General features: G+C 40.6%; 2 protein-coding genes and 2 long non-coding RNA genes across 6 annotated transcripts; 1 reads left to right on the plus strand and 3 right to left on the minus strand.

Annotated features, from left to right (window-relative positions):
- Positions 1 to 20428: 20428 nt before the first annotated feature.
- Positions 20429 to 24763, minus strand: LOC144017800 (uncharacterized). Of its 2 annotated transcripts, none has more exons than XR_013283254.1 (8): positions 23991 to 24763; positions 23241 to 23382; positions 23038 to 23115; positions 22894 to 22964; positions 22728 to 22779; positions 22550 to 22612; positions 21912 to 22091; positions 20429 to 20730 (listed from the first exon to the last, which is right to left on the minus strand). It is a non-coding gene; the product is annotated as an uncharacterized LOC144017800 (long non-coding RNA). The 2 variants fall into 2 exon arrangements; XR_013283255.1 differs by having other exon boundaries at positions 23781 to 24763.
- A 45318-nt stretch (positions 24764 to 70081) lies between these two features.
- fto (FTO alpha-ketoglutarate dependent dioxygenase) lies at positions 70082 to 206327 on the plus strand. 2 transcript variants are annotated; one of them, XM_077519721.1, is made up of 10 exons: positions 70083 to 70240; positions 95976 to 96053; positions 96514 to 97510; positions 101014 to 101136; positions 105825 to 105904; positions 106562 to 106705; positions 114660 to 114779; positions 132405 to 132529; positions 203028 to 203168; positions 204553 to 206327. In XM_077519721.1, exons 1-10 carry the CDS (start codon positions 70199 to 70201, stop codon positions 204557 to 204559), a joined length of 1857 nt encoding a protein of 618 aa, XP_077375847.1. In that variant the 5' UTR covers positions 70083 to 70198; the 3' UTR covers positions 204560 to 206327. The 2 variants fall into 2 exon arrangements, with proteins under 2 accessions (XP_077375848.1, XP_077375847.1); XM_077519722.1 differs by lacking the exons at positions 203028 to 203168; positions 204553 to 206327 and adding an exon at positions 133894 to 134222 and having other exon boundaries at positions 70082 to 70240.
- LOC144017802 (uncharacterized) lies at positions 195543 to 202509 on the minus strand. Its single transcript, XR_013283256.1, has 3 exons — positions 202365 to 202509; positions 197927 to 198185; positions 195543 to 197210 (listed from the first exon to the last, which is right to left on the minus strand). It is a non-coding gene; the product is annotated as an uncharacterized LOC144017802 (long non-coding RNA).
- Positions 206328 to 255422: 49095 nt separating the features above from the next.
- On the minus strand, positions 255423 to 258558 carry irx3a (iroquois homeobox 3a). Its single transcript, XM_077519723.1, has 2 exons — positions 258017 to 258558; positions 255423 to 257361 (listed from the first exon to the last, which is right to left on the minus strand). Exons 1-2 carry the CDS (start codon positions 258263 to 258265, stop codon positions 256303 to 256305), a joined length of 1308 nt encoding a protein of 435 aa, XP_077375849.1. The 5' UTR covers positions 258266 to 258558; the 3' UTR covers positions 255423 to 256302.
- Positions 258559 to 272025: the final 13467 nt, after the last annotated feature.

Raw genomic sequence — 272025 nt, forward strand, 5'->3', positions numbered from 1 at the left:
GGCTGATTATTTAAAAGATAATTAAAATTAAGCAGGTTTGTTCACAACACTCTTTTTGTTTTGAGAATTTGCGCTCTTACAACAATAAAATTGTATCAACTCGAGAGAAAAAAAGTCATAGTATTCAGAGAGTATTGTTGCAGAAAAGTGGTTATTGAACAAAGTCTGGAAAACCGAAGTGTTGACCACACCGGTAACGATTTTAAGATTTATCCATCCATCCATCCATCCATCCATCCATCCATCCATCCATCCATCCATCCATCCATCCATCCATTTTCTTGACCGCTTATTCCTCATCAGGGTCGCGGAGGGTGCTGGAGCCTATTTCAGCTGGCTTTGGCCAGTAGGCGGGGTACACCCTGGACTGGTTGCCAGCCAAAAGATTTTAAGATTTAAAGATAAAAATGCTTTACATTTGTTGCCGAACTAATTCTTTTTTTTTTTTTTTTTGTTGACTGAAAGGGCAAAAAAATAAATAAATCAGATTTTGAACCAATCAGTGTGAACAAATTTCTCAACAAGAACTAGTAAGATGTGCCCATTTCATTTCTTTAATTATGTCATGTATATTTATTTCAAAGACATTTAGTTGGCCCTCAAGCTTGACCGTCTTTTTGATCTTTTCTCACAAAGCTTCATTTTCACAGTAGATCGAGGCATCAATAAACCCATAAAACTGACAGCACTCAATGCTGTAACGTTATGTGTTATAACGTCTTGAAAATCATTATCAGCGTCAAACACAAGCACCATTTTAATATAGCTCCTGTAGTATGAACCATATTTAATAGCTTGTTAATTAAATCACTCACGTTGTGAGCAGAAAGGCCTTGGTTGTAAGGAAAAGATTATCAAGCAGCCGCAGCCTCGAGTAAAGACCAATTCCATTTATGCAGAAGAGCGCATTTAATTACACCGGCGTCCCTATTAAATTCAAATGAATGTTTTGATATGGATATTTTTCATTATATAGTCAAATAATCTCAATTCAGCGTAAACTGAGCAAACCACGCTCGTTTTCAATTTTGTGAATCAAAAGTGTTGCTCGCGATCTGCCAGTCAAGTTGCCGCTTTCTTATCGCCAGGCGCTTATTAAAATGAAGTCACGACGCAAACTGGTATTTAAAAAGTTTAAGTGAAACAATTTGCATTGGGAGTGCGTGAAAATGCTAATGCGCCCTCCTTGGCTAAGCCGCCAAATCGCTGTCATCCATTTTGGGCGCTGATTGCTTTCCGCCTGGATGCCTTCATTTCATTATTGCGAAAATTACAAACATAAAGAATATCGCTGTAATATTCCCGCTTTTTGTCAACGCTCAATCAACCGTAATGTCCTAATTTTTTTCCCGCCGCCAAACTCATTTTATATTATCTTGCCGGGTGTCCCAAAGGGGATTTATTTCATTTATCGGGATTATTGAATTAAATTAAACGAGACACACTTAGCACAAGCGGAACAGTGGTACCTTATCCGTGGTGAGAGGCGAGGCCCGGCTCTTTACTGCTATTTAGGCAAACACATTAAGCGGCCATGCCTTTTGTTGCCTAGCCACCGCTACTGAATAATTCATTCATTTGGAAAGCTAACATAAGTCGAAAGATTGACTGCTAGCGACTGGATTCTTTTAATTAAGCAACTTTACAACCACAGTCACATGACGAATGCCATTGTTTTACATCCAGGAGACAATTTAACTTGTTCCATAAATGTTATTTTTGCAGTTAGCCGGAATTTAGTATCTTGAGCGGCCTATATACATACAAAAAAGCAAGCTAAAATTTTTCCCCCACTCCAATTCCAAACAAAGCCACCAAAGGTCCAATTATTGCATGTCTCCAAATTTTCTCCAATTTACTCGGAAAAGAAAATGATGATTTATGATCACAAATCCTTATGTGTGGTCAACATCAAGAACTAAAACAAAGATACTTTTTAAAATGTGCTTTAGATACTCATGAGAGCACTGTTTATTAGATACACACATACAGTACATACATACAATAATCTGATCAAACTAGACATTTTTATCTGAAACTGAAAAATTATCCTGAGCAATTATCCTGTGCTCTGCTCAAGAAAATGGTCAGGGGTCGGGCTGGCGAGTTGCAAGTTGCCACTCACATGTCTTGATACTATGACAGGCATTTGGTTTGGGAGAGAGGACTCACAATTATTTGTCGAGCGGGGGTCTCAAATACGCTGCCAAAGGGCCATTTTCGGCCCAGAGGTGACATTTTGCGGCCCCCAACTTGATATCAAAGTTTAATGTTTGTTCGGCACCACATTTTTTTACGTTGTCGTTGCCCTTTTATGGGTGTGTTTTAAATCGCTTATGGGCTACCATAACTCAGGCTCATGACAGCTTTTGGCAAAACATAATTCTGAAGTGACACCAAGTGGAAGGAGATATATCACCCAGTCTCAGTCATGTCTTTTTCAAAACCTGCCATCAACAGAAAGGTTGGTGACAAGAACAGCCAATTTAAAGGAAAAAAAGGAGAAATTGTTGTTGATGTTGGCACCCCAACATGTCTTGAACATGCTGAAGAGAATGCAAAGTACCAGCGAGATGGAAGAGTACCAGGTCATCAATGTTGTTTACGTTCAGAAGAACCGTTAATATTCTGAATCTGAAACATTATTAATAAAGATTTAGAAGATTGGATTAGTTGTACTTTCATACATGTGATGTGGCCCAGACACATCTCTCTCATTTTGAGTTCAGTGCGCACCTTAAGAGCAGAAAGGACACACCTTCTGATGTTTACCTGTCATGTATGTGGTCTGGTCTGTCTGTGATCTTAAAAATCTGTATGTGTATACCTCACTCAAGACGTGAGCTTCTGTACTCTGGTCCGCTTTGTAAACCAAAAGTCATGCCAATGCAACTCCAACACAGACCAGCAGATGGCAGCCTGTTTCCACTGTTGAAGCTGATGGTGTCCTTCCAGAACTCTCTGTCCTGCCTTTGCAAAGAGTTCCCATTACTATAAAGCCTTTTTCATCTCCCCAATCTTTCCAGGGCCCAACCTCCACACCCCCAAGCAAACGTGGCCACCTCTCCCGCCAGCCACCATGAGTACCACAACCACCACGTGAGGTCTCCAATGTACGGACATGCCCAGTCTTCATCAATGAACTGCAAACAAGACACCTGCGAGTTCAGTTTACTCTTCATCCTTCCCTCACTTTGGCTGGCACAAATTAGCTCACAATCCTGAGTGCGGCGAAAGACGGAAATAACAGGGCGGGCCGACGACCATGCCAATCACACACGTGTCCCAGTTCATTTCATTCTGTGTCAACAAGTTCAGGGCTTTGTTTGGAAACCGCCACACGCTCACAAACATGTTTTATCACCAAAAGAAGAAAATCTAAAAGATGTATTTGGTTGCTAACATGTTTTTATCATCCTTTCTACCGTGACCTAGTATGGAAGGACACAAAGCCATCAGAATAGATTTGCTTCCACTCTTCTGGGAAGACTTTCAACAAGATTTTGGAGGGTGTCACTAATGTTAACTCCGAGAGGCTCGCCACTTCCATTGTGTTTCACCTAAAATTTGACAATTTTGTTTTGTTTTGTTTTTTTTACACCAAACTCATACAGAACAGAAAAGAGCGTGGCCCAATTTGTTCCTATACGATTGGAGTCATGCTAAAATGAAGGACTATGAATGAATAAAAATGAATAAAAATATTAACTCTAATTTTTAGCCTATAATTGATGCCTGGTTTCAATTAATTTGAAACAAAAATGCCGCTCCCCAAATAGCTGCAGCAGACTTTGTTACCAAATAAACAAAATGTTCAATCTGATGTTTTAAATCTTAATTTATTTATTTTAACCCACTTGTACAAGTAGAATTTGTTGTTAATGATATTGTTAAATTATCACAATATTCTGGCTAAATAAAATGACTTTCATACAGTTGTAAAAACGTTTTTAGTTGTTAAAATGCACATTATTATATTTAATATTTTTGGGGTGAAAAGTAAATATAATATTATTGAGAATTATACCTATAAACTTAACATAACAAAATAGATGGCTGACCTCCAATAAATGTCCAGTACTCTCTGCAGTTGTGTTAATAAATTGATTCCTTCCTTTTGATCAATTTGTTCACATTTGTTTTATTCATGCAAATAAATAAATTACAAAACACTACTTTCATAATACACACATTAATATGAAATGTTTGGTAGTCTACAGTTAAGTAAATAAATCCCAATCCACGATGGTGGTCTTACATTTTGATTCATCATTTTGATCCAATTGTATGAATAGAATTCATTCACACTCATTACAGTATTCTTTCTACAGTATGCAAATTTAAATGCCCCTATACTAGTATGAGATCATGCAATTTAAAAATGCAATTTTACAAGTGCATCCCTCGTCCATAAATTATTCGATAATTAATATTTTTTTCTTTCAGAATTAAAATTGGTACAACACATGAAAAATTGTGTAAGTTCAGCTGATACACTTGAGGCCATGCATTAGCAGTATGATCCAAGGTTCCCATGGTGAGTGTGATACCTCAGTCACTGTCGTCATGCTCATGCGTGGCTGCCTGCTAAATAATGTGCGCTCATTTGACGGGGGTCATTGGATAGAGATTCTGACACTTGAATAATTAATAGAGACAATCTAAGGAGCCGGCTTCTGTTTCCCTTTTTTCTGTTTGAGCAAGATTGCCTGGCAGCCAAGCTTTCAACACAGACTTTGCCGTCTAATTCATGCGGCTTGCGACCTTCGTCCCAATAACGCTGTAGGTCGACGGGTGTGATGAGGAGATTGTCCTGAGTGTGACCCACAAGATGGAGGAGGAGAGGGAAGAAAAAAGCCGCGTGTACATGCACACACACACACACATACAACCACAGAATCTATTTCCATTTCGAAAGTAAAAATAAAACAAAAGCCTATTACAGCGGCGGCTTTGTTTAGCTACATAATTGCTTTTCATTATTCAGAGCGCCATTGATACCCGCAGTGTTGCTTGAAAGAGGCCCAGTTGTAGCGTCGAGGCTGGAAATGAGATCTTTTATTGATACTGTCGTGTCTCAGATCTGATTCTTACAAATGCTGAGTGATAAAACTGCAGCCTGATTGTCTGTTTGTCCGCGTGAATACTAATGCCACTCTCCGGGCTGCCGGTCGGGAGACACATGCTAGCCTAGAAATTTTGGAAGGCGGATTCGCTGTTGATGGAATTCCCACTCAGGGTGCAACACTTGCTGCAAAAATCTGGGGCAGACAGAATGCAAATCCAAACTCTCGCTTAGTTGCCACTGAAAGTCCCCAAGGCAAAACTCTTGTAGCGTTTTTAGTTGGATAAACATTCAGTCTATCAGGGGGAAAAAATGGACTCTATTTAAAATCCAGAGAAATCGGGATAATTTAATAGACTGGGATTGGTTTTCCATCCATCCATTTTCTACCAGTTTCCCAGTTGATCGAGAGAGAAAGAAACCCTGAAGTGGTCATCTGTCTCACAGGGCACAGAGTTTAGATCTAAAGTCACTGGTCAGGAATGGAAACAGTTGTGTACGACTGCACTACCATCCATCCCAGCTTCCATTTTTCAACAGCTTATCCTGTTCAGTGTCACGGGAGACACTCAAATCTATCGCAATAAACATTAGACGAAAGATACCGTGGATTGGTTTCCAGTCAATTGCCTTCATGGCTGGACTGGCTGCCGAACATAGCGGGCAGATGAGAGAACAGCCCATTCAGCTATTTTCAAAACAAACCGTAAATTGAAACAATCAACATCATGGGAAGAGGTATACGGTAGTCTGGAATGTCACTTGCCAGGCGGTACAATTGAATCTCAGCTCTAACAGAATGTCGTTTGAAAAAAGATTGATTCTTAAGCCCATATCCCAACTGAGGGGTGAACGTTTGCAAAGCTAGAGAATGTTGATTTCTCACCAGGGTTCTTTCAAGGTCGCAACATTCACTACACGTTCTCTTTCTAAATGTGCACCTAATTTTTGATATTTTTTTCTTGTTGCAAGGAAATTTTCAACATGTTCAATAAAAGCAAATGTTGCGATCTTGAAGGAAAGCTGTTGAACACTGACTAGGAATCAGCATTAACTCTAAAAACAGTTGGGTAAAAAATAACCCAAAATGGCTCATGAATGGACCAAACCAACGTTTTGAGTTGTCTGAAAGTTGTCTGAAATTAATAACCGACAAAACAACCCTAAAATTGATTATTATATTATATGGGTTATTAATTTCATTTAAAAAAAAAGTTGGGTCAAATTAAATTGATAACCCACAAATCAACGCAGTTTATTGGGGTTGCTTTGCGGGTTATTAATTTGACCCAATTTTTTACCTAACCTAATTCCTAATTCAATTGGGTCAAAAATGAGCCGGCCCAACTTTTTGAGTTATTAAATCCAAGAAGCTGGGTCAAATTAAAGTAAGACCCCACAAAGAGACCCGATTTTTATAGTTTGTTTGTGGGTTATTCATTTCACCTAACTTTTGGGGTTAACTGAATAACCCAATTGAAATGCGTCAGAAATGACTTTTTGAGCTGTTTAACCCAAAAGGTTGGGTCAAATTAAATTAATATCCCACAAAGCAACCCATTGTTGGGAGGATGTTTATGGGCTATGTATTTGACCCAACATTTTTGGGAAATTGAATAACCCCAAAAAGTTAGGTTGGTCATTTTTTTATTTTTTTATTTTTCAGAGCTCAATATTATTCATTCATTCAATCATCAATCATCAATATCATCTCTCTCTCTCTCTCTCTCTCTCTCTCTCTCTCTCTCTCTCTCTCTCTCTCTCTCTCTCTCTCTCTCTCTCTCTCTCTCTCTCTCTCTCTCTTTGTGGATCGGTCCCTCAAATCAGTGCATGAGATAGAATCTAAGCAATGGCAACGACAAAGGCATCTAGATCATGCTTGTATTATGAGTACGTTGAGGAAGGTCCTGGATATGTGTGAGTTTTATTTTATGAAACAATGACTATATTTATGAGAAACAATGACTTTTCCAGTTACAGAGATGGTAACAAGCACAAGAATGTGACACTACTGCTTACCCTGTTAAGAATCACAGAGGTGCTGAGATTTATCCAAGCAGACAATGGGTTAAAGACACCCAGGATTGGTCACCAGTCGCATCACATGGGCATTTACACTTAAAATGAAGCAGTAGGAATCAATTCAGCCGAGTGCAGTACTATACTATCGCTGACCTGCTATTGCTACTGTCATCTCGAAATCAGACACCCGTAGCCAGATTCATGTCAACGAGGCTTAGCCATATTATGTTGCCCCCCCGGCACCAAGTGTCCAATCCCCGTGTGGACATTCCTCAAATACTTCACAGCCGAATTCCACTCACGCCCATCATCACTTATTCCCTGCCACATGTGTTTAAATCCTACTGAGTTCTGTCCTCTCCGATTGTTTGGAGTGGTGACGGTTGAACGGCCAGGGCCTCGACATAATACCCCCAGCGTGGTTGTCAAGGCCCGTGTCCCTTCCTCGCAGGCATGTGGCGGATAGGACGATAAGTCGCAAGCTCCGCAGTAAAAAGGACAGTAAGAAATAGAGCTCTTTAAAACAGCCGCCAAGATGGGAAGAATGACACTTAGCCCTTAATCATCTCTCTGTCTGCAGGGATCCCCTGTACTTTTGTGTCTATTGCAGATAATGGCCTTTCCTCACTTGACAGCATGTCTTTGCCGAGCCGGAGCACAGTGCAACCAATGCTTAAGTGTATCAGGGTGACAAAGCGATGCCAGATTCAGTGGTGTCGCAGCCCGTCATGTTGTGACACCGCTGACAGCTCGCGGTGTTAAGGACGGGGGAGGCTGTTGAATGGAGTTAGAATAGATGGTGCAGAAAAGACCCAACTTCCAGAACAACACTTTCCCTACGGATCATGATCTGTAACACCAGCTGGAACCAGTTGGAAGTCAGATGAGAGCACTGAGGTGACTATTGGAAGGGATAGTCACAATGTGTTAGGAAAGAAAAAAAAACACACACACAGGCAAACAGAAAACAAATGACTGTTTTTTTGTTATAGATCTTGCATGCTACTCCCTTCACTGAAGAAAAAAAATGAGGGAAAAGTCCAAACCAGCTGCACTGCTTTACTCCCTCCAAACTATTTTACTTTTTCTTTTTTTTTTTTAAGCCTGCTTTTTGTTTCCTGTTTGTCCAAAACATTCACGACAAAGTGTATAATGGCAAATGGTGGGAGGTTCGTCATCTCTTGACCTTGTACTCAAATAATTATTCATCAAAAGTACAGGAACACGCATAGCTTCAGTTTTCAGGACATCTGAGCCTACTGTAAGTTAAAACTGAGGTCAACGAACTCTGTTAATAAAAGATACAACTAGGGACTAGATTCCATTGAAACTTTTAGGGGACGTAGATGGAGGACCTAAGGAGGCATCATCAAGATGACTGTGGTGATGGAGAATTGAAGATGCGGAACTTGTAGAAGTACTCGAACTTGTAGTTTGGATTTGAAATACAGAACTGTATATGATCTATTGCACCAGTCTTCGAACTTTTTTTGGGTCCAACCTCATATCACCCAAATTCCTTTTCTATCCCTCACAAGGACCAAACCTAACATGACTATTACGTCCTGATCTCTAATGCTACATTTTTACAAAACTACCATACAAACCTTAACCCTAATGCCAGTTTACAAAACATAACATGCAAACTCTAACACTAACTCTAACCCAGCCATGCAAAACCCAACCCAACCACTACTTTACAACACAAACTACAATGCTGATCATCACATTAGCATACAAATGCTAATGCTAACCGCAAATTTACTACCATATATAAAACGTCACTCTGCCGTAAAGACGCCAATGCTAACGGTTTACAATTTATTTTACTTTTGTCATGAAATTGTAAGTTTCAGTGTTTTTACAAATCTACCGCGCACCTGAAATGATCTACAACACTAACTAAGCCCGCCATATAATCAATTGTCCGTTTTCAAAATGCCCCTGTATGTTCCTACTAGACCGCTATAATAATAGTACGGCAATAACAGACCACGATTTTATATCAGGCTGCTCTGTGTTGCTGCTGAACATTAAAGATGATTGTCTGCCTCATCTGCCGGCCATTAGCAGCCTGCGAACACTCATTTTCCAGGTCTGTGATCGCACCTAATTCACTCAATGAAATGGGGCTCATGATTACTCAGGCAAAGATATAATATGTCACAGAAAATTAGGTGCAGTTTTTTTTTTTACAAATTATCAACTGCATATGCTTGTGATGGACAGAGGGAGTTTGTTTGGCTAGTTTTTTGTTGCTTAGGAAATGTTTATGAATTTTTGCTGCTTTCTAAATAATGTAGGGGTCCTTTCGTTCAAGGCATTTCACCTCTACTTTAAATAATCAATAATAATAGATTCTCAAGTCTTCCCCGACCCGTCGCAGTAGCACATAGCAACTTGTCACACAAAGCCAGTGTGAATAAAATATGACTTTGTACATTTTCGCTGGGTTCGCCGGAGTGTATTTTACTTTTACAGCGGCGGATTTTGCTCATGATGGAGGGTGAGTAGCGCGTGGCGTCGAAAGGCCTCCATAAATCATTGCGAGCGCCGTACCTCAAAAATAGCGCTCGCATGATAGATGCAAGTTTACTGGAAGCATTTTAACAGCGAACAATGAATCTGTGCATGTGTGTGTGACAAATCTGGAAGCATTTTCTGGTCAGCCGCAGAGCCCTCAGCGATTGGACAAGCTCCATTCCTGCTCCTAAAAGGCTTTGCACAATGGCAAGGGCGTCCGCAAGTCATCACACAATTTGTGGCGTGAGAAATTTTCACTGTACAGGTTTATCCGCACGGTTAGTTTCTATTCGGTATGATTCATATCAGTTATTTGGTATATTATGGTGCATCGTGGATGACTGCTTGTCTTGTGATCTGGCGTGCATTTTTTTTGACAATACAATTCTCTGTACTGTTAAAACTGTGATACTGTACCACCTATGGAAATGTTCTATAACCCACATCCAATCCACTTTATTTCTATAGCACATTTGATAAACAAGTGTTTCCAAAGTGCAGCACACATCGTACAAAAAACAACAACAAAAAACTGTCAATAATATGATAAAATACAATAAGTAAAATAAAAAATAATAATAAAAAAATACAAATAAAATAAATAAAAAACACGGAAAGACCCCTCCAATGGTGAATAGAACTGTCCTCCAAAAAGTCATACTTGGGCTACAGACCACATCCCACCACCATTAGTTTGTGTTGAAGTAGTCATAAGTCCATTTTGCAATATTCACAAATTCGCCTTAGCACAAATTTTTTTGTTTAGCCTATTTTCTTACATTGGCTGAAAACTCACCTATATTTTGGTTTTGTTGCTGAGGCTAGCAAGTATATCACTTCAGCTCCATCTGATGGCAGCCCGGTGTTGTGTGCTGAGGTTGGATCCCAAAGCGCAGACACAAATACGATTGTAACTATTCACATAGAGAGGCGAGAAACAACGAGAGCTGCACACAGGAACAGAGGTAATAATCCGACAAAGACACACACTTCTCAGAAGGTTTATATAGACAAGGAATCGATCTGATCGGTTGTGGCTAGACATGTGGGTCACAGGACTGACATGGAATTATCTGATTGACTGTTGACCAGGTAAAGGGATTAAAGATTCTTGACATCACATAGCTCTTGACATCACATAACATCACATAGCCTTAAACCAGTCCACTAGATGCTGGTTACATCAGTACAAAACAGACACTTGACCTCACGGTCATGAAACTAACTTGACAGATCACGAACTCAAACTTGACCCTGGCGTGACCCAGACATGACACCCGATGCTGAAGTAAGTTGAGGCATTTCATTTAGAGCACATAAATTAGCCTTTAAGATATAAAGTCCGCTAATTTTAAGGTAAAATATCAATAGAATCCTTTGATAACTTTATGGAATCAATATGCTAATATTGCATTCATTCATTCATTTGGACGTACTTGAAAGTCTGCTTAAACACACACATATACGGTACATTAAATGAATACATACATAATTTTCATCCTAGAAAAACTGAGTCTTCTGCAAAATTATACATGGAACAAATTGTTAAGAAATAAATTAGACGTGAGCAAGTGTTACTGTTTGCTATTTGTTTGTTCCGAGCTCTGTGAAAGGCATGAGGGACTTCCAGAATTCTTCATATTGCCACATTTCTCCTTCTGTATTTCCTAAACCCACTCCAAACAACCCGCACCCCCTCTCACCATTCAAGATAAATATGAAACCAAACGGAGAAATTCACGCTTGAAGCAAAGCGACTAATCTCCCTGCTGCCTGTTTCATTCCTCTGTGTTTAATTGATAGAAATTGCACGCATCAAAGAAAACGCACACTGAGATTTAATGGGCATAAAATGGACATTAGCATTTTAAAGAGGTGGATTAACACATTAATCCGGGCAATTTTCACCCAGCACTTCCAATGAGATCGTCGCAGCGCGAAGGCTCCTAATAGGGCTTAACTGGCTTCCTGCTTTAGTGCTGCTCGCTGGGATAACACCAAACTTTTTTAGTTTTTGGAGAGTGCAGAGACGGGGCGAAACCAAGGGGCTTAATTTGCGTGATGGCTCTTTTCCTTTGCGAGACGTTCGCATGACGTCTTACACAAGTTGCAGCACGTTTTCACAGACTCTGGGGTTTTTAGATGATGAAATTGCTCGTGCCTGAAAAGCCACAATCAAAGGGGCACATTGTTGGAAGAACATCACGGAGTTGACTTTTCACCCACGCTGAACATATGTGGTTTTCCCAAAAAGAGGCTCCTTGGGTTACTGAGCGCGATCCTCATGCATACAGTGGAAGCGCGTACATGATGTTAGTGGGGCCTGCACAATTCCTCGTGATCAAAGCACATACAAGGCGCTGGCCATTTTGCCAGCTGAAACAAATTTGGGATGATTTTTCGAAGGAGCTACAGATGGCCGATGGTTGGAGGCTCCCATGACCGACACCCAAGCGTCGTTGGCGCAGAGTTGGGCGATTATTGCTAGTTGTCATTTGACAGAAATTGAATATATTAGAATATTATTGTCGCTACATTGCAATATGTTGACAGTACGTCTGTGTGATTTTTGAGTTATTGCACTTGCACCAAAAAACTGCAGAAATGACTGTGATGGCTTTTCGCAAGGCAAATTATCTGCATCCATAAAAATATTTTTTATTGAACTTTTGTACTTTTTTATAAAATAAAAAAATTAACAATGTAGTATCTATATTAGACCTGTCCAACAATATTTTTAATCAGATTACCGGCAATCACATTTTGAGATTTTGATTAATCACAATTAATCATTTAATTAAAAATGTTTTTTTTTTAAATCAAAATTTTTGCCCGCCAAATTTAAAGAGCACCTGTTATGTGTTAATTTCTTTTTACATTTAATGTTATGAGGATGATTTATTAGGTTTTAGGTGAATTAATGAGTACAAATTTACACAAATTCACACGCACGCACGCGCACAAACGCGTACATACGCAAAAAAAAAAAAAAGAGAGAGCAATGATGATAAGATGTTGAATCGGTAAGACTGACGAATGAACAATTCTGAGCTCTCTCTTAGAAAAAAATAAATAAATAATAAATAAATAAATAATGTTATGAGAATGTCTTGAAAAATTGTATCCACTGCACACGCTCATCCTCCATTTTGCTAACCAATTAATTGCTTGCCTAATTTAGAATGGCAAAAAAATGACTCCAATAGTTTGACATGAACAAATAATCTGAATGTCATACGCAAATATTTATCAAATGCTTTAATGCGTGTTTATGCTCATGTTTATGGTCATGTTTATTGCTCAAACACGAACCTGTGCTACCTTGAACATAACCATCCGCTGTCAGCTAAATGACCACTGTGGTCACAACTAATAATATAATAGAAGGCGGGACTTAGACACAATTAAGTCCCAGAGAGAGGAATAATGCAGGTCGACTGAGTGAACGGAATTGCGTTTAGAAGGGATTTTTAGGTCGTTAAAAGTGGATGTCACCTCGTGAGGACAAAAAGTGATACAGTAATTATTGTAATTAGGTTACTTTTTGGATAATGCACAACATGCCATGTTCTTGTGTTGTCAAACTTGATGGCTTCCCACAGGAAGTGAAAGCAGGGATGACAAAGCCCCAAACGACAATACCCAGTGTGTATTTATTCACACACGCTTGACACAAACGCTTGTTTAGGCGAAGCGACATCCCTCCAACCACCACCTTACACTTTCATTTTCCCATCCCGGCTCCTCCCTTTTTGTTCACTGCAGTTTATGCACACACACACACGACATGTAAGCCGCTGCTGTAGAGAATGTAATGTAGGTCATCAAACGGATCCGGCTGGGGAAAAGGGCTGCTGTTTTGTGAGCCTCCAGAGTATGCGAATGATGCGAGGGGAGCCAATACGGGAAAACAAGTGATGGAGAAAACAATGGAACAAACAAAAGTACCTTCGACAAACTGTTAAAATGTCGCGTGCGACTGTTTCGGGGTGTTGTCGCCGGCGGATGGCAGCACGGGAAGACAACCGCGTTCCCTCCCTCACTCTTTTCCGACCCCTCTGGTGAATAGTTGATGCCACATACCTGCCTGTACTTCCCTTGCCATTATCACCCAGACACGAGATTGCACTCAAGACAATGTTGGAATTTTTGATAACACGGATTGAGAAAAGTGAAACACTGTTTTGAATTAATAAACAACACGGGCTGGTGCTTTTAGAGTGCAATCCATCCTCTTTCTCTCCCCGCCACTCGGCCTAATATTAGTATTATTACTTTTTCATCCTACCGTTGTTGTCTGGTAGATATCCGAGAAAGCTCTCTCCTCCTTGGTGGGGAATTGGAGACGAGTGTTTCTCGAAACGTGCTCTGGCAGCTTGCTGTGATTTTGAGTCAGCCGGTCGAATCGAGCAACATAAATGACATGCGAAAAGATGAGATGACGATATAGTTGGAAAGCGTGATTTATTTTTCACCCACTTTACCCAACCTCTTAGTCGGCTTTGTTGAAAGCCTCCATGCAAGGGTGTTGTGCTATATGAGGCCGTGTCCGCACTCTGGCTTAAATCTGGAGCATCTTAGATACAAGTTTTTGGCATCCTGTGATGGAAATACAGCGGAACAGCAAGAGTCAAAATTCGGTCAAGTTTTGTCGGGAATAAAAAAAAAAAAGTATTTTAAAAACCTATAGATGCCACAAAATGGCAGCAAAATCATTATTATATTAGTTATTAGCCCTAATATACTGAGTGATACACTAACTAATATACTTAGTGATACAAAAATGCCATGAATCATCACCAGTATTCACATGCACATCTCCACTCATGTCAACTTCAACCTTAGCAAATATCAAAACAATCGCCACAGTACTTTGGATTTTATGGCCATTAAACCTTCTTTTTAGCATAAAGTGCACTCATAAGTTTACATATCCCTATAAATAAACCTCAAGTTTAGCCCTTAATCACAAATGAGTCTCAAAAGGCTTCACACGCCCAAATATCAATGACCTCCCCTGGTCTCTCTTAGCATGGATTTTCATCAACTCCACACTGAAGGCCGAAACTGTGATTCAAACCCAGAACCTCAAAACTGTGAGGCAGTTGTGTTCACAACTCGGTCACCGTGCTCTGTCATCTTAATGTATACGAAAAATATACTTGGGCTAAGTGGATATTGCTTTATCCTTAGCACCGAGTCCTGTCTGTTGTTTGGAATCATAATGAGGGGTTTCCTTTTTTTTTTTCATTTTTAAATCTGAAGCATGTGAACAGGACCGGATTTGATTTGAACCGCCAGCTCTGTTCGATGTGTGTATGTGCGCGTATGGAATAGATCCATCCCTTCCTGATGTGACTCCCAGCAGTCGACAGCCCTGCCAGCCGTTGTCATTTTCTGGCAGGCAGATTACTACTGGGGCTGGCATTTTCCACAGTTGTCAAGGAAGGATTTAATGGCCAATTATCCTCAGATAAATATATTTCTGCTGAGAAGAGGGAGACTTGTGTGGGTGGGGGTGAGGGGTTCGCCGCTTCTAATTGTGGGGAGCACACGCCTCCATAGAGTGGACCACCTCCTGTATCCACACGCTGCCACTTCATCATCACCAAAGATGTCAGCTGGACCATTAAAAAATAATTCTAGGGTAGTGTAAATGTTATGTTACAGCACAAAGTACATGCACTCATTAAACAGGGTGGTGCTATCCTCAAGAGGAGGACATAAAGGTACCAATCATGGCAAAAGTGTGGTGGTGACCAATCAGTATCAAATATGTCCTGTAAATAAAATGAGACATTATTAATTTAAGCAAATCCCGCTCATTGAAGTCTTTAAGCCATTTTAATTTACTTTAATTTTACACTTTTCTAACAATGCTAAAATGGTACCCTGCTTGTACAATTTTTTTTTTTTTTACAAAAAATGTAATTCACTTTACATCACTTCTGTTAGGAAAATAACATTTAAACATGTTGATATACTGAAATTATTATTACTTTAATTTTAATCCCATCAGGAAAATTCAATTTTAATTTTCAATAATATTAATATGACTAAATAATTCATTATAACTGAATAATATATTATTACATAAAATAACATCAATGAACAATAATGAATAATCTGGCTGCTCAGTTACAAATATGTGCTATATAACCAAATATAATAAGGTTTTATTAAATTGATAAATTCCCTCTCAGTCCTCACGCGTCACGTACATTTACTTTATTATAGTGTTATTACACAGTAGTTACTTCATTATTACACATTGCAAAATAAACATTCCCTTGACAGTTAATAAAGGGTTGATGATGATGGGAAGACATTTCTTATCAGTTTTGATTGACACTTCCAGAGAGGTATTCATGGTGACTAGTTGGAATTCATGGTTGTTCTCGAATGTCAAACATGATAGCAGCCCGTCTGATTGGTTGCTTTCAAGCGTTAGTGTGCCACTGTTTCTGTAAGTATTGTTACTCAATCACCGCCAGTGTTTCTCCATGGGTCAACAGCGTGTCACATAAACCAACTAAGCAGCAACAGTGTGTACTCTGATTGCAAGGTGAGGCATTAGCAATATAAAATACAGTACATCCGTGTCAACGTGAATCGCCGCTAACCCGGGCTGAGCGGCCCCTCGTCGACGTCACCTCGGGTTAATGACAGTCACAGTCTCAATCAGCACACTGGTGGGAGAGGATTTAGTGCCTCCCCTTTGGCACCGGGAAATGCTGATAATGATGTTGGGTGGCACGGAGCGTGTCCCACCTGACATCGGCAATGATTTGAAAACTCCTGCAACACGGAGAAAGTTCATACATTCACTCGGCGAGGCATAAGCAGACACACAGTTATTGTGTGCAAATGACTTTCCATAACGTATCAGAATTTCATGAAATAAAGATATTTACAAACCCAATTTCAATCATGTTGGGATATGCACAATGTAAATAAAAACAAAACAATTTCAAAATTCTTTTCAACTTCTATTCAATTTAATACACTACAAAGACATATTTAATGTGCAAACTGATACACTTTTTTTTTTTTTTTTGCAATTATTCCCGCAGTAACACACTCCCACATCATCACAAATGCTGGTATTTGAACATTACACTGATAAATTCACAGATTGTCCTTTTCTCCTTTTGACCGGAGGACCTGATTTCCATAAGTGATTTGAAATGTGGACTCATCAGACCACAACACATTTTTTTTTTTTTTCGACTTGGCATCAGTCCCTCTCAGATGGGTTCGGAACTTCGGACCCAAAGAATCTGGCGTTTACTCAATTCTGCAAGAAGCCGATCATATTGTGCCCTCCTTGGAAGAAGAGATTACCGTTATTAGACATTATTAGCCGTTTTTGAAACCTTAACTTTTTAAAACCCCGATGACCCTTCAAAATGGTAATCCACAACTTACCTACTTAACTACCTATATAAGTAACCAGCCAATCTTCAGAAGAAACCTACTTACAAAACCCACATACTCAACAAACATACTCAAAACAAACAGTCAAAAACAGTGTTGAAGGCTACACGAATAAATATCCAACATAAAGACAAGAGGTGAATGGCAGCATTTAACTACAACAATCTATTAATTTTCTAAATTAATAACCAGGACCCACCAACCCGCTGAAAATCTAATATCCAATAAAATCTCACCAAGAAATATTTATACAATATTTGTTAGTGGTTGTATTATTAATTTAGCTATACTAAATCTATCTTGGTTGAGAGTTCAACATCTGTAAAGAAAGCAAAAAAAAAAAGAAAAAATCCTGATTATCTGACAGGCGACTTGGGTAGTTTCCCATGATCCTTCGGCACGGAAGCAGTTCGAGTTCCAGTTTGACAAAAATATGTCTGTTAGGTGATGTAATTGTTAAATTTCTTCTTCATCCATCCATCCATTTTCTTGACCGCTTATTCCTCACAAAGGTCGCGGGGGGTGCTGGCGCCTATCTCAGCTGGCTCTGGGCAGTAGGCGGGGGACACCCTGGACTGGCTGCCAGCCAATCGCAGGGCACACAGAGACAAACAACCATCCACACTCACACGCACTAAATTTCTTCTTAATTAGTTTAATGTATGGATTGCTATGACAATTGTGTGATATTTATTTATTTATACTGTACTGGTAAAAACTTTTTTTTAAACCTAATAATAATAAAAAAAATAAAATAAAAAAAAAGACACTTATTACTATATATGCAACCAGCAAGTATGCTATTACCATAGCAGTCAGATGATTTGCATACACGCACCATGAGTTGTTATGACATAACACAAGTGTTGTTTGCGCTTTATTGAAAGTGATCTCCACATTGGTCACAATCCCAACTTTGTCCTTTATTTTTTCCCCAACTCTCCGCTCCACTCGTTCTATTAACCTTATCATCAGTGACACCCTAATGATGGGTGTGATTATGCATTCGGACGGGGTCTGTGAGCGGCGGCGTTGACACGGTGTTGACAGGCTGCCGCGTTGGCGTCTCAGGTGGGCCGCCGCGCTGTTTGGCGCTGGCTTCATTTAGATTCGATTACAGTGATGTACGCCTTATGGGTGTCACTTCCCTTCCGCGTCACAATTTAGAGGGGGAGCCCGTGTGCAGTAATTGTGCTACCTGGGCGCCGCAGCCCTGATGGCAAATCAAGCGATGGGGCGTTTGGCGGCACGTCATGGCTGCTCATTTATTTGCCTCCACTTGTCAGTGCAGGAAGAAGAAGAAAAAAAATACTGTAAGAATAAGTTAGCTGAACACTTATTAGACCACCACCCAGTGCAAGGTTGAATGAACAGCACTGCTAACCAAAACATGTTTCTGCAATGGCTATCTATCTATCTATCTATCTATCTATCTATCTATCTATCTATCTATCTATCTATCTATCTATCTATCTATCTATCTATCTATCTATCTATCTATCTAATCATTCCATGTTGGTAGACATAAGAACCACAAAACATTTGTGAAACCGACATCAATATCAATAAAATTCTGTTAAATCAGGCTTGGAAGGGGAATAACTTAATTTTGGCTCGCATACTCTCCGCCTTTTTTTACACAATTCACATATGTTCGGGAAAGAAAACATATCTTTTTTATGTTAGGAGTGTAAGATATAATTAATATTCAGTTTGCAGGAAGTAAAAATAAGTAATAATCAGAAAAATACCTCAAGTAAAGTAGACATTACTTTCCACCACTGTATAAGAGCGGCCCTGCTTTGGATTGTGCAGTTGTACCTCATGTTGTGAGTAGAGTTGCAGATTGTACATCCCATGTAAGCACATGGTCTCCTGTGAGCACACTTCCAAACGACGTTTGTCATGTGACATTCATTCCCGCAGCTAAACAACATCTACGGGGAGAAGCGGGAAGATCACAGCCTCTACTCTCGTCAACACGTCGAACGCTCGTCTTCCGCAGCTGTAAAGCCTACTGGGTATTGCATATTGCAAATAGCCTCAAGCGGTGCACTTATGTGCGGAGGGATGCGTGAAGAAACGTGCTTATTTCTACTTGTGTATGTTTGTGTGCGCGCATGTGTTTGTGCAGTGGTGGTCCACATGTGAGCGCCACATTGCGTCGATGGCGGCCTTGGTGATTTGTGTGCAGGCACGGTGGCCTGATGATGGTAATTTTTCATCACGTCACTCCTACTGACGCCACGGTAGCTTGACAGGGGAGGTCCCGATGAGGTGAGTGACACAGCATCCAAGTGTGTGAGGAAGCTAGTTGCTAGCAAGCTACGCTAACAATGCTAATGACGTCCCAGATAGCAAAATGTGGTTGAATCAACGTTGAAATATAGTTCGGCTTAATTGTTGAATCTACGTTGAGATCTAAAGTTTAAATTATACAGAAAGCGCAAGGTTGATAAAATGTTGAGTCAACGTTTGCTTTCCAACCATATATCACTCAATATCAATGTCGTTTCAACCATAATCTAAATGAGAATCTACATGCATCTTTGGTTGATTTTACATTGAATTCTAACGTTTAAATTAAACAGAAAGCGCAGGGTTGATAAAATGTTGAGTCAACGTTTGCTTTTCAACCATAAATCACACAATATCAATGTCGTTTCAACCATCATCTAAATCAGAATCTACATGTATCTTTGGTTGATTTTACATTGAATTCTAACATTTAAATTATACAGAAAGTGCAAGGTTGATAAAATGTTGAGTCAACGTTTGCTTTGTAACCATATATCACACAATATCAATGTCGTTTCAACCATCATCTAAATCAGAACCTACATGTATCTTTGGTTGATTTTACATTGAATTCTAACATTTAAATTATACAGAAAGTGCAAGGTTGATAAAATGTTGAGTCAACGTTTGCTTTGTAACCATATATCACACAATATCAATGTCGTTTCAACCATCATCTAAATCAGAACCTACATGCATTTTTATAGTGAATTAATGTGAGGAATAAATGTTTTAAGTTAATCATCATTTACATTGGAATTTACATCTAAATGTACATTATTATTATTACTATTATCATGCACATTAATATAGAACTACTTTTTTAAACTAACAAAAAATATTGGGTTAGTCCACTAGAAAAAAAAAAGTTACCGTATGTTTTTCACCTAGTGTTTCTGCAGATGTCTTACAACTTACTTGGATGTATTATTAGCTTGTTGTTTTCCTTAACCATACTTCCCCATATGTATGAAAATCTTAGGACAGAAAATATGTTTAATATTCAAACATTTATTAGAAATCAAAACACAGTACTTTGTAACTGAATTCTGGGGAGAATGGAGGCAAAGAAAATAACACCCGTTTGGTTTCTGCCTCAAATAATGTTTGTTTTTATTGTATTATTCTTTTTCTTGACAAAGGAATGAAATAAACATGAAATGAACTGTAGGAACATCAGTGTATAAAGCGGTAACCATTTCACTTTGACTGTACGTCAGTCCATAAAAAGACACACTAAATTTGACTTGCGTTCGCAGTTGCGTCCAAGGCACTAGCATTGCTTGGGATGCCACCGTTACGCTAATGAGCAAAACGCAGCCAATGCTTGACAGTAACACCAAAGTCCTGCTGAGTCAGTGTACGGTCAAGCTGTCGAGCAGCAACTGAAAGACAAGATTACAAAAGAGAAGAGAGTTAGTATCCAATACAATTTATTGTTTTAGAAAAAAAGCTGTTCTGTTGTTACAGTAACTATCAGTAAGTATTAAGTACCACTTTTTGTTGAATTTGACAATGTTGGTAAATACATGCGATGTCAATATAAAAACCACTGTAGATTTATTTTAGTTAATTAGGACAATTACAGAATGTTGAATGTGCAATGTAACTAGCTACTAGCATGAAAGTGTGTCGTGTATAGTTAGGTACATTGTTTATTTTATTTTCTATTTTTACGACGACTTAAAGAGGGTAATGGTCAGAGGCCATTGTTCAAATTAATAGCACAAAAGGAAAATGAAGTCTGGTTATTTGGAACGTCGTTAACTCGCTGTCTAGCTGGTGAAATTTAGAAGCTTCGGAGCGAGGACAGCATAAAGATGAAAAGGTAAGGGGAGTAGCGGTGAAGAAAAAAAAAAATACTGATTTTTACTGAGCTAAAAAAAATAATGTTGACATAATTTATTAGAAATGATTGACTTGTTTTGATAGCCACTGCTGTTGCAGGCAAACCTTGTGTTCCAATAAAATATTTTGCAAATATATCGAGTTGCGTATGCCTAAGCCAGGTCATGCTGCACCTCCACAAATAATGGTGCGACTAAATCCTGTGCTGTGCGAGCAACCAAAAATGTTACTCGCACCAGTGCTAGTAGTGGAAAAGTTAGTGTAGAGCCCTGGCCTGATGGAGTCCATCTTGACTGCAATATATTAATGAAAAGACAAAGATACATATACTAATTGCTGTTTTTGTGAAGTATCAATGATGGGGTTGTTTTTTTTTCATTGATTTCGGAATTGACCATTCTCTAATTAATAGATAAATAATGTCTATGTGGAGCCGCACTTTTAAAATGTGTCTTTTCTTAGTGTTTTTTTTTAAAAGCTTTTTCTGGGAATTTTCAGTCATTCAAAAATATTTTTGGACAATTCAAAACAATTTTTCAGTTAGACAAAAATGTTTTCGGAGAGTCAAACCCTTATTACGAGGTTTCGGGTATTGGAAGGATTCTGACTCCATACCCCAGGTGGAGTGATTTTACACAACAAAAGAAAGCAGCTCAGAACATTCTGCTCAAAAACAACTCTGTGTTGTAATAAGTAGTTTACATAGGCGATAACTCACCAAACATACAGTCTTGCATCACTGTCTCCTTGAATGCCTTCTTGCCAATGCAACACTTGTCTTGCTTCCCTGCCCAGTTGTATTCATTTAACAGCCCAGGGCATTTGTCATCACAGTTGCCATCATCCGTCTGATTAGGTTGTCCGAATTGGTGCCTTCAACGACAGCCAGGTGATTAATCTATGAGAGACGACATTATTATTATTATTAATTTAATTTTTGCACTCAACTTTTGTTGATAGAATTCTCCCGATGCCTGAAGATTTTACTTTGAAGTAAATTACATAACCTTTACTAAATTTTGCAATATTCATATACATCACCCCCTCTCCACCCCCCAGATGACTAATTAAATAACTAAATGACTAAAACTGAAAATAAAAATAATACATTTGTATTTCATTTTTGAATTGTATATTTTTCATCCGTTTTTACTTTCACTTTTAGTAATTTACTTATTTATTTAGTCATTTATTTATTTAGGCATTTATTTATTTTGAATTTTGGCAGTTTTGGTCCTCCATAATTATGCCTTACAAATTTGAAAAAAAAAAAAAAAAAAAAAAAAAAAAAAAAAAAAAAGTGTGCTAAGATTTATGGTGATTTGGTTCTACAACAGTGACCTTTGAAAAACTTACCAACTACGAATACAGTATTTCCCTTTCTTCCGGTTGGTCCCCAAGCACCGCAAAAAGGGTTGCCTGAAACAAACAGAAGACCCTGTTCAACATTTTTTTTTCACAATGTGATTGTGTTCTTTCATAATCATAGTAGTTATTATTACTCACAAGTTAAATTAACAATGGGTCTAGGTACCTGTTGTAGAGCTGTAATTGTGTTTGTAGTCTTGAAAAAGTGAGTTGTGCACCTAAACAATATCAACAACACAGCATGTAAGTTTCAAACTTACTGTACAAGTCAGCAATGTGTTACCGCAATAATATCATCACAATCATGTAGTACAGTGCGCAGAATCATTTACCTGTCTTGCGCTACTCCTCAGAATGGATTTTGTGGACAGAACATTTTGAAGAAACACTCAGAGCCTGAAACCTGAGCACAACCGATATTCTATTAATTATTATGTTATCTTATATTATGAATTCTGAAAACATACCAACATTACCTTAAAAAAATTTGCACTTTGCCCTCTTCCTCCTTATAGGTAAGACAGACCTCTGCATGTTCTCCTTCCCCATTAAACCTGTGCCAAGTTATATTCTCTGTCACTAATTTCAACATTTGGATGTGGTGAAAGGTAGTTCACCTAAGCTTTCTTCAGATTCTTAGAAATGAATATTTTGAGTGTTTGTTCACTTGTTTACTTACCAAAGAGGTTCACCAAGCTCTGGCCAAGGTACAACATGCCGTCTTAGTTTGAATAAGTAGTAAATTACTAATTAGCCATCTGGTTTCGAAGACGCTGGCACCACCTGTACGCCATGTGACTCGTCAAAACAGCACAAGTTACCTGTACATCAACAGACAACAAATGATATTAAAAGCAACAAAGTACAACATTTACACCTTTGTTTTATTACAGTGTGAAAAAAATGTGTTCATTATAGGCTCAATAATTAGTAATTACTAAAAAATACTTTTACTTCCCTCAACAAATAAATATCCTGAAGCATGATTCGACTAGATTTCGTGATGAATTAAGTTATATACAGAAGTTAAACAAATTACAGATAAACCTTACATTACTATACAAGTGGACTTAATTTACTTTAAAAACTAAACCTAAAAGAAAACGCTATTCAATGTTCTATCTTCAACTGTTAAACCAGCCTGTTAAAAACGACTGAAAAAAAGATACATTCTTCATGTAAACACTCCTGTAGCCTTCAGTGCCGTTCGTTAGCTTACTAGCATATCAGCAACATAGCACACAGATAGGCTTGTAGTAACTCTCATTGTTAAGAGGCCGTCGGAATTAGCAACTTAGCTTCAACGTTTAGGATCATTCGAAACAATTTCTTCACTAAAACCACCTCTAAAGACCAATATGCTTAGCGACCCAACTGACAATGGACATGGTGATACATATTTGTTTTATTTAATGTAACTTTTACCGACCTGAAACACAGAACGTCGACGTTTGGATTCCCGCTCTTAGCACGGCTGTCGGCAATTTGAAATTCTTCTTCTTCTACGCTGTGTATGACTGTGTGTGTCAGTCTGGTTAGTAGCATGTCCCGCCATCTAGTGGCGTACTGTGGAACAGCGATCCAATAACGTTAGAAAGTACAGTAGATATTTAAATCAACTCGATGAAATTAAAATTGTATGAGATATATAATAGATTTTTAAAACATAACCTGGGAAATGTGTGTAACGCATAAGTCATTCCTCTTTTGTATTTTTTTAATATAATATTATGCACACAATGTACATATCACACAGCACTATAAAAAATACATAATTCAAGCTCTGCATATTTTACAATACAAGCTGAATATTATCCCAGAACAATGTAATATTTGGTGCTAGTGATAATTTGGTACCTTTTTATATGATTATACTCGCAGAGTTGCGTCTCAATAAAATAGCTTCATTACAATATTGCCCCCTAAAAGCTTTACCTCTGAATCAGATTTCCACTAAATGTAAATAATTATCTCTTTCATATGAATATTCATAGTTGTTTTTATTTTAGAATTGTTAGACTTAAAGTTTATGCGTTGCAGGTTGAAACAAAACTGGTCAGATAAAATGAGATTTTCTCTGATCAGCCAGTGAGTGCACCTAACTAAATATTATGGCATTGAAACTATTAACGGGAAAATTTAGATAACCACACACGCACGCACGCACACACCAATGTCTGTGAAGTCAATTCAGTAGTTGTGTCAATATGAAGTCATAAAATATCAAATGTAAAACATAGGAAAATTAAATACTTACCCTTGAATCGCTACAAAGAAATGGTGAACGCACGTTCGAAGAACTTCTCTCTGGAAGCTTCATGAAAGTTCGTTCACAGAATTCACACACAAACTTTGATTGTTTGACCAGAAACATATTGAAATGTCTGTGTGATGATGTATTAAAATTCTTCTTAACATCTGTTATGCAAATAAGTATGTGTAAAAAAAATGTGTGTAGAAAAAATAAATAAATCTGAAACTGCATTTAAGAGTGGGACAAGACTGGCTATACATATGTGGCCCAGAGTTGTAAATTGATAGCTGGGCCAGATGCGTCACACAGCAACTGGCCCACATCCTGTTTGCCAGAGTCAAGCCAGTGCCACCTTTGCTGCTCCTGGGCCATGTTCGGCCCACATGCCTTATGCCAGTGTCGACTGAATGCCACCTGTGCCGGACTTATGCCGGATGTGGGCACATATTTTTGATGACTGGGCTGAAATGCACAAACTAGAAACTCTAACGTGTACAGTTTATTTGGTGGAAATGCCAGGTGTTTCGAGTACATTCAAATAATTTACAAGTTTTGCAAATACAGTGTTCCCTCGTTTTCCGCTGGGGTTAGGTACCAAAAAATACCCGCAATAAATGAAATCCGCAAAGTAGTTAGCTTTATGTTTTATATTTATTATAAATGTTTAAAGACTCTAACACCCCCCACCCACCAACCTGTCCCCAAAATACTTCCCCTCCCCCTCTCCTAGTCAATTTCTCAGCTGAAGGGAAAAAAAAACGAGAAGGGCAAACATAGATTCAACGTTAATTAAACATTGACCTTTCAAACGTTTTAATTCAACCAAAATACAACGTTGATTCAATGTTATCTTTTAAACACAAACTTCAATGTTAACATAATGCTGTTGAATCAATGTTGATTGACCAATCAATCTTCAACCGTAACCAAAAATCATCCATTTTAACCCTAATTCAACGTTGAATAAACATCTTTTGCTATCTGGGGTGTTCCAGCTACTGAGCTACTTAAATGAAAACTGAGCTACTAACTGAGCTACTTAAATGAAAATTGTGAGGGTGGAGCTCGTGCTGAGCTAGTGACGTGTAAAACCGAAAAAGGTGGGTTAGTGACGTGTAAAACCGACCTGCTGAAACTGCCCATTTGAGAGTGCTGTTTGAGCTAATTTGATACAAACGCCCATAGGAAAGGGAAACATGGGTCGTTTATCTCTCAGCTTTGGGGACTTAGTCAGGCTATGGTAAGGTATATTTAAAAAAAAATATATTTATATAAAAAAAAAAAGAAAAAAAAGTGAACATATGAGGGGACCTTTAAAGGTTACATTTATTAAGTGTAACATCTGTTTAGAATGGTGAAAACTCTCAAGATAAAGTCAACATCTACTTTGCGAAAATTCATTTACCACAGGAAATTATGGACCATATTATCTGCAAAAAGTCATGGAACACTGTAATGATTCATATTGTGCATTGTCTTTGTTTCCATGCTCCAGTGGAAGAGAATCCCGAACACGTTACATGGCACAAACATAAAATGAATTGGCCAACAAACTGCAATCGAAGATCTCCGCCAAAGTAAAATAATCCTTAAAATGACGGGCTATTACACTTTTGATTCAATCCAGTCCTGAATGTGATGGTGATGAAGCTTATAACCTTTTTATCGGAACTCCATCTACTGGGTCACTGCCGCTCTTGGTCCCAATTCTATTGAACTGTTACCTTCACTGTACTCTGTACCAAGTAAAGGCCTCAAGCTTCGGTCTCAACCACATGCTTCCGCTTAGTCTTTGTCTTTTCTCCTAGTGTGTCTGGATTGCAGCCCAGTTGGCAAAGTGTCGCTTGAACAAAGGCGGAGTTGGCGCACCCAAGTTGACTTTTTAGTTCAGAGCCGCGACGGAAACACGATAAGAGACGTAAAAACTGCTGACACCTCATTCCCGGTTCTGTAGCTGCCTTTTGTCATTTCATGTTTTACCTCTCATCTCTCATCGCCGCATTTTATCTCTTTGTCTGCACCCTAGTGTTTATCCCCAAATCCACTTCCTGCACGGCAACAGCCACTGTTATTCCGACTGGCTGGAGGTGGTGTGATTGCCGCTATCGCTATTCTTTTCTTCCTGAAATGTAAATCTCATGTTTTAAAGATTCCTTTAATGGGAATCAAAGTCTAAATATTTCAATGGCGCTGGTTTATTATTCAGGAGACTCGCAGGCGTTTGCAGACTGTGAGGCAGATCCATGTGGCTGGCGTCTTAGCAGGCGCAGGTACACGGCTTCAGCCGGCAATATTACAAGGATTAGCATGCCGTATGAAATATTTAGTGGATTTCTTCTCCCCTCCCTCTAAAACCCAATAAATCAAATGACTGCCAAATGTCATTACGGTGATGGTCTTTGACTGCTTGGGAGAGAGTGAGAGACCCCTTTTCATATTCAAATTTGGGGTCGGTAAAAAATTAAAGCGCAAGAAAAGGTTCCAGGTTTGATGGCGAGGCGTTATTCGGGGGTCTTCGGCTCGTGCCAAGAGGAAAAGTGTCTGGCCTGTTTATTTTGGACGAGCCCAAGACTCCCCCCCAACTTTTTAGGGTAAGGAAGACCAGCTGTCACTAACTGTCACAGGCATTGTCCTAGCTGAACAGATGACAGATACGGATGACCCCCCCAACCTAAACAAGCCCCTTCCTTGTTTGTGTTTGACTCATTGATATGGAAATACAGAGATAAAACATACACTGCTAATTTGCAACAAATCAACAGTGACCCATGGAGCGGATGTATTTCGCTTGTATTGACCTTGTGTTTAACAAAAAGGTCTCATGAAAGATCTAGTAGAAGCACAAGGTTAAGGGTGTCCATATACATAGATGTTTCCAGCATCCCTTCCTTCCATTCAAAATCAGCTAAGCCTGATTATATAAGCTAACTGTTAGCTTATTTTGTAACTCATATAGTGTTGTGTAACATATTAACAACACAAGAAGTTGCTCTCTACTTGTGTCCAGCAAGTTCACACTGAGCATCAGGTCACTTCCTGATTGGCTTTCGGTCAGTTTGAAGTCACAATTAGGCAGACCATGGCTCAGGCAATCCTCACATAAGATTTGTCAAAGTTACACTAACGAATGTCAGCTTATTGTAATAGATCTGGAAGGCTTTGCACACAGATCTGATCTTCAGTGATAGAAAATACTTTAAATTGGACTGTTTGTTGGTACGTGCGTTACAATGGTCGATAGAGTTATTGGTGAGTGTGTGATGTGCTTTGCCGTTCGGCAAACTCCAAAAAGTCCCGATGCCTAACTCAGCGCCAACTTAAAGGAAATCAGCTGGACGTGTCAAAGATGAATTGCAGCTGTCCTGTCCTGTCGACAAATTAAAACATGTGGATTCAAAGACAAACACAGTTGGGAAAGCTAATATCCATTATACATCAAATTGATCACTTTGAAGAAGTCATAGGTGTGAAATATTCATGCCAAGCTGTCCAAACTTTTTCCTCCTTCCGCTCTCCAACGTTGACTTGACTTTCTTCTCCATTAATTATCATGCCCAGGAGTTTTTTTTTTTTCCCCTTTTGCAGCCATCAGGCTGAATCATCTTGACAAGGCGGCATGGCCCAATTACACCACAGCTCTGCCAGACTTTGATGTGGCGGAAAAGCTGGGAGATAGGGGGCAAATTGCGCCCGCCATATTATGGTAATGATCCGACGGAATCCCGCCGCTAAACTTTGCTTGTCGCTTGTTTAAAGGAGATGCTAGCGCTAATTACAGAGGTGCGCCGAGGTGGGATCAGGGGGAGCGAGGAGGGCGACGCCCGAGGGCCCCGCGTGGCGGCCGACGCCCGCCCGCTAAAAGTGCAGCTCATAAATGTTGTAAATGAAAACGAGACAAAGTGGACTTATTCCCGTTTAATTATACATCCAAGACAGGTGAACAGGTCAGGGGGTCCCGCTGTTAATGAACACATCTGAAGAGCTGGAGCAGGTTGGGAAAGGCGACCGCGGTATCTTATGAAGGCGGCGTTACAAGGACCGCACGATAATATCAGCCTGTAATTAACTTGTCACTTCAATTACAGACCCTCTGATTGGAATTGTCTTGGGTTATGACGCCAACCAACCCCCTCCTTTCCCTCCACCGTCTGTTTTCTTAATTAGTCTGACGAGTAGCCGCCACGCCCGCGGCCACGGAGTTTATTGTTGCGAGTGATTGACTAGCATGAAGCGGCGATGTGATCAAAAAAAAAAAATGAGCGTGACTGATCGACTGTCAGCCGTTGAGGAAAACAACCAAATAGCTACGAGCGAACACGCAAATGGGCTGCTTGTTTTTCTTGTATTTAAATATGAATACACGAGGAAAATGTATTTTGAAAGTTCCTTACAATGTTATTGTGACTAATATTTCTATATTAGACTAGAGTAATAAACATTGGGAATACTGAAGCGCATTCTTTTTTTGACTTTTTTTTTCCCATACATGGAAAAGAAGCGGTTGAATAGCTGAAATGGTTGAAATTAGCCAAGTGACAATATGGTCACTTAAAGGAGACTCATAATCAGGAAGGACGTGTGAGAACGTGACCAGGAAAGTGTTGTGTCATGTGACACATGCTACTTTACCAAGTTAAAGACGAACACACACATTATAACCGGGGTCCTCAATGTAAGACAGAGTTCTGTAGTCTTATCACTAACTTACACTAATGCAGTATTGAAGTCATGATTAAAGTAAATATTTGTTATAAGAAAAAATCTTCTAATCCATTAATATATAACAGTCAAACAAAACAGTGCAGTTGTTTGTGCCTCCGCAAAGAGCTAAATTAGCCCACTGCCCACCGCTCAAAACCTCAAACCAGCAGGACTGTCGTTCACTCCCATGTACCACTTGTTATCAAAGTGAAGGCGAAATGTTATGTTGTTTGTACAGTGGTCTTTTTATAGTTAATTAACAATTATTTAAAACTGTTTTTTTTGTTTTTGTTTTTTTTAATTAAGTGTTGTACCGTATAACAGGCCGAAACATCAAGTTACTATTTGGTAAATTTATTTATTTATTTTCCCAAAAATCTATAGTCTAATGTTAGTCGTTCCACATGTATGGATGCTATTTTTAATTAATTAATCAATCAATCAATTAATTAATTAATTACCAGTCTAGTGTTAAAAATGGCTTGCTCTCTTTGATGGTGCAATGTTAATGGTTGAATAAATGTGCCGTTTTTGGGGTGCCTGAAAAGTGACTTTTTTTTGGAGGGACAATGAAAATCTTGCAATCTAATTTATAAAATATCAACATTGTCAAATCCTTTTTGTCATAAGCGACGGTAATAGTGACCACTTTCATTAATGCTGTGATGAATTTTTAATAGCTTTAAAATACTTTTAAGCTGTGATGAATTTTTAATAGCTTTAAAATACTTTTAAATTCAAACTGAAAGTTTAATCCACTTTCTTTTCTTTTTTTTTATACACTGGGTATGTGGCTAGGACACGAGGCAGTTATACTTCCTGTCCCTTATCTATGACCCTGAGCGTTCTTTACTGAATATGGGAAACAAATGATGATGATGATGATGATGATGGACATGTCTATCAATGAATGATATACAATCTCATCATGGTTGATCATTTAAAAGTTAGACTGTATTGAAACACATTGATGGGTACATGATTCCTCGGCTATTGTATACACGAGTGTTTATCTAAATGTAATCACATTGAAGATAATCCGCATAAATTTTATTGTTTATGCGAGCCAGTACTAACATAAAAGCGAATATAAATATCGCAGAGACAAATTGCAGTCACGGAGATTGCTTGTAAGAACAGGCTTGTCTTTGATAACGCCTCGTCTTTTCATAAGGAAAACTTTGTCTGCATCAATAGGCATAAGAAAGAAAACATAATTATCTGTTTGCATTATGCTCAGAAGCAGATCAAAGATCCTCATCAGGCATCAGATAGCGTTTTAAACTTTTTAAATGCACGCGAAGCTCTATAAATATACATTAAAGGCGAGAGAGAGCGGTTTGTCCTCGGCATTACCTCTCGAGGACATCTCCTGGGAACACTGGGGGCCTCTTTTTGTAAAGCATCGTCGCTTACACAAGCGTCCCGTGTTCTATCACAGCGCTCGCCATACTCTTGTCTTTGAAATGGCAGCTTGCGAAGGACTTCTGAAGGCACGTCGAACATTTTTGACACAGGTAGAATCAACACCGGGCCACAGCGTTTTTTTTTTTTTTTTTTTTTCCCTTGGAGGAAACTTTTAGAAATAATAGAGCGGTTTCATGTGAAAAGCAAAGTGGCGTAATTCAACTCAACACACTGAGCTTCATGTCATGTTGATGGTATTAATTATATCTCGTAAATATCACTTTTTCCCTTGAACCAATGTCATGTTTTCTTCAGCTTGACTATGAATGCAAACAGGGAAACATGATCGCTGCTTTTCCCGTTTGGTTTTGCCTTTTAGTGGTTTACATGCATATGTGTGTATTTATGATGTAGCGTGAGGCACCAACAATGAATTCGTCAACAACCGATGAAGTAAGTCACCCTTTGGCTCACTTTGCACGTCTCTAATTCTTAATGGCGGCATGACAGATGGTTGGTTAATTTTGTTCTGGACGACAAATATGACAACAACTGGAAAATGTTGTGAGGAGGTTCACATTTTGAAAGGAGATGTTGACAGTTGTGATTTAACAGTTTCACAATCTTAGGGTCGTGAACCTGAATGGGTCCCAGGCCAAGGAAAATGTTGTAAGCCATGTAATTGATCATCAAACTGGCGCACAATTTCTTGGCAAATTTATAAATGTACATTTCGGCATCAGCAACATGTAAGATATTTTGTTAAGTTAGGGTCTCAGGGAGGAACCAAATATCAAGTGTAGGTCATGAAACATTTGGAAACCCTTTAACGAGAATAGTTGTCATGGCAACAAAATCCATGCACAATTTTGGCCCTTCAGTAGAGTTGGCTGGGGTAACCAATGGCTTGTTGGTGCGAAACATGTATTCATCCACACAAAATGAAAAAAAAAAAAATTGGCTGTAAAAAATAACATACAAAGTGTGCTATTATTGTTTGATCGTATTTTGATGAAAACGCGTATCATGTCTGTCATGTTATTAAGACACCGACAAATACAGAAGCCAAAAAAGGTTGGAAACCACTGCCTGACATAATCTATGTGAGAAACTATAAAAAAAGTTCCATACTGAAAAATCCAAACATAGTACTTGTATCTGTAGGCTACTTAGCATACATATAAATTGGGTTGCCTGTTTAGTGTAATGTTTGGTATGTTAACCATTAAACATACTTATTTTTGCCCCTTACCGCTATATTTATTGCTGACTAGTTTGACGAGAATAAAAAGAATCGCAAGTCACGTACGCTAATCTGTTCAAGACACAACAAATACTTTGCTAACTGTGGATTGTTATAATTAAACTTAACCATGATGGCCGTGTGCTGAAAGAATCAGCAACACTCCAATGACCATTTAAAGGATCATACTGGTCCATAAATCCCAACGCAAACAGTGGGCATGTGGCTTTGTTTTCCACCGTCAGTCTGAAGGCACTGCGAAGTCTCAACGATTTTAAAAAGGGGAAAAAAGACAGGGCGGTTACACCCTTGTAGAAAAACATAGCGTTTTCTGTGAGCGCCTGCCACGGGACTATGTCATCCACTTGAGGTTATGCTATCCTGGTCACTGAACACGTCTTGGCTACGACGGCCCAGGGGTGGCGGTGGTGGCGGCTGCGGTTGCGCACAGTCGTGATGAGGGTTCCTCGCATGCATGTGTCACTTTGCGGCCCAGGAAGCCTTGTGGGGCCTCGTTGTGCCTGACATTGTCATTACTGGACAACATACAAACGCTGCGGCGTGCAGCACGCAAAACAAACGGAAAAGGTTTGCTTTTTTTTTTCCCCCTTTTACTTTTGGGATGCCAGCGCGAGTGTGCAGATATCTATTTGGAGCAAAGTGACTTGTCAATCAAATCAGGCAGATGGCGGGGAATAAAAAAAAAAAAAAAAGTATGTTATGCCCAAATGTATTAATTATATGGCCAAATTCTGAGCTAAAGTTATTTTGTATTTGTTCAAAGAGTAGCATAGTGTTGTACTGGGGAAATAGCAGAAATGCCCAGATGTTTGGAAATGTTAATTGGCTAAGTCTGTTAAAAAACGGATTTAGTCACTGGCAGTAACTTCAAACTGCTCTAGTAGCCTACTACAGAAAAGAAGGAAGAATTACAATGAAGTAATTTCATTGACCTGTTTATTTCACTTATTATTCATACTGTCTCTGTTCCGTTATTAGTTGCTGTGTGCTGTATTTCAATCCATTGCAACTCTCCCTGGCCTCTTTCGGTTTGTGTATCTGCTCCATCCACAATATCAACCATGACAACAACAGCAAGGAATGCGCACCTCATGAATAAGGTGGCATGCAAAGCCTTTGTTTTTATCGAGAAGCCTCCATTCAAATGAAGTGTGTTACCAAGCTCCGCGGTGGCTTGCCGGCGGCCGGACGAGTGGCTGCCATCCAGCAGCCCTAGCCTTTGATCGTTATTGTAATAAACTGCGCTGAGCATCTCTCGCTGTTCTTTTCCCCTTTCTTTCTGTAACTTGTGTACACACTCCAAACATGCCTCCCCCCGTTTGCCGCTGTCAATCTGGTTAATTTGCACCGACAGCATGCTTTGGCCCAATGAAAGACACAACACAAAGCTTAGGAAAACTCAAGGAGTGTTCAATGGAACAAGGTTAAAAGGCATCGAATCGTGTGTCCTCTCTTCTATTTCGATGCTCGAAATCGTGACGTAATTTCGATCGATTTCGATAAAAAATCGAAATCGTGACACCCTTAATACGTGCACACTCTTTGAAGTGAACAGACTTCAGAGTGTATTTCTGAACGCACCCCTTGCTATCTATCGATGTAGAATTCTCTCTAGCTTTCTCTCAAGTGTTTGTCTATTCATCTGTCCATTCATCAGCTAGCTAGCCAAACTTTGCCTGGCTAGTTAGCTGCCACAAGTCGTTTACTGCTCCTTGTCCTCATCTGGCAACTCCATATTGCTAATATATAATTATTATCCATTTGTCCATCTATCTACCTACCTACCGACCGACCGACTGACCTACCTACCTACCTACTTACCTACCAAAACTGTTTAGATACCTACTAACTGAGAGTATCAGTATAGTGTTGGCCTGGCTACTGACCTACCGGTACCGATATCTTATCGTTTCTACATTATGTAGGTAACTACATACCTAAACATTTTAGTCTAGATATTGATTCTGTATCATTTAATATGTTAGTGTAGGACAATTACGGAGGTACAACGCTTAAAGGCTCCAGTCAGGACACAAACAAGGACCGAATCTGAGTCTTATTGCAAGTGACATTGGCGTTAATGCACTGACACAGCATCTGTGCTCCAGCGAGGCATTAAAATGTGCTGCTAAACAGGCAACATAAACACGCTGATACATTCCATTTATAAGCCATCAGGCCGCAACATTCGCTGACACCCGGAATATTTCCCCGAGATATTGGCTCTCATTACAGAGCTTGTTAATGGCAGCATACACAGACGGTGACCTTTTGTTGAGAACTTTTATCCTGTCCTCCGAGTTGCCGAGGAAGATGGACGAGGTTAGGGAGGTCACCGCGGTTGCAGACTATCTTCCGCCGCCAAGATTTACAGCTGCAGACGGCCGAAAAACCTCAGCCTCGAGTCCTCGCCCGCATGCCTGGAACAACTCCTTCAAGAGCGCTCACAATTCTTTAATTTTGTCTGTTTTAGGATCACGTCTAATGTTTTAATAATCCCACAAGAAATAGCAAATGTATAACTTAAAAAAATAACTTAGCAACATTTCCACAAAGCGTCATCTGTACTGGACTCATTAGGCGGTGGCTAATGACCTTTTTTGCTCCCAGACGAATTTTATTGGGCAAAATAGTGTTCAATTAAAGTAAACATAGGTGTGTCCAGACGCACGATCTTGCGTCGTATCCAGATAGGCAAGCTGCTCGTTTTGTGGTACAAACTTTAAGGACGCAATGAAAAACAATTAGAGGATTTACAGTCAAGTATGAAAGGAAACCGCCCATGAACCTTTTGGGTTCACTTGGCTACTTACATAAATCCTTTCGCCAGGACTGATTTACTTGCCACTTGCTACTTGAACTTGCTGAGAAGGTGATAGTGATGATGATGATGATGTTTGCATCATGTTTGTGCGAGCACAGTCTGTTAGGCTCCTTTGAAGCTTGCCTGCTGAAGGGTCAACGCAATGACAGTTTGTAATCAAGATTGCACTGATATTTAATTGAGAGGTAATCATCCTTTTATTGGGCACTCCTGGAAGAAAGCCATGCACCACTAGAATGGTAAAATGATTAGCTAGATAGATGGATAGATGTATAGACAGATAGATGTGTAGCAAGGTAGGTAGATATTTTTACGGGTATAAATTTGATGGATATATAAAAACGTAACAAAAGAGAAGTGATACTCTATACAAGTAAATTGCGTTAAAAACTAGGTCATTATTCCAACTGTATATTCGATTTAGCTGTACATTGTCCCACTTTCATGGGTATTTGGCGAGTCGTCGTTTTCCTAAATATTGCGTGACCATGAGAGGACTTAAAAGTACAACTGAAAATACTCCTCACTAGACCTAATACCATCAATGGCTAGTACACTTTCATACATCTGGACCTCCCAGCAGATTCAAACAAGTGTATAAATGAGTGTAGCAGCGGCCCATCTACTCAAAAATGATATTTTTTCCCCAGCTCCCATCACCCTAACAGGTGCCCTTTCTCACGCTCTCACTGCAACCACATGGACCTGTCCCGCCTCGCCATCCGTCAACGTCCCGTCACACCTGAGCGGCGGTGGATCAAAGCAGCGCACGCCCCACCGACAACCTCGCAGCTGCCCTCGTGCGGACCCCCAACCACCACCCCTCCCCCGTGACTCCCCCTCACTTCCCTCGCACATGTGCTCCCAAGGCTGACCGCAAATCCTCCATTTACGTGCATTACGGCGTCTGGAGAGCGGAGTGACAGATCTGGAAACTCTCTGCCATGTCCTTGTGTGCTCGGCGGCCGCTTTGTTTGCGTCCTCGTCATCCAAAAGCGTGCAAAAGGCACGTTCACAGACTTACGCAGCGGCTCGGGCCAGGATGTTTTGCAGCGAGGGCTAATTGTCAGTGAGAGCTGCGCTTGTTGAATAATGCCTACAAGGCCTGCAAACAGCTTGAAGAGATGAGTGCCGGGTTGATCTTTCATGCTGGAACTGGTGGGAGGAATTCCAAATGCAGCGATACAAATTTGAAAAGCTAATTTTCATTAATTTCAACAGAGGTAGTGCTGAAGTAAACTATTTCCTTTGTACAAAAACAGATGCTGATGATTAAAGTTTGCAGATTTATTTCAACCCCGTACATGAAAGTGGGTTTGGGCGGATTCTTCCCTCCTTCGGATCAAAATCAGGCTGCAAATGTCTGATTATTGGATGTCTATGAAAGATCCTGAACCATTATCCTGTGCTGTGGGGTTTGATGAGTTATTTTCATGATTATTTTATGTCCAATATCTATTATCTGAAACCTTTACGCGTGTGCTCAACATCCAGTTGAGCTTTGGCACAAGTGCTGTAATTTTGATGTGATGGATCAATATCAATATCGTGTGGAAGCTCTCCCCTGTCATTTTAGAGACTCTGTAAAAGGGATGGCTCATAATTCCAATAGTTCAAATTTGGTAGCAATCCGAGGACAAGTTCCCCTTTGACCGACTTGTGAAAATGCCCAAAATGACACTTCAGACTAAAATGGCAGTATGTGTCTTTCAGACATGGATTCTGGAGACTTTTTCCTGGGGAACCTTATAAGATTCATACGTCCCAAACTTCATGTAGCAAAGGGTTGTATTTTTCAAAATTTTGGTAGCAATCTGACAAATTCTCTAGGACAACTTTGTCTGAAAAGCTCTATATAAATAAAGATGACTTGACTTGACTTGACTTGAAAATGGGCAAACCCATCGTAAATTTAGAATTACAAACCAAACCTATATTGGTCTTTACCGACTATTGACCGATTACGAGGCTGTGCTTTTCTTTCACAATGCAGATGCTTATCAAGAACAGAATTACTTCTTTTATAACCAACACATAAATTGCAATGTTGTGTTTCCTCATGGAACGTGATACCGTCTGACGTACGCTGATGCCCACAGGAGGATGTACCCAGTGATTACCTTGGCATTACAACACTTGCGACAAAATACAGCGAGCCAATAGCTAACTCTATTTGGGTTATTTGGGGGATTTTAATACAGAATTCTCCGCATATGACGTGTAAGAGAGGATCAGGTTATATTTCTTGTCAATGTACAAGTTCCACTTAGTCGGAGAAGTGCTGTGCAGCCATGTTTTTTTTTTGGGCTGAGAAAGCAGCACAGCAAATGTCATAAATGTTGGCAGCGAGCATCCAATAAGGACTCAAACATGAAGGTGTTGGTAGTTTTTTTTTTCCTGCGCAAAACTCTGACATTAAGTCCAAAATGTCTCACATTTATCCAATTGAAGCACATGTAAACCAATGCTTTTATTTGTGCACTTTGGATCCTATAAAAAGGGGCAAAATAATAGGCCAAAATGCATGTTTTTATGGGGCATCATAATATTAAACATATTTAAATATTCTAAACCACGAACAGTTCTCTCCATGGAAAAACTGGAAAGGGTTAAATTTTTTTATGACATTGTTATTCCATGACACCTGGAATAAATAACACTGGGCTGTTGTTTTGTGGAATATGATTGTAATATGTCTGTCAAATAAGGTGTTGGGTTATAGTTGTTCTGTGCAAGGTTGGGAATATACATTATCACAGCTTTTTGCCAACAATAATTGTATAAGAATCACTATGTAAGGGAAACACATATGCATCACTATAGTCAAATGTACCCACATTTATTGTTTATATATTATACAGTATGCATTTTTTAAAGTGCTATTTTTCATTTATGATCTTTTTTTATACATGACAATGGAGTAAAATAAAAAACACATTTTATTTATATTTATTGTCATAATTATTTTAAATTATAAGACTTACTGTTGTCGACGTAATTTGAAAATGTCCCAAAAATATATATATTGTTGATTGGGTGCATTACATATGTATTTTTCATTTATGATCTTTTTTATACATTACACAACTTTTGTTCTACAACATAATAACAAATACAAAATATAGACTATATATAGACATAAATCATTGGATGCATTTAAAATAGAATAATTAGAGTAGAAAAATTTGGAACCCAGATAGTTGTTGACTTCTTCACTCCTTAAATACTTCCATTGCATCTGTCTTCATACATTTTATTTATTTGCATTATACCTGCATATTTTACAAATATATATATATATATATATATATATATATATATATATATATATATATATATATATATATATATGATTATTTGTCATTTAATGTGTTTTGTACATTAGTAAAAAAAAGTAATCATTATGTATTACAGTATTTTCATTATGTATCCATTATTATATTTAGATATCATGTCTTCATTCCATTTTATTTAAATTTTAATTTATACATACAGTATGTATTCATACATTAAGAGAGTTGTAATTATATAGATTTTTTGTTATTTACTGTGTATTACTTATATTTACATATTTTTTTATTTTTTTTAAATGTATATTTCAATACCACTTGTCATTCAGGTCAGGTGTAAGTGGAGCCAATCCCAGCTGACTTGGGGCGAAAGACACCTGGATGGTTGCCAGATAATCACAGGTACCGGTACTTATTATTTCTTCGACAGCATTCAGTTGTTGTTTTTAAAATTGCACGGCGGACCGTCTGCAGCCCGCGAGCCTTTGGGAGCTCTAATGCATTAATGAAGCACTCTCTTCACGCCAACCGCAGTGGATTTAAGGGAGGCTGCGCTACACGGTTGTTCAATCCCTCATATATAACTCAATAAGGATCAGTTTCTCAGCAGAGAGCGTCAAGGCGAAAGGAAGTCTTAAGGGGAACACAATGTCGAAACAAACAACAAAAGCTTTGCATTTTTGCTCATCATGAGCTTTTTGTTAAAAAGTCGAGAGCAGCTTGGTCTGTCGCTTGTTGGCACTCAACCCGGAATGGGTGCCAGATGTCCCGTGACCAGTAAAAAAACAAAAAAACAAAAAACGATCTGAAAGTAGCACCATTTAACGAGTGGCACATTTCAAAGTGAAATTAGGCCCATTTAAACCTGTCTTCTACATCACACTCACAAAAAAAAGAATCTACCTTCAATTTATAGCCCGACATAAACCGCACTAGACAAAAAGTGTGACATCTGCAAGTTGTTAGGGATACAGTCCATTCTCCTGTGATGAGAGCCGTATGTACAAATGTATGTGTGTGCCCGACATATTTGTATGATACCACACTTTGAAATGGAAAAAAAAAATAAAAAATCAAAGGAGCTTTTTTTTGTGAACTTTAAAGCAGTAAGCCTGGGCAGCATAAAAGCTCCATTAAGACATTGCAAGTGATCGCAGGAAGTTGGACGACACGTAGTCCTTTTCCGCTGTGCACCGCCTACTTGCTCTACTCACTAACAATGTGTTTCTAGTATCTACTGTCAAAACCAGCAACTAACGCCGGGGAACTGCAATAAAGCCGAGACATAGAAGAAAAACGAATAATGTGCCGAATGGGCACAATACGTTTGAAAGTTTGTGACGTTTTTGAAGTAAGCTGAATGTGCCGTGTTGCTATAGTGCAGCAATTGTGTGACATTAATGTGATTTTGCCATCCCTAAGTGTGCTATAAACTGCTTAATTAATGATATTCCAGTTGGAGTTTAATGTAAAACTAAACACACAACAACAAAAATTACTATAAATTGTATGTTTAGATACATGTTTTCTTTAAAAACAACAACAACAACAACAACAACAAAAACAAAACATCGCTAATGCTACAACCAATAAAATCCCATTGACATACTAATGGAAAATTAGCATTGACATCTTGGAGTGGTATTCCTTCAAATAACGAATAATCACATACAAACAGTGTTGGAACACATATGCACGGGTAATATAACATGATACTCAAAGGCAGATATTGTTCACAATCTGTGAAAAATCAGTTATATTAATAGAGCTCAAGTGCAACTTTCTTCTTCTACTCTTCTTTTCTTGTGTGTAGTCCAAGCATATACAGCACCACATTGATTCTAGAACGCCAAGGCGCGCACAACAGGAAGAGTCATTTGTCTTTGTTTTTAACTGTTAATCTTTTACTATATTATCATTTTACTTATTGCTAATTTATTTTTATTTTCAACTTCAAGTTATATTTAACATTGACTTTTTCAAGGATTCAAGGAATTTCTATTGTCGTACCAACACACGTACAAAATATGATAACTGAGGTACCAGATAAGCCCAGTAAAGTCCCAATAATTGTGAAAATAAAAAAATATAACAACAAAGCAAGATAAAATAAATATGAATGTGTTATTCATGGTTTAAATGTGTGCAATGATAAAATGCAGCAAATGTGTCTGACTAGTATTTTTTTATTTTTTATTTTTTTTACTACTGCCTTCAACATCTCTGCATCTATTTCTACTAGTACTGCTAGTAAAGTGCTTTATGTAATGCCACTATCCATCCATCCATCCATTTTCTTGACCGCTTATTCCTCACAAGGGTCGCGGGGGCTGCTGGCGCCTATCTCAGCTGGCTCTGGGCAGTAGGCGGGTGACACCCTAGACTGGTTGCCAACCAATCGCAGGGCGTAATGCCACTATTAGTCCTATTTTAAATAAAATGTTCATGACACTCTAACATTTAACCATACATGAGTAGAAATGAACTTACTCCACCAGCGCCCCCCCCACCCCCCTTTTTTTTTTGTCATCATTGGTGGAACACATTACTTTAGTACCAACATGTAATATATATACCCCCAAAAAGTACAGCCCTCCATCTTTACCCGCAATGCTTAGACAGCCTGTCTGCTGCTGCGCGTCACCACTTTGACAGAGGAAGAAGCCTAATAAATGTGCTTGATATGACATCCGGCGCTCATGTCACGCAGAGCTGGGTATGGATGTTGACTTGAGTTCTGGCTCAAATCTGGACTTTAATGCCTTCCATTCCTCCAGCCTGGCTGCTTCGCACTGCAAAAGAAGCAGGAGGAAGTAACACCTGGTTCCCGTAGGTGCCACTTCCATGCTGCTTGATGGAAGTTGAGGTGCACTCACTTATGCAGGTGTACCGAATGTAGCCGGTAACTTTATGATGCATTGTGCGACCCATGCTAGGGCAAGCAAAGTAGAATCAAGTAACTTGTCGCCAGTAAATTGTTTCAGATCTTGGATTGGGTCTCATTAGATTCTTCAGGTATTGCAGTCAATAAGTGTAGAAGAATGAGGTAACTTGTCAGAAATAAATCGTAACAGCTCTTGTGTTGGATCTAATTAGATCTGCGAGCTTGCCTAATGCAGCCAATAAACATATGATGCATTATGCTATCATGCCACAACAAGCAACGTAGAATTAGTTGTCATCAGTAAATCTTTGTGTCTGGAGCATGTGTTTAACACAGCCAAGCTGCAATGAAAAAGTAGTATTTTTACAACACAAGCATGCATGACATGCACGTTGAAATATTTGATGGTGGACCATATCATACACATGCTAGCGCACGCTGGACGTGGCGCATCGACTTCACAGCTCCTCTCCCGCTGAGTTTTAAGTGGAACCACGCCGCCCTGGTTACGGCCCCCCCCGTCCCACACATCTGGAGGGCTTCATCCACCCAGCAACCTCCACCACCCCCCCCCCCCCCAACCCCATCCTCCTACACGGTCCTCATCATCATCACCCACCGTTGTAAATCTCTCCTAACTGTACTGGTAATTACGCCACACATGCTTACGCAACAAAGCGGTAGCCAAGCCCAATGACAAACAGAGCGTTGCTATAAATTAAGACGTTTCTCGCTCTAATTGTGCTCTCATAATGTCTGTCACTAATTGTGCAAAGAAGGAAAGAAATTGCCACAGTGCACTTTTCTTCTGTGGCAAGGTTAGTCACTGGATGAAGCGATGGCTTCAAAGACGGATCGCGCAGTATTGTTATAATTAGCCGAAGCTCCACGCGCGGAAAACCAAAATCAGTCATCAGCCAAGAGGAAAGAATGATCTTAGGCTGAGTGGTGGCGCTGTAAATCCATATCAAGTGTCAAGCACTTGCTCAATTATATTCAATTACAGCGCGCCGCATAAATCCTCCCCGTCACTCCCTTCCGTTACGATGACGTACACGTCGTGACAATTTCCAGTGCTGAGCAAGCCTTTTTTGGCTCGGGCTAACCTCTGACTCTTAATACGTCGCAGCTTGTGACACGTCATGTACCAGGCATGCTTCGGGCCACGCCGCCCAAGCCGGCGCACACGTGTCGCGGGTTACGCTGATTTAAGACAAGGCGGATGCGGCTGGCCCAGCTCGACGTGTTGTTGGCATGTTTGTTTTGACGATCGGCGACGACCCCCATTGGGCTAAACCAAAAAAAAACATCCCTTTCGGGGAGCTATCCACCACAGAATTAGGAGCCACAATGTTCACCGCGTAGAAAAACAACTGAACCAAAAAAAGTGTTTGATGCGTGATGCTAACATGCCAGGGCATGCTAAATCTAGAATTGGCCAACTTGTCACCAGTACAAGTACATTGATGATGTAATGGTGACAAGTTACAAGACTGATCTTATTAGATTGTGTCAATGTGTCCAGTAAGAGTGAGGTGCATTGTGTTATCATGCTAGTAAAGCAAAGTCTAACAGGGTTAGAGTCAACTGCCCATGTCACATGTGCGGCCGACTACATCAGCCGTAAGTTCAAACACACTTTGCGCCCGCTGATCTCATGTACTGACCCAAGTGGGTCGATTTCTGCTTCCGCAATCTCAAGCATCGTGTGTGCCTCGACCGCCTTTGATTTTAAGAATGAGAGGAGCCGCTTCGATTGCCAGGGAGCTGGCTGCATTTCATTTCACAATAGTGTGCACAAAAAGCCTTATTCTAGCTGATTTTGTCAAACAAGATATCAAAACAAAGAAAATTCATCCCCTGTGCACAGTTAGATTTGCACGTGACTTCTGCTGGGCACTAAGACAACCAGAACATCCAACCTGGGAACAGATTTCTACTTACGTACATTATTTCTTATGGGCAGATTTGAGCCTTCTAGGTTCCACTGCAGAGTAAAGAAATCAAAGATAAACAAAATCCATACACGAGCCATGAAAAACCAACAAATTAGTCAGTTTTTCATCCACCCTATTTCTATACTGCATATCCTCCTTTGGGTTGTGGGTGAGATGGAGCCTATCCCAGCTGAATTTGGACGAAGAGGAGACTGGTTGCCAGCAAATCACAGGACAGGACACAAACAGATAACTCACTGACTTTCACATAAATAGGCAATTTAGAGTCTTCAATGGGCCGAAGTGTCCAGAGAAAACCCACACAAGTACGGAAGGACGTGCAAAATCCACACAGATAGGCCAAAGCTTGGATTCAAACCCCCGACCTCACAACTGTGAACCATCTGTGCTCACCACTCTATGTCTGTTTTAATTAGATTGTATTTATTTGTATTTTGCCTTAGCCGCCTGCCTTTTGGCCTTTTTTTTTTCTTACACGGAGGACGCTCGTGGCGTTGAATGTGTATAATCAAATGTCCCGGGCCTCGACTTTAGGAGCCAATTGACAGCCTGACAAGTGTTCCACGGAGCAGCACATCTGTTGAGGGTGTCAATAGATGTCTTTGAAATGTACACTGCAGAAGAAGAAGAAAGGCCTTTGAAGCACTCGCTGAAAAAAAAAAAAAAAAAAAAGACGGACCGGCAGGTTATTGAAAACGACGGTCTGTATGTAAATCCTCGCCACCCGCTTTTCCCCGTGGCTTCCACTCCTCAGCGAGGTATCTCTATACGGAGCCACTTTATTGCAGACAAATCCTCTTTAATGTCCTCGCAACAGCTGGAGCGGAGATAAAGAATGAGGAAGCGGTACGGCGCCAGCTGTTGGAAGTATTAATACAAAAATTAACTACTGTGTGCGCGGGTTAATTGCTTTCTGCTTAATGTGCTTTCAAAAAGCCTTGATTCCTCTTTTCTGTTACACAAACGGCATATCAGGAGGCCTGTGAAATGAAAGATCCCATTTAGTGGGTAGCGCTCCAAAAGCGTTCGCCCCCGCCACCCTCCGTCCTGGTTCTTCTCACGGCTCGGCGGCCATAATGGAGTCATGTGTTGAATCGCCGGAATGGTCGCATTAAACAGCTGCCACCCGGCGGATCGGGGAAGAAGGCTTTTTTTTTTTTAGGCGACACAAGCGGCGTTCATCCGTCAAGAGCTCGTGCAAAACATTTCCGTGAGGCGTATGTATAGCAGGCCGCCAACGCCGTACGCCCACGCCATCGGATGAGTGACGATCACCCGTTGCGAACAAGGCAGCTGCCGTTCAGGGAGCGAACACGTTTTTTTAAAAATTCACTCCGCAAAGCCAGTTGGACTTACGAACCTGAAATTTTGTTTTGAAGAGACCGACAAAAAGTCTGAGGCGAACATTTACATTTTGCTCATTTCCAAGTTCTCACAGATTTTAAGTCAATCAATCAATCGATCGATTGATCGATCAATCAAGCAAACTTTATTTATATAGCACCTTTCATACATTAAAATGCAACTCAAGGTGCTGTTTGGTTCTAAATTCAAATTATACATACTAGATAGATGAACAATGCTGAATTGCGAATCATTTTAGAATTGTCATTCCAAGTTGTACGTCAAGGAAAGGTACAGTCACTATTTGAGTTTGTCAGATAAAAACAAAGATCTTAAGTTTTGTTGCACACTCCATGCCGTCGACAGTGTTATCTAGCTTCAATAACCTTGTATACATTCAAGCTTAGTAACAGCAGGAGGTCCCCAATTGAAATTGTTATATTTATAAACAATGTAAATTATCAATGTTGACTTTTGCCATTACAACTTTAATAGTTAATTATTTCAAATAAAACATAATGCCCATATTAAATATTTATATAAAAAAAAATCATTAATTGAAGATGAAAACTGTCTTTTTTTAATTTACATTAAAAACAATTATATTAAGTCATAAAGGTTATTTATTTTTTATGTTAAGCTGGTCTGTAGTATCTGCTGAATGTAAAGTAACTTGTAATATAATTTGGTTACTTTTGAAATCCACTAATCAGTAGAATCACCCAAAAGTCTCAAATACTGTAACCGCCTGAAAAAGCGTCATCTGTCAGCTGCTGTGCATTTTGCTCAGTCTCATTGCCTGATGTTATAAATTTACATGTGCATATTTTGGGGTTTTTGACATTCTGGTGTGCTGCTCCTGTCCACGTTGCTACAGTGGAACTGAACTAATAAAGCCTTTTGCTGTTCTATTCTAACTTGGAGTCGATCACATGGAAAGAGTTAAGGAAAGAACAGAGTAACAGCTCGTCTCGGACATGCACAGGTCACGTCTCCGCCGCACTTTAATTCCACGTTGTAAAAAAAAAAAAAACATTAATCAGAACCAGATGACGTGGGAGGAATTTTAAGATGATATGCTTTTATAGGATAATTTTAGGGTTATTTACGCAGGACAAGTGCGAAAACACAGAGACTCCGCCGTTGTCCTCTAGGTGGCTTAGTTGCACTGCAATCTAGCGGCGTATCAATGACGCAGGCTCTTCTTAGTTCACGATCGGGCCACATCTTCTACATCCTCCCAGAAAACGAGGCTAGATCAGAGCACTGTTTGACACATGAGAGGTCGGCGAGAGGGCTGCCACTCGTCTCAGCCGGGGCCAAAAAAAGACGAGGCACGGGGGCCAATTTGACTCGCTTTCTGTACGTTTTGTCTCCAAATGTCAGAAAATATCCTACATATGCCGTCAAGGTGTGTCCAGCAGGAGTTTGGACATAGATGAGAGCAAAAAGCAAATTAGGGTTTACATATTCCTGACTTTTCATGTTCTTACATGGCAGTAAAACATTGAATTAGTTTTGTGTTACACTGACCACAGTTTCAAAGTACACCACGTTTTTAAACTAGCAGTGAAACTGATAATACAAATAATATTCCGGCCAGTCTGTCAGTCTCACAAACTGTCTCCAGAAATTGGATTAGAACTTGGACGAATGACGCCAAATGGTGGATTCCGCCCTCCTAGTCTAGCAACTAATGTCATGTAGTACCAAAAGAATGGAGAAGAACTGAGCTTCTTTTTCATAACAAATCTTCTAAATAATCATCAAACGTTTACGCCGTTCATTAGACGGTTAGGCAAAAAACTAAACAAAAAAAATGTCTTACTGGGGCTCCTTCGAATTAATTCCGTAGTTTACCGTACTTTTGTGTGTGTCATGTCCAGCCAATTTTGTATCCATCGTTGGAACTGGAGTTGGAGGAATAATAAAAGAAGAACGGAATGTACACTAGTTAATTCTATTTGACGTGTTTTTTTTAATTTATTTATTTTTATTTTATTTTTATTTTTTTTATAATTGTGAGGATAAAGAGGTATGATGATGCATAGAACCGAGAATATATTGCTGTGCTCTGTCTATCACACAGGACACAAGTTGTATATGGGTCCCTTCCCCTCGCCTACCCTTTGATATTGCATGTGTCGTGAACACGGCGCGTGTATCAGTGGCCCCACCTCAAACTGTCACTAAAGCGCATGTCCTCAGGTGGAAAACGACTAGCGTGTGATAACACGGCTTTGCTCTAAAATACTTTTCTCACAGCGCCATGAATAAGTGAAACGTTGATGAAAAGCGCTTTTTTTTTTGCTTTTAAGATGCATATTAAAACACGTGCAAAGCGTCTTTCTGCAATAAATGATGGAAGAAAAACATTGAACTGTCCTGGCTGTGCAAATAAGTGCGTCTAAATGTGTCCTGATCCATTTCCAGTCAGTATTCTGAACATGAACCTCCAAAACACTCTTGGAATATTCAAAACAATCAGCAGTGGACACTAGTTAGTTGCATTGTATTATATTGTCTTAATACAGACATTCTACTTGGGATTTGTTTTGTGGAGTTTTTATTTTCTAAAGGAAAAAAAAACACGCACACTTAAGTGGGGACATTATTTATTTTTTCAATCAGAGTTTCCTTACACTTTACATTAACATAATTATTAAATATTTGTTCTTTAAAAAGCTGACCGAGTAATCCTCCTCACCAGTAGTTGGCGCTATACTGCGGCAGTTTGACACATCAGCGAATCATCTGTATCAGAAAGAAAGGTACAACTATCTTTCTGTAATGCAAATACTTAGAGATTCCGCAATTTGATGATGTATCCAGTGTGAATATTGAAAAGTATTTGTATCTGCGAAATTGGCCTTGGTATTGTATCGATATCCAAGTCCTCCCTCGTTGGTTTCACTTGAGTTCAATTTGCCTGAATAAACCATGACATGATTGTTTTTATTTCCTGTAATCGTCACCATTGCCGGGAAGACGAAGAAGAATAAAAGACCTTTTTGGCCTTGGTCATTGATACATTTTTCACTCGAGCGCTGAGAGGATTAAATCAATTATGCTGATTCGCTATTTACTGCCCACCACGCCAGCTTGTAATTAGCTTATTGCTTTTGATCTGATGTAATGCAATGAAATGCCTGGAAGCTGTTCTGGGAGCCCCCCCCCCCCCCCTTTGGCGTTGGCGAGAGGGAAGGCATTGTCCGAACTGTTGACTCAGTTGAGCGGTCGCAGACAGAGGTGGCCATTGGCTGGAAAGACCACCCGGTGAAAAGGCCTTTAGATACACGTGTAATTAGAACGCTCAGCACACCTGATACTTGCAGCCAGATCATTGCGGGCGGGGTCGTTTGTGGTAGACATGGCGGCCCACCCACATCAATCACTTACTCTGTTTGGACGAGGAACATAATCGCTTAATTGTTCTGCCTTGCCGATCGTCTGCATCGTAAAGCTAAGCCCAAAAGAACGATGGTGGGCTTCAAAGTACTCCAAATGCACGGGCACCCCCACAAAAATATGCACACTTTTTGACAAGATATAACCTTGAAAACCTTGAATAAAAAGTTGAATTAATTTATTTGCATATTTAATTTTAAAAAAAATCCCCATTGAAATGAACTGAAATGTACGACAGCGTATTAGGGCCACATATAAATATATATTTTTTAGCGGGTGGGGCAATATCCAGAGAAAAAAACTTGCAAATTTACCACTTAAGTGACAAAGAAAAAAAAAAAAAAAAATTCGACTTTATAAAGTGGTAGATTTGCAGGGGGGGGGGGGGGGGGGGGAATCAGAAACTTACGATAAATACATGTAGCGTACTACTCAGATCTTTGTGCCAACACTCTTTGGTCTTAATTGCTTTGGCAGAGATGAACCATATCATGTTAAGCATTTGCACTTTGGAGCGTTGGGTACTGCCACCGATGTCGACGCCTCACTTTGTGAAGGTCCACACCCTGAGGATCAAGCATTTAATTGAATTTGTTAAAATGTATATTTACTTGTACATTTATGTTTCCACAATTATTATTTACACATTCATACATTTTGGTATTTCTTTGTACAAGTAGCTAAGTTTACGTGTCGAATCTGCTGCTCTCCGTCGTTCACTTGCATTTACCTAAAGTATGCTAGCTTCTGATTGGTTAGTGTTAATCAGCTGATTTTGTCGCTCTAGCTGCCGTCTATGACGAGTAAAGTTTAAATTAAGAATAAATTTGTGTCTATCCTGCCTTTTCAGTTTATAAACTATGTCCCATTAACCACCAACGAATCCCCACATTAGACTATAGCAACGCTACGTGTATTTGTAAGTTTCTGAGTTTTTTCTCGCAAATTTTGGCAATTTGCCACTTTATAACGTGGCAAATTTGCTATATTTTTTTCTCAGTAAATCCCACCGTTTCCTCTGAAAAAAAAATAAAAAATGTATGTGGCCCGTCGTAGAAATGCAATCAATCTGTTGTGAATTTTGTCCTTCACCTTCTTGTGAGAGAACAGAAAGTTGTGCAATACGTACTGAAACACTCGGGCTGGGTTCAAAATATCGATATATCGATTTAATATCGATACGCCTTTTCATATCCCAATATCGATACATAAAACCATGTATCAATATATCGCTATACCCCAAAGCCAGATGGGATAGGCTCCAGCACCCTCGCGACCCTTGTGAGGAAAAGCTTTTAAGAAAATGGATGGATGGATGGATGGATGTCACAACAATGTGAATGTTGTGAGTGTCAATTTTTTTTTTCACTTTATTTACACAGCCTGTACTGTGGTTGTAATTGATTTAAATTATTTGTTTTTATAAGGCCATGTTAAACCAAACAGATTATTAGTGTAACTGCAATGGATTCAATTCTTAATGTAAATATTCATATTTTTACTAAAGCATTAAATTAGAGTCAGAAGTTTCTACTATTTGCAGCATTGGTAATTTTGACTGTCTAAAATAGCTACTGCGTGAATTCCTCAACTGAATCGAAAATTGTTGTGAATCGAATCGGGCCCTTGTGAATTGAATCGAATCGATTCTGGAAATCTGAATCGATACCCAGCCCTATGAAACACTGAACATTTTAATGTGCAAAATCCCCAAATTAGTGAGTAGTGTACTGTATTCACGAATACAACGGTGTGTCGCGTCCTTGTGAAAGTGTCGTCAAAACTGTCTTTCACTAACGTGATGATTTTATATTTCCAGTCGCACTAAATTAAAAATGCTCCTTCTTTAAAAGTTAATTGCATGTTTATGATTGTTTAGGGTTATTTTCACCTGGAATAACAACAAACACTACTGTATATAAAGTAATGGGCAGTCAAATAGTGAGTACATTTTTTGGGACACCCTGTTTTTGGCTGTGCTTGAAGGCACGGCACGTGTTGCCTGACAGTTTTAAGGACAGGGAATGCTTTCAAGTGGATTCCGTCAACCTTCTGGCGAACAGACGGACGGGAGCCTGAAACAAGAATGAGTTGGACCCTCCGTCCAATGCGGCAGTTTCAAGTGCTGCCCGTCTTTTCCCTCAAAGGGGGAAGCGGATCCAACATGACTTCCATTCAAGATCCAAACCCCATCAACCCCCACCGTCATCGCCGCCCTTCCTGATGTTATGTCCCAAACGGGTGAATCAGACAGTCCTGTTTATGTAGGAGGTCACCGTGCCACATATGGCCGCCGCATTAGATACACAGCTGTGGCAAGCTAAAAAGGCACTGCGGCCGTCTGTACGCGCAGGAATAAAATAAACGCAAAGGACGTTTGTAGACGAAAAAAATGCGAAGATACCGAGAGGGGGCGGTTGTTTGACTTGGCGCTGAAGCGACGCCCGGGATAAGTGCATGTCACGGGGCGTCTGGCTGGGCAACGAGCCCTGGTAAGCCGTCGGAAACGAGTGGTGAAACGAAACACGTGCAACGACAGCCACAGGCGCTCCACCAAGCCATCCATGTGGTGTTGAGTTCTTCGGAGGGAGGCACAGGCATGGCTACTTAGAAGTGCAGAAAATGTGAAAGCAGTCAACACCAACATACTTGAGGTTCGGCATTGGCAATTTTTTTTTTTCATTTATTTTTTTTTGTAATCATACCTCCATTATTTGCTGAAGTACTCACCAAAGGAATACTGTTATTTATCTTTGATACCATCTCGTGGAACTACATTGTACAGAATTGAGGAGCTTCATTCGAAGTGTATTTCGTTGAATATACTGCTTTTAATTGCAAATATCATGAAGATTACACTTGTGTGTGCAACTGTAGGGGTTTAAAAAAAATCATATTTTTTCTTTCCAAGTGTGGTTAGTTTCACGAATATTATACATCATATAAAGCATCAACATATACATTTCTTCTACAAAACAAAAAAAGGGGTAAAAATGGTAAAATGAAAAATCAATTTTGAAATTAAAAAAAAGTAAATTAATTGAATTATTGAATATTCAGTGTGAACCTATTTAATAATCACACCTTGTTAATTATTTAATGGCATTTTGATTTCATGGAATTTGTCATTGAATTGATAGTTTTACTGATTGATTTAAATGTAGAGATGCAGCAAACAATTATTTTAATCATAGTTAAATTGTCAATTATGGTAATAGATTAATTGGATTTTAAACCTTTTATGAAAAAAAAATAGGACATGATTTTGAAATTGACAGTGCAGACAATACACAAAAACAACTATGACTCAGTTACTGGTTTGTCCCATAACATGTTAGAAAATGATCATTGTTTCCCAAAGTAAAAGCAAATGTTTTATTTTGATTTAACACAATATTAGGGCAATAATAATTATGCCACAAGAAGTCTGCCTAGCAACAAAACTGTGTGATGTGACAGCTACAAACAAACAAACAAAAAAATCCTTCTTTTGGTGGATTAAACCTCTGCAGTCATGCATAATTAAAGACAAAATCATTTACGATTATTCCTATTACTACATATGATAAGTCTCCAATCTTAATCAGTAGGTTCTGCTGTTTTGGTTAGCAACTGTTCAAATGGGCTCAGTCGTTAACTAGTGTTCATTGTGTGTGACAACTGGCGTCTATCAACTAAAACAGTTACTTTCCTGACAGGGAAAGAATATTTTTCTTTTTTTGGCCTTTGTACTAACCTTTACTAAATCTAGTATAATGTCTTATGTTAGTACATTACAGTGTTGACTCTCCATGTCCTTTTTTTCCCCCAAGTTCAACCTGTTGCCAGGGAATCCATGTGGTTATCATATTGAAAGCTATTTCTAATCTTCATAGTATTAAGCTGCATGGAAAAGGGACCACATTTTTATAACACCAATTTTCTTGTATAGGTTCTTAAAACATGTGCAGTGTCACATAACTGTAAGACCCACTTGACTTGTGGCGTCATCATGTAGTGAGTAAGGGAGGTCGGAGGGTCCAACAGCTATCAAGCCAAGTGTTGAGTTCCTGTTTGCAACCACCACTCCATGCTGTAAATCGCGGTTGCTGTACATGGTTCAAAAAACATTTACTTCCCTTCCAATTAGTCATGTTGGCCCGAGAGCTGAAGATGCACTTGTAACGGGGTCACAGGAACCGGAGTTCACGGCCGAAGGGTCTCGTGTCGACGTGGAAAATTTTCGGTTGCCGTTTAATGACAGCTTTTCATCCAGAATTTTTTTTTTTGCGTGATCGTCAGGCGCCGAGAGTCCGTGACAAAGTGTCGCTGTTTGACGATCTTGGCGGGATGCTAGTCCGGTGCGTGACCTCCATTACACTGTGCTGTGTTCTTTCACATAAAAATAAAAATGTGAATTTATCAGCCAGACAGCATGAAACTAAAGGATGTGACACCGCAAAGTGTGAGAAAAAGTTCAATAGGGCAGAAGCGGGGTTCGTGGGTTTATGGCTTTTATTGGTAAAAATCATGTTTTTGGAATTATATTTAACAATGCTTGTGGTGTATTGTAACTTAGAAGTGACAGTCGAGTTTAAAATGGGAAAAAAAATGTCAGAAATGGCAAGAACGAAAGACTGAACAGAAGAAATAAGTGGCATTGAACCAGCCCCCCCAAGGTGATGTTGTTTTGGTTAGCAACATGATACTAATGGGCTAAATTATGAGCTTATAAATTTTAGTGCATCAACAATAACACTAAGCTGAAATAATTGCAGGTGCTTCCATTGTATTTCCTGATGTTTTGTCAAATGTTTTATTTTTATTTTAGAATTTTAATATGTATATGTACATACTCCAAAATCTGGTGGGGTGTTCTTGATTGTGTCCCTTCAATTCTGCCTAGGAACAAAAATGGCCGCACAAAAATGACATTGACTGAGGCAATGTCTATATCTGCCTTTATCTGCTATTTTTATAGTACAGTATTCCCCAAATATTGGTAATATATAGGCTAGTCAAAATTGTAGGTTTTTTTTTCTAACAGTATCAAGTGCAAAACAGTGACTAGGACAGTTTTTCACCAGATAACAAGTAGGATCTCCCCCAAAATTAAGTAATCGATGAATGCCAAACTGCGAAAATGTGCATTGTGGCTGTATAGAACCTATAAAGCGGTGGCTTCCTTTTATTTTCATATAGAAACCAGCTGTAGCATCTTCCACCTTAATGGGCAGTAGTGCCGCTATAGTCTGCTGAGCCATGAAAAACCTCCCTTGTTGTTTTTTCTTGGCCATTGTCGGCTCGTTTGCTGGCAAAGCTTTTGAGGGAGGAGAAGGGTAACCGAAAAAGTTTTGGGGTCGCTCATAAAAACATGTGTAATGAGAAAACATGTGGTGTGTAAGTATTGGAAGTCGTCAAGAGCAGAAAATAATAATTAAAGTGCATGAGGAAAAGGGGGTGGGTGCGGGGGGGTGGGGTTGAGGATAAAAAGCCAAGCTGTCTTTTCGCGGGCTGGGAGACCACTGTCATCATGTCTCAGGAATTAGGCAAACACATGCTGGTCTGCTGCTGTTGAAACCGAGGCGCCTCGCTCCGGCTGCGGTTTTGGGAACATGAAAGGCTCTTGTGGGACGAGCGAGGGAGAACTGGCCCTCGTTCCGGGGCCTTGTTGCCAGGGGAAGCTGGCAGCGCCTTCCCATTGTGGGGACGGGGAAAAGGAATTTGCTTCCATATTTCCAAGGGAGGACCGCAGCTCCAAACAAGAACCGGAGCAACAGGCTGCTGAGCAAACGCTTCTGAATATCGGCCACCAAATACCCCCTCGTTTCTACCTGATCGACCCCCAAAAACACCAGCAGTGACAGTCCACAGCTTAAGTTGGAGCCTCTGTAGTGGCTTAAGGGGTTGGCAGCTCACTCCATTATTTGGTCAACAAAGCTAAATATGATATCTCTATTTTGGAGGATGCACAGAGGTCAAGAACCCCCGCACAAGCTGCAGACTCCTCTGGCCTCGGGCCCCACTGTCCTTTTTCCAGCCACGCACGCACGACCAAACCAGACCTCCAGAGTGCTCCAGACATTCTTGGTGTGTCTTTAGACAGGCAGGGATTAGGTTTGTCATGTCTGTTCGACAGGGCACATGTCATTATGGTTGACTGTTTACAAGCGACTTCTGCCAGGACATGATGGCAAAGCTCACTAGTGACGAAAAACTCAGGGGAAAAAATTGCAAAGGAATAGCAACACTTGTTTCAGAGTTGCAATGAAATGCAAAAGTTTACAATTAAGGGGAAATGGGAAAATTTCTGTTGGTTACACCTACTAAACTTTATTTTATTTTATTTTTTTATAGTGTTTTAATATCCACTCTTTGGGCTAGGCAGGTTTAATGCCAAGTACAAAGCTGCTATTGCCAGTACCAATACAAATATTTTGTATTTTTAGTAAGTAAGGTGGACAGATCATCAAATGATTTTCCTTCGTATGTAATTTATATTTTCTCCTTCCGGGACAAAAATACAAACCAACATTAGTTCCAACACTGATATCAATATTATCAATATCATGACCAATAACACTGGGGAAAACACAATTTTTGTTGAGTTGGGTCTGACGGCTGTTTTTAACTAATTTTTGGGTGTGCAATCCAAAACTGATTTGTTTTTCTTTATCACGTCAATTTTCTTTAGCTAAAGGATCCCTGTTTTAATGTGAATCAAATATGCATATAAATAAAACTAAGATGGAACAATTACAAGCTTTGAAAAAAAAAAAAAATAGAGCATAAAATGAAATTGGATTTACAGCAGTATGGTTGCAAGGTTTATCCCGTTAATTCTTACTATGCTAGTTTTTGTTTGCGGATATGACTCCACAACAGATTGCCACATAGCTATGGATGAGTACAATCATAATCAGCTCTTCTTTCTACAGTCTACAGCTAATCAGTGGAATTTTGCTTATCTGCAGGGTAAGCTGTGGAAAAAGGAAAAAAAAAAAACTTGACATGGTAGAAAAAAATCTGACTCTAGTTTTAATTTGAATCTTTTTTTAAGATCTAACTCAACATATTTGTTTCCCAATTTGTCATTGTAATTACTTTGCAGATTTCCACTAAACATGTTTACAGCCAAATAAAATTAGTTGACCCCCTAACCTACTTCCCAACAGACAAACAACAATAAAAGCAAAAATAGGGACATGTTTTTGCTAAGCACATTACCACTTGTCAACAACAATAACTGTTGTGTAAACTCAGTAAAATAAAACTAATTGACTCAATAGTGTCTACAGTGAAAGTTGTAAAATATGTCCGGAGCACTATTTGGCATGTCCAAAAACAACCAATTGAGAAATACAGTGCTGAGCAAATTTATTAGAACAGCACCAAAATGCTTTCATGTGTCTGAAATACAAACAACACCAAATCATGTTTTTTTTTTTAAATATTCAATTTACATTTTATTTTCCCCAAGAATTACATTCCAAAAAAAGCACTTTATTATGTATTGGGTTGAGATGTAAAAATTAAATTATTTTCCAACAGAAAAATGAGTGACGACAACCTCCTGCTCAAAATGTAAAACCCACACGGATGCTGAATGCTCTCTCTTTGACAGGCGGTCTGATAAATACAGCTAGTCATTATTTGACTCACTACACTGCCCCAGTGTGATTCAGCAATCATCTACTTACTATACTGAAAATAAAAATAAAATAATAAATGATCAAATAACAGCCAACTGACTTACTTACTAATACTGCAAAAGTAAAAACAGACGCATTATCATCATCATGCCCGGCCTGTTGGGGGCAGCATAGACTGCAGGATAAAAAAAATATGACATCCATATTATAAACACATATTCTATATATGCATGTGTACATAGGTGACCATCTCACCCATCCTGGCACCCAACAACAATTGCATCCGGTACATTTGGCCGGCATGTGTGGCGCAGAAGGCAGAGCAGCTCGCTTTGTGTGTGCAATCCTCCAGAGAGAAATGTTTGCTTCTGGTTAAAGGCAGCCATGTCCCACATTTGCATGCACTTAATGACAACGTAGCCGGCCAAACTGTTGTCTTCGTTTGCCGACAGCGTGTCGACTTTCCAGTGTTTTTTTTGTCGTTAACGACAGCGCGCGTGTCACACAGAGGCCCGATGGCCTGTTTTGTTATTCATTAAAGCTGAGTTTACACATATACATGCATTGTCAAGTCCATATCAAGACGTTTAGGAGATAAGACACATGCATGGAAAACCCCTCAAAAATGCACATGCAGGCATTTTAGTGTACCGGATATTATTAACACTTGTATGTGAGAGGAATGTACTGGTAGTCTTAAATGACTTACAACGAACATGTGGCAGATGCAAAAGTCACCAAAAAGTCAAGTAAGCAATGTGATCGCTGCTCTTGACAGTTTTCCATGATAGTCCACTAGAAATAATCCACAGAGTAAAAAACAAAAAGACAACCTCTGTACACTTTGTCGCACACAATTTACCGTATGTCATGATGAAGGTCTCGTGATGCAGGGTCAGATGCACAATGACATTTCCACTCCTTTTTTTTTTTTTTTTATTATTATTTTGGGTGAAACATATACTTTGTTTTTTACTTTAAAAAACCCCCAAAAAACACTTGTTGGCTTTTTTTTGCTTAGGTGATACGCCACCTGGGTGAAAAGGAACGAAGTTGAGGTGCCCAGTAAGGGCTCAGGTAACGTCCATAGCAACTCACCTGTTTTCTGAGTTTGCTCGTGTGATGTTCACAAGTTCATGTTGTCGTCAGTCGACAGCAAGTGGCAGTACAAGGTAAAACCGCCGCCCCTGGAGATGCATAAAACTAGCTGGATTTTTCTTCTTAACTCATATTCCACAAACGCAATGTTAATCAGAATATTGAGTTTAAACTAGTGGTAGCACATACAACATATTACTGAAAAGAACATTTTTGAGTTGACTTCCCTTTTTAACTAATTCACTGCCTATCCAGTTAAAAATGATTTTTGACGTCTATATCCGTCAATGGCACTGAATGAGTTAAAAAAAAGAAGAAAGATCCATCCATCCATTTTCTTAACCGCTTACTCCTCACAAGGGTCGCGGTGCTGGAGCCTATCCCAGCCAGTAGGCGGGGTACACCCTGAACTGGTTGCCAGCCAATCGCAGGGCACACAGAGACGAACAACTCCAACTAGCTGAAGCTGAGCTGGTTGTTACCTGAGCTCTGAGGAACTGTGATGTCATGTCATCTTCAGTCAACAGCATCTGGCAAAATGGCCGCCCCCTAACATGGTTAAAAACGAGTGGATTTTGCTGCTTAACTCATATTCCACAAACGCTGTATTAATCAGAATGCCATGTTTAGACTAGTGGAGGCCCATACAACATAATATTTTAAATATTTTTTTTTTAGGGTTGACTTCCCATTTAGATTTTTTTTTTCAAAATCTGCAACAAAATCTGTTTTTTATTTGGCCCAGCTCACAATAAAGTTACATGCAATTTTCTAAGTGTTTTTCTCCCCCCGGAATCAAAAACAAACAGATGCAAACATAACCTCCTTGGCAGTGAAGCTCTGATGATCACAATTGAGTATCTTCACTGTCACTGCACTACATTTCCACAGTGCAAATTCAGCGAGACACAATAGAGCGAAGGCACGTCTGACGCTCGTTTCCCGAGAGTTTTACTCCTTGGCAGCTGCCGTTTCAGAACTCCTACAAAAAGGTAAAAAAAAAATAAAAAAAAACTGCTAAAATGCTCCATTGAAAGCCCAGAAATGAATCTGTCATGCGTTGATTTTGAAGGTCTTGCACGGGGAGATAGTAGCTGCGCCCGCGTGTGTGTGCGGGGGAGCGTCGATGATTGGCGTTATCAATCACTCCGGTGTGTGCGTGTGATCTGCGACGCTGTGGATGAAGTAACCTGACAAGGTGCCAAGCCTCCATTGATGTGTGTGTGTGTGTGCGCGTCAAACACCCCAGGTGACTCCGTGGTGGCGCTGCGCCGCGTGACATGCGGGAGTGTGTGTCTGCGGGCGCGTGTATTTAATGCCTCTGTTCATGATGAAGCAGCGAATTATGAAGACAGGGTGTGTCATCTCATTCTCTGCCGCTTTCATCACCGCCATGTTGAGAGAAAAGCTCACTGGAGGCCTTCAGCCTCAATTCCAGCCCGGAACGTCGTCGTCGCGCGGAGATCCACCACAATGGCCTACTTTGAGTTCTCCATCAAAACACACGCGCGCGCGCGGCAGTCTTGAAGTACTAATGTGTGCTCATTCGCTGTACAAATCCAATATGATGTACTGCAAATTGAATTATAGCGTTACTGTAATTGTGGTTGGCCAACAAAGATTTGGGGAAAGTTTGAGTCGGGCATGGTAGTGGAACATTAAAATCATGTTCCCTTTTCTTTTTTGAATTAGTCACCTTTCTGTCCCCTGAAGACAAATGCAGGGGACTTTTTTTTTTTTTTTTTTTTTCAAGCTTTGTTGCCTTTACGCCATCAGATTTTTGCTTCTAATCAGCGATAAATGAGTTAAAAAAAAAAAGATAATCAATTAGATCAGAATATATAAGAAAGGGAGACCTGGGCTAGTTGTCTCACAGACATCACAATTTTCTTCTCCACCAGAGGGCGCAACGAAAAAGTGGAATACTAGTTTTCTTCGTATAAATGGTCAGGTGTTGTGTACTGTCTGAGAAGAGAAAAGCACATTGTGAGCTGAGATGAGTGCCTGTTATCTGTTTTACACAACCAAAAGTAATTTTTTTTTTCCACCTTCATATATTTTGAAATAGGAGTCGTACAGCACAGGCGATGTTATCATCAGTCGACAGCAAGTAGAAAAATGACTTTTTAAAGGTATTAATTATACGAAAAATAATGAAGTTATCAAATTCATTCTGGACAAAATATTAACTTTTCACTGCTAAAAATTGTTCAATGAGTCAAGTATCCCTTTAAATATCGTCCAATCCCGATTCAGCTGATTAGATCAGTGGAAGTTAGTCTAGGGATAGCAAATAAATGTTATAGGGTAAGGGTAATAATGTTGCCTTAAAATGAAATAAAATACATTTAAATTAAATAAACTAAAATGTGTTGATTCTGAACAGGATGAGCCATGAAAATGTTTATTTTTTCACGGGAAATAATAGTAAATATGAGGTGGAATGAACGTAAACAACTTATTACCTATTATCTATTAAAAACACCTGAAACATAGTTGCTCATCTTAACTCATTCACTCCCAGCCATTTTCTATGTTCTATTGCTATAAAAACATGGAACCTACCAAAAGAAAAACTTTCATCAGGAAAAAAAAAAAAAACAAAAAAAAACGAGTATGGTATAATTTTTTTTTTTATCTGTTTTTATGTTTTGTAGCAATTAGCATTAGAATTAGCTAAGTTTCATCATTATTCACAAACCTGTTGAAAATACTGGGAAAAAAGAGCTTGTTGCAACATGGACCTGGTTGATCTCTTATACTTTGCTGCCACCTGCTGGTGGTTTTTTTTTTTTTTTTTTTTTGGTAATAACTATCATCGCTTTAAGCGACCACTTCAGGTCAGAAACTGCATCAAAGCCTTCATACAAAGACTCTAGCAAACAAAAACCTAAAAAAACGTATAAATACGTTTTTGGGAGTGAATGAGTTAATAACAGAGCTTATTGAAATGGTGCTGTAAAAGGGGTTACTGATGTTGATGATGCATTTTGCTGCTTTTATGTATTTTGTTTGGGTCCCTAATCCATCCTATAACAAAATAAAACAAAGTGGCTGATGTATTGAATTTCCGTGCTAAAAACGCTACACCGCTTGTCCAACACACACTGCTGGCTTTGTTCTGGCATGTGGCCGTCATACTGTATCTGTGAGCTCAGCCCACCATCCATTACAAGGCAATTACGGCCCTGCCTTTAAAATAATTACACTCGCCGAGCTTTGATTCCACTCTTGGAATAATAAAACACTTCCAACCGCAATCTCGGCGCTATAGCGACAATTAAAGTTAAAAGTTGTTGCACAATAAGAGGCCACATGCTTTGGATTGTGCCCTCCCTTCACACACACACACACAAACCCAGCATGCCATGCGGGTTTATTTATTAGGAATTAAAAAGTCACTTATCTGGTTCAGATGGAGGGCTCCCGGCACACACATACACACACAAACACGCACATCTGCGGACCAGCTGAGTCGGGAGCGGTCGTGCTGTCAGGCATGCATTGCATCGGGATACTTTTTTTTTTTTTTCGTAAAAAAGACAAACAAGCAGCGAGCTCGGGGATGCGGTCCAAAACATTTTGTGTTGAAATGGAGGCATGACTCGGTCTGGTATGCATATGTTTTTAAAAAGTTTTTTTTTTAAATTATTATTAATTTATCATGTCCTCCGCCTTTATTAATCGTCCCTAATCCTTCGCCGTGACATTGTTTGCAAGACGGCTTCAAACAATGGCATCATTACTTGCTTGATTCTTGTGTGGGGTATCGGTAAACCCCCACATCTGAATCGTTCACAAGGAATACATTTACCTACTTCTCTTTTTTTGTTTATAATGTAAAATCTATCCCTAGCTAATTGAACTCCCCCAATATATTAGGGATGTGCATCTCTCCACAAAAGTCGATTCGATCTGTCTCTAGATACATGTGGTATGATGCAATTCAACGATGTAACAATTCGGTTTGATTCTTGTGTTTTGTACAGAGTGATTAATCCAAAAGTCATATACAAACACAGAGAGTGTAGCCTAGTGAGCAACCTCAAGAACTGTTTAGCATGTGGTTAGCTCAGACTTAGTATCTGCTCAACGCTCCTTGTCTTTTCATTTTGTATTTGTGTGTTTGATTATTTGCCATGTTCAATAAATGGCTGAAAAAGCACTGTGGCTCTCCTCTTTTTTTTCTTTTTTTTTCAACATAACTAAAATTTTAGTTGAGTACAAGGTGTATAGTATACCATTATATTCACAGAATCCATCAAATCCATTTTTTTCCCCCCTCAAATCGGCTCACAGTTTGTCGTGCGTCTGTAGCGCAGCCGTCGCACGGTACCCGCAGCACATCGGAACAAATCGAATTCCCAGCAAATGGGAGCAAGGGCCCCATTCGCATCAAAGCGTCCAGTAACCAGAAGCTGCTGCGCGGCTTGCCGGCCAAAGCAAACAGACATGCAAACACATGTGGCGACGCATCGACAGGATTTCCTCCCCTCTTGCTAAATGAAAGAAGCGGGAGGCGAAAGCATGGGTAAAATAGTTTGCCATCTTTAAGCAAGAAAAAAAAAAAAAAAGACCAGAATAAACTCGAAACAAATGGTGTGATTTCATGATTATGTAAAAAAAAAAAAAAAAACACATGATAACAGCACAGTGGCCTATGTCGTTTGTACAATTTGGTCATTTATGACAAAACAGTCGTTAACAGCTCAGCCTTAGTTGTGTGATAAGTTGTGGCTTCTACCATCATGAGTTTCTGGATTTGAATCGCTTGGTCTTGGCTACTTTTGCAAATACTTTGTCTGTTCATCTTTTAACAGGAACTAGAGGTATATGTATATGTTTAGTAAATTTATGTATATATGTTTTGGGTAAATGTGAATATGTTAAGTGCACTTGTGTATATGTGTGTATGTATGTATATATGTGTATATATACTTGGATTGTATATATCATTTATTATTATTATTATTTTTTATTTATTTTTTTAATAATTAGTAAATTAAAATTGTATTAATAATGAAATAAGTTTAAATATATTTAGTAAAAGGGGTAGGACTAGATAAGTTTTTAACTTCTTCCTACTCCCTTTTGAACATGTAAGTTATGATTGATTGAATGATTATTTTATTGGGATTTTCTTCTCTTTTGATTGTTGTTGTTTTCTGTTTTATCTCTGCTGTTCATCTGTTTATATGTTCAAAAAATAATAAAAGGAAAAAGAGGTACATTGACATGAAAGTCAAATTCACCAGATGTACCGTATGCCCAGAATGGACGATGGGGGGTGTTGAACCAACCTGTCAGTCAGTGGGATGCACGTTGATTAGAAGCGAAGTGGGCCCCAGCTAGAACACACACACAAATATTCTGTATATGACAAGTTCATTTATATCTTTCAGCCTGCGTTCAACATACTTGTCACCATCGGCACACTCCCTCATGTCAACTCATTTGCAGAGTGGCTGGATAAATAAACATGTTTCAGCTTCGTTTTTTTTTTTTTTTTTTGCCGTTCCAGAGTAGAGTTTGGATGGATTTTTGGTTGCTCGCCAAAGTCGACTTTGCGTTAACATTCATCAGCATGAGTGTCCCCTGAATGGAATCATGCGAGCGGTCACACGGTTAGGCCTGCGAACACTGAGTCAGCAGGGAAACATGCACATTAAAAAGCAGAAAATCCCCAATAAAAAGCCCTCTAATGTGAAACAGTCCCCCTTCAAAGCAAACCTTCACAAATATTTGCTGAACTTGTACATTTTGCTATTAATGCCGCTTGAGACATTGCTCAGTTTGATCGTTTTGATTTGCAAGCATTGTGTAACTAGGGGAGGACGGGGCGCTAAGCTAACACTTGAAGATAGAATAGGAAGCATGAATGTATAGTACTAATAAACCATGGAGTAATGTCCCCTTTTCTTACGTGTTCATTCCATATTTCCATGTCCTTTCTCTGCCGTGTGCAGCAGTAGAGTCTTTTGCCCAAAATTGTCAAGGAAACTGGTGAGCAGGGTTGAGTGGCATTGTTAAGTCTGCCTAGCAACATGTGACCTCGCAAATGTGGCGTGACTTTCTTGCTTGGTAAAATATTCTTTTAGGAAGTTTTAGCGACATTTTATGTTTCTAACCGTTTTATTATGTTGCTGGTGGAACATAAAATATAATAATAATCTCACACAATCACTATAGTCTATCACCTGTCCCACACTATTGAATACGACTTTAGCCGTGATAGATAGCCTACCTAGCTGGTACAATGCTAGCTATGTTCACTAATGTTTGCCTTTGGTTTGGTTCTAACTACCTTTAGATAACCAAATACTGATGTTCTTTAAAAGTTTGGTGTTATTTGGGAAGAAACACAAAGGGGGGTGGAAGAAGAAGAAAAACGACTTTATGATGCTCATGACTCCAATAACTGGTAAAGTTGGCACTTGTATGTCATGTTCCGATGCCGTTAACCTTAGTTAATGTCAACTTATAAATTTGTTTTGTTTCACAACTAGTGTGTTCACTAGAGCTGGACCTTTTCTGGGTGATTTCTGCAAAATGATTTCCAGCCACGTTTATTTGAAATTCAATTTGAACTTTTCCATTATATTGTAGGCTATCCAGCATACATGTGATTATTCAGAAAAGTGTGAAATGGCTGTCTGAGCCATTCTCAATAACTCTTGATGGTCTTCAAAGCAACTGCACGTGATCCTGTCTGGTTTTATAGCGTTTCCTACCCTGACATTGTGTGTGAGATTTAAACAAGAGGTTCTTTTGTGTGTCAAAAACCTCAAGTTTTTCAAGACGAGTGCTCAAGGATCATGGTATTCAAATCACGGCGAGAGCAAAGCGCTTCCTGATCCCGCCGTCTGGAAGCCATCCCGGGGAAGGAGGTGTACCACATCTTAGAATACGGCCGCACGCTCTTTGTGTTCGCTAACCAAAATGCTCCTTCCTGATCATTTACTGCATCTCCGCCGACATGCATTGAACATTGTATGCACACTCTGAATGCTTTTAAAAGGCCCTTCCGCGCACTTTGAGCCTCGGACGTGCGGTTGTGACGGTTTTAAACAATATTGCAGCTTAGCGCGGGAAGCTTTTCATGGTGGTTTTGAGTCACAGCGTGTTATATAAACTAGACAGCAGGTGCTGCTGAGTTGTGGCACTTTGGAGGCTCGAGAAAAGCAAAGTGACGAGCGAGCTTGTGAGTTAAATGGATTTTAGTTCAGAGACTCCCTGTTAAACCAGATCACTCTTAGGTGGAATACACAAAGGCAAATATAATATAATATAATATAATATAATATAATATAATATAATATAATATAATATAATATAATATAATATAATATAATATAATATAATATAATATAATATAAGCAGATTAGCGTTAGCATTTTGCTTTTTTTTTTTTTTTTTAACTTACTCAATCATACACAGGAGGTTACATGAAGGCAGCCATCTTGGACAATTGATTAAGTACGCCTGGGATTCTCAAAAGGGGGCGGCCATCTTGGTACGCTCTGTCATTCTTCGCTTCGTACTCCATTCCCTCCTTGATTGTTGACACCTTACCCATTGGCCATTACCTCTTTCCTTCAATTATTTCTACATTGTTCAATGGATTCAAACCATTCCAACTTCAATATGTTCAGCTCTTTAATTAATTGCACATTATTCCATGTCATTCAACATCCTTCAACATTCAGTCTCATTCCACAGTTTTTCATTCAGCCTCATAGCCTTCTCACGTAATTTCTCCAGAAATTACATTCTCTAGTTTAGAATGTAGGCTATGTATGTATACAATTTGAAGATAAACATCCATCCATCCATCCATCCATCCATCCATCCATTTTCTTGACCACATATTCCTCACAAGGGTCACGGGGGTGCTGGAGCCTATCTCAGCTGGCTCTGGGCAGTTGGCAGGGTACATCCTGTACTGCTTGCTAGCCAATCGTAGTGAAGATAAAACAACATTCCGGAAATTATTGTATTCGACCATGTGATTCAGAAGTAACAAAAGCACAAAATGACATTTTAAATTAAAATTCATTGTTAACCAATCATTTTTTCCCCCACCTTTGTTTGATCTATTGCATGTAATGTGGGCAGCCTTGGTGGCAATCAAACAGCTACACCTGCAAGAAAACGTCAGCATCTAACTACTTTTTTTGTTATTCATCTCTGTTCCAAGGCCAACTTTTATGAGCTGAAACCAAGAGGCCACCGGGCGTGAGGTGCACAGGTACTGTGTAGCTACAAAGCGACCAAACGTGGGTGTGCTTCAAAGGCACCAGGAAAGATTGTAGAGAAGACAAAAGTATGAGGCATGGGGGGGGGGGGGGGGGGGGGGGACTCTCCTGGATAAGGACGTAATTGTTTAGCAGGGTCCTGCACATTTGCTTGAAAATACAATACAGGTTTTGATATATACTATATGGCTGCCTTTGATGTTAATGGAAACCAGCGGGCAACAATCTGCTTCATGGCTCTGACAAATAACAGTTTCCTTAAGGCGAAGAAAAAGAAGAAACATGGGGAATGTTAGCATGAAAATGTACATACTTGCCCCATATGTTCATTCACTTTGGATCAACGTTAAAATGAGTGGAGTAATGGTGCCATTTGTTAGCATGAATATGCATAAAAATAAACAAAATTAAATTAGAGTTCAGTTTCGTGAATGTGGTGGCAGGTTCGCAAGTACCAAGAAAAACAAATTACATTTCAGTGAAGAACTGTTCTACATGTAAGTGCCTATTGATCTGGTCGTATTGTTTGCAGTCATCCTCTATGAATCAGCATGTACGGTAAAACCACGCTATACGGTGGATAGGGACCAAGTTCTGTCGCAAAATGTGAAAGAAAATGATTATTTGACGCCCCCCTAAGGTTCTTGTCTGGGTCAGTTGACGGGGCATCGGAACGGGAAACCAAAATATTAAAATCAGAATATTAGCTGAGACTAGCCGACCCTAATTACAACACAAGCCTTTTCACTTTTATTTAATAATTCTTTGTTTTTTTACATGTCCTTGTTTTGTACCAAAAAATAAAGTATCGTCCTACGGCACAGTGCACATGCTGCACTCCAACTTCGTTTTTGGCAACATAAAAGAATAAATATTCTAAATTCTGTTTGGTCCAAAAGGAATTTACATAAGTATAAGTGTTTCTAATTTTTTTTTTAAATTGGTCATAATATTTTTAAATGTGTAAACATTTTCTTGTTTTGTACCCCCCCTCCCAAAAAAAGATCATCCTGCTGCTCAGTGCACAAGCTGCACTCCAACTTCAAGTTTTTGCCAACGTAAATAAATGAATAAATGAATGAATGAATGAATGAATGAAGAATGAATGAATAAATAAATGAATAAATAAATAATTTTTGGTCCAATATGAACTCACATAATTTGTTTTTAATTGGTTTTAATAATTTTAAATGCTTAAACATTTTGTTTTGTACCAAAAAAATGAATAATCGATTGAATAATCGTGATTATTAATTTTTCCATAATCGAGCAGCCCGAATCAATAGTCTCTGCAGACCTGATGTCCCCTGGCAGGCTCTTCCATAGTTGAGGACCATAATGGCTGAATGCAGCTTCACCGTGTGTTTCGGTCCTCACCCTAGGAAGAGCTGAAAGGCCGGTGCCAGAGGACCTTAGTGATAAAAGCAGCATTAGGTAAGACTGGTAAGAAGAAATATTTTTGGCAGACGGTCACTAAATCATGCAAGGAATTCTCGTCACAGGTCATCCGGCAATGATGAAATGCACAATAACACAAAACATACATCCCATCGTGAGCGCTAAATGCATTGGCCAGACATTCAAAGACATTTTGTATGCTCGCCACACATGTGAGCGTGATCAGAGCTGACTTTGCCGTACAGTGAACCCCCACAGGTGGAACTGGAGCACAGCTTCATGTGCCGATTCAAACGGACAGGCCTCGTTAAAGGAGGTAATCGGCTCATAAGGACGTCCTAATCGCTCACAGAGCCTCTGATCGGGTAAAACAAAAAAAAAATTGACACCGCCAAATGTCTCCATGGGCCTGTTGATTGACAGCGAGAACATGTGAATGATAGTTTGACATGTGCACTTGAGGGAACATACTTAAGAACGATGCTTTATGGATGGAGCATAGCGGTATGCAGTTAACAGATTTCAGACATGAGAAGAACACAAAGAACATTGCAGTTAAGCTTGCGTGTTTAACCCCGAACAAATTATGACAAAGAGATGAAAATAGCATTTGGGAAATATTATTATTTTTCCCTCATGGCTCAAGAAAAATGACAGCCCACTAGCGTGTACATATGTGCCACTAATGCTCTACCAGATGTTGGTTAGCTTAGCTTAGCCATGCATCATTGAAAGCGCCAGACTTGCCCATGGCTTCATCCAATGAAAAACAAAGTCGTCAATTTCCATTTCCAAAGCTGCTGCTTTATTTTATTTTTTTATGGCATTGTTCCATTTAAATAGAGCAGGGATCAAAAACTCAGATCCTCAAGGGCCACTTCCTGCATGTTTTAGATGTTTCTCTCCTCCAACACACCTGATTCAAATGATCAGCTCCTCTGCAAGCTCTTCAGAAGCCTGATAATGATCCTGATCATTTGACTCAGGTGTGCTGGAGGAGGGGAAACATCCATCCAAAACATGCAGGATAGGGCTCCTCGAGGACCAGGGTAGTGACCCCTTGCAGCAGAGTATGTCCAGCTCATGTGGCACCAAAGGTACAGGCTAAAGTGTGTGTGTGTGTGTATATATATATATATATATATATACACATATATATATATATATATAAATATATATATATATATATATATATATATATACTTCCTGCTAAAATTGCTTGTTAGCTTAGTTTAGCGCAACATGCCTAGGGTTATTTAAATGTATAAGCATGGCTAGCTTTAGTTAATAAAACTATTTTCAACTTTAACATGTATTTATGATACTCATAAGTCACCCAATTAAGTGAAAATGTATCCACCAAATATCCTAACATGCTGATTGATATGTCCCATGCACTGCTAGCTTAATTTAGCTCAACAAGTTTACCCATGTGATTTCCTGATGTGTTGTAATCCACAACACCACACTATATTTTTTTTAAATTATATTGTTAAGTAATATGGGTTTGAAGTGTAGATATTGCTAATATAAATACATCTATAAAAGAAAAATATTTCTATCATATAAAATGCTGACAATCATGGCTGCTAGCCCTACAAGAAAACTACAAGCCTTTAATCTATGTTTTCATTAAGAAAACCTATTAGCGCGTTTCCTCCAAATGTCAAACGGAATCTACACTTTTACAAATGAGGCTAATACATTTTTTAAGCAACCCATCCCAATTATGATCAAAGCAATTCCCTTTGGATGAGGCTCAGAAATAAATCCGTCACTTGGGCCTCGTCTACAAAAATTGAACACTTTATATACTTATACGCAAATAATTTTACATGGCCCACAGTGCATGCAAGACTTTTCAGCCCAAACGGGCCACCAGTGATCCACATAGTTTTTGTACACGAGAAGTACAGATATATGTTTTCAAATTTAAAGGGTAAAATAAATAGCATTGAAAATAAAAACCCAACCGACACCAGGAAAAAAAAAAAATCTATTTAATGGAATCTACTCCCACCACTGAATGGCTTTTTAAAAGAGAAGAGGAAATGTTGGTTAAAAATAGGAATCAAAAGAACCACCACTTGTGTTATATCGGTAAAGGCATGCCAGACAACTTTGAGCGCTTTTTGATCGTTTTACTAGACAGGTGAAAGAACCATGTGGATTGCATCAATGCAGTACCCCCTGCTCGCTTTGGTCAGCTCCATCCATAAAAGAAGAGCGATTACAAAGCGACCTAATGAAGACACTGATCAAAGTACGTTATGGTAATACGTAGCAGGTGGTTCAGACCCCCCTTTCCCGCTCTCATAGATTTCACATGTGCTGCCACAGGAACAATGCACAGGGCACGTTTCAGAGCTATTTAAAACATGTATTTCGTCAGCTGGATGACCCTTCGAAGGGTGCGTTTCAGAGCAGTCATATGCTATATGCCAAAATAGGCCTGATGTGGTGAAAGCAACAGCAACTGGATTGGAGATGCATGCAAAATTTTAAATAAAGTTGGCAGGACTTGTAATTTCATCCAGGATGTAAGGTACATATATTATTGAGATCCAATACTTCTAATTCCAATACTGTCTTTTACAAGGGATTATCAGGACGATGCTGAAAGAAAAGGAAGTAAAACAAAAACAAACAAACTTTGTGGAGCAGTTTTGCTAATCAATGACTTCATTTGAGAAACAACTTCCAAATTAGAGGAGGGCATTATTATTATTATTATTATTATTATTATTATTATTATTTGGCAGTTTGATACCAGAGACCTGATGCAAGGGTTTTATTAAAGTTCAAAACATTTTACAAAATTATGGTAATTTTGATAACATTTGTTGTGCAGACTTCAAAAGCAAAAATTTTAAAAAATAAATAAATGTAAAAACAGACACAATTACTGATAGTATAAATATTTTATTTACATTTTATTTTATGACATCAAAGTTTGAAAACAATGTTGTAACGTTATAAGGAAAAAAAAAATCTGTAAATGAATATCAAAAGAATACAATTTTTTCATAGTTTCAAAGTAATTACAAGAAAAGAATTGTAATGTAACAAGAATAAAAAGGTAATGTCACGGAATATCAATAATAGCGCCACAAGACTAGCATTATGTCATGAGTAAAAATAAAACATCACAATATTACAAGACCCAGTGAAAGATTAACTAAAAGCTGAAATGTTAAGTTATAACTTCCTAACTCAATTGGAATAAAGGTAGATTAAGTCCCGGATTTGAACCGTCAAACTCAGAACTGTAACACAGATGTGCTAACCACTAGGCGAGCATGCTTTGTACTCCATGACCTGCATTTGTAATATAAATGACAATGCAATTATTGATTTAATTTTTAAACTTCTACTTATTACAAATACTACTACTAACACATTTTCAAAATAAACACCCTACTCAGCTTAATACGTAATACATATTTAAGTTTTTTAATATATTTTTCATTATATTTATGAGCTCACTTGAGTTAAATGCAGTGGTTAAATGTCACTATATATTTTTAATTATATTTATTAGATTACTTAAGTTAAATGTCAACTTTGTAGTGACGTATGTCGGCGTTTATTTTATTTGTTGATTTGAACCTGCGCTCTCACCGGTGCAGAGCAACATCTGGAACGTGCCGAAGCTACTTCCGCCTTGAGCGCCAGTGAATTCTGGGACATGAAGTTCTCTGTGATCCGCCCTCGCCTCTCCTTTGGAAAATCCTGCACAAAAAGCCATCGTATCTGGGCAAAACGTTACCAACAGCACACAAACAAAAATAACCAGACTCGAGTCACGCGTGTGGCGTTATAAGAAAATTGAGAATCGACGCAAACGTAAGTCCTGACGCACTACAAGAACCAGCGTAGCCCGCACGCTAAGTCGTGCAGCGTAAACACAACTCCAGGAACATGAAAAGATCGGGTGACAGTGAGGGGGAGAAGAGAAGAAAGGTACTGATAGCGTTTTATCTCCATCACGTCTGGCACATTTCTCACGGCTGCGCGCTCGATGAATGTCTAATGCTCCGAATGTGACGCTACTGGCTGCTTTGTGGAGGCTAGCAAAGCGGTGGGGGCCAGCGCATACCTCACCTTGCCTCTTTGCTTGATTGATTTTTTTTTTAAACTCTACTTTACGACCCCCACACTCCTCACATACAACAACCACCATGAACAGCAAGCACAAAGAGCTGCGTCTAAACGTCTTTTTAGAATAACAAGCTGATAGCTAGCTAACTGGCGCAGGCGTGCAACATCCTTCATCCTCCTCCTTCTCCTGTTCCTCATCCTTCTTTAGTGGGGAAATATGACACCAGCCTCCTTAGGCAGCAGGGGAAAATAGCATTAAAACAGTCCGTAGGGGACACAAATAAGTAAATAACTAGGGAAACTGTTACAATGGCTAAAAGTAAGTCCAAAGACTGAGCAAGGTGATTGGGGGGAAAACAAGCAACAGATTGAGTTTGAATAAAAGGTGTACTTGGCATTGGCCTGGTAGGGGCCTGGGTGAGCAATGGCTTATTTGCATGAGACAGGATTGACCCCTTAACATCTTAATTTAATGCATGGTAAGATTAATATATATATATATATATATATATATATATATATATATATATATATATATATATATATATATATATATATATGTATATATGTATATATATATGTATATATATATATATATATATATATGTATATGTGTGTATGTATGTATATATATATGTATATGTATATATGTATATTTTTTGTTATTATTCCCCATCACACAGTCATCATGGTAGCGAAAGGACCAGTCTACATTGGCCCGCAGTAGAGGGGGACTGGCTGAGCTATGGTTTAGTTGCATGAAACAAGTTTGACTTTTCAATGTTTCAAGGCATAATTTATGGTACTTTTTTTGTTTTGGTTTTTAAACATTCATGATTTATCCACTACCCGATCGTTGTGGTAATGAAAGGTGTACTTGGCATTGGGCCCACAGTAGAGTGGTATGGGGTGAGCAGTGGTTTATTTGTATGAGATGAGACTGATGATAAGATTTGCCATGCAACAAATTGTATAATTTCCCCTACAAGATGTCTGGCTGAGACACAATGGAGAGGGCACAGGAAAGGTGTTTGCACCTTATAGTTTCGTATGTAGTGCTGAAAATACATGTTATGTCATTTGGGCAGCATGGTTGAGATCTTCATCACAGTTTGAGGTTCCTGTTATGAATCTCGGGCATACTTTATTTCCCCTTGTACTTGGGCGAGTTTTCTTTGGTACTTTGGCTTCGTGTTCCTACCACATTCCAAAAACATGCAAGATAGGTTGATTGATGAGCTATATTGTCCACAGGTATAAATGTGAGTGTGACTGACTGTTTCTTTGTTTCTGTTTCCCTGTGATTGTCTGGCGACCAGTCCAGGGTGTAGTACGTACCTTGCCCAAAACCAACATTAGTCGTGATGTGGTGATGTCACAAAATAGATTACAGCCTATAAAACTTTCAAACAGACGAGAAATCTATTTCCTGATTCAAGAGAGAGAGACAGAGCAGCCCACCAGGCGCTGCCACGACATAAAATATCAACATAATAGCACGCATAATGTGTTTTACAACAAAACTAAACAATATTTACAATTAATACCAATGGAAAAAAATAAAAGTGGCTTGCAAATTTTTGCCTGTGTGACTCCCTCCGGTGACCACCCCAAGCCAGCTGTCCCAATGAACAAGCCACCTGATGGTAGCAACTTGGAGTAGCGCGCTTAAAATTTTTACGACAAGCTTCACCATTTCATTCATTGGTACATATGAAATTATGAATATGATTAAATCACAGCTCATGATTAGGCAGTCACAGACTCTGACATTATGTACTACCCCACCAGGCACCGCCTCTTAAAGGATTTTCTCTTAATGCACGTAGTGTTTCTATTTATGTTTGTATTTTTTGTGTGCGTATTTAAATATATTTACATTGTGCACTGCTTAGCACGTGTGGTTTATGGCGTGGGAGGGTTGAAACTGTTAAAAAAAAAACGGTGTTTCTATATCAAGGTTTTTCAACTATTGCGGGATGGGTGTACAACATAAATTCAATTATAAACAGGGGTCTTGTACCTCAAATTCAAAATAACTAATTATTACCATATTTTTCCATCATATTCAAGGAAAAGTCTTTAAAAATAGTGAGCAATCATGTTTTAACCTAATCAAAACAGATGATGTTCAGTTGTGTTGTGGTTACTTATTGTAGAAATCTTTAAAAAGTAGACTTAAGTCAGCGAAAAATCTCCAGAAAAAATCTTTGACTTCCGGCCCCCTGGACCTGAGTTGCTGTATCTACCTTGCTTTGCTCACACATGACCATATGCTTGATGACTGCTGCCCGCATGTGCTGTTGATTCAATGACTAATAGTTGACAGCTTCACTTCTCTTAAGTACCAGCTGTGAGAGTAATTTTTCTTTTCTTTTTTTTGACAGTAATAAATGAATATGGCTGCTATGATAATAACCTTTTAGGACCGGCTGACTCTGGTGTGTGAGCGTGTTTTACTGCACAAGTAACTTTGTGGTTTCACATGATGAGACTTAAAAATAAAGAATGGCCATCAACAGTCTATCTTGTCTCTTATCTCCTGACTAGACTGTTCGTCTTTGCCCACATGTGTTTGGATTGTGAAAACTATGTAGGATGTGCTTCCTCCTGTTGACCAAAAAAAGCCAATGGTGGCCAGATGAGCCATCGGGGTCAGAGCCAGAGCTGATTCCAGCTGGCCCTCAGGCAGACCTTGTGGCTTCGCTTCCTGTCTCTTCTGCTCAAGCGTATTCGCTATCGGTGGTTGTATAACGACACGGGCAGGATGATATTTAATAAGTTGGATATTGTGGTTGTCGTGTGTTTTCTCTCACTGTGATGTGAACTATGTGCGCTACCGTGGCCTCTGTTGTCATTGTGAGTTAGGGAACAAACACATAATCCTAGAAAATCCCACCAGACCAGACATCCTGTCTACATTTTTATCAGCAAGTTTGAAAACGCTTCCAAGTCAAGGCTGCTGTCCATTCAGTATGTAGTTTGACATGTCCAATTTTTGAGACTCGGTTCTTGTGGAGATCCTTCAAAGGGTTATTTCATGGAAAATTGACTTTCATTTCTTGCATAGAAAAAGTTGGGTCTGTGGCGTTCCTGTGCTGATCAAGTTTGAAGTTAAATAAGCACATTTTTAAGCACACTTTTGTCAGCTTCCTATTTTTGGAAATGTCTGTAAGCAATCCATTCTGAATTTGGCTGGATTGTCATGTAAGAGTGGGGTTAATTTACATAATGAATACTGTAATATAAATCACTTTTATATTACCTTGTCATGATAAGTGATGACTTTAGAATAGCCAAGAGACTTTTCCTAGCGTTAGCCTTGGTTAGCATTTTCCCGCTGTGCATGTTTCACAGTTGTCTCAACATCTTTTATTAACGTACATGAGCATCTCAATATATTATGGAAAATAAAGAATAAGCAGTTTGGAAAATGGTTGGATAGATAGATAATTCAAAATGTGAAAATCATAGTTATACTGCACACAGAGTAAAATAGTTCATTTTTGATAATTTACTGTTTACAGTCAGGCAAAGAACATCCCAAATACACCATCTCGAGAAATTAGAATATTACCTCAGAAACAATTATGGTTTTTAACATAGAACTTTGTTAGGAATTCGCAATATGTTGAATACATATATGTGTGTTACTTTTAACTGTTTGAAGTGAACTAAAAGTAACTGAATGAAATCATTGCTTTATGTCGTTTTTTTTTTAATTTTTTTTAATTTTTTTTACACTTGACATTTAATCATGTTCATTGCCACTACTTAATATGCTAGGAAATTGTGCATAAACGGATTTAAAAATTAGCATGCTCATGAAGTTACATTTGATCATGTTTTATCATTATTGTCAACACAGGGATGAAGAAGTTTGACCTCCGTTCCTTAACCCGATGTTCTAATGACATAATGACATATATATATATATATATATATATATATATATATATATATATATATATATATATATATATATATATATATATATATATATATATATATATATATTTTTTTTTTTATATATAGTTTTTTTTTTTTTAAATGCAAGTTGCCATTTGGGCCCTTGATGACAAGCGTAATGTGCGGCGTCCAAACGGGAAGTGTGTGCATGTGTATGCGTGTGTGAGCAGCAGGCTAAGTAATGATCGCACAGGGTCACCAGATGTTCCGAGGTCTGGTCCTCAGCCCGGCTCTCTGCTTAGATCAGCCTCATTGGTTTGCTCGGGTTTGCGGCAGCCTGTTTAGACTTCTTTTTCTTTTTTCACTTCCCGAACGCTCATTAAAATGGTTTGTGCTTCCCTCGGCAGTTCTGTTAAATTAACAACTAGCGAGGTAAAAGCTGATTACGTGGCTGCGCGTCCCGGACACGGTTAATCAATTCTCACCGCACGCAAAACGCTAGCCAGTGAATTAGTGTAAAGCGAACGATTTACGGCGACTAATGCTGACGTCCTGTCATGTCGGACGTGGTGTTTTAGCAAGAGGTGGGGTGGGGGGCGGGGGTGTTTGATTTCGGCGCAATCAGCACTTTTTCTCTCTGGCCGCCATTTTTTCTCCTCCATCTTGCTCACTCTATTAATGAGCCTGTAATGGAGAAATAGTGTGGGATGGTGACATAAAACAGGGTAGCGCATACGCTCCCAACAGCGCTAGATTTACACCCCGGCTTTTTGTGGAATGGCAAAAAGGGGAACACTTCGACATGGGGGGCTTCATCAGACCCCCACCGGTTGAGCTGTGGAAAAGCCAGGCCTCCCGAAAAATACGGCTGTGCCAGATAATGATACCATTACACTAATGTAGCTGGCAAATGAAGGAGAACCTTGATGCCCTACTTTATTACCGGAGGGGGTCGTTTCCTCGCTGCATTCCTAATGGCCCTGAGCACACAGTATTGATCAGGCTATCATGCTGCTAATCCTCCACTGAATTACTTATCGCCGGCAAGGTGTCGATCCGCCACTCTGCCCCGCTCTGGCCTTGCCGCCGGGAGTCCAGCAGGGGACCCACTGGGCCATTTATCCAGTCTTGATTTAGGGCCAAACGGGGATGGTGTCTGGGAGGTCTTTGGCGGGCGGTGGGCCGGCCAGTTCAATTACAACCCCCAAAAAATAAAAAAGAAAGGCAAGCAAATGAAGCTAACAGCTTTCATTTAATTAAGGAGTAGGCAATGATGTGGTTCCTCCCCCTCTTTATGGCCCCGTTGGCTGCCGTGGAGCAGTGGAAGCTGTGAGGTTGGGTGTTGTTCTCGGTAATTGTGCTGTAAATAAGGGCGACGGTGGATGCTTTGCACCGGTTCTTCGGTCAGCGTTGATTACAAAGCGCTTTAGATCTATAACGCTACTTCCTGTGGCTGAAACAGAGGTGTTTCTAGACTTACACTTGTACGGTAAAAAAAAACTAAAAAAAGAAAAGATCAGTGGTGCACACATTTGGTAAGGTTCACCCTGGCATTTTTACAACCAGACCTAAGCCTGTCCAGTAAAAAACATAACTGTACAGTCACTTTTTGATTGGACCACATATGTCTGGTATGGTTTGATGGATTTCCATCCATCCATCCATCCATCCATCCATCCATCCATCCATCCATCCATCCATTTTGTCCGATGATAGTTAAAAAAAAAAATGCCAGTCTGAATTCTAGCCCTTCACTTACAAGCAAATTGAGACACGCCTCTTCAACAAGTCTTGGCATGCATGTTTGTGCACACCAGGGTTAAAATTATAGTGGTTACACTTGACCGAAAGAACCACAATAGCAGAGAAGTAGCAATAGAATTTGTCCATTCAACCATGATTTTTTCTAACATCACTCTCAGGACTGTGCAAAAAAGGCACATGGCATTCTGGAATGTTCATCGTGCAATCATGGAATTGGTTTTAACCGAACCACCCGTTGCCCTGACCAGAATTGTAGTGATCTGGAATCTCACATTGGGTAAATGGCACTCTGGACTGGTCAACAGTGAATGGTAGATTTTGTTTTCATCAAACCTGACAAGTATGAACTCGACCTCGGTCTCAATTAAGTCACTGTCCATTCTGCTCAGGATGGAGGTGATCTGATGTCTATCCCAGCTGATTATCCGTGAAAGGCAGCCACACCTAGGACTGGTCACCAGTCATTCATAGAGTTAATTTTAACCGTACCAAACCTGATAAGTGTGAATGAAAGAAGGAAGATTGTGTTGGATTTATAATGGGAACAAGGCAGTGGATGGTGTAGCCTGAGCCCATCGTCATTACAAATGAAAAAGAGGGTCAGGTCAGAAGCCGAGGTGTATGACCTGTCATATTCTCGGCTCCTTTACAAGGCCCCTGTGTGCATTAGGAACCATGGCATCCTCACATCAGCAGAGGCCTCCACGCACCTTTGGCCTTGGCTAATCAAAGGGTTTACCTTAAGGGGGGCATTTAGCCCCTGTTGGCTCGAGCCATAAAGATGTATTTATATTTTTCCATCTGCAACAACGTGGAGGTATTGATCCAGATATTTAGTCATTTCTTTCAGCGTGAGCCATCAATATTGTGCAAACACCCGTCCACGCGAGGGTTGACCTCAGCCCCCTTCATTCCCTAGCCCCCCAGCCTCTAATTTCTCCCTCACTCCCATTGGAGTTCAATGATATACTATTCTGAAAAGCAAAATCAATGAATGAATATGAAGTTTTGGTGCGTAATATAGTGCAAGCCCGAGCCCTCAGGCCTTTCATTGATCTTTTCAGTGAGCGTTGATTAGTCTGCAGCTCATGTTTTCCTCAATGTGTTTTTACCTTGTCCTGCTCAGTTTGATCCTTCTGCGACAGAGAAGTTAACAGATCGAGTTGATTAGTCAAGCCTGGCGAATTTAATTCCGCGCCGCCACTAAAATCAGGACGACATTTTGTCGTTGGGTGTAAGGTCGTCATATCTTTTGTCGGGTCGTGCTAATCAGTCGTAAGTCAGCTTTTAGAGCGAGCGGTAATGGCGGCGGGGATCATCGTGACATTTAGAGAAACGTGAGACGATTCCCGGGAATAAAAGGAGCCACTAAGTTGGCGTTTATGAGGCATGTGATGAGTCGCCGGCGATGGCTTCCTGTTATCAACTATAAAGGGTCAGGAATAGCTTCTCGTGCTCAACGTGGGAAGTCATGCACGTCTTTGCCTCATTTCCTACCACCTTTTTTTTTCCCTTCTTCTTTTAATGCAGTTTATCCATGTTGGATGCGTGACATTTCAAAGTTTCGTGATGTCTACATTTGGTTTGCATCTGGAGAGATAATAATCAGCTTTTAAAGGCCCATCTGCATTGTCTTGTGAAGACGGTCTGCCACCCTTTCCCATATGTGCTTTTGAGGCTCTGTGATCAAACTCCACTCTTAAATGGAAAATCAGATACCCTGTGCAAGGGTTTTTGTTGTTTGGAGTGGTTTTGCCTTGGTGAGATGTCACAGTAAATCAAAGTAACGTCTGCCAGCAATGATTCTGCATGCCCAGTATGTAATCTTCAGGCAACATTCGATGACATTACATTCACTTGATCAACTCTTGAGTTTAAAAATATCATTTTATTGGGATGGGAGAATTTCTTTGAATATGTTGAACTACAGTTTTCAGTATTATGCACACTATTGTAACCCAGAGGAGTTATCACATAGTGGAGGCCACTGCTGGAACAAAAGCACCATTTTGCCTTGTTTGCTTCAAGACCTTTATCAAAATGAACATCATTTTAAGCAATGAAGTAAAATATGTCATATCCAATACAGTAGTGCTTCTAAATGAATGCACCTTAGATTATGGGTAGATACTCATGGAGAATCCTGGAGCTGGGTTCATAGGTGCCAAACAACGAGATGCTTTTTGCTAAATGTTGATTTCTTTGGGGCAAACTATGTAATTTAAACCTTAAATTGTGAAGATACCGTCACGTGCATTAATTCTTAGTGTACCTTTACCTCCCGGATGGGTTCCTCCCATAGCAGCAGTCAGTCTGATTATCTAAACAGCCCTTGACAGCTTTTGTGTCTGACAGCCCCTGCTGAGCACCTCCTAATGGTGTTGAGACATTAGGCACACATGTCAGAGTGTTGGCAAACAAGGCTGCGACGCGGCTCCGGCAAACCGGCCGACCAGATCAGCCGTCACATTCAATGAGATTACGTCCAACGTGACCCGCCCGCGTCGGGGTTCATCTGTCATGCGCGTGTCCCATCACCACAGAGACACGGAATAATCAGTCCAATCAATAGATGGCGGTGGCTCATTGGGCCGCTGCTGAATAAACATGGGAGTGACCCGCTCACCTCCTACAAAGAGGCAAGAGCCTCCGGGGGGTTCATTAGCTCGCAGAGGCTATGATCCGCCTCAGACGTTACTTTCCATTTCTGTTGGTCTGCCAATCTGATGCCGGAGTTTTGACATACATAATTGTGAGCCATGAGTTTGGACGGATCTTCCAATGCGTCATTGTCCATATTTACCAATGTGTTAGACTAAAGCCCATTCAAAACCACGTGTTAGCAAATAAATCCTCTTACTTTTAAAGTTATTTTCCTTTCTAATGACTCACCTTTCCAATAAAATACACGCTGCTACGGTGATGCCCAACATGTGGTTTTAATGGACCCTGAAACCTTGATTGCCAAACTCTGCAGGAGACCATGTTCACAAGGCTGTGTAAATAGGAACTGTTAATTTGTACATCATAAGTGCTCGTCCATAAACGTGAGTGATGAAAGTGTGTTAAAATACCTGAAGTTAGACTCGTCCCAGACTTAATTCTTGGCATGCTTCTTACTTTAAGGCCAGGTTCAATGGTAGAATTTGCTTTTCAGTGTAATCACATAGTTTGCCAACTGCTGTTTAAAAACTTAAAATCAGGCGAACATTAACCTAGCTACTTTGCTACATTAGCTGTACATATCTTAACATCTTCACTAAGGCTTTGTTTGTAATTTACATTAACAACAGTTAAATTATTAGTTATTATTATTATTATTATTATTATTATTATTATTATCATTGTTATTTTTGTGAAAATGTTACTTAAAATATGCCTCCATGCTGATTCTACAACAGTATTTCCAATCTCAGCAATTGACATTCATTTGTTTAATTACATCCCCAAAGTGGCTTGTGTTCCTTTAAATTTGACCACCCGCCCCCCCTTTCTTTTCAGCATTTGAGTAAAGTCCTTTCCTCCTCCATTCAGGTGGTCTCGTTGCATGTCTCAGTGATTCTTCATCTCGGCTTTCCCACTGTGTGTTTTTCCTCATCAGCCTAAGTTCTCCGTGCATATGCGCAGGGGCCAGTGACAACTTGACTGGCATGCTGTCAAAGAAGTGCTGCCTTTCCAGTGGCGGAGCATCGGATTGGCCCTTTCCTTTGAGCTTGTGTGTGTGTGAGAGAAACGGGGGAGGTGGTGGAGGGGGGTTGTCAGGACTTGACCGGCACGCTTTGCATGTTCTTCTTGAGACAGGTGCTCCTGGGCGAGCACTGGTGCATGACAGTTGCCTTTCATCGCTGTCTTCTCTACACTTAACCCTCTGACCAGCACCCCCCTCCCTTCTTCTTCATCCTCCTCCTCCTCTTTGCCTGACCTCTTTTCATGGCACTTCCCTTGGCCCGTACTGAGTGATGGGCCGCTAAGGTTGGCTGGTGGGCGGACGGGGGCGCTCTGTGTTTGGTTTGGTGCACCCGCCGCGGCGCCAACACTGTCAGCCCGAACCCACATAGACACTAAACACCCACAACTTTTTTTTTTTTTTTTTTTTGCTCAACCGTCCGTAATTCCGTCCACCGGTGCTGTCAAGCACTTGATCAAACGTGCATAAACGATGAGTTACCCTCCCTCTTTCCTCCCCGTCATAATGGAGGCAGATTTTTTTTTCTTCTTTTTGGGCTCTGTTTATTCAGATGAGACTGACTTGAGAGGGGGGCAAGCGGGTCACATCCACTTGCCTGGTTCAAGCGCTCCTGAATTGAGGCTTGTCTCCAGCGGGATGCAGAGAGAAGAGAAACACAAGGCGGGGTGAGGAGCGAGTATGTCAGGCCTATTATGTGTGTCTCTGTGTGGAAGCGTGTGCGCCATGGCAGGGGCTGGGGTTAGGAAGTGTAGGGGTTCACTTATCTACCCCAGTGTCATGCTCCCCTCAGCCCAGTTATGTAGAGGGCATCGTCTGTCATTTGTCGCAGGACTTTTTTAAAGTGGAGTCATTTTAGCACTTGGGTGGCCTCGACTACTGAAACTAGTTGCTTATGTTACATTTTTTTTTGACTTTTTAATTGCTTGTACACACAGTGGTTTGGGTCTCTGGAGTGCCTGCTCACTCATCATTTGTGGAATTATACAACCAAGTATTTTTTTTAAAATAGGCCTGTTTCTGAAAATGTGTCTGTGAACAAGTAGTTCTACACTTCTGCCTGATTGTAGTGTGGCAAATTTACATAGTAACTGGCCAAATGACGGCCAAGCAGTGCAAATCAACACAAATCATTTTGAGTCGGGTGTGTGTCTTGATCTTTGCCGAACTCTGAAAACTGACTTATGGAACCCCTGGGGTTCGATTTAACCCAGGTAAAGAACCACCTTCATAGACAGGTATAATAATTTTTGTCAGTTATTCGTGGTTTTTCAATTTTTAATGGCCTCAACCTCATGAATAGCAGACAATTACTGAGGCATTATATCCCTACATTTTACCATTGCAAACTGTACCATGAGCTGAAATGAACTTAAACACCAGCTAAAAAACAACCAGTTAGTTGGGGGTAACCAACGCATATTTTTAAACAATTTTTGCTACAACAGAGGGAAAGTTTCACAATTCTCGTGTATTTTATCTGACACTAAGTGGGAGCTGCATTCGTCGGCGTTTAATAGTTGTTATACTTGTTGTCGAGAGTGTCAGCAACGGCACGCGCCAGGAGCTTAATCCAACAACAGCGCAGTACCGTTCCCCCTGTTATCTTGGCGACGAGTGGACTGCTTCGTCGCAGTCTTTGTCACGCATAGGGGGGCATTGTCGCATATGAGATGGACTCACGTAAATGCGGTGACAGGCTAGTGTCTCGGCTGAGTGACAGCGCGGCGGGATTGGGCTAATCTGAGCGAATGACTGTCCCCGTAACTGGTGCGGAGTAGTCAGCTTCGGTGGAGTTATCAGTGTTTGTAAGTCCTTCTGCTGCGCCGGGATGACAATAGGGATTAGTGCCAAGGTTCTTTAAACTGTTTTTTTTCTTATTTTATATTTGGGAGGAGGGAAAGCCCCCCCCTCTTCTTATCGTGGTCTCTGCAGGATGCTGCTGCTGCGAGTTTTTCCTTGACTGTCAATTAAAGAGGGGATCATTAACTTCAAGGGTATAAATGTTCTAACACTGGTATTACGTTGGGAAGCTAAGTCGCTGACAGATGTTCCAACTTTAATTCTCCGCTTGTTTTTTTTGTCCTTTAATTAATTTATGTATCGCTTCTCTGGGCTTTTAAATATTCCTCTCCCCCTGCCTGCTCTTTTGTTAGCCTATAATCTTGCTTGCCGCGCTCGTCACAAAGACGATTGGGCCTCGCCTGTGTTTCACATGTGGTTCAATCGGCTAATGTATTCATTAGCTGCAGAAAACCGAAAGGTAAACAGTAGCTGTATGTGTGTGGTACCCTGAAGGGAGGATGGAATGAAAGCGTGTTTGCTTCTTCTGGTTCTCCAACAGGAGGACCAGACTACTTAAGAGTGGCACTTGATGAAAACAAAACAGCTTGTATCTTTGTACAAGGTGTTTTTTGTTGTTTTTTTTTTGTTGTGCTGGAGGTAAACAAAAGAAGTGCACTACTTTTGGGAGTTTGACGCACGAGTGGGATGGCAGTTGCGGGCTGAGATTATTATTATTATTTTTAACTGTGATGCGAAGTGCGTGTGACGGCAAACAGTCGGTAGCGGGCAGCCTCCTCGCCGAAGAAGCAAACAAATGATGCGAGGCTATGGGGAAGCGGAAGAGACCACTAATGGGCAAACTCTTCATCCACCGACGTCACCCTCCCCGTTTCTCCCATGACAGCTCCTTTCCTTTGTTCTCAACCCGCGGCGGCCCACTCTCTGCCGGGGGATCCGTGACAAGTTTTAGCAGGATGATCAAATGCAGCGGTGACACCTGATTAGGCTATAGCTCGTGTTTACAGTCCCCCTCCCCGCTTCTTCCTCGTCCTTATCCCTCCTTCTTAGACAACAAGGGAGACTTCACCTTGACTAATTAAATTTGCACCTGCAATGCCAGCTGTGACAGCCACTGGAGGGCTGCATGTATTTATGTCACTCCATACATTCTTCCATTGACGCTCATAGAGGCTGAGTGTGCACTGGCATGGGTTTCTCCAGTAGTTGTCTTTATTGTGCCTTGTGTTTGCCATAATTTGGGGCCAAAACCTAAAAAAAAAAATAAAAAAAAAATTAAGGGGATGATGGTGGTGTTGAAAATGTGGAGCCACTCCAGGGGGCACTGTTGAGGAGCATTGTGGAAGAAAAATGGCTGAGAATGATATGATGACAATATTTCTTATATGCTTTACCAGATTTTTGTTGCCCACAGCCATTTGTGATAGGCTCGCTAACTCTGCTGCAACCATAATGAGGATAATTAACCCTATTTTGAAAAACTGACTTTGAGGTTTGTAGTGATAGGGTTAGGGTGCAGAATGTTCGTGAATGCATAGACAGTTGATGAGACTAAATATTGGAGACTTTGTGCGTGATCTTCAGGAAGGATTTCCATAAACTGAATGAGGAACATCATCCCAGCTATGAGGTCCTGCTAATCGTTTCTTAAATGAATAGAAACAAAACTCATCTTAACCTGTATCCATGTGACTAAACCATCATGCTCTAATAATTATATTAAAAACGATACAATTAATTGAGTAATTCTCTGTTGAAAAATGCTGTTTATCTATTGACATAAGAGGCAGTTTCTTATGGGAGAGAGAATGTTCTGTCCATTAAATTTTACAATGTAACAAACCAATCATATGATCGGTTTATATGATAAATAAAATACTTTATGGTGACTTTGAGTGCACATTGTTGCGTGTACGCCAATACCCATATATTATTTTGAAATGCCAATATTGGTCCGCTTCATCGGAAGACCAGTATTACACTGTATCGTAGTTTATTAAAGCAATGCAATTTGGGATATGTTATTGCCAAGCAGTCATCTCTTCTTGCTGACAATAACAAATGCGTAATTGAGTTTTATGGCTTGTGATGCCTTTGAACCCCACAGTTAAAACGAATACGTGTCTGCCTCTCGTTGCGTGCCTGCCATTTGATCATTCATTAACATGTGCACAGACTCTGTTTGCTGATACATGATCTAGCGCTTATGTGTGTGCATCTGTCTAAATCCTTGTTGCCAGTGCATAAAGGCTGGCCGCTGAAGTGAGTGGGACATCAGTCACCATGTAGCTGGAGACAGGGCCGGGTAATTTGTGGCTTCTTTCACCCATCTAGCCACACCTCACCCCCTCACCCCACATCTTGCCTCCCCCATCCTCAAATTGACCGGGCCCGACTGCTGGTCATGCTGTATTACATGGGTTAGATGAAGTAATTATTTCTAGGCCACTGACTACAAGCAAGATTAATAGTTTTGGAAACGGCCATAATGGAGGGCTGACCCGTCGTGACATAAGCATTATTTCAAGCTCACCTCCACTCTCATCCTGATCACCTCTGGGCACGACGGAGTGTGATTTATACCTGGACTAATGACCACGGTGGGGGGTCCAGTGGGCCCTACCCCATCCTAGCGGTTTTACAGTCACTCCAAGAGGGCATTGATTTCATGTGTCAGAAACAACATGCCAAGTAATTTTAATATTTTTGTTGATGGAATACAGTCCAGTAACTGGAGCTTCTTTTGATTTGAATGGCTGCAAATGGTATTGTTGTAGAATGGCACACAAAGGGCCACTTTCTCATTGTCCACCAAACTGCAGTCTCCTGACCTGTGTGAAAGGTACCAAAACAGAATGGGGGTGATGAAGTCAATTCACAAATTTGCTAGCTTCAACGTTGAATGAGAAGTGGAATGACATTATAAGAACTGTGTGGGGATTGTGCAATGCCGGGATCAGGTTGTGAAGTTTATAAGGTCGCTCACCCCACCCCACAGCTAATTACTGCCGCTTTGGTTTTCTACATAATTACCCACATCCTCGATTTCCAGTGTCTTTCTGGTCAGAACTCAGTCCTGATGTTTTTAAGCTTTGTTGACCAGACAGAGAAGATCCAAAGTTAACACTAGGTGGCACTTGGACATCATTCTGTCTCATATGACCAACCCATTTTTTCCCCCATCCTTCGCTCCACTCTTTCTCTTAAGTACACCTCACATGTCAGCGTGTTTTATATTTATTGGACGGAGTGCAGTGTCAGTGTGTAATGCATTCACCTCCATTGCCAGCTGTTAAATGCCCCAGAACATGGTCTGGCCAGGCTCCGCCCCGTTAACCCCTCTGATTGGCTGTAATAATTAGCAGAAGTGAACAGTAACTGAGGCGTTCGGCGAGGGATCGCATGAGACTCGTTGATTTCGTACGTGACTGAGAACCCAGCGTGTCCGCAAGTCTGCCGGACCCGAGCGTTAATTTTAGGCTTTAATATTAACTCTCAACTTAAACGCATGCATGCAGCGCGCCACCAGCAATTACATTTTCAAATGGCTGGGTTTGTAAACCTCCAGCGTGTTAATCTGTCACTATTCAAGCTACTGGGAAAGAGTGTAAAGAGGATTAAGCCATTCAATTCCTGGTAGAATATTTCCCTTTGTTCGGAATGAGTGATGGAACAATAAATAAAGAAACATGGTGGCTTTTCGAGCAAGACGAGCGGCCAGCAGTCTGCTCCGACTTCGCCATTCCGCTAATGCCATTATAGAAAACTTATCGTCTTCTGGATTCCAGGAAGACAGGGTTACAGTTGTGTAAACAGTCACAAATGATCCTAGTTAATTCAATATTAATCTTAGCTCACATCATAATGCCAGTCGATCTGGGTCAAACGGATACATGAGATTCAATCAGACCTGTCCTAGATGTTCAGTCTGGCTGTGTTTTGAGGCACATGTTTTTTTTTCTTCCTAGTGGCTTAGGTGATTGTCAGCAGCTGCTTTAACTTGGTAATAATTCTACAATAATAATAATAATAATAAAAAACAGCACGGGGCTCATAGTAATAAATAATTCAGTTTGTCCTAGTTGTCCGCGAGAAACAAGATATCAGCTTGTCACAGTTTGAAAGATAAGCAGATCAAGTATGTTCTTAGGCAAATTACAGGAGACCAGATCCGTCTTTAATATATATTGTATGATCTTCTGATATATTTGCCTCCAAAATGGCTCCTTTATACATTTTGCATAAGGTTAATTCCTAACTTGAAGTCTTAAATTCTTTTGTCAGACAACTCTGAATAAAATTTGGTGTTTAGCATAAGGTTACAATAGAATGCACGCTAATTGTTACAGTTGTCAACCAATCCAGTGCAGTCTTAGCCCTGCATTTACTCTTGACTTCCCACCTCTCTTGGTCGGATTGCACATTATCTTTATCCGAGATGAGGTACTTGACTCCTCAGTGTCACACAGAGATCTAATATGGAGCCAAAAGGACAGAGCGCCTGGAAATCATCGTCATTTGAAGAGGTTGCTTGTCACATGATGGGTTTGATCAGGCAGCGCTGCAGTACACAGAGCCGGGTCTTTGCACTGTCTAACAGTGGTACTGGATTAGAGACACAAGCCACTTCGGCTGTGATCAGTCACTCAGACCCAGAGACACACGGCGGGACTGAAATCCCCCTTGCCTGCTTCATCCGCGTCGTGTTCTGGCTTCCTTGTCAAAACTACTGTATGGAAATAACAACGCAGCTGCTGACAGATGATTGTCGGAGACAGTAAACTGCTGGTCTTTGGTATTATAAGATATCAGTCGTACAGTTACCAAAGCTCGGCTGTCTATACCGACCTTTTCAGATTTTTTTTTTCCAGTTTATTCAATGTAGAATGTTTTGGTACCCTAACAAAAAAAATGTTTTGGAAGTTAGCTAGACTGTAGTTACCAATCAGGCCTGATGAGTGTGAAAACCCTTGCAAGCACAGTACGAATGTAATCTTCACACGTTGAGGCTGAACCCCAAACCTCAGATAACCACTCATTAATTGTGCTCCCCTCCAACTAACCTGGACATTTTTTTTGTGCAAGATCACAAAAACAGCCTCTTGAGCCTCTAATTGCTCCATCTGCTATTATTTTCTCACTGCCCCATTGAGGTGACCAAGCCTAGGCAGTTGAATGGACAGGGAAGGTCAGTTTTAGATCCGGCCTCAGTCCTCTGGCCCTTAGATCTGTCCTTGACACCCCCTGTGGGACATGCTGGAGGGCACCTGTCACCCTCCCTGCAAGGACTACATCTTGCCGCAGCCAATTCATCCCACCCCCGTGGGCTCGGGCTCCATTTTGCACAATCATATTGATTTTTTTTGGGGGGGGAGGCTGGCTGGAGAGGGAGGGAGGAATCAAGTGAGATCTCTAAAGGACTGACTTCTCCTTGACACCCCAAGGCGCGGCAGCCCAGCTAGAACAACTCGGTGGCCCTGGTCCCTCGTCGAAAACAGCTAATCACAATCTTTCAATCAACTCTCCTGTTCTCTATCCCATTCCTCCCTTGATCCCTCTCACTGATCTCCACCTGACATCCACCCCATTTTTGGACCCTGCCTGAATACCAAGGGACTGTGTCTGCATTAGAAACTGCCATTCCACATGGAAAACAGCTGACCTCATGAAAGCATGCTGTAATTCGAAGGTGAAAACTAAAAAGCTTTTACTCCGATCGACATAATCCTAATGGGAACATTATGGCCTGGGTGAAAAGTAACAGTTAGGGCAAAGCGGATAACAGCCGTGGACTTGTTATTAAGGAACTCCTAGAAGCAGCTCTTGTGGTAACAAGGAGTTTGAATCCTGTCGATTTGATTAAATCTCGTTACCTACGATTCACACATTCTTATGTCACAGACAGTTGAGCATTTACCAGGATACGATTTAACACTATTGCTGTCCAATATTTGTTTGCTTTAGAAAAAGAAAATATATTTAAAGTCTGAAGAATTACTAAATGTGTAATGTGATGTTTTTTTTCCAGTATCATTTTCATGCACAGAATATACCATGATATTGTTATTGTTGTCAAAAAGCCAAACAAAATTCCCACCCAACAGTACCATTGATACACCTGTATAAGCTATTGATACTGTTGGTGTACAATTTTTGTTCCACTTTGTTGTAGAATAATAATGTTTTTACTCTTCAATTTCATAGATATATCGTGTATGCCAACGCTACATCTTTATTGTTGACAAGATGAGAATACCATTTTATCACTAACATAGTAACAGAATGTGTGATTGTGTACATAGTAGTAGTACGGTAGTAAAGTGTTGATAATGTCAAATGGATGATTATTCAATTTCGTTGCACCATGTGATCCAATAACAAAGCGATTCTGATTCTGGTTTCTTACAGAACACAGTATATAATAATGTGCAAGAATATTGTTTATTTAAGTTGTGATTTTTTGTCGTGAGCCACTGTGGTTCCCACTCCAAGTGAGTACTGTCTGTCTGTGTCAAGCATCTAGTCATCATGTTTTTGATATCGAGCATGCTCCTTCAATCCAGCCATCCATCCATTTTCTTAACCGCTTACTCCTCACAAGGGTCGCGGGGGTGCTGGAGCCTTTCCCAGCCAGCTTTGGGCAGTAGGCGGGTACATCCTGGACTGGTTGCCAGCCAATTGTAGGCTCCTTCAACCTCCCCAAGAAAAATGAAAAGGTTATGTAAAGGGATACATCGTCTCGTCTCTTAAATCGCCATCCCCTGTCTCCATATCTCCTCTCTGGATTTGACACTAGCTAAAGGTCACATGCAACATATTTCCCCGCTTTGAGGCGTAGATATGTGTGAAATAGATGTTGACATAGTAGACACAGTGAAAAGCGCTTAAATGGACTGTCTGTGCACCAAGTCTTCCCGTGTCTGGCTTTGAGCATTTAAATACGTTTGAATGATCCTGTGCATGGTTGTCAGGTGTGGCGAGTTAAAAAAACAACAACATAATAATAGTAATAATCAGTAACTTTGATTTCGATAATTTCAGTGGTGGACTATGCAAGAGTTTATCATGTATGTCCTTCAGAGCAATTCAGAATCAATTTTTAACTAATGATGACCAAAAAAAATAAAAAAAATATGCATCATATTCACATCAGATGCTCATTACAGTACAAAATAATGTGTGCATACTGCTACAGATGCAATTTGCTAGTTGAACTTGGATTATGCTTACCAACCAATCAGATGATGGTTTAAATTGAAATTTTTGAGTTAGACGTAATCTGAAAAGTTGCTAAATCTAGCAACAAATGTGCTAAATTGGAATCATTTGCGTCGTGGGCTGTGGCAGTCAGCGCTTTACCACTTCTGTTTTTTTTTTTTTTTTGATGGAGAGTGGAGACACATGAGGTCAGATAAACATTATTTGCAGCCATCCTGACAGAAATGGAAGTATCCTGGGCTAAAAAGCAAACACATGGCTAAGGGAGAATGTGAGGATGTTGGATGTTTATGGCACAGTAATGAGTGTTGGCTGTTGCATGGGTGACCTTTTTTCATAGTGAGGTGGGCACTACAACTTACAGCGGTCTTTATGTGTGAGATTCCATGTGCGGGAATCTAATTAATGACCGGCAGTGGTCCTCCCACCCCCCGCTGGTCCGGTAATGTCTGCAGATTGGTGTTATAAACAGGGCGTGAAAGGTCTGCCCAGCATCAGCCTGGAATGACTGGCCGTCTTGTTTGGGGAGATGGATTGAAATGTTCTAATATTAATGATCACATTCCCCCTGCCGACGTGCAGAATGATCAACGTGGCCGCCATCCGGTAACAACAATTAACAGTCAACGTCGGCCTGTCTGCCATTTGTCACCATGAACCTGTGCACCCACTGCTCATAACAGACTTTAAAAATGATTAACCACACTTCTTTCTTGATCTGAGACTTTAAAGTTGAACAATGGTTCTTTAGCACACATCCACTGTCTAGGGGTAGTGTGCTAAAGTGTTCAATCCCCAAACATTCATGTTCTGCATCCATTCATCAAAAATATATTATTTTTAGGGGTGCAACTGATTCAATAAAATCAATAATCAGAGACAGTGTGGAGATAACATGACATTGATCAAAGACCAGAAGAAGAAAGTCATGAATGAACTGCATTAATATACAGCGGAACCTCCAAAAATGGGCCTGGAACCAATGGAGTCCAGATTTCATGGACAAAAAATAGTTTCCAGCCCACTCAATGCACCCCTTTGTATAGTAGTTGTCAAAGGTTGTTATTTCCACAATTGGCTGCTGTTGTTTACTGGCGCTATGGCACAATCAACAGACAGAGTTGTGCCACTTTTGTCGCAGATAGACAGTAGACTGGAGCAGACTCACACATGTGCCTATGTGGCAACTATGTTGTTGAAGTTGGAAGGATCAATGGTCCCAGAAAACGCCATGGAAAGCATGGATATTAGCTTAGCATTGCTGAACAGACTAATATGTGGAAAACAAACAATGCAACACAATTACCAGTAGCATTTAAACAAACGTTTCCGAACTGTACAGATCCAGCCAAAGCAAATATAAATAAATGAATAAATTAAATAAATGGTTAAATAAATAAATAAATAAATAAATAAATAAATAAAACGTTAAGCATTCCATACCATATAAATGTAGTTTCTTATTATTATAGCAAAATGCCGTTAGTGCTTTTGAAGAATAGCAATTAAGTCAGTCCAAACTTTTCCTGCCCTACTTGCTGCAATCCTTGTTTAACCGAAAATGACTTTATTCGATCTTTAAACATTTGAAAAGTTCCACAGTAACATGCAGTATGGTAATCGAACTACCTTACTGAAAGCCAACTACTTCTGAACTACATTAAATGTATGTTGAGTCTTCCAAATAAAGATGACGATGACTCTCAAGCTAACAATCTCTTTGTGTTGAAAAATAAAAAGAACAAAGAAAAATGAGAACAAAGTGTCTGCACACCCTTCAATTTGTATTGATACTCGGCGCAAAGGTTAAAAAGCACTTTCAGAGCGACCTGGTAGCATCCATCAGACCAGCCTCTCGTACTAGCAGTCTCATTCATATTCATAAGTTGTTCCTGGTGTGGGTTATACGGACAGTTAGTTACACATTACAGATGGGGTCAACACCATCGCATTCCAGTGAGTCATTTATCACTTTACCAAGTTACCCATCACACTGAGTGCTAAACTACTTGCCAGGAATTTTATAGTCGAATGCCGCTCGGTTGCAAATAACATTGTTTACAATGATCAGTCTGTGATCTTTAAATTCTTTCAATTTCTACTCCAGAACTACTACTGGTGGTACACTTCTTGCAAGGTCTTTGTACCACTGTGTATGGTCTGCGTGTTTGTTATTTGTGTGACAGCCCCATGTTTATATGTTAAGCAGGTTCTAAAACATCGTAGGTCATGCCCTAGCTTCTAAACAGCAGACTAAATGGACACCTTTCATCACACATTTGCAGCTCTGCAAATGTTTAATCCCCCTCAAAATTCAACGTGCCACATTGTTAGGTATCCATTGCAGCAGTGTGACACCGACTAGGGGCGAGAGACCAAGTAGTGTCACATTTATTTGTAGTTTCAGGGATTATTGTGCTATTTTCAGTCTTTATCACATGGGCACATGTTTTTGTTACTGTTTTCAAAATTACAAGTTCTTGGCAACCGGTCCAGGGTGTCCCCTGCCAACTGCACAGAGCCAGCTGAGATAGGCTCCTGTGACCCTTGTGAGGAATAAGTGGTCAAGAAAATGGATGGATGGATGGTTGATGCACTTATATGTCAAAGATGAACCGTAATCTTTAAAGTTGAACACTGTGTTTTCCTGTAATCCATTGGTTGTCCGATTTGATTGGATTGAGAAAGACAAAAATGTTTCTTGAGTGGTTAGCGTGTTCTCTGGGTACCTATCTATGTCTTCTTCCAACATCCCAAAATCATACATATTCGGTAGATTGGACTCCGACTTTAGAGTTTCAACGGTACCACCAACTTCCAGCTTCCACTTTATTTCACTCCTCCTTGATTTCAGTTCAAATATGGAATCAAAGCTAATCTAGAGACTTTTGTCACACACACAGGAATGTGTGCAGATGGTGACTGACCACTGACCTTCTCTGTTCTCGGAGTTGCTTCACACCGCCTGCCTACATTCTGCGATCCGGTGCCAAATGGACCCCGGAGGAAGCGCCTTTGATGCGAACGGGCAGCCCCTCTGATTCATTCTTCAGTTTTACAGCTCACTTGTCAAAACTGTTGATTCTCCGTCACTTTTGCACAAGATGAGTGCTTTCTAAAATGGGTGCCACACAAGCACCAATGGTGTGCTGTCCAAACATGGAGTTCCTTTACGCAGCTGTCTCTCATATTGCGTCACCTCTTGAGCTTTCTTCTAGATATTTTAATGGTCCACAGTGACATCATCCCTTGGTTTCTGGATTTGTCTTCTGATTTACTGAGAGGTATTTGGACAGCAAGGTGGAGCTGGAGCAGAGCAAGGGGTAGCTACAGCCAAAGACTATAAGTCACAAACCCAACATCATGCTATGATGAAAGGTTTATGCCAGGCAAATACCATTTTTTCCCCAGTTGATATTGACATCCAATAGATCAGGGCCGGCCAAATTCGGTTCTCAAGAACCCCTAGCCAGCCTGTTTTCCATGTTTCTCTCCACTAACACACCTGATTCATGATCAGGATTGTTATCAGGCTTCTGCAAAGCTTGCTGATTAGCTAATCATTAGATTCAGCTGCGCTGAAGGAGGGAGACGTGGAAAACAGGCTGGATAGGGGCTCTCAAGGACCGAACTTGGCTACCCCTGCAATAGATAGTCGCCTCAAAAGAAGTTCTGTAGTTAATGGTTGCTGACCTTACACCTGTGTTGGCCTTCCTCCACAAACTTAAAATAATTTAATTTCGGTTATTCAGGGTGTAAAGTGATGTTGGTGTCAACGTGACTGACTGATGATCTCTTGATGGTCAGGGTGATCTAGTTAGCCTCTGCTGGCCCTTTCCGAAAATATGTCTGAAAGTGAGCTGTTCTGAATTTTTGTTGGCTTGTGAATTGAGGGATTCTTCTTCCATGAATTGACATCTAGGCTGGGCGATGTGTGCACTGCATGTGTGCATGAGTAAGTCAGCCTTCGGTGAGGAAATTTTACCTTCACGAGTGAAAATGTTATCTCTCGGCTGGCCTGGGAATGCCTTGGGATCCCGCTGGAGGAGCTGGTTGAAGTGGCTGGGGAGAGGGAAGTCTGGGCTTCCCTGCTAAAGTTGCTGTCCCCGCAACCCGACCCTGGATAAGCGATGGATGGATGATGGATGAATGGAAGTATGATTAAAAACGTAGTAATGAATGAGAGAGACGGAGCGAGATGACTGTGGCAAGATGGCCGCCCCGTGCGGACGTTCGGTACCATTGGCCAGCAGTGTGGAGGAGGCATCTAGTCTTTGATATCTATGGGTAGGAGGAGCAGTGTGAGCAGTGGCTAATTTGCATGAAACAGGACCACCCCTTCATTGTGTGAAGGCATGAATTAAGATACATTGCTGGCCGATTTCAGCAAGGCTACAAAAAAAAAAAATATATATATATAGTGTTAAATTCTTAATCCTTTGTGATATTCTGATGAAAATGTTTCTTGAATTACAAATCATTTATAATGTCAAATTATGTGATCTCGGGAGCATTTCACTCTTGAGGTTCTACTATACTATAAGTTATTTGGTGGAGTATAAAGAAAACCCATCTCAATAAAGCAAGAGTAATGAACTAGTGTGTCAGTTCTACTTATGAAGTCATCCCCGGGCCTCATTCTAACATGTATCTGCAGTTCATGATGTATTAGTTTGATTAAGGGAAGCCAGATGAGATTGACTTGTCCTCCTGCAGAAAGCACACAACATTCAGTGTGTTCAGCCGTACCCACGACTTAGACTCAAAAGGCTTTTTTATCCTTTAAAGAGGCCAAGCTATCTGGCTATTCTCAGCCGCCAATGCCAAAAACCGGACATTAATCTACCCTGAAAGCTTTGAAGAAAGTGTCCATTTATATGTCACAGATTGGGGGAAATATATTAAATTAATATATAAAGGTACAAAATGCGATATCTCTTATGGGCTAGGATCAAAGCAAACCAATTGAGTCCTATTCTACCTAATATGTTTTTCTGTGATAAACAGTCCGGCTGAAGGGATAATCCCATCAAGCAAGCGAGAGATTAAAACAGGATGGAGAAGGAAAAAAAAAAAACCCCTGATATATCATTCAATGCAGAGACGGTTGGCATGGCTACCGTGAAGCATTATTATTGGATTGGTAATCTCGCTTCTTGGGTCCTTTTTTTTTTTTTTTTTTTTTTTTTTCATCCACAATCAGGTGCTTACACCAAAACGGCGCAGACAGACATGCTGGTACTTTGGTTAAAAAGTCCAGAGTCCATCTCGTGGCAAGTTCTTTCTTTTGCGTGGAATTTGCAAGCAGCTTGATGTATTTGACGCGTACTTGACAGCCGCACTTGTGTGCGATCGGGGTTGAGGCACTGCCTCGTCTGCTAGTCCTGACTGCACGTTACTTCTAAGTCACAGAATGAAAGCACACTTTGGTGCCTCTGTACACATTTCACAGACTGAAGCTATATATGCATACCGTATATGTATGTGTGCACACAAAAGGATACACACGCAACACTGGCTTACCGCCTCACTTTAATACCGTCAGTTTCTGTCACGAGGCAGAATTTGACACAGACGAATGTGTGTCAAGTTGTCAGTTGTCTTCCAGCCGGCCTTTGAACGTACTTCGGCCATGAATAGTGCATGTTGTTTTGTTTTTCAAGAATCAAACTGTCTTCAAGTCTGCTTCATTTTTTTTCTTCCCCCGGCCTGCACACTCATGTGCATCCTTTAAGAAAACTGTCAGCATGCGTTGTGTTGTTCAGCCGTAAAGTAGAAGATTCAGCCCTCAAGGTGAATTCACCAAGCTGTTAAAAATCTCATGCCATGTTTACCGGTTGCTTTTTATTGTGATCCATTTGATTCCTTTAAAGGCAACAACCTCATCTTCACAAATGTTTTAGTGACATTTTACAGTGAAATCTTCAAACATAATCAGGTTGTAATGCTGGTCGGCCTCTGATTTGTTCCCAACCACAGTCTAAAATGTTCCCATCACAGCTTCTTTAGAAGATGTCTGTGACATTATTCCATTAAAAATAATCCAAAGATCAAGAATTATATTAGCGTTTTCCACTGCCGCTAGACTTAGCTTTTGTTGACATATGGGTGCAATGGTTTCAGATTTTGGTGTATGATTATAGTCTCCCCTTTCCCCACGTCCACTGAACCTGGTCCAGGCCCGGCCGTGGGCAGCGCGGGGATGCCCCCTGCTGCTGCCAGCGCAGCCCGGCTGCCTCGGAACCCTACCCACAGCCGTCGGGTACGCAACTCTCCCCAAAGCTGCGCCCTGTGTTGTTAGCGCCCACTAAATGGGCCGTGTGGAAGAACTATGAACTGGCTCATTTTGCGCCTCACGTGAGCGGACATAACCGGCGTTATTGAACGGCTGCGGTTATTTAATCCTGACATTTAAAAACCACGGTTAATCGTAAAACTGGTTAATTGCTACACCCCTATCTTGACGGTGTGGGTCTGTCTCATGCTACTTCTACTGCAGGTTTCTGTATGTAGTCTGGTCGAACTTCTCAGAGTTTTAAGTCGTTCCACTTTGGAGGTTCCGCTGTATTTCACACTTACATGACTACTTGAGGTCTTTGCCAATACTAGGTCAGAGGAAATTTGAAGTATAAATGCCTATGAAAAATATACATGTTGGGTTTTCCTTAAACTATTTCCAAGGCTCGGAGATTGATGCATGGGCCTTTCATGTATGACCCTCAAAAGACGTAAAAAGCCAGATGAGCAGCTGCAGGTCACGAATGATCTTTGAACCGAACTATGAACACATCATGTACAAACTTTGTCTACATATATACATAGATTTTTCATCCCTGTCCTTGTTAGATTTATGGGTAAAGAGCGGAATGTGAACCATTGCAAGATACTTTGATTCCCCGAATAGGTTGGTGTTTTTCTGTGGAAGTTGATTTAAAAAATGTTCTTCGGAGCCCCACTGGCAGCCCTCACTAAATCATAAAAAAATCACGATAAAAATGAATGGTGACTAGTTTGTGTGATACAATGATGGCCATTTGGAAACGTTTTTACATTTAAAAACAGTAATTTAGGAACCAGTGATTCTGTTTTTGCCTGTCTATCTTGATGGGCTCAAAATATAACCCAAACACTAGACTTTTTATATGTTAGAGTACTTCTATGTCGTTACGGAACCTACTTCAATTTTTGTTCTAAATGTATGGCCTTTTTGCTTTACAGAAGAGGAAGTTGCTACAGGAGTTGGGAGACCAAAAGATTCCCTATAGAGGACCTTCTGATCAGGGCTTTCAGCAACTGGTGAGTCAGCAACATTGGTTTTATATGCTTATGATTGCTACGAGGTGTGTCAGAAAACTTTCAAGACTGGATCTAGTCCCAAACTATAAAGTAAGAGTCCCCTTGTGTGCCAGACAACCAATCAGCATTTCTAGAATGAGATCCTGCTGCAGATCCTGCTGCTTCGCTCAGGCTCGTCAAAAATTGTGGCACAACAAAGCACTGGTTAATGATAGACTATCACAAGTTCTGACAAATTTTGGTTGGAGCAGAACTTCTTCATAAACAGAGTACCGTCTGATAGTACACATTTACCATGCTGTTTTATAATATACTCCTGATGTTCTCATACACTTTTTGAGGTAGTTTATTCGTCACAATCGCATTGAGGTAAAAAATGCATTCTTTTCGTGGGCTGATCTATACTTCCTAGTCAGGAACGAGATACTGTAGTTGTGGTACAGCATCTTCTCTTTTTCAGTGGGACTCCAGTTATTCCGGCCTGGTTCTGAGGAGAGCCTGCTCGTTGCCTGCGGAGCTCCACTGCAGAGTTCAGGCCGCACTGCTCACCCTGCGCAAGAAGGGCTGCCTCTTGAGGGATCTGGTCCGAGTCCGGGACCGGGACGTCTTCACATCTGTGTCGCGGGCTCTGCTGGGTGAGCCGGGCCATACGTACCGATACCTGGACACTCGGCTCTTTGCCATCCCCTGGCACAGCGAGGATACTGAGGTTAAAGTTAAAGGGCAAAACTGTTGCGACCCAGGTCTGAGGGCAGCCTGCAAAGCCTTGTGGGAGCTCAACAGCTTCTTCTGCTTGGACGTGTCTCAGCTGAAAGAAGGAGACAGGCTAGCACAATGTGCGAAGGTGGTTCAGGAGATAGAGACCAAGGCAAGCGATGAAGCCGATGTGGAGTCCAAACACAGCGAGGACTCCAGGAACAGTGAAGGAGGGGACTCGGAGTCCAGGCAGAGCGAGGAGGTAGATACAGAGTCCAAGCACAGCGAGGAATGGGACGTGGAGTCCAAACACAGCGATGAAGGCTGTTCGGCATTAAAAAGGGAAGGCGAGTGGGAGACTGCGTCCAAACACAGCAGTGAGGAGGGAGAATCCTCACAGGCCAAAGCGACCGATGAAGGAAAATGTCCCACCTTGGTACTCAAGACCACCGGTGTCTCCCCAACAGGAGGCCGAGGGGAGCTCCACGTGGCTCATCTCAAGCACAGTCTCTCAGATTACCACATTGAAGACAAGGGGGAGCCAGGGAGTTGTCCTGAGCCCAGCCCGCCGCGGGGATTCACCGGATCAGCTAAGTTCAATGTCACCTTACTCAACTACATGGACCCGGCAGCCATGAGCCAGCTCAAAGAGGAGCCCTATTACGGCATGGGGAAAATGGCTGTAGGGTGGCACCATGACGAGAACTTGATCAGTCACTCGCCAGTGGCTGTTTACAGCTACAGCTGCCACGACGACAAAGGTAAGTGTCACTGTGTTCTAATTAGACAGGACACTTTATCTACATCCCATCACACCGGCGATGAGATCCATCACAACAATAACCCGTCAACTTATCTGCGTCGCTTTCAAGTGGATCAAATGCTGCTAACCTTACGTGTTATGGCACCCGGCAGCATCTGTTAGATGCGGGCCTCTGGCGCAGCCACCATCAGATTCATCTGTGTGATAGTGTCAGGGCATTAGCGAATGTCATCAACGGCTCGCTGCTGACAGCCTTATCGTTAGATCACAGACATCGGTATCCAAGTTCAATGGCACAGCCTTAACAAACAGGCCTTATCACACACGCCACATCTCATCTAAATCATTTCCCCGAGAAATGATCAATGCGCAATTATCTGATAGGGAATAATGAACCTTGCTTTGATAAGTGTTTCTCAGCTGTAGTGGATGGATAAAACCACATCTCCTAACCATGGGATGCGCGCTATCTGAGGAGCTGATATTATTTGCTGATTGACTTGAGCGCCTCGACGAGAGAAGTTTGCTTTCTAGAGCACACGCAAAAAAAATTTATGGATGAGCAGGACGGTCATGGTGAATAGTTTGTCTTGTTTCCTGACAAAAACCGTATAGTATAGTGTAACACCTAAAATTATTATGGTAGATTTATACAGTTTTTAAACCCTAGTGCAGCGTAAAAAAATCGGCAGATTGGCATTGAAAAAGACATCATAATACAAAAAAATTGGGTGAAAGAAAATAGTGTTTTTTCAATTTTTGTATTTTATTTTTCAATACAATCTTTTACAATGCCAATTCTTGTTTTCCAATGCCAATACTTGTTTCAATGCCAATGCAGCTTTTTCCACAATGACATTTTTTTTTTCCAATACCAAATCTTATTGTCAGTGTTGTGGCTCCATAACTGTACATATACGTTTGGGGGGAAAAAAAAAAGTGAAAAAAATTGTGCCTTTTTGTGCCACATGATATGATGTATTCATTTGCCGGTGTGTAAACTAATTTATTTCACGACATTCATAACCTGTTAATAAATCACTCTTAACAACACACCACAGGATTATTTGTCAGGATAATCTTCATCAAATATCAGGACTTTGTTGACTTTGGTCGTAATCGGGCTCAAAATCAACCAGATTATCTTTACGCGGTAACTGTGTCACAGTGTATCAGATTTAAGAGAAGAAAACAATAAGTGTTCACATGGGTTACCGACTTAAAAGGATCCAAACCAAGAGTTGTAACGAAATCGGTCTGGTATGGTTTGGTATGGTATGGTAACAATATCAATATTGATAAATCTCCAATACATATTTTGACTGGTCATCCAGCCAGTCTTCAAAAAAAAAAAAAAAAAACCTTGAATGATGTCCCTATAAGAGGTTGTCACAAGACACTTGTACAAGTCTGAAAGGCAAACAAGTGCAATGGCTGAAGATACAGGTGTGTGTGTGTGTGTGTAAGTGAGCAAGTCAAGTCGAACTCCAGTGAATCAGGTGCAACGTCAAACACGGTCTACAGCTGCTTTTCCTTCACTGGGGTGTCATAAGCAGGAACACCTGCTGGAGCGTTCCGCTTCAACCATTTGCCACGGGCCATTTCAATTTAGACCTTCAAAACATGGCGGCCTAACACCTCACCACACTGCAGCTGTGTCGCTTCCAGGCTGCAGACACCAAAGTCTGACCAGAGCTTCATTCCGGCGGTTGACTCCGAGTGTTCCCAGGACCAAGATGAAGAAATTAAACTCTTTTTAAGCATACGGCTTCTCCATGTTCAGACGGCTGGTCGCCTAAGGGAACCAACTGTACTACAGCCGGAGATCCAAAGGAATCTTCTGTGGCAGTGTTTTAACCCACACAGAGGCGGATATTCCACCATTGCCGAGGCCTTAGGGAATTCTGTCATTACCTGCCTCTCAGAGCACAATGGCGGGAAATTAAGTTACTATTTATCCGTGCTGAGCAAAAAGGAAAAGGCAGCTGCGGGGCAAAGAGCCCCGAAAAGACTTTAGTATCGATTTGTGCTGAAGGGTGTCGGCCAGCCAGGTTAAATCTTATTTTCTGAGCATGCCGTCGTAAGAACAGCGAGGAGAGGGTAGAACAGTGCAGGTGCTTACTGTGAACGGAAACAGGAACATCATGGCCTAGCCACCATCCAATAACACTCATTGCACAACATCAAGCTGAGGCTTTTATCCAACAGTGTCCTATTGCACGCCCTAATGATAGCGTAACGATCTTGTGCAGACAGCCAGGATTACCCCACAACACATACTGTCCCGACTTTCTCCAAAGATGTGGATATTGCATTGTGCTAGAATTTCATAGGGATATCAGTTGTATGTTTTTAAGATTGCAGAAGTGGATGCATTTTGGATGGAGCACTTCAAAAGTGTTTGTAGGGTATTTATTTCAAAGTAAACCGATTGAACAGTTGGCTTGTTGGAGAAATACATTAAACCATATGTGTATATAAAAATGTTTCTTATAGCATTATGTCATTGTTCAATAAAAAACATGTATTGGAGGTCCCCAAGATGCAAACACAATTCAGTTCTGAGAGACTGAAGCAAATCTTTTTTGTAAGTCGTTGCATATTCAATTTCAAGTCTACAATATAAATGGCATTTGAGGTCATAAAAAATACTGTAGTGTGGTGCTGACGAAAAGCAAGTGCAGGAGGTGTCACAAAATACTTATAACTTTGTCAAAAATAGGAAGTCCACCATACAAAAACCATCCCTCAACTATTGGTTTCATGGGGAATTTACGTCATCAAGCACCACAGTTGATGTTGAAATTGATGTGCATACTTAAGACAAAGGTAGAAGATGTTGTTGGTGATAGGCAGAGTTGTCATCGGAGAGATCAACAATGTTTTTTTTTTGTTTTTTTTTTTAAGACTTTGGTGGGTTCCTCTCAGAGTGCAAGTTCAGGTGAGGCTGCTGAGGTGGAAGGTATTGTTGGGGAGGCAGGTGCTCACCAAGGCATTGTCAGTCAGCAATTATTTTGTTCGTATCTATGAATGTAAGTCGGATGTTTGTAACTTGCGGACCTCCTATCTTTTTTCCTGTTTTCTCTTATTTTTCGCTCAAAAACAGAAACAAATTTCCAACATATGAATGCTTCTCATTGAGCATTGAATAATATTTGGTCATGAAACTTGTCATATATTTGTTAAATAAATAAATATTTCTTACAACATTTATCACGTCATTTCCATCACCAGAAAACACATTCATCAAATAAAGTGCTTTCACTCAAAATGTATCATTTACAGCTAACAAAAAATTCTTAACAAACGACTTGAATTTGAACCCTGACTTCATTTATTGGTTCTGCCTTTACTTTCCTTCACATTTAGAATGGGTACTGTAACACAATAAAACAGCACGCTGTGTAATTGTGTGTTTATATTTCAAGTTTGGCACTTTTCACTGCCTGAAATGCGAGCGTACTCGTGTGTCGTAATGTCGGACCGTGTTGTGTTTGACAGGCGAGAGCAGTGAGGGCAGCAGTGAGAAGGCGAGCTGGAGGATCGGGCTCAAGGTGGCCTGGGACATCCACACACCTGGCCTGATGCTGCCCCTGCAGTCTGGAGACTGCTATTATATGAGAGGTACTAAATCTCAACAACACACACATGCGCCATGCAGCCACATTGGAAACCTTTTTTTGTTTTGTTTTTCAAGCGTTCACTCCCTAATGACCCATACCTGCAGCCATGACCATGTAATTCACTTGCTTTTTGTTCTATTCTCGCCATTTAAACTTCACTGCTGGTGAAAGTGATCTGATGGGTTGTGAATGTGTGCGGGAGCGACTGCAAACTTAAGTTCCATGAAATTGAGTGCATTAGCAGAGGTTAGGGAAACGCTATTTGCTGAAGCCAGACAGATGGACTGAAAGTTTCAGGGTGTAAATCAAAGTTTAAGGCTCAGGTCATACTGCTGTACTGGGTAGTAAACACATTCACACTGATTATTATGTCGTCAACGATACCAAGACTTTTTCTTTTACTTTTTTATGTTCTCATGAGAATTTTCTGGTTTAAAACAGAACTTTGGCTTTCATTTTAAATGTACTCCCCATGCTTGCATGGTTTTCTCTTGGCATTGCAGCTTTTCCCTTAACAAAAAAATCATTGATCACTCTGAATTGTCCATAGCTGTGATTGATTAGTCACCATTCCAATGTGTACCCTACTACCCACCTATTGTCAAAAGTCACCTGAATGAGGACAAACTGACCGTTGGACACCAAGCAGTGTCGCAGAGCACATATAGATATGCGGCCATTCATATTCACACCTATGGACAAATCTAAAATCCAAATCCATGGAAATCTTTTGTCATTTAGCTTGGGTGGAGGTAGTTACAGTACAAAGTGCAATTTGGCTTCTCACAATAAAATGCATCCATGCATCATCTAATTCATGCAAGAGGACTGTGTTGTGGAATGTGCCATGCTTTTAAGACAAATAAACTTGTCAAAAAGAGGGCTCCCATTCCATCAGGGAAATTAACTCGCAACTATAATTAACAAAATCATAGACAAGATGGTTCATACATGCATACTTGAGCTCCATTGCTAACCAAAATAACGGCACCCACTCATCTCTGTCAGGTAAATTAAGCTAGCTCTGCCTAGATTATCATTTTTATAGTTCTTTAATTTTTTATTTATTTTTATTTTTTTTTAATGTATGGAATTCAGTGCTTAGTAGATGTATTAGATGACTTGTTATTATGAGACCATCTGGCATCATGAAGTGCTTTAAATTTAAACTTGTTGTTACAGATATTAGACATACTGCTGTATTATTACTGAGTGAAAAATGAAATTATGTGTGGAATTACCAGTGGTGTTCATTTAGAACAACACAGGAATAAACATTGGGTGCTAGTCTAATACATTTTAAACTATACTGTAATATACCAGTAATATTCTTGATTATTTTCCCAAGAAAATGAAAAAAAATAAAAATAAATAAATAAAATGAAAATAAAAAATAAAAAGAAAAGCCCTAGCCACTATTTGCATCAATTAGGTAATCAAATTTGGTTGTCTGACAAACAGGCCATTTTCTTTTGACAAGCACGATATCTAATAATTGAATTTATTTTAAATGAATCTGTAACTCCTTGAAGACACCACATTTTCTTCTCCTGAGAGTGCGGCAGCCTGTCCCTCATATTCGTCTTGACAGGGCTTGAAGCCGACCTCCTTTTAGCAGCAATGAGATTTACAATAGAACCGTCAGTTTCAGGCCCGGCCCCGATAATAGAGTGATGGGCCGTTGCGCAGACCGTTCTAATGGGACTCGACTGTCGCGGATCAGTGAGGGATTTATGCTTCGCTCAGTGAGCACGCCCTTGAGAGGCCCCAACTGCTGCGCGCCGATAGTGGCTCGCGCCAGGGGGCCTCGGCCGTCTGTTGCTTTGTCGGCCCACCTGAATTAAGTACTTGGCACGAGTTTCACACGCAAAGGTTCCCGGTGCTTTTTCATTCCTGACAGGACTTTTTCACTTTTCAGTGTAAGAAATATTGTTGGCGTGTATTGTATGTCGCCCTATCAGAAGACCGTGTGCAAAGTAATTTTTTCCTGATGTTAGATTGAAACGGGGTGGGGATGCGAAGAAGTGATTAGCGTGTCTTGCTCGTTGTCGAAAGGTTCAGGGAGGCATTGGCTTTCATTGTATGGATTTTGCATGTCCCCCCCCCCCATGCATGATCTCCCCCAAATTCTAAAAACGTGCATTGCTAGATTCACCTTATGGCCTCATCGGAAATTCAAATCGCCTAATCATTATGCCACCTTTCCTTAACCTTTGTTGCATGGCATCATTGGTGAAGGAGAGATGAAAAGGTTCCTTTTGCACAATTTAAAGGACAGCACTGGTTCAAATGAATTTGACTCAATTTTTCCTAACACAAAGAGACACTAAATTGTCCATAGGTGTGAATAGAGTATAGTAGCAGTTCCTATTCTTTTCTTGGCAAAGGAGACGTCATGAGGTGTCTGTTAGTGTGACTCTGTGAAGAAGTCATCCATAAATCCATCAATTGTTTGATGGTTAGACCATTTCCTTGAAATAAGGTGTGACCAGAACACAGTAAGTATTTATCTTTCTTGTCACGTTTTTGGTGTTATAGTCCACTTATATTGGACCCAGCCAGATTAAGGTGTTTAGGATTTTTTTGGGCCTTGGTGGAGGAGTGCTATTGTAGTTTAGTTTCTGCTGTTAGTTTTTTCTAAAAACAATGATTATATTGTTTGTTTTTGCATTATGATAATAATAGTGGTTAGCACTCAGTCAGGCTTGTGATTTGAATCTCACTTCCAGCCTTCCTGTGTGGAGTTTGCACGTTTTCTCTGTGCTTGACTTACTCCCATATTCATTGAAGGCTCTAAATTGCCCGTAGGTTTGAATGTGATGAATTTAAGCTATACGTTTATGGTTTTGACTGGCGACCACTCGTGAGTGTAACCCGCCTCTTGATCATAGTCTGTGGGATATGCTCCAAATCATTTGCACTATGATGGATGGATGGATGGATGGATGGACGGACGGTCATAAACTGACGGACACCGTGATGCCTAGTTTCCCACACCATTTGTCTACCGGTGGCCCCTTTCGACTGCTAATGTCTGAGCCACTGGAGGCAAATTGAATCACCATCATCTCCACCCAAATGGAATTTGGGCAGTTAAAGAAGGAACAATGCAAGTCTTGACACCGGGCCTGTTCGATAATCAGATTCCCAGCTCCCAATGCACAGAGGAGCGGGGTGCGGGTGCAGACATGAGTTGACCCAATATATTTAAAAGCCTGCTTTCTGGAAAAAGGAGGACAAGTGGCAGCAGGCGCAGGGGTTGAAAGAAAGATAAATACTTATTACAGTTATTGAGTTTGCCTCAACTCCCCTCCTGATGCCGCCAACGCATCCGGCGTGCCAAGAAAAGAGCAGATTGATGGAGATAATTTGTTATTGGATATAAACAGTTTTAAAGACGCCGAGTAATTCCGCCCGGGGACCTAATCCGTCACAATCTCATCAGAGTAGGGGAGGGAAAAAATGGCGGCAAAGTTGTTTTCTTTGTGGCCATCTTTTTCTCGCTTCCTCCATTCCCACCAAACAATAATATCGTCCTCCCAAAGCGCTTGGCTGTTTGACTTTCAAATCGCAGGCATTAGACGGTGTACTCCCCGCTCCAGGCGGGTGTAAATACGCACATGTGCCGCCATCGACAGCCCTGTCGCGGCTAAATTAATTATTGGTCTATGAGGCAAATAACGGCAGCACTGAGGAACATCTATACTCACAAGAAACACATGGCGGGATAGGCGGGAAACAGCAGTAAGGCCTCTCCGTAAAGCTCCTGCGATATTGGACAAATGTTTGTCGGTATGGCGCTGCTGTTTTCGACAGATTGAGCGTGATCTGGTGTTGTTTGCTAATTAAGAGACCGCACTATAGTGCTGCTTGCTCCGTGTGGACCCAACACAGTCTGTCGCACAATACCCAAAGATTTGGGCCACATTGACGTATGTATATTGTACATTCTATGTGCTTTTTGTTTTATTTTGACTTTTGGACCACACTCAAACTGAGTTTTCCACTTTCCAAAGCTATGTATGTAACTATATGCAACATTATCTTTCAACATCAAACCCCAAGTGAGCTCCAGCGATAGTGTTCCAACAGAGCAAAGAGTTTGTTTGTTGTTTGTATGCACTGAGATTGACTGGTGACCACTCCAGGGTCTACTCTGCCCCTCGCCAAAAGTCTACCTGGAAAGAGTCCAGCAACGCTAATGAGGCTAAGCGGTATAGGAAATGGATGGAAATATTGTTTTATCCTCTCTTTGTTTTACTGCTCCATAGGTGTTAAATTAGCCATTGCTGAAAGGTCTATAATTACCGTATGTTAGCATTAAGGTTTATAGTATATGCGTTTGCTGAACAGGTTGTTGTTTAAACGTTTAATACTCTCTTTGTTTATGTGCAAATTTAACATAAATACATGCTTAAAATATATAATAAGTCTGTTTATTCTGTTTGATTTATTATCTCAAACTGTTACCTCAAGAAAACTGAAGTAACATAGATATAAGTGGTGCAAAATGCCACAAGAAACCAAAGAAAAAGCACATGTAGCAGATCCACAGTGTTCCGCTGGACATCTATGCTTGACGTTTTGAACTTTTTTTTTATTTTTATTTTTTAACTGAATTATTTAAAGCCACAGCTTTCCTTGCACTTTTCTTTGGTGTCTTAACATGTTCTTTTATCTGTTTGCCAGATAACCTGAACAGCACCCACCAGCACTGCATCCTCGCCGGAGACGCCGCTCGCTTCAGTTCCACCCACAGAGTAGCTGAGGTGAGATTAAACCCCATAAACCTATTTGGACAAACAATGGGCTTTAGCTACCATGATGACGGCTGGCATAGTTACTTAGGGCGTTGCGACTGTGTGAGTAGCTACTTGTTCTCAAACAACCCAGGCTCACGAGGCAAAAGCGATTTTTTTCATTTTTGCAGTCAGCACTTCTTCACCAAACCACATAATTCGGATGTTGCTAGCTAACGCTAATTTCTTCTCACACTGCAGCTCCGCTTACCTTTTAGCTTTGATGTTATTGTGCTTCACGGTAGTTGGGCAGCTAGAAATTGCAGATCTTCAACCATTGTAGTAACCAAATTGTGAGTGTTTTAAGGCTGGTATATTGTTAATTAGTGCCACTGTTAAATCACAATAGGGCATTTTTAGATACAAGAAGATAACAAAAAATGTATGTGTGTTTACGCTTCATGTTTGACTTCAAGACTCTACTATTTATATAGACACAATTTTAAAAAGTACATTTTCCATAATACTGTATTTCCCCTTTAGTGACTTTAATTTTTCAATTGTACAACCTTGTCAACAGTGCATTTTATAAACTTGAAGTGCTACCCAGGTTCATCATCTAGTATGTGCATCACACTGTTTGTTACTTTTGCCCGCCCAAACCCCCACCTCCAACCCCCTCATCAGTGTTCCACTGGGACTCTGACCTACATCCAGTCACGCTGCCAGGAGGCCCTGTCCAACCTGCACACGGACCCAGAGACCGGCTCCCACAGCCTGAAGACCCTGAGGCCGGCCACCATGCAACACTGCGAGGAGATCCACAACGAGGTGCGTGCGTTTTGTAGTGAACCCCGCATCACTTCGCAGAGTGGAAGGAATGTCGTATTTTTATATGATTGAAAAGCTGCCAATGTCACCGGTGTCGCATTGTTTTACCACATGGAATCAAAGGAGGCTGTTTAGTCCAGGGGAAATAAGGCTCTGTTTTTTTTTTTCCAAAGTCCAAATGAAAACAGAACACTTCAAAGTTGTCAAAATTAATAGCAAACATAAAATACATCTGTTTTACTCATAAAAACAGATTGGAAACTAACTCAGTAAAGCTGTCTGAGTGACGTATGTTGTTTGTTTGCACATAATTTTGAGTGTGTTAGTGTGTGTGTAGGGGGTGGGGTTTTTACAGTACCGAAAAATACAACTTACGCCCTGAACTGATTAGCAACAGGACATTTACTTTAGTTGCGGTTGATTGATTTACTGTGCACTGAATGCATAAAAAGTTGGGGACATCACTTGCAAATAAACACTTACTGATGTATTTATTCTTTATATATATATATATATATATATATATATATATATATATATATATATATATATACACATATATATATATATATATATATATATATATATATATATATATATATATATATATATATATATATATATATATATATATATACATATATATGGGTACAGTAACAGTACAGTAAGCAATGCAATACACCATTTCTAACTACAATGATCACATTAATTGTTTGAAATGTCTACGTTGTGCACATATGTTGGGTTTTTACCTCGTGGATTATTTCACGTCATTCTGTGTCATTGATTGTTTAAAAGTGGCTTTAAGAGGATTTGCATTAATTGACTTACACATCTCGATTTTGCCTGTGTGTGATTAAGTCAACTCCGACGCTGTGCTGGAGCAAGAATGTGATTTTCGACTTGTGGTTTACTTTGAGTCTTGCAAACGTTAACTGACCTGTACTTTTGCAATAGACACTCCAACGTGGCATCAAAAGAAGTGCTTAGCATAAACATGCATTTGATCCTGGTTTAACATGCCCTCACTTCCTTGTCCATTGTGGGACTGTGCCCGGAGGCCCTGCGCTAGTATGTTAAAGCTGCCGAAAAAGAACGATCTTGCTCTCCTCCCTCCACTTAGCTGCTTGTTTCCACTCTGCCTCAAAAGTCCAGGTTGTTCTCATTTGCACCAGCCTGTGATGGATTGTACGGCAACAGCCTCCCCATATGTTATCTAAAGATGGAGTCTTACCCCGGTGCTTCTCACTAACCCTTTTTCACTCCCAACAATGAACGACTCCAGCTCAGGGTGTTGCGGGGTCAACAGAGACTCCCTTGCACTAGCTCGCCGCAGGCGAATAGTTAATATTGCACTTCACCTCTTCGCCCTCCCCCCCACACGCCCGGCCTCCCCAGGCCTGCACATCCTGGCCAACGCTAGCATCCCGGGAACCATACGGGACGGCATGACGGATGAGTCTGACGTAAGGTTGTTTAAAGGTTGCAGACAATATTAATTATTCAGTGCAGCCAAATAATAGGGCTGCATTTTTTTTTCTGTACGCTAGCTGAGTTAGCAACATCTGCTAGCTTGCCAAGATTCGCAAAAACCTGCTCCCGCCAGGAGTACAACTTTGTAATAACTAAAATCTAACCAAGGTTAAATATCTCAAGTCAAGATATTTTTTTTTTTGTACCAGGCTTTTTTTCTCCCCCTTAAAAATGTTAATAAGGTATCATAACTTATTTAATTGTATTGCTGGTTCTGTCTAAATTTAACTTAAAAAAAAAAAAAAAAAGATTTTATTGATGTATGTAGTGCGCCAATTTTAAGACATCAGTGGCAGTTTTTGAGGCTACCTCTGTGTACTTGTTTAAAGAATTGTTGCCATGTCGAATTTTCCAGTTCTATTGGCTGTTATTTTCCTAAATTAAGTAAAATATTCCCATTTTCAATAGTTTTGATGGCAGAATTACTCGGAAACAAACTGCTATTTTTAAAAGAGCAGTTGCATGTTAATGTATGTGTTGAGGTGATGGTGGGTGGGTGTTTGAGGGAGCTGGCTGGGGCCCCCTCTTGGCATTTGCAATGATCGATGTGGCCATTTGTTTGAAGTTGCCCACGAGAGCAGAACACCCACTTAAATGATGTATTGTTAGCAGTGTTATTTATGACGGTGGTCCACGTTTGGCGTGCGGCAGGCTGCATATTGCGCAGGTTGTGTTTGACATGGACGACCGCAGTGTGAACAAGCCTGAGACGTGCAGGCATCCTGACCTGAGCACCGCCCTGTGGGCCCTTTTAACAAAGGAAAGCGCTAACGGCAAAGCTAGCACCTGCTAACGAGGCGGTGGGAGTACATGGTGAGGTAAACTAGTGGCCAATGGGGGATAGGAATTATACATATTATAAAGCATTGCCAAAAATGCTTTTTTAAAATTTGAGAACTTTTATTTTAAAATTTCTTTATTTATCCATGTACGTAAATTGAGAACAGATTTGTATTTTTTATTTATTTATTTATTTATTTTAACCCTTGGACTTTTGAATGTTAATGTATGTACTTACTGTAACTGAGCTGGATATATTTTATTTCTGTCAAGTTCTACAATGGCGGAGTTTTACTGTATAATATGCGTTAAAATGGCATATTTTAGTAGTGCAATATCGGAACAGTACACTTTGCTAGAGACTGGCTACAACTGCCATGCCATTGTTGTTTTACTGTAGTTGTGACGTAAACTTGCACAACATGCCTTTATATTTACAGCATTGACAATGACAGTTTATCTTAAAAAATAAAACAACAACAGCAACAACAAAAACTTTTCATATCTTTATCACACCTCTCGCCCAAAGTCAGCTGGGATAAGCTCCAACTGTGACCCTAATTAGCACAAGGGTGATAGAAAATGCATGGGTGTTTTCAGGCCACAAACAAAACAAGTGGTCATAAACACACAGTGAGTTCCTCCACATATTGAGTCGGTTCACAAGCATATTACGTTCCCCTTCATCCCCTTCATTAGCGTGGATTTTAAACATAGAAGGGCCAAAACATACCTTGTAAAAATGAAACTGCACTAAAAGCTAGCCACCAGAGGGTGCTAGAACTGCACAAATGGAAATCAACCTGACTTTTAATAGATGTGCTGCTTTTAATATTGTGACATGACGATATTGCGGCAGTTCGCAATATTACAATATTGCCGTTATCGTTACATCCCTATTAAGAACTAATATAAAGAGCCCCTTGTAGTCACTTTTTGATTGTTCTTCACTGAACTTGAAGGCGTGGTCCAAACTAGCATCACCACACGTCCGCCGTATGCATGTTTTACCTTTGAAATGCTAATCCCAGACACAAATGCCTTGTCCCATTTAAAGCTACTGTGGCACCTCCCAGGTGGGTGTGTGACAGAACACCCTCAGGGACCCCCCTCGCTAATGATGTTGGTAAATATTGAAAGTGTGTGTAGGGGGGCACGACAAGCTTCTTCCCCCAACACACATGTTCATGGGGGAAGTGCGCACGTGACCTTCCAAGGTCTCTTTGCTCGGCTTTGAAACGCCTCACCTGAGGGGCATATGACATCTTGTTGTAATCTCTTAAAGTGTGTCTCCTACTGTGTATGTGTGTCTCCTGTGCCAGAAGTCGTCAATTTGACACAGTTATTGTTATTTAATTCATGTGTTCATCCTTTGTTTGCTGTAATGCACAAACAAAGGCAAACCAATCGTGTCATAATACTGGCATATTTTGAGGCTATTGCAGGGACCAAAATGTAAACATAAAAGGATCTGATGATTTTGTGCGTGATAAATTTAAATTGTCAGTCTTTAGCTCTAGATTGTAAATGTAAGCCTTTAATATGTAACATACTGTACATTTGACGTTCATCTCTTATAAAAAATATAGATCTATTTTTTTCCATCTTAATAAACGTAAACATCTCTGGATTTTAATTTGAGGTAAGGAAGTTAAAGGAACGCTTTTGGAAATTGTGACAGCGTGGGTATGCCATAATTTTTATTAAGACGTTTGACAACTAAGGTGGAGCTAATGGGGTACAAAATTGACCCACCATAAAGACAGCAGCATGGATTGTCTTTTCATTCATGGAGGCAGCACTTCAACCCAAATGTCATCCATTAGAGAGAGTCAGAGATATCACTCTAAAATCCATTATTTTTTTAGAATTAAATCACTGGGCCTGAGATTGGACAAGTTGTGGTACTTAGCATAGATAGATATGCTGTTTAAGTGCCAGGCTACACATGAGCATGAGGTTGTGACGCGTGTGTGTGGCTTTTTTTTTTCTCTACCTGATCTGTGAGGTCATTCTGGGGGAAAGTAAACACAAGTTGGCAAAATCAGATCGATTCAACTCTCATCAGCTCCCACCTCAGGCTCCTCCGTCCCTCTGGAAATTGATCGGGTTCACTAAGGGAATACCATAAAGAAAAAAAAAATGTGCCTCATTAAATGGAAGGAAAAAAAACAACAAAGGAGAGCTTTTGTCTTTTTTTTTTTTGGCCACAGTGGGCAGCCAGGTGGCATAACGTGTGACTAATGTATAACTAGTGTGTCCATCACCTACGGAGATGACAGCAACCGCCTCGGGGGAGCCACTAGAGGAAAAACCAACCGCAACAACTCTTTCTTTTGCACCCGTCCACCCTGGTAGCGCTCAGCTGGACGCTGCAGTCCAAAATGCCACAAAGTCCACTGCGGCTCAAAGCGGTTTGTTTTCTCCTAGCGGAAGGACAGGCAGACAATCAGAAGACAGAAAAGGGAGGAAAGGATGTCCGATATTGGGCCTCGACGGCTTTGTTGTTTGTTTGAGACGCGGTGATCGAAGGGGAGTGGATACGGGGGAGCATAAAGGATGACATTTCTTTGAAGGCTGGCTTGTATGGAGACACTGAGAGGCTTCGGAGTGGTGCCGACACGGCCCGGTCCTTGCATGTCATCCCTGCTGGGATCAGAGCGATGATTCTGTGTTCTGCCTCTACACTAGATAATACATCACATAGTACAGAAAAAAAAAAGAACACTGGAACCTGTGGAATCTTTAAAATCGAGCTTACGATTTTTACAAATTTAAAAACTATTTTTTATAAAGGAAAGCAAATAAATGCCATAGCCATCTTAAATATTTATTAATTTTCCAGGCAGTGTCTTCAGTAATATTTTGACATTCTGCACCGGCATACAAGTAAAAATAAGTTGACCTATATAAGTGAGAACCAAGTAAAATATTAAGTCTTCATATTACCTCATCTTAATGCAGATAAGCATTTGTCGTGTTTTTTGGTCATATATATATATTTTTTTTTTTATCATAATGCTCATAACTCAAAACACTTGTATCTTATATTATACTTCCCCATTGAAATCAATTGAAATACCATGAATCCGTTGAAGCCCCACAAAACATACCAACAAAAATTTAACAGGTTTTAACTACTGTCTATGGCGTTTCCCATTATGTGTTAGCATTAAGCTAGTGGACTTTAAGGCAAAGTTATGTGGTTTTAAATACACTAATTCTCTGTTTTTGTTTAGTTTGATAGTCAACCTAAAAATTGTCAATAACATGTTGGGAAACTTTTTTTCTTTTTCTTTCTTTCTTTTTTTTTTTTTTTAAATGGTTTGCCTATGGTGTTTTCCTATTGTGTGTTAATATTAAGCTAGTGGACCTTCATAAGTGTATTTTATGTTTGAACTTCAACTGGATATGGCAATAAACAGCCTGAAGAAAGCACTCGTCCTCTAAATGAAGAATTGTTCACTATTTGCAAAACGGTTGCCTGTACGCAGCACACAATTTAGCCCTTGTACAATAACTCATAATTCTCATTCTCTCATTATTGTTTCTGTGTTAGTGTAGTGTCGTCCCAACATTCCTTATACACATGACATGAATTGTGTGAATGCATCTGCACTGGTTAACAAAAATGTCAAGAAAATGTAATTTTCACAAACAATAAATAAAAATATGCCATTTCTGTTTTTTTTCTTCCTACATACACCTAATCTGCTGAAGCCATGTCGCTACTCTTTGCGAAGTGGTGTTAAACATAGTCTGTTGTACATGTGGGCAAAAGCTCCTTTAAAAGACTGTAAACAAAGTAGTTCTCACAAAGGGAACAATGGCGCCCGGATCCCATTTGAAATGTGTGCAACTCCGCTTTTTGTTGTACACTTGTCAAAATGAAGTGCTGCTTGCTTTTGTTTAGGCTGCCGATGATGCTTTGTAGGACGTTTTGGGGGAAGACGGCGTCATCTTCGCGTTGGCGGCAATTTGTGTGTGCGTGTGTGTGTGTGTGTGTTGGGGGGGGGATGCCCGTTGACATCTGCGCTTACGCCCGCAACTTTTTAGGCAGGGTTGCAAACAAAGGGCACAAGCAGCATCGACGCAAAGAACAAACACACGAAAACCTGCACACAGTTCGAAACACCTGGCTATATGCTGCGTCCTTGCGAGGATTAAATCAGCACTTCAAAAGAGCGGGACCCAAAAAAAAAGAAAACATTCCCAGTGGAGGGGACGGGAGCGCATCGGTAGGCGAGACTGTCATCTGCAAATGAGGCGGAAGGAGAAGCGGTTGGGTAGGATAGTGGGCGGAGCTTTCAGGTGTTCTAGTGGGTGAGACTTTGAGAACTGTGTTGTGTTCAGCCTGTTAAATCACTCTGTATTCTGAACAGTTAGACAACAAATGGGAAAAAAAAATCCCACTTTAGTTAGGGCATAACTTTTGTTAAGATTTCTATTTTCCTTTTACTTGGTGGGCATGTTAATAAGCTGAAAACGTGATACTGTAGTTAATTATTGTCACAATATTAATTACACATTTAAAAATAAATGTTAGGTTTTCACAAGAAACTTTAACAATTTTACACGTTTCATATTTACTTTACTTGACATTATGCTTAGACCACTATTTTAATTATTTTTACAAAATTATTTTCTTGTTTAAACTTAAAAAAAAAAGTTTCCACAATTTCAAGCGAAAGGTTTAAAAAAATGTGTGGACTATTTTACATTTTACTTGACTATGGTCAATTATGGTGGACATTTTATTTATTTTTTAAATAATACAGTAATGTCGGTAGTTACTAGATAGAGACTGAGCATCACCGTACTAAATAAATAAATAAATAAATAAGTGATTGCAAAATGTGACAGTTCAAGTGACACTGAAATATTGCAGTATAAAAACAAACTTTTTTTTTTTGTTGTTGTTTTTTTTTTTTATATAAGTAAAAAAAAAAAAATATCTACACTTTTAGAGCAGTTGTGACAAATCCTGTTACATTCCGAGCCTCCTTTTGAATAGCAAGTAAAAAAAAAAAAAAAAAAAAATGTTTCCATTGTTTTTGCACTGACATAAGTTAATGTCTAATATCTTGCTGTATTTCGACATCTCTTCTCATAATGGGATGTCATTTTTTTCAGTTTTTCCAGAAAAGACGAAAAACCAAACCGAATATGGATTATTTTCATTTCAGGGGTAGAAGTGTTTAACTAAAGATGTAGCCGATTTTAGCAGATGTTGAAGGAAAAAAAGAAGAAGTTATTTTTTGTCAAAATATGACGTTTTGACATTATTTAAAGAGGCTGACACTTCCTAATTCATGTGTCCCACATGAAACAATAATGGTTCACTTTAAAGAATGTTGGAACATGAAATCCTGTACTATATTATTTCACACAAAAGCATTTCTGTTGACTTCGGTAATTTACTGTCACAAAGTAAATCATGTGAGAGAACAGAAGAGGGTGGCATAGTGGGCTTGCCCTTAAATTGCCATGATGGGATTAAAGTGTCATGATTTAATGGTTCATGGTTACACAAGGGACTAATTGTGTTAAATAACAGAAAACAAAAAAGGGCGCTCATTACTTATATACGCCATCAAGTCCATAAAGCATTGTTTGTGTGTGTGTTTTGGCTTGCGTGCAGGTGGAGTTTGAGTGGCTGCGACAGTACTGGTTTCAAGGCCAGCGATACACACGCTTCTGCAGCTGGTGGAGCAAACCCATGGAGGAACTGGAGAAGGACTGGAAGCTTATGGAAACCATGGTGAGCCTTTGATATAGTGTTTGCCAACAAAACATACACAGTACTTACACAGTTTAATGAGATCATTCATAAGCGCTATATCAAACAACAGAAAGTTAATAATGTACTTAAGTGAGGGATGACCTATTTTGGAATGTGGCAGAAGAGTTTTAAAGCACAGCATGCTTCAAACTGCAAATATAAAACAATGAGATGTCATTGAGAAAAAAAAAAAAAGCCTATTGTTCACAATTTCCGTATGATTTTGAAACGATTGGTTCTGGGACGAAGAAATTATAAAACAGTAATGAACTGCACAAACATTTGACATGCAACTGTCAACACAAGTGTACAAATAAGTCTAAAATAACAATTAATAGTAAAATGGAAAAACAAACATTGTACCTCAAGTGTCAATGCAGTTAATTAGATTACAGTTAAGAGTTACACCAAATTGTATATTTTTTTTATTGTGCCACAAAGTCTAAAAATAATTTAACGGCTGCTATAACCATTTAGAAAATTTTGGCGATTTGAACTACATGGTGATTTTAGAGATAAGCGTTTTCTGAAAATGTTAATTTAGAGTCTGGAATTTGATTTTTTTACAAATCTGAATTTTATACAGTTCTGAGTTTAAACATTCTGTACAAGTCCAGGTTTTGTATATATTAAAATGTTTGAAATTATGAATTGTACAGAATTTGGAAATTCAAAATTATACGACTTCGGGCATTTCACTTGACAGATTCAACTAAATCATCAACATTGTCAAATATACAATATGCATCTTAAAATGTTAAACGTTATTTATAAAAAAAAAAAAAAAAGAAGTTTTCTTGACGTTGCTCAAAAACAGGCAAAAACTTTCCAAAACTTCTAATGTTTGAATATTGTAGATAAGTCACTTTTTAAAATATTAAAATATAAAAGTTTTGTGTCATTTTTTTTTTTTAAGCATTTTCCCCCCTAAAGCTGAGAAATTTGGAATGCTACAGTTTTTTGTTTTTGTTTTTTTAAATATGAATTTTATACAATTGTAAAATTTAGGAGCTTATAAAATGCAAGAAAAGTTTGGAAATTTGAAAGTCACAATTGCAGGATGTCGATTCTCATCTCCCGAAAATTTATCATTGAATTTGGGATATTCAGATTTGTATGAAATTTACACCGTACACTTCAGCCTACTTCTCCATTACTAAAAAGATGGCAAACCAAAATACAGAAAAGAAAAAAAAAATAGTAAACATCCACATATTAAAAAATTTAAAAATACATAAATACAAAAGAAAAATAAAATTGAAGAAAAAATGCAATAGGATAAAGCAGTATACGTCTCAACTACTACTCAAAAAGTCCGCTGTGCCAAACGCTGATTATTTTTAAAACGTAAGGCATCATTAACATAAAAATCTCCAGCATAAGACATCAAACACCTGATCCAACGTACAGTAGATACCCGTCTGCTTGTGATGCAAACACAAATATCAACACAAATGACGCGGCGCCCAATAAATGCCCATCGTCCAGGGAGCGGGAAGAGATGTGTGCGTTTGTGCGTGTTTATTGTGACATGACGGACGGGCGCCTTCTTTAAAGACGTGTCATTTGTTTAATCGCAGCCTCGCAGACACTTTTATTGCGGAGGGACGCGGCTATTAGTCAGACACCACTGTAAAGGAATCACTTTGTAATGTCACACTCATAATTAAGTCTCCGGCATCTCGCTGTACACATGTGCCACACACATTTACACACGACGGCGCATAGAACACATCACTGTACTTGGTCTCAAAAGTGTTTGTGTGTGTTTTTAACCGGCTTGATGCTCAAAGCAGCAGGGGGCACTCTTGTATCATTGAAGCGTCTTCCCTCTTCCAACACTGCTTTCTCTCTCTCTCTTTCTGCCTATGTTTCCTTGAGTCCCTCGCCCACCGCCAGTGACTGGAGGAGCTCTCAGTCTGTGTCAGTGTGCAGAGCTGAGCAGTAATCACATCTAATGCTCAGGCGGGGATAAAGACTGAGAGCACCTCCACTCTCTCACTCTCTCTTTCCAGAGCTCTCTCGCCCTCTCACTGTCCAAGCACTGTCTGGCTGTGAGTGGGTGGGTGAGTTTTTTTTTTTTTTTTTCTTTTTCTTTTTTTTGGGGGGCAGGAGCTAAACTCATCTGGAGCGCTGCCTCTGGGGGCCCGAAGATGAAGTGAGTGATTTGGAGGCACATTTAGAGAAGGGCATCAAGTGAAATGTGAGGTCTCTCTCTCTTGCGCTCTCTCTCCACATGTTGTAGTGTCACCCGGCTCCTTTCCTAATGTTGTGGAGCAGCCAAATAAGCCATAGCCTGGGTGAATATGTGTTTACATTTGGAATTCTTCCATATGATCGAAAGACCGCGGTACAGGAAATTGGAATAAGTACGTTTATTATTCAAAGAAACTTAAAAACAACATGAAAAAAAATCATATAACATCTCGTTCAATTTTTAATAAAACTTAGAATAGAATACTATTATAATTAGAAATATGACTAAGAAATACATACAAGGGTGTGTGTCCATATTTAAATATCTTTCTTGTACGAGTACATTGATGCAATAATTTAAAAATACTAAAAACAAAAAACAAAAACAAAATTAAAATAATATAAATTAAATCAAATAAAGTATCACAAGTAAAATAAAAAAAGAATACAAATTGTTTATATTTGTAAACATTAATATCGCTTGAAATAATGCTACCACAAGGAGGCATATGAAATTTATGCACTAGTTTAAGATCCTTTTAAAAAATAATTAAAATTAAACATGATAAAATATCATACATTGAGGATAATACATTTAGTATATTTACAAACATTAATATCACTATACTGTACATAAGAAATCACCACATTTAAGATCAGCTATTAAAACTACTTTAAAAACTAATAGCACAAATATGTGTTTATCAACATTAATACAACTTGATACAAAAACAATCCAAATAAGCTTGCACAGTTTGTGCACTACAATTACTAAAAGTTCAGTTTAAAAACGACTACTAATAAAAATGAAAACAAATACAAATAATAGGGAAAAATAACAAAAGTTATCAATGTTTGTAAACATAAGTAACAAGTACTGTGGAGCATGTGTGTTTTGTCTACATTTGAATATATAGCAAATATATAATGATGCATTAAATATAATCTACACATTTTTCCTATAATAAACTAGAAATGGAGATGTATTCCTCATTGTATTGATAGATATAAATACAATAAATAAAGCAGTTTTCATATACATACTGCTGGTTTGTTTATTTGTTTTACGTCTCCGCCTATTTTGTCCATTCATGGAGCCGATGCAAAAATAATATTACATTTGCCCAGCGCGCAAACGTAATAATTCAGGCATCGTGATGAAAGACAACATTTATTGGTCTGGCAAGCAATATTTACATCCTCGTGCAACGACCTCGTCCATACGCTGATGAAAAGCACTTCATGCATGTGACTTATAGATTTTCCTCCTTTTGGGGAGTGTGTGAGTAAGGGGGGTGGCTGTGGTGAGATCACAACACATTTCTCTTGCGTTATTTAAATCAAGATCACCCCCCTCTTTCATCCCCCTCAGCATTACACACACACACATGCACATTCTTTTATTACATTTATTTGGAAGGCACCACTTGGCTATAAAGCTGCTGAAATGACCTACACTCCATATGGTTTCTTATAAATAAGACATTTTCTGAACAATAACGGTGAGGCAAACCTTTCAGTGTTAGTCCTCCGATGGGCATACGAGTTATAAAAACATGCGTTGATCAAAGTAATGTTTATCACAATGTTATATTAGGAGTATTTGGTTGTTGAATAGTTCCCCTGGGATGTGATACGTTGGAGGACGCTGTGTCAAATGCTCTGGCGGGGCCGAAGGCCGTAAACGGCCGACAGTCTAGAGGTTCCAAGCACCGTCATAAAACACCAGAAAACATATTTTCACATCTTTTTGTCATATTTAGCACACTGGGGTGCGTTTTGTATAGCCGCGGTGGTGCGCTCGCGCCCAACCTGGCCGCGTTTATGGAAAGTACCTCTCCCTGAGGCGGCTTCCAATTTCTTGTCTTGAAAATGCTCCTTCCTTCTGTTTGAATGACATTCTTAGAAAACAAAAAACAAACTAAAAATAGATGCAGGCAAAAGGGAAGTCAAAATAAGGAATGCGGACCTCTTCCGGCCCACCGAGCAGTTTCATTATTGATTCAAGATTATATCATACCGCGACCATTGTGAGGAACAAGCGGTTAAGAAATTGTATGAATAGATGGATGGATTATATCATACATTATAAGATTTCAAAAACTAATTTGTGTTATAAATTATTAAGTGTTATTAAATATTTTTTTAACTGTGCCATCCAAACCCAGTCTAAATAAAAATTGGCATCCAAGAAGTAAGTTGAAATGCTACATCCCACCTGTTTTCTGGTCAAGTGACGTTTGTGAGTCGTGATTGGTTGTTACTTGAGCCCTCAGCCGCTGATGTCATTTTCAGTCCACAACAAGTGGCAAAATGGCCGCCTCATGAGATGGATAAAAACAAGTGTATTTTGCTGCTTAATTCATATCTCACAAACACAATATTAGGTTGCCGTGTTTACATTAATGGTGCCACATAAAATGAGATTTTTTTATTTATTTGATTTCTCCTTTAATTCGTTTTTATTTTACAGCTTTTTCCTCACGAATTCCCTAACTCACCTGTTTGTGGTTATTCTGCCCTTTGTAGAACATCTTAAGTTCATTTTGTCACCAAAACTAGTCTCTCAATAGGAATTGGTGTCAAAGAAGTAAGTTGAAGTGCTTACGTTTAGACTTAGAGATGAACCTTGATTGTTGGGGAGAAGAGTCGTTCACTCCGTGTATATGAGCATTTATGGTCCATGTTTTGAAAATCAAATTGTAAGCCATTCATTTGTTTGGGTTAACATTGGGATCATAGTTTATGGTATATTCAAGCTATGTAGGGAATTATGAGCAATTTTAGGACAAGGGCGTCAATGACCCATGTTGTTCACTATAATAGGGGGTTATTGCTGTAAAAATGTTAATCATTAATTATCAAACAAAACTATGTTTTATATCCATTGCACAGAGATTTTGTCATGTTTACCTCCACTACGACTGACCTGCCTCATCTGTCTATTTTTAAACTCAAATGTAGCCCTTGAGAATAAACATGGGCTAGTGCATGTGTTAAAGTTGGTGTGTGCGTGGCGTGCGTGTCTGTTTGAGTGTTCTGGATGTAAAAAGTTTTTTTTTTTTCCATTTTTCTTTTAATCGAAAAGGTTCTCCACTCCCCTGTGATTGGCGTTGACCTGTCTTACTGGTTCCCTCAGGAGTGTGCTATCATGGCCGTCACACAATAGTGACATTTCCCTTTAACTAGCAACAATGACTCACAATGCACAATAGGCAGAGAAAGACGTTTGACTTGATGCAGAGTATTTAAAAAAACTGGCGTGCTGTTTTTTCAGCACCCCTATCCTCCTCTCTGTTTTTTCCTTCCTGTTCTGTGTGTATGTGCACGCCATTGATGCTAATGTATACACTCGGTGTGACTTTAATTGATTTAGCAGTTCTCGCTCTGCACACTACAGCTTTTTTTCCCCCCCCTAATTTGTCACTTTCCCCGACTTCAGTGGCGGCTCGTCTTGACTTCAAAAAGGCGGAGCCGGCTGCGGTGGCGAAATCTTCCGCTCTCCCTTCTCGTTCTCTTCGCCTTGACAGCAGCCTTGTTAGAGCAAAGTCTTTTTATATCAAGGAAAAATTAATAGACTTTCATAATGATAAACGGGTTCCACTCTAGCCAGAGTACGTTTGTATACATCAAGATGTAACAAACAGGCAATGGTATCGGGGGGCCATGTCGTATTCTTCTCGGCTCACCCAGCCTGTCACTCCCCGTTTTTCCATATGATTAATGACACCTATAAGTTCATTTTTTCTCTATCTTATTATCATTTTGTGTCTGGATGTAAAGGAAGCTTTTCCACAAGGTCTACAATTGACAGACGATCCCGAATCACAGGGTTATTTAGTTTCTTCAGTAGAGGTCAAAACACCTCAAAAGTCATCAGATTTTGCCTTTTTTTTTTTTTTGCACTTTTTTTGCACGACTAATATTGAAATTGTATTGACTTACAGATTTAATTAGTTCGGTGACCAACCTTGCACAGGGAGTCTCGAGTTACGTGGTACACGATCTACATTCGTTTCGACTTGACACGCCCATGCCTCGTCCGTAGCACCTTCTTTTTCGTTAATTCTAACTAATCACACCATTTTAAAGTTGTGTTGTTGTTACCTCCAGCAACATCCATCGAACAGGTTGGCTCGCCTTCAGGCATATCACATTTCCGTATTTAAATTTCCGTTACCTCTGCTTTGCCCTCCGTCAGAGCAATGAATGTCTGTGCGTTTGGTTTGCGCCAATTATATATATATATATATATATATATATATATATATATATATATATATATATATATATATATATATATATATATATATATATATATATATATTTTTTTTTTTTGAATTGTTATACAAAGTATTCTGATGTAAATATCGATTTTAACTGTAAAATCAGACTTAAGTTGAAATTTGGGTTACATCGCCAGTGTAGGAACGAAACTTGTCCGTAAGTCGAGGACTCCCTGTATATTAAATCAAAATTCCCCATTGAAATGATGAATAGAAATGCCATTAATGTGTTCCAGCACCCAAATCCATATCAGTTGTTTTTGTCACCTATTTCTAGGAAAAATCACAGTTTTGTATAAAACATAATAAATCATAATAAAGAATGTAACTAAATAAACTGCTTTTATAAAGTGTAATAATACTGTATGTGTGCCTTTTAAAGGGTGTGACCTAGTGAGGTTTTCTCTTGAGCCGCACATTTCGTAACCCAAAAACCTTGTAAGTTGGGGCACTTGTAAGTTCAGGTGCCGCTATCATACTAATGGAACTACCATGTATGGTTCATACTCCGTTAGGTTTCATTGGGTGAATAGTAATATATTCGTAATTTAAACAACTTGGAAGTCAATTGTCGTCGTCCACTGTATTAACTTCATTGTGTTAGCGAGGCTGTAGAGAAACAGTAAATGTGTGTTGTGGAGAACCAGAGGAGGTGGAGTTGGCTGGAGGCGGGGGCGTCAATGTAAATGTTATTGCACTGAGCTCATTTGATCAAAGTCCGGGAAAAGGTTAAGCGAATCCAATCTGGTTTTTGTACGGCAGAGTGGAGACACAAGCCCCAGGACGGAGAATGGATTATCATATTGGCGCTGCTCAAGTAGTGCCGGGGGGAGGGAGAGGGCAGGAACGGGCAGGAGGGGGCACTCGGACGGACAGTTTACCCCTGCCCGTAATGCGTTTAGACAGCAATTGGCCTTAATAACCTTTATTGACTCCAGCGGGTCAGTGCCAAGAATCTAATTATCAAAGTGTATCAATTTCATTGGAGTTTGGAGTTTGCCGGGCTCCAAATAATTATTTTAAGGTCGAGCTGGGGGCAATTAATCCCCTCTCCCATTTATTTGATGGCTTTGTAAAACATTATAAATGTTAAGCTCTCTGTTGTGCGGCCCAACATAAATAATTTCATCAGGCAATCATTGTTTTTCTGTTATTGGAGAGCTCGGGGAAAAAGGCATATTTTCGAAAACGTTGCATATGTTTTTAAAATCATAATTTTTAGGGAGACCACAAAAAACTAAATGTTTGTTCAATTATTAACATTGCACCATCAAAGATGGCAAGCTATTTTTGACACTTTAGATTGGGTCAAAAAAATCTAAAATTAACACCCACATGTGGACTGACCAATAGTATAAATGTGAAGAAAAATATTAGTCGGTATGTTCCTTTGATGGCAGTTGTGGGTTACTGTTTTTGCAATTTTTAGATAATATATAAATCTTTTTTTAATGACGGTATTTGTGTCACCAGTTAGATTGTGTTTAGATCCATTCATTCACGAATAAAGGTTAGTTGCATGTGTTTATGGCTCATTATGACACCACTATCTGTTTATTTTAGCATTTTATGGTTGTTTACCAGCTTACAGGTTTTATTGTATTCTTGTGAAAAAAAATTACATTCAACCTTGTTGTATATGTAATACATTTGTTGTTTATTTCTATAGTCTTGCAATCAATAATTGTGCAACCTTGTTTACCCACAGCCTTCCTGCATTGCCCCATTCAGACATCAAGAAATTACCCCAAGATTATTGTTATTATTCATTTAAATAGGAAAATATGCGGGCAGTGACGCATGTTACAGCAGCCGTTTGTGAATGCGAATGAAAAACAGCCCGAGAAGGGGAGAAAAGTGTCGCGTCGTGAAGGTATTTGCCATTCCCTTTGAAGTTCCCATTCAACAGGGTAAGCTGAATTTTCAGCAGTTGCCTGATAGTGTTCTGCGTAAACGCTTAAACCCCTTTGGAGAATTTTCATGGGCAGATATGGCGGTGGTGGCTCCCAGGGAGCGTCTGTGTTACCTGGAAAAAATGAGGCTCGGTAGCTTTGTACCTTGGATGTGTGCGCTTGTTTTGAATGGCACATGTCACAATGCTGTTTGTCTGATGTACAATCACAGCGAGCTCAAGTTTAACCCTGCCTCTATGTGACATAATGTCACATGCTATATACAGTACAGTACATTGAGATTAATGCTATGGAAATCCCCAACACATTAATAATGCTGTGGGAATAAAACGTGGGTAGTTTTGAAATCAGCAGGATACCGTCATGTATTTGCAGTCAGTATATATTCCGCACAGTGGTGGAGTTGTTAATTAACACGTGAGCAAAGCTGCTCGGAGGGTCGGGGTTCTGATCTCCATTCCAGCCTACGTGCGTGCATGTTCTTTCTGTGTTTCTGTGATTTCTATGCACACTCTGGCTTCCTCCCGTATTCCAAAAAAAAAAAGAACAAACAAACATATGTTAGATTAATTGAAAATGTCACTCCTTGAGGATGTATGGTAGATAATTTTTCTGGGTTGAGAAATCAAAGGCTATAAGAATTAAAATTCACTTTTTGGTTACAGTCCACTTGCATTGTGGTCACATCAGATAAATGTAGTCAGAACTGTTCAGTTTTGACATAGAGTACTATTTTAGGTAGTTTTTGCACATATTTCTGGGAAAAAAAGATTGGTTAGATTCAGAATTTGTTATTTGTAGTTTTTTTTTTATTTTTATTATTATTATTTTTTATTTATTTTATTTTTTTTACAATTTTGTAGTGTAGTATGGTGCCCAAATGGTGAGCATGTCATCCTCACAGTGAGTTTAGGCATCCAAATCTTGGCTTCGGGCTTTATGTGTGGAGTTTACATTTTGTCCCGTACTTGAGTTTTTATTTATTTATTTATTTTTTATGTGAAAGTGAGCTTGAATGGTTGCTTATCTACTGTCTTAACTGGCGACCATTCCAGGGTGCATCCAAATTTCACCCAAATTCAGGTGAGAAAGAGATACACTCTAGCTCGAACATTTGCGATGCTAGCAAATTTCATGTCAGTGTTCGTTCCAGTTCGCAATTGTTTGTCTAGAGTTTTAATGGTCTTTCTTGTTGCAAAAATGTTCAAAATGTTCTTGCAACAAGTCCGTTAAAGACACTAGGCAAACATTTATAAACATTGAACAAACCCTGATGAGCCCTGACAGGAGCACACATTCACTACCTTCACCAGTGCTCGCAAATGTTCACCCCTCAGTGGGATATGGGCTTAAATAAAGACTGTTTTGTCCTTAAAGTGAAGCTGCATAGCACTTCCCACGATTGTTTTGCAGCTGTGGAGGACTGTTTTTGGAATTTGGAGAACATTTGAGCGACATCATCAAGTTTGTGTCAGTGCTGTGGGCTCTGGATTGTGTTATTGTATGGAAACAACAAGGCTGTTCTACATCACTGTCATTCAGCAAAAGAAAATTAGCTCATTTGAAAAGAAATATGATTAAGAAGAAAAGCACATTTGTGTCTTTGTACCTGTGTCTGTCTGATTGAATGTGGAGGACAGCTTATCCCCGCCGCGAGTGGGTGGTGGATGTTTATTGACAGAGGTTTGGATCATTTATTTTGTTTGTCTGTGTGAGTGTGTGTTTTCTTTTTTCTTTTTTTTTTTTAACTGTATCTACAGGCTTTAAAAAGCGGCTTGTCACGTCTTCTTAGAAAACAAATGAGCACTTTACAGAGCCTGATCTGCCTTATCCGCTTAGCAGCTCGCTCAATCCCCACATTTATTTATTTGCTTACTTATTTACTGACTTATTCATTTGCTTACCTCTGTATGGATTTGATTTGATTTGCTTGCCCACCACCCGTTCATCCATCGTCCTACCCACAGCCACCCTCTCCTTTTCCTTATCCTTGGCCCTGATCAGCAAGATAAACCTTCAAGAGGAGGAGAGATAACATCCATTAAAGTGGTAAAGAGGAATTATGGGGCAGAGCAGATTAATCACCGCTTCACTTTAATCTTATTCGACGGCATTGGCTGGAGGGGACCTGCTTATTCCTCCTGTGCCGTACCGACACGTGGGAAAAGGAGGGTTTGTGTTTAAAAAGTACTTCAGTGGCTGAGAAAAGTTTGACAGTGACAGACAGCTAGCCAAATCAAATCATAGCCAAAAATGAGACGCTGTTTTGTCAAATAGTGGTAGGGGTTGTTTATTTACTCATCCGTTAGAATTTGGTCATCTTAGGTCTCAGATGCTGGTTAGTAGTCCTTCAAAGTGTGAAAGACCTCAAAAACATGGTAATAAAAATCACCAAGGAATGTCTTAAGAACAAAACAATGGACAGTTTTAAAGAGCTCTGATATAAACCTGGTTCAACAGGAGCTGAAATAAACAGCCTGGAGAAGATACCTTGCCAAAATTCCTGTCAACAGGTGTACAAGAGTCATTGAGAGTTACAAAAATTTCTTGATTGCAGCGATTTCTTCAGAAGTTGATGCAACAAACTATTAAGGGTACCATCATTTAAATGTGCGTATTTCATATAGTTAGTTTTGTAAAACAACAAAAGGATGTTGTAGAGTGTGCTGTTATATATAATTCTTAAACAGCCTTTAAACTTTCAGCTGAGTTGGGTTGATAGTTCAATATACAGTAGCTTTGTCATGATTAGGATGCCCTAGAAAAAAAACCAGAACAACCACATGACTAAACGTAACAGACAATGGCACACACCACAAAGGACCTCTTGACACATAATTGGATTATGGAGTCATACACTCCATAAAATGTCCTCCGCTTTAATCTGGCAAAAGGGGTTAGTGACACTGGCAGTTTTTACATCAAATGCTGTATGTTCAACATACTGTATACAGTGTATGATCCTAAAATAACTCCTGGAATACTCGAGTTGATACAATCTGATTCCATCAAGGGGATTAAATGGGAAATCCGGGAAAATGCACTTTAGACTTGAGTTACGCTGTGTAACTAATTATTGTGAGGAATGGAGGATCTAATTAGATTTGACTTTAGTCTGAAAGGAAGAGAGAATCAATTTCAGGCTACTTTTCATGACATTTGCAATTGCTTATGACATGAGTTTAACCTTTGAACAATGCCTGTGAACGAGGTTACAATCAACATCGGAAGATGGGAAAACACTGCTAGTATTAAATGAGTCGAATATTACGCATGTGTCTGCACTTAATTAGAAAGGGGCATTCAAGAATTTCTCACTACACCTGATTCATTATGCTTGTTGGATGTGATCACTCCCCACCCAACGAGGCTGATGAGAGATGTTTAAGGGTGTTTATGAGACTGTTAGCCAGCAGTGGATGCCGCCCCGCAGCTCTCGCCCAAATAAAAGAGCCATTTATTACATCTAACATGACCCTCTCATTATGCACAAATAGGAATTAATGAGCGCTATATCGGGTGCTCCCGATGGAGCCAAAGCAGGCCTGCTTTAAGAACTAGCGTTAATTACACCGTCCTACATCTTGCCTATTTAACACCGCCCGCCGGATAGCTCTATCTGCAGGGGGATGCACAGGACGGTGGAAGCAGTTCTCTACTTGGAAGGATGTTGAAAGTTTGTTTTTAAAACTGAAAGACTATAGATTCCTGGTCTGTGGTTGTTCTCACTTGGATGCGATACAGACATCTTGTAGTCAATCAGACATCTCCGAAACAAGATCAATCACAAATGAATAGCATTCCCCCTTTCTTCTTATTGGTTTAGCAATTCTGCAACCTTAGGACATATGTATCACTCTGACCTAACGACTGTAAAGTACAGAATGCTTGGCCTTAGTCCCAGTTAGCAAAAAGCTTTTTATTGGCAAGAGGGTGAGGTGCTGATCCCAATCTGCTATCCAGCAAAGCTTTTCATACACTGAAAGAGAGAAAGAGCCCTTTAAAGGGAGCAGAAGGGGCTTGAGTGTTGTTGCAAAACATCTCTTCCCAACTCGGCCCGCATTGTCCTGCATTCAACTCTCAAAAGTGTCCCCGTGATGGATGGATGTTCCATGCTCGTACAACCAATGAGGAGTGTGCAAGCGTATGCCGCCTCTTCCTGACTCTGAAAAGAAGTAGGTGGTTTAGCCATTAGGGCCAACTGGATCCACACCCCTTTTATTTTGAGACTCGGGACAAAAAAGCCTTGCAAGAAATAGGCTGGTGAATTTTTATGTGATTTTTGTGGGCCCCCATTGGGACGACGACCTAGCAACAGATTTGCCTTTTCTTCTCTTGTGCCCCCAAAAAGGGGGTGTTACAAAAGCCCGGGAGTTCTGCTCCATTTGATCCCGTGGAAAGCATATGTCCATTCCAACCGGCTTGTATTCTGGACGCAAGATGGACTGCCTTTGGGGCCATAGAAAGCCTCTCTGCCCACTTGACTGTTAACAATGCCTTCAAACAAAATCACTTGTCAGGACTCTTCCCTTTTTGGGAGTGTCTTTATCCCCCCACCCATCCAGCCCCTTTTCACTTCAAACATGTTACTCTGATGTTGCAGACACATTTTTCTAATGTTTTACACTCCATATAACCTGCTGTGTTTGGTGAAACCTATTTTCCCCTGTGACATAATTGATGGGCCTAAAACATTGCATGGGTGAGTTCAGCTAAAAAGCCTTATGTCACAAGGACAGATCAACACAATACTGCATAAACACAAGTTAGAGGTGGCATGCATTTTTATTTAGCATAAGTTTGTTCCTTTATTAAACATCCAATGAATGAATGAGTTAATTTTTAAACATCAAGAATTCCAATAACGTATCGGCCCAGTCAAAATGACTGAAATGAAAGTACACTCTTACTTATGGACATTTTGCAACCATGCTTGAGTAAAAGAAAATAAATAAAGATAAAAAAAGAATAAATATACAAATAGTTCAACTGTGGGAACTGGACAAAAAAAATACTGAATGAATCAGTGACAACATGCCACACTATCAACCAACATCTTCTGAATGTACTTCCTGTTAAGGAGACACATTTTCATTAGAATGGAGACTGACTGCCACAAGAAAACCAGCCGTTGTAACAAAATTGTGACTAGTGTATAATGCTGCAGCATCCAGTGCTAAGGCATAGCAATAGGGTGTGCTAACATTAGCATCTGTGTTATTTGTGACTGTTTATCTTCAAATGCAGAAAGCGGGCCACAGCAGCAAAGTGGAGACTTTTACATTACTCATAAGGTATCTGCTGGGTATTTTTCTAACCCAGCTTGGCTGGAACGAGAAGTAGCAGTAATAGTAATAGCACCTAATTGTATTATTTCTCCCTGGCCCCAATGGAAAAGCATGAAGGGCAAGTTGAAATATGAAGCTTCTAAAATCATATGGCAGCAAGCAAATGGTAAGACAATAAACAAATGCGCGCACACGCAAACACACACACTTCTGCAATGTCATAGAACAGTCAATATGTTTTGCCATTTTTTCTTCCTGGGCTTAATATCGTTTTGCCACCAGTGGAGAGTTTGCCCCCAGGAGCAAAGTAACTCAACAGTGGCGTGCCACAAACACACAGATCACTCGTCCGGACAACCACTCGGCCTGACAGGATCACAGGTTGCCAGTTGTTTATGTTTGTGAGCCGAAGCTTTCCATTCCCCCCCCCCCCAGCAAGGTACCTGATGCCTTTCTCCCCTGGCGGTCAAAGCAATATCGGTCTCTTGTATTAGACAGCACAGAGAAATTGAGACAGGGAAGAGGTTGCCTAACTCCCACTTGGCTCAGCTCGGTAAAATCAGATATCATTGCAACTGAGCTTGTCAAATATATCAGTCGGCAGTTTTGTACGATGTAGTTTGAACCTGAAGCTTTGGTGTCACAGTATTGGGCCAAAATCATCCCTTCATTGTAAGTAAAAGTCAAACCACAGAGTTCCAAATGATTGGACTGCCTGGGTCCCATTTGGCCTCTGGTTCACCTGAGGATATGTCCTGGGTCAAGGGGACTTGTGTGGTCAGCTTTTGGTTGGAGGGTGTGGAGGCTTGAGGACAGCTCCTGCCATCAGGGGGTAAACAGACAGAAGGAGGGGTGCAATTTTGGGCGACGCAGGAAGAAAGACAAATTAATGTTGTCTGCTCCATGCTGACTGATACCAGGCTTGACCAACAAACAAACAGTGGTCTGGCTAAATGGCTTGGGATCAGCCTGGGGGTAAACCTGAGGGTCTCTCTCAACACCATGGTCCTTTAAACACACATGCATTTATCTTGGAAAACACTCATTTATTTATGATAGCAGGGCCGCACCCAAACTCAGAATCTTTCCTCGAATCCAAATGCTCTTTCGGACTTAGTAGTAAATTTATGTTGGCGAAAATGTCAGTTTAGGCAGCTAGTGAGCAAAGACAACTAAACCACAAAGTATTTGCCACAAAGTCCTGAATTGATTGGACTACAGTATACTAAAAAGATTGACAATGTTCATTCGTTTTACCGGTTATCCAGCGTCTATAGGCAAACTAACCACAGAAATCTGAGTTGTGTTTGCCTTAAGGATAAAAAGGTGTAGTGGTATCATGCAAGAAACTTTTCTTCAGTTCTCAAAAGATCTGAAAAGTTCTTAAAAAAAAAAAAAAAAAAAAAAAAAATATATATATATATATATATATATATATATCAGTTTTTATTTCGACAAATACTCAGATGTTGACAGTTTTCATCATCTCTGCTGACAGATTGAGCATTTTATTGCCATATTTATTACAAATCTGGATGCTATCTTTACAAAAGTTCTCAACAATATGTATAAAAATGTAAGAAATTTCTTAAAATTGTAAAATTCTCTTTTGTTTTGACAATTCCTCCGAACATTTAAACAAATATTGGATATTTTGACAAGTTGAGAAGTTCTCATCATCCCCTCCACTGGTAGAATTTTATTGGGCAGAATTTTTTTGGGATACAAAAAAGGTTTCTGTAAATATTTAGAGGAATACCTGGGAAAAAATTCTCAACAATTTTGGAAAATTTCCTCCTACAAAATTATGTCAAATTAGGAATTAAGAGTGTGATTTTTGACTTACAAGTACGCTTTTTAATAGAAAGAAAGAGCTTTAGCAACTGTAATTCATTTTAATTAGTTTCATTAAGTTTATAAAATTTTTTCTCTTTATGACATTACATTTTAAAGTAAAGGTCAAGTAAAAAATGAATACTTACAGTATGTTCTATGCGCCCCACCAGTCTAAACACTGCATTCTGATTAATAATGGGCTCTGGTAACGACCTCAGCTCAGCCCTTAGTTACTGGGATGTCATTTTCAGTTGACAGCAAGTGGCAAAATGGCTGCCCCCTAAGATGGATAAAAACGGTTGGATTTTGCTGCTTAATTCATATTCCACAAACGCAATATTAATCCGAGTACCATGTTTAGACTAGTGGGGCTGCGTAGAACATATTTTTGTAAAGAATTTTTTTTGACTTTGCTTGTCTTTAAATCCACTATGATTATGTGCTGCAGGGCCCCACTAGCAATGACTTTCCTAACCTGTCACTCATGCCTGGAGGATGTGTTTTGATCCAAAGTTACAGTCTCCATAGGCAGAGAGTCACCAGCAATGTTTTCATCCGGTCACTCTAATATTTGGTGTCTCCTCTAAGTCAAATGTAATCACTCAAGGAGACACTTTTTTTTTTTTTTTTTTTTTTTTTTTTTTTGACACCTGTCTGGGAAAAGATGTAAGCGCATTACGTTGGCTGCGAATCACACCGCTCTTCTTTGGAAATACACACAAAGACAATCAAGCCTTTCTTCAGTGGGAATTAAGACAGACAGGTAGATTGTCACCAAAAAAAAAGGTAAAGCAGAAGAAATAGTGTCCCCCCCCCCTTGCATTGTGGGTGGTTTTTTTTTCTTCTTAAAGATAGCTAAGAAGACTCGCGAGACGGGTGACTGTTAATGGGAAGAAATGAATGCACTTGACTGGAAGATATGACGGGAAGAGAGTGCTCTTAACAAGGCGTCACAGTCAGTCAGAGTTACAGATCCATCACTTTCACAGGCGGCTCCAAGAAGGCCCCCGACGTTTCTAAGGATATTCAAAGAGCCAGAAGAGTCTGTGAAGGATAGAAGAAGAAGTGAAGAAGGAGGGGTGGGTGGAAGAGAGGATTTGACTGTGGCTGACAGCGCCGCATTTAATTTGGACTGCTAGATCCTTTTTCATTTGACTCCCTCTCAACCGGCTTAAAAGCGGCGGAGGACTTTTGCAGGCGAAGGTTTGCCAGGATGCCTCCGATTAGCGCTGATGTGCCACGTCACACTTTTAAGCCAGCCTGTAATTCATGTTCAACAGGGGGATACTCGTACATTACACTGTGCTGTGCAAGGCCGTGATTAATTGACTCACGCTTTAATATTGGATGTAATTTGCCCGTCCTCTGATGTGAAACTGACTGAAATGCCAGACTTACTGTGTGACGCCATCCTGCGGGTGTCACAGTACTCACTTGGGCCACACGTTATGGATAGCTGGAACTACTTAAAAACATTCCAATTTAATTTCATGTACAGTGGAATCACAAATCAAAAACACTATTTGACTTCTGATTTACCATTTGTTTTCACAGTAAATAGTAGAAATAGAAGTTAGACCGTAAAATACCATAAATACGATTCATGCTATCCATGACGGAACGTGCAGCCAATGTGGTGAGGCCAACAAAAGTTGGCCAGTGTAATAAAGGTTGCCAGAAAATCAGGGGACCACATTATACACAAGTATAGAGCTTCTATAAGGGTGATGTATTATACACATGATTTTATGTTCTATTCCAGTGTCAAACTATTGCTGTATTACCTATTTCATTTGAGTTTTTTTTTTTTTTTTTTCATTGAAGTATTTGTTTTTATTGGGTGTCCTTAATTTTTAATTGTGTTTTATTTTTGTTTTATTTTATTTCATTATGTGATTATCCGGATATTTGGAAAAATCCCAAAATATGTGAATAACATACTCAAATCAAATTCTCCCCCAAAAAATTTACATTTCAAAACAATCTTGTATTTCTTGATTTTATTTTTTATTTTTTATTTTTTAATTATGCATGAATTCTCAATAAATGTTCAAGGGTCTGCAATTTGTGTTTTTTGCCTTTTAGACTATGCTGTTCTTGGCTAAAGTGGAGGAGGAGGGACAAGTTGGCGAGAGCAGGAGAGACATGGCAGAGACGCTCCTGTCTGCATTGATAGACAGACACCAGCAGAGGCAGACATGGAGAGACAGGTAACACACACGGCATATGGACAATGAATACAACACAGTTACAGTCTTGGGGGTGGGGGGGAGGAGTAAAGAATCATCCTTATTTGTCACGTACATATTCATACTCAAAATTTCACCTTCGCATTTGACCCGCATCATGTTGACCGTTTTCAGCATCTCTGCTGACAGATTGCTCTATAACGCTATCCAAACTTTATTTTCTGTGTTGAAGAATTTAACTTGGATTTTTTTCTTAATCCATGAAGCCAAAATCTTTACTAGGGGTGTTAAAAAAAAAAATCGATTCGGCGATGTATCGCGATACTACATCGCGCGATTCTCAAATCGATTCAATAAAAAAAAAATCCATTTTTTTATTTATTTATTTTTTTTATTTTTATTTTTTGTAAGAGCTCAGAATTGTTCATTCGGTAGTCTTACCGAATGTCTTACCGAACGTCTTATCATCATTGCCTTTTTTTTTTGTGTGTGTGTGTGTGTGTGTGTGTGTGAATCGATTTTTAAACTTCCATTTTTAATGGAAAAATATTCAACAAAACGTCTGACTTCGGGTTAGGATTCACACCTTGAGCATTGAAGAATGTTATATGAACGGAACATTAAGCCTTAATATTTTATTTTAATGCTGTTCAAACATGAAACAGATTACAACCTCTATAAGACTGAAATTTCAGATAAATAAATAATACATTTTCATATAAATCTTACACTCTACAAGCTTACTGATTAGTATTTTCTAAATTTGAATGAAAAAAAATCGCAACAATCGACTTATAAATTCGTATCGGGATTAATCGGTATCGAATCGAATCGTGACCTGTGAATCGTGATACGAATCGAATCGTCAGGTACTAGGCAATTCACACCCCTAATCTTTACCATATACTCCCTTGCTGTAATACATACATGATGATCGTAGCAGCAACATGTTTGATGTTTTATTTGTGCTCCATGGTTCTGGCACCTATCACAGCTCACACAGCGACACGTGTGTCCTGGATAAGTCCATTCACTTCCTCCCCTCTAGATAAGAGTGCAGAGAGGACCACACTGGTCATTGGTTCAGATAAAGAATGGCCACACTCACGGAAAACACACATGCACTGATTGTTTTTTTAGCTGTTGCTTCTCATCACTCCGAGTCTTGTATAAACTAACGACGTTCACATTTGATTTTCCTGCTTATTGTCTCGGTCAGACTTGACCTCTGTGTCAAACACATACACTCGCATACCAAACACACCTCAGATAGACACAATCCAGAGCCCAAAGAGATTTTAAAAAATATCCTAGCTTCTGAATAGTGACACACAACACCCTAGTCTTCCCACGATTGCCGTCTGTTTTGAACGTGTCACCCCCAGTTGACCCGAACAAGTTGCCCCAGTCCAGATGAGCCTTGTAAACAAGCTGTTTCCACACACCTTGCTTCGCCACGTCGACGCCCACGGCCCTGATGGCACATTCCAAGACGCGAGTGCTGAAAGCTAGAAGCCATCCTAACACCATCCGCTGATCCAACCCCTCACCCATCAGCTGAAACATCAGCCCTGTTTCCCCTGCCACTAACCATGAAGCTCACCAACTTTTAAATGTAGACGAGAATCGAATAGAATTACCCTTTTTGTCCTGCACCGGAGAAATTCTAATTATTAGTATGTACTTCATCTATATTTTTTATTTGTATCCATATTTACAACAACCATACAACATAAAACTGTATCTCATTGAAAACCATGATATGAGAAGGATCTGCTGAGACACAAGAAGTATCCCACCTGGGTCTTACTAGCTGATGTTGAATTATTAAAAGGCTAAACCTACAGATGTAAACGCGTGCTCACCTGAGGTCTTCCGAGCTACATTGACATACTGCATTTTCTTAATGTTGGGGAACATCACAGCTAGCAAAAAATGTACTTTACTAGCATTATATTGCAGTTTTGCTATTTCCAGTTCCCATCATGACATGCAATATCATCACCGCCCCGGACAGGAAATGCTCCATCCTTGTCAGCGGGGGCAGACATACGTTTACTCTATCCGCAGTGAAAGAGTGATTAGATTAGTTTTCAAGGAGGCCAAGCGCCCCCCACACAATGTGTTTGAACTCCAGCTGCTCCCGATATCGCCTCTCCTCTTTTACACGCGTTGAATGCCCCCCACACCCCCACACCACCGCCACTTGCCAAAAAGCCAGAGGTCATACTTTCAAGTGGCTGTCAACAGATAGCATTTACACAAAACTAAACACATGGCTGGGTGCAATGTTAAGTGAGACGTACTGGTACAGATTCGAGATTACCAGGTTGATGAAATGTAAGCTTAAAATGCTATTTTTGTTTTGTTTTGTTGACATCTGTTTACATAAAATCAAAAACATGGACAGCACACATGACATTTATGGATTCTCTTGATGATGATGATTATGATGATGATTATTGTTGTTGATTCTGATTAATATATTTGTAGTAAAGTTTCTAATGAAGTTCCTATGCATTGCAACAAGTAGGCTTTTATGACTGTAAAAGCTTTGGTTCTGTCCACGGCTTCCATTCAGCAGAAAATGCTGATTTTTGTTTGTTTAAAAAAAAAAAAAAAAAAAAAAAAAAGGCGTGATTGATGACTGTAGCTTGGGGCAGATAAACAAAAACAACCAGCACTGATTGATTGTGTTTCTCGCTGACTTTTGTTTCTTAAACAGCGGTTAAAGCTTGCACTCTGTGCACTAAAATAAATGTGGGCCTGATCGCTGCCTTTGTAGGCTTAATTATTTTTTTTTTTTTTTTTTTTTTTTTAAAGCACAGTGGACCATTCGAAGGTCTTGGTGTGCTACACACCAATCAACAATAATTATATTATTATGTGAATTTGTATGTTAAATGTATTGAGATTTTTTCTTTTCTTTTTTATTTTTTATTTTTATTTTTTATTTAGAATATCAATGCAGGCTTTATCAGTTGTTGTCAGACCCACTCTAGTAACTCAGTCCATTCATTCGCTGCAAGCCAACCAACGCCATTTTTTAAGTAAACCTATGAGTGTTCTCTGTTAATTGGGTTTTACCCAAAGTGCACGGTTAGTTCCGTGATGGATGCTACCCTCCGTGTCCTGCTTCTGTAAATGCCCCCATTGAGCTCACTGGAAATAGATGTATTATAATAGATGTGTGTTATTTGTGACTAGAAATAGCAGAACAGGTGAATATATTGCACATGATTGTAGAGCAAGACATAATCTTCAGGGAACAGGATAGTTGGATCAGAAATGGCATATCCAAATGACATTTGAAAAATTAGCATTCAAGATGCCAGGTGCTAAAAATCTCCACTTCCTGTCTATGCAGACAAAGATAAATAAGGACTCATTGTCTCAATGATAATGATAGGTCATATATCAGGAATTTGACTTTTGACTTTCTCGCTTTGTTGGCCGACCATTTTGTGACTCCAGAAGCTTTATTGTCGGGTCAATCACAAGTGCCCTCTAAATTGACTGATAGGAAGACGAGATGCCAAAAACATGTCAACTTCAAGCGCTAAAGGTCAAAAGGGAATAGTAAAGTCACCTTGTTGATTAGTCAACAAATCGGTTGAACAGACATAATGATGCAGCACAGTGGTTTAACAGATGAGGTTCCGTTCAGAACAGGCCTCAAAATAGTTAACCAAAAGAGGTGAGAGTAGTTGCTCAGCATTGCAGCAATCTCGAAGTTGTCTTAGGGAAGTCTTTTGAAAACAAATGTATGAGTGCTGCAATATTGCAGATCTAATGATGCTCGCTGAAGCTCTTGCTGTTGCCGGACACAAATGGCTAAACATCTGGTTGTGTTGAGTGGCTCAATCGAATCTACTCTTGTTTGCTTGTGTCTTAGGAGGATGTTGTGTTTTGTGAGTGTCCAACAATCTTTAATTGCTGGGATGTTGCCTTCATTGTTTTGGCTGAACCTTCATGGTGAGGTCACCTCAAGCCAACCCTCCAAAAAACCCAGAGGTCGAGCATCACCACAAAAAACAAAGCAAAGTGCTTTGTCACAGCGGGCGGACAAACACCGAGGGGAACAGCTGCGAGTTTTGTACTGACCATGCAAACTGCTGTAGGCTTTGTAAGGTCATTATACGATAATGAAAATCATTACAGAATTACATGGGGGTTTAGGACATGAGAGCAGTGGGGAAAAGGGGAGGGGAGGGGCCCACATTGGGTTTGATAAATGGACTGTGAAGGTGCCCATCTGGCTCTTCTCTGTAGCTTTTTCTTCCTGCTCTTTTATCCACTCTCGTCCTTTACTAGCCCTATTTCACTGCCCGCCTCTGTTCTCTAGAGGGCCACTCTTTAAAAGAGAGCAGGCCTCCAGTGAAAGATTAACAGAGTGCAAACCCACCTCGCCTCGATGCTGGAGAAAAGAGTGTGTGGGGGAGTCGTGTGGAGGGGTGACAGGCGGAGGTGTTTATGAGCCAAGTGGCGTTTGCGCCTGACTTGGCAAACTTGGTCCTCCCATCCTTCAGCTATGAGAAAAGACAGCAGATGACCTTTGACGCTGGAAACAGTTGGACCCGGATATGTGAATAAAGACGTGGCAGTGGTCATTTTCGGCTCAACGCTCTGTAATGACGCCTCTAAATCGAGACATCAATGTTATATTGTTCTTTTTTCTTTGTCAAACAATGCTCATCTAAACCGAGTCGATCATTTGTGGAGATAAATGTGCCAAAAGTTACATTTAATGGAATTCTGCAAGATTGTATCCACAATTGAACATCTGCCACCCCTTGTGTTGCCACTTAGTTTTGGTGTGTTTCATTTGCATTTAAAACGAAACTATGAAGTATAGGTATGGGATCTCACCTTGTAGCAAGCCAATGCATATGGCGACTGTTTTAGGCTAGAACTTGCTTTGTATGTAAAGGTACAAGTTGAATGTCAGCAGTCAAACAAAAGTTTTTTTTTCTAGGCTTATGATTTTGTTTGCATTTTACTAAATAGGGCAGCATGTTTGGCTCTCTATATTATCTGGGTCTGAATATCTGTTGGAACCGTATGGGTTTCCTCTGGGCTCTCAGGCTTACTTCCACTTGCCATAAACATATTTCTTTAGAATAATTAAAAACTCTAAGTTGATGTTGGGATTGGCCAAAGCTCACCCACGAGGAACAAGTGCTGTAGAAAATGGGTATGGATACATTTTACCATTTTCCCGAAGATAGTGTCAGAGCCCAGTTCTGGCGATTGACTGTGTGCTGTTTGTAATCTTAAAATTTGGTAAACCGAGACCCCTGTAGTAGTACTGTTTGGGTGTCTATTAATTTCAGTTGCTGACAGTGAGCGAGGTCTTTACTCAAAGACAAGGCACCATCAGCTGATGTGGTCAAAGGAGGCAAAAAGAAGGTCCACATCTCTCCCAGCTGCTCTCATCACTCAGCTGTCCGGCTTGACCCTTGAGCTTCCATCAAGCTTTATGTTTCCTGCCATTGTCATCCCTTCTTGTCCTCACCTGGACAGGGTGCGACTCCATAAAAGGCCCGGTCTGTCATCAAAAGATAGGGGTCACCAGGGGCCATCAAGGGGCCGGAGTGTCGACGTTAGGGCTGTGCCCAGTCGGGGATGACCCTCGCTAGTGTCGTATCACCCCTGAGGGGATGCTTAGAGACCCAGAGAGACGGGGTGAAGGGTGGGAAGAGAGACCTCCATCGGCTCACACTTCATTCCTGGAGTGCTGACACGTCTTTTGTGTTGTTCCTTTCAAACGCTGCCACAATTCCTACACAGGGGTGGGACAAAGACTTGTGAGACAATGGAGATGTCCTGTCCCTGTTGGGATTTGCAGGACTTGTCAGTGTCGTGTCCACAATTAAGATGCACAGCCTTATTTAATGGGGCTAGTCTTTCCCATTAAACAGCTACAGTATATTTGCTGTAAAGCCACCAATGATTCATTGTTTTCAGTGCAACAAAACCCGTTCCTGCTTGAAGTTGTTCTCTCTGAAAACTGTGCAAAGTATCTATTAAGTAGAATGTTCCACTCACAACATGCAAGTATAAACCATGGTGAACCACTCTGATGAAATTATAGTAAAGTAGAACTACTCCTCCTTTGAGGGCATAAACATAATGGAGAGGGAACATAACTTTATATGTATTTTTTTGCCAAGCAATACTGTTACCCTTACCTCCCTCCATGAGCCGGGATAGGCTCCAGCTCACCCGCAAGCAGGGCAAGCACTACAGAAGATTGATAGCTGGAGTACTATGACCCAGTGGCATATCAAAGAAATTGCTGAGATGAATAAATGTGTTTTATTCCCTGGAGTGGTCACTAGACAAACACGGGGCAAGCATAGAAACAGACAAGCATTAATACTCACATTCACACCTATGGTAGTTGACAAAAAGTTATTCTATTCTGACTGCATGAAATTGAGCTGTACTCGTACACGACATTCTGTCTGTCTTGTCTGTCTTTCCATCTATCCATCACCTCATTACAGTCAGCTGAGTGAGCCGTTTTGTGGTAAGTAATACCTGTATGCTGTGGAAAAGTTATCATGTACCTATTTTGTCCATCTTCTGTGCTGCCATTTCCATCATCCTTGTTTACTTTTTTTTTTTTTTTTGTAAAGTTAAGGGAAATTAAAATAGGCAACATGTCATCTGTCTCTTTCATCATTGACCAGCCTGTAATTAGCACGAGCCGGGCGGTCGGCCTAAAGCTCTTGACATCTAATTTGTCTGTCTTTATCTCAAAAATGTCCGTGTGGTCCTGCTCACGAGGGCCACCATGGACCAGGACTGTATTTGTGAGGCACTCTTGACTGTAAATTATGGATTCTTATGTGCCCCCTCCAGTTTAGCAATCATTCAGCTATGCACGACACACCCTGACCTCGGTGCAGCTGCTTCTTCCGAAGAACAAGTAGTTAGTATCGCTTCCAGGCTGGAAAGTACACCAAAATGTGTGTCAGTCTTTCAGGAATGCACTTTCAACTGTTTGACAGATGATGTTGTTCCTGTACACTCACTCACAAACAAGTCAGAAATTGTTAGGCGTGTAATGCTACATTTATTCTTATTTTTCGGTAAGGAGCATACTGTGTGGTGCAGAGAAGTTCCCAGGTTAATCAACTATGTTTAGCAAGAATATTGTTGAACAGGGAAAAAAAAAAAAAAAGAGTATACAGCTACATAATAAGATCTCACAGTAGGACCTGAATGAATTGATAAAACTAGCTTAGTACAAAGGCAACTTCCAGGGAGTGCAATGCTCTAGCCACACATCTAGGCCGTAAACAAATACGTTTTGTTTCCTTTCTGCAACAGAACCATGACCTTGAAACCATGGTATGGAGCGAATCGTGCTGTTTTGCGTATCATTACACTTTTTCTAGTAACCGTCCAAGTACATGTGTTCACTTGTTGCGTGGTCAAGGCAATGGAAGGAATGATTATGACCCTCGTGTTTGTTTCCCTGCATCTGTTTGACTGAGTCATGAGGAAAGCTGCAGTGCCATGTGGGAGTAAAAATGCCACTAAATGTCCCGCAGATATTTAAAGAGCCTTACTGCACAGACGCTCGGCCATTAAGCTATATTTTTCTTTTATACGGAAACAGGATTTTGTGTTTGCGGTGACAAGTGGGGCAGAAGGAACGGGTTTATGCTTGTTTTACGGGTAGTCGGGAAAATAAGAACATTCTTGGTGGTTAAACCCAACATCCCAGAGAGCTGATAGAATATCATTGGGTTGGGATGTGTGGCAGGCAATGCACAACAAATGTCAGGAGTGCGTTTAGCGCTTTTGGGGTAATCGGTGGGCGTGCTCCCATAAAGATGCAGTATGCGTTTGTTACGGCGTCGCTTGCTATTAACTCCTAAAAGTTGTATTCCCATGCAAATAAACCGTATTCCTGCATTACGTCTTTGGTAGATTGCATTTTCTTTCTGAGTCACTTAATGACAAACACATTTTATTTGGACCAAAATTCTGTTAGAAAATATTTTTATCTGATGTTGAAAAGGATTAAAAGCCATCAATTATACCCTAAATTTCATTGAAAAGCATTAAATATGATGCCCAGAGGCATTAAACGTTTAAGTACAATTGATACAATACAATTGCTCATAATTTGAAAAGAAAAATGTACCGTTCTTGTCATTAAGGCTGTATCGCTATATAAATGAAGATTTCTTGACTTGACCAACGTCCAACACTCCTTTTAACTGTTTAGTATATCTTTTTTTTTTTTTATCTTATACTTTTTTTTTATGTTTCTTTTATCTTCATCTTATCTATATCTTTTTTTTTTATTAACTTCAAATAACTATTAATTACTCTAACGTTCCTGAATCAATGAACTGAAAAATACCATTTGTATTTGCTAACCACATTTGTCCTCTTTTATCTTAATTAACAAGAGTGTGAAACACATGTGCATTTAGAACAGATATAACGTGTGATTAATCAAAAGCTAACTATGGAAAAGATGCGAATGACCCTTCACTCGGGTTGCTTGCATTTTCAGAAAACTTTATAGAGGGTTGTAGCAAAGAAGTATAACCCCTTTTGATTTTGTCTACTCACATGGATCCTAATGACAATTCAGGCTATACAGGACATGGCTATTGACGATTGGGGTAGAAACTAAGTAGTACTACTGTATTTGGTTTTGTTCCATGGTAGTTGCAATTTAGAAGGTAACATTTAGTTCAGGGTGAACCCTGGACCCACATTCCAGCTCACACGTGGTATAGAAGATGGATAGATAGCCCTCCCTCTCCCTATATTGGATTGTGCAGGCATAGCCAGTGTTTTCTTATAATTTGTCGCAGAATCAATGTTAGCTTTTCTGTTTTGCATTAGAATGAACTAAAGTCATGTCCAGTGTGTCTTATAAATGCATAGCCACTTGCAAGACATGTGTGCCACATGTTCATTGCCTCCCTTTTCCCTTCTGCCACCTCACCTGGCGCACACTCCCACACACGCACGCACGCGCACACACTGTGAGGCTGACCCGGTGTAATTTCTCCAGTGCACGGCTGGTGACAGGAGCAGCTGCGGCCGCTACAGCAGACAGATGAAATTTTCATAACTATCTCCTCCAACTTCCATCCTCACCTTCAGGATAATTTATGACCTGCCTTTCAGCTTTGAAGAGACAATATGCTGCCTATGAAATGAAGTGCTCCAGCGCTGTAGGTTATAATTAAAGAGAGGGAAACTGTGAGTGTGCATGCGCGTGCTTGTATGCATGTGTGTGAGTGCGTGTCCCATATAATTACTGTATGTGTGAACAGTAACAAAACTCACAATGTGTGCTCCGTTCCTGCGTGGGCAATGATTCGGCCTGGTAAGACCCGCCTGTCAGGGTATGGAACATCTCTGCCGTCCCTGTCACCTCAGGGACCTGAGGCTGGGGGGCAATGAGTGGGTGGGGCTTGGACCTGGCAAGAGGAGGCATGAGCTCAGGGGGCGGTCCCCAAGCTGTCTGTGTTCATTACCTGTATGAGAATGGGATGCGGCTTGCAGGAGGCCAGACATTTAAGTGGCCACTGAGTGTGATCATCTGCCACTTCAGTGAGCGGTCATGTGGGTTTCAATGAATTAAATAAACAAAAATCTTTAAAAAAAATAAATGCGTGTTCATAAAATAGATGCATGTGTAGAGGTAGTCAACGCAACTTACGAACACAATGGGTTTCCGAGAGGCTGTTAGAAAGTCAAATTTTAAGTCAAGAAAAATAAAATTTTGCTTTAATTTTTTTATTGCATAAAACAAGTAAAAACAAAAACAAAAAGAAAATTTTGATTATACAATACCTAATGTACAAACACATACTGTCTATCCATATACAATAATTTTTAATGATTTATTTTTTTATTTTTTATACAGTATAGAGAGAATGTGTGTATGCGTACTAGTGCCCCATATGCTCTTATTCTTGTGGAGAAAAAAAAATTATGACTCGCTGAACAGCTGGTGAGCAACCATCCAAGTCCCCAAATATGTTTTCTATCCAAATAAAGACTGAACTCAGAGTTGTGCTGTGGCACTTTCTTGACACAACAGCTCCTCAGCCATTCCGAGTGGCAATTAGCGAGAGAATAAAGAAAAGAAAAACACAATAAAACTCCCACCGATCCCCCACCGTCCCCTTCCCCAATGCCAATCTGCCAGTCCCTGCAAAAATTCTATTAGGGGCAAAGTCCAAAGCTGTTAATTACAATTCTAACTAGCTCGCCTCCTGACGAATGGATGGCGATGTCGGATAAAGGGGATATCAGCGATTTCACTTCCTCGTACAAAGGCTCCCTCTGAAATGGGTCATCAATCCCGCAGTGATAAATGTCTGCTGGAGTAATGACTCTCTTATCGGCGGCGGATTACTGCAGATATTTGTAATTAGTGTTGCCACACAAGTCCCCGACAGATGTTTTTGCAGGCGGCATAATATTGAAACCTCGCTTTGGTGCTAAATGGGAACTTTGTGGGAATAATAGGGCCAGTTACAGCCATTGTTGTGCTGGAGCCGGGGGACTCGGAGGCCGTTTTGTCTGTGGGAAAAGCGTTTTTCGCTACTGAGCTCGATGCTCATGTGACTTTTGCCTCGTTAACTTAAAAATTCTCCTCTTTAGAGCTGAGGTTTTTACTTCTAAAGTTCTTCGACAAAATAGTCAACTGATACTTTTATTTACAGTTTTAATGAAGCTACAAGTAAAAATTAAAGCTTCAAAATCATGTTGATGACGCTGACGTGAGCAGCACGGAATTCTATTGGTTCCGATTTCCGAGTTCAGGCTTCAAATCTTGGCAGGGACCTTGCTGTGCAGAGATGGTGTGTGGACGATGAGTAGCAAAGCATTTCAGCAACGAGCAAGAGAATATGGGGAAAAAAAAAACAGCAATGCTAATCGCGAAGCTAATTGTGTCACCAAAAAACAGAAAAAATGTTTTGGTGTACAGTGCATTTTTCACAGAAGCTTGGCTTAATAATATCAGATAAGTATTTGCATTTGTTTGCTCTAATTTGAACCTTGGAGTGCTGAGTTTCGAAATCTACAGAATGATAGATCTCAAAATAACATTATTTTTGTTTTATAAATCAATTTAGCTTTGCTAAGGGGCTATATTTGTTCAACTTATTTCATCACGTAGAAGGAAAGGTATATGTGATGTTTACATGAAAATGCAAAATTTGAATGAAAAGAAGCAACAAATTTGATCCTTTCTACCTCTTTTAATAGGAAGTCAGGAACATTCACTTTTCACATTTTAAAATCTGTGTTCTTCCATTGTAATTTTACACTTAAGTTTATATCATAAGTATTGTTACTGTGATGGGATGCCATTTATACCATGATGTGAATTTTAGGCCATATTGCTCAGCCCTCAGTCTCCATTTCAAGCCAGTTTGTCAAAAACAGAAAAAAACAATGCATATAATCTTAAAGTTATATATAGTGAACATTTAAATTTGTGTAAAATCTAAAACGTTTTTGATTAAGAAAATAAAACTTTTTACAGACATCATTACACATAATTACACATTTATGTATGTATGACAAGCGGCAGTTTTTTTGTGTGTTTTTTTTATTAAACCAGTTTAAAAACAACTTGGAAAAAGGACTGTGAATGGTCATTTGTCTCTATGTGCCCTGTGAATGGCATTTCCTTACCCAAAATAATTTCTACAAGACTTGTTTGTCTAGATTCCATGTTAGTTTTGTGTTTCCTGGTCAAAATACACACCCACCAATGGCCAGCATACCCACCCACCTCCCTACAGACACATGCAAAGACCCCCTGCCTCTGACAGACGTGTAAGCAGATGCAGCCAGAGCCAGTAATGGCAGGTGATTATAAGCAGCACACGTGCCAAACTAATTAAACCCCTGGGTTGACAGCAGCATTTGGTACCCCCGGCATCCTGGCAGAGCAGGCATTAAGATAATTGTAGCAGCAGCAGCAGCAGCACAATTCACCTGCGAGAATGCGGCCAATGCGGTCATTTATATTTTAGCAGGATGTTGCTACAGAGGCAGCTCGGTTGATTCACATGATGTGTGTGGGAAACTGTGTAAACAGCTGGGCCCTGCCCCTATTAGACAATGTCTTTTATACAGTATATTGCACTGACATTGATCAAAATCTACCTGGCACAAGTTTGTACACGAGTTTCATCCCCTGGTAAAAATAATACTTGATGACAAGTACAGACTGGATCTTATCTCATCGTTTCCCACTAGTACCAGACACATAAGAGACTGATCTCATGAGAATTTTTTTAGAACTTGACTATAATAATTGTGTTGTAATTACTACAAATCAGACATATTTCGATCTTTTAGAAAATGATTTATTCTTGAACTTTTTAGGTCAAGCAAACATATTTGGTAACCTGAACACTACAGTCCTCATTATAAGGCTCATTATACTGTAGTATAAGGCAGACACATGTGACTTCTCCTGGACAGTAAAAAAAAAAAAACCCCAAAAAACCCCTAATTGACTCATGTAAAATATATTAGAAAATACATTAACTAATGAAATGAAATTAGGGATGGGCAAGTACCGATACTAGGCATAGGTATCAGGCCGATAGCTTACCCTTATTTCAAGGTATCAGCACTCGCGATGGGTGTGGCTGTTTTACCATCAGGAATGAGATATTCGAATAATGGAAAATTGCCCTTAATTTCATGTAATTTTAAGGAAAATGCAATATTTTTTTTTATTTTTATTTTTTTATAAATGGGGATATTTCATGTCTTAAAATTACTGAGTGGTTTTGATACTCAATATTGTATCGGTGACTGCTCAAGAGTATGGTATCGGTCTGAAAAAAGTGGGCTCAAACATATCCCTAATTTAAATAATGTACAATGTAATTAATATATAGTTTACTTATTTTTTGTTATTAATAATATTGTGATGTTAGTAACATTTATAAACAAATACTGGTAATACTTTCTTTTTTTTTTCTTTTTTTTTTTTTTTTTTAACTACAAAATAATATGTAACTTCCCATAATATTGTTTAAATATCAGTAACTACACAACATATTGACAATGCACAATTTGGACATTTTCACTTCAGGGTTACAAACATTTTTTGCTGACAGTTTATATAAGCTGTCCACGGACTAAAATCTACATATGTAGTCATAAGTGTCATTCTTCGGTGTTGAAAAAAAAAAATAAAAAATGGAAGAGGTGTACTTTTGTGAGTGGTTTATGTTTCCAAAATTTACAGAAAAAAGTATGAGCGCATTATCTCTAATCATTTCCACAGTAAATTCAAACATGGTAATTAAACTGAACTTCATAACCTCCAGCTGAATCTTGAAGTAATGTGACGGAGAACTTTGTGTCCCGATTGTGTCGCGGTGAGACAAGGACAAGCGGCGCTCTTTAAGTCCTCTCACTTCTCAGGTCACACTTCTCCAGCTGGTCGGTGGGACGCCTACGGTTTTCCTCTTTAAGGTCACGTTTGTGCCAGGAGGACACCCACCTGCGCACATTCTGTGCATGGCTACACGTGTACTTCTCACACACATGCACCTGGACTGTTAAGTAAGTTGTGATACATTCCTGCAGTTGTGTGGAAACTAGTCAGACTGATTCATGTGATGGCCCGACGCTATTCGGCGGCAGGTGTGGCCAGGCCCAGGTGCATGGGTGCTTCGCTGCACTCTTCAAGGTGTGTGCTCTCCAGGTGAGAGGTAAATGTGATACACTGTCAGGTATTGTGACGTGACGTTACGTGAGGAATGCAAGAGGCCTCGGCGTGCACTGTCAGATTTATGTGCTGCGGTTTGGCAGAATCGTTGAGCGAGGACCCCAGATGACCTTTCCCGTGTGTTTTAATCACTGGGGCGCGTTCAGCTTTGTCTGTTTTCCCACGGGGCAGCCATGTTTGAGTGGTTACCCGCCTATAGGTATGGTAATGGTTTTAGTTTAAAGCAGATGTATATGATGTGTTTCCTGTGTGTTAAATGTGTTTGATAAGTAAATGGTCATTCGCTTGAATAGAGCTTTTCCACCTTCATGGTACTCAACATAACATTTAACATTTCCTGTACCAAGTTAACAGTCTCTTCATTCATTTACTGATGCAGCATTAGGACCACCAAATGAATTGTAATACAAGTGTATATTGTAATATAATGATAATCTTGTCTCAATTTACCCCCAACTGGACGTACTTGCACACGGAGTCCCTCAAGGCTCAGTGCTCAGTCCTCATTCTCTTCATCCAGTACATTCTCTTTTCCATTCATCCACCACAGTTTACATTTCCACTGCACTCTGTTTGACGTCTGTTGAACACAAAGCTATCATTATAAATAATAATTATTTGAAATTGGATAATCTCCCGTGGCACACCTGATTATCTGTTACGGCACACTCATGTGATATAACACGCTGGGTGGGTTTCGGTGATTTATTAAAAAGAGCCATTAGAACTTGAAATACTAGAAAGAAGAACTAGCCATTTACCATGCAGAAATAAAATAGCTATGAACTTGTCTTTTTTTTTTTTTTTCAGGCTAAAGTTGACACCTTGTTGTTTGGCAGCGATTTGAACCCTCACTGACATAAAGTGCTAAGGAGGTGTCACTGATAATACCAACACAACTCTTTGTGGCTGCAAAAAGACAACATTTGTATTGTGCATGACCTCTTTTTTTTTTTTTTCTTTACCCCCCCCCCCCTGCCCGTATCACCATCATCACTAGATAGAAATATCTCACTTTGTCGACGTGTTAATGAGAACAGACTCGGCAGCGGCGCTCGCAGATGCCTATCAAAGGGCAGAAAACAAAAAGAGAGTGTAAGTAAATACAGACTGTAATTAGTATGACAAGGCTGAAAGAAGAGATAACGCACGGCGGACCGCTTCCAGGGTCTTTTTTTTAATTTTATTTAATTTTTTCTTTCCAGAAACCCACACTTGCACTCGCAGGCTGGGAACAAATCAAAAGGTTTTAATCAGCTTGCTACAGCACATAATGAGGAGCCACTAAGCCGCAGCTATCCGCCGCCATCGGCCACTTACACTCGCGTCTTCAAAGAGTTTCAGCCTTTTTTTGTGCCGTGCATTCAAACCTAACAAGTCTTATGTTATGTTACGGCAAGAGACCTGCAGTACTGTATCATTAAATGTGTTGTTTTAGTGATGCTATAATGACCGCATATGACTAAAATGCCACTCAATGGAGTGCAGACCTCCACCAAGGTTGTGGAAAAAATAAATGGCAATCTTCAAGAGTTAGCAAGCTACTTTCTGGTTCACGGAAGATGACAAACTATTAGAATTGTATGGTAGCGGGCGATATCATTGATGACCATGACAACAAATTATTTAGTGGTCATATTTTTAGGCACCCTATTAATTTTTAATTGAGAAATTGATCCTAAACCTAGATTAAACTCCAGAATTACAATTTTTGACCATTCAGGGCCACCATATTTCTCGCCTATTAATGCACATTAATTGTATAAATTTGCATACAAAAACGTGAATTAAATGCCAGTTTGCCAAATGATGTCTAGCTGTTTGCTTCAACAATTATTTTCAAATATTGTGTAAGAACATCTACTACTGTATGCTACTGCTACTAATGCTACTTCTACAGCTGTAGTAAATTTTCACCTGGGTTTACAGTCATCCTTACCCACTCCACCTGAAGATATGTTTTGTGTAAAAGTTACAAAATGCGTTTACATTTAAAAGCTAGAAATACAATAATTTTGTTTTGGATTCAAATATGTTGTCAAAAAGATACAATTATTTGGTTGTAATATATGTTTTTTTGTCAAAATTACAAAAACATTTCGAGTAACAATCATTTGGCAAGTTTGCCTACTGAATAATTAAAAATAATAATAATATTGCGGTATGTCAAAGTATTATACTTATGTCAAACTTAAAAATACAATTGCATTTAAAAATTACAAATGCAATAATTTGATTGTATAATAAATACTATTCTTTGCATGTACAAATGACAAACTACATAATCATTTAAAACATTTCAAATAGTCATTTTATTGTATTTAAAATATGATCTAAAATTAAACAAGCATGATTTATTTGCCCTGCGATTGGCTGGCAACCAGATCAGGGTGTACCTCGCCTATTGCCCAAAGCCCGCTGAGATGGGCTCCAGCACCCCCCACGGCCCTTATGAGGAATAAGCAGTCAAAAAAATGGATGGCTGGATTGATTTATTTGCATCTAAACCAGATTAATGCAATAAAAAAAAAAAAGACTTTTAATATAATTTCACCAAATAAGGAACTATATCCCCCCCCACATACCGCTCCCCTCAATTACAATATCTAGAATTTGTTTTCATATGAACTCTTGCGTAAAAAGGCACCAATGCTGGATTTTCGGATGCAGTTTGAGATGAACTCCTTCAGTTGTCTATCCTGGTGATCTTGGTAATGGTTCAGCTGGACAGGAGTCATGGAACAGGGGTGAGTGGTGTGAATCGCTTATGGCTGACTTTAACAAAGACGACATATTTACTTCAATTTTTGTGTATATATATATATATAACGTAAATGCCAGTGAGGTATTCCCAGACGTGCGGCAACCTGAATGGGTGAGCGCCATTTACTCAGGCGCTTCATCTGGGAAAACATATGGTGCCATTTGGAGGCCCAGACTGGTGCACGCTGTTCTCCTGTAATTAGACTGGCCCAGCAGAGCAGCTACACAAGTGCCCGGTGATAGCGGCGAGATATGCAGTGTGTAAGTGCATCACCATGCAGCATGGGGGCCAAGCGCACACATCCTGTTAACAAAATGTTCAACAACTTTGACACAACAACTTTGGCAGCCCGCACATGTGCGCTGCGGGCAATGCATGGGGAAAACATGCGCGGGACCTTTATTTAGTCTGTTTACTGACATCTGAGGCAGCAATTAGGAACACAAGTGCTTTCTTGTCACATTTTATGCTCTGGAAGTCATTAAAGAAAATATAATAATGAATCAAAACAATATACGAAGGAGATATTGCTTATGTAAATGTCAAACCGACACTCGTAGCAGCCTCTCATGAATGTCACGTTCATGTTTAATGACCTCAAGGCCACAAATACCATCCCTATGAATGCTGTTTACTACAATATTTCAGGATATAGTCCCAAATTGCATTCCAATTATATTACTTGTTTTTCTTGCCACCATTTTCTATACTTGTATCCTCATTTTTGTGTGCTGAAACCTATCCTAGCTAACTAAGAGCATGCCTGCCAATCGCAGACTGATGTTTATATTTGTGGGCGATGTGGAGAAGAAAAGGCAATTATCCAAAAATGAAATATCAATAAGTATATATAGCTTTATTGTCATGCTATGTGCAGTAAGACAGCATTAAATGCATTTTTTTTTTTCTGGACAACAGGACAAAACCCCATGTTTTTAACATTACTCAGATACTAGAGGAAAAACTTTTAGGTATTAATGATGTTTCTTTTTAATTGTCTTTTACACTGTGATAAGGTGGTGGGGGTAGCAGCATGTGCGTGGAGTGTGTGATTTGCGTTGGCAGTGTTGTGGGGGTGTCAGCTGGGCCGTTGTCCTGTCTGGGGGGAAACCGGCTGGCAGCTCGGCGGGACGGGCCAGTTAAAGATACACCGCTGGGAACCGGTGGCTGATCCAAAACACGCAAGCACATATACATACAGTACACACACCCCAGGAGGGATTACTAAGGGGTGGTGGTGGGTCGGGGGGAGCCTCCAAACTTGGAATAAAGACATGGCTGCCTCATTTATAACATGTGACAGCGCCAATCTGCCTTCATCAGGAAAATAAAACTGGTGTATAATATGCCTCCAGTTCAGTTTGTGGCCAGGTACACAAATAAAAATCATCAATGAAGCAGGGTATCAGTCCGGTACAATCGGTATCGGCACTCGCCTCCCTAATTATTATTATTATTATTATTATTATTAGTGGCAGTAGTGGTGGTGGTAGTAGCAGTCCTAAAATAATACAATATCTAAACAATAAAACTAACAAAACTATTAATTCATAGTTAATCATTTTTCTATTATTAAAATTTGTGCGTAATAATGGGTTAAAGTAGAAAATTGATTTCATTGTCTGACTTGTAGTCCTTATGGAGAAGGTGCCATATTTACTATGTTTTTTAATAAGCACATTTTAAAATTATTTTTTTTAAATTACATACAGAGTTACATACAGAGGATGACAACAATTTAAAACTTCTAATTATTACTTATTAAACATTATGCAAAATGCTAAATTTATTTAAAAACATGTAAAAGTTATTTCTCCAAAATATATTTAAAATATTCCCTTTTGTTGTTTTGTTAGTTTGTTTTTGTTTTAGCAATTACTGCTGTACAAAATGTTAAGGGTAAGGTAATGTTCCTTCATAAGACTTTTCTACTTATAAGGCATATTATAAGGCATATTCCATATTTAGGGGCTTAATCTCAGAAAACAATGTAATGAGGTATTTAAAACATTTAACTTAATATTTGAATAATTTACAAAAACAAAGTAGAGAAAAAAAATATCAAAAAAAAAAAAAAAAAACCTAACTAAAAATAAAAAAATAGAGTACATTCAAGGATCGCCCTATAAATGTCTAAGGCTCAAGTGTTCACCTGTTTTGGTTGTACTCTGCCTGTGACCCAAAGTCAGCTGGGATAGGCTTCAGCTCACCTGTGACCTGACTGAGGATATGTGATACAGAAAATGTATGGATGGAAACATGGCCTTTCCTAGCCTAATATGTACTGACAACATGCTTTCAAAGACACACTCACAACGTACATACTGTACTACATACCATCTGCGACCATAGGGGACTTTTATGCTCCTTATTCTCTTGTTGTCTGGCTAGCAAGCAAATTTGCATATGCCGCCATGTATATTTCAAAAGCATTTAAGACGCACATCACGGCTGGTGAATTATGCATTGGGCGGCTACGGCGGAGGCGCTTGTTTGAACCGTGTACTTCTTTGCTTGTTACAATCACAGCCCATTAAAGTACACAAAGCAGGCAGCCTCTAAATGGACTGGCGGTGTTCAAGCATTTTCAGGACCTGACAGGTTCTGATGACACTCACCTCGTCCTGAGGGGTTTAACTCGGGTGTTGTTTAAGTAGTATCCTTTAGACCGAACTGTCTTTTTCGATGCAAATTTTCACCGGCATTCGTTAACGATGGCGAGAGATGAGTTGAGTGAATAATTCAAAACGGGCATGTCTCACAAAATGATGCAAACCTATGCACAGCTTGTCAGTGGGAGTGTTGAAGTAAACATGGCCTAAAAGGCTCTTATGCATTATAGACGAGGCTTTTGAAACACTTTTCTCATATGCAAATGGACACACTAGCTGCAAATGCTTAATATGAATCATTCGCAGTCACTCTGTAGATCCAACTTTGGTGTTGGGCTGTTTATATAGGGAGAAGAACATGGAGAGAATTGGGTTGCAGTACATAAAAGTGATAAAGAAGTACACATGTTGATAATTAGGCCAAATTTGAGAATTTTCCCTCCCTTGCAATCATAGATTGTTAGACGTATCTAAAAGATTATTATTATTATATTATATTATGTCGTTGGGTTTTGTTTGGAATGATTTTTCCTCCTCGATCTGCCCTGAAAAAGGTCAGGACAGACGATCGCAAATATTAATCCAGCCTCATGCCTTTGCCTCACCTACTGCAGATGCCACCGCCTCATTCAGCTTTGGCCTAGCACACGTGGAAGCCGCTATTTACGGGCTTCCTTTTCAGCCATCGCTGTGTGGTAAATGATGATAAGCTGAGCCTGTAATAAACAATCTCGTAAACAGCTCTGAAGCTCAGCCTTTAATTGCCTGAGGGGCTTGTAAGAGCTTTATAACACATTTATTACCCCTTTAATGGTCTGCGAGATGTGAGCCATAACATAAGCAACACTCGTTTAATTTCCTGACGTATATTGGCTCCAGGTTATCTTTTGGTTATTTTTTGCCAACTCCATTGATTTTTCTACCTGGTCCTGTTTATGGCCCTAATGCATTGTGACACCAAAGAAAGTCTACGCCTCAATTATTTTTGCCACTCTGTATTCCGGGTGTGCCGCGTCTAAGGCAGAAACTATTACTTTGTTAGCCAAAAGCACACATCAGCTCAGAGCAGACGAAAGGGGCCAGCATGGGGAATAGAAATATTTGATGTTGAATCTCTCCCTATTTACAGGAGGATGCCTGAATAAACGTGTTCAGAAGCTGGAAAGCAGCATTATGACCCATAACCCCGAGGTATTTGAAATGGAACAGCGGGACTTACTTTGAAAAAGAATTGGAGATGTGCTCAGGGCTCACTGTTTATACCTTGATGTGATTTGGACTGAAATATTTATTTTGTATGTATAAAGGCCTGTTTTTCTTTTCTTATGTGTTTTTTGCCTGTCTGATGGCTGGCTTTAGGAGCTTGAGAGGCTATTTAGTTTTTAGTGTATCTTTTGTTTTTGTGTCGACAGTTGGTAGAATTCTGGTTGGACGTTAGGGCACTTTCAGCCTAGCGACGTTAAGTCCGTTTTAATTGAACTGTAGTTAGTTTCCCCCCTTCCTCACTGTTTGCATGGTAAGCTATGAACGTAGCATTTGATCGGCACACACCCAATCAACCACACTCAGACACCACTAAGAATTCTAATTATTATTAATAATTAGTATTAATATTTAATCATTCTAAAATTATTCTAAATTAAACCATTTCCACATACAAACAGTTCCAAATGGAAACAGTTTCAAACAGGAACGGAAATGGTAATGTGAAATGAAATCAAAAGTGTTCAAAAAGAGTTCCAAATCAAAAGTGTGAAGAATGGAAACTGCTCCAAATTGTGACTGTTAAGCACAAAATGATTCCAATTAGAAACTGGTGCAAAAAGGTTTACAGTTGAAGCAGTTGTAGACAGAAGCAGTTCCGGACAGTGAACGGAATTGGTTCCAATCAAAAGAGTTGAAATCGTTCCACTTCCAATTGACAATGGTTCCAGGTGTAAATGGTTCTGAACCTAAGGATTGCTAACTGGAGTGGCTTGATACATATCTGTTCCAAATAAAACAGTTCCAAACTGAAATGGTTCCAAATAAAGGGTTCCTAACAACATGGTTATGAAAAAACAGTGGTTCCAAACGAGATGGCTTCAAACCATTACGAACCATTTAAATGGATATGGTTCTAAATGGATAACACAACAAACAAACAAAATAGTTCCTCAAAGGGTTACAAATGGAAACAATTACAACAGGTTTAACCCTAAATGAGCTGATGGTGACGTAACAACCAGTGGAAAGTCTAGAAAGTTAGCATCTTGTCATACTTGCTCACATCTTCTTCAAAGATATTTTGTTTGTGACTTCTCATACGTAGCACATTTATTTTCTTTTGTACTATCATATAGCCTGCTAGATTGCCCAAATAATCATGAAAGTTGTCAACAAAGCACACAGTTTTGCTGTTGAGTGTTTTAGCGCTCTTCCACTCACTACTCCATACAGCAATTCTTCTTCCTGTTTACATTCTTGCAACTAATTAGAACAGAGTGTGAATTCATGTGGTTTGTTGTAATGGATTTTGATTTGTTTGGATGATTCACAGTGTGAAAATAAATTGAGGCAAGTTTTCAAACCAATCAAGTGAGTGGTACCAGAAAGTAAACAGAAGTGTGAAAACCTCCTGGCAGAAGTTCTTATGACATTGTTAGTGTTTCCCCATGTTTCCCTGTCATCCCTGTTCACTCTTCAAACTTGAGTTAACTCAGTTTGTCTTGAACAATCCACCTAATCATGAAATTATATTTGAGAGGTGTAATAGGAAGGAGTGTATTTCAGCACGAGGCGCAGATATTCGATCAAAAAATGTGCCCTCGCTGCAACAATTTCCCCCATTATGATTTATTAAACTAATGCTGGGGCCCTGGAATCTACTTTTGCTTTCATCGCTGCGCTCTCCAAATAGCAATTTCAACCGCCACCTCAATTATTCTTTTGTCTGGGAAAAGAAGCAAGGTATCAATCTTTTATGTTTTGGAAAAACCTGACGAGTACTATCTAGCATTTTTTATATTATTATTATTTTATTTTTTGATGTGTGTGTGTGTGTGTGTGTGTGTGTGTGTATGTGCAGCTATGTCTAGGACGAGAAAAAACAAACAAAAAAAAAACAAAAAAACATGAATTGCAGAGTAAATCAATACCAGGTCACTAATTTCAGGGGTATCCCCTTTCAAAGTGGAAAGCTGAATTAGTTTTACCGTATGTTTTTGATCTCTTACTGTACTGCGTTTCATTCCAGGCACGGTTGTTAGCATAGTTGCTGTTGTTTGTATGTTATTTTAGCTTCTTTCTCAAGTAGCTATTTTGCAATTTGGACAAAAGCACAATTTAGCTCCCATCTGTTTCCAATGTGCTCAACGTTAGACAGATGGGCTCTGTGTATTGAAGCCATACCAGAGTCCTGGCAGGTTACAGTGGTTTTGGTAATGAACATGCTAAATATGAGACTACGGGCTGATTTCATCACGACAAGGTCTGTAATGCTATTCTTTTTCATAAAGTTAATCTGTCGTGCATTAGTCTCGGTGTTGGCCTCGAATGATTACAGGACTGTATGTATCCATCCCGAGTCTTGTCCTTCACCTCAATGTTTTATATACAAAGCTATTAAGATGACATAAGAAACACTATAGCTACCTTTTAGTAAACGATACAGTACAGTGTACTGTATACCTGAACCGTCTTCCATGTTCAATATGGAACTGCAGCAGGTACACAAGCCCTTGCAGTAGAATGAGAAGTTTTGATGTTTGGCGATACGTCCCCTGCATGTGCCATGTGCATGGATCTGCGACACCAATATACAAGTGTAATTTGACAGTTTAGTTATGAAATGCTGACTGCACAAGGGAGAATGGCTGTCTTTATGAGGGCTAACGTGCACTAGCTTTTATAAGCCTAGAGACTAAACAAGTGGCCAAATTATAGGTTTAAAAAAAAATATCTGTGGCATGTGTTGGCAGCACCTGTAAACAAAAACCATTCACATACACATTCCCCCCAAAAAATAGCAGAGGCCCCCCCCCTTCCAATGGGCTCTCCACCTGCGGGAAGGAGCAAAAGGGGCTCAGGTGCTAAGGGAACTGGTTGGCGCGATCCTTGGCGACCCGATGCCCGGCTGCAGGACGTGACTCTACAGTAGAGATGTAGAATGCCACCGAGCTTGTGCGTGATGTTGAAGGTCTGACTACTTGTAGATAGTGTTTCTGAGGCCTGATCACCTCAACACAAACCTGATCTCTGGTTCCAGTCCTCTTGAGAGTGTTTGGACTCTCTTCCACTTTGGAGTCGCCCCCGGTGAGACCAGGGTTGGGCATACTTTTTGCCCACTGACGAGATGAGAGGGTAGCTTCCATCTGCCTTCTTGCAGTTGGTCCTGTACAACAATGAACAGGTCGGCCCCATCGATGATCATATCTGATAGCAGTGCCACAATGTTTAATTGAAGTAATCACATCACTCTGTAGGAGGTAGGTCATTGTCATCGGCGAACCATGGGGAGTTATTGATCACACTATGATAAGGTTCACAGATCCCCAGAATCCAAACATTTTTTTTTGTTGTATAACTCAGTTCTTCTATCTACAGTCTTGCCGGACGACCCGGCCCAAAACACTTCTGATACAGGAAAATTGAGCCGCTTTGAGCTTTTTGATAACGACTCGCTTCCTGGAGGATAACCTGTGAGCTTGGCTTCCCATACTTTAATCCCTTTGATTAGGCGCCAGGGCTAGATAGCTCAGACCTTCTACTGTCTTAATATCCCTACTGTCAAGAGCTTGAAAGCACCGCTACTCCCTGCTCATTGTGGGCACAGAGTCTGAAGTCCAAACTCCCTCTGCTAATTGCTGGATGTTCAAAGGTCGGTATGGTATCCTCCTTCCTTTCTCTGTCCTTTCCCGTTGTCCTTCATCCTGTTTCAGGTCAAGATGGTCTCTGTTCTTTTGTGCTGTGTTTATGTTTTGTGATTAACAGTGAGGATGTACATGGTGCACTGCTGCGCCTCTATCTACACTCCCCTTTATAAAGTTGACAGTGAGGGCATAGACTCCGTAGATTAGATAGAGGAGAGTTGGAGGAGATAGATTGAGGAGAGTTGTCACTGGTGTGCATAGTGTGGGACCTGTGATGTTGAACAAGAAGACATTTTGCAAGGCCTTCTTTATTTATTTTACATCCATATATCCCAAGCAAAATGCTGTTTACCAAGCCTGCTAATTATAGAGTCTTCCTGTTTTAACGTGACTTTGCTTACGTCACCAAAATTCTGGTGTCTCCCTTTTAAAAGAATGTTGCAAATTCGCTACATGGATCTCTGCAGCATTTTGATTTGGAGATCAGATCATCATGGCAACAAGAAGTTGAGAACAATAGAATGGAATTCTATTCTATTCTTGAATTTTGACTGTGTTTGGCAAATACTCAAGATGGCCTCAGTTCTTTGTGCCACTGGATAGTTTTCAACTCCTGTCTTGTAAATGATTTATTTCCCTCGCAGTCTATACTTTATATTTTTGTTGAGGGGTTATTGGGCTGTGAATAAGCGTGTGTCACAGCCTTTTCACAATCCCTTATGAGCGAATCCCACCGTCTCTGTCTCCGCCTTGCCCCCAGCAGGCCCGGGATCTGAGTTTCCCCTGATAGCCATGAAAGGATTTGGGCTGGATGGGCCGACCCGACCGGGCTGATTGCTTTGAATGGCTAAAGCCGTCTTTGAAAGCGCGGGTAGAGCGGGGGGGGATCGTTTGGGGTGGGTGCGACGTTGATGAGCGCCTTCTCGCCAGAGCCTGTGTAGTCACTGCCTCTGGGAGGGACCCTCGCTAATACCCCGGCATTAGATATACAGCAGCAGGCAAGGATCACCAGTCACCCCCAGCCACTCATGCCCGGTTACACTCTCAACAACAGAGAAATACTTCCCAAGTAAACTTTTTGACTTGCAAAAAAGTTGAGGAATTATTCATGAAAGAAGTAGGTGTTTTTCTGTGAGTTGGATTACCCTCTTACCCTGCCTGTTTTGTTTGTTGGTTCACCGTGTCCTTTCGTGCTAATAAAGCACCTTGAACATGGGAGAAGACAAATTACAGCTTCAGACGCAGGTGTCCTGGTGTGTGTTGTTTTTATCTCCAAGCTGGCCCCCAGGGGACTACCTGTGCTCCACATGGTGGGGTGGGGAGTTGTGTATGACAGGGGAGCTGTCACCATTGGGGTCACCTGAGGCTTGGCTTGCTGTTCTGTAACAGGGTGGCCTCCCTTTGAGGGCCTTTTCCCCCGAAGCATCTAGGTCTGAGCTTTCGGAGTGCATCCACGCCCAACAACCATGACCCCAAACCCGGTTACCTCTTTGCACGGATCATGGGAATAGACTTATTGACCTAGCGAATCCTCATTGATAAACATTGAAACACAGAGGCTCAGTACGACAAGCGGTGCATATAAGAGAACATCTGACTGATGGAAACGTTTCAGATTACAACTACAACACTATCAAAATCATCCTTGTTCACATGTTCACACATTATCAATATTTGGATCAATCTGCCTACCACTAGTGAAAACACGTTCTCCATTTTCAAAGGTGTGCATTCTCAGCAATTAGACAAAATGAAAGTATATTGCTTTCCTTTTTTTTCCTTCAGGCTCCAAAAACAACGCAATCAGGTAAACTAACGGCTAAAAACAACATTGTTTTGATGTTTCCAGTTCAAAAGAGTTCTTGCGCACATTGTGTTTGGATGTTGAGAGCATTTGTGCCTTTTTTGCAGCAGCAGTCGCATAGCTACTGGTGAAACAAGCTTATTTTGCATGAAAGAGAGGGTGAAAAAGTAGCGGTAAATTAACGATAACTGACAAGCAGAGCATTTTTATCATATGACAGCATCAGTCAGGAATGGAGGTCCTAGTGAACGAGTGTATTCTTTGACGCATCTCATGGAGACGGGAAAGGTGAGTAAAATGAACACCTGCAGTTAAGGAGCAAAATGTGGGCGTGGTTATTAGTAAGGAGTTGAAGGTTTGTTTTTCTTTTACCCCTTTTTGAAAGTCCTTGCCTTGTGTTTTTTGCACGTCTAGCCGTCTTTTATTCCCGAGGTTTGTTATTAAAATAGGCTCGCTATTATAGCTAAATGGTTTCTGTGCTTCTCTAAACACTGGTGAGGCATTAACCGGCACTCCGGTTACAAGGCTTGGCTCCTTATGAGAGACCCAGTGGTGCAGCGGGGGAAAATACAGATCAGTACCGCCGCCCACCCCCCTACCCAATACCCAAACCTGCGGTTTACCTCTTGAAACGAAACCACACGTGTCTGTGCTTTCTTTTCGCCCCTCACACTAACGCTGCCCGCTGTCGCGCCACCTCTCTAGTATAACTAAACTTGATCAGAATTGATCGTGCAACTGCAGATCTGCAAATAAATAGATTAGAGGCAGCGCCAAAATGTGGCTTGACAGCCAAGTGTGGATGTCGTCGTGCACAGTGTTTAAAATTAGCTTTCAAGCCATGCAGCCGAAGAGGCTTTCCATCTGCGCCGGCCTAGTCCAAGCCAAGCGAATTGGTTTTGGCTTGTTAATGTCATAATGACACTTGTGACGTCCACTACAGATATGTTAACATTTTTGCTGGAATGAGTTGGCAGCCTGCACCGATTCTCTTTCTATCAGAATCGCTTGTACAATGTTATCCTTGTTTTCATCTCTGAACAGTGGATCCTCGTGTATTTGTCTTATTCTGGTTACTACGTCATCCCCACAGTTTTGAGTTTTAAAAATGTTATGTTGTGTGTGTTTTTCATGCATGTCATGCTAGTCTTATTTTCATGATATTGTCTTTAGATATTTTAATATATTTTCCATTGTGCACTTTTAATAACACCCATTACAGCACTGGCAGAGCTAAAACCATTACACATCAATATTAATTCAATGCAACCATTAAAAGCCAAGACCCAGAAGTAACACAGTGAAGCAGAGTCTTGTCACTCAGCAAAGTCTCTTCAGTTTTTCTGCATGGGGGTGGGTGGGCATGACTTATGGAGGAGTCTCCCCCTTGTAAGGACCTGAGGATGATCATGCACCTCTGTAGGAAAAGAAGTGGGGGAGGGCAGAGAGGTTGGTTGGATCTCTTCTGTCCCTCATGCTTCTTTTGCGCACCTACTGCTGCTCCTCTCATTTCAATTTCTGTTTCTAGTTGTGATGGATTATGAAAAAGCAATGGCGGACTGATGGCTGCTCGCATTCTCTTCGCTTTCATTTTCAAAGTGAGCCATTGTTAAACAGTTTATGTATTCTCTTTCTGCCTGTGTGTTTATTGGCGGCAGCGAATTAAGTTTCAAACCATCACCGGAGGTTGTCTTTGAAACTTGAAAGAAAACCCCCTTAGCACAGGCACCACTACCTCCACTCCCTCCCCGACATCACTACACAAGCCTCGCACTCTCGCAGCACAGTTGTCACACAGTTGTGCCGCTATCTGCCGCGTTATTAGTTATTACTTTATCGGCTCCCAGAGCTGTCAGAAGACACCCTCCCGGTATATACAGCAGGCGTGAGCCATCAGTCCTCATTACGCCACACCCTTGTGCAATTTACACCCAGCTGCCGCTCACACGGGCATGACAACATGGTAATGTGTGCACGCTTTTATGCAGATGACAGTGCCTGCACGCACATGATAGGAGTGCACCTTTGAAGGGGGTGCACTACTATGTACAGGCAAAGTCTTAAAGTGGTGAAGGAATCCACCTAGGCTTTTGTGTGTGTGTGTTTTTTTTTTTTTTTTTTTTTTTTTTTAAAGGGAGGTGTGGTTTGGGATTTCTTTATGCGCAGCACTGATGCCTCCATGCCACCAGGAGGCAGTTGAGGCTCTAGACTCTGTCTCAAATCTGGCTCGGGTCAGACTGAGTTGTTCTGTTGAGCCATTTGAGTTCTGCTGAAGTCTACCTTAGGTTTTGTTCAAGTGCAGGTCAAGTCCTGATCAGGTGCTGTTAAATCTTGTGAAAATCCTTCCGTATACTGCACAAGTCATTCCTGCATCCAGCTCATGTCATGCTGCTAAAGTCCTTTTGTTTCACTGAAATGGCTTAAATTCTACTCTCTTCTATACCCAAGTGTTACATAAGTCCTGTTAAGTACAGCTCAAGACCTGATCAGGTCCTGCCCAAGTCATTCTAAATTCTTCTCAAAGTCGTACAAATTCTCAAATCCTGCTTATCCTGTACAAATTGTAACTTCAACCAGCTTGTATGCTGAAACCCTGCTCATGTTGTGTCCAATTACTGTTATTCATACTCAAGTTCTTCCGATTGGCTAGCGACCTGTTCAGGGTGTACCTCTCATCCATTGACAGCCAATGACTGGTGTGCTGAAACACCAGTTACCCTAGTGAGTATAAGCGGTTCAGAGAATGGAGAGATGGGTAAGTCCAATTTGCACACTTCATTCTTATCAGATATGTGCGTACCAGGTGAGGCGCAAATCATACACATATCCTCACAAATGTCCTGCACCAACACCGCTCAAACCCCATTCCTGTTCTAATGAAATCTATCCCAAGTGTTACTCAAGTCTTGTTGAAGTTCTTCCCAAGTCCAGGCCCAGTACTGTCATGTTCAAGTTCTACCCTTACTCTACTGTATCCTGGTCTTGTGTCATGTACTGCTTGAGCCCTGTCCTAGTACTGCTCATGTCCCATCCAGGTCCTGCTCAAGTCATGTTCAAATCCAGCTTGAGTCCCGTTCAAGTCCTGTTCATTTCCTATTCTCTCCTAGTTTTGCTCAAGCCCTCAAGTCTGACTTGAATACCACCCAGATAGAGCTCAAGATCCTAAAAAGTCCTGCTCAAGTCCAACCCTTTCTACTGCTGAAGTCCTAATAGTCATGCTAACGTCGTGCTCAGACTTAACTACCAAGTCATACGAAAGTCCTCTTTATGTTCAACCCAAGTCTTTGTCAAGTCCAGCTCGAGTCCTACTCCGGTACATCTCTAGATGGATAGATGGATAAATAGGTTACTTTATTGATTCGCAAAGGGGAAATTCAAGGTGCCCGATTGAAAAAAAGTACACCATGCACAAAATAGAAAAATCTAGTCGTGTCATTTTCAACTAATGATCAAATCCTGTGCAAGTCCTGCTGAAGGCTCCCGTTATAATACTCCTTAAATCTTGAAGTTTGTCACAACAATTACTCAAGCCCTGCTCATGTTCTCTTTAGGGTTTAACATGAGTATTGCTATACTTAATACGAGACCAAGTAGTTTTCAAGTTTACTCAAGTCCTGGCCAAAGCCAGCTCTACGTTTACCCAAAATTCTGCAATCATTTTTTTCAAGTCTGGCTTTTGGCTTAGTCAACTTATATCGAAGACCTGACCAAATCATGCTCAACTACTTTATTTCCTACTCAAACGCCCCAACTTCTCCTCCATTACCACTTTTTGCACAGGTGTGCGGTAAAACCCCTACAGGCACTCTGGGCAGAACATGGCCTAGCAAGTCAGGCTGGGTGAGTTAGTGTTTTTATCAGAGATAGAGATCAAACACAAACGTCACTAAAGAGAAACAAACCCTGTGTATATGTGTACATGCACGTGCGTGGGGGTGCGTGTGTGTGTGTGTGTGTGTGCGTGTACGTGCGTCTGTGTGCATGCTTTTTTTAAGTGTCGTATAAACATAATGAATTATGTTTTCATCCAACCCTTGTAATATTTTGCCTGGGGTGTTTGTCATGAACAGATGTACGAGTCTCATCATTAGTGTCAGAATATGAAGATGGGGCGAATCAGAAATTCTTTGCACAGGCATGTCATCAAGCTGATCCCTTGGGCGGTGACACACCTCATCACCATTTGATCTGGGGGGGAAAACATGGCCGCATTAGCACCAACTAATTCCCAAGGCTTTGAGTTAGCAAACAGAACACATTTCTGAGCCTTTCTTTCACGACGGGATTGTTGATGTTAAGTCTTGTTGTCGCCGTGAACATGTTTTTTTTTTTTTTTTTTTTTTTTTTTTTAATTAATAACGACCTGGCACACATTTGTTAGTGGGTCATCAATCATTGGGCTGCTATGTTTTTTTGGAATAAGGTTCAGGAAGTTCCTGGAAAAGAGTCATCACGTAGGTTTATTGTAGTAAACGACAAAGAATTTACTCGGCATCAATTGAGTCATCGCTATTGTTTAATTTCTCTCACAAGATCAATTGATCTTTTGATCTATCTATGTATGTATGTATGTATGTATGGATGGATGGATGGATGGATGGATGGATGGATGGATGGATGGTCAGAGCCCGAGGCTAAACAAGCTAACCACACTGCAAAATAGACATACTGTTTTATAGTGGTCATGCAGTTTTGTTTTTTTTAATCTGTGTTTTAGTTTCACATTGGCTGCCACCAGTATTGTGCAATATCAGATTCCTACATCAGTCTGGTCAAACTTTTCTCATTAGATGTGGGGGAATTTCCGACTTCCAAGAAACATGAACCACAAACCAAGAAACCTGTCACACCACCACATTGACAATGCAACCGTAACATGTATAATAATCGATGACTAACAAAAAGCTAAGTGTTTTGTATGCAAATAAGTAAGAGATTGTTAGAACAGAGAAGCTAAGTGCCTTTTGCAATCTTTTTTTTTTTTTTTGTGTGTTCTGATTTGTCAACATCACTGCATTTGATTCAGACTGAAACAAAAAGGTACAGAATTTGATGAAAGACAATGCATTGATAGGTGCCGGTTCAGGCGTGTGCTGGACGTCACTCGTGTGTTTACATTAGTTTGGCACAGATCCTGGCATGCCATGAAGATTTTTCTGTTAGTTTTTCTTTTCTTGCTCCCTAATGGAGTATATATTATAAGTTAAATAAATTACAAGACCTGAGCAGTGAGGACCACAATTTGAGTTCTGGCGTTGACGGAAGGTCTGGTTCCCCTGAGGACCCTTGAAGGGAATGCTGGTTTTGGAAGTTTGAAAGTCAGCGGTCTTTGGGCTTGGCAGTGTTTTGTTGTGAGGGGAAATAAGCCTGAGGTTTTTTTTCCATCTGGAATGAAGGTCAAACAGCGTCAAAGCTTTGATAGTGATCTACAAACACTGTGTACGACTCAGACAGGTGAAGATATATATTTATATGTTCAAGACAGTCTGAAGTCAGATGACTGTTGCCTTGCCTCACTATCAACATGTAGAAAATCCACAGACTTCTGAGGAATATTAACAAAGAACATGTATCCTCGGTTGAGTGCATACCTCAGCCAAGGCCAATCACCCTACATTATAAGGACTGGGAATTGCAAAATAATATCACAATATGGCAGACATTGTCATGCTACAGCAATTATTAGATACATTGGTAGGTGGGGGTTCATCTCTGGTATAATATGATATTTAAATTAACCATCCAGCCATCCATCAATCCATCCATCCATCCATCCATGTATGTTCTTAATGCCTGCATGTAAACGTAGTCATTGATGGAGTTTAAATAAAAAAAAAAAAAAGTATTTCCCAAATGTCTCCAAAAGGTGCGTTTTCTTCTAATCACGCTTAAGGATGATAGATTGGCGAATTAAGAAGCAGTCAGAGCACTCGCTATGTTCATTACCACACTCACTGATGTTTTGTCAATCGCACGACTCGCTTTTGTCTTGTATGCTTTGGGCGATGCGTTTAGTTACACTGCTGGGAATTGTCCATAACCCTGTTTTACATGGGAAATAGCCAGCAGGGAAAGAAAGCAAGAAGAGGGAGGGGTTGTGGCGGGTTAACAATGAGTAACCACTGATTAATTATGCGCATGCTTTATTGTGGCATGTTATCTGCTGCTATTAATGGCCACGGATAATCACTCTGGATGGTAATTGCAGCCTCTTGATTTGGCGAGTTTCGTGTCCAACATTCATCTTAGAATTCGCCAAGGTGGACCACTTCATTTACCTCTGCAGGATTGTAGGAAGTTTTTCTTCAATTGACTTTTTGAAGTGACAATATGTAATAATTGTCTTTGTAGAATATAAAGTGTGAGTGTGATGTGTGACATTTTTACTCAAGTATTGTTTTATGGTGAATTCAATTGTATTTAAATTATATATTTTCATCAATTTTGGTATGGGCTTCATTCCAGCTGATCTTATTATTGGTACGATTTTGTTATGCTGAACATTTGTGCTACATAAACGAATTTAGATTTAGAATTTAGAGGTTTTTCCTTTTTTTATTTTTTATTTATTTCTTTATTTTTTATTTTTTTGGTGGGGTGGGCGAGTACTTACTGACCTATAGTATTTGATCGACCACACACTTTCAGCAGTTTTATAATCAGGAACTAGAAATTATAAATTATAAGAATAGAAAAATGCCATTAATTTTATGCAGTTTTAAGGAAAATGCTATTTTTGGTATTTAAAAAGATCTGTCTTTTTTTTTTTCGGGGGGTTACTTGGTATCGATATTGGTGCTTATTCAAGAGTTGAGTACCCGTACTGATATCCGTCTGAAAAAAAGTGGTAACAAATATGCCTAGCATTTTATTTTATGCTTAATTAATTTAGTGCGACAATAGCATTTAATAATTGGTGGACAAGCTTGCCTGTTAGCATCTGCGTTAACATCATTAACAGCGTACTGTCAAACATATTTTTCAAATGCATATTACCACTGTTCAATTACTATTGACTTCACACCTAGAGGGGGAGCCCTGGAGCCGCAACAGTTGTTCCTTACCTCTGCTTTAAGCGAGCATTTGGGCGGAGAGATGCGTTCAACCGTGTCAGCCCCATGCACTGTATGCAAGTTTGAACAGGAAGCGGCGATATTACCGCTCACCGCTGGAGGTTATGAAAAATAATTAGAGATATGTGTGAATGGCAAAAAAATGGAAGCTTTTCGAAAGTTTTCACAGCAAACTTTTAATTCAGCTCCTAAATGAGTGTCATTATTCTCACTCACATGTGGTGGAGGGAATTTATATACGCAAGCTGTGAGGGGAGGAAAAAAAACACATTAAAATATGAGTTAATGAGAAAATAGCACTCGGCAACTCATTTTTGGGCATCGTTGAAACGAGTGACAAAGCCACCAGAACGCTGCCTTTGCTATGAAATGTGGTTCCGCAAATGTAAATGCATGTTTTATGTCACTCCTGCCTATTAGAGGGAAAAATATAAGCAAGATAAATGGAGAATTTATTTCTCATTTTTATCTCATTTTGGCACATTTCTGTTATTATAAATTCGAGACGTCTTGTTAGAAAGGAAAAATGAAATGAAATGGAGCCTGGCTTTTCTTCTCTTCTTTTTTACTCTCCCCTTCACAGTTTGTCTAAAATGAAACATAATTAGAGAGAAGGGGAAACTGTTAAAAGGGAATACCGAGTAATCACAGCCTTAAACGCTACTTTTTTTTTGTCTGTCTCATGCCGGGCCAGACTGTATTAATCCTCTACGCAATATACCACTGTTTTATATATTAATAGGGTCCAAGCGCCATGTAAAGGCTCTTGTAATTGTTGTGTTGTGTGAAAATTAGAGAAATAATCAGCCCTCGACTCCATAGTTTTACCGATCAAGTCAGTGACTCATAAAATAAAAGAAGTCCGTTCACTGGCAAACCATCTAATGTGTGTGAAAAAAGGACCAATTCATCGCTGCTTATTAATGACGATACTCCACTTTTGCCACACCTCCCTTGCATTAACGTTTCCAATGGAAACCACAATGTTTACTGTACATATGCTCTTTTTCTGTGACTGGGACAGGAGTAGAAAAACAGATGAAGAAAGTCAGGTGGGCGAAATCTCAAAGAGACGTTGTTTAAAAAAGTCAGGCTTGGGGAGAAGCAGATTTGCTATAACTGCCCTTGATCCGGCTGTGTTTAGAGCGTGCTGTCGGCACGGCTAATAAACACTTCATTTAGTTTTAATGGCGCCGCCGCCTTCGTTGAAGCCTTCAAGAAGGCATCCCTTTCATTTGGGTCATTTATGGTTCTTCCTCAAGCCGGTTCCCAATGGACTGCGGATCCTTGTCTTGCTGGCGCACTCCAGGCGGCCTTGGAGAAAAATTAATAGGGCTATCTGAGAAAAATAAACATGTGATGCCTTTGTTTGACCCTGCCAAAGAGCCCTGTGAGCTTATTAGGGCTGAAGGGGCAGCAGCAGAAAAAGTGAATATGAAATTTTCACCTTTTAATCTAAAACTCAGGCTTCTCTCATCTTCCTTTTTTCCCACTCTTGCTGCCTCCGTGTTCCTCTTATACAGTAATTGTAAACACAGCAATTATGGATTGTGCGAGACTTAATTATAGCGCGTGCGAGCCCCGGGGGTTCGATGAAGGGGGGGCGCTCTGGCGGAATGCAGTGGCTGATAAAAAACGCCAGCTCATCAGCGCGCTGCCGTCAATGACGCCGGTGAGCCCCAGTGAGGGTGGACCGCAGGGAGCCCTTCCCGAGCGCATTGCCCGCCCCCCGAGGCCCCCTCACAGTTAAAGAACCAATTAGTATTAGGCGGGAATTAATCCGAATGGGACGCAGCCACTCAAACAAGTTATCCCAAGGTGAGGGGGAATTAAAATGGATGGCTTATTGGTTCTTGCTACTGTTGTCATTTAGGTCGTTTGCCACCTAGGCTTCCCCATCTCCATGCAGCTTAAGGAAGTGTTCCTTAAGTTTTGCGAGATAGTCCCACTTGGCATTGCACATCATGCAGTTACTACGCTGACTCCCATCACTCAACTCTATATAGAGCACTTTAAAACAACTATGGCTTTTGTCTTAAGATGGAAAGCAAGGGCAGCAGGAAAACAGTAGAGGCCCCAGAATTGAACCCTGTGGAACACCATACGTGCCGTTATACATGTCTTGACCTCTGCCGAATCCCTGAGACTGAACCCCTGGGGTTTGATCAAACCCAGATTAAGAACCGCTGGCTTTGATGTCTCGTGAGACGAGCTCGGCCCGAGATGAAACCTTTTTTTCACGACTCATGTGGACAAAATGTTAACCCTTAAGCCACGTCAGGAACATGTGTATTTTGGAATGGAAACAACACAAATACATATTGTGCGACATTGAACTGAACAGTTAATAAGACCACCATCTATCCATTCCATTCTAAAGCTGGCTGGAGAGGTTGTAGACATTCAAGGCCCCAGCCCGGATGTCAAATCCAATCAGGGGAAGGAGTCCCATCGTGATCCATGCCCAGTTTGTGTATTGATTTTCAGCGAGTATGGCTCCATTAAGGTCCTGCCCGGGGCTGAGCAAGGGTCAGCGGGGGAAGTTAAGGGCTGCTGTGACCCCAGCTGCAGTTTACTATCGATTCTGCCAGATTGGGAAAGCCGAAAGTCGCCGGCAAGCGAGCACGGGGCACACCCCACAACCCACTCGCACGCGATTAGGCTACATTAGCCCTCTGGTCTGAGCTGTTCCAGAGGTTGCAGTAAGTTAATTAGCACTTTCTTATGATATCAGTGATGACAGCTAGCATTGATTTACCGTTACTCGATTTCAGCCTCAGAGGCCCGAGCCCCACGGCAGCGGATACTCGCAACCTGCCCCCCGCTAATCGAGTGCGAACCTGATCTGACTGCTAATATGCTAACTCGCCATCAAAGCGACGTGCGAGTCACGATTTGAAATCAATGTGGATTATGCAAAGCACACAGGAGTACAGGATGTTTATTTGGTAGTTACTCCCCTCCCTTTTCTCACTTTCAGCACACTTTGTTTTTATAGCTTGTGACAGTCGCTGTGGTTTGACAAGGGGAGGTCGTCCTCTTACAATACCCATCCATAGGCTCTACATAAACAAATTGCCTCTTTGCATACACCTCGTGAGTCTCCAGATAGAGGCTTCCACTTTGACATCCGGATGCGTCCTCTTGCGTGTGTTGTTCTTTTTTCTGTCGACGGCTGCTTTTCGTTGTCAGTGTGCCATCTCCTCAGGAGAGAACACAAAGAGCCCGGCGCTAATTTCTTATTTTGGCAATTAACGTGTGAAGGTGTCAAAAGCGGGATTGTCTTTGTCTCCGCCGCTTGCCGCACAGGCGACGTCTCTGCCGCGTCTTTCTCCCTTCCCTAATCCCTTTGTTGTTTGCCTGCCATTTTCTTTTACGCCTCCCGCTCTCTTCTTGTCATCCTTTTTTTGCGGCCCCACTGTCCTCCCTTTGTTCCAGCGGATCACTCAGTCTGTTTCTCTCTCTCTCTCTCTCTCTCTCTCTCTCTCTCTCTCTCTCTCTCTCTCTCTCTCTCTCTCTCTCTCTCTCTCTCTCTCTCTCTCTCTCTCTCTCTCTCTCTCTCTCTCTCTCTCTCTCTCTCTCTCTCTCACACTCACACACAATAATATTTGCAGTTAAACAGCATTACATTTACTTTTTCCCCACCGTGCCTTGCGTCGCTCCATCTTGTCGTCTTGCGTGCTCGGGGGCCCGTGCAGGCAAGGCAGACACTGACGGATGAAACACCTTGTCTGTCAGTGACTTTGGCAGGAATTAATCACCATTCAATAAAGCACTCAGATGAGGATTCAAGAGATGCTTGTTAGAGATAGAGCCATCTGCGTGTCTGATCCATCAGTGCACTGACAGGAGCCTCGGGCGGGACACCAGGTATTGAGGAGGCCTCTCTGGGCCCCTGGTCCAGCCCCTCCCCTCCAGGTGCTAGTGGTCACTGTGAGTTTAATTAAAGAAGCAAAAACTCATTGCAATTTATAGCATTTCATGTAACATTTACTTTAGTTTGTCATATATATATATATATATATATATATATATATATATATATATATATATATATATATATATACATATATGATAATATAATGTCTTTGATTGAATGTAGAAAGCCGAAATGATGTCTGTTTGCGTACTAACGTCCGTGTCTCGCGCTTTTGAACATGATATTCCAATTGAGCCCAATGACCATATATACGGGAGTACCTCCGTCCCCTCAAGCATGTAAACGGGTTCTCTCGAATAATTCAGAAACCCGAATTTAGACCTTAACCGGAATATTTACTGCATGTAAACGTAACGAGTATCTTCATGCTATATTTGGGTTAGGGATGGGTGAATATTGTGCAGATACTAACCGTATTTTGAGGTACTGGTACTCATAACAGTGGCCAATATCAGTATCGGCCTGCTACTTGGGGCCATTTTATAATCAGGTACTAGAAATTAGAAATGAGAATAATTGAAAAATGCCATTAATCTTATGCAATTTTAAGAGCAAATGCAGTATACAGTATTAGGTTAGATAGGTCTTTTTTTTTTTTTTTAATTATCTCTCTTTCTTTGTGTAATAGTTAAGAATGTTTAAATGGAACAAATTAATTCCTTGTCCATTACCGGTATTTCCGTCAGACTGTAACTATGTTTGCCTTTGTTTTTTTGTGTTGTTGAACAAACGCAAAGGCATGACACGGGCAGTTGCTGTCATGCCTAATACCAAAACCAATTGTGGTTTGTATTAAAACATACGTCAGAATCCCTTTCAAATGACGTCTTTTGTCAAGTTAGTGTTAAAAAACAACATCCAACTCACAACCTCCGTATGTGTCTTTACATGCTAAGGAAGTACCGGAACGCCTTTCGCAAATCCAAAGTGTATGTTATGGCTTTGTGACAAATCCCTGACATGACACACTAATCAGATAAGCACTTCAAGCCCCGAGGCTAGCACGGCTAACAATCGGACAAAGAACAGACTGTGGCGGGGGAAAAGAAACATAATAAATATGTGTAAAATGTTACAAATTATAAGTGCTCTGCCATCGAGACAGTTTACGTGATGTGCTCTTTGTTTCTGAAGCCGGTCGCACATTCCTCAGGGTAATTTACAACGCGCCTCTGAGCCGCTTGTTTAATTTAGCTGCTTTTTTTTGTTTTTTTTGCGGCGTATCCGCATATTTTTCTTGTTGAGCAATATTTAAGGTAGGGATAGACCCGACGGTAATTGCAGGTTTTGACTGCGAGTCAGGCTCAAGTTAGTAGACGTCAGTGCTCCCCTTTAGCCCGGGGAAAATGAGAATTAAGAAAGATAATATCACAGATAAAGCAACAAGTAAAAGGTACGTCGCTGCTTGACTGCCGCCAAAGTAGTCACATGGCTCGACGAAAAAGTTTAATTTAAGCGGGAAAAAAAGTACAACAGGAAAACTGAATATAAACAAGTACGTAAGTGGGACAGATTTTTTTTTTCTCCGAATGAGGACACATCAGCCTGTAATTGCAGCAGCATAACAAACACAAGCCAAAATTAGTCTCTCACAATAAACTGACAGGGGTATAAAAACAAGGCAGCGTACATGATGTGAGATTATAATGAGGCATTGATTGTTTGTTCTCCATTTCCATTTCGGCTCGCTCTCAAATTGAAGGGAGCCACTTGTAAACAATCCTACCTACTGTATTTCTTTGCTCTTCTCATTAGCTCGTTCTTCTTATTCCCCACCACCACTAACACCCCCTCCTCACATGTTATCAGAATTAGATTGTCACTTCCTGCCCGTGGGAGCGCTTCCTGTTTATCCTGACCATATTCTGGTCCTCACTACCCAACTGATGTTATGGAGGCGTGCTCCTCTGTTTGCTAGCTGCACCTTTTAAAAAGTGCCTTTTTGTGGCAAGACAGGAATGTTCCCTTGCTTGTTATTGGGCTTCTGGAGTGAGAAAGCCCAATCCATCGGGTTGTGGTTCCAGGCCGGAAAATGCTAAGAATGGCTGGTGTGATTGCCATGACAGAGCTTTAATGGTTTAACTGCAGAGTAAGCATTTTCTATAGCACTTGTCCTCATTGGGGTCTCGGGTGAGCTGGATCCCAGCTGTCATTACACCCTGAAATGGTTGCAGGAGGTGACAAGTGGAATGACAACGGTACTAACATTCACACCTATGGACAATTTTGAGTCTTCTATGAAGCTGACATGCATGTTTCATGCAAGCACATGGAAAACGTAAATTTCACACAGCAGAAATTCAAACCCAGAACCTCTTAATTGTGAGGCAGACATACTAATGAGGGCAAATTCTTTATGGAAAGTCACTTTCTTAATGACAGCTGGTAACGGCCTAAATGACCCTAATATGGGTAGCTCAAATTAAAATGGCAGACATGGATTTTGTTGATGGAATGATAGACAATGGGCGGCACGGTGGTTGAGTGGTTATCACATCCACCTCCCAGTACTGAGGACTCGGGTTCGAGTCAAGGCTCCGGCCTTCCTGGGTGTAGTTTGCATGTTCTCCCCGTGCCCACGTGGGTCTTCTCCGGGTACCCCGGTCTCCTCCCACATTCCAAGGACATGCATGGCAGGTTAATTGGGTGCTCTGCATTGTCCATAGGTGTGCTTGTGTGTGTGTGTGGATGGTTGGTCGTCTGTGTGCCCTGCGATTGGTTGGCGACCAGTTCAGGGTGTACTCCGCCTACTGTCCATAGACAGCTGGGATAGGCTCCAGCACCCCCCACTACCCTTGTGAGGAGCAAGCGGTTGAGAAAATGGATGGATGGATGGGTGGATGATAGATAATAGACATGGCCACCAAATGTCATGTGTTAATGAAACTTGGTTTCAGTGGTGCATTTTTTGGGGGCTGGGGTTAGGTGGCTGAATTATTATAAAACAAAGTCAGAGGTGTTCCACAACCCCAATTTTGCAGTTCATGGATTGATTGGCGACCAATCCAAGGTTTAGTATGCATTTGGGAGAGGCTCCAGCATTCGAACAGGATAAACACTATCGAAAAAAGTGAACCACCATTTAGTCTCCAGGATGGTGCGGACTGAAACCACAAATATTTGTTGCATCATGTATATTTTTTGTCTATTTGCATAGACCGACATAAGTCAACTGTTATCAATCTGTGGGTGTTGACAATGACATTGCTGGCCATTAAATGGCACTCTTTATAAATTAAGCACTCATACTGTAAAGTCCAACATGGTTCCATCCCACAGTATGTGTGGCCAATTAGTGCTTGTGCTTATGAGGTAGCTATGTGGATTACCGTCAATTACGCCCCCTCTCTCATGTTGACCATTAAACTGATGTGACATTAGTCAGCGATGGCGGCGGTGGCACAGGAAGTCTGTCGTGCATGTGTCTCTGTGGGCGCCTGCACATGCTGGCTGTCGTCTTGCCCGCTTTTAGGAGGGCTAAACCACATTTTGCTGCTGCCATCCAATTAAATGAGAAGTAATGGCTTTTATTTGAACATTCTTTTTCACCAGCTTACATTTTAGACAAGAGTGCAGGCCTCCGCCAAGGCTTAAAACATTTGTCACTTGTTAAAGAAATGAGCCAACGGTTTGTGCGGTCTGGCAATCTTAACGATCCAGTTTGTGAATCTAATAGAACAAAATGTGAAAGGATCCATTATGAGTACAAGTTTACCAGTGGACTGGAATATAAGCATATTGAGCATTTTAAATGGTATTTTCTTTCTAAACTGTCAATGTTTCCCATTTTTCAATCAGCATCAGATTTGGATGAATCCTGTTTATACATAATACGATGGACAAATATGTCAAAGCCAGCATGCACTTAATTGGCAAGTGTAATTTGGTGGCTCAAGCTAAGAAAAGAGGGTGAAAAGTGTGCTATAATTCTTGATCGTTGATATGATATTTAAGTTTCTGTCAAATTTCCTGGCAACTGTTTTAAATTCTGAAGATTTTTTTTTCAAAATGTATTTATTTCAGGATTTTCTAAGATCCCATATTGAATGCTTAACAGCATTTTTTTGTGGAATTATTTGTTTTTGTTTGAAATGTGTTTCTTCCCCATGCCTCTAATGCATTTCAGTGGTCGTCAATTATCTATATAAATAAAGATGACTTGACTATATGCGGGTTTTCGCCGTTCACACGCCGGCCCAGTCCCCATCCCCTGCAAATAGCGAGGATCGATTATTTGGCCCTTTGGCTTTTTAATGGCTACTATGATTATGACCTTTCAGAGCTTATAATATCTCATGGAGTGAGTATGATTACGTTAAAGGTATGGGAGCAGCCTCAAATTACATGGCAGGAACTTGTTAATGATCATAAAAATTACTGTTTTAATTTCTTTGTTAGTCAGCAGAGGGGATTAAATAATCATTTCCTCCACTGTGCTTGTTGCATGGTTGAGTCAGCAAAACTTTCATTTTGCAATGGCAACCGTGTGTTCTTTCCACTTGGACTTGCGCGTCGTTCCGCTTCGCGTGCAGCGCGTCGTCGTCGTCTAATGGAGCCTCTGATGAATAATGAGTCCATACACCGGTAATGTTCTGTGCCGAGTAACGGCTGCATCGCTTTCTGTCCTGTTTAACTGAGCTGGTGTAAGATTGATGGTGGCGCGCAAAGACACTTCATTGCAATGAAAATCAAGCCGCTCCGGGGCTGGAGAGCAATGGCGTCACGGGCCTGAGTGAGTGAATGAGTGACGCGCCATGAAATGAGCAAAACTTAGCTGTTTACCCTCGGCCCGGCGCTAATTGACGTTGTTATTTTCCAAGCTGCGATTAGCCCTCTCGCTGTATTCCGAGATCCTCCGCCAAGACTCTCCTTCAAATTACACTTGACACTGTGGAGAAACATCTAATAGAAGTGTGTAATGGGCTCTGATGACAAACTACACGCTTGGAAGACCATGTAATCTCCCCCGCAATTAATTAAAAGCGTGCTGTGTGTGCGTGTACGTGTGTGTGCTTCCCCGCAACACCCTCCCCGCTCCCCTTTAGCCCTCACAAACAACCAAAGCAGATGCCACGAAATGATGGAAATAACACCGCCTGTCAGCGGTAAAAAATGATGGCCAACAATGCAAGGTACTTAGAGCTGACGGGGGAAGGCAGATGCAGGGTAACGTGTGCGTCGCCACTTTTCGCTGTCCTGCTACGGGTCCTCGCGAGCACATCTGTCCCGCCGTGATGCCTAATTAGCTACAGAAACTCAAGCTCTTCCTATGTACTGTCTCAAAAGTCCAAGGAGAAAGTGAGTTTGCAAAATGCTGCAAGAGTGTGGAACCTTTGGCCATTTGGGCAACAAATATGTTTTTCATTACCGAAACACTTCAAAGCTTGCCTATCAACTAGTACCGCAATGCAAAACTTACTGTGGCAAGCACGGACTCCAGAGCTAAAATTAGCATAAAGGGTCCTAATATGAGCAAGACATTTTTTGTATAACAGCAACCAGTTGAACGATGAGAAGAAATTTGGTTGGTCGTAACAGTGATTTGTTATTTTGTTGTTCTTAGCATTACCTATTACACCGACAGCAAAAATGTCTTCCTCTTCTTGATTTGTTTTGACAGTTGGCAACTGTTTTAACGTGGCAGAAATGACTGTTAGTTAATGTCTATGCATTGACCAAAACATATTTGGATTTAAAATATACCATTACATTTGCTGTCATATTTTTTCTCATTAAAATGTGATTAAGTGCAATGAATTACTTAATTGCAAAACATGAATTTAGCTATCCTCTGTCAAGATTGTGGTAGACATGCTAACAGAATGCTCCACTGCCTTATACTTGTGGCACATTTAATATTGCCACAACATGAATATATACTGTACATAAACCTGAGATAGAACAATTATCTTTAGTTGTTTCAGTTTTATGTAACTTTTTAAGACAGGCTGATGACCCTGGGGACTCCCTGAACTTTTTGTTACAATTTTAAAACAAAGATGTCTGTTGTCTAAGATAATAAAAAAAAAAAGAAAGAAAAAAAAATAACATCTTGTATCTGGAAAAATTGTTGCTTTTAAAAAAAATTGAAGTTAAGTGTTGGTGTTTGGATTTTTTAAAATTGTGGCGCCGAGATTTGCCCTTTTCGTAAAAGTTAATATCATCTTCAAATATTGGTAATGAACCTCCTTGACTACTAACCATCGAAATCGGTCCAATTCTAACAAACTGATAAAACAACCCACAATTGTTTTTACTAACCTTGGTCTCAACTATTAACTACACAAATATGTATAGCTTTTTCTTTTCCTCTTTTTGGCAACCACAGAAAGGTACCAATGATGTGACATGAAAAAGTAGAATGTCAAAAAAATGAAACTCATTGTTACCTAGAAATGTGGTACATGTCTCTTTACTGGCTAATCATACAATATGGCTCACTCGACAAAATACCAGAAAGATCTTTAAATCATTTAAAATTTCTTCTCACTCATCCCCGTAGTTAAAATTGAGAGCACCTTTTACCTTTATTGTTTTCTAAACATAGCAAGTGTTTGTGCAAGTTGACCACTCAAATGACTCGCTTTTGTAACTGACGGAGCAGATCGTTTCCATTATTTCCAATGAGGGTGGTTATAGATTGTATTGGTTGTTAGAGATTCCACTAGTGGTTAACAATTTCTAATATTGTAGTTTCTTATAGATTCCACTCTTTACTTTTGCCATTAAAGCTGCTTATGTTCCGCCGCAGTATCGATCTGAAGACAGCGAGACAATTAGGTCCACGATGGACTTTGATAATTACTTTTCACCACTTACACTTTGTGCGCCGATGAAAAATTTGCCATGCTTTTTTGGGGCCGGCTGTCAGCCATTGATTTGAATAAAGGCATTTATACATTGTCTAATGAGTTTTACACTTGGCTGAGTGGCAAATAATCACTCGCTGTTTTCTGACCCAGAACTTCTTCACACCTCCCTTTCCTTCCCCACTTTTTTTCCCCACCCTCTCTCGGTGCACACGCGAGAGCTAACGGAAATCAATTGCGCTGTGATTTGAAGACGCTTCTCGCCAGTCCAATTGATTCCTTTGCCTGTTTTGCTTTAATATTTATTTTCGCTAAGCGTCCGCTAAGTGTGCAGAATGAATATAGAGGGAAAACCATGAGTGTTATCCTACTCAAAATTGCCAATTAAGGCCCTAATGTGGACCATGAGCAGTGTCTCGTAATACCTGCTTACAGCACAGCAAAAATGATGGACTGAATATGTTTCTAGGGAATATTGCCCCCCCTCTACCCCCACCTACAAAGGACCAATCCATCTTGCTTAGAGAGGCAATCTTAGGTGCAGTATATAAACTAATATTTGTGTATAACCTCAGTCAGACAATACAAATGATGGGATGATTTTTCATCTCCTTATGCATACAGGGAAATATGAAAAATGGAGCTTTAGGAATATTTGCGGGGTCTGCGAGGCGGCTGGCAGGGCCGCCGAGTGCCCTGGGCCACGCTCCTCGCCGCCGACTGAAGAGTGATGAGAATATTATACCCATCTGTTTCCCTTCGCCCACCCCGCCATCCACCTTCGCAACCCTCCTTCATTCCCCGCCGCACTAATTCACAGAGAGAGGGGCGGAAGAGAGGCGGCAACAGTGCATGGACGGGGTCGCCCCATCGCCCTGATGTCCCCATCCATGCACGGCTGACGAGTCTTTTATTTTTCCATATTTTTTTTTTACCATCACCAGCTTCAAACCATCAGACTGTCATCTTTGACAACAAAGGACAATTCAAAGAAAAGCAACATATTCACAAAATACAGGTAGAGACAATATGACATCATATTAACTCATTTACTCCCAATAATGTATAAATACATTTTTTTTTTATGTTCTAAGTGTCCCAAAGACGTCTTTATACGTTTTTTTGTTTTGTTTTTACCTTACTTTACCTTTAGCCTTTTTTACAGAAGGCTTTGATGCAGCCTCTCAACTGCAAAGAACGGTTGCAGAAATGGTAATTATTACACAAACGGCCAGCAGGTGGCAGCAGAGCAAAGGAGATCAACCAGGCCATGTAGAAAAAAAGCTCAATTACTTACAATTTTAAATAGATTTGTGAAAACTGATGAAACTTAACTCTCTTCTAATTATAATTGCTGCAAAACGGAAACAGATAGAAACATACTTTTTTTTCCTGATGAAAGAAGAGACTTTAATCTTTATTTTGATAGGTTCCATGCTTTGATAGCAATTGAACACAATATTCTGTGGGCCTTGCAAAATCAGTCAAAATCCAGTAAAACAGCCGGGAGCGAACGGGACTGCTTCTGTGAAAATGGCTGGGAGTGAATGAGTTAAAAGTCGGGGGGGTCAAGCCTCTTAAAAAAAGAATATAGTCAACCTTATTCCAAAGTATGGTCATTTGTGTCAAAATTTTGGACTTTTTGGGTAATACCTTAACTTATGCTTGGAGTAGGACGCAATACTAACTTGTTAATATACAAGTACGTACAAACAAATGTGGGGTTTCTTCAAAAGGATGTGAGAAAACAAACAGCCCCAGTGTCTTTGGAAAAACTGCTGAATCTCTCAGATTTCCGCCATCAACAGCAATCCCCGCTCCCCGCCTCCCCTCTGACAAGGAGCTGGTGACATTTAGCCCCTGCGCTCCCCTCTCCATCTCCCTGCAGTTTTTTATTTTTAGTTTATTGCATCGGAGCCTCCCGTGTTTTCCCTGCAAAACCTTTCTCTTTGCTCTCGATATTTCTGCATTATGTGCCTTTGCCCCCTGCCTCTCAATATGTCTTTTCTTCCCCCCACCACCACCTCACATATTATATTTTATTTTCAACCCCTCTGCTTTTTTTTTTTTTTTTTTTTTGCTTCTCCCGTCCATATTTGCTCCTCCCCTCGCTTGTCTATGATAAATCGGAGGTGTGAGTGGCGGGCGGCGAGCGGTCGCGAGGCATCCGTGGCGCGGCTGATGAGATAAGTGGTGCTCATCTCTCTGGCCCGTATGGAGATTTATTGAGCCAGCATAGGCGACATGCTAGCCATCACTCTCTCTTGGCCAAATAGACTCCACCGCCCGCATGTGTTTATTCTTAATACGGGGGGGCTGGAGGAGTCTCTGGAGGCCTCCGTCGCCTCAGAGGAAGCCTGCGGATCATCGCCTTCTATTAGATCACCTAAAACAAGCCTCAGCGCTGTGACACTGATGGTCCAATTTCTCTCTATCTCTGAGGACCACATAGGCATATGTAATAAGGTTGTGGTGTATAGTGGCTCCTCACATGCATGTGTCATTGCTCTTGCTTGTTTTCAAGGCTCCTGCTGGAGCATTTCTTAATATTGACAGTACTGTGCAAAAGGCCACCACTAGCATTGTGGCTCTAAGGAGTTTTTTTGCTTTGTTTTTTTACACATCTATCTTTGCTAGCGACATATTGTGGCAGTCAGAATAATGCAATGTTGTGCCATTCAAGGCAGGAGGCACATTTAACTTGTGTATCCACCTGTTGCCATTCATAAAAAAAATGATGGCTTGTTGTTTAACTAAACAGGAACAAATGTCACATTAAGTAAAATTTGTGAGTAAATTGAGAGGAGAAAATCATGTTCTCTAATGTCAAAAATGATGAACCGTGTTGCAATAAAGGTAGAGAACACCGAGCTAAGTGATCCAAAGGAGATGATGAGGAAGTTGGGGATTAGTGGGACTTTGGGTAGTGGCTGGCCAACCAGTCGACATTCAGCGATTGCTATTCGGTGTTTTTCAATGGGGAACGTAATGCAGGCGGCGACTACTATTCATCGAAGTGGGGACGCTTAGCCTAGCAGGGAGGCAAGAAAAGTCAAGCGGGCCAGATTGTATTTGTTATTGGTGGCAATACTTCCAGACGCCCACATTAACTACGGCCTTGCTTATGTCAGAGAGCTTCAGGCCCTCCATCACACCCCCACAAAGATGGCTGCCATCCGTCCCCGGAGTCGCCCCAAAACATCCACTTCATTCACCCGACAAGTTCTTCACAAATTGCTTTTACCCTCACCCTTGATCCGGTGTCCGTGCACACAAACTCGAGATCCTGGTGAGGATGGCGGGTATGGAGGGTGAGGGGGGGGGTTGTTCTTGAGCACTCAGGTTGTATTTAATCATAGCTGGCCGGATGAGGGGGCTTTTCTCTTTATGAAAGGTATTAGAGGAGCGCTTGTGTTTTCACTCAGCTTTACACTCTGCAACCACCCCTCCGTCCTTTTCTCCACCTGACCTCTTTTACCTTGGAATTTGATAAAGTTGTCCCTGCACTCTCCATCTCCTATCTCTGGAGGGTCTCACCTCCGTCCTGCAAGCATTTGTCATTTATTCTGCCCGGCAGGTCCGATCATATCGTGTTGTAGAAGGTGGATTTTCAGGGGTGAAGGAGCATCAATTGCTCAAAAGGGGGATGGAGGGGTGTTGATAGATCATTCTCCACACATTGTCAAAACATACTGGGATGGCACACTCTTGACAGAATATGTTGCTGTGCTGACTTCCTCCAGCTCGGGTGGATCTGTACTACTTCTGCTTAAAGGGCCTTATTGCCTTTGATCTAGCTAAAGGAAAAGCGGGGATGCATCGGGAGAGTGGGAGTGTTACAAGGCCTTTCAACATGGAGGATGCTCGCCATTCCGCTTCATGTTTGCACTCCCGGGGACTCCGCCCATTCTTCACTTGCGATGCACTTTGGTCATTAAGTAGGTTGACAGTGATTGTGTGAGCACAGGCGGCCCTGCCAACGCCTCTTATGAAATACACATGAGCATATAGAACTTTTGTGGCTCGGACAGAATTAACAAAAAAATCTGAATGCGATCAATAATTGAAGATGTTGTGTATATCAAATCTTAGCCCAATTGTTGCTTCTTATTCTGTCCTTCTTCTTATTCTTCATTTCCATTAAGACGTTAACTACTGTAATATACATTTCATATAAAGTAACACTGCTTTAGGGGGCTGACAGACACATAATGGAGAGGGAAAAGGGAAGGTATTTTTGCATTGATACATCAAACATGAATGTTTTGTCCACCTTTTTGTTTTTTTCTCGAGGATTTTTTGTCTTTGAGCTAGCAGCTAACGCTATCACTTGACTACCTTGTAAGCTATCAGTTGTCCATGTATTTGGTACCTGGGCCTCCAGCAGAGACTTACGTGACTTAATCCACCACTTCATATCACATCAAACTCACCAGATGATGCTCATTATTGTGCAGATTGCTGCTGACATATTTTATTCATCGAACTAGCTGCAACAAATTTAGCTCTGACCAACCAATCAGAGGACGGAAAGTCCTGAGGCCATCGAGGACTGGCTCGCTGGCATTGTGAGGAAGAATTTTAAATCTGATTTACAGTACCATTGATAATATGTTACATTGGCCATTAGTACTGATTGTGAAGGCTCTGGCCAGATTTAATGTAGGCCCATGCTTCCAAATGTCCAAATGTAGGCCAATGATAGTGTTTCGGTCAGCAGATGAGTCCTTACTGGACTCATTACGTTAATTCTTGGATGCCAGTAGTTTTCAAATATTTGTTTGTATTTGTACTAGTGCTGTCAAAGTTAGTGTTAACTATTTAATTAATCAAAAAAATTATCGCATTAATCATGTATTAACACAGATTAATCACTATTAATTTTGACCGTAGGTCACTTTAGCTGATAGCACATTGTTAAAGACGTTAAAGGTTGCGCAGGTTGTGTTTGAACAATAAACATAACTTCATGCATTAAAGTAAAGCATTTAATGTTTAGCTAGCAGCCAACATTAGCAACTTCCTTTCGACTTCCTTTGTGGTTCTTCCAATTCTGAGGTTCCACTGCACCTTTGTCCATTCCGAGAATGTATTCCTCACATTATAACCGCCTTAGTGCACAAACTACAAGCAGTCAAAATTAGCCTGGCCCTCCTTTGTAATACCGCTAAGGGGCAAGAAGCAGTCATTATGAATTATCCTTAATTACAGCCATTTCCTAAACTAATAAAGCTGCTCAGTCTTTACTGCAAAGGTTAGTTTAGCCTGCATACATAAAAGCCACAGAGAGAGTGTGCATCTGTCTCGCTGTTTATGTGTGTGTGCGTATGGCGTGTGTGTGTAGGTAGGTGTGCCCACTCATGCATTCAAACATACCTGCTGGTGATCTGTGAGTGTGGAGCACAAGAGAGCTGGCTGGCAGCGCCCACAGTCCCATTAATTTGGTGTGGGCTCCCTATCAGCAGCCACAGATGCCTATAGACACTTAAATGAGTCTCCAGTGAGCAGTGGGCCGTCTCAGGCAGCCAGCTTGGGCCTAATGGGCTGGAAAGCCAGCGTATGTGACGGCAGGAGATGAGGGCCTTATTTACACAGGCAACATTAGTGGAGGGACGCTGATTCACTTATTAACACGTCAGCTTCCTCACGTCGTAACCAGCCCCGCCTCCGTCTTCCTCATTCCTCCAAGTAGTTCTTCAATTCCCTTTCCTCTGCTATGGACCATTTCAAAATGCATCCATCCATTTTCTTGACCACTAGGGGGTCCCAGATGGTCGAGAGGTGGGATACACTCCTGGACTCATCACACTGCCAGTGTGGAGGCTCAATTTTTCCAGTTCAGTTCAGTTCGCCATGGCACGGTTCGGTACCGTTATTTCCTCTAGTAGACACCTCATCTCAATTTGCCACCTCCCTTTTTCCCGGCGGAAGAAAATCGCGGGAGCATGGAGGGGAAGTGGTTAGCACACCTGCCTCACAGTCGGGAGATTTGGGTTTAAATCACCATTGGAATGTGTGAATGTGCTCCCCATGCTTGGGTGGGTTTTCTCCAGGTACTCTACCTTCCTCCCACAATCAAAAACATGCATGTTAGATGAATCAAACACTCACTGTTCAAATAGGTATCCAGTTGAGTGTGAATATTTGTTTAATTAAGCTAAATCTGCCCTCTAATTGACTGTTGACCGGTCCTGATGTATCCCGCCTTTAGCCCTAAGTCAATTGGAATAGACTCCAGTATACCTGCAGCCCTGATGAGATACACAAAATAGATGGATGAAGAAAAACACATTATTTCAGTTCATAGACACTATTGTTCATACTTCCACACACAAAAATTAACAGCTGGGCCTATTTCAATTTTGGTGTTTACCAAAAAAGCATCACCTAAAAACCCTCTATGAATTCAACCTTAAGAGCAATTGGAAACACTGATAACAATCCAGATGGTCCTTTTCCTCTTTGGCCCGGAGGAAATGATTTCTCAGATCAATTTGAAATGTGGTCTCGTCAGACCACAGCACATTTTCCCTCTTTGCGTCACTACATCTCAGATGAACATTCAAGGGCTAAAAATTGAGGCTTCATGCTCTGATGTGACAATGCAGACTCGCAGGTCCACTGTGCTATTTGAAGACACAAATCCCATATATCATCCTCCCCGTCTTGCCCTTCAAAGCAATGCACGTACCCTCAACAATAGACACCCGGTGCCAAGCGCACATCGAATTGCACACGGACGTACACAAACTATCTAGGCCAGGCTGCTTGCATATAGGAGACAGCATTTGTGAGTGATAGCCCCTGTGGAAAGATAATGCTTCTCGTGCAGCGTTGAGTGAGGCACTGATGGAAGGAGATGACTTTTTGAATGGATAAGTGGGTAAACGTGGGATCACGAGCCCATTCGACTCGCCCGCCTTTAAAACGCCGAACCCTCACCGCCTCCTGACTGCACCGCCGCCACCTTGCTGTCAACGGGGATTGTTTATTGAAAAAAAAAGAAAAAAAAAGGCACAGGAAGGCCCCGGTGATAAGAGATGTGCGGCTAATGCCGTGATTTGTGTCAGTCACGCCACACGATTTGTTACAATCGCGGCACTTATCGCAATATAATATGTTTATTCTGGTCAATTAAGTGGCGCGGGGGGAAGGTGACCGCGTTTCAAGGTGTCACATTTGAGATGGGACGGGGCGAAGGCCCGATCAAAGGAAATGGAACTAATCTAATTTTGCTGTCTCCACATCTTCATCCACCGCCATCTAGAGCTGATTGTATTGTGTGTGCTGAGAGTGAGCATTTCACACAGGTGTAGCGGTGCTGCTAATGTCTTTGGGCCAGGCCCTCTTTCAAGTTCAATTCGAGTGACCTTGGCTTTTTTTCGAAATGGGTCAACGAAAACAGTCACTGGTTTTCCTAGGGTTAAACAATGACATATGTTCATATTTTTTCAGCTACTATTCATCCTGCAGTGGAACCTCTAAAGACGAGTAAGTGGGAAAATTTGAGTGCTAACCCGATTTTCTGAAAACATGCCTTAAAAGTCAACTAGATTATCATTGCGTGTGACGACATGAGAGACGTCAGCAAAAAAAAAAATCTCAAGGAATTGCAATTTCCCTTAGATTCCAAAAACATGCACATTGTCAATGTGCAACCAAATTTCGACCACAATTTTTTAATATTTGAGCATGTGGCTGGAGCATTGCAGCATAATTTGATGACTTGCCACATAATAACTCAGCTCCTTGAGATCAAACCATCTATACTCCCATTGAATCCCATGTCTTCAGCTCAATCTTGGAATTGTAAGCTCCTGTTCATCGCTTGTTTTGTTACTGAAACCCACACACCCAAGTTTCCCAATATGATGGGAGTTGATGAACCCAATTGAACTGCGCCTTCGTCGGGGGCTTTTGTTGGCCTGCTTTGGCACGAACACTCTAGCATAGCGTGAGAGAGAACATAAAAGCGAGGCAGGCAGCACAGTCGGGGCGTGTAGCGAACCAGTGCTTCCATCGATCCGAGAAGGTTCATTAGGTAAGTGCTGACATCACAGATTGATGTCTCTTTAAAGCAGTGCCTGCCCAGCAGCTGACAAGGAAAATCAGCACTATTGAGTCCCTTAGTGGTATTTCCGTGCGAGTATGCGTCTGTAGGCATATATTTGAGTAATGTCAGTGCACACATGTGCTCCAATAAAGTGAACATGTGTGTAGCAGCATTTGGCGCTCCTGATGTGTTTGTGCACATTTGTGCTTCCCCTCGTCGCCACACTAAATAGCCTCGTCTTTGTGCAGAGGTGTTCAGCAGCAGTGTTCCTCGTTACGCACTCAGCCATGCGGCTAAGGAGCCTGTCAAGCTGCTGCTGCTGCTGCTCCTGCTTTTCCAACATTGATCCAAACTACCATCTGTCTCTTCGTCATCGGAATCAGCAAGTTATAACCATTTAACCGTAGAATTATTCATACCAGACAGCATTTGTTGAATAGGTATCTTCTGAGAATGGAATTGATAAGGGGCAATAGTGTGTAAGATTAGTGAAGTGATATGTCATTTCAATAAAGCCAAGTCATACTAAGTTAAATGCATAACTTTGTGCATTACAGTCACTGCATATTTTGAGTTATTCTGCGTTGTTTGATTATACAGAGGAGTAGCTTCACTGACTGCGTTATAAAATTATGAGAGAAGTAATGCATCATATTCAGAGAAAAAGTCTGAATAACAGAAGACTGTTAATTTAAAAAAAAAAGTCCCAATTTTAGGAAATTAATATTTTTAAGTTGTCGTCGTCGAGGAATAGATTTGTGATTTTTATAGAACCAGTTCTGAGTTGTTTTTGTTTTGGAAAAAAATTGAACAATAAATATATACTTTTAAATTCATTTATGAGAGTAAGAGGATGATATTCAAAGGGATATTCTGTAAATAGACTATATCTTGAGAAATGTTTTTGATTAGCAAGTCGAACTGGTCAAAATAAATATTCATAATTGTATGTGAATAGTCTTTTTAGTTTTTTTTTTTTTTTTTAGTTTTTTTTTTTTTAAGTAAACCTTTTTAAAAAGTCCTAATACTTACAAAACTGTCCTACTATTTTGATAACCATCCACATTGTGAGGTTATAATAATACAAGAGTAAAGCTGAAAGAAACTTGAAAGTTGTTGATGTGATCGGTGAAATCTGTTGTACTTATATGTCCGAGAGGAATAAAATAAAATAAAATAAAAGTAAAAAAAGAAAGAAAAAGAAAACAAGTTTTTTTGTTTTAGTATTATTATTATTATTATTTTTTCGAAAAACTTGTACTGTTAAAAGAACATATGTCATAGTAAGTATGATAGTAATCAATCAGTGAGATGTGTACAACTACAATGTCTTACCACTCGTCTAATACAATTCTCTTTAGTTTGTACAAGCTATAAATCATTTTGGTTTTAACTATAGATGATGAAATAAATCAAACATTCTGTGTAGGGGTAGGGTTGAGCATTGACTTGATGGGAAAAAACTCTTCATTTATATTTCATAAGCATATTCAGGAATTACTGGCAATAATGTTGTCTGCATTTCAGACTCATTTGTAATCCACAGAGAACCTCAGCGTTAGTCGGCTTACATTGCATTAAATGTGTTTATTCATAAAATGCGCGGTAAAAAGACTCAAAGCTTCACAGTGTACTTGTCGATGGATTGGAGATGTTGCTCGTGTCGGATGCTGAAGGTAACGTGAGGGCATGGTCGTTGGTATTGAGCTGCTCCACGTGCTCTCGATCAGAGTGAAGGGCGACGGTGTTTGTGGAGATAGATTGGACGGGGGAGTCTTTCTAACAGGCTCCATTGACACAAAACAAACACTCATCAAAAAAAAAATTAATCATCATCATCATCAAGGTGGTTAAGGACAGATACAGCAGATGGAGGCGGGTTCAGGAAGCAACAAGACCCAGTTTCTTGCATTGGATTCATGCCGTGGTTTCACTCATCAGTAAAACGAAAGCAGTTTTAAAAGTATTCCAGTACTACTTTCTATGAGCAAAATTCTAAAGAAGTGTTTGGACTGTGCGGATCCGAAGGCGTTTAAACCCTCGTGGGCCACCTCCACCACCGCCGGGCATATCCCCATTGGCTGCCTCTAGGAGATTAAAGAGAATAATTGCCAGCTGATTGGCTGTTGAATTTTTCATGGAAACTTTGTTGCAGAGGGCCGTTTGTGTTCTCAGCAGAGGCGCGCCACAAGTTTGGAACCTTGAACTAAAATAGATATACCTGCACTTGTAATTGTGTTTAGGTCAGCTCAAAAGTTTCATCCATTTTCAATAGCACTTGTCGTCATTTTGGTCCCAATGATTGGCCAGTCTTTGTTTCCAGCGTTTGTCTTAGCTAAGGATCATATATTTGAATTTTATTTAGATCTTGAGCTAAAAAAATATTGGGCAACTTTTAAAAAAATACTACATAATGTGAGTTAATGTTCTTAAATGACTATAAAAGTACATAATAGGGAGGGGAGGCTCGATTAGGGACAGCAGCAATTGACAGTCACACTCCTGCTGACGCTAATCTCTCGCTGTAAGTGACCTACCTCCTCTTCCCAGATTTATGTGTGTGTGTGTAGTGTGTTTGTATTAAGGTGTGTGTTATGTGACGGTTACGCCGCACGTCTTCTCCGCGGTTCCACTTCAGAGGTCCGGGAGCGGTGAGCTTCTCATGGCTGTCACGTTGAGGTGGGAGAGCAATCATTTCCTTGGACAACAGTCCCGTTCTCATCGCTGCTTCCCGCCTGCTCGGATTAGTTCCTCCCTTGGAGAGAATATTTGCATCCAAAGTATTCTCACCTTTTTTCTTTCTCCCTCTCAGTTATATCCGCATTGTACCATTGCTGTAGTTTGGCAGAATAAATCTGGCACTATTTCAATTGAATGTTTAAAAAGATCAAAACTCGCTTCATTGGAGACTGTAAAATGTCCATGTGTGTGCATATGTGTTCAACCTTTGGCGTTATTACTCCTCATTTAGCTCCTTACGTACTGTTTTTATTTGATTTCAAACAAGTATTTACCCTATGACTTTACTACTACATTTCTGTGGTTTAGCGATGATGATGACTACGGTACGTCCCACCGAATTTGGGTTACATCGCCAACATTGGAATGTCATCCTTTCGGATTTTGTACCTCGTCCCTGTTCTCCGACGTTCTCCCCTTTCCTTCCTCCTGACACTGTGTAGCATTTTATTACAATTGTCAGCCAGAGCAACCATTCTATTGTCGGGTGACTACGACAAGACGCGTTACCCTCAGATCACCAGAGCAATTAAAACTCTGTAAATAAGGCTACCCATGATGCCTCGGTCCAAACAAAGGAGTCCCGCAGGAAGTTTTTTGTTTTTTTTTGTTTGAAGAGAAACTGACGAGGAGGAGAAGAGACTTCTTGTTAATTAGCAGACGGTCCCTTAACCCAATGCACGGGGCAACTATTTTTTTATTTATTTTCTTTGCACAATCACATTGACACACATTTCCGACACGAGATGAAGTTGTTTACTTTTGTGTAGCGACTCGTGTCACGCCACCGCTACTTTTGTGTTCACCAAAGATAATTTGGGGCGCTAATTGTGCCAGCTACAGCATCTTAGCGGTGGAGAGACAAGAGCGGATCCCAGATTACGACTGACGTGTTCACCAGAGCGGAACGCAAACATGAGAGAGTGTCAAGACTTCACTTGACGATAGAATCGGCTTACAGTTTACACAGCGGTGATTGCGTTGTTGGCGTGGGCGAAGCCAAGCGTCAGTAATAGTTTTAATGTAACTGCTAACTCTTTGTGGTCTTATTTATCACCTTGTCTCACAAAAAGTGGTGCAAACGCTTCTTCGTGGCTCATCCACTAAAAAAAAAAAAAAGAAAAAAAAAGTTTCTTCTTTTTCCTTCATCAAAACAAAAAGGCTCTTTGTAGTTTCGCGGCAAGACATGTGGAACATGTCATGTACTCGTTGTCAGGATGTGCAGATACCGTTTCCGTTGCCGCCCCCGCCTCGCTTCATAAATTACTCAATATCGCAGTTTGGGCAGGTTGCAGAAAAGGAAGGCACGTCATAGAGGAAGGGACCATCGGAGGCATTCGGCAAGCGCCACCAAGCCAGCCTCTCACCGAGGGCCCCACCGGAGGCTATATGCCTTACCAAGATCCTGTTTACAAGCAACCAAAGAGGCTGCCAGCCAGCCATTTCCATAATAGGGCCTGCGGACCTCCGTAGGATAAACTTAGTTCCTCTCAGCCGGAGATGAGCTGCGATGCTGATTTCACTCTGCGCTTTGTTCTCGTTAACTTCTCATCACTGATTCGCCACTTATTTCTACGTGCAGAAGTGGCAGCATGGTGGGTCTAGTGGTTAGTATTGACTTACAATTCCAAGGTTCTGGGTTTGAATCTTGGCTCCGGCCCTCCTGTCTGGTGGTTGCATGCTTGCTTGAGTTTTCTTCCTCCAACATTTCAATAATACAATAGGTGCATTGAAGACTGTCCATTGGTGTGGATGTGAATTGGAATAGTTGCTTGTCAATGTTTCTCAAAACCTTTTTTTTTTTTTTTTTAAATAGAATAAAGTGTAATTTCACATCCTCTGCAGTAGATGGCAGTGTCACTCTCATTGTCAGAGTGCAGAAGGAGTATTAGCTGATTAGGAGAAGTTTACTTGATGTCGTGTTTGAGGTTCATAAGGTGCTATTCCAGCTTGTTCTCTTTTCTCCTTACACGCCAATCACATGCCTTCTTGGCCTGGCCTTGTGCCCTGGGGTGCTATAAGACATAAGGCCTTCTTCTTCACAAGGATGTTGTACGTTTACTTTTAACCATCATTTGACCCTTTTAATCCGACCTTCCTGTGTGCACTCTGCATGTGCTTATTTCGTTTCAAATTGTGCGATAGACTCAATTGAAGACTTTCCATTGACCAAACGTTGAATGGCCAAAACCTCATGACACAATTTGGCAACTTTCGTTACTTTTTCTGTCTCCTCGTTGGCTAAAACAGCGCTTGATAGCCTACAAACAGGATTTCATTATGGGCAGAAATATGTTGCCATTGGGTGGCACCGACAGGTTTTGTTTTTTTGGTCAGTGGAACCTCTTAGGTCCATTGAAGACTAAATTCTCTACAAGTCAGTTGAGATAAGCTTCAGCTCACCCAATGTACAAAAATGAATGAACATACCCACCACCCCTATGCATTCCTATTTACGGTTCCATCTGATTCTTTATCAAAGAGACAATTCCATAATTTCATATCCGTCAATTCAGTTTTGATGGTTGTCTCATCACACGGAGCCTTCTTCTTCCACCTCTTCCTCTTGCCTTGTTTTCCATTCATGCGTTTGCACGGATTTCCTTCTGCTTGAGCCGCTTGTGTACTTGCCATGTACTTGCCTGTGTCTGTACATCAGCGAGCATCTGCTCTCTCAACACGGTCCCCATGGCCTCAAATGTCAGCGCCGGCATCTGCCAGACAAGTGCACATGGTGCAGTGGGCTCATGTTTTTCCCGCCTCCTCTTCCTCCTCCTCCACTTTTTCTTGTCAACTGATGTTTGCTGTGATTGAAAGTAAAAGAAAAGAGATGGGAGAGAGAATGTTCTTGGACTTTTTAGTGTCCTCAATCAATCCCGGCAGTCTTTAGATGAGTACCGCCCAGGCGGGGGTTTTCTCTTGGGGTCTTTCTCCCCCTGTCCTTGTGTGAAAGACCACCACCATGGCGTGAGTCTTGTCTGGACCATGATGCATGTACTCTCAGGTGTCAGGGGATGGGGCAATACACAATTTTCTTTTATGGTGCTCCATACTTGAGTGTAACATTTGAGACTGTCCTTTGTTTAAGCGCCATCCTATGTGTGCATGCACACTATCTGTGCAGGCTCATCCATGCAGAACATATGCAGAGTGAGGAGACAGGGAGGAAGGTACCACATGGACCCCCCAAGCCCCCTCAGGAGGTGCCCGAGGGGCAGCGGGCCGAGGCGGGGGCCCCTCCAGCTCCCCCTCTAGCACACTCAACTCCACCTCTCAGACGACGCTATTGATTTGTCCGCTGCATAAGAAGCACAAGTTAAAGGCTCCCCAAAGTACTGGCCTGTTTTTAGCTTTACAAGTTAGCCGAGCTTTGAATGAAAAAAATCACTCAGGGACCATTAGGGGGCACTGTAAGGCTCTTCAGGAGACAAAAACCAGCTCTTCACCTGAGGCTACGGGAAGGATTGCAGCTCTGCAAACTTGCAAAGTCAGGCACTTGAGATGTCAATCTGCGTTCCACCTTAATTACACCTTAAATTCTAAACAGTTCCCATGTGTCTGAATAACATGCCTGTGACATTCACTTGGCCAAAAAAAAAAAAAAAATGATCAAGAATTATACTAGACGCTACACAGCCTATTTCATGTCTCGCTCATTGGCCCATTTTTTTTCTCATGCCAGTGAGCTAGTTCTCACCCTTCCTCATATACTGCTGAGCCAATTGTTTGTCTGACTCTTATCAGAAGCTAACACTATTAGCTAACGATAATCTGTGCATCCAACAAAAGTCAATGCAGCTCTGCTTACCTTTTGGCACAGTGGTGTCACACCTGCGGAAGCTGAATGTGTTTCTGCATTATACTGTTTCAGGAAGTGCAGTCCTCCCACTGTCACTTGAAAGCAACTTTGGATTTTCAACTAGCCCATTCTATCAAGTCATGTTTGCATAAACCCTTTGTGTATAGGGTTATGTGAAATTAGCCCCACTGTTATACTGATGCATGTAGGAGGTTCTTGGCATTGTGTGTTACTCTGTCCATGAGGCCAGAGACTTCATGGCTTAAAAAAAAATAAATAAAAAAATAAATAAAATTATTTATATATATATATATATATATATATATATATATATATATATATATATATATATATATATATATATATATATATATATATATATATATATATATATATATAATTATAATTATAATAATGATAATTTGTACATGTGCAATCACAATAAACATTCATTAAATACCTCTCTTGGATCAAAAACAATCCAGTTTGGTTCAACCATCTTTATGTGTACAAAACAACCACAAAAAAAAGACAAAAAAAGCACCCATTGTTGGGTCAAATTGAACCAAATTAGTTGATCAGTCCAACTTTTGACCCAACAGTTTTAAGGATGTTTTTCAACAGGTTATTTTTGTGTAATTCTTTTATCGAAAAATGGTGTTGATTAAGTTAATTGCCATCCAATCTGTTGCAATCTGCACTTAAGAACTAATTCTACCCTTCTAATGTTTAAATATAATATATAAATGACCGAGAAGTAAATTTTGACTCTGGCTCCCACAATCGAAACCTGCAACGCTCTTCTGAAGGTTCCCGGTACTTTCAGGGAGTTCATGATATCGAAATGCATCCAATCAGATATCAACACCATATCAGCCCCCGCCCCCAAACCTCTGACTTTTTGGTAAGCGGCACCTGCAGAACTAAATTTAGACGGTTTCCCACTAAACGTGTCGTGTGATCCGAAGGGCACTATTTCTGGATCGCTCCTTTCGTAGCCAAGTGTGTACCTGCTGCATACACATAACACGCAAGCTGAGGCAACTCTGAGACGAATCGCGAACATGCCAAAGCGTCCGCGGCATCTCTGTACTGACTCAACAGATGCTTGTCTTAAAAAGGCCTCTGGCGGATCACACACACACACACACATGAGTTGTGAGGCATCACTGGTGCAAGATGAGATGAGTGCAACTACGCTGCTCGTCTTGTTTCGTAACCAAGCTTGCGTTATCCTGAGGAGATAATTGCTGCCTGGGTGACATCCATTAGAAGGAAGTTTCGGTGGTGATGTGAAGGATGGTTGTTGTAACACGTCTTGTATTTTAATTAAAACAACCGCCCAACAGTTGTCAGCAGCGTTTCATGTGTCCGAAAGCCAAGAACAGGTGTGAAGCTCAAACAATGAAGGGAAAAACCTCAAATATGTGTGTGTGTGTGTGTGTGGGTGGTAATTGGATGAGAGTGTGTCTTGACAAGATATTGCGACACACATCACGACTGAGTGCAAAACAGTGCTGTGGTGCAACCCAAGCGTCACCATGCTTGCTGAATAGACGCTTTGTTAGGAGAGTGAGGCTTGGTGAGAAAAGGCAGTTATTAAGGCGGTTATTAACCGTAACAGCAGCAATGGAAGCATATTCAATTGCTTACATAGCTTCAAAGACAATCATACTAAACATCAAAAAGTTTTTAAAGTTCAAAGAAGCATGCTTTTGTCACTTTGGACTCAACTAGTGGACTTCGGGCCAGAGGGAAAAAACAAAACAAAAACCTGACAACAATTAAATTACCAAAATAAAAATAAATTGTTAAATTATTCTGTCCATGCATTTAATTTTAAAATCATTAAATTAAAAATTCTGTCCAAATTTTACATAGGTCAATTTTTTGTGAACCATTAGTTGTTAGTCAACACTCACATAGCCTCAAACTAAGAGTACGATAAAACTAATAGTATTTATTAATTACATCACTAAATAATATTAGTTAAATTCATTACACTAAAAAATTGTATGGCCGAGTACCGATACGAGAAAAAAGTATTGGCTAATACCCGGGCCTTATTTCAAGATATCGGTACTCACGACATTATCAGCCGGACTCTTGTGGCTGTTTTACGATGAGTAACTAGAAATGACAAATTCGAAGAATAGAAAATTGCCATTAATTTCATGTAATTTTAAGGGGAACTGCTATATTGGGATATATACAGTAGGTTTTTCTTTAACATTCTGTCTTTTTTTTTTCTGGTTATGGATCAAAAGTACTTAGTAATATCGGTATATTGGTATCTGTATTGGTGACCACTTGAGTTCATTGATAACCGACCCCCCTAAAAAGTGACATCACTAATAAAAAATCTCCATTAAAAAAATATATAAAGAAATACTTTTTCCATTAAAAGATTTTATATGAATGCAATATACGTACTAAAAAAATAAAAAAAAATAAAAAAATATGTGCTAAATTATTTGTCAGTTTCCAGCATACTTAGCAGAACATGCAATGTGGAACTGCATCGTGCTGAGTGATTTATTTATTTATTTATTTTTAACAAGCAAATTGAAACGAGAATGTCCTGACATTCTACTCACAATGTTATGTCCTCTTTGCTTCGTGACAGGTTTAGTGACACAGCATGCAACTCGACATCTCATCTGACGTTAGCGTGTGTTTATGACTTTACGGCGCCCTTAACATGTTGACAGCCGGACTATTAAATATAGAAGATGTACTGCGCACAAGTTAGTTTTAACGTTTGCGGCTCCGCATACAAGGCAGGAGCTGATTGTAAGGGACAAGAAATGCAGAAACCTGGGCCTAGTCCAAGTCCTATTTATTGACACACACTGACACACACTGAATGCTCTGATTTAACCAGAGGCGCAGCCGACCCCCACTTCCCCTCATCAAAGATTCATAAAGGCAAGCTTCTCAATGATTTTCTGTCTCTTCCCGTATTCACAGCTTGTTGTCCTCACCCCTTCCTGTCTCCCGCCAAAGTGGTATTTTTCAGGGGGTTACATTGGCATGTTTAGATCATTTTTTTTTTTTACATTTATTTATTTTGTATTTAGGCATGCTTGAAAATTGCTTTGGTTCTATTCTTATCCCGAATGAATCGCCCCCTTTCGGGTTTTCCCATACCCTAAAACGCTAATCCACAAAAAAAGTCAAGAACCCATTCATCCACTCCCTTATTCGCACCACCTGACGTCCTCCTTCCGCCGTGCTTTGTCTTCCGCCCTTGCTCATCAGCACCGCACTGCATCCGAAAGGAGCTCATTGGCGGGTTCAGTCACCAGGCCCAGGGCGCACCATCTGCAGCCCCTCGGAGTCCTTCCTTCCTTGTTTACCTCCCGTGTTGCGTGCCGGCTAACGAGTACATGCCAGTGGATGTGTGCGCGCGAAAAGCCAAAGCACCGTGCCTCAGCTTGTTAGTCTTGCTACTTACCAGGCTTAGCCAGATGAGGGCCGCTCAGCCCAGATCTAATTCCTTCCACTCTCTCATCCCGCCTCTCAAGCGAGCGTCTGCGACCTTGGCCGTCACCCGCGCTCATGGGCTGGCGTAGGGGGTTAAACTGCGGCCACGGCAGCTGAGTTTGTGAGCTAGTGTTTGGATCAGTCACCATCTGGACTTCTGCGAAGGCTAAGAAGTTATCCGATTGCTTACGGCCTCACAGCTGACCCCGAAGAAGCAGTAAAGGCAGAGAATTTGGTCAAGGCACAGACCATGGGTGTTTGTGGATGCTTTGTTGTTTCCGTCGTCCTGAGTGGCACGCAAGAAAAGCTCACATCAGCACACTAGAATAGCTGAACTTTATATATATATATATATATATATATATATATATATATATATATATATCAGACAAAAATACACTAATAAACATAAAATGTTTTTAAATAGGGAACTATTCAAAGCTACCTGGCTTTGTATGAAAGTAATTGCCCCTATTAAATCATAATTTCTTTGGAAAGTTCATTTACACTTACCCCACCCAAGCCTGATTTCATCCAAACCTGTTCAATTGAGAAATCATTTGAGTGGAACCTGTCTGACAAAATGAAGCTGGCCAAAAGATCTAAAAAAAACTTGAAAAAGATGGACCAAAGACGTTCCAGACGAGATGCGAAATAAATTTAATCATGTATAGCAGTCTGGAAAGGGTTACAAAGTCATTTGTAAAGCTTAGAAATTCAAAGATGTGCTATAAAAACAATAAATAGATGGAAAATACAGCACAATCCACCATTTGCATTCTAGAATGGGAGTGCTGAATTTTGGATGTTAATGAGACAATTCTTAGAACAAATGTGCAAATGGATTTGATGTGATTTTATTCGCACAGAGACAAAAATACAATATAAAAACAGTTGTAACATTAAAATGTGGAGAGGTGAGGAAACTCATATCGGGTTTATAAAAAGATCTCACCTCAAACATTATCTTCATATACAGTATACATATTCACAGAAATAAATATACAACAGTATGTATAAAATACACTTAATACACCAGGAGCATTAAAAAAAGGACTTAAAAAAAACAAACAAAAAAAAAACTACTAAACCGACTAATACCACAACTCTATTCAGCCAATGTACGTTACGGTTTAGTGACTGAGTAAACATATTTTCAGTTTGACTTTGAGTTATTTATTTATTTTAATGACATTGACTGAACAGATATTTGGATATGCAAGAGCTTTTAAGGGTTGTTGACTGCTAAACACAGTTGGTATTCTTTGATTGGGGTTTGCTGTCAGATCTTTTCTGTAATTGCATCATTACACTTATGGAGGTTTATTTTTTATTTATTCTTTTTTTTTTTTTTTTTTTTTTTGTCACATCACCATACTTTGGATGTGGACAAAAGAGTGCTTTGTTTTTGTAAACTGTTTTAAATTGGCACTGTCAGGAAAAAAATAAAAATACGCCATGAAGGAACTGCTTGTATGCGTTGATATTTCAATACTGGTGTCACTCCTCTTTCTTCACACCATCGGCGTGTTATAACACCAAACAAAACTCCATTTAATACCTGTTAGACCGCAAACAGGTGTTTTGAGCAACTTTCAGTGAGCCATTACACAAAGGTTACACAAACACACCCACACACCCGGGCAGGCAGGTACACATGTGTTCACCAACGCCCACACATAAACACACCATTATTAGCGCATTCTCGAGCCTCAGGGCCCAAGCTTGGCTGCTCCTCCAAACAAATTGTTGGCAGTTGACAGCATTTTAAATGCCGAGGCCCTTTAATGACACTATTCACTTAGCAGGGTAAAACAAAGAGTTGACTCACACATTCGGGGCTTATAGCGTTTATGGAACACGTTCGCTCAACACTAGGCCGGAGTTCAGCAGCGCTAAGCAAATTTGTCTGCCCCTACTTGACATTTCTTGAGTGGGTTCATCCTGTACTTTAAATAACAGAAAATATATACAAGTATACGGTTGTGTTAGTCGTGGACTTTGACTGTTTACTCTTTGGACTTGACTTTGTTTGCCCAGTCAAATGTCATCTCAGGTCTAACCTATCCAATCATCGCTATCGCTAACCTTTACCATCTGACATTTCATTTATGTCAAGGTAGTGATAGATAAAAGGTCATCAAAGCCTTCATTATTGGCCCGGGAACTTATCAAACAGACTATATCCTGTAATTGGTTTATTTGTCCAAGAATTACTGCAGATACAAGTTTATTTGCATGTGTTATTTATTTTTTTTTATGAAATTGTGTTATTATATTAGAGCACAGGTCTCAAACTCCAGTCCTCGAGGGACGTAGTCCTGCATGTTTTAGAGGTTATATTACATTTTAAATAGGCTAAAGTTGTAATTTTTTGTTGTTGTTATTTTGAATCTCTTACAACAGGTCTCCATCTTAATGATAATAATTTCGAGTTGACTTTTCATTGTGCAAATAATTACTGGGTGAAAATGATAAATTCCAATATTATAAAGAAAAAAAAATTGTCACAAAATTTGTTTTACTAAGTTTATTGTTGGCACCCCATGCTTAGATTTGTCCAATATTTTGACTTTTAAAATTGGCGATTTGTGCGTTATTCTTTCCCACTGTCTACATTTTCAAAGTACTCGTTGTCGCTTGGCGTTCACATGCCGGCTAATTTCCGGAGTTCCCAACAACCACTTCAGTGTGTCTGTTTGCCTTTGTAGGGCAGCTGAACATACATATTTCTTGAACACGATAGCTGAAAACACTTAAAAAGTCTCTAGCTTCAGACAAAAGGGTTCATAACTTAACACCACGTCCCCTGCAGCAACAGGGATGACTTGTAACCTAGCAATTGGAGATACAAGATACATATAATTAGCTGGGCCAGCTTGACCCTGCTGCCATTGTCACCCGAAGACGGGCCGGGATTGTGCCCACCTCTTCACGTGGCCGGGGTCAGGTGTTATCCAATGGCTGTCAGGGGCCAGCCTCATCCATCATCGCCGTGATCTGCGTATTTATAATGCCTACAAGGTTTTGCCGGAAGGAAGTTGAGAGGGAAGAGTTCAAAATGATCATTTTACAATACCGTCACAACAACAGGTCTGGACAGAAGCTGCTTGACTTGGTCCTGGAAAACTGGAACACACTACCACTTGGCTTAGCTTGACTTAAACTCACACAGCAAATACACCCACACCTTGAGTTTCTCTCCAAGCCACTTAGATCTATCCAGGGCCTCGAGGGGTGATCTTTCTCTTCCCACCTTGGAAGAGTAAACAGCTAGGAGCACCCTATCTGTTTGTCCTTCTCCAAGCATTTTTCTTTCTTTTTTTATTGGAACCTGATTACGTTGGAACAATACTTGTCTCCTCGTAAATTTCGCCACTGTGTTGACATTAGAGCCACATTCCATCCGATAGCCTGAGGAAGAGCAGGAGCAGGCCGGGGTGTTTGGTAATTTGTTACGCTGTTAAGCACCTAATGGACGTCCACCTGTTTTTTTGTTTGAAAGCGGTAGCTGCAGTTTAGGGGCTTTACCTCCTTTGCACTTCCAGACTGCAATAGTGTTTTATGGCCTTCAATTATGGGAGGCTATTTAGAGGCTACCTGGCTGACTGTGTCTGTGAGATTTTCAGTTGCATGTGGATTAACATGCTGTAAGACAGGGCAGGATGCCAAGCCACATCAAACGTTCAGGGTGTGAAGGAAGCCAAGGCTGCTCAGGTACAAGGATACTTACATGTGCACGCCAGCTAGCTTGAGATCTTTCCACACACTGGCCCAATGAAAACGTGGGTCGCCACGTTCCCTGATGCCGTCCGATGCCAATAACGAGCCTCATTTGTTTCATGTGGTTTAACGAGCGGCCTCGACTTTGGCTTGCAAGATTGGGGGGGGGCTCACAGACTCTCTGAAATGGACTGCAACTACCTCCAAGGTGCCCACGTGCCTCAGCAGCAGCTTGAGTGGTGGTCCCGTCTCTGACTTGCCGGTGCATTCTGCATAGTGTGCACAACAAGCACTGATTAAAGGCAAAGCAGTGTATTAGATGTTAGTTTTATTAGACTAGGCTATTTAGAGGGAATCAAAAGAGAAATGAACATGTGTCATGTATTTGTAGGACACCCACCCTCCCTTCATCCCCTCTTTATTCTCTTGCCCTCCCCCATACGAGTGCCCACCTCAAACAATTGTAAAAGTTGTACAGTCAGCAACTGTAGACACAACGGCATGTGATTGATGCTAAGTGAATGTTTAAAATGTGGTCTTGCCCACACTGGCGGATGGTAAAGGTGCTAGCTGGAAAGATTGATGATGAAATAATTGATTGTGAAAGGATGAATGCATAGGCTGGCTCTCCGACTGGCTATCTAGTAAACGAAGGGTAGGTAGGTAGTATGGATGGATGGATGGATGGATGCTGGCTGGTAGGCTAAAAATGGATGGAACGTAAGGGAGCTTGATGTAAGAAAGATGGAAGGATGAAATGGTTTATTGGTTAACAGGATGAGAAGATGGCCAAAAAAAGAAACATGGCTGGATGGATGCTCTCCTGGCTGATGATTGGGTGAAGCAGACTCATCACAACGGTATAAAAAGGTGTTTCAGTGCAGCTGTATGTGGATGGAAATGGCGTGGGTGGAGCGCTAAAGTTTCACTTCACAGGTTAAGCCTTGTTTGAAACATCTGACTGTGCCGATGCCCTCTACTTGACTTCGATAACGTTTTGTTGTGCCGTTGACAGATTTGCACACAGCTAAATGCTACCTGTCCGTCTGTCTGCCCGCCTCCTACTGCATGAGAAACGCACGTGTTCAGTCGCGTCTCGGCTTTCACAACTGTTACAGAAATACGCTTGGGTAATTTACTCTCCGTCTCCTTAGCATCACGTTGCGTACTTAGCTTCAGGGTTGGCTTGATTTACGAGAAACATGCCTGCTTTTCGCAACTCGTCTGATTGCATTCTCAGCAATTGGAGCATGAGGGGTTGCCAAGGCTGTAACTGCTCGCACCTGCAAAGAACTCTTTGCCAGTAGTACCACAAGGGAACAGGTGATCACAGGTACTAAAATGCAAATTAACTAGTATGGGAATATGAGTTAGTAAAGGAATGATATTCTGAAGCTGTGCCTTTTGTTTTTGTAGCAACTCTATGAATTTGCTGGGAGTACAGGATTGTGTACGAATAATGCATTGTAAAGCACTGAGCACCATATGGTGTAAAAAAAAAAAAAAAAAAAAAAGTGCTATATAAGTGTATTACATTTACCATTTGTTCTCAGCCATTCATGTAATTGCAATATCCAATAGTTCTGTTGAAGAAAGCTGTACTTTCTCCTGGTCAGTGACATTTCCCCATGCCCCCCAAATTCTTCTTGAACCAAGAAGAATTCCAGGTGCCTTCGTTTCAACTTTTGTGGGGTATCTTTGAAGTTGCAGGATCCATTAAGATGAGTTGCGGACAAAAGAGACTAGCAACTCCACTTAATGGATGTTGAAGACCAACCGGGATTAACTAAGGACCCACTGGAGTGTATTGTCGACCTCATCTCATAGCTAGAACGGGATAGGACTGGAGACAGAAAGTCTCAGACTCAGACAGAAATGACACTATTCTGAGGTTGTCATTTTCCAAAACCAAAACAATTCTCTTGGTACACCTTCCAAAGACCTCCACCTTTGTCCCCTAAAGTCTTGGTCCCATCTTGGTCCCACGAGGTTACAAACGACAGTAAGCAGTAAGCAGTAAGTGTTGTCTCTCGTCCCTGCACCATGGATTCTTTTTCACTTGGGCTGACAAAATTGTGCATTTATCAGTGTAATTACGCTGTTCGGAAGCATTGATGTTGTCTATTAGGTGGATTTCCATCCTGTTAAGAGCTCAGGGCCATTTAATGTGTGGCCGCTCCCCCCACTTGAGTGGACTGCTACATGATTACATGGCAGTCAGAGATTAAGTGTGGCGGTGGTGATGGCGGACCACCGTGCACTTTCCTCACAAGCCTTTGGGAGAAAGACCAAGCAAACTGTAAAAAACCCAAACTGAGATTAATGGTTGTATTTACTTGTTTCTCTCTCTTTTTCTGTCTTTCTCTCTTTTGACTGAGTATTACTGTAGAAGCCACGGAGGAGGAGGGACTGAGGAAGGGCAAAAATCGATGAGGAGCGCATTACAGTAAAACGTATTGATTTGGAGACCTGCGAGGTAGCCAGTGGTCGTGGAGATGGTGGAATGATGCAATGCTTAAAGGAATTTATCCTTTGACTTTTGCATTAACCTTTTATTGACTGCTTTGCCTGTCCATAATTAACACTCACTTTAGCTAAAGTGGTTAGTTTGAGCGCAAAGGGGTTGGGGGTGCTCCAACCCTTATTGCAAAGCCTAAGGAGCGCCCACCCTGGCCGCGGTTCAAGTGCAGTTTGGGGATTGGAGGTCGAGTTAGGGGGTGCCTCTGTGGAATAGAGACGATAGAAACCGAGATACCTTTCACATCAGCATACCATTTGAACAGCAGCCTGGCCTGGCTGGAATGTTTCAGGGCAAATTGAAATGACTGATGGTATTGCCAATCTCTCTTGACTGAGAACCAGATGGGATAGTTAGGTCCATATCTGACTGGGGTTAATCCATTGGAACAGAGTGGACACCCAAGGAACCACCACTTCTACTATACCTCTTTTTTTGTAGTTGACCTTAGTGTTAAGGCATGCTGATGTGCCACAGGTGAACCTTTTCAGGTGTTTATGCACGCCATCTCCCCACAGAACTTAAAGGCACCTCGCTTGGTATTGACTTTTTGTTTGGGTTCCATTATAGGAAGCTGGCGAGCAAAAATACGCTGACTGGAAATGTGTGCTGGATTACATGAACATTATCGCTAATTGTGAACCATTACGAGTGGACTAAGGCATAATTCGATCGGAATTTGGTCAAGAGGCATGATACACCCTAGACCAGTGGTTGTTAACGTTGTTGGATGTATTGAACCCAACCAGTTTCTTATGCATAACCCTTTGTATTAACACTTTTAATAAACAGTCTAGAATGGCAATCATTAACGTATGAGTAGAAGAATGCTAGTAATCCATTTTGGTTGGTTTATCCATGGCCCGATGGTAACTTCACGCTGATGTCAGCAGAACACACCAGCTCTGTATTGGTCATGTTTCACTTCGCATTGCAAATGAATGCTAGCTATGTCCTCCTCCTCCTCCTCTTCTTCCTCCTTTTTCCTGAAGTGGCGCTTCCTTTAATTCGCGTCCTAAATAAATGATGAGAACATTTAAACACAAGGCTCGTTGCAAAGCCCCAAGGTCGCCTAATCGTATTATTTATGAAGTGATGTGCTACATAATGGTACTTAGCGCGTGTTAACAGATGCTATTATCAGGCCTGGATCCAGGGCGGCCAAGATATATTGGAGCGGCACGATGTTAATGCCGTTCCCGCTCTAACCGCACCAAAAAAGCAGCACTTAGGCCGGCAGCCAGTGGAACATTAAGTGGCTCACGTTAAAATATATAACCGCAAATTGTGGCAACCTAATGTCCCTTCACCTCATCTATAACTGAGCCCAAAACCCCCTCCTCTCTCTTGTCTCCAGTGTGTGCGTGTGTGTGATGGCATTCAACAAGTGACATCTAAGTATGCATGACTTTTGCGAGTATCGAAAATAGGAATGTTTGATAACACTTTTTTACAGACTGAGATCAGTACAAGTACAGTTTTCCCTCACTCGCGGGTGTTACATTCCACGCCCACCCGCGATAGGTGAATTTCTGCGAAGTAGAGGGGGGGGGTTAATAATCTCTGAAAAACCCACGAAATAGTGAGTTACAACCCAAGATAAACTCCGAAATGTATGAATTTTGGACCCAAATACAAATCCGCGATAAGTGAACCGTGAAGTAGCGAGGGACCACTGTACTCATTTCTTGAGTAGTGACCGATGCCAAGTACTGATACCACAATTTCTCACGAATAAAAACAATGACAGATAATTTTAAATAAATCCTTAAATATCTTAATATAGCATTTTTCCTTAAAATTCCACAAAATTAATAGCATTTTTCTTTTCTTATAATTTCTAGTTCCTGATCATAAAATGATCACAAAAGAGTGACTGATACCGGTATCAACCAATACCTTGAAAAAAGCCGGGTATCAGCCTGATTACCTGGTTTCAGTAGAAGCGCGTTGCGCAAAAGTCTGGCCTGGGCAGTCACTAAAGCGTCCGCGATGGAGTCAGTTTGGCCCCCGGAACAGATTGCTTCCTATGGGGGAAAAGTGTCCGGAACTTCCTGCATTCTGAGCAGATCGTGTCAAACGGTATAGCAACTAACACGACTGACATAGACATGCCACCCTGCTCCTCTCCCCCTTGCACCCTGCGGTTAAAGGTCCATCTCGTCTGCCAAGAGGCGGCGGGGATGAGCACATTTACAATGACAACCCGCGAGCAGCACAGTAAATATTTACACTACTCTGACAAAAGATGTGACCCGGGTCTGCCGGGGCCGTCAAACGCTGTCACATTTACACTTAACCCGCCATTATCCGTCATACGCTGCATTTCCATGCCGTTTACGTCACAGCTGAGACACTTTGGTGACTCAGCACAAGAACAGTGGTGAAAAGTCATCAAATACAGGGAAATAGAACAGTATGTAACAAAAATGCAATTAATTGCGTACATTTCATATTTACTTGTATTTTTATGATACTCTGTATAAATACTGTACTTGTGCATTTCCATTTGATCCTATTGAAAACGTGTCCAAGTTACAGCATTGTTTGGATGTTGAAAGGCGTATTTGTTTCCTGTGTCCCGCCGCCACAGGTGCCATTCCAGCCTGGCCCAGACGTTACCCCCCGAGGAGGCCCCGGTTGATCGTCCCTTCTGGGGCGTGGACGACCCCGGCATGCCGCTGCCCTTCGATCTGGCTGACATCATCAACAGAGTGGAGTCGCTGCTGTGGAGGTGACGTTTCAAAACGGGTTTTATATGGATGGAGCGCTCTTTGCTTGACCACTATGAATGTTCATTGGCCATTTTACAGTTGCAATTTAATGAAATCCTTTGTTTCGAGCACATACATAACTTCTTAAATGGCTACATTATTCTTTACAGCTGAGTATTTATCTACTACTGCGAGTCTTTTTGTAGTATTTGCAGTAGGGATGACCCGGCATTTTTTTCCATCCAAGTCCAAGTTACTTCATTTGAAGTATCTGCCGACACCAAGTACGATACCTCTAGAATGAAGAGGAAAAACAAGACCACATGCAAATTGTCTCAATTATCTCATTATTTATTTATATTTTTTAAATAAAGGAATTCCAACAGGGCGGAACGGTGATCTAGTGGTTAGCACATCCGCCTCCCAGTTCTGAGGACTCCGGTTCGAGTCCAGGCTCCGGCCTTCTTGGGTGGAGTTTGCATGTTCTCCCCGTGCCCGCGTGGGTCTTCTCCGGGTACTCCGGTCTCCTCCCACATTCCAAAGACATGCATGGCAGGTTAATTGGGCGCTCCAAATTGTCCCTAGGTGTGCTTGTGCGTATAGATTGTTGTTCGTCTCTGTGTGCCCTGCGATTGGCTGGCAACCAGTCCAGGGTGTCCCCCGCCTACTGCCCAGAGCCAGCTGAGATAGGCGCCAGCACCCCCCGCGACCCTTGTGAGGAATAAGCGGTCAAGAAAATGGATGGATGGATGGAATTCCAACATGATACCTTTTTGTCGGGCTGGAAATCAGCAGTAGTTCAAATCCAGTAAAGAGCTAAAAATATTGTATTCTTGACTTTAGAAATCAAGAAAATCTAAAAATCCAATCTTTTTCAGCCAGTACCGATGATCTGAAAATCATGTGATTGGCCCGATTTCCAAACGCGCCGATCATATCAGGGCAACCCTAATATACAGCTAAAACCTTCGACATTATGGTCAATTTTTTTCCGACAAACTTCATATTTCATTCTATTTTCATTTCCCATAGGTTTAATGTCCAGGTGTCCCAATAGTTTTGTTTAGATAGCGTACAGTGTCGAACATTGTAATGTTGAACACATTCCATTACAGGACAGTGGTCAACCTCAGATTTGTTTGAAGTTCAAAGCTGCCTTTTTTCTAATATGACAGAACAGATGTTAAACTGATTAATTCTAGATTATGATTATTATTTACTCTAAACTGGGCTCTTCAAAGGTAAGGCTATATTAGTTTGGGATTTTCCATTATACCGTATTTTTCAGACATAATGTGTAATTTTTTTCCCTAAATTCTACTTTCGAGGCTCCACTGTTCGTCCAAGTCTAAAATTCCCAGAAAACTTGACATTTTGACAGGATGCATTTTGTCCTTTAAACAGAATGTGAAGGATCCAACATGGCCTCAAAACGGACGGACGTGCAAGAAAATGGGGAAAAGAATCTGACACCATTTTTTCGAAACAACCCCGACGTCAGCTGAGGTGGAGGCACCGCCGACAACAAATTTGTTGCGATCCCGACCGAGAAGAATTTTTCATGGCCTCATCTCCATCGCCCCGCAGCCCAAACCCCCTCAATATAAACGCATCATAGCGCTTTAGTGACATGCTAACAACGCAAGCTTAGCATCAAGCTACTAGTGTAACCACACGTACAGTACGTGGTATCCGCATTTCAGTGTGTAACTATTTATCATGTCATTGTATCACCTAATATCATGTAACCCAGCTTTGTTTAGAGGGGGCGTTGTCAGTATTCACAGTAATTCAGTGTTAAAAATGCTCCCGTGGTTTTCAGGTGAGGCCATTTTGTTCCCGGACTGACCAAAGAAGGAACCCAATGAACCTGCAGTCTGCTCCATTTTCAACTAAAACTGAATATTGATTGTAAATGGTAGCTAAGAAAGCTGAGTTATCTGAAGGCAACAGTCAAATCAGCTCATGTTCTAGTCAGTGCTCTACTATCACTAACCCTTCAGTTATTTGATTGGTCTGTATCGGAGCCAGAACACCGTGATTAAAGTCAGAATACTGTTGATTTTGGAATCTGGCTGACCCGAAGAAGCCAAATCAGCTGAGGTTGATAGTCAAATCAGCGCAAGTTCTAGTTGGCGCCCGAGCCACTAAAATCTGTCAGCACTCTACCAGTCCCAGTTTCTGTCTCCTTTTTTACGAGTTCAAAGCAAGAACTACGATTGGAAGAACTGTGATTGTAAATGGCGTCTGACCACGACAGCTGAGGAAGCTGAAGGCACAAGTCAAACGAATATTCAAGCATGTCATTTTGATTGTTTAATTCTCAGGCTGAACCAAAGTATGAAGGAATCTAGTGAAGATGTTTCTAGTGAGGATAGTTCTTGTCTGCACTCTATCACAATTTAAATCTCTGCAATCGTATTTATTAGTTCAAATTAAGAACTCTAAAGAATTTGTATGGCATCTGACCAATTTCAAGTGAAATCACTTTAGTCGGTCCTAGACTGAGCTCTTCATCCCAAACTTTTTTGCATTGCATGAATCATGTTGGATTTAAAATCCCAGACTGAGCAAAGAAAGAAAGCAGAAAAGTTTTGATTACGCTGGCGTATGCGAGCCTCCAGGAATTCCTGCCAGTTTTTTTTTTTGTTCTCAAGCTGCCGAAACTGATGAAAGGATGTGCCGTTAGTACAACACCAGGAAATACGTTCCTACGTTACAGCTGTTCAATGGCGTTTAATTGCCCCAAAAGTGTGTCAAACACCCTGCAAAAGCTGCGGGCCAAACAACGATCCGACGCTTCTGACAAGATCCTAAAAAGGGGGCAAACGATGAGGCAGCGTAGCAGCCCTCCATGTTTGATTTCTTTTCTATCTCGACAACGATGAAGTAGACAACTCTTTCCTATAAAAAAAAAAAAAAAAAAATTCTGACTGCACTCGTTTTTTTTTCGTTTTTTTTAATTGAAGTATTTAGTTGTTGATGTTTTTGGTTGCCAAACACTGTTGTTCTTGCTTCATCTTCTCCGCTGCACCTTTGCTATTTGATGTTGTCAAAGTTTTGTTTTTGTAGAGCGGCATTAGCGTTGTACGCATCCCTCTGTGCTCTCCCTTTGCCACAGCTTGTCCGTCTGACGAAATAGGAATGGTGAAAAATAAAATACGGCGGCTTATCCGAAATCTTTGTGTATGTCTTGCTTTAGCTTGTGTTCTAGGCATATTTGATTTGAAAATACATTTATTGTACTTATTAGCTCATTCATTGTGAGATGACAAAAGATATTTTCTAGTCTTCTTGTCAGCTCACCTAACGAAATTTTAAACTGTTCAAATTTCTCATTTTACAAAGAATGTTGTCCAAGGTAGCTAAGCAGTGTTTCTCAAACATTTTTTGTTACACCCCAGGAAGAACGTTTTTCCCCCCTCATGCAATTCAATGTACATTTTTTGTACTTCACTTTCTCTGATGACCTGCACTGAATGGAATTAACTAGTAGCTGCTCAGAGTGAGCTGCAAGCTTGCAAATGATCATTAGTTATGGTGGAATGGTACTCGTACGTATTGTTTTTATCAACGGACGGAAAATGCCGCTTTTCATTGGCAGAAGAGGCAAACACAATTTGAGAACGACATTTTGAAAAGAAGTCCTCCTCCCCGTCTGTATTGAAATGGTAAGTTTTTAGCTTCTTACTTGGTCGACTAATCATTTTTATAACATTTCTTACCAGTGAAAACTGGTCTATCATGATAGATGTCCTGCTCTACTACACTACGGCCTTAACTAGTAAGACAACTACTGTTCATCTTCTGTAATAATCACTTCAAACTCTATCAGGGACAGAGTTGTAGTGAGTGCTGTCACTTTTTTCAACATGTTCTTAAAACAAAACACGTGAACAGGTGTTTAAAAGCCATCCATCATTCTTTACTCCAAACTGCTCACTCACATGGTCTGTCTTCTAATCACATCTGTGTAATAGGACTCTTTATTTTTGGTCTTGGTGCTGTCTGTTCCTCAAAGGTTCAAAGGACGTGGTTGAATTAGCGCCGGCCGCTCCATCACTCTGATTTGATGGATTGACTGACGGACCGACGTCACTGGCAGGGATGGAAAGATGGCTAATTCTCTGTGTGTCTCTCACCAAGAACTCCCGCCCCCCATACCGGGCCGCAAACTCCTCTCTCCACAAACACACGTACGCACCAACCTCTGAGGTCACCCATGTTAACTACTTCCTGTGGTGGCTGGGCGACTGAGTGATGGATGGTCGCGGTGGCCTCTCCCCTCAGGGGCCGACTTGGACAAAAGGGCCCCCACTTGGAGAGACAATTACACGGCGCTGGTGATGATGGCTACAGGTATGCATTGTTGTGCTCGGGGTCACAAGCAGACGAGCCACCGTCAATTAGGCCCAACAATAGCTGTGCAGAGAGATAAAATAACCAGGTGTGTGCTGGAGACAGGTATCGCTTTGGGGTCACGCTCCAGTCAAATGTTACACTCTAAAGCAGAAACGGGATTATTTAGGTAACATGTTAAGATTCAGCTTGGAAGTTGAAGGGTACGATGGGACTACAATGCAGGCTAAATTTTGTAAAGTTAAAAGCAATGCAGAGTAAACGGACCACAATTGTGTGGAACCAATAGGTATGAGGCCGGACAATTAACTGGTTCGTTCATTGAAAAATTTAAATATAATTCATTTTCTAACCCAGATCCCACATTGTGGAAATTCACTGATGGGGTAGAATAAAAAATATAACAAATGTGAATCAGAAGGTTCTGGATAGTCTACAGGTGTATATGTTTTTGTTTTTTTTAATTCCCCCATGAAACCGTGACAGCGGATGGCATGACTGACAATGACATCTTAGTGTGTGGGCCTGTCTAAGTCAAGATGCCAGGGATGTTTTTTTTTTGTTTTGTTTTGGTTTTTTTAATATCAGTTCGCCCAGCTGTCAATACTAATGTAGTCATTTACCATGTTTGGAGGTCATATTATGGGGACAAATGTAAAATAAATAAGTGTAATGATATAATTAAATAAGTAATATAAGTATAAAGTAGGGCAAAAAAAAACAAAAAACATTTGGCCAGTTTCCCATAGACTTTCTAGTAGATTTTGGCCCAATGTTTTTTTTTTCTTTTTCTTTTTCTTTTAAACCCCACTGTATAAATAAATATCGTCAAAATGTAAAAAAAAAAAATTGTAAATGTAAAAAAATAACTGTAGTGGTATAAGTTTAAAAATATTTCCTAAATAATATACAGTATACACAAATACAAAAAAACTAAACGTGTGTGTATATATATAACTATAATAAAAATAACTATAATTAATATATATAATAAAATATATCTAAAAATATATTGCTCAGTCTGAAACCCAGTGAACACTGACTATAGCACCGGAACCTTTTCCATAAAACAAAGAAACTTAATCCAGATTGTTTACATGAGGAAAAAATGGCTCCTTATGTTTAATCCTTCCTATTTATAAAGCATTTCACAGCTTATGACATATGTACAGTTGTCCGTGGGAATGTTTGTACGAAGCGACAGATGAACGCAAACTTATTTCGTGTGTAGAGCAGGTTTTGGAGTGCAAGCCAGTGCCGGAGGGCCCTTGGGGTGGCACAGAAGCAGAGGAGGTAATTGTAGAAGAGTGAAAGATAGCATCGCAGCTTCGGGGCTGCTGTCAGCGCCGTGACGGGCCGCGCTCATTTGTCAGCGGCGCAGACAAACACCAATCGGCGCTGACAAAACACCACGACTTGACCGACCGCATGTTAGGCAACGTTACTGGTTGGGCCACTGCTGAGGTTCTGAACGAGGCGCATTGCAGACAGTTGAGCTTGTTGTCAAGTTTTTGCCCTGAGACTGGGAGGTCGTGGGTACAATCCCTGGCCGGGTCATATCAGACTATAAAAATTGCCGCCCTGCTTGACCCTAAGCATTAAGTGTTGGAATTGAAGGGTTAGATCACTAATGATTCGCGAGCGCTACCTCGGGATGGCTTAATTCCGGAGAACAGATTTCACCCCGCTGTCTTGTCTCGATGAGGTCTTCTGGGGACTTGGTAGACCTTGCAGATCAAATGCCTCAGACCCCCAAATGTGGGCCGTGTTTGTGGGTCACTGCACTCGCAACCGACATCACGCGTCCTGCAGGACTCCCTTGACCCATTTCCTCTCTTTCATCCTTGAAAGGAACAACTTAGTTACACAAATATGGACTTCCTGCATTTCTCTGTTCATGCCCTTCGTAATCACCAAGACCCGCCCACCCCTCCGCTTTCCAAGAGCGTCGCGTCTCACTCGCTTAGCGTCGCGGGCCGAGTTAGCAACCCGCCATTCATATGAGCAGGATTAAGTGGATCATTTTCCGGGGTTAGCGGCCGCTTCACCGCCAAGTGGTTTTGATGTCAGGCCAAGCATAATTGAGTCATCTACATCTCATCTAAAATGGATGAAAGGACTTTTTGATATCAACCCCCTCCCTCCCCCTGCGTGCATCCCCCTCATCATTCCCTCTGTGTAGGAGCAGAACAAGAAAGGAAGTCCAGGATGAGACGAGAAATATCAATATTCTGTGATTCTTCTTCGTCGGTGATTGGTTGGGAAAATAATCACGCCACTGTTTTGTGAGTGGCGTCCATTTTGCTCAAGTCTGGGGAAACTTCGGTATTGCATGCTGGGAAATAGCCCGGTGGCGGGAAGGTGATGAATTCATCATGAAAACGCTCACCTTATCTGCTCCAACCTTGAAGATGAATTGCCAGTTGGTTCTCCTAAACGCCCCCACTCACATCCACATACTCTCACAAATATCCCCAACGCTGCTGCCCCCTTGATTGACAGCTCTTCAAATGAGCATCTTGAGTAGCACTGGGCTCTTGGCCTCCAAGTAAGTGGGCCGTCAAATTACATCCAAGGGACCGGGTGGCCCTCTCTCCCCCTGGCAGAGGTCTATTTATTTGTCTGTTTATTTGCTTGCTTTAAATATTTGGCGGCGGTGGGAGAGAGGGGGGGAAATATTGAATTTTTGTCCCCCGGTCAGAGTCCCCTCATATTTAGTTAATAAAGAGCAGAGGAGGTTGTTTGCCCAGTGAAGAGCAGCAGGATACGGGACTTTATTTAAGGAACTCCTCAGAGAGAGCTGCTGACCTTCTTCTCATGGCGGAGCGAGCTTGTGTACACTGCTCGCTCGCTCACTCTCTCCTCAATCTATCCATTTTTTCTCTTCTTTCCTCCCTGCTTATCTGTCACTTCCTCCCAGCATCTTTCTCCAGTGCAGTACTGTACAAGTGATTCGCCTCAGCCCCCATTGGCCTGTCTTTGTGCACAGCCTCACTCTATTTGACTGCGCAGTCTTCTCAGGGGTCCCATGGGCTGCGTCCAGGTTAAACTCTTAATTGCCTCGGCGCTGGCTCGATGCAGACCAGACGCTATGTAAGAAAATGGCTGAAGTGAGAGGCACTATTTCAAAAAGCTTAGAGAGTAAATATTTATATACGTGAATTACGTGATTATCTATATTCATACTATTGCCAACCAAGCTAGTCACCGAATACCCACCTATTGTCTTACATATAGGTTGGTTAGTTGGTTGGTTCATTTATTCGATCAGCCTCAATCAGAACAAACACAGATAAAACTGATTTTTTTTTTTTTTTTTTTTTTTTTTGCTTTTCTGGGTAAACAAACAAGCAATTAAAATATTCATTAGGGATTCATGAGGAAAAAAATCAAATTAAGTATTTTTTTTTTTTCCTTTTGATTCAGAAATTGATTTTCAATTTAAATGCAATCAAGTAAAAATACACAGTATATATTTGTACAGTCAAGTTGGACTTCTGGATGAGATATATTGATTTATATCAGAATACATTGGATTCATGCACAACATGCTTTATATCAGGGGTGCCAAACATACGGCCCACGGGGCGGATTAGGCCCGCAAAGGGGTTTAATCCGGCCCGCAAGACGACTTTGTAAAGTAAAATTAAAAAATTGTAATGTTGGACCAATTAATCAGCCATCCACAATCAAATATATACATTTGTAATTTCACAAGCGGTCCTCAGATGAGTAATGTAACTTGTACATGGAATTGCCCTGAAAGTCATTATTTTATACACAACTTAAAGTTATGGTTTGTTTAAAAAAAAAAATGTTGTTGTTGTTATTTTGTGTTTTTTTTTTTTTTAATCATAGACTAACATAAATGTGTTAAATATGACACAAATTCAATTACTGGTAACACAAATACATATGACAAGGATTAACGTCCTTATAACTTCATTAACTGTGCCACACAATGCATTCTGGGAACTATATGGATGCAAAACAGGTAGATTTAACACGTCCCGAACTCATACAGGCAAAGTGTTTCTGCGTTTCATTTGCATTCGTATTATTTTTTTAAACAATAGATTACAGTTGAGCTCCGTAATTTAGGGCTGACCTACAAATCGCAAAAATCTGCGTATAATTGACGGCAATTGTTTTTAAGTTATACACCATTATTTTACCAATTTGACCCACTTAGTAATATATTTTCCTCCATGCAGCCCCTGAGCTAATATGAGTTTGACACCCATGCTTTATATGGAGGCGTATAGTATGTGTGACTCGCCACCTTGCCCACCATGCTATCACCAACTTACTTATGTACCTACCAACTAAAGCAAACTACCACCAAACACTTTCCAAACTACGGACCACTATATATACATACCTTCCTATCTATGTACTTAACCTACCCATTTACTGTACCGATGCACCGACCAACTCACCTAATTACTGTACTTGCCTGCCTGCCTGCCGTCCTACTTAAGTATTAGTAATCATTTTTATTTGTAACACGCCAAAATCTCAGTGACAAAAAGCATTACAAAATGATATAGCAAAATCAATTAAAAATAGCACATTATTCTGCATGGTTCAGGAAAATCAATGTAATTGATGTGATGACACTTCGACTATCCACAGGTCTCGTCTCTCACGCATTCCCATCAGTTCATTCCCTGCCTCGTCTTGTCCGACACTCCTGCAACATGGATTCTTCGGATGCGCGATCGATATACGCAGCTTGACTTCATGCTGTCAGGATAAATATACACGTCAGCTCAGTCGGATGTGTGTGGCCCTCGGTCCGCCTGAAGGCGATGAGACCCCGCCCCTTCCTACTCAGCATAACCGGCACCCAATACGAGCTACAGGTTGACCGTGCCCTCGGCCCCGTAGCCGCCCTGTCACTTGAAAATCAAGCCGCGGGCTGATCAATAAGCTCGTTGGCGTATGCTGCGTGTGCATGTAAATGTGTTGACAGCTGTCATCTCTCATAAGTCGCCAGTCAAGCCCTGTTTGTGTTGATGACACAACAAAAACAGCAATCTGTGTATCGTTTATCATTTCCATTTTCAATTGGCAATGGAATATAAAAAAAAAACAACGTGATTTTGGTTTTTAGAATAGCACATCACATCTTGCATGTAGGGTTGATTACAATAACAGTTTTAAATATGCTTATGATATGGATTTGATGGATCGTTTGATGGAGGTGAATGTGTTGAAGCTCCTTGCGAATGTTAATGCCACCACCTCAGAGCTCATTGATCCCTCTTTAAAAGGCGATGGCCAGTCAATGCAAACTCCTCATCGCCATCTGTCTCCATTTACTAATAAATAAAATTGCCAGCATTGACAACTTTACCCGGGGGCTTGTAAAAGCATGCATGCTAATGAAGGCCGTGCTACTCCACCCTTACACTAACAAGCAGCACTCCAATCATGCTAATTGCCGCTTGACATCAAATGGCGTGCACGGCATTTTTCCTCCTATATTTTCATTAAACGCTCTTGCGTAATTTCTTTGTTGTATTTTTCTTGGGCCAAATAAAATGTTAGCATGCTTTGAAGTCAACAGACATGTTTTTCATTGAGTATATCTTATTTTTTATTTTTTTAACACTTGCATTAACTTAAAATCACTAAATTCAGCATTTTGGTGATAAAAAAAAATTGTTTCTGAATTTCAGTGCATCAGCAGTTTCATTTAGCAACATTGAAATTGCAAAAAAAAAAAAAAAAAAGAAAAAAAAAGTCTCATGACCCCATGCCCTGAATCACACAGGCAGATTTGACAATTGCCATGAATAATGAAACTCTAACTCTGCTCCACAATGTCCGAGCTTGACAAAATGTCTCGTCTTTGATGAAGGCCACTGAAGACAACCATAGCAACCAAAAATGTGTTGATGCAAATATTATGCTTAATTTACTTACAACTCTGTATACTACCGTCATGTTCTGATGAGGGCCCGCTTATCATCTCATCATTGCATTTTATTTCTTTTTCTGCTACTCTCTAGTGTTATTAAGCTTCATATGGTTATTTTTTTTATTTTTTTTATTTATTTTAATTTTCATATAATCCCCAATCCCCAACTCTGTCACCCTGATCGACCACAGCTCACACATGACAGGCTTGTTTGGAAACAACCTGCATGACGTATTTGCTCTAAAAGGACTTTAATGTTTTCCATGCATGCGCCTCCCTCCTCCTATCCCTCTTTAGTTTTACACAATCTGCATCTGGACACATTAATATTTGTATGAATAAAAGAGGGAGCGTGGGAAACAAAATCAATATTTACAATGAAGGGAAATTCCTCATGTGAAGTTCAATATGTCAACATGTGCAGTGAATCACAAGAAGGAAAAAATAGACGGGAATTTCTGGTTGTACACGTCAGAATTGGATGGAAATATATCTCTAACGTTGTATCGATTAGTTGATTATCCAAAGGATGCATGTGTAAAACATACACATGCTTTTGCAAATTCAATTTGGTCTGACACTGATATGCCGATTGAAGGGATGCCGCCGATGTGCGTGGACTCAACGCGCCGCGTAACAGTACTGCTGTGTCAACTGTGACCTCCCCACCCTCCGCCCCTCTGCGACTCAGGTGAAACAGAGGGGTCAGGGGTCAGCTGTCCAGTGTGTCAGGCTTGTTGATCAGGAAGCGTAGACCCTCGCTTCGGGGAGTACACAGGGAGTGTCGTGTCGTAGACACATACTCGCACTTTGACATAAATCTTCCGTGCTTGTTACACGCGGCCGAGGCGAAGTCGGCGAGAGGCAGGAAGGGAGGACAGGAGGGGAGCAAGAGGGGGGTTAAAGGGGTGGGTCAGAGGGCAACAGAAAGTGCTACTCCAAGCTGAGCTGATTGTTTGCCTTCACTGCTACTACTGTCTGTTAAACTCCAAACATCTTGTCACAATGCACACTGATGTGCCACAATGTTAGCACCAGCAAATCGAATTATGCCTGCTGAAAATCAAATATACAATAAATTAAAGGAACTATTTATAACAAATGTAATTGCTAGTCAATCTGGTGACCGGTGTTTGTGTCATTGCTTTAGCTAATGCTAAATGCTATCTTGGTTGACTGTTCAACAGCGCTAAACAAGCAATGCACTCACCGTTATCCAACCTTTTTTGCTTGGTCCTGGCAGCTATTGGAAGTGGGCCTTGTCGTTTACCTTGCACCGATTACGCATTGTAACATTTAGAAATATGCCACCAGAGAAGCTCTGCTTGAGTTGGGTCTGATTCGGACCATAGGCTAGTAGGACTACAGTTCCCATTGTTCATAGACATGGAACCGAGTAGTAGTTGTAGTTCTGGTGTGATTAAATGGAGTTAGATCAGTCTTGGCTCAAACAACTGAAAAAAAGAACTGGATGGGGACTGTGTAAAAGCGGGACTAAACAATGGGACTTAAGGCTCTGATTACCGGGACTGTCCCGGTAATCAGGGACGACATCTCCTCACCCTAGCACCTCTAAGACAACATAAATATAGTTATATAGTTAGTGCACGGAGTGACTTGAAGCAAATGAGCAGATAGTAACATGACTTTGATCATTTTAGTCTTTTTAAAAGGTGCTTATAAGACAGTTGAAGTTCTCATTTTTACTGTCCTTGTAGCAGCTGATGTGAGCGCTAAATGAATCTGGAGTCATGACAAAACTGCTTTCTTTTCACCTCAAGTTTGTTTTGACTGTGAGTGCTTGTTTTGAAGACAGAGCAAGACCTGCCAGTGTTGAGTGAAAGTGTTTTTCTCCCATCTGCGGCGCGCTTTCACATAGAGTCCAACGCAAAGGTTCATGTTTGTTTGTCCCAACCCTTGCTCTCAATCCATGGCTCGCTCCCATTGTAGACACATCCAAAGTGTACCCCCGCTGCAGTGAGCCAGCCCTTCCTTCCATCCTTTAACCCAAAGTCTTAGGTTAGCGAGCTCACTGTTGTTCTGAGGCAGCCCGGCATCCTGGACGTGCTATGCAGGGAAAACAACGGCGCGGCGGCCCGGTTTCCTTCCCTTGTCTCAATGTGAAGCATCTCTGTTGGCTGTCCGGATCAAGCTGGCCCGAAGTGCCATGCCGAGTCCCGTCTGCAAACAAGCGGAGGCCCGTGCATTAAAGGCTCGCTGCAGGAGGGGAGCCTGTGTGAGAAGTTTCTGTGAAGACCTTGGAGAGGCTAATGTTACATACGAGTACGTGTTTGGCCAACTTGTTCTCTACAAATGTGACATACTCAAGAATCATGTTATGTGTTTCCGGTTCCACGCTGTCAGGAATAAGGGTAAGGGTATAATCCTTGTTAATATGCCAAATAGGGCTCTTAGAGTCATAGCTTGTTCTAATACTAGAACCAAAAAGTGGATTAGTTGTTAAAAGGAACCAAAGTGACTCAGTACTTGAGTAGCCTTCCTGTTGACAAAAGTGAAACTGACACAAATCGCTTATGATGTGAAAATGACGACCCTTTATTCATTCTGAGAAAAAGTTTCAAGGTCTCAGATATACTGTCAGCTTATATGCCTCCTTTATCTTTGATGAAAAAAAAAGACAAGTACTATATTCCCTCAACATTTTGCACTTTCTGCCCTGTTTTTTTTTTCTCTCCCATTCTTGTCTTCCTCCCCTCTGTCCTGGGAGTCATTATTGCTTTAGTAAATATTTTATAGGCTTCAATATCACCTGCCAGCCGCCTCCTCTCTCTCTCTCTCGCAGCAGCCGTGGATAGACAGATCAAAATAAAAGAAGAGCAAAGTGAAGGTGAAGGAGGAGGCAGCGGAGTCTGCTCCACTCTGCCGTTTACCATTCCCGGGAAGAAGCGTCTCGCTAGCTCTCTCTTTGACTCTGGTCTGCAGTGCTTCCTGGAGATGGGGAAGCTCCCCTGGATGATGTCATAGCCGTGCTCAACATCATCTTCTCTGATGCCTCTTTTATGTCCTGAACACCCCCCATCATTACGTCAGAAGTTTTCTGACATATGCCAGGATTGACTCGAGAGGTGTGCGAATACTAAGCTTATCCTTCTTCTGACCTTCAAGAGGATTGGGAGTCTTCTTCCCCTCTTTTGTATTCTTACATCCATCCACTTTTTTCCACAAGCCCACCTGTTTACTTCCAGCACAGCATGAAAGACTGAAAAGATGAATCCAAAGGGAATGCTGGTCTGACGATGAAATATTAAGCTTGGATATTAAAGTTTCTGTGAAACGCTTGTTTGCCACAGAGTTTGTGACCTCATAAATAAAATGGCCGAGCGTGGCCTCTTATGTGCCTGTATGGAAACTATATGGCTGTGTTGTTCGTGCCTGGGGCTAAAACCCTTCCAGGAAGTTCCAGGCCTTAAATATGGATAAGCAGTGAAAAGCCTCTGGACACACTACCTATGTAGTTTAGAAAAGAAATGAAATATTAAATGTGTATGCCATCTTGGGGAAAGCAACGCTAGTTGACAGATAAAAGCAAGCTGCTGTCACTGTCACATCTTTTTTTTTTTTTTTTCCACAAGCGATAAAAACAAGCCACACCACAAACCAGTGTTCTTACTCTTACTTTAGCGCCAAAAACAAATGATTCCTGCACTAAAGTGGATTTATGAAATTAACAAGACAACAAGTTGTTTGTACTTTGCCCTGGTAACGTCATCTTATTCTAATTCATATGGAACTGTACAACTGTAGTGGTGCAATGGTAAATGAGATTTCGCATCATTTCTATTATCTGGTTCAACGTCAAATACGACAAAGTGACTTGCCCATTCTGTTGGCCGCTAATGATACTTCCAATGTTTCGATGTTACACAACAATATGTTGGTTCTGCGTGTCTACGCAATTGGGTTCAAAAGTTGTGGTCAAAAGATGCTCTCCATATAGGGGGTAGAGTGCTGTAACATGTCCCTAGCAGAGGGAGACTTCTTGGATGGCTGAGGTTAACATTTGGAATTCAGTCAATTTGTCATTTTCGATTATTTACATGGCCTAGAGGGGTAAATCCAAAACATCACGATTGGGGCACGTAAAAATGATATCTGTGGTCGTTTTCAATTGGAGGACATTCTCGTCAATGAGTACTCATTTTCTTTAACATCAAATAAACTTACTTTTAATTTAGTTTCAACGGAGAAATGGTTTGAATGATGGACGGATGGATGTAACTGTTCCACAATCCCCTTGGTTGTACTGGATTTTGAACCCACGTAGTCCGACCATTTCCTCCTAAAAAGGAGTTACCTTCCACCCAATTCCTGGCAAATGGTCACTCCCGCTTTCATCTGATCCTAATGCGTGTTCTCACATTGGTCTTCCTTGGAGCAGGAAATGAAGTGAGCCCCGTAACAACTGTTTTGGCTTCTGTTGAACTCTTGAATCTAATGGGACACTCGCCAACTGCGCCAGTGTGTTTGCATTCCCATAGAGCCCCTTGGGATAGCGCCCCAACCCGCCCCCAGCTTCCGGATAAAATAGGGAACACTCTCTCTTTTATATATATATACGTAAGGCGGGTGAAATGTCCTACTGAGATGGTAGGGCTATTAGGATAAGAGGGATTGACGTCCAGATTTTCTTTTGTAGATATATAAGTCCATTTGTATTTCATTTGTGCGAATGGAGATAGCGTCTGGCTCCAGCCGGGGCGTTTAGCCCCGTACTCTAATCTGCAGGTGAAAGGGGGGTTGCAGGGGGCTGGGTGCGCGATAAAGGCGCCCTTGAAGACAGGTTTGTCTGCGGGTTGAGCTCGGGTCATGGACAATTTGTGACTCATTCAGCCTGAGGCTGGATTTACACTGTCTCAGTGCCCATTTCTGATTTAATGTCTGAAACTCAAAGTGCGCACCAAGAGCTTCAGCATCAGGAGCTTTAGAATCTTGCTCAAGGACACTTTGATTTGGTCACAAGGACCGGGGATCGAGCCAACAACCTCTGGGGTGGGAGACAATCACTCTACCACCTGAGCCATCCTGCTCCGTGTTCTGTAATTTACAGCCAGCCTCTGACAGCTGGCCAGTCCAAAGTCTGCTCATCCCAAATGAGGACACAAACTGCTACATAGAAAATGAATGGCTGGAAACTAATTCGGAAGGTACTACTGCAAATACATTTCTTTCAGAGAGCGTATGGGCCTCGTAAACATAAATTATCAGCCAGGAGAGCTGCAACAAGTCCTGTTTCAGGTGCACGGAAATGTGATCTTAAAGCAGGCCTGCAGGGCTCCGGAGGTTGTTCCAAAAGAAACACTACACAGGTATCACAAATGGTTAAAAAAAAAACAACAACAACAATGCACCGGTACATGAGTGATGAGATTGTGGTTTGTTCAGTGTGCACAAACAAGAAGGCGGGAAAAAAACAGTGTTAGTCATTCTATGTATTTGGCGCAGGCAGACTGGAGGTCTTGTTAGCTGTCAGACCAAAAACTTTTTCCTCACTTATTGATGGGAGGGGATCCGCTAAATTACAGGCACAGACAAAGAAAGAAAACTTGCAAAAGTTTCCCCAAGGGAGCCTTTCATATTTCAAGACTGGATGTGAAAACTAGAACCAACATGGAGGCAATCCCCAATGCATTTTCTTTATTTAGCTTTCTTTTTTATTAGGAGTCCTTTCCTTTGGTCTCTTTGGTCTGGTGTGGCTATTATCCACATCTCGAGGCGTTATCAGTGTGTAGCTGCCTCCTCCGATCATGCCGGCGATAAGGGCCGAAATAAATGGAATGTCCAGCCAGTGGACATGGGTCAAGCCGTGTTTCTCCATGTTTTTTTGTTTTTTTTTAAACGTGTTGCTGCAGTGTTTGTCTGCGGGGGGAAATGCAGGGCGGAGGCACGGACAGCCTCAGCAGTCTAATGAACTTATTGATTTCAATTTCAGGCCTGCGCTCTCTGCTTGCCTCGCACTCCTGAAGCGTCCATCCATCGCAGGAGATAAATTAGCAACTCTTGTTCCAAGGAGTTTTTCTTATTTTTCCCCTCCTCCAGTGCGAGACATTGAAGCAGAAAGGTATTGCTATAATGGACGTTTGTTAGTTAGCAGGATTATGCCAAATCTATGGTTGATTTCCTTTTAACTGTGTAGCAGGGTGGTAGTGATAGTTGTGACAAATTTCAGTGGAATTGACTTCTTTATTGCGGTTTGAGATATGATGGAACTGTTTGTCTCATACCACAATAACAAATGGTGCCATCCTGTCATCTGTGTCACTGTCCGCAAATCAGGACGTAGACTGCTATCTAACAAACTGTTGGAAAAACAAACACAAATGAGATTACAGCACTTTGGTGTCTGTAATTAATCTTCTGTTTTGCCATTGAAGTGACAATGAATCTGTTTTCCATTGACCAAAAACTTACAAATATTGCCGAATGGGTATGGGCTTTGATTTGCGTAGCGCTTTTCCACCTACATTGTAAGGTCCTACAAGTTTCTCGAAGCATTTCAACACTCTTCTCATTCACGTCTGATGAGACAGGATCAGGAACAAGCTGGGGGTTTAGTATTTTGCTCAAGAACACTTCAACATGGTCATATGGGCTGGGGACTGAACCAACTTTTGGGTTAAGAAAAAGAAGACTTTACCACCGAGCAATGCTGAAGTTGACCAGTATCTATAAATAGACAAACAACAAATACTTTTCACTGATTTATGATGGACCTGTTCTTCCCATCCAAACACCAAAATGGTATAATACTATCATCTTACATCATCCTCAGTAAACTGTCTTGTTCGCTAACCATTGGCTCACAAACAGAAATGAAATACTGTGATTTTTTTTTTATTTGATTTTTTTTTACATTTAATTTTCTATCTTCACCATATGAGTGATAGAATGTTTCTTGAGACACATTACTGGACTAAAAAAATATCCTCCTGTTGCATTATAATTATTATCATTATTCATGTCATCCTCTGTAAAGCAAAACATGGCCCAGTAACATGAATGAACAAGACAAGTTTTTGTCTTAAAAGTGGGAGTCAAGTCAAAAATGTTCTTGACAATAATATGCACTATAGTCTAATTAATAATGCGTTGATGGAATAAGAATTAATCAGAAAAATCTGTTTGTATCCATCTCATGGGGCCATTTTGCCTCTTGCTGTCAACTGAAAATGACATCACAGAAGGGCTCAAGTAACAACCAACAATGGCTCAACTTGCGAATGTCACATGAGCAAAATCAGAAAAGACAATCTGTGCAAATCAAGTTTTCTTTTCGGCTGATGATTTTATCTGTAGCCGTCATTTTACTATCAAAATGGCTGTCATTATTAAAACAACAAAGCTAGTGCTGGCGGCATGCATGTGTTTTTTTCGCTATTAGCTGACCGTTTAAACTTAGATAAGCAATTGTTTTCAAAGTGGTGGCAGCTTGCTTGGAAATGCTGTTTCTAAATGTGCTAAAGGCTCCCGTGTGAGATTCATGCTGCTTTCGTGCGCACCTGTCCCCTACATCAGGCCAAGCTAACCAAACGGCAAACTGCGTGAGCGTCATCAGTCACCGGTTGGGTGGGGGGTCAATGAAGATGCTGAGTGACCTCTTCCCAAGGGGGAGCAGCTGAGGACTCCGTGTGTATATTTGTGAGCGTCTCGACTTAGTCCGCATGCGCGGCCCGATCCGTATCGAGTATCGCCTGCATGGCATGTTTCCCCGCCAATTTTCACGTGAGCGCATGCAGCACATTCCCAAACGAATCCACTTGATGGAGAGGCCACCGGTTCTGGCACAGGAAGTCTTAACGAGCACTGGGGGAGCGTCCGCACGCGATACCCCCGATGACGTCCACCGACTAAACAGTTAAAAGCTTCCCTTGCTATATGTAGACGAATCCGATACACTGGGAATGACAATAACCAGGCTCTGGTCCGTTTTTCCAACGCGTGGACGCAGGGGATTGATGCCGAGTGGCGCAGCTTTTAATAGGGCTGTCAGAGTCATATTGTTTATGTCGTGTTCCAGATTAATCCATTCTTCCTTTATGAGCCTCTGCAGCCACCGTAAATTGCCGGCACGAAGCCGGCCCGCCGTTGAGTTACGCCTCGGGGATCAGTGCCACACACAAGGGTGGAAAATAAATCATTTCCCTCGGATTTAACGCCGAGCAATACCTGGGCCCTTTGTAAATAAAGCCATAGATGTTTTTACACCCCTCCCCCCCACACTCCACCCCCGTTCACCCATTCTGCCTCACTCCTGCCTCCGGGGTGCTTATTGAATCTGGAAAAGCAGAAGGGCCGGGTGTGGGGGGGACATGAGAGAATACGAGTGAGCAGAGTTGAAGGGCTACCCGCGGAGAAAAGGGAGAAAAATAGTCAGAGGGAGGATGAAGAGACACAAAAAGCAGCGATAGAGAGGATGTAGATGTTGGCTGAAGCAAGGCGGGGGCTACGGGGGGGGATGTATGTGTGGACTCCTCTGGTTCTGTGGGTATTCCAGCTTCAGATCCGTCAGACTGTCGAAACACAAAGCGCTCGGGCACAGCCGGCGGGTTTCCCCCGACATGACCAGCAGGACGGTTCGACCCGGGTGGAGGCCCGCCCGCTCTCACCGTGGTTCCTCTGCGTCCATCAGAGTACGAACGTCCGCCTCCGAGCGGGCAGCACATTCAAAGATGTGACGACAGGAAGCAGGAGCACGATGCCAGCCAAAGGGAATGCCGAATGTGCTGTCTTGACTTCATGAGTTATACATGACGTGTGATATGAAAATGCTTCCTGTGTACACTGTGTATCATGTGCTTGTCTTCCACCCCACCCCCTTTTTTTTTAACCCGCTCTCCCGCCGCCTTCCAAGAACTCAAACTTGACTTTCTTTTCAGTGACAAAGTATTCTCCTGAGTGTTAAATGTTCATCAAGGGATGCAGAAAAGATGACACAAAAGGGCAGTGGGGGTTGGATTAATTTCTTTGACATATCTTGGAACTACTGAAAGACTTCAACCTGTTTAGAACGGGTCAATTGTATTGATGGACATGATATTGGTTGTCAGGTGTGTGCAGAGGGTGGGGCCAATGGTGCATCCACCTGCACTATTATGAAGTGACATCAAATTGGGGAAAAACTTTCACATTTTCAAAGTAGGGTTTTAAAATAGGTTTAGAGTTTCAAAATGGGGTTTTAAATTGTAATTTTAAAACTTAATTTTTTAAATTAGGCTTTCAAATTAGTATTTTAAACTACGGTTTGGGTTTCAAATTATGGTTTCAAAGTAGAGTTTTAAAGTCCGGTTATAATTTCACAGTAGGGTTTTTACGGTAGTTCAAAGTAGAGTTTGAAAGTCCGATTATAGTTTCAAAGTAGGGTTTTTACGGTAGTGGAGTAGGGTTAGTGAAGAAGAAAAAAAGGTTATCAGGATTCTCACTCAGTGAGAGTTCTGTCAACCTTTTTTTTCCCCCTTCACTAGCCCTGATCCTCATCCAAATGTTTTAAACTATGATTAGGGTTGGGATTTCAAAGTACAGTTTCAGACTGAATGGCAACATTTTTATTTTATTTTATTTTTATATTTATTCAGTGCATTTGTGTATTTACTTTCTTTTAAATGTTTTTTTCTTCTCTTTTCTATCCCTTTTTTAATTGAAATTATAATTTATCGATATTACATTCTGCATTTTTTTTTTTTAGCTATTTAGTTTTGTTTTCTGATTAATTTCTCTTTTAAAATATTTTTTACAGTCTTAAGTTATTCCATCACGGTGGATGACTGGTTTGCATGTCTGCCTCCCAGTACTGATGACTCGGGTTCGAGTCCAGGCTCCGGCCTTCCTTAATTGGTTGCTCCGAATTGTCCCTAGGTGTGCTTGTGAGTGTGTATGGTTGTTCGTCTCTGTGTGCCCTGCGATTGGCTGGCAACCAGTCCAGGGTGTCACCCACCTACTGCCCAGAGCCAGCTGAGATAGGCTCCAGCACCCCCGGCGACCCTTGTGAGGAATAAGCGGTCAAGAAAATGGATGGATGGATGGAAGTTATTCCATTTTAACTTGTAATTAAATGTATTCAGTGCAGAATGTGTGTGAATTGTCATGTCTTCACAGGACAGGTTTCCATTGATTCATCCTGGGAATCGCTGATCCACACCTCTACAACGGCTTTAACAGTTTTGCCGTAATCCTTCTAACTAACAAGAGGTAAGCGGAATGCGCTCAGCATCTTAATATGTCCGTCCGTGTTTTGGCTTTGAAGAGCGCACGTCACATTATTACATCAACAGCTCCAATACTAATTCATCCGCAACACGAGCATTTAACCTTTCCATTATTCATTTCTCCGACAATGCCAGGGGGCAAAGAAATCAGTACTGTATATCTGGCCAGCTCCGCAGAGGCTGATGCATTATTCAAGGGCGTGCCCGGCTAAAAGACTGCTCGCCTTGTTCTCGACTGCTGGAGGCAACAATCCTCTCGCAAGGACAATGTTCCTCACTCTGAAGTCAAAGTTGCATCAGCGTGTTTGCTCATACCCGCTCTTTATCCAAACACGCGGCGCAACCGCTGTCCGTTCCTTGCGCTGTCTTTTCTGTCTCACCCAAAAACATTTTTGACGTACGGAGCGCAAACAGACATTAACACCGAACAAACAAACAAAAAAAATACGGAAAGTTTGCATTTGACCTTTTACAGCACAAACTATTTATGTGTCCTCTAAAATGTCCCATTTGTTTGCTGGATATACAAAGAGTCGTAGTAGTGAGCTCAGGTCCAACCTGGATGTCATTATAGTGTCAAAGGGTGCAACCAAACAAATAACAATGGTGAATTTTTGATCTTGATCAAGAGCCAAAGATATTTTAATGGTTTCTGTGTAATTTTGGGCTGCTTAGTTCGATACTGACGTGTTTCTTTAAATTTTGGGCAATTAATTGATTGATAATTTATGTAGTATTATGACAGCTTACGAAATGTTCTTTAATCATAACTAAACTTAGTGTTTTTGCTTTGATGTCAACTTTCTTTTACTGCTAATATTGCCAAATTTTCTAGAGACTACCTGGTTTACATGGAGCCATGTATTCCGATGAGAATGAATCCGAACGGCCAGAAGTGAAAATGCTCCATATAAACTCCTTATTCGAAATGAAAAAAGATCCTATTTGGCTAACGGACCTTTTTGTGTTAGCCTTGGTTTCTCTGAGTCCCGCACTGCCCCACTGTGGTATGGTGTTCCACAGAGTTCAGTTCTGGGGCCTCTACTGTTTTCATTGTATCTGCTGCACCTGGGTTGATTATTTAGAAAATATGGTATTTCATTTTTTTTATGCTTTTTAACTTCGGAATTGTTTATTTTTTGTATTATTTTTATTTTGGTTTCCAAGAAGCACAAACATCCTTTTGGACAAATCAATTAATAACAAAAAAAATAATAATGGGCTGAAGCACCAGGCTTATTATGAATCGCCTACAATTACAATGGTGCAAAATAAATAAATACTACACTCACATTATAATTTCTAAATGTTTTACATTTTATAAATGGTACTATTAGCAGGAATTATTTTACACTTTAATTTTTTCTTCTGCGATTGGCTGGCAACCAGTTCAGGGTGTACCCCACATGTTGCCCATAGCCAGCTGAGATAGGCTCCAGCACCCCCCGCGACCCTTGTGAGGAACAAGCGGTTCAGAAAATGGATGGATGGATGTTTTTTTTTCCTTCAGTCCCATCAGAGATGTACATATCTTCAATGCTTCAAGCCCTAATTTTATACGCAAAACTGAAACACTGTTTCAATTAATCTACTTCACAAGGAAAATTGGCACACTAAAGTCAATGTTTGGTGAACACTACCACCATTTAAACCTGAATGAGTCAAACATTGCTAACTTTCATTGCTAAAGTCAACCGACTTACTTTGAGCACAAAAAACGAGGTCGGTCGGCTCATTTCGAATCGGCTCCATAAAACGATCTTTGTAAAACTTAAGTTGCTGCAGGTGTGCGGCGGGAGGAGCGATAGCCTCGGGGCTCGCGGCGCTACGCTGCCAGGGCCCCGCCGAGATTACCCATCATCCCCTCCAGTCTGGCGGCGGCGGCTTTTTCAAACGCCGTCCTGTCTGAAGTTGCCCTTGGTTCTACATGTGTAGTGGTAATTATGAATGAGGGCGGCTAAGATCTGTACAAAACCATCAAACGTTGTACAGCTTGCTGCTGTGTAATAAAGATCAATTGGCAGGTGGCGTCAGTGGCTTTTTTTTTCTATGAAGGAGAGGTGGCGTACTTTTCTCTTTATATCCTTCTCTCTCTCTATACGTTGCTAGTGTGGCACATCTCTTTTAATTGCCGTTTGTGTTGTGAACTACTAAGAAAACATCACCCTGGGAGACGGAGACACCGGCGGCGGATTAGATTCACTTCAACTCTGATAGTCGAGGCCAAGGACCCTCGCTAGGAATGTGTTGATAAAGAACATATACTGTACCGTATGCGCTCCATATGCGAACCTCACAAAGGTCACTCCCTAATTGCAACACAACCACTTTTCACCGGCAATTTTTCTTGTTGTTGCAGCAAAGCGGGCTGAGGTCATCTGACCAGAATGTGGAAGATGTGCAAAAGAAGCTGCAGATCAAACAGAGTTCTGTCTGACAGGAGGAGATAAAGAGACTGTCAGCATCGCCTCAGAACAAAGCCGCTCCGGCCTCGAGCTGCTCCCCCGACGGCGCTGCTGCGCGGAATAGAAAAAGGTGGGTAAACCAAAATGATGCCTGATACAACAGTCGAGTTTCAAAGTGTTGCGTGTATCGATCTTCGGGAGGCCGTTGGCCAAGACACACACACAAGTCGAGCTAATTTGGATTTTCACCCAATTCTACATCTTCATCAAATCCTCTTCATGATTAGAGTCATTTGTCACCATGTTAAGGGATGTCACAATATGAAAATTGTCACGATATCGATATTAATCTGTTAAAAAAAAAGAAGTGAGGTTTTATTCCATATGTGTAGTTCCAGCACCCTCTATTGGTTACGTTATTACTGCAGTTTAATTTAATTAGGCATGTTTTGGCCACCACAGTGATTATCGCTCCCATAAATCAGTAATATCAGAGAATATTTTTCAGCATCTCTTTTTGCACACTTAAGATGAACACAGCATTGTGAACTACATGACAATCTTTGTCACTGCTGCTATTATGTACAAATCACAATTTATTTATTTATTTATTTTCCCAGTACAAGTTTTTATTATTAGTATTTTTTTTGTACACATCATCGTGAATCTTGGGCTTTTTTTTTTTAACTTTGCCAACCTCCCAACAATGTCATCATAATTATTGTATTGTGAAGTTTATATCGTGATAATCATTAGTGTTGTTCCGATACCGATACTGGTATCGGCAGAGGCGCCGATACTGCATTAAAACAGTGGTATCGGTATCGGTGACTACTCACAAGTAACATGCCGATACCATTAATTCCAAAGCTAATATAGGATTTTGCATGCAGCATCTTGTGTCTTGCTGGTGCACGACATTCACTGATAAGTGACATGTTCACTGCATGCCGATCTAAGATATCCTATTGGCCCTTGAATGTTCTGAGCCAATGGCAGGACAGCTTTTTCATGTTGAGGAAAAAAAAGCCATAAGTATCGGTATGGTATCGGTATCGGCCGATACTGCAAAGCTGGGTATCGGTATCGGGGGCCAAAAAATGGTATCGGAACAACACTAATAATTATCGTTATAAAGATATCGTTACATTCCCTATGGCTAGTGAGTATTTGCCCTGAGAAATTTGCTGTCATAATAACACACGGGAAAATGTGCAGTCTGCGCTTCACCCCGAAGCAAATTATTCAGCCCAAACCCCTCAAGGGAAGAAAGAGACGACAAGAAGGTTCTGTCTTGTTACAGTGGAATGATTACTGCTTGAACTGCCAAGATTGGCTGTTTGGGACCAAGTAACCGGACCTGATCAGCAGGAGTTGAGCAGCTGATGGAATGCACTCCTGTTGCTCTTAATGATTATTGCACTTTAGATCATTTACTGCACACAGGCAAAGATGTTCAAGATCTTCAAGAATTGACTTCCTCTTTAAATGCAAGAACTGCATGTTTTCACAATACGCAAATCACTCCCAAGATTTGATTATTTTACTACTGCGTTTGTCCTGAATGTCATTCTTTTTTTTTTTTTTTTTTTTTTTTTTTTTTTTTTTTTATTTTTTTTTTTTTTTTTTTTTTTGAAGAGCTCAGAATTGTTCATTCGGTAGTCTTACCGATTCAACGTCTTGTCATCATTGCTCTTTTCCTTTTTTTTTTTTTTTTTTTTTTTTTTTTTTTTTTTTTTTTTTTTTTTTGTGTGTGTGTATGTGTGCGTGCGTTTGCGTGCGTGCGTTTGCGTGCGTGCGTGCGTTTGCGTGTGTGCGTTTGCGTGCGTTTGCGTGCGTGCGTGCAAATACGTATAAATTTATACTCATTCATTCACCTAAAACCTTATAAATATCCCATTACCCTTCGCCTTAACCAGGTACTTCAGAATCTTGCCAGAGTCGTGAGATTTAAATGGTCAGGAGACCAGAGAAAAGGTCAGAAAAAAAAGAAATAAAGAGAAAAGAAAGGTAAATCAAAGTGACATCCAGCACCGACCAAACACTTCCTGCCTTCCCCATGATTACAAAATCAAAGTCTTACGCCAACCCCGGAAGCCTCTAAATTCCAGCAAATTTAGCGAGATCTCAAGAGCCCAGAGGAAAAACTAAAGAGAGGAAGGAGGGAAGGATCGATAAGGCAGAGTGAGATCAATAGAAGCCAGTACATCCAATCCATCAAAGTGAAGTCCAGCACCAACAAGACCCCTCCTGCGTGGTTACAAAACCGGAGTCTTATGCCAACCCCAGAAACCTCATACTTCTAATAAATTAAGATCTCAAGTGACCAGAGGAAAAACTAAAGAGAGGAAGGAGGGAAGGATAGATAAAGAAAAGTGAGAACCACAGACACCAGCACCAACTGATTCAAGGGGCTGTGGGAGGGAGAGGGTACTTCTGTTGAGTTTCAGTAGATGCTGGTGCGACGGATCTGGCATGCATAAGGACCACCACCAAAGAGAGAAGCCGTCAACCGCGGTCCAGCAAAGCGAGCACCCCCACCCCCCCCACCCCCCCCGGAATCCCCAGGCCGCGGCAGCACCAAGGCCACCCCCAAGCCACCCGAGCGGACACCGGTCAGCGAGCCGACCCAGATACCCGGAACACCCCCGCCCCAGCCCCGGCCCACACCCCCGAGCCCAAGGCCGCAGAACGAGGCCCAGCGGGCCCCCACAGCGCCCCACCGGTCCCCAGCCCCCATCCCCCCACGACCCCCCCGCACCCCACCCAAACCCGCCATCCACCACGACCCAGGCCCCACCACCCCCGACCCCCAAACCCCCGAACACACCCCGACCCCCAGCACCCAACCCCCCACCCACCCATACCTCCACCCCCCCCCCAAACAAGCCGCCCCCCCCCGACGGCCGCCACCCCCCCCCCCGCGAACCCGGCCCCCCGCGAGAACCCCCCACCCCCCCCCGGAAACCGGCACCGGGCAGCAGCGCAGAGAGGGAAGATGTGCCCACCCCACCTCCAGCCGCGCGAGATTTGCACCGCGGCGGGAGGGGGGAAGCAGAGGAGGAAGCACCAGGGGAGAAGGCGGGACACCAGAACACCGAGCCCGGTGGGGAGAGGCCCCGGTCGTCACGCCAGAGTACAAGTGACACCTAACCCTGTTACTGAGTCCGCCAGCTCGCCGACTGGCGAGCTCTACCCTTACACCGTGAATGTGGCCCCACCCAGTGTATATACAAGTGTGTGCGTGTGGTGCATTAAAATTGGGAGCAGGTGAGTCGGAGCAGAGGGAAAAAATTTCCCCTACTCCGACACACCCGTATCCCCCCCCAAAAAATGAATATGTATATGTGTGGTGCATTAAAAAAGGGAATGGAGGGACAAAGTGGTGGGGCAGGGACACAAATGGGGGGGACCACAGCGCTGCCAGGCACTGCAGTCCATCCCCTCTGATGGCTCCCCGCCCCAACTCACCCCTCCCCTTGGACGTGAGGTGCATTAAAATTGGAGGGGAGTTGAAGGGTGAAGACGGTGTTTCCACCCTTCCCCACCCCACCAAGAAATGTGTTGTGTGCCCTATGTGTATATTTACAAAGTGTATAGTGCAAGCTAGTGAAGTGAGTAAGAGGAGCGACCAGCGGGGCCTCACCCAACCCGGCGGGTGTAGGTGGCACGCCCGCCCCCCAGCACCCCCACCCCCCGCCGCCCCCCACCTCATCCACCCGGCACCACAATGGGCGGACAGCCAGCGCAGCAGGGCTACCGGACAGCCCACCAGCCACCGGGGCCCGCCCGGGGCACCAGGAGTTATACCGGAGCGGGGCAGGCCCCAAACCCTCGCCCGGCCCCCGGAGCCCGACGCCCGGGCCGGGGAGGGAGCCCAGCCCAGTCCTGAATGTCATTCAAAATCCCCCAATATAATAATAGGCTACGTCACTCACATACATAACACTGCAGTACAAAGCTTTTGTTTGTGTACTTTTGAAACTTGAAACTCTTGTTTTCTAACTTGCTTTTGAGCAGAACTTATATTTTGAAGGATTGTGGAAAGGGATGGTGGCATGTTAGACAGTAAATTAACTGACAGCGTATATCTGCACATTTTTAGAGAGGCCTTCCATTGTAGACACACCTGTAGAATATCATGCTGTCGAATCGTCATCTTGATAGGCAATGAGGCGGAAAGACCTTCCTCATAAAAACAGATTTCAGCAGATTCATGTGCATAGGATAAACACTAGATCTATGAGTTCAGTTAATGAAAAATGGAAGCAAAAACAAAAGTTCTGTGTGTATATTTTTGTTCAGTGTAGTTATGTAAATGACTTTTTTTGTCCAAATAAAGCTCAGTGTTTTGTATCACTGCGCATTTCAATCTGTTTTATTTTAGCATAGACGAGCTTCCAGTGAGTCAATCAAGACAGTTTGGCATTTAACTGTAAACTTTGAGAGACCTCATAATCCCACGGCATTGTTTTTAATGGCCACTCCAAAATACTTTCCAGGATAATCATTTTATCTGATAAATGAGGATTTCAAACACTCTTATCTGCTGGGCGCTTGCACTTTTTTTTTTTTTTTTTAATCCTTCCATTCTGTCTGGTTGTTTTTAATTGATTTCGCAGCAAGGGTGGGGGCTTCCTTCCCAAGATAATGTGCACGCGAGAACGAGGTCACGATCCTTAAATGAGGGAATTTTACTGGCGCGGTGTGTTTGCTTCGGTGTGTTTACAGTCCTCCTTTCGCTTTTTCCCCGGCGAAGATCCGCTGTTTGAAAACACTTTCAGTTGATGTCCTACCTCCGGGCTTGGACCAAATCTTGCCGTATTAGGATCAAAAAACACTGTCAGCGCCGTTCCCTATGTCTTTACATAATTTGGTCATTGGGAGCGCAGCCAGGCATGGAAAGCAGACCGCTGATTATCCAATAATGTTGCGACCAGAAGATGTGAATATATATTTTATTAAAAAAAAAAAAAAAAAAAACATAAAATGTGTTCCCACATCTGTGCTGTGTTGGGCCGAGATAACGGCTCATCCAATGAGACGGCCACTCACCTCTCCAGCGGCGGCTCGGCGTGCAGGCCTGCTGAGGAAAAGCTGCTTATTCCACATGCAGCCTAAGTACAGGTCTCAGGTTTGGAGTGGTTGTGTAGCATAAACACGAGCCTATTTAGTCTGTCAGGAGCGGGAAACGGTGCTGTAAGACAGCAAATTGAATTTTTTTGCATTTGCCGTGGAGGTTGTTTTCACTTCACGTCTGCTGGTTAGTTTGTTTGTCTCAACGGAAACTTGTAGATATTATTTTAATTTCATTTTTCACTATTTTTTTCAATTTTGAAAATGTATATACATATATATTAGGGGCGTTGAGTCGAATCAAACCAAATCAAATAATTACACTTTAAAATACATTATATGTATCAAATTGTTTTTTCTCGATTGTTTGTTTTTTATAGTAGAAATATATCTCATTTAAAATACTGATAAGTTAATTTGAAATTGAATTTTTCAGTATAAGGGCTTCTAATACAGATAGAAACTTTTTTTTTTTTTTTTTTTTTTAACATATATATTCCTGTTTTACTTCTTTTTTCACATGGATTTTGTTTCTTTTGCAGATTAAATAAAAACTTTCAGAGTTTTGGAGATTAACAAAGATGGCCCACCAAGAAGCTTGCTCAAGGATTGAACAGTTATCAAGTTATTGGTTGCAGAAGGGTGCAAACCAGTTGAAATTCATAGGAGACCTTGGCCCTTCAGACTTTCACCTGTTTGGTCCCTTGAAAGCGTTCACGAGAGGCACAAAGTTTGAAAGTGACGATGAAGTCAAAAGTGTTGTGAGCGAATGGCTGAGACATCAGTCCAAAGATTTTTACGCTGAGGGAAAATGGAAGCTTGTGCACAAATAGGAAATGTGTGTGGGAGACTACGTTGAAAAATTAAAATAAAAAAAAACAAAAAAAAACAAGCTTCTATCTGTATTAGAAGTCCTTATACCGAAAAATTCACCTTATTTAATGAATGATCCTCATGTACATTATTTATATATTAATATATATATTGTATTTTCCCTTAATTTTAATAACTATTTAATTAAATTAGAAGCAAGCAAGCAACATATTTTGACATAACTGTACTGACATTGTGATTTTTGATCGACTGGCATGCGTGCATACGACTAGCGTGCTAACATGTGCTCTGGAATGATGTCTGTGGGAATCCCACTTGCCGTGGCACGACATGAGCGTCCTCCCATCCTTCCCACAGGCACCTGTCTGGAGGTGAGAGGTCACCCTGTCGGGACTAATCCCTGACAGTAACCTGACCAAGCCGAGGGATCGCGGCGGGCGCGCATGCATCGGCAGAGCCGGCCGTCCCTTAATACTCCTGCTAATCGCGTTTTAATTGAATTCCAGTGAACATGTAAAAAGCTGGTGGAGTTTTGTTATTCCATTTCCCAAACAGATGTCCACCGTTATCCGTGTAAAGTGATCTGCGGCCCTGACGTCGTTTGTTTGTACAAACGGAGTGGCTCATCTGGAAGGGAGAGGAAGGGGAGACCATGACAACATCGCTTTTGAATACTATCATTCCAAAAAAATTTCACACACCTTCCCATGTTGGCATGTTTACGCTTGCGATAGTCCCGCTACGATTGACTGAGCTGTGAAGGACACATATTCGAGCTCAGCAGGGTTTTTCATGCTGTCTTCTCTTCAGCCATGTCCACACTGTCAATGTCCATGCTTGTTTGGACTGTCGGAAGATAGTGAAAATTCTCACTAAAATGGATTCCAACATGAACCTGCTATGATACCAGAGAATCTAGTGACTTTTGTGCTAACGTTAAAGAATAGAAAACTGTGGCAGAAGAGGCACAATAGTTTAATGCTGAAGCTAGCAAGCAAATCAACTAACATACAGAAATGTGATGCTACAAATTGTTTTCCCATTTTATCAAATTAATTGAGTCTGTGTTTTTGGTGTTTGAGTCACAATGGACCCAGAACGTCATCGATGAACAAGGAAGTAGCCTGCTAACTAGCAAGCCAACAGATTGACTAACAGACTTTGTTTTGTAAAGAAAAATAATAATAAGAAGAAGAAATCAGTTGCTTCTGTTTGATTCCAGATGGAAGTTATCCCGAGACATCTGCAGCTATGTCAATGCTATCCACAATTAGCATTTCAAATATCTGCAACAGCATTTAACCTCGAACATAGTGTCAAGTTTAAAAATAGTGTTGCCATGTAAGTTTGGGCTTGTCATTTCAGATATCTACAATTTGATTATGTTTATCATAATTCTAGTTCAATATATTATTTCATTTCATTTATATATCTATATATAGCTATGCATGTATTCTGTTATTGACACATTCCTTTTCAAATATCTTAAATAAAATTTTGAATGATCAAATGATTTCATCAAAATTAAGTTGTAGATGTTTACATTACCAGTCAGAATCAAAATGTAAATAGCTCAAACTACATCTACAATTTTGTTGCCGATATCCATAATTCAACTTTCGAATTTTGTCAGCTGAATTGTGTATATATCTACAGTGTATTGAGTAAGTCACCCAAAAAACATAACGTGACGTCATAATTTGCACTCGGTGCAATGATAGGGACGATGCAGACAGATATCTGTAATTTAGTTTTGACTAGGTAAACTGCCATTTCAACGTCTAAGATATGATATATTCAATGAAAATTTTCACTATTCAAAATGGAAATATGTTTAGTCAAAAAAAGATGTTATCTGTAATGCTAATTCCGCACAGTCAAATCTAAGCTTTTAAATGTTAAGCAGGTTTGCTGATGTTAGACGTCCCCAAATAGTGATAATATATTGGAAGGATTTCCTTTATTTTATGCAACATAATAGCTAATCTTGTGTCACTATGATGTCACTACTGAGGTGATCGGGGTGTTGCAGGCACATGCCTCCCCTCCCGCATGTCTGATTAACCACCTCAAGCTAAATGTTTGCTGTCGCCTTCCCACTTGCTTGTTCTAGAGCGCTGCTCTGTTATTAGAGCCACTTTGCTCTTTGAGGGAAACAACATTCAAACACAGACGCCTCATTGGATCGTTTAGCCCTCATTTTAAGTGCTTTGGAAATAACTGAACCCGGCGTGTGTGGTGCGCGGGCCCTAATTGCCGCGCCATTACGCAGACCTGTGATTCCACTTAAACAGACGCAAGAAGCAAAACATTTTTATTTTATTTTTTTGCCTAAACAAAGCACACAGTTGCTTTGCGTTCGCAGGCGGGCCTTTTAGATCCGCCTCCCCCTCAACACGGTCGCTCCCTCGCAGCTGTCGCACGAGCCTGTTGGACATCCTGGATCCCGAACACACAAACCAGAAGAGATTAGCGTGCCATGTCGGCCCACTGCTTCCGCAGATGGCACGGATGCTTTTAGCTCGCTCCCCGTAGACACACACTCATTGATCTTTCATACTAAACTCCTCGCAGCAGGACTCTTGATACTGTTTTATTCATCGTTCTGGCATTTACTCGCCGGGCCAATAAAGTTTGACATGTGTGGGTTTTAGCTGTAGGGGGCACTGTGGTTTCTATGCAGCGCGCTAGCTAGCCTTAAATCCCCCAGCAGTCAGAACTGTCATGTGCAGTTAAAACCCTCCCCTGACTCGCCTTCTTTCAGGTCCAAATGCCAGCCATAATTCACCAGTGTTGTCTCTCACCTTGACGCACACCCAGTAAATGTGTAAAACATTCCGCTGGGATTTGATTCCTTTTTAATAACCGAACATTTTCAGTGTGTTTGGGGGAATTTAGGAGGTATCAGTTACTAATTTTTAAGGATCTGGCACGACTAGCCCAAAGATCTCCTCCAAAACCAACACGGGGGACAAGATGTTTTTCTCCTTTTTTTTTTTTTAAGGGGGTGCGGTTATAGTGTTTGGTTTCTGCTTTCCGGGAATCCGCAGCAATCGGTTGGGTGGTGCTGACGATATTCAGTTCTGGCAGGCGTCCACAAGATTACCTGTGTCAGGTGATAGCATGCTAATTAGCCTGCTACAAGAGTAGCATTGACATTTCACAGAGCCCCTCGCGCCAGTAAAAATGTTCTTCGTTTTCCTAACAGGCTCGCCCTCGCCTTTTGGCCTCTAGGGGGAGCTTAGGTCGCTTTTTATTGCACTGGCAAGTGTTGAGATGGCCGTTTGTGGAAGAAGTATGGATTTATGACTGTGACCTGAGTTGAGACTCTCTCTGGGGTTCTAGCCTGGGTGAACAGTGGCCTTCAGAACCGCATACTATGTATAACTGAGTTGTTGCTGGGCGTTAGCCCTGGATACGGCGAATTCGAATGAAATTATCTCATGACACATATTGAGAAGTAAGCTGCCGTTGTTGACCCTTTTGTTTTTGGTACAAGGAATTATACATTTGATGTCGATTTTTGCATACCTAGATTTTTTATTTTTTTTTTATTTATTTTTTTTAAACCTAGGTCAGTTGGCATGTTATTCTTCATCTGAACTACAGGCTTGAGTTTCAAATTAGACCAATCCCTAACTTGGATCAATTTGACCCAAATTTCCGGTTTTGTTTGTACAAAACAATTCAATATTGGGTCAAATTGACTTGAGTTAGTGGGCTGGTCCATCTTTTAACCCAGCAGTTTTAATTGTGCAGGGTTTTTTTTTTTTTTTTTTTTTTAAGTCAATGCAGTAATCTATGTCCTATAAAGCTGCACTTAGTAGTTGCGGAGTGACTCAGTGTGCATACATAATAATTATATCAATTACTTAAATCATTAAATGTAGGTGTGTGAAAAGGTAAATCATCAAGTGTTAAGGTGTGGCTATGAAAAGTAGCCATTGTAGTTGTAGAACAATTGTAATCTGATTGATTTAGGGCTGTCACAAACAAATCTTTTAAGTATCAATCACATCAACAAATTCATGGATTATTCTGGTAATTACCCGCCCTTAGCTTACTCAGTACTCGATTACTTGAAAATTACCGTGAGCTTCACTTTGTGAAAGGCATGAAATGGGCACTCACACAAGTGTTATTTGCAAAATGAATACTACAGTGTGTAGTCTAGCGTGTGTTCTAACTAGCAATGAGCGAATAAGTTAAAAAGATCATATAAAGATGTTACCTTTAGTTGTGTGCGCTGACCAACTTGTAGTTACACGTGCACATTCCCATCTTCGATTCTCCAAGCTATGCCAGCTTTGCAACAATTGCAATAAACTTCATTTTTGTCCTTTTTTTAGTTCAAGCTATCCCAAACCACGGTCATCTTTTTTCTTTTTGTGCATCATCCATAGCAACAATGTCCTCATTGACTGAATGTGTGCGTCTGCAACAAGTGCCTGTATGATAAACACGTTTTTTTTTTTTTTTTTTTCCCCCAAGCCCTGGATTAATTGGCCTGTTTTGGTCCAGTGTCTTTCAACAATACGCTACATTTATACTGATATCCATTTTCTATGATGTCATTTAAAAATAGCTGTCCAATGAACAAGACTAAGAACCACTTATTGGCGTGTGTGGTCTGCGGCTTTGTGAGTGTGTGTGTGTGTATGTGTATTTAGTAGTAGACCAGGACCCTTAATCACTGTTTCTCATTCCTGTCCATGCCCCCGTGCTCCAACACTGAATGACATACAACCCAGCGGAGCGCTCATTAGATTCTATGTTTCACAAGCCGAGCAAGGACTGTAAATCTCTCAAACCTGCAGCATGTTGTTTTAACTGGCTCCAACAAGCTGGTCTCTGTCTACATGACCACACTTTATAAGTGGATGCCATGTCATTTTTGGCAACTTAGGCGAATAAAATGTGACCAACACTGGAACCGGTTGGCGTTCGAGACAAAACCACGAGACGATTAAGACTTGATGTGTTCAAAGATACAGTGGAAGATTGACGCCGGACAACATCGTCTTTGGTTAAATTTTTGAAAGCGAAATAATGGGGAATTAAATAATCACTTGATTTTACTGGCAAATACAAATCATAGGTAAAAAATAGATTAACCAGTTAGTTACTACGGCATACAATGAACTTTGCGGTGGCATAAGAATATGTCGTCAATGTGACACAAGAAATGTAAGTTGTCGCTGTACTTTTTGTTTACATGCTATTCTTTATATTTATGGCCTAAAAGTGTTCTGACAAATTCAAGTTGGGTAGTTGGGTCCCGGCTGCAGCATTTTGAATTACAGGATGTGAATTGAATTCAATGCAATTCGGAGAAACTCATTCTCATCGCATATTAGTGAGAACTAATTTCACTATTTCACTACTGTGCTAAAAAAAAAAAAAAAAAAAAAAAAAAAAGACCAAAATGTTTGGGCAGCCATTTTAAAGGCATTGATAAAGGGTATTCTGGGAAATGAAGTGCTGTTCTACCAACATTTTTTTTTTTTTACAATTTTAATGATTTATTTTACCTGAGTGGGCTTAATTATAAAAAAATAAAATTTTAAAAGACAATTATTACACTTTCACATTTACGTTATTTCAATATTGTGTACATAAAGTTCATATAAAAATATTTGTATGAAATTCATGCTGTAAATAGACTTATATAGTTCAAAGAATGTTAAATAAAAATGAAATAAAAAATGTTGGCATTTTTTTTTTCAACTAATGAACATGAAATTGGACTTTACAAGATCTGCTGCTTCTCTCATTCCTCCTAGACTCACAGAAGCACTGTTAAACGTGCACTTAAGTATTCGGCAAAAGTTTAGGATTTTACTGCTACAGATTTTTCTCCCAGTGGCCCCCAAATCAGATCTGAGACGTTCCAATCCCATCCCATGTGCAACTACCGACTCTTTTGTTTGCACAAGTTTCCTTTTCCTCTGCAGATCACCTCGCTTGCGACCGAGTAAAGCGCGGCGGTCCTGCTGTGACCAGATCAGACGTGTGCTCCTGATTATGAAACTCCCTTTTAGTCACTGACACACATGGTAATAAATGTGTCCATAAATTGAATTTGGGGCAGGAGCAGGAATATCTAAAGGAGTATTTGGGCTGATTGTCTCCAGCCGACATGGCAGCGCTTCAGTGGGATTCTGGGGAGAAACTGATCCCACCGTAGTGCGGTTGGAAGGTTGAGTGGAGGGTGGAGAAGTTTTTTTTTTTTTTTTTTGCGTGTGGGGGGATTGATGCCCGGCCAAGTAAAATAAAGAGCACTTTATTGCTATTGAGAAAATCATTTGATTGGGGTTGTTTGAATTAAAAAAAAAGATGGAAAGTGGTGCACGTGTGTTTGTGTCACTACATGCTTGCGTGTGCAGGGATTTTAAATACAATACAACACACTTCAAGGATTATAAAAATATCCCAAGCCTTAAAATAACTGTTCATGCTTTTGTTGAATCGGTCTTCACAAAAGAACTGGATAATGAAACAAAGCTTGGACTCACAAAAGTCAGAACACCCCTCACGTTTATTTTCAGCAGATATGGAATTATATCTGAAGAATTGGCACTTTGACACAATAACAATTAGCCAGTGTACATCTTATATAACAATGTAAATTTGTTTAAACAAAATAACTCAAAATACAGTCATTAAGCGCTAAACCAGACAACAAAAGTGATTGCACCCCTAAGTGAAACTTGAACATTGAACAGAGTTAGTCATTTTCCCTCCCCACTGTCATGTGATTAGTTAATGTTATAAGGTCTCAGCTGTGAATAGGGAACAGGTGTGTTAAATGTAGTACAGTGTATTAAATTTGTTTCATTTTCAATATGTCACCCTAAAAAAAACCTACAAACAAGTTTACCCTCCTAAATGTCACACAAGTATAAAGCAAAGTTAACCACTGACCTGAAGTCAAACTAGTCGTCGCATAAATTAGAGGGAAGTTTGTCAATGTACTATTTATATTAGCATCTGCTTGGTAAAAAATAAATAAATAAATAAAATAGTGCCTGAAACTGATTGTTTGCATTTTATTTTGTTTCTTTGCTATTGGAAAAAAAATAAAAAATAAAAAATAAATCCTGTCGTCATTCAAAAACAAAGAAAAACAGCACAGGCAATGTTTTTCACAACAAGGTAACCTTCCTATCTCTCATGTTAAAAGAAGTTTACCACAATATAGTAAAGTTCAAATAATTAAAATTGCTGATGTTGGTCTTATGTCCACAGTTCGTTTAACTGTTGAGGTACATTTTTTTTTTTCTGAACATTTCAGTTGAGCTTCAAATGCAATCACTTGTGCGGCATCCGACTTTGTGGGCTCCACTGCATTTGGGTTAGCAATCTATATATTATTAAGCCTGGAACCTATTTGAATGCATTTCTCCGTTTTAACGACTAATAGGAACAGCATGATTGAAGTCGATCCTGCGTTGAGTGAGTGACCTTAAAAAAAAAAAAAAAAAAAAAAAAAAAGTCTACCTCAGTGGAACATTTGTCAAAATATCTCCATTTAAATTGCTTGTTTTTGCCAGCACTATGCAGGATTTGAAGGTTATTATGTCTGTTCATATGAAAATGATCCCGACGGAGGGAGATGTGCGTGTCCAGCAGGCATCAGAAACATCAGTGAGTTGGACTTGAAGTGTCTGATCTAAAAAATAAAACAAAAAATGTTTGTGCATTTCCAAAGTGGTCTTGACAAAATGATTGTGGTCGTCGTCGTCGGCGAGCTTTCGGTGCACAGGGACGCGCTGGTGATTTGGTTTTCAGAAGACTTTGTATGACAGCCAATTTAAATAGTAGCTTATTTTTCTCACATTTTACAGCCAGTTGCAACTGTCCATTGTTATGTGGCCTGAAGGCCTATTGAGCGCAATATTGCTGTACACCGTGCCAGTATCTGATGTTGGAGTATCAATACTGTACCTTAAGGAATAACAATGGCATAGTAACAGTTTAAAGAAAAAAGAAGACATTTTCTTATTGATTCAGTACAGTAATTTGGCACATTGCTGCTTGACAGTAATAGCTTCAGCACTAGACCAATAATTGACATACAACGTGAAATTGTGGCATTGAATGATGTTTACGAAAAGAACATTAGTACACAATAAATCCTCTAGAGTAAATTTTACTCTATTTGGTCCCACTCGAAGCAGAGTAAAATTTACACTAGGAAGAGAGTAAAATATTCAGAGTAAACGTCAATATTCGAAGTACTCAAAATATTTTTAGTGTGTATGAGAGAATTTGCCTATCCCATGAAAAAAACTATTCAAGTTTTTTCCACTCAGAAATTTTTAGTAAATTTTGCAAGGAGAGATTTTGACAAAATCTTACTGGTTTATTTTATTTATTTATTTACTTTTAAAGTTACACAAGGGTTGAGGAACAAACTCACAATCGTCAGCTTAAGAGACTGCCACTCTACCACCTGAGCTATTCCACTCCTACTGTTTGCTAATATCTTAAAAGGGCCAAAATTGGTTTTGGTCTCAGAGGTGTGAAAATGACAGCTAACAGGAGCGGCATACCTCAGGTGGTAGAGTTGCAGTATCCCGAGCTGCAGGTTATGAGTTTGTTCCTCAAACCTTGTGTAACTGTTATTTTTTTTTTTTTTTTTTTTTAATAAACTAGTAAAATTTTGTCAAAATCTCTCCTTACAAAATGTACTTAGAATTTCTGAATGAACAATCTTTTATATATTTTTTTTATGGGATAGGCAAATTCTCTTGCACACACTAAAAATAATTGGAGTAAAATTTACTCTGGATATTTTACTCTTCCAAGTGTAAATTTTACTCAGTTTAGAGTGGGACCAAATAGACTGTTTCGAGTAAAATTTGCTCGACAGAATTTACTGTGTAGCTTAAAATAGCAAAGTCTCAACAATTTTTCGGCCATGATAATAAACACATCTCAGGCACACGAACTGACACGCACCAATTGGGCAGCAAGACGTTTCACTCGCTTTAATCCAGCAGAACTCCCCTTGCACCTCATCTAGCCCCGTGCTAACACAAACCTCCTCTTATGTGGCTACCCTTCTTCCCCCTCCACCCGCCATCAACCGTCCACATCACTGACGAGGGAGCACATACTTGCACTCCTCCGGCCGCCTTCTGCCAAGATTTATTAGCCGCCTCAACCCAAATGTCATTTTCACCATGTTGCTTTTTGAAAGTTTTTTTTTTTTTTTTTTTTCTTTTGGGGGTGGCGTGAAGGTGTTTTGGGCTTGCTCACTCCAACATCAATAGCTCCAAAAACCAGCAGAGGCAGCCTTTTGATTTAGCTACCTCTCTCTCTCTCTCTCTCTCTCTCTCTCTCTTTTTTTGTTTTTGTTTTTTTGTTTTACTGCGAGAAAAGAGGGTGTAACATTTGACTAAGAGTAAAATTGCAAGAAGATAAAAGCTTCGCAGGTGGTGGTATTTCTGAGGTCATCACTAAATTTGGGGATAAAAACCCTTAGTCATGCAATCATGCAGTTGTTATTTAGTTGTTACGCCCTCATTAAGACATAAATCAGAATTTTGATTGAACAACAATTAAGTACGGCTTCCTCTCCGACTTGCCAGACGTATCGACAGGGAGTACAATGCTTCTTTTTAGTGTGAGATTATAATTAGAATGATTGACGCCTTTAAAACACACAGCACGCACAATCTGCTTGGCGTGTCACCCACAGGCAAACTTTCCTCCACTAATCCTGGCGCACCAGATAATGGTTTCCATGATATGAGAGGGGGCGTACCTTATAAAACCCAGGAAATTGCACGTAATAGAAGGGATGTGCCGTTCTGTGGTCGCAGCCAGGAGAAGCGTAGACTTCAAGGAGACACACACACACTTAAACTCGGCATTTGAAAAAGACACACGAGACGGTTGGAAAACAGACAGCGAGTACGATTAAAACCAATTAGGCAAATTTAAGATTAAAAACCGAGTGCTGTGCCAAGACTGGTGAACGTGGTGATTAAATCGTAAAGTTTTTCACGAGAACAAGCGAGTTCCAAAATGGGGTCTGACTCATTTATGACACGGGAGAGGGGGGAACCTTCCAGACCCGTTGTGAAAATGCAGCCCAAATGATAGGCCTGGCAAACACATGTTGAAGTGTGACTCTCGGTGATTGCGTTACGTGTCGCACCAAGATGACAAGTTGTGGCGCACTCCGGCGAGTGACTGGCTTGTCTAAAAATACATGCCACAAAGGCGACATGAACGTATACGGCCTTTGAGGGTGGCTTGAGCATTGTAGCTTAGCATAAGCATGTAGAAAGGGTGTCCAAAAAATGGGAAACAATCTTCCAAACAATTTCATATTGTTTATAAAGTGTAGTTATTAAAAAAACAAAAAAAAAAACATGAAAGATTTCTGTTAAGAGGTGATAATTTTATTGGAGGTGGTCAGCAGCCCTGTAACCCATTAGAAAAGATCCACCCCTGCATTATGTTGATCCCCACATTGAAACCAAAACAAAAGAAAGTTGACATTAATTGGACCTTGACAAGGACCAGTAAGCGAAGGAAATCATTTTTTTGCTCATTAGCTTTATACACCTAATGAAGAGAAAATGATTTAGTTGTCAATAGTTTCTTTGTGTCTTTGCATAGGTGGCAAATCCAGGTCCAGAAAGTAAATACCATGTGCTAGCTAGCTAGCTAGCTAGCTCCCCAGGAGCTTGTTACTTGCTCGGAAGCGAGCTAGCTATATTTACTTGCTAGGGCGCTAGCTAACTAGCTAGCTAGCACCTGGGGCTAAAGCCAAACTGTGGCAGGGTTTTTACTTTTTGCCACCTCCAATCATTAGCATAGTAGCATAACTGCTCAAGACAGATTTGAATTTAGTGTCTCAATGGCAATTAAAAAACAAAACAAAACTACTACACAGCGCAGGTTGCTTCGGCCATGTGGAGACTAGTGTAGAACTAGTGTGCTACATTGACAAATCAAAAATCTTACTGATATTAGGAGCAATAGTCAAAGTCACCACTTGAGTTAACCAAGTTAGTTATTTCAACCAAGACCCAAAAGTGGTGTATTAGCAGGCTTACATTTGTCTGATGGTGTTCCCGGTCCACATGGGTGATCCCTGTTGGTTTTCCATCTCTTTTTTTGTTGTTGGATGGCAACAAGTTGTGTCAAGCCATCAGCTGCCTGTCAAACTGATTGAAACACACGTCTACAAAGCTAGGAGCAATTACTACACCCAGGAACATTTGGTCCTACTCCCATTTTTCAGGCAGAAAGAGCTGTGTTTACCATGCCATAGCTTCTCATTTTTCTTGCACTCTTCCCGCAAAACAAATACTGGTTAGAGCTCCATTGGCTGCTGCCACGTTCATATTTATTGTACCACTTAAATGTTACAAAAGTGGAGACATGATAATAGAATCCAGATTTGGCCTTTATTTAATTTGTAGCTCCGCACAGAGTCATCTCATTTTAGATGGCTGCTCATGTCACGGGGTTATATTGTGTTGACTCGCAGTCATCTGGATGTGCTTTTGCTGTCCTCAACTGTGCACGCTCCTTATCTACATCACTGCCTCGCCGCAACCTCACCATCATGTGGTTGGTCCGACTTTTTCGTGCTGAACTTATCGTTTGTGTGCAAATGATTTACAAGGCGACTTTTCTTATTTTGTAAACGGTTTCTGGAATTTTGCCAATAATACAACGAGTCTCACTTGTCTTACCATTCATGACTTGGGTGTTGTCTTCTTGGTTGTTAATGAGCCGGAATTAAAAGTTAAATTAAAAACCAAACTTCAATGACTTGACACATGACTTATGGTTTTGTACTGAGCGGACCTCTGACCTCATCTACCCTCAAGCATCTCAGGTCATGCTGTAGCCCATTTGTTATATTATTGTTTGTTTTTTGATACACCAAAACATGTTCATGGGGTATTTTGCCCAACTTTTTAGACAATTTTTTTTTAAGTTTCTTGTTGAAATTTAAGTTCTACAAGGCAGGCCAGGATCATATGGTAGTGTCTTGACATGGATTAGGATGGCTACGGAGAAACACCTGTTGATTGCTGACTGATCCCTTCTTGCTAAGTCCACCCCCCTAACCCCACCATAATGGGATCCATCATGGTGGCCTCATCATAACTTCCTCCTTGCTATTCCCCATCAATGCTAATGTTTTGTTTTGCTTTTTTAAATTCATCCACCATATTATCTTACTCCGCATGTCTGGCATTCTGTAGGCGGGTGGGTGGTGCAGGAAGAGGGTGATAATAAAAGGGGGTGGTGGTTGCTTGGATGACCAGCTGTGTGCCAGCTGCATGCGAGGGAAGCTTTGAGTGGTGTGCAGAAATGATACCGGGCCCGAAAAACTCATTCAGACTGAGAGCACTGGAGCCATCGTTCTTCTATATTTATTACACATTTATTACAAATTTATTACACATTTATTCCAAGATGCAGACAGTTATTGTTCTTTACACGTTGCCCTCTTTACGTGTGACACAAGGAAGCGAAGAAGTCATTAGAAGCTGGGTCGAGTCGTCCATGCGCAGTCTTATCCGGACACTCGGGCGCTGCTCCACGCCGCTCGGATATGAGCAATTAGCAAGCGGGACCTTTGAGCTGGGCCAGCTGATTTGTGGGCCAGCTCGTGCATATGTCTGTAATTCAGTCTGACATTTAATCTCCACACTTGTCACACTCTTTATTGTGTATTACCATAATATAAACAGTAATGACGAAGTAATAATCAAATGGGAGGCATTGTCATCTTTCCGGGGCCGTCCCGCCCCTGCGCTAATGTCCACTGGTTGAACCAGTGGGAGACAGCTGACAAGTGTGAGGCTGAAGTCCCAGAGGGGGGCGGTGGTGGGGAGCCGCTCTTCCCAAGTCAGCCCAGGGGAAATGGATGACAGTTACACTAGCCTCCAGCCAATTAACTGTCATCCTAGCTGTTGGTTTAACTCACTGACCTTACCTCTCCTCGCTGCTTTGTCTTATCATCTCCGGAAGAAGACGGCCTCATCTGTGTATGTAAAGTGGACCACTGACCTTCAGGAAATTGGGGTAGCAAAGGTCAAAGTTCCTCTGCTGTGTATTTATTTCCATAGCAAGTCTTTTACGGGATTGAGAGGGAGCGGTGTGTTATTACGTCCAATTACTCCGGCTCGATCTACCTGTAAAATGTCATTAGATATGCTTTTTCTCATGCGCTTTTACAGAGTGTGGGTTGGGAGGGCGCAAACTGCCCAGATGACTCCCATGGGGGCTTTTAGTCAATACCGCCTGCCCTTAAGTCATCTGCTGATCGAGCGTGGTCGCAGATCGGGAAAAGCGACGTACATTTCCTCGAGGAAGGTGAACCAGTTTCGTTCTTTGCGGCGCCCACGGTAGCAAAAGGCACCCCAAGTATTACTCCCTTCGCTATCCACAGAGATCCGTTGTAACAGGACAGATTAACCCTTTTTTCAAAAACATACTTTGTTCTACACCCCTCTAAATGTTCTACAGAGGGTTTTTTTGTTGTCTCTTTCTATTTAAAAAAAAAAAAAAAAAAAAAACTATAGTTCTGACCTTTAAACTCATTTGCTCCCAATAACGCGAAAATACGTTTTTTTTATGTTTTAAGTGTCCCAAAGACGTATTTATACGTTTTTTGTTGTTGTTGTTTTTTTTTTTTTAATGCTAAAGCATACAGAAGGCTTTGATGCAGCCTTTCAACTGCAAAGAACGGTTGCAGAAATGGTACTTATTACACAAACGGCCAGCAGGTAGCAGCAGCAAAGGAGATCAACCAGGGCCATCTAGAACAAAAGCTAAATTACTTACAATTTTAAATAGATTTGTGAAAACTGATGAAACTTAGCTAATTGCTGCAAAACGGAAACAGATAGAAACATACTTTTTTTCCCTAATGAATGAAGAGACTTTAATCTTTCTTTTGATAGGTTCCATGCTTTTATAGCAATTGAACACAATATTCTGTGGGCCTTGCAAAATCAGTCAAAATTCAGTAAAACAACCGGGAGCAAACGGGATTGCTTCTGTGAAAATGGCTGGGAGTGAATGAGTTAAGGAATGTGATTGATGTATTTTCCCATGTTTGTTAGGGTTGGGGTTAGGGGTATCACACCGAATGTGTACATGCCCTCGTCAATTTACTGTCATAGAAATGAAATGGTGAACCGAAAATTTTCCACAACAACTCCATTCACCCCTGCTTCCACTCAGGACAAAACCAAGCACACCCACTCACTCATCAGAAGACAAAAAGGCGTGTTCACACAAAATCTAGTACTTCCTGTCTTCACTGATACAAGGGTCAAGTAATTGTTTGAGATTAAGTAATGAAGTATTTGAACTCATCAAAAGGAAGTTATCAAAGCAATTGGCTCTGTTTGAATGCCCAGCGCAAATTTAGCCCGAGGTGTGGTCGTAATCTGGTATTGTATTATTTCACAGATGCGGGCAAGTGGGTGCAACGCATTGGATTTTAAAGAGGGGGCGTGGCCACAACCAACGTTTGATTTGCTGCCAATGGAAGCAGCTTCGCTTTATTCACTGCAACGCGCGAGCGTCACATTGATCATCCGGCGGAAGAAGAAACTGATTTGATCGAGTTCTGTGGCAGTTTGAGGTGTGCAAAGTGTGATTTACTGCAAGCAGACCTTCACAGGTGTACGGTAAATTTGATCAAAGGAGCGATGAACCAAATTCCGGAACAGGCGCAACAAGGCTTGATGAAAATCAAAATGCATTGTCTCCAAAAATAGAGTCCAATTTATTTAAGAACAAAAACTTAACTGGCATGTTTATAAATGTACTCTCCCTACTAACGACATCACTTATCATTCCAATTAGTTGAGCGCATTGTTAGCCTGATAATTTGCTGTTTGTGCTGTGTGAAGTCAGGGTGCGGCTTGCTTCACACAACTTGATTATGCTGGCATTCACTTGAGCATGTGCCAGCTCATGGCAAACTTTGATGCTTTGATTTTTTTTGGGGGGGGGGAATTTCTCTGACGTCGGTCTGCTTTAATTAATGTTATTAATGAAACACGGTGGAAGAGTTAATTTGAGAGAAAGTTCAGCACCTATTTCGCTCGAATGCTTTGGAACTTATGATGGAAGATGAGAAAATATATCAACACAGAATGCATAGCTTGAGAAAATCCGTCGGATTTAGATTTTTGGCCACTTTTTTTTATAGATAGCCATTTTACAATAGCTGTTGTCCATCACCTGTGACAGAGTCAAGCCACCCTATGCCAAATACAGCAAAACAGCCCCAGAACATACTCCATTTTGCAAAGTAGGTACAATATATATATTTTTTCTTTTGTCAGTAATCATAGCGCTCATGTGACTTGCCAAAAAAGTTCCAGTTTCATGTCATCTATCCAAAGGATATGCTCAGAAGCTTTGCAGCTTGTCAAGATGCATTTTAGCAAATTCCAGTCTATTTCGGTGACCATCGTGCATTTTTTTTTTCTCTTTTTGACCGAAGGTATCAAAAATTTTCTCTGTTACCTTCTTGAGTAGTGTGTCTTGAATCTGGCATTCTTGAACCACACATGCTGCCCACTGTCCAAAAATTGAATCATGTCCTCCAACAGGATCAAAACCTCAAACACTGATATAAAACACTCATTCTGATGAGCCCTGATCTAAACCCTGTTGAGCATCTGTGTAATGAGTTGAAACACACATTCTGTAGAAGGCACATTTCAAACCTGAGACAGCGGCTGCAGCGGTTAGCTCACAGGGTGTGGGCCAAGATACCTGTCGACAGGTGCACAAGTCTGACAGTTACATTAAAATTAATTGCAGCTAATTGCCTCTAAAGGTACACGGCGTTCTAAAGAAATTGACATTTGAAATGGACATCTACAATAAAAATACAAGATGTATCATTCAAATGTACATATTTAGATCAAATTTGACAAAACTTTACAATACACATCTTGTCCAAATCTCCACATGTTCATATTTATATTTAGCTGCTAACACACAAAATGCTGTTTCATTGCTACTGAATGTCCTTCAGATTCTTCACCCTGAAAAAAATGAAAACGTTAAACATTAAGCGAACATTAATCTTTAAACATCAGTTTAACATTAAACTTAGTTTATTTTTATACATCTGATTAGAATGGGAGATTATCTGTCTGACTGAGAAGTAACTGTTTCTTAACTCCGAAACTGTGATTCCCCGCCATCCAGTTTAAATGCAATGTTTTGTTTTGTTTTTCCCATTAGTTCATTTCAGAATAAGACTCATCCCTTTTTGGCCAGGTATGTAAAACCCACAAGGAATTTGTCTTCACAGTCACAACTCGTGACCCCTCCAAGAAACTTAAATCGACGACTAACAGAGGGAGACAGAATGGGAAGCCTGGCGGGTCGCTATCAAGTTTATTTTAGTTAACTAAAACTAACGGGAAAAAAATAGAATTAAAATTTAATTCATTTTAATAAAATTTTGTTAATCAAATAAAATAACGAAAATGCTTTTAAAAAAAAAAAAACTAACTGAAACTACATTTTGTTTACAAAACTAACTAAAACTAACTGTAATTAAAGCAAAAATGTCCTTTATTTTAGTCTTTGGTAATTAATTTAATGCATGAGCCTTTGGGGATGATTTTAAAAGTGATTTTAAGTGGATTTACTTAAAATTTTTCTATTTTGGCAGCAGCCAATAGAAAAGCACTTTCAGATGACGTTGCTGCCATGGTGTTTTTTTTGTTTTGTTTTTAATATTGCGCACAAGTAATACACATTAAAATAAATAAATAAAATAAAACTAACACCGAAACTAACTTTTACTTATTAAATAAGTAAAACTACTAAAAACTAACAGAACCACCCTGAAAACTAATTAAAACTAAATTTAAAAAACTAAACTCAAAATGAAATAAAAACTAACTAATGAAAAATTCCAAAACTATAATAACCCTGGTCGCTATCATCTGAGTTTTTTTTACAGGATAAAATAGAAACATGAGGATGAGTATGAAACTAGAAGAAAAAAAAAAAAAAAAAAAAGCACATATAGCCACATAATGAAAGGTAAAGTTGAGTTGAGTAATACCTCATAATTTATAATACTTTTCTAAGTTTAAATTTATTTTAAATGACAAATGAGGTGTTTGGTTTTTTTTTCTTCAAAGGCAACGTGGCGACAATTTTGACCATGCGTGTAAGCAGTGCTTTGTCTTGCTCAAATCCCAGTTAAAGTGGAGATAGTGAGCTGTTATCCAGTATGCCAAGTAGACACATTACTCTCAGGCGTGAGTGTTTGCAGAGACTATTGGTTGGACCGAGAGGATCAATAGAAGGCTTTACGCCTCGGACAGGCAGACATCATCATTGCGCAGCAAAGCCCTCTCACCTGCTCTTATCGACCTCCCGCTTGGCATGCGTCGTGATGTCACATCTCGTGTGTACGCTGCCTGCAAGTGTCGGGGTCATGTAGCAACACAAGAATAGCATGCTATCGGCGACTAGCCATGTTTGAATGAATCACCGGTGCTGGTCCACTTGCACCATAAAGTACGTCATGATAAGTTTGCTGTGTACACTGCTTCGAGAAGCTTCTGTTGTTTGGCTGATAAGGAGAGTGCAGCTCCGGCGGCGGGCCGAATAACTTCCTGTACACGCTTTGAGCCCGAGCATGAACTGAACTACATCTCGAGAACAATGATTAGCCAGTGAAGCTGTTTGGATACACATTCCTGCCTCGCGCAAGACTTTCATAATTGTACTTCCTCGAACATGCTTGAATATGTGGAATAACATCACAATTGAGAGAAATGCAGAACTCTTTAAAAGGCAAAGGTACTATTTCACATGGGGCCACGTTTCTAGCTGATAAATAAAAGACAATGAAAAAGTTTAAATCAATATGAAATAAAGAGGCATCATGGTGGATGACTGGTTAGCACATCCACCTCCCAGTACTGAGGATGCAAGATCGAGTCCAGGCTCCGGCCATATATGTATTTATTTATTTTCAATTTAATTCATGTTGGATTTGTGTCCTCCTCTGGCAAGGAAAATCTGTTTTTATTTACAGACACAGACGGACAGCTATCTAGCTAGATAGTTAACAACATCTAGCGAGCTAGCTAGCTAGCTAGGTAAGATAGATGTTAGTAAGCTATAGGTATATATTTATTTATTTATTTATTTATTTATTTTTTATTTTTTATTTTTTATTTTTTTTTTCAATTTAATTCATCTTGGATTTGTGTGCTCCTCTGCCAAGGAAGGTCTGTTTTTATTTACAGACATAGACGGACAGCTAGCTAGCTAGGTAGTTAACAACATCTAGATAGCTAGCTAGCTAGCTAGCTAGCTCGGTAAGCTAGATGTTGGTAAGCTAGGTAGATGGATAGATAGATAGATAGATAGATAGACCCCACCCCTCCTCCTGCCATACCCTCTCGTTTACATGACCATTAATAGGAAGTGGAAGATGACTCTTGAATAAAGTCTATTAATCACTCTGGAGGAGGCGGTTCATCGGCTCACCCTCCGGCGAGGGTCTCCAATCAATCAAAAACCGCTAATGTATTCATGGTAGATGTTAGACGGGACTTGTTTGACAGTGTTCCTGAGCAGGAAGAATTTAGTAAGCCAATCCCAGGAAAGGGCCGCGTGCACGCCTATTCCTGACTCTGTGCCTTCCCCCTACGAATCAAAGGGCACTCATCCTCCAAAGCTATGAAGTCCGTACAAATATTAGCAATGTGCAAAAATATGTCCTCTCATTAACACGGATGAGCGAAAGCCGAGGGCTCGGCATTTGTCAGGGAGGCTCGGAGTGTTGTACAAGGCCTCCGCTGTGTCGGCCCGTGTCGGGACATCACTCCCTCGCCATCCTCTCGGTGGCCGGAGAAAATGTGTCTTATGAGTTGACACCGGCTGGCGAAATTCCGTGCTACACCGCCGACTAATGTACAAAGCTGAGAAAGAGCAGGGCCCGTGGGTTTCGCGGGCCCCTGACAGTGACGTGCGAGCTGGGCGGTGCCCTCGCAGACTTGATGTCAGGCTGGTAGAAAGCAGGCAGCTGTTGAGGTCAGGAAGTTTGCTTATACGGCAAATTGAGGCCATCTATTGGGCTGATTTAAAAAAACTAGATCACGATAAAGAATACCTTCATATGAATCATGTTGGAGTATAAACATTCATGAAGTGTATGACAGTAAAACAGGTTATTTTTAACCAATCCTTGTATTTTCTAAAGAATGAATTGTGTGGGGTTTTTTTTTATTTGGTATGCTACAAGCAAGCTCTGCTACTAGTAATGGCAAAATGGAAAAATGTGACGACAGCCATCGATCCAGAAATAGAACACGACGTAGAGGTAAGCAGCGACAACAGTACGTGTGTCTTTGTTTTGGCTGCTCACTTAGTATAATATGGCGATGTTGACAGTAATAATACAAGAAGATGAACAAAATGTATTAAAGCCATTCATTACTAAAGTTGCGAGATTTTAGTTCATTGTACTTTTTGCTTTTTCTTTGGCTTTTTGTGTTTTGGTCTGTGCAAGGAAGGTACTAGTAATGTCAATAAGTAAAAATTGTGGTGATTGAATTGTAGCAGTAGCAAAAATGGTGTGTAGCTGTCAGTACAATATGGCTCAGATTCAAATTTATAGAGTAAGTGAAAAGGTGTAAGGTGAATGCCAATCAACAGGTGGTGCTATAATTCCCAATCATGTTGTGATTTTAAACAAACAGAGGCCAACTGGAGAAAACACAGTAATAACAATCGCCAATCATCGACTGATGACTCATAGTTACCTCTGGTTATACTCTTAAAATAGAGATAAAGACAAACAAACAAACAAACAAACATTGTCAACACAACATATCTTGAAGATCTCTGTTCCCGGAAGGAAAACTAAAAAGCTATTATTGTTTTCACCGTTTTTTTTTTTTTTTTCCATTTCATTGTAATTTTCACAAACTCATAGCAAAGTGTATGATTGGTACATATTTATGCATAAATAAATAAATAAATAAATAAATAAATAAATAAATAAATAAATAAAATAAAACTGACAAAAAGAAATGCTATGGCAAAAAGCCAATAAATTTCAGTGAGACTGGATGAAGGTTTCATTCTAAATGCATTATTTCATAATTTGCCATTAAGTCTTTTCTGGTCATAATCACGTAGCTCACGCAAAGAAAAACATTTACTATTGTAAATATTGAACAGGTTTATAATTGTTGACCTTGAGTGTTTTCCATGCACATCGGGGACGAAAAAGTCACGACTGACACAACCCAAACTACAGAATTCTTGCTCAGGTTAATATTTCAGAAACAGCCGACATCAGGTCTTTGCTTACTTTGATCGGATTGACCTAAAAAGGAAAATGCTCAAATCTGACCCGGTTGTCGGTGTGTGCGTACTCGGCTTACCATTCCGGAACACGCTCAGTCAGGAAATCAATGGTGACCTCACGGATTGTGTCGATATTTGTAATATATTGAACAGGTCTATGATTGTTGGTTGGACTGTTATTCCAAGGAAATTGGGGAGGAAAAAGTCACTCAACGGATGTCACACCACAGAATATTTGCACAGGATCATCTCTTAGCCAGTGAAATATGACAATCAGGAGTTTTTGACTTTGATCAGAAATGGAAAAAATGCTCAATTTGGCCAAAACGAAGTTTGTTCTTGGTGAATGTGGAGTGAGCTCCTTCTCGATGATATTCTAGAACAACTCAATGGTGGTGTCCGATATTTCTCACTTAAGAATTAGGACTAACTTCGGCGTGACGACCAGCGAGGGTAAAGTGAGTCTCAAAGCCGTTTTATGGAGGCGAGCGTGCATAAATCCCCTTTTTGCAGATGCTTTGTCCTGAGGAGCAAGTGAAAAAGAGGCCGTGCTCGGCTTCAAAGCCGCATTTCCATAATTGCCCTGTAACTCGGGCCTGTCTGGAGGGAGAGGGGGCTGAGAAAAGCGCAATCTTTCAGCTGGCTGAACGGCAAAAGAGTCCACCTACCCTACAACCGCCCCCCCACACCCCCTCCTCCGCCTTTGCCTCCGGCCTATGGACTCACCAACCCCCTTCAATTTTTTTCTAACCCCCACTTGTTGCCCGAAAGAATTTCTCCTGCTAACCTGCCTGAACAAAAGGCATGAAATTGGCAAGCCTCCCTCTGGAGAACGTCACTCACTCCTCGGGGCCTTTTGTCAACAACAACAACTCCTGGGCTGTTCTTTAACTTCCGCGCTTTCTCTCACGTTCGAAACTTAAGCACTGTTCTCAACTGGTTCTTTGGCCCTCGGAGGTGTGCGCTCCTGCGGTCGAGGGGGCCCCTGTCGGACAGTGGCTCATAAAAGGATTAGCTTGGCGCACAAAAGACACTGGTCCGCTTCTAAGCCTGACTGGGGCCACAAAGGAGGTGACGTTTGTGTGTCTCTGGGAGAAGGGGGGGTGACAGAAAGGGTGGATGAGGTGAAAACACAAGACTGACCCTCTTTATTTGGAACTTCTTCCAAGAGGGGAGACCCCTACGCCAACCCCCCGATCTTCTTTCCCAATGGATTGTCCCGGTGTTTATTTACTCCGAGCTCATTCACACGCAGGGGGCCCTCTGATGGCTCCATCGGACCCCTTTTATTCGGCCCCAGGCTGGATCAATGAGCACTTTTTGGGAAAAGACAGATTAGATTTCTTTTTAATGACTCCATCTTTTTCCTAAACTAAACCAAAACATCTTTATTTGGTACAAACTATAATGGTTACTTTTCAATCACAAACATCAGTGCTGTGACATCATCTCAGCGAGGTTGGTCAACAAAGGAGCCACAGTCAAATTGTGGCTTCTAAAAACAGAAGAACCACCAATTGCCTATCTACACATGATTTTGTTTAAATTCCATTTTATTCAAAATGGCTAATAAAAATATTTGTTAGCCCAGTATGGTAAATCATACACAGACTTACTTTTATGCACTAAGATTCTGTTTATGGTCAAGTCTGTTTGCAGTGACCGCACTCTCACCCCCTCAAAAAAGTAAAATACAATAAATAATGATTTCCTTGTCCAATCAACTTCCGTTTGAAGTGACGTCAGCGTGACCGTGGCTTCCAATGTTAGAAAAGGAACGATATTACAGGTAAAGAAAAGAAAGGAAGAAGAGAGAGGGGGGGGGGGGGGGGTCTTCAATCAGCTGATGCCACTTGTGAATATTCATGACGGTGCTCTTCGATGAGCCTCTCAAGCCGGATAATTGATTCGACAGAGACGCATGCGTGTTTGGAGACAATCTTCAGGACGTTGAAACACACTTGTCAGTTGTCAAAATTCTGTTTTTAAAACATAAAACAGCTCGCGATCAATACGCGCGTTGATGTTAATTAAACAGGAAAAAATAAAATAAACAGTGGACTAGTTTTCGTTTTTTTGTGAGATATTTATTTAGATGTCACTATGCATATTTTATGAACTATAAGAATTTGCATCATGTCGGCATAAGTATGACGTGATTGTGTACGGCTGCTTTGTGAATTTCTATGCCCTTTGAACGCAACATTTTACCCCTTGTTTGACGCTTTTTAAAATGTTTAACTTTAGATTCAACTTTCTTTTATTCATATGTATTTATTGTTTTTCACATTATATTAATGAAAAAGCACAAAAGCTTTTATTTGCGATATTACAAACGGTTTAATTCATTTTCCTCTTTGTCATTTTGCAAGAAAGCTTGCATTTAAATTCAATTTCTTAAATCCAAAGTAAATATTTATATTACAAAAATAGTCATTTTTTTTTTTTTTTTTAGTCACTCAGGGGTTGTTATACTAAGTTAGTCAAGTGAGTTCTTTGAAGCATTATTCCCACCTGAAGAGTGGCTGCGTTTCAAATAACACAAAACCGCATTATTAGAATAAAAACGACTTTTTTGTCTCATTACATTTGCAACCGCAACAGTCTGTTCAGCAGATTTACATAAATGAGTGAGTTCACAGCATACAGCGAGTGTGAGTGTGACTTTGTGCCGCTGCTGCTGCTGCGTGTGTGCAGCAGACTGTAGAGGGAGCTCCAACACCAACTTTAACGCCCTCGTGCGCACACTCTCTTGGGGCGCAAACACAAATAAATGACGTTATTATTAGTTTTACACCCACGATAAATTACAATTATAGGGGCAGCGTTAATTGAGAGTGCGTGTGAGATGTGTGTGCAGTAAAAAAGGAACATGATGAGATCTGGGAGGTGGTTTGTAAGGAGAAAAAAAATCCACTTGGAAAAAAAAAAAAAAGCATGCAGTGTCTTTATAAAAGCTTTTCCAAATTATTCATTTTTAATGCGAGGATAATCCCATAATATTAACATCAATTGTATTGTATTATTCCATAATTAGTCCCTTTACTGGAAATGTGTATGAAAAGCCTAAAAAGTGACTTTCAAGACAAGCTGTCCTCTTTAAAGTTGCAGCAATTCATTTATTATTAGCCAAAAATATAGACTTTTCTTGTACAATTTTGGTTCACAAGTATGTACATATTCTTAACTCTATATACAAAAAAATAACATCAAGTCCTCACATATAAAAAAGAAGGGGAAAGCAAAAAAAAAAAAAAACTCACAGCCTACACACAGGGTTCATACATTATTACATTAGCATTTTTTTTTTTTTTTTTTACACAGGACATGCTTACAATGTAGCTATACACAGATGATATTATTATCTATTTTACATTCCATATTCAGATTGAAAGCAAAACAAAAATTAGAAACTGAAGAAGAGGCCTGGGAATAAAAAAAAATAATAATAATCGCGGAAAAAAGTGTGACAGTTGCAAATCAAGTTTTTAAAACAAGATGTCACTGAATCGACATTAATTCTTCAAAAAAAATAAAATAAAAAATAGCTGTGCAGCCAAAAGGCACTAAAGATTCCCTCTTGAGTGGCCACCAAAAATTAAATTGTAATGACTGCCTATTAATAGAACACTTCGATGCAATGGACTGATGCTGGCTTACATTGTAAACAATAATAATGATTAATAATAATAATAATAATAATAATAATAATAATAATAATAATAGTGTAGCCGCACGAAAACTAAAAATAGGGACGTTAAAATATTATGTTTTAAATGCTTTCTGTTCTGCTCACACACACACGCGTACACGCACACACATTGTGTGTGTGGCCTGCAGCGAAAAGGATCCATCACCAGGCAAAAATAAAAATAACAGGACAGTAAAAAGAGAAAAAGAAACGAGTGGATGTGGCCTTTGGAGTCTTTTTGCGCGTCCACACACACACACACACACACACGCACGCACAAACTCAGTGTCGTGGACCGGTACCTGTGAGCGCAGAGTCCGCCCCGGTCCCGGCCCCGGTCCCAGTTCCTGCCCCGGCCCCCTTGTCGTCCGTGTGCCGGCCGCCTGCGTACAGCGCCAGGCCGCCCCCGGCCTGGTTGGCCAGGCCCAGGTAGTGGTTGGAGTTGAAGAGGGCCAGCTGATGCGCCGAGAAGGCTCGGTTCGTCCACGACTGGATCTTCCCCACGGAGGGACAAGACGCGAGAAGTCTGTGCGGGGCCATGAGGCCGTGCTGCTGGTGGGAGGCGGGGGGCGTGGGAGTCACTTGCGGGGACTTGCGCGGGTTGTCCGGCGCCGCGGCCGTCTCCGCCAGGGACCAGATCTTTGGTTTCTGGGCCGGCGCCTGGCTGTTCTCCGAGGGCGGCGAGCTGACAGGGCCCGAGGTGAGTTTGTCCCCGTCGGGTTTGATCTCCAGCGGAGACGAGCCGCGGTGGTGGATCTGGAGGTGGTGGTGGTGATGGTGGTGGTGGTGCAGGCCCGCCTTGAGAAACCTCTGCTCGGATAAATCCTCATAGCCGTCGGAACCCTCCGAGTCGCTCCTCGCGTCAATTTTCAGTTCCGAATGCAGGTCGTCCTGCTCGTCCAGGTCGTCCTTGCTCTCGATATTCTCCGTGTCGATGTTCTCCAGGTCGATCTCCTCCTCGTCCTCCCGCTTGTCCCCCTCCTCGCCCTCGTGGTCGCTGGGGTAGACGTTGCCCTCCTCGTCGGTTCGGTTCCGAGGCGCCCACGTCATCTTGTTCTCCTTCTTGAGCCTCCGGCGGGCGTTGGCGAACCAGGTGGAGACCTGGGTCAGGGTCATCTTGGTGATGATGGCCAGCATGATCTTCTCGCCCTTGGTCGGGTACGGGTTCTTGCGGTGCTCGCTCAGCCAGGCCTTCAGGGTGCTGGTGCTCTCACGCGTGGCGTTCTTGGGCCGGGAAGGGTCGCCGAACTGGTACTGGCCGTACGGGTAGAATGCCGGGTGGTGGTGGGCGAAGCCGGCGTGCTGCACCCCGGGGCCGTCCTTCAGTTCGTACTGGGCCCCCTGCGCGCGTCCACAACACAAGTTACACTTCAATACATGCACTTTCTTCTTTGAGAAACATGTCATTAGTTTACACTTTCAAGTATTTTATTTTTGTTCTTTTGTTTACCTTTTAAACTGTCGTCACTCATGATGAATGATTTACTTTATTTACACGCACTTTTATTATTGATTTTTTTTAATCACTTTTAAACAAGTGTAACATTTTTGTTTTACTTTCACACACCAATTTAGCCACTGTAAACATTACTTTTTTGTACATGCTATTTTTCTACTTTTAAACCACATTCGTCACTTTTAATGCATTGTTTGCTTTCTTTTGACATGTTTATGAATACTATTATACTTTTAAACTATAGTCATACTTGAAATGCATTATTGAGGCATATGTGTTTTGTACTTTCATCGAGTATTTTAACCACATTTTTTATACTTATTTGTTTATTTTTGCAGGTTATTCGTTACACGTTAAGATGCGCAATTCATGTCATTTCTGTTGTTTTCGTGCTACAAATCTTCTGTTACGAGTTTCTGTGTTCTGCTATTAATTTTTAAACCACTAAGAACGAGTTCACGGCAAAAGTTGTGCTGCAAAAAAAACGAGCAGAGACTCAATTTTTTTTTTCCCCCCTTGAGTTTCCAAGTATCGACTTACCAGCTGGTTGAAAAGCGAGATGTCGTTGGAGTAGGGCAGGAAGGCTCCGTAGCCCTGCGCGGCGGCGGCGGCGAACGGCGCCCCGTACATGGACGAGAGCACGTTGGAGAGCGCGCCCGACGGACTCAGTTCGGCGGCGGCTGCGGCGGCCGCGGCGGCGGCGGCGCTGCGGGCGTTGCCGGCCATGCCCTGGCGCTCCGGAGGGTACACGGGCCGGATGTACTGGTAGCCCAGCTGAGGGAACGACATGGCGGCCGGCGGCGGAGACAGGAGCGAGCGACAGGTCGGAATATCCACTTTTTTTTTTTTTTTTTTTTTGGGCTGGTTGGTTAGAGTGCGCAAAGCATGAGGGCCGAGGGAAGGTGCGAGAGCGGAGGGGAGGAAGAGTATTTCCAGTGCGAAAGGATCCGCTCGCTCGCTCTTCTTCTCCTTCTCCTTCTTCTCGTTCTTCTATTGATCTGGATGGACTAAGGTCAGGTCCTTACAGATTGCTTTAGATTATTGGGACTCCCTTGCTCAGATTGACATTTCTAGTCCTTTACAAACCCCGCCCCTTTCTCAAATCTCACCCCTTCTCTCTCTCTCCGACTCGCTCTCCTTTCTTTCTCTTTCCCCTCCCTCCTTCTACTTGGATAAATGCACTGTCCCATTTGAATACACTCTTCAATCTCATTTGTACCACCAGTCCGCGGCCGTTTTTTTTTGTTTGTGTTGTTGTATTGTGTCAAAATAATAATGTCCTTGTAATAAAACGAAAACCTTTATTAGATGAACAAAAACAATCATGCATATATTTCAAGATTTCAAGTAAGCATGTGCTGCATTAGTCCCCAACATTTATTAAAATAAATGAAATAAAGCACATTTTATTTATTTATTTATTTATTTATTTATTTATTTATTTATTTATGAAACGCAGAAAAAAAAAATCACATTTGGACACTCAAATGAGCATCGACGTGCGATGAGTGAAGCAATATTAATTTCCCATATATATAAAAATTAATTCATGATTGTATCATGAATAAAAGAAAAAAAAGAAAATCACATTTTTCTTGACGCTTTGAACAAGCACCCACGTGTTATTACGAGTAACCATGACGAAACGCTTTCATCTATTATGAATAAAATGATACAAAATGAAGAGATATTTGCAAGTCAGCATGAGTTGACACAAACTCTGACAAACACTTGTTGTCATGCACATGAACTGTAAACAAGTAACGTAATAAACTATCAATAAATACATTATAAGCGCAACATAGTGATCTGTTTTTTCCCCATTATATTTGATTTAAAAAATGACATAAGTGAGGAAAAATAAATATTAAAAATAAAATAAAAAAAAGATCTTTGTCTTTTCTGTCTTATGTGACTCATGTTCAGACTCAAATAACACGCATCAATAAGAGCAATTAATTAACGTCTTTGCATAACACGTTGCCATGCTGCCCCCCCCCCCCCCCTCTTTAAAATCAAAGGATTTCCCCCTCCATTAACTGGCATTTCCGACACTTTTTGCAGGGGGCGTTGGAGTGGGTCTTTAAATCCATTCTTGCATTTTTTTTTGGGGGGGGGGGGGGGGGGGGTTGAATATCCAGCAGATAGACACTTTCGACATGAAAGAGCAGGCTGCTGATGATCATTAACACTGTTAGCGGAAACGTGGATTAAAAGACACACGCACACACACATCATGTGTATTGAGAGGGGGAGGAATTTCCCCCCCAAATATTAATAATAATAATAAGTGTAAGGATAAATGTTCTTGAAAAGAAACACGTATCATAATCCAGCACAAATCAATCCCCGCCACAATTGGAACTTTTGGTGTCAATATAAGGCGATTTCCCCAGCAAACAAGGCGCTCAAAAATGAAAATTCCACGAAGCAATATAGAAAAGTGTGTTAGGAGAAGGAGGGAGAGGGGGAATAGGAAGGGAAGCATCTGTTTTCTTTTAGACAGATTACTCCAAATCACCCCTTTTTATTTGAATACTGCTCAAAGTCTTAATGCAATATTGTTATTATTATTACAACATCTCAGTTTTTTTTTTTTTTGGTGTAATATGTTTTTAATCTTCTTTTGGGGAACAGTAGATCTTTGTCTAGTAGGGATGATAGCGGCTATAATTTATTTTTATTTTTCGCTTGTGAAAAATGTTCCGAATAGCTCCGTGTGTGTAGCGCGTGCGTGCGCGTGCTCGTGTGTGTACCATGCATGCAACCCGGATTACGGGGTTATTAATTACAGCGGTTTGCTTCTGCCACTCGACCAGAATGGTAATCACATACATTGAAGTCGATGGCACAAAGGGGGGGGGGGGGGGGGGTGACACAGAGAGAGTGAGAGAGAGAGAGAGACAGAGAGACCGACCATTGGGGTGATGACCTTGATGCGCGCGATGGTTCAGAGCAAAGAGTTCAGCGAGGTGTCTGACTACGGTTGCCCGCTAAGCAGCGCTCCTAGGCCGGATGGACACCGTCTCTCATACGCTCCTCTGGAACTCACTAACAAAACCCCAGCACCAAATAGCGCTCTCTCTCTCTCTCTCTCTCTCTCTCTCTCTCTCTCTCTCTCTCTCTCTCTGATTTACAATCTCCAATCTCTCTCTCTGATTTACAATCTCCAATCAAACGCAGCACTCACTAACTTAACACTTTCACACTCATTCGGGAAACTGGCAATGTCATAAAAGCATTAGGTCGAGACAAACAAAACCCCCTACCCCAACCCCACCCTCAAAACACGCACACGCACAGTTAAAAGCAAGGAAAGAGGACACTAATACTGGAGCGCTGTGACATCTTAGATGGTAATTATGCACATGACACCATTTCGACGCTGAAGAAAAACGTGCACGGTGGCTTCTGATGCAATATACACACACAACACTTTTTTTTTTTTTTTTTTCTGATCACTTGCGAGAAGAATTATTAGGTCAGCTGAAAAGGAAAGCAAAACAAATATGAGAATGAAGTAAAAATGTACAAGTTTTGAGAGTTCTGTAAGTTTTGTGGTAAGTATAATAATGTAATTTTATGTAAATACCATCAGAATGTTGTGAGAATAAATGAATTACCACAAAAAGTCATATAGTCACAATTTATAACATGTACAAAGTTGTAATATTACAAGAATAAAATCATAACTTGATCCGATTGAAAATAAAAAAATAAAAAAATTGTACTTTGATTAAAAAAAAAAAGAAGTTGTAATATGATGGTAGATTTCACATAAATAAAACAAGAATGAAGTTGAAAAGCCACAAAGAAAAGTCATATTATACAAAAATAAGGATGTGAAGCAAAAATAATATAATATAAAATATTATAAATAAAATAAAATACACCAAACATTTTCTTTCAAAATCAAAACTGTAAATTCAAGAAAAGTCAGAGAATTAAATTGAAATTTATCCAAAAAACAAAACAAAACAAAACAAAACAAAAAGGTACATAGTCCTACTACAAAAAGTTAATGCGAAAATAAAGTTGAACTTTCTCAAGAAAAAAATGAGTGGTTTTACAAGAATAAGGTAAAAAAAAAAAAATTGCAAAAATTCATTTAAAAAAGCTAAAATATTACCAGAATTGGTATTCTTATGAAAAAGTCATAATTTTACTAGAATAAAGTTGTAAGTTTGCAAGAAAAAATTGTAATACATAGTATCAGGAGTTTAAAACAGTAATCTAATCTGTGCATACCAAATTGCATTTTGTTGTCCTAATATACAGACGTCAAATGTAAACCAATTCATTTGCAATGACGTATTTCAACGTAAGTCGAAATATAGCAAAATTCTCTCATTGTGTAATCTAAAAAGTCCACATGAAGGATTTCAAACGGGAGTCCCATTAGGCCCAAATAAAGCCCCAATGAATCTCGCTGTGTTCAAAGCACATTGGAGCTTAATCCAATAAATGAATTAGTCATAAATTAATTGTTCTCGCCGACGGAAGCAAGTGTACTTTGAAAACACATTTAAAGTTATTTTGTCTTTACTTTCAGGATAGATTAAGACGGGAGTCATTTTTTCTCCTTTTAATTAACATTGCTCTCACCAAGCATGCATATTAAACTTTGATTTGCATTTGTGACAGAGTGAAGACTCAAGACGCAAATTTCGACATCCAGCTAGCATTTTGCTCAAGATTTTAACATGACTTCAAGATGTTTTATTTAAAATTAAAGGGGGCTTAGTACGGACCCACAGGTGAAATGTTTCCCGCTTAAATATACTTGCTCTATTTTTCCAGGGTGGCCATTTTTCACAAACATACTGTCTCTGTATTTTTTGATCAGGAAAATTATATTTGCTTTCATTTTTAATGTTATAATTTAGTTTTGGGAAAAACACTAAATAACTTACTATATTTGTGATGGCTTAGTGGGCGTCAACAGGACACAATTTGTCCCATTCAAAATCATAGTATGTACATTGCTTATAACATCCAAAAACGACAATCACGCTGCACCAAAATGAATGTGGACATGTCTACTTATGTCTACTTCAATCTATGGAAGTTTCACAATGATAAGCCTCTCTATAACTCACCTATTTAATTAATTTATACAAGTATTACTGATTTCAGAAGTTTCCAAGTTTGATGTGTAGCACGCAAAGGTCTACTATTTCAAGCTACTACAGCAGTCATAAAAAAAAAAGAAAAAAAAAAAAAGTCTTGTTGGATTTATGGGGGTTTGCCCCACATTTGTCACCTTGAATATGTAACTTGTGGACGGTCGCTATACAAATATTAAACAAATGGCTAATTTTTACTTGCTCTGAGCGTAACGTCGGCTCTCCGTCCTTCTCAAAAAGTGAAATTTAAAGTGTAAAAAAAAAAAAAAAAAAAAAACTTCTTTCTATAAATGCGTTACTTTGTAGTATTCCATCGCTGAAAAATAATTTTCAAGCATGAAAAAACATCAATACCATGGCCCGTGGCTCGCTTTAAATCACCAATCCATAAATCATTACCTTCAAGTGACATGCACCCACTTCAAGGAGCACAAGCAAAGGTGTTATTGTTTTGTTGGTTTCCTCTCAGCCCGCATTGCCCCGCGACGCTTTGCCTGTATCTGCGGCACGATGCATCGATTTTACGGTAAAGTCACTTTGTAAAGGCAGCAAGTAAGTCTGCGGGCCCCGCTATCACTGTATTACACGGCTACGGCCCACGTAACAAGATGAACATTGATTCAGCATTACGGATGATCGATAATGAAATAAGTAACTTCGGAGGGTGGGTTGGGGGCAAATTAAAATGCCTCCATGCTGCCAAGCTGAGAGGTGACAGCAGGAGGGGGGGCAGGGAGCCGAGTTTCCTTTCATTCCGATGAGTATAATTAGTATGTCTGCTCTCAGTTTGTCAATAACAATGACAACAAAAGGCGAATAAGCTTTTGTTATTTGTAATAACTTTATTAAATGTACAGGTCATTTCTATGTAGAAATATGTAAACATTCAATTTCTCATGAGAAATGATGACAACATGCTAACATGCTAACAGTTGATATGCTAATCTATAGCGAGTCACAGAAGGCACTAAGTTCGATTGGTAAGGGGTTTAAATCTTGTCCTTTTTTCAGGTGCTATTTCGAATGAGAATTGATCAAATGCTAACATGCTAGCTGAGGGTATGCTAGTAGTCAGTAGGCTAACAGATAGTTAGGCCTTCGTTATCTCGACATTACGTGTTATATACCACCTTTAATCTTGCGCAAGGGAACTCAACGTGCGGTACAGGCTCATCTGAGTAACTATTCAGGCGCTTCTGTTTTGGTTAGCAAAATAGTGTTCAAACAAGCGCTGTCAGAAATTGAATGTACGTGTTAATGCCAACGTCAACTTGCTACTTTTCTTTCGTCTGGGCGTCTATTTGAGGAAGTTGTTTATTTGTGACTATTCAAGGTGTTTTATTGTAGATCAGACTAGATCTAAATCATGTTTTCTAATTCGCATGTCTCTTTGGGAGTCATTCAGCTCATTGCATTCTGGGAACATGTTTGGCTAGAAGTAAAAAGTCAAGTCTTAGAAAAGATTAGATGAGATGGTTATCCATGAAAATTGCAAATGCAGCAACTGATCTGATTCCTTGGTGGAGCCCGTTTGCCTATGATGGTATGTCCGATTTATGTCAAAATGAGCCAATGGCAGCCAAACATTGGGCTCAGGGTCCAGACATCGCTTGCTTTCCCAGCTACTTTGGCTTAGCGGGCCAGCAGGTCTTTCCAGCTGCTGCTGGTTGGAGTCTGCTTAGGAGGCAGCTGTACCAACACGGCAGAGCGCAGCTTCCTTATCTTCTGCCACGGACCTCGCAGGGGGTACGAGATGAAGTCACAAAGGACAATAGACGTGGAAGTCCTCTACTACAGTAGTCAGCAATGATGATCAAACATTAAATGTTATAGGAGATCGAATGATGTCTGAAGAAGGAAATTTGATGACTGCAGGTTTTAGGACTAATGTTGTCTAGGCTGGTTAGAAGATTTTATGTGCTTCCTAAACACCAATGGGGGTGTAATAAAAGTGGATTTTACTTTTTTTATTAGTATCCATTCATTTTCTTAACTGCTCTTCTTCACAACGGTCACGGGGGTGCTGGAGCCTATCCCAGCTGGCTTCGGGCAGTAGGCGGGGTACACCCTGGACTGGTTGCCAGCCATTCGCAGCTGTTTATTAGTATCACATTAAAATTCAGCTGCGTATACATAACAGAGAGTTTGAACATCATCATTGCATGAACTACTGTAAATGTAATGCACACAAAAGGTATAAAATTGTAGTTAGACATTTAAAAGCAAACAACTCTTTTGAGGAAGTTGAAAGGAGAATGTGACTTAAAAGATTTGCAACAAAAAAAAAATAGCTACAAAGGGGGAGAGACTGCGCATGGCTAATACATTTGTGAAAGACTGTCATATATTACATATGTAAGCATTATCTCAAGCTCCTCGGTCAATAAATTCCATATGAGTCATGTGACTTTGCTTCTTCCTTACTGATGAGGTCATAGCTGGACATATTTGAAAGTGAAGAACCTGGCACTGAAAATTTCCTGACGCCGTTGTCATGTTGTGGGGCTCACTGGCGGTTTCTAATCAGTTCCATTGAGTGGCCCAGCATGCCTCGGGGCTGAGGTCAGAGGCCACTTTTATGAACAAACACTTCTAGCGAAGCGGGGAAGCTTTGATAAAGACTTACTCACCGTAGCACAAGCATTACGTTGACAGTGGCGCACACAAAATACCCAAGGACACTTTGGATGCGCTTTTTAACGAGTATGAAAGAAACATTTTCTTATACCGGGTGAGGGTTTCTCCCCCCCTTTTTTTTTTTTTTTTTATTATTACCAAATTACATCCAAAATCAGCTCGAGTGAATAGTTAAAATCAACTAACCAGGAGATGTAAAAAGACTAGGGGTGTCAAAATGAGTGCATTAATTTTGAGTTGATTTAAAGTTCATTGAACGCCATTAAAAACATTTTAATTACTTGTAAAGCCTGTACTGGTGGGATTCCAGTCACAACGCAGCAGACACGTCCATGTCAAAATTTAGCAGTTATAAATGTAATAATAATGCATATGTATGTGGAAACTGGGGTCAAGTTGTATTTTACAATTTAAAAAATGTGCAGAATTTCACAAGTTGCTTCATATTAAAGATGAGATTGCTCTAAATATGAAAAGAAAAATGCACTGAGCTGTCACCGTCTTAAAAATGCAATGATGCCATCTAGTGGCAGAAAAATGACCAACACAAATCAATAACACTCATATTTTTAATTTTAACTCAAATTTATGAATTATTATGACATACTGCATCAATGAATAAAAGATGCAACCATATTTCTATTAGTTTAACATTTTATTGCACTTTTATGTTAACAAGAGTAGGAAAACTTAAAAATGTACATTTCGAACAGATATAAAATGTGCGATAAACTGTGAGTTAACTATTGAAGTCATGCGCTTAATTACGATTAAAAATTGTGATCACCTGACACCCCTAAACCTCAAGCTCCAAATCGTCCACCTGTGCTGACATTGGATGAATACAGAAGGTAAACCTGGTGCCTGCTGTCTAAAAGGAGCTGCCATGTTGTCACTATGTTGTTCAATCAGTCAAATACTTTCCAATTTTAGGCTGCAGTGGACACAAGATCTTCCAATGTAGGCGAACAATCCACAACAAACGAACCTTTTTGTCTCGTTTGGGGTATATATACGCGCAAGCACACACACTCGTGCTTACAGACGTATGTGTGTGTGTGTGTTGTACAACAAGCACTGGAGCACGACTGGACCCAGCTGTCAGGTCACTGCTGTCACAGCCAATAATGATTACCCTCTCCCTGCTCCTCAATCCCTGCTTCATTACCGCCAAACGCGCAGTAGATCCGCCTCCTTTAGGAGAACAATGCAACCATGAGTGGGCCTCATCATCACCCCACGCCCACTCTTATCAGCCCTCGGAGGGGCCCCAGCCAGAACCCATTTCGTCGTGTGGATATCTGCTTATCTTGGTATCTGTTTGTGTTGTTGTGTTTTTGTTTTTTTTTTTTACCCGTTGAGAACCACTCATCTGACATTTTCTCTCCAAGCTCTGAGCTGATTCCAGGGTGCTTCTGGTGATGCTAGATTAAACGTGAATCAATATATATCGCTGCTGTCTGATGACAACAGCGGGTGTCACATGAGAGCTTTATTTAAGGAGTAAGATGTGTTGTTTGTTGATGAAATGACTTGCAAGAATGTCCATGAACAAGGACACTTGTGGGGGGGAAAAAAAATCTTGTAATGATGGTTAGCAAGCTGAAAATGATATATTATATATATAACCCTAACCCCAACATTGCACATTCACCGAAACTGCAAATAAAAAATACAATGCATGTTTTTTATTTATTTATTTATTTATTTATTTTTTATTCAAGACATAAGTATAGGGTTTCCTGGTAAGCAAATGAACTGTGAGAATATCCTTTTCATCCAATCTTGTTGTCTTCACCTTGATTTCAGAAAGTGATGTTTGTGTTCTTGTATTCCCCATCATCCATCTTAAGGAAGTGTTCCTGTAGTTTTGCTCGATAGCAAGTTGTAATCATGCATTTAGGACGTTGACTTGCCTCCCATCACTCAACTCAACTGTATATTTATCAAGCACTTTAAAACAATCGCCACATTTTTCTTATGATGGAACAGCGGCAGCGGATACAATGAAAACAGGCCCCAGAATTGAACCCTGTGGAACACCACTCGTTTTGTTCGACATCTGAAATCATATTGCACATATTCTTCCGACCACTTTCTTTTTGCTCAACATACAGTGTAGCTTGTATGACGGGATTACAATTATAAAGGAATCACACAAGACTTACCATAACGCTGACAAGTCAACTACTGAGCGCACCAAATTACCTGCAGCACAGATAGGCCAAGCGATATGTAAAAGGTAAAAATTTACATGAAGAAGATGTTTTTGTGCTTATCATCTTATGAGTCAGTGGGGTATTTGTTTGAAACAAATGCCAATGGGAGAGTTGTAGTTTGAAAACACAGTACCTGTTCATGTTTTGAAGGAGAATCCTTCAAGACAATTTTACGATTAAAATACTACAATTCAACTTCAAAGTGTAACATGTTATATGGCGCGATACGCACGGATCATTGGCAACAACACATCTGCTACAGAGCGTATTTTAAGTGTGATATAGTTTCCAAATGGATTTGTATGATGTTCACAACTCTCAAGAAAACCCCATGCCCCATGATGTCAATGAAGACTTTATGAGTCACGCGTATTTGGTGGATGCACACAAAATTTCCAGGTCACTCACAGTGTGTGTGTTAGGGACCCTTTTGGCTGTCAGTCGAGTTGCCTGTTAAAGCATTGCACTATATATTTTAAAAAAAAGTAAAACTCATTTCGAGTGAACTTGTCCATCTTATGCATCTCTGCTCATCTCCAATACAAAGTGAATGGAGGAGTGTCCTGAAATGGAAGCCATGTACATGTTTTCGGGACCAATAAAGAAACTTATTAAAATAAAACAAACCATCACATCACATATACAGAATGGTTGAGTGGTGACTCTCTTTGCTACGCATTAGCGGAGTTATAGGCTGAGCACATCGCTCATCAGCAGCGTTTTCCTGGTATTGGATAGCCATTAGAGCATATATTAAAAAGGCCTCATAGCCTGTCAGCCATGCCGGCCTTCGCCTAATGAAATGAGCCCCCCAGAGCAGCAGTGGATTAGGAACACCAGGCAGGGGAGTATATGTTCATGTATATATACACATGATTATGTATTGGAAAAGTGTCTGCATGCTATTCCCTAGGTCCCTTTAAGACTCTCTGGAGCGCCCAAGCATTCGGGAAGGCGGAAGAGGAAAAAAAAAAAAAATCACTAATGCTCTTAGCATCAAACAATAAATCGTGCAGTTATTTGCTACCGTGTTTAATTAAATATTTGGAGAAAGAAAATGCGGCGTGATTGATTCGCCGGCCGCATTGATCCACCATCGAGCGTGCGCCGTTTTGTCGGCCCAGCTGGGTTAATGCTAAATGGTGAGGTTGAGCCGCTGGAATAAATAGTTAGCAACCACTCGAGCGGAAACAAACATCAGCTACTTCATATACTGTAGTTATGAAATGTAATGTTTCTAATCCTCTAGGCAGACACAGCAATGGCCAATATGCTAATAGATATAAGGAGTAGAAGAACAACCAAAGATGCTCCTATCAATAATCCTATTAGAGAGAAACGTGTGGATTAAAAGTCTCCTCATTAAGATAAAAGCACATTCATTAACTCTCCCTCCTCTTATCGCCAACTTGTTTGGAGTCACTCACCAATGTTGTTGCTACTAGAAGAAAATAGCTTCAAATAGATTAGCTCCTTATTATCATTTATACACTGGGATCCAACATATGAGCAGCAATTATTTGTCCTTTATGGTTTTGATTGACACTCTCAAAGAAGTATTCATTACATTACATTTGTGGCATACAACAACGAGCTGTTCCTAATGGTTTGACTCTCGTATGTAAAGAAAGAAAATCAAATGTGGTTACTGACATAAAATAAGCCCCCCCCAAAAATAAATAAATAAATAAATAATAATAATAATGATGATAATAATAATAATAATAATAATAATATTACTGGATTTAAAAAAGTAAAATTAATAATTTTACTGCATTTTTAATTGGTTAATGTTATTGTTTTTGTTGGTTAATGAATGTATATGCAAAACTGAATGATGTACCGTCCTTCTTTGCCTTGCAAATTAATTATGATTATATTACACTATGATATTAATGATCATAATTTACAATTTTATGTTTTTGATGTTTTTTTTTTGTCATACATGCTCAAAATGAAAAAGTTAATTAAAATAGTAATTTAGTCATATTTTACCTCAGGGATGTGGCCCCTTGAATAATTCCATCCATCCATCCATCCATTTTCTTGACCGCTTAGTCCTCACAAGGGTCGCGGGGGGTGCTGGCGCCTATCTCAGCTGGCTCTGGGCAGTAGGGTACACCCTGGACTGGTTGCCAGCCAATCGCGGCCTTTGAATAATTAAAAAAAATAAAAATAATTAAACTTCCATCCATCCATTTTCTTGACTGGTTGCCAGCCAATCACAGCTTTTTTTTATTTATTTTTTATTTTTTTATTTATTTATTTTTTTACAACCCCCTCAGAAATCTACCAAAAAAACATTTTTTGGGGTATGTGGGGAAATGTCCTAGAAAAATAACATGAAAAAAATCAAAAATTAAAATTTAAAAAATGTTGGAAAAAAATTGAGAACTAAAAATTCGCTTAATATTGTATGTGGATTTGCAGGTATACCGAACTGTGAATGTAGATTTAAGTTGTAATATCACCATTCACCACTAGATGGAAAACATGGCTCAGTTGTGCTTAAACCGGGTCTTATTTTGCCCTTTACTGCAACATAATTAAGCCTCATAACTTTTTGCGGATTTGAAATGATATGCCGGAAAAACAAAGTACCTCATCAAGACTATAATTTTACGTGAGTTGATTTTTGTGGGGAAAAATGCACAAGCTGAGTTTTTGCGCTTAATGTTTCTTTGCTCAGCATTTTTATGTCGGCCTTCAACAGAGAGCGAGAGAAAGAAAAAAAAATCACAGTATGTGGTTATTTTGTTGTTTGCGTCAAACCCTTTGCTGCTGGGTTAACAGAGTGGATCTGTTATACATGCATTAAGAAAAGTAGCCTATATTAAAAAAAAGGAAATTTATTGAAATCATATAATGAGCACGCATGCACATATTTTGTCCATATCATATCCACCTGTTTTGGAAGTGTGTGGTCCTATGTGGCCCCCAGGAGCAGTGATGAAAAACTGGGGCCGCCTCTACCATTTAAATTGTTCCTCTCTGTTTTATCTATTTATAATATAATAATATACAAGGACATACGAACAGTTATGAATACTGTTAACAGCAGCTGAGTGTGCAAGGATGTTGTCCAAACTGCCAAATTGCACAGTCATAGTCCATGTGGGAAAATAAGAGTTTCGATGCGGGTTATTATGTTTCCATTTCTTTGGAAGTGGGTGAAAACGACGTGTCCAGGTTTCCCTCCTCGCAACCCCGCCCCCCACCCGCTACTCGTCCTCCTACGCTTTTTGGAGCCTTAGCATGCTTCACTCAGAGGCTTGCAGGGATTCAGATTGCTATCAAGGCTTTATCAGTCTCATCTCGCCGCGGCATTGATCTCCAAGCGAGAATCTAATCCAGACTATGAAGTTCAATAACAACTCCATTACCTGAGCGCTTCTGATTGGTGACTTGTAATGCCAAGATTAGTAGCGGGCAGCCTGACCTGCCAACATTGATTTGCACTGCAAAATCACTTCTTTAAAAAAATAAAAGGATGGGGGAGAGGGCGAGGGGGAAAAAAACGTGTTTGCACTGTAATTGAACAATTTTTATTTTCTCTACTCACTTTGGCTCAGCCCTTCTTGCCCTCGTCATTGATTACTTGCCCGTTTGTTATTTGTTATGTCTCTCTCTCTCTTTTGTTTTTTTTTTTTTTGTTTTTTTAGAAAAATGCAATAGTATCCCAAGACTGCAATAATATTACAATAATGATGAAAGAAATATCAAAGAATGAATTTGTAATATTGTGGCAAATGTGGTCACAGAGAATAAGTCAAGATGGCAGTCATATTTCTTTGTTGTAATGTTCCAAAAATAGTCACATCATTATGTGAATGAAGCAAAGCTCGAATTTGCAGTTAGAAAAGGTCACACTGCGTAAAAGTTGTAGCTTTATGCGACTACATTGATGTTACAAAAAAACATAAATGCAAAGAAAATAAAATCACAAATTTTCAATAATTATGTGGTAATGTTGCATGCATAAAGATGTAACATAATGAGAATAAATGGTAACACAAATAAACTGATTTTAAAAAAAAATCACAATATTATAAGAAAAAAGTTGTTGAGAAAAAGTGCCGCCGTTGTGGGTGTGAACACAGCCAATTTTCTTCTCGGCACTTTAAATTCAGCGTAGGGGAGACACATGGTCGATACATGGCGGAACCATAAACTGACTCACTGGAGTACGTACTGGCGATTGCAAAATCCCTTTACAGTAAGAAATTGCAAGAGGATCACCACTTGTGGTAACTTGTGTAAAGTGGGTACTGAAGGACTGCTTTTCAAACCCTGTCCCCCAACCTATACCCGTGCCTGGCGAAGGTGGAGATTTGAAAAAATATATTAAAGATATTAATGACAGTGTGTTCATTTAATTGATTTCTACTACTGGCGTGCAAAACTGCAAATTTTGGTATCGATACCATACCAAGTAAATATAGGGCCAGTATGGCTGATCTTGATAACGATACTTTGGAAAATTATAGCATATCATTATTTTTTTCAGTAAGGTAGCTGTATCATTGAAAAGTGTTTTTGTGTTGTTTACATTTTTTAAGAACAATAT

This window comes from Festucalex cinctus, chromosome 4, assembly GCF_051991245.1.
Source record: "Festucalex cinctus isolate MCC-2025b chromosome 4, RoL_Fcin_1.0, whole genome shotgun sequence".
NCBI classification, from domain to species: Eukaryota; Metazoa; Chordata; class Actinopteri; order Syngnathiformes; family Syngnathidae; genus Festucalex; species Festucalex cinctus.

Bases quoted from the DNA above. Each gene is read 5' to 3' on its own strand.
- fto (XM_077519721.1), top strand. From the start codon at position 70,199: ATGAAAAGATCGGGTGACAGTGAGGGGGAGAAGAGAAGAAAG. The intron at 114,780-132,404 runs GTGAGCCTTTGA...TTTGCCTTTTAG, and splicing joins GGAAGCTTATGGAAACCATG to ACTATGCTGTTCTTGGCTAA. The intron at 132,530-203,027 runs GTAACACACACG...CCGCCGCCACAG, and splicing joins AGGCAGACATGGAGAGACAG to GTGCCATTCCAGCCTGGCCC.
- irx3a (XM_077519723.1), bottom strand. From the start codon at position 258,265: ATGTCGTTCCCTCAGCTGGGCTACCAGTACATCCGGCCCGTGTACCCT. The intron at 257,362-258,016 runs GTAAGTCGATAC...GGACGCGCGCAG, and splicing joins TCTCGCTTTTCAACCAGCTG to GGGGCCCAGTACGAACTGAA.